This window comes from Gopherus flavomarginatus, chromosome 2, assembly GCF_025201925.1.
Source record: "Gopherus flavomarginatus isolate rGopFla2 chromosome 2, rGopFla2.mat.asm, whole genome shotgun sequence".
Classification (NCBI taxonomy): Eukaryota; Metazoa; Chordata; order Testudines; family Testudinidae; genus Gopherus; species Gopherus flavomarginatus.
Genome location: NC_066618.1, coordinates 215,112,037 through 215,347,437, shown reverse-complemented (window position 1 = coordinate 215,347,437; position 235,401 = coordinate 215,112,037). Strand labels below are relative to the sequence as shown.

General features: G+C 41.9%; 2 protein-coding genes across 2 annotated transcripts; one reads left to right on the top strand and one right to left on the bottom strand.

The window, feature by feature from the left end:
- Positions 1–723: 723 nt before the first annotated feature.
- Positions 724–150,832, bottom strand: COLEC12 (collectin subfamily member 12). The gene is made up of 10 exons (XM_050939212.1): positions 150,645–150,832; positions 137,445–137,495; positions 33,764–33,886; positions 21,017–21,115; positions 15,500–16,546; positions 12,065–12,535; positions 11,512–11,648; positions 9,905–10,014; positions 7,787–7,932; positions 724–5,596 (listed from the first exon to the last, which is right to left on the bottom strand). Exons 1-10 carry the CDS (start codon positions 150,649–150,651, stop codon positions 5,592–5,594), a joined length of 2,196 nt encoding a protein of 731 aa, XP_050795169.1. The 5' UTR covers positions 150,652–150,832; the 3' UTR covers positions 724–5,591.
- Positions 150,833–207,410: 56,578 nt separating this feature from the next.
- On the top strand, positions 207,411–230,300 carry CLUL1 (clusterin like 1). Its single transcript, XM_050939228.1, is given in 10 exon segments — positions 207,411–207,470; positions 207,473–207,580; positions 207,583–207,668; positions 217,901–218,010; positions 219,273–219,421; positions 222,221–222,388; positions 224,036–224,480; positions 226,797–226,934; positions 228,519–228,733; positions 230,121–230,300. Coding segments are annotated over 10 exon segments (1,659 nt in total).
- The last annotated feature ends 5,101 nt before the right edge of the window (positions 230,301–235,401 follow it).

The following is a 235,401-nucleotide window of genomic DNA, read 5'->3' as shown; positions in this document are numbered from 1 at the left end:
AATGGTTTATTCTCCTTTGTTGTAAGACTCAAGGAATTTGGGTCTTTGGGGTCCCCAGGGAAGGTTTTTGGGGGGACCAGAGTGCCCCAAAACACTCTAATTTTTTGGGTGGTGGTAGCTTTACCAGGTCCAAGCTGGTAACTAAGCTTGGAGGTTTTCATGCTAACACCCATATTTTGGACGCTAAGGTCCAAATCTGGGAAATATGTTATGACAGGGTCATACCTAAAAATTATTTAAATCTGTTTTTCTGATATAACAGAGAATTGATTTCAACAGAGCTATGGGCCTCTAAAAATCAGGTCCTAGCTATGTCAAAATGGAGACACTCAAAATTAATAGAATTTAATCTTTCTCTGCCTCAGTTACTCCATCTGAAAAATGGGGATTAGAATATTTACCCACTTTAGGAAAGCACTCATAGACACTGAGATCTTTGGATAAAAAAACTCTAAACATATGCAAAGCATTATCCTCTAATAAGAGCCAACTGTGCATTATGTTTCAGGAACAGCTTTCAAATAGCAGTACTGGGTGCAAACAACCTAACTCGTTTTAATATGGAACATGATTAAATTTATGATTATATGACGGGTTTGCCTGTGAAGACTGGACTCAGTGACCCAGGCAGTCCCTTCCAGCCCTATATTCATATTATTTGACTAGTACTGTGGCTTTTATTGATATTAGAATAAAGAAAATTCTTACACAAATTTTGGAGCATTAACCATAGTTTATTTTGAAAAACAAACAAAATTTTTATCTTCATCACTGAGACAGAAAAATATTGGTTCCTGGAAAAAGAAAACAAATTAGAATTTATTTTTTCCAAAACAGGGTTTCTTTATTTTAGATGCCATCAAACAAGTGAAAGGGAACTTAAATGAGGCAATTAATTGCCAGGTGGACTAGTAGTTCCTAAGAAGTCCCATCTGCTGCAGAGCAGCTTTACACAGTGAGACACAGCAAATGAGGAGCTGTTCTCTAGAAAGTTAGCCCAAGACATAGTCAATTCTAATTCTCTTTACATATTCTTCTGGTAATAATGTTCCAGCTGGGTCTTTACTGTCAGCTGGCTGTGACTTTCTTTTAATTTATGTGTGTACCTTACTTTGAAAGTGTCAAGTACTAGACAGAGTAAGTGATATTAGTATTACCATCACCAAAAGGCTCAGCCAGGAAGTCAGAAAGGTGTGTGTGTCGGGGGAGATCAGTTTCCAAATCCATATTCTGATGTTAATGGGGGAATAGTAACAACTTCTCCTCCAAGCGGGAATATAAACAAAGAGGAGAAAGAAAAGGAGAAGGAAATCTATGGAGTAAGGATGGAGAAATTCCATTTCTTTTGTATTTTACATGCTGACTTTGGCTGCGACCTTTGTGATTTTCAAATAAGGTGCTTTAATAGGGCTGAACATTTTTGTTTAATCATATATTCCTAACAACTAGATCTCCCAGATGGCTTTGCCTCCATTCTAGCTAACTAGATTCCTTTGCTTGGCACCATACTCCAGGCATCTTATCATAATTCCATTAATAAAATCAAAGACTAATTCTTACCACTTCTTAAAACCAAAAGAGGTATCTAGTGAAAAGAAAAATTAGAACAGCTGAGCCATTTGATATCTAGGAAAACAGCAAGGTTGGAACAGGCATATCTGTTTAAACAGTACAGTGAAACTAGACTGAACTATAGCTTACTTGGGTTCTGGGCCTGCCCCATTAAAGCTAGCAGATATTTTTATCTTGGATCCCTTTTCCCAGTTCCGAGTTCCCTTGTAAGGCTTTATGAAGATGAGTTGTATGTTTTTTCTCTTAACCTTTTAAATGACACATTTCTATCAGCTAGATACTACAGGAACAGAGAATTAAAAATTCGAGTCACTAGATAAAATAGATAATAGTGTTTAGAGATACCATCTGCTTGATTATGATCTACCTTACAGCAATATAAATAAGGAGTAATTGTACTGTGGTGTGAGAGGAGAATTTTTATTTGGAAGAACTATTCCTTCATTTAAGTTGGCTTTTAATACATATGCAATATTTCTGACAATTTGTATGTACCCATATGCACAACTGCCAACTTTGCTATATGTGTATGCACAGAATGTGCAATACTTACTTTAGTATCTCCCACTTAGTGCTTCTTTCATTGGAACAATTTCAGATGATATTTATGGAAAATTGAAGGGAAGTGAAAAATTCTAATCAGCTGAAAACAATTCACAACAAATCAGTGATATGAGCAAAAGAGCGTTTTTAAAAGATCTAGCATTTGATGATGCTGTAAGGCACAACTTTTTTCCCCATAACATCTACAATGCCAGTCACTTAATTATTAAGGGTAGTTATACTATCAGTGAAATAACATTCATTTTTATGTTAAATTTTAAAAAAATGGAAATGTACTTTCAGTATGTCAAGAGAATACAGCTAGTTCCATTTTAGCTGGATGTAGCTTATCCAGACATTGCTAGAAGTGGACAAAACAATTTTCTCATGCAAAAGTAACTTACTGCATAACTTGTTTTGTCATTCAAACCATAGAGAAGATGGATTTACATAAAATTTACCAGACCCCACATGGCAACTCTGACTTCCATGGCAATCTCTTGGCCTCTCATGGCATCCAGTCTGCACTCTTGCCAATTGCTCTCCCTATCATGACAGTTTTCTGACCTGTACTGGTGACTTTTGCACTCCTTTTGAGATTTCAGTCTTCTTTTTCCACTTCACATTTCCCTTTCTCTCTTATATGAATGCTGGCTAAGATGGACAAAAGGGTATTTGCTTGATGAATCTGTCTTAGCTCGTCTGCACTCTGCAGGCCAAGTTTTCAAAGATGGTTGTCTAAGTCGTGCATGCAGAGGGCATCTACTTAACGTCACCCACTGAATCCATCTCTGCTCCAAGCATAGGCACAGAGACCCAGATCCTCAAAGGCATTTAGGTACCTAATTCCCTTTGAAATCAATGCAAGTTAGGTGCTAAATATGTTTGAGGATGTGGGCCAGGATAATTGAGAATCAGGCCTATTGTATCTCTGACTCAGGAGTGGGTAATGAGAAACACCACTGAATGCAATCTCCATCTAAATTCTTCATATAATAGTTATTGTTCAACAACATTTTACAGCCTTAAACTGGCTCAACTCACTATTCTAAGCTGCTAGTAGTCTGTGAATGGGAAATGTCCCCGAATGGAAGAAAATTAGTCATGGGAGGATCACTTACTGAAATGTATTTTCATTTGATGAGCACTGTAACAAACGTGCCATGGGGAAAAATCCATCTTTTCAAAAAGAATGCCATATGTCCACTGCCACAGGAGATGAAAGATGGTCTTGCAGTAAAGACTCCCAGTCCTGTGCTAAGAGATTTGGGTTCTATTCACAGCTCTGCCTTGGACTTGTATAGCTATGAGCCCAATTTGTGTCTCAGTCACACCAGTGGAAATCAGGAGCAACTCCACTTAAATCAGTAGAGTTATACTGATATGAGGTCAGAATGAAGCCTACCTGTTCCAGACAGTATGATGGAGATATGAAAAAGATTCTGTGCTAATGTTATCACCACAGCTATTGTATAAATATATAAACACAGCACTACTATATATTTATACATTTTTGTATATGTAGGTACCATATAATATTCATAGATCATCTGATTGTTATTCAATACATGACAAAAAGAAAATTCCTCAGGTAATCTAACTTGTTCTAGGAAAAGCACTGCCTCTGAAGTGGCTTTTCATTATTAACTGTGTTTGTGGATTGTGCTGTTATGTTCATTTTTCATACCCATTATGTTCTCTATGGATTTCTACATTTCACTTTCCAGGTAGTTTCTGGGAATAAATTATAATTGACATTAAGAAAGGAGGATTAACTTTGGAGAGAATATGGAATTTAGCTCTAGAGCCCTGGGAGCTCTAGAGCCAGTAAGGCAAGGAACTCTAATTGGTTACACTTATAAGCAATGCCTGAAAATATGAAGTACAAAATCTTGTCTTCTTCCAGAAGAGCTGGAGTATTTCAACAGGCTAATCCATACTCAGCCAAGGTAAACTGGAGGTCACGAGGCAGTAAAAAAACAACTCTCTTCCAAAAGGGTACAAAAGGACATGCATTATAGTGTAGCATGTGGCCTCAGAGAATACACAAAATAGAAACCAAATCACATGGATTCTGCTAATAAACTTTAACTGTTTGCTTATTTTTTTTTATTGTTTAAGATAGGCTGTGCTGCTGCTGCCTAGGCAACAGCTCTTTAGGGATATAGAGGAAGTGGTTTGGACAGTGATATCATCCATTAACCATACTAAATTCTGGTAGTGGCATACTTAATTTTGCTAGTTTTTTGGCAGGGGAGGATGGGGCCAAGGAAGTCACAAGATTAATTTATATTAAAACATTTTAGAGAAATGCAGGTTGACTTGACCTTTTAGAATACATCATGTTTTATTACCACATTTTAAAATCCAGCTTTAAAAACCCCACCACATTTCAATATGCTCAAATTTTTTGTTTGTTTTATAAATGTCTTTTAATATCTTCTTAGTTTGACTTTCAGTAGTAAGCAGCAACTGTTATGGCAGAGCTCCTAAAAACTGCTTTGTAACTGAGGAACAATTAAAACATTTTAAAAAGCTAGTGATTTAATTCTGTGATATTTTTCTGTAGACAGAGAGGGAGGGAAGTAAGGCAGACATCAGTGTCTTGTGTTAACATGACCCATATAGTACAGCAGTACATTGATGGTTCAGTGGCTGTGATTACGGCTATCATGAATATCTAGTCCCTGATCTACTTAGCTGATACTCCACACAGAGTAGACTTGCATAAAAATACTATCTAAAATCAGCTTCAAAGTTATTTAACCAGAGGGGTTCATCTGGGTAAAAAACCTTTTTTTTTTTTAAACTGGAAAATATTTTTCTGTAGCTGAGTAGAGCTAAGTCTGACAACAGCCTGAATTATTATTAGTACCTTTGCTGTTTTCTTTGGCCCCTGTGTACTATATTTGTTAAAAAAAAAAAAAGACAATAAAAAAAGAACAAATGTAAAAAGCAAATATTTTGTACAAAAATACAAAGTTTTAAAAGCTCTTAAAAGTATATTCCATATTATCGATAACAACTTGACTATATATATATTTATATAAAATCTATATACTATGTGTGTATCTGTATAATTTTCCTATATTTGGGATTTTAGCAAATGAAATGTAGTGTTTACACTGTAGCTTTATAAGTATTTCCTATAGCTCAATGACCAAGAGTCTTACTCAGACTGCTATATTTCATGTTTTTGAAGACAAAACTTGTACACTTGTATGGTCACTGGTTGACAAAAATATGTAACTGATTCAGTCCAATTGCATTTCCAATAAATGCATTGTGCTGTGGGTCCAGAATCCTTGAATAATCACAAGATGGCAAAGATGAGTTGCGGCTGAATTCTTTTTTTGCATTAAACCAGTTTTCAGTGCTTCCTTTTCAGTTTTGTTAGGAGATGATGAAGTCCCATAGGATTTTTTAGTAATTTGTATTTGTGTCTGTAAATTCGCAGCCTATTACAATCCAAGTGTCTAGGCTACAGTGAGAGAAAGAGAGAAGGAATACAGATGAAAGGCTTATTATCAACAAACTATCGGCAAGGAGGTTTATTGAATTCAAAGAATCTTGGAAAATTCTATCATATGAGTCTAGGTGTTCAAGAAACATAACTTTTTAAAATATGACCCATATTCAGATATTGTACACCTCCAACAACTAATATTTTCAAAACTTAAAGTTCTACTAACATAATACATATTTATCTAGGAAGAAAAGAGAATTCCATGCACAAGCAATTCCTCAATCTGCACAAACAGATGTGGATTATGCACCGGAAGGGTGACATATGTTTTTTGTGGATGCTGCCTAAGAGCCAGTATCTGAACGTTTGAATCCAGCTGGGAGTTTCTACCATATCCTATGAAATTCTACCTATGTATTGGCAATCATAGCAGCCAGGCATTCATGACACACACACAAATATTTTTGAAAAAAAGCTTTTAAACAATTAATGTTTCTGGCACACTGTAAAATAGTTTCTTTAAACAAGGTCTTCTCCAGAACAAAAATATCTGAGCTCTGGCACTGATCATGGAGCAGAGCCCTGAGCAGCTCTGTGGCTCAACAGTGTCCTAGTGTGAGGGGTCCCTAGATCTAGAAAGAGACTCTGCAGTACCTGTGTGTCAGCTCAGTAAAACCGGCAGTCTGTGATTCCACCCTGTCCAGCTGCCACTATGTGACACAGAGCTGTCAGCTAGAGAACTTGGACTGGACCCACACTCCCCTCCAGCAGTCAGAGTGGGTGGGTGGGAGTTAAGGAGAGAGGCCCAGCAGTTGCCAAACACTTCCCAGTTTTTGGCAACTCCTCATGCTTGTTGGGGCTAGATCTGTGTAGAGCTGTTATAGGCGATAGAATTTTCATTTGTCAGAAGCCTGTCCTCCCTGTAAAGCAGCTCCACAGCATCTGTCCATATATAATAGGTATGGATCTCCTCCCCGCTCATGGTGTAATCATTACTCCTAAGGGCATTCTGTGCCAAAAATATAAAAATTCTGCAAATTTTATTTGTCAAATAAATGTGGAGGCTCCTGCTTGTCACTGGGGAGCACAGGCCACTGGCTGCACAGAGGTAGGAGATCACTCTGCAGCTCCCCTTGGGACATAGCTCAGCAGTGAGCCTGCACCCAACCCTGACACAGCGCAAAGATCGAGTCTGCCCCAGAAACACCCCAGGACCTTGCCGCTTTGTGCCAGGTGCACCAGATGTGGGCAGGCAGGCTCAGCCCAGCAGGATCCAAGTGTAGAGGGGCTTAGTGTGGAGGGATCCATGTGTGGGTTGAGAGGGTACTATGGAGGGCAATCTGGGTGCGGGAGGTGATCTAGATGCACATGGGCTTGTTTGGGGGTTCTGGGTGCAATGGTAATGGAACTCTGCAGGGGGGTTTAGGTGAAGGTGGTTGGGGCTCAGCAGGGGTGTGTGTCTGGGTGTGTGTGGGGGGAGATAGGAGCTTGGCGGAGGGTCTGGATGTGAGGGGTTCAGTGCGGGGTCCAGATACTAAGGGTGTGGGGCTCAGTGGGGTGGGGATCCAGGTGCAGCTGGTTGGGGGTGGGTAGAGTGGGGATCCAGGTGTGGGTGGCTCACTGGGGTGGTCCACGTGCAGGGGGAGTGGGGCTTGGTAGGGGGGTTCTGGGTGTGTGTGGGGGTGAAGCTTAAGGTCTGGGCATGAGGGGGTCTGGATGCATGGGGGTTGGGGTGGATGGGAGAGCAGCTCTCCGTGCATTGATCCCTCCCCCTGCAGCTGAGAAGGGATGTGTGGGGAGTTTGCAGAGCTTCCTGCACCCTGAGGAGAAATCTGGGGGTAGGTCTGACCCATCCCTGGACGCCGTGCAGGGAAGAGGAAGTCCCATCCTCCCCAGCCCAGCCAGGACTAGCAGCTGAGCCCAGCACAGAGTAGGAGCCACCAGTCCCGCCCCTTACCCCACAGTGATTTACCTCTCTGCCGGTTACCCTGGGCACCCAAAATATACTGCTGGGGAGGGCTGCATGACTGCTCTTGTGGCTTCCCTTTGCTTCCCGACCAGAAAGTCATTTTTTTTGCAAGGAAGCAAAGAAATCAGCGGGAGACAAGAATTCTGCACATGTGCAGTGGTACAGAATTCCCCCAGGACTAAATCATGGCTCTTTGTCACTATGATGAAACTCTTTTAATTGAACATTTAGCTTACCTTTGTCCATGTCTTTTTCACAAATAAAACTGTTAACACCTTCACACTGAAAGTCATTCCAGAGCCCAGCAGAGATTAATCCAGCACAATCTTCCCCTGGCCCTTGCCCAGTACTCCAGTTATCAGGCTGCCCACTTTTCCAGTTTCTTTCAACAAAATAAGAAGTAGATGTTAAATGACATCACATGATAGTTTTCCATGCACAAAAAAAGAGATTAGCACAAAGTATCATGAGGTCAGCTCTGAACTGGAAATACACTCTTCAACAAACATTACATGACTCTTACTGAAAATGGAAAACGGAGACAAGAATCTACTCCTCCTTTGCCTGTCAAAGGCTTAAAGCTTAAAATTAGACCAATAAGCTCTATTTTGGTTTGTGGATGTACATGCAAGTGTGATGAGAGAACATGCCACATGCACATGGCATCTTTCCTCCACTGTGTCTGTCTAGTTCATTCTTACCAGCAGATGGTACTGAAACATCCAAGGTTCTGCCTAAGGGATTCTTGTGTATTTCAATACCTTTCCTGCTAAAAAGAGCACAAAAGGGACATAGAGGAGAAAGGTGGCAAAATATGCACCTGTAATTGCAAAGAAACTGAAATCCTGGCTTGATTGTGATGGGCCTCTCCAGCTGCAAAGCAGGAATTTGTCTATCTTTCAGACCTCAGTTTGGATGGAAAAATTAATTTTCAGGAACATAAGGAATTTTTAAAAGTTGGCTTAATTTGGAGGCCAGTAACCTTGATAGTGAAACTTGACCCAGTACTTAGTGTCCTTGCTTGGTGGAGCAAAACTCTCGATTCTGTTTTCATTTAATAAATGAGATGTGCTTCCAGTCTCAAAACAAAAGCTCGGTTTTCTTAAAAATACAAGTTGTTGAACAGAAGCTTTGGTTGCTGGCTAAAATGGAGCCATAAGCAGCTAAATAACATGCCTGCTTGATACAAAGGGTCTGACCAAGCATCTGGGAAGAAACACAGACTTCCAGAAATAATGAATCACTTTCAGCAACAGACAGTTCTGAGGTCACTAGAGGACACCTTAAAAGCACAGCACAAGAGAAATCTTCAGTGACACTGGCCATAGGTTTGCTGTAGCCATCTGAAGTTGAGAGAGGTATAATCAGGGCCGGTTCCAGGCCCCAGCGCGCCAAGCGCGTGCTTGGGGCAGCATGCCACGGGGGGCGCTGTGCCGGTTGCCGGGTGGGTGGCAGGCGGCGCCGGTGGACCTCCCGCAGGCGTGCCTGCGGAGGGTCCGCTGGTCCCGTGGCTCCGGTGGAGCATCTGCAGGCACGCCTGCGGGAGGTCCACTGGAGCCGCGGGACCGTTGAGCGGCAGAGCGCCCCCCGCGACATGCTGCCGTGCTTGGGGCAGCGAAATGGCTAGAGCCAGCCCTGGGTATAATGGTAGGATTTACCAAAACCAAATCTTTTTTCCATGTTCCTCATGAAAGTGCCCACAAATTAGACACCTGCAAATCATTTATAACAAATACAATGGATTTAGCCTGTTTTTCTGAGGCGCTGCATGCTGGGATTTATAATCTCTGTAGTCCACTCCACTGTATTAAAAATTAAGGTGGCTGAATTTAATACCAATTTGGTGCATCCCTTGGACATGAGGCTACCTGCCAATGCAGCCCTCAGCTTGCCAAAGTTTGGACATCCTTGCTTTATACCTTCTCCTTCTGTTTCATACCTTGCGTTTGGGTTTTATCTAATAGTCAGTCCTTTCATTTTTTAGTAAGAATGAGCTCTCTATTTATGGCCAGTTGTAATGCAAACGAGGAAAATTTAAACCAAGACCAAAAAGCTGCCTGGGCTTTCCACCCCCACTTCGTAAAAACACTGGCAAGCAGTATCATGCTGCACGGTTGTATGATTCTTTCATTCAATATTAAATTTTCCATTTTCCTTCTGGCAAGGAGATAAAGCCTTGTGCATGGAGAAAGGAAGGGGTAGGGAAAACAATATTCAGTAACACTTCCAGATGAAGTATTGCTTCACTGGCATCCAGTAACTCATCTCTACATACTGCAGATCTCTAGTAAAGTGGCAGCAAGAACAGTAGCACTCTGCAGAAAATAAACAACATGGTTCTTTTCAACACATACGTGTACTCTGGTACGGTTCCATCCAGCCATCTCCACTCATTCTCTTGCTCTGAATCTGTGAGCCCAATCCAGAAGTTGCCTTTCCCAGCAGTCTGTCTTTTTATCCATTGCTGCAAGTGAAAATGCAATCACAGATTTCTGTTCTGTTTCTGAGAGCACACAATTACTTGCTTTGTGTAGATTTTTCTTTTAGAAGATAGACTAAGAACAGTGCTCTTCTCCTTTCCATTCCCAGTGCTCAACCACCTCACTTCCTTGTTGGTTACCTCTTCCTTCTAATTTTGGGTCTTACTCTCTGTTCTCACTCCTAGTATGCTGCTCGCACTTCTGGTAGAGAGTGCAGTAATCAAAGGGTACTTTGGTCATTATTTCTCCCTCTTGTCATCGAAGAATGCTCTCTCCTGAAAAGGTTCCTTACTGGCTGGAACTTTCTTCCTTCCTTCCCTCCCTCCCTCCCGCAAAGATAGACCTTAATTTGTAACAACATCGGAGATGGTACTTATGGTTCATTCCAGAGCTAATCTGTAGTACTCCTGCTTTATGAGGGATCACCATTGCTAATGTACAGATGATTATGGAAGGTTTATGCAGCTCTAGACGTGTTTTAGGGCCTGATCCTTCAAAATTAACTGACAAAAAGGCACTATTTGTCTGTGGGTAACAACAAAAAGGCACTAGACTCAATGGCACTATTTGCCCGTGGGTAAGAACTCCCCGTGAAAACTGGGCGATTGGAAGGCCACCACCAATAGTATTTTTTTAACTAAGGAAAAGAATAAGCAGTTATACTTTATTGAGCCACTCTTGCCTGGCAGGGGCAGGGGCATGTCTGGCTACCAAATAATAATGTAAGGTACGGCTTTTATTCATTATCACTGCTCATACTACAGAAGACCTAATAGACTTTATTTAAGATCATAATAAAGGCTTAAGTTGTCTATCTTAAAGATTGAATTAAAAAATAACTATTTGCAACACGGAAAAAATGTGTTTCAGACAACAGGCCACTAACAATGGGCCTGATTCTGAAAGGGGCTGGGCACCCACAACTTCTACTGAATTTACTGGAAGTGGCAGTGTTCAGCAATTTCAGGATCAGGCCCATTGTCTCCTATGTTGCTCCTTTTCACACTAAGTGCTGAGCAGACACGGGAGTACAGCATTCTGAATGGGGTAACTCAGTGTTTTCATTTCACCATATGAATCCATGATGTTCTCAGCTTCCCTATTGCTGTGTAGTTTCCAGACTCAAAATACCTTCAAACCTTATAGCAGGGGTAGGCAACTTATGGCACGTGTGCCAAAGGTGGCATGAGAGCTGACTTTCAGTGGCACTCACACTGCCCAGGTCCTGGCCACTGGTCCAGGGGGCTCTGCATTTTAATTTAATTTTAAATGAAGCTTCTTAAACACTTTAAAAACCTTATTTACTTTATATACAACAATAGTTTAGTTATGTATTATAGACTTATAGAAAGAGACCTTCTAAAAACATTAAAATGTATGACCTTAAATTAGAGTGAATAAATGAAGACTTGGCACACCACTTCTGAAAGGTTGCCAACCACTGCCTTATAGCTTTCAGAACAGCAGGTGATGTTATTTACCTGCTCCTCTTTATTGTTTATGATAACCAGATGTGAGGACTTCTCGTCACAGAAAACTTTTGCATCTTCAAAAACTTCTCTTTCAGATGAAAAGTAGTAGCATTTTTCTGTAAAGTTCTTCCAATGAGCAGAACAACCTGTGACATGAAACCCTGCTGTTAAACTGGGGATTTCAAACTGTCTTACAGGATGGTGGCATCTGAAATAATTAGATGCTGAGTCAATGAATATGCACATATCAGAAATCTGCACCAGAATGCAGAATATAACTTAACCTGCATGTCCAGAGAACTGCTCCTACTCATTGCATTGCTGCCATCTCTTTAGAGATGAGACACTTTAATCAAACTCCAGAGCAGCTGAAAGAAGTCAGGCAGACACAGCTAGGTAAACTGGAGTTTCACACTAAGAATCTTTGAGAACTAGTGTGTCTAAGCAAAAGATAACAGAGATTAACGTTAGCCCACTGTCATAGTGGCAGGTGCACTAAAAACAGCTACTTGGGCACATGGGCATGTAAATAGAAAAGTAAGTGGGTGAGCAGATAGCTTACCGTTAGCCTCAGGTATTGATGTTGGCTCACTTTTCAGTGCCAGAGGCATCCCTGGACCTGGTGGCCCAGGTGGCCCAGGCAGCCCTGGTATGCCAGGCAGACCAGGCAGTCCTCGAGGTCCAGGTACCCCAGGCTCGCCAACAGTTCCTTGCAATCCTTGAAATCCAGGTGGACCTGGTGGACCTGGAGGACCATCTTTGCCAGGTGGTCCTGGTGGTCCAGGGTCTCCATTAGGTCCTGGCAGACCAGTCTTGCCAGTAGAACCTCTCTGACCTTTGGAGCCAGGTGATCCTCTTGAACCTTTCCCACCTTTTTCTCCTGGTGGCCCGATTGGCCCAACTGGGCCCTTTTCACCGGCAGGTCCTGGTGGCCCTGGCTCACCTTTTTCTCCTTTTTGCCCTTTTAGGCCAGTGAGACCAAAAGGTCCTTGGGGTCCCCTCTCACCTTTAGGTCCCCTTGGACCTGGAGGGCCTGAAACAATTTAAATATGCAGAGGAGGGAAACAAAAAACAGGAAGAGTGTTCAATAAATCTAAGATTAAAAACGTTGGACATCCAATACACTACAAGCAGTAATAAAGCCCAAGCTACTCAAGTAGCCAATGTAAAAATACAGTTGGTTTAGAAAAAGGAGGTGAATCTCTTCACAATCGTTAGTTATATATTATTTCTTATTGAACCTCCTCAAGACACTTAATGCTGTAGAGGACACAGAAGAAAACATGCCAGACAGGACTTGTAATTTACATTAAACAGACACATAGTACTCCAGGTAATCAGATGAGCCTCAGATCTCAAAGAGATATGGTTATCATTTGTTTTCTAAAAGTCGTGTTATGTGCTTTTTGTCTTTGGTGGATTGACACTGATGGGCTTCATGGCAGCCTTAAGAAGGGATTTGAATAAAAAGAAAGAGCGATTGTTTGGGACACAAGAATAAAGGTTTTTTAATTTGAAGGAGCAGCATGAAAGAAGGGGTAAAGACAATAGTGGAAGGGGGTGGCAAAAAGGATGTTTAGGAGGGCAGTTTGGAGGAGATTAGCAGTCTGTATGTGGGTGTGGGGGGATGGAGTAAGGAAGTGTGATCCAGGACATGGAGAGGGGGTAGGGCAAAACTGTGCAGGGCTTAAAGGTGAAGATCTCTCTCAATTTTTAATAAGTGCCTCCCAAAGCAGCAGCCATTGTGGATCACTGATCCCTGAAATATGAGGCTTACTGCACCATGATCTCCTTTACCATCTTATCCTTTCACGTTTCCTTCTGTTCTCTTTCCTCCCCTACTCCCCCTTTTGTTTTGTTCTTTCTCCCTTTCTTCTGTTCTCCCTGTTGCTTCCAACCACGCCTCTCCTTTCACTCTAACAGCAAAATGTAGTCAGTGAGAGCAGCGCTGTCTTGGTGTGGAACCTGCATGGGATTTAGCAGTGACATACTGGGATAGTAGAACAAAGGTGAAAAAAAAAAAGAGAGCTCAAAAGCAGAATGCTCCCACAATATCAGGGAGACTTGAGAATTATTGCACCACATGTTTATTACGAAGCAAGATGCAGGCTGGGAGTGAACCATAGACCAGCTGAATGATGAAAGGGAGAAATGAAGGGGCTATGGGCTATTTGAGAATCATGGGATGGATGGGTAGTGAGAAATAAGCCAACTGGAGGGTTAATGGAAAGATTTACAGAATACTACCTGCCTATTGGATATTCATAGAAGGACAGAGCACCAGTCATAGCAGGAGATCAGAAGACAATGAGGAGTGGTCGTCCATATTTGATCATTAAAGCAGGTTTGGATACTGTTCATGGATAAGCACATCTCAGTAAATTTTAATTCTTTTTTTCCCAAAATCTATCCCATTTAATCTCCATCAAGGATAAGCTCCATCAAGGATAAGTCTCTGAAAATGGAGGCAGCTACTTCTGTGTGAAATGAGACCAGGTGAGAAAGGTGCTCTGGACTCACATGCATCGTGAACCGTGCTTGTATCTATTCTGAGGGAAGGTTTTATTTCTGTGACCAGTAGAGTTGCCGATTTTGGTTGGACGTATTCCTGGAGGTTTCATCATGTAAAGATTAATATTTAATTCCTGGAAACTCCAGGACAATCCTGGAGAGTTGGTAGCCTTAGTGATCAGGGTTCAAGACCTGGTTCAAATCAGGTCAGCAATATGGAGTATTAATTTCATTTAGAAGAATACTTGGCTTGGAAGACAAAAAAAAAAAGTTCAACAACTTTGTGCGTATATTTACTTCTGACGAAAATAAAGTATCCTTTGATGAAAAGAAACAGGAGGTTTCCCAGCCTGCTCCCAGCTGGCTTAAAACAAAATAGTTTTACTTTTTCCACTAAGGGTGACCTCTCTGGGAATGATCCAGTTTTGTATTGTTCAGCTATTTCCTCCTTAGCAGGAATTGGTTTCTTGAGGTTTCCACCCTCTCCACAACTATTATGGCTTACTTTAGACCAGTGTTTCTCAACCCACGTCCCAGTCAGCACACAGCTGCAGGCCATGTGACATCCTCAGGGCCATGCAGGTAGTATATATATTGTGTCAATATGGCCCACATAACACAGAGCGAGCTGTATATGTGGCCCACAATGGTAAAAAGGTTGAGAACCACTGCTTTAGACGATAGTTCAAAAGCAGACCCAACAGTCAGAATAAAATGTAACCAACCTAGAACTTTCTTTCATGACATTCCAATTTCAGGCCGGTAAAGGAGGGAAGTGAATATTAGGCGGTAAAATTTAAACCAAATTTGCATCTCCCAGGTTTAGGATTAGACTATGGAACAGATAAGGTCTTTGTCCCAGTATAAATTGGAAAAAGGATTTTCATAAAATGAAAGACTAATTTTTGTTGATTAAAGGTTAAACTAAGGATCCCTTTCTCTAGCAATGATGCAGGGAGAAGCCAAAGTCCCAGACAGCACATTCCCAAGAGGTAGGTGATAACACCTGTGTTCTCCTGGACAATGTTTCCTTTGTTAGGGCTAGATTTTACCAGAGGTGCTGTCAGACACATTAGAGGGGTTAGGCAGCAGCCAAAGCCCTGGTCACAAGGCTGACAGGAAGGGCTGGGCAGGCCAGGCCAGGCCTGGGGTGGGTAAGTCCAGGAATGGAAGATTTGCACTGTGCAAATGCTCTGGATCTTCATCTTGTAGAACAGGGCAGCAGGAGCTCTGAGAACTATTGCAATCTTATAGCAGTCACACAGTTGCTTTGCTGATGCTCCTTGGACAATGTGGGGAGAGTTCTTTCTCCCCATGCCCTCACAAACTACCTCTCTGCCAAGCCCAGCTATTCAGGTTTTGTTCAGGAGGAGATAACTTAACCCATAATAAAAAAAGTTGAAGTATTTTGGTTTTACTTAAAACAAGTAAAACCCATATGTTGCTGTGAGGTACAACCTGAGGTATAGACTGAAATTTATCTTACCTTGCAGTATTGTGAAGTTCTTGATAAGCTGGCCATGTTTGGAATCTACCATCTTCATTTCTTCCATAATTAGTGATAAATTTGCAACTTCAATATCTAATCTTGATCTCATCACATCCTGTTGCATCCTGAGAGATGTAGAATCTAAACGAATATTGGCTAGTGTGTTGTTCATAAAAGTCAGGTCATCTGTGTGTTTACTTAAGGTGTCTGTACAAGTTGTCCTAACCTCATTGAGATTGCTAGTCAGTGTCCGCAGGTGATGCGCAGTATAGCTGATGTTGCTAATGATATTGACTATATCTGTCTCAAAGAGCTGAAAGCGCTCTTCTAGCTGGTTAAACTTGGCAGAAGTTCTGTTCGCATAATCTTTATGATGCTCCTGCAGATCCTTAAGATTTTGTTCATTGGCTTGTGCAACTGTGGTGATGTTCTCCATTTGTCCACTGAATGAGCTAAGTTGACTGTTCATGTCTTCAAGTGTATCATTATTAGCTTTGGCCAATGCTGAGTTGTTGACTGCTAACATCTGTAAATTCTGCACTTTCTCCTTAAGCCAATCAGTGTCCTTTCGTGCTTGAAGGACAACCTGTTGCAGATTTTGAAAGTCATTCTTGATTCTTTGGATAGCCTGACTTGTATCATCCACAGACCTCTGCAAAACACTGATAAGATTTCTTTGCTGAACTTGTGTCAGATTTAAGTTGTTTAGATTCATGATAACCACATTATGAGAATGCATCTGGCTTTGCAAATTTGTTTGGATATTACTTGTGTCTTGTTGGAGATTGTTGATATAGCCAGTGTATGCTTGGAGAGTTTTATTGACGCTGATGATCATGAAAGAGTTGCTATCCAAGATACCTTTCATTTGGCTCTGCCTGTCATCTAATACATTTCCAGAATCTTGTAGCTTCTCCAGTGTATCCTTGTTTTTGGTGGTTTTCTCTGCAATCTCCTGAAGCTGCTGGCGAAGAGCCAGAATGTCAGATCTGAAGCTAGAAAGTTCTTTGTTAGTGCTCATATCTTTTTGTCCAGTTTGGTCATCTATTAAAGAGGGAAATTTTGAAACGAATTAGCTTTGTTTGGTTTATGTTAAGCACTATATAAAAAGACTCTTTCCTGCACTGTAAATGCTGTATCTAAGAGTGGTCAGGCAATTAAAGCATTCACTTGGTGAAATATTCTATTGTCACTTTTCTAAAAACAGATGCTGTAGGGTCTAATTCTGCCCCCAGACACATGAACTTTGCTGTTGAAGCCAATGGAATGTGACCCTTTGTCTTGCCCAGGGAATAGAATGATGGCTCTATTGTCACTACTGTTTATATATATTCATTTAAGCATAATTGTTTTACTTTCTTTTAAAAATTAACTTTTAGAGAGAGTGGTGAATAGGTGTAGTCTAGTACTGCTACTGTACTGAAGAAAAAAATTGGATGATTAAGTGGAGTTCAATAAGTTGAAGGGGTATAAATAAGTAAGTAGCTGATGGTCCTTTCCGGCGTAAGGCAGAGCAGGCTCAGTCCCAGGCCTGCAGAACTGCCAGGTAGTGGGCACCACCTTGTTGCTATCTAGCAGCAGCTATAACTAGCTTATGCTCCACCACCCATGACCTGCTGTGGATTACAGACCAAGGATCCTGGATCCTTCCAGCTCAATGCCACTTCTTGCTTGCTACGCATATCCCAAATTCCTCACAGTGCTGCTCACTAATCATGCCTGCCTCCAGCTATGCCCTAGGGCAGCGTTTCCCAAACTTGGGACACCGTTTGTTTAGGGAAAGCCCTTGGCAGGCCGGGTCAGTTTGTTTACCTGCCGCGTCTGCAGGTTCACCGATCGTGGATCCCACTGGTCATGGTTCACTGCTCCAGGCCAATGGGAGCTGCTGGAAGCAGCACGGGCAGAGTTTTGGGAAAAACTGCCCCAGGGCTACCACCTTTGAAATGCAACCCCCCTGCCCCACCCCCCAAAAAGAAAGAAAATCCATCCTCCAACAAGGCAAGCCTGCCCAAGTCCAAGCCCCAACCACAATGAAACTCCTCAACCCCTTCTCTCTCCCCCTCCCCCACCACTTCAACAGCCTTTTATAGTATCTAGAGAGATAACACATATAGATAAGATTGTTAACATCATTTTCTTACTTAAACTGTGGAAGTGGGAACACTGCAAGCATCTTTAGCTGGATACAAAAACTTTTAACATTAGACATCCCAGTGTATTGTGAGGACACTGAAAATCTTTAGACCCATGTAAAACAAACAAACAAACAAAACAAATAAAAACAAACCCCGGCAGATAAAATTATTTTTCTGGCAACTGGCAAATCCACTAAAAAACCAGCCAGACTGGTCAAATACTGGCCAGGCGATAATCCTTCTATGCCCCCATACACTCCTACAATCCTATGACCTGTCCCACTGTGATGGGGTGTTTTTACACCACAGAAGGCCTGAGTAAGTAAAAAGGACCAGTTAACCCTGTGATGGCTGCACCAGGAGGAGAGTCAGGACTGATAAGATCTAATTGATAAACCCCAGCTGGGCAGGGGCAGGCTGAGGTGATATAAAACCAGGAAGTGGCAAGGAAGAAGGAGGTTGCAGAAAGCAATACTGTAGTCACTTCCTCTAAAGGAAGAGACCAGGAGGCAGTCTAAGGGGAGAGTAAACCCTAGGATTCTGCCTCAGATTACAGACCTTGGCAAGAGCCTGGAAAGAGTGAAATGGCAACATGTAGCCTAGGAAGCGCCAATGGTTACCCAGAGGGAGGCAGAGCTAGAGAAGAAAGGTAGGAAGGAGCCCAGTGTTGTATCAAACAGGCAAGGTACTAACAAGCTTCAACAGGACTTTATTTTTACAGTGGAAACCCCTTTACCAAGCTGCTGCTGCATACCCTGTAACTCTCACTCAGCCTCCTCAACTCCTCCCCTCTCCTTCCTGTTTCCTGTCCTTTCAGGCTCCCAAGAGCCAGTGCTCCCAGTTCTAATAATTACAAGCAACATCTAAACACCACAAGTAGGCAAATAGCAACAGGGTCAGGGATGTCTTAGGCTGTGCTTACTAGACATACAGTTCTTGGGCTGGAATCTAGAGTAGAGGGTTAGCCTGGGTTCCCCTACCAACCACTGGGAAAGAGGGAGCAATTGGGTCCAGCAGGAGAGAGACTGGATGAGCACAAAATAAGTCTGGTTGAGAGCTAAGTCCCAGCTGTAGCCACAGGGAGGTGCCACAGTGGTGAATAGTAAACTATCTGACCCTCACATTTTCCCCGTGCCAGCCCCATCATGACCCTGCTCCCTCCAACTCCCCTCCTAGAGCCCCCTTGCTAATATGTCCTACAGATATAGCCCCCATGTTTTAAATGTTTAAACTTTTAAAACTTTTTAAATGGGAGTTGACTTAAATAGGAATTGATAGGGCTAATCACCCCTTAGATCTGGCCCATATGATACGTACTACAGAGTACAAACAATGCTTAGAAATGAATTTGATCACAACAGTTCCAGACTACGATTAACTTAAATCACAGAACAACAGAAGGCTGTATGGGCGTTTAGCGGTAACATTCCTGTTCTATGAATGCAAACACAGGACACTGAATGACTTTATTAACATACAGTTTATGGACATCTTTTATTGAGAAGCCAGAGTTTTTTTTATGACTGAACTGCAAAGTAAAGAGCTTTCCTAGCAGCAAGGACCTCACTTAACTTACTGTAAATATCTATAAAACCTTTCCAGATCCATGAGTCCTACACATGCCTATGGTAACACGTGGTGTAACTCATTCGGTGCACTAAATGCTCCAATAACTACGTAGGTGAAACCAGACAATCACTACAGTCTCAAATGAACTCACACAGGACAATGATAAAGGACAAAAACACCACATCAGCTGTGGATGAACACTTTTCACAAAACAATTTATATCGGACCTCAGTCCTCATCCTCAGAGGAAACACTTTCAAAAGATGAGCCTGGGAGCATACATTCATAACTTTGCTAGACACTAAAAATCATGGTTTTAATAAAGACACAGGTTTTATATCTTATTACAACAATCTGTAACCCACTAATCTCCCATTTTTGTCCTCTGACTATAGGGGTGTTTATGGGCTATGTCACTTTGAATGGTCCCCTAGTTTAGCATAAGTAGACATATTCTATCTATTCAACCTTGTATTTAGCTGTGACAATCTGAGTAACTTTCCCAGACGTGAAGAGCTCTGTGTTGCTCAAAAGCTTCCCTCTCTCTCACCAAGAGAAGTTAGCCCGTTAAAAGATTTACCTCATCCACCTTGTCTCCCTATAAAACTAACAACCTATTTCAAGCAGTAAATATATATATGAAGAAAATATATCACTTATATCTTCTTTTCTTCAAAGTTGGGAGCGTGATATCACGTGGGAGATCTACATTCATAACTGCATGACTTGCACTTCCCATGATGACTGACAGTGCTCAGAGTGGTTTGAAAAAATTGTGTGTGTGGGGGGCTCTCATCACCCCACCGCCCATCTGCCTGTCTCCCTGCTCAGCAACTAACTCTGCCCCCTCGGCCTCAAATCAATCTGTCTCTGTGGTCCCCACATCAGCTTTGCCCCGCTACGGCTCTCCCCTCATCCCTCATCAGTTCTGAATCCCCTGCAGCTCCTGGGGTTCGTCACCCCACACTTCCAGGCCTGAAGGGGGCTGCAGTAGAAAGCCCTTTCCCAGGCTGGTTTTGCAGGGAGAAAAGCAGAGGAGCCATGCTGCTGCTCACAGAAGGGGAAGGGGGAAGAGGAAACAGAGCTGCTTGACTCTTTCTGCTCTTCCCCCTCCCCCACTCCTCCTGGGAGAATGATGTTGGATTGCTAAGGGAGTAGGGAAGAGCTCTCCCTGCTTCCAGCAGCCAATCAGGGGTCTGTCTCTCCCCACTCCAGGCAGTATTAAAACTGTGCCTTTCAGAGACCTGGCTTGCTTTTTAGAAGTCTTATCTCCCGGGTCTGTGACCTGTTTCCACCCAGCACTCTTTAAGCACTAATGCCTGATGAAGTTCATCTCCTACAAGTTATATTTTTGCCTCTGAGAGAGGGTTAAACATATGTTATTGTTTGAACATCTCTTGGCATGGACTCTAGATTTGGAACTTATCTGCTAAACAACATCAGCTCAAAGATTACTGGGTGGGTGAAACTTTTGTTCTTAAGAGTCTCTTCTTTTGTCCATCAATGTTTGCATCACTTTACAGCTCTGATTCAGAAAATCATTCCTATTCAGGACAGCTTGTAAGCACATCCTGAAGCCCCTTTGATTTCAATGTGGTTTCAGTGGGAATTCAGGATGTGATTAAGAGCTGTCCTGAATCTGGAACTAAAATTTAAGATTGAATGAATATGCAGGTACCTTGGCGACCTGTTCAGACAGACCTGTGGAGATCAGATCAACTCTTCTCCACTGATATCTCTCCCACAATAATACCACTCAAGGACATGCATGTAGGATGCCTTATCTGGCTTTTGGTTATGTGGAGATTACCTAATTTCTTCAGGCCACTCTCCACTTCTGAGAGTTTCTCAGCGTATCTTCTGTGGGATGTCTCCATGCCACCTGTAACGTTGTCCATTTTTTCTACAACTGGAAAATTGAGAACAGTGTTAACAGGCATGTGTAATTTTTGTAGGTATCATTGTGAGAAGTTCCAACTATGAGATATGGTGTAAGTAATGAGATTTTTATAACAAGTTATATAGAAGAACAGTAAACAAGAATGTAGTAAATAATGAAAAATACAAAATATTTGGGGTCAAGCATAGAAAATACTTAAAAACAAACAAACAATTACCTTGCTTTCCACTTAACTCCTGAGTTAAAGTACTCTGCATAACATCAGAACAGTGTGTTCTCTTCTGCTCATATGACTGTGCACTCTGCTAAGAAGTTAACCACTATGCTTCAACCAAATATTTCTTTTGATAATAAAGAAATTCATCTCATGAATGAAGATTCTTCTGAGCCTTCCTCTTCAATCAATTAATTTTTTATAATATTTAACTACTAAAGGAGCCTCATTGTCTAATGAAGGTATCCTGTATGCTTAAGGCTTGTTACCTCGCTAGCAACAGACTCCGGGTACGTCTTCACTACCGGCCGTATCGGCGGGTAGCAATCGATTTCTTGGGGATCGATATATCGCGTCTCATCTAGAGGCGATATATCGATCCCCGAACGCACTCCTGTCAACTCTGGAACTCCACCAGCGTGAACGGCGGTAGCGGAGTTGAGAGGGGGAGCCGGGGACATCGATCCTGCGCCGTGAGGACGGTAGGTAACTCAATCTAAGATACTTTGATGTCAGCTACGTTATTCACGTAGCTGAAGTTGCATATCTTAGATCGATCCCCTCCCCTAGTGTAGACCAGCCCTCCCACTCGCTCGCCTGTGGGCCACTTCCATTTAGATGGACCAAATAATTTTCTGATCCTTTTAATCATTATGAACTGCATCCTAACTACTAAATGTGGAGGCTATAGAACATATATCAAGTGCTGTTCTTAAAGAAAGCCTTCTGAAAAGTGATGGAGCTTTGAAACCTCTTGCTAACAGCATAAGGACATGTAATTAAACAATGGTTTTTAAATAATTCTGATTTGCAAGGGTTTAAACTATGGTCATTCAGCCCAGCCTGGACACATGGCTGTTCTTGATTTGCTCTTGGCTTGGGGAGGTTTGAGTTGTTTTCCTGGCAGTTACGTATTCTGTTGCTTTTCATGGCAACAGTATGGGTACAGAAGAAGGAGAGAGCCCGAAATGAAGTGTTCCAGAAGGCTCAAAGTGCTAAATATGTATTTATAAATTATTACAAGCAAAGGAGGAAATTGAATGCTTCAGATGCTAGATTCTGCCTTGATAGGGTTGCCAACTTTCTAACTGCACAAAACTTAACGCCCAGGCCCTGCCCCTGCCCCTGCCCCAAGGCCCCACCCCTTCTCCAAGGCCCTGCCCCCACTCACGCCATCCCTCCTCAGTCTGTCACTCTCTCTCCCCCACTCTCACTCACTTTCACTGGGCTGGGGTAGGGGATTGGGGTGCAGGAGGGGGTGAGGGGTCCGGCTAGGGGTGCTGGCTCCAGGACGGGGCCAGAAATGAGGGGTTCAGGGTGTGGGAGGTGGCTCTGGGCTGGGGCAGGGGGTTAAGGTGTGGGAGGAGGTGAGGGCTCAGGCTGGGATTGCGGGCTCTGGGGTAGGGCCAGGGATGAGGGGTTTAGGGTGTGGGAAGGGGCTATGGGCTGGGGCAGGGAGATGAGATGCAGGAGGGGGTATGGGGTGTGGGCTCTGGGAGGGAGTTAGGGTGCAAGAGGGGGTTCTCACCTGGGACAGGAGGTTGGGGTGTGGGACGGGGATTTGGGATCCGGCTCCAGCCGGGCAGTTCTTACCTCAGGCAGCTCCCGGAAGCGGACGGCATGTCTGGTTCCTATGCGGAGTGGTCAGGGGGCTCTGTGCACTGCCCACACCCGCAGGCACCGTCCCTGGATCTCCCATTGGCCACAGTTCCTGGCCAATGGGAGCTGCAGAACTGATGCTCAGAGCAGGGGTACTGCGTGGAGCCCCCTGTGGCTACTCTAGTGCCTAGGACCAGGGCATGCCAGCCACTTCCGGGAGCGGCGCAGAGCCAGGGCAGGCAGGGAGACTGCCTTTGCTCTGCTATGTTGCTGACCGGACTTTAGGCAGCTCAGTCAGCGGTGCTGACCAGAGCTGCCAGGGTCCCTTTTCAGTCGGGCATTCCAGCTGAAAACCAGATGCCTGGCAACCCAATGGCTTGACCTTCAAGTCCATGTCCATTTTCAGTTTGGTGTCTGTGTATTCAAATCACAGACAAGGCCAGAAGGTTCTGTCCTATACCCAGATTATTTTCCTCTGGGCAGGGAGGATCTGCACCACCCCATGAGGGGTTCTAGAGGACATTGTGCTGCACTGTGTCACTCCTCCAGCCCCCTAGCATGCAGAAGAAGAGGTGCTGTACCACGCCTTTGGATGAGCCAGTGTGGAGGTAGGGGACAAAGCCATAGCCCTGCTTCTTCCCTATGCCTTCCCACCCTCTTTGAGGTGATTTGTAACCTGGCAGGAACTACAAAAGAGCACTCCCTGTGTTTCCCCAAGCACAAGTTGGAGGGACCTTTGTACTGGGAGCAGCGGTGGCTGCAGGCACCAGCACTCCAAGCACATGCCTGGGATGGTAAGCTGCGGGGTGTGCCCTGCCAGTCCCTGCGAGGGCGGCAGTCAGGCTGTCTTCGGCTTGCCTGCGGGAGATCCGCTGGTCCTGCATGCCTGCCATGCTTGGGGTGGCAAAAAAGCTAGAGACGCCCCTGACTGAAAGTATAACTTCACGAGCCCTCCTCCTACTCTTTGCATTCATGCAAAGGTTACACACAACCTGGCACTTTAATTTGTGGCAGCCAAGGGGTCCTTGTCCCTTTATTAATCTTCCATCTTAATCTTTTGAAGATACGTACATGTATATAGGAGGATTTTCATGGGTCCATGTTGCTTCAAAAACCGAACAGACAGCTAGGGCTACATTTATCCCTGGGCTAACTACATTGAAGTCAGGGATTACTTTGGCACTGTCACAGAGTGATAGCAAGCAGCACCTGACCCAGCACTTTGATCTCTATATAACCAGTTCGGGCACGGGGGAGGGCCTGATTACAGAGAGGAGTTCCTGATTACCAGATCAGGTTGAGGCTGGGTAGCTAATAAGCTAATTTACAAGGAGCCAGGATAAAAGAGAACAGGAAAGGGATGGGGAGGAGAAGTAGAAGAGAGGGAGGCTAGTAGAGCCCAACAAAAGGGAGTTTTCTGGAATTTATAGGAGAGCAAGCCCAGGTGTAGGAACAACTACTACAAAGTGTGGTGAGTCCTGTGATGGGGACTGGCAGTCAGGTAGGCCTCTGCAAGATGGGCCTACAGATGACCCTGACTTGGTTTTGGTCATGTCTGAGAGAGTGGCTATGGGAGCAGGATAAGATAAGAAAATTTGGGCCCTACAAATTTCAGCGCTTTATTTAACAGGGTCAGGCAGCCTACATAGCTTTTGTGATGAGTAGGCAAGGGACTACAAACTGGTAAAAGCGACCAGCCTGGACTGGGTGGCCTTTAGACTGAAAGGTACCGGCAAAAATGTCAAGTTGCAAAGTGGACTGGGGGATTATGGACCCAGGCATTTGCCCAAAAACTGACAGTGGGCCACTCATTAGCAGAGGCTGGACATCCAAAGTGGGGCTGCTATTATGGACGCTGTCGTTCTTGAGTCTCCTGGAGAATACCCGGAGATGGATTAGGCAGCATCATCTTGTCACTCGAGATGCGGCAGTTAAATTTGTAGAGGCGGACATTCCCAGAGGGAGTTGGCAATTTAAAGGTCTGGATACAGGGGAGGAAGGCCAGAGAATCTACATCCAGAGAGGGCACCAAGAAGCAGATGGAGGAGCCCAAGAAAATATAGACAGGATCTTGAGCAATTGTGTGGGTGGCAGGGACATATGACAAGAGACTGCCCATATATGGAATGTAGGTTTACAGAATTCTGTGTTTGGACTAGGCCTCTCAGGGAGGGATTAAAAAGGAAGTTAATGGCCACTTCTGTAATGCTGGGGATAAGGTACCAAAGGGGTTTGGTAGACACTGCCTCAGCCTGTTTGCTAATCAGACGCAAGTTGGTGAAACCCCACCAGACACTTCCTAGAACAAGAGTGAGGCTTGAATGTATACATAGGGATAAGAAATTCTGCCCTATGGCACAAGGGCCTCTGGAAGTTCAGGTGAAGTTTAAACAGAAGCTGGCTGAGGTAGTGGGTTGGTTGTCACACCCCTTCATGTTAGGCATGGACTGGAACCCCTTCCCATTAGAAAAGCAAAGGGGTATCTGGAAACCCCAGAGGGATGGAATTTAACCCATGGGGAAGGGAAAAGAGCCATTAAACAATGAAGGGTTGGAAAATACTAGACAGGAGAAACACAAGCCAGAGAGAAAGTAAAGAAAGGAGAATACCCAGTGAAATGAAGTGGGAGGGGAAAAATAAGGAAATCGTCTCAGGAGACAAAGATAACCTGAGCTCATTAACAGTGGTCAAGCGGTTATTGGAACAGAGCAGTTCCAAGGGTTGATGGAACAAGCAACCATGGGAAGAGGAAGGGAGGCACACCAGTAGATCCCTCCGCAAAACAAAGGGTGAGAACACGGAGAGTGACCCCTCGTGTGAGGACCTGTGGGCTAAAGTGGAATTATGGGGACAACTTCCACCCATCACTGCCCCATCACAAGCCCCAAGGTTTCATGAGGAAATTGAACATTCTTGGGTGGAAAGCTGCCTTGTTTCTCCTTTCCATAATGCTAATGAGCCAGCTAGAATGCTAGGATTTCCTTGTCCTCTTCACGACTGAAGTCTTAATTCACCAAAGCCTTTAAGCAGGTTCGTAAATCTACTAATTTCAATGGAACTTAAGATGTGCTTAAATGCTTTGCTGAATCAAGGCCTTAATGGGCATTATCACACCAGTTATGGTTCTTGTTAATCCCTGATGAAAGCAAAAACTTATTTTTTCTATATGCCAGTGGTTCTCAAACTTTAGTAACGCAAAGACCCCCATTTTGAGTTAAAATTTTGCCATGGACTGCTAAGTCTCCTGCTCAGCCCCAGGCACCGCCCCCACTCAACCCCTTCCTCCAAAGTCCCACTCCCACCCAGGGGCGGCTCCAGGCCCCAGCACGCCAAGCTCGTGCTTGAGGTGGCATGCCACGGGGGGCGCTCTGCCAGTCACCGGGAGGGCGGCAGTCAGGCCACCTTCAGCGGCATGCCTGCGGAGGGTCCGCTGGTCCCGCGGCTCCAGTGGACCTCCCGCAGGTGTGCCTGCAGAGGGTCCGCAGGTCCCGCTGCTTTGGTGGAGCCGTGGGACCAGCAGACCCTCTGCAGGCACGCCTGTGGGAGGTCCACCACAGCCATGGGACTGGCGACAGGCATAGCGCCCCCGGCAGCATGCCGCCGTGATTGGGGTGGCGAAATGTCTAGAGCCGCCCCTGCTCCCACCCCACCTCTTCCTGCCTCTGCTCCACCCCGCCCCTCTTCTTCCCCATCTCTTTCCACCCCCTCTTGCAAGTGAGCACGTTCCCCCTCCTACACCTCCCTCCCAGCGTGCAGGAGGTGCTGGGAGGGAGAGGGAGGAGTTGAAAGAAGGGAACAAGTTGATCAGCGGGGCCCACAGACCCCCTGGAGTACCCTCGCAGCCCCCCAGGGGTCCACAGACCAGAGTTTGAGAAATGCTGTGTTACGCAATACTGATGTATTTGGGGAATGAACATATATTAGTTTAATATTAGTTTTACGGATCCCATCAAGTCAATGCAGACTTCAAATAAACAATAAAAATGTTTCCATGATTCTTAAAAAAAAATTCTAAATGTTATTTATGTGGATTATTGCATTCTCCTGAAGTGTTTTAATAGAAAGGCTACCACACTGGTATACATATGTGCTGGGAAGTGACACTGGCAATAAAGAACTGTCTATTCTATTTTCATTATCTAAACTCAATAAAACACAGAAAGAAAAAGCTTTGTTTTTAATAAGTGTTCTCTGTGTGGAACTCCCACTAAAATCTATGGAAGAGCTATGTCTGGAGCATTTACAGGTTTAGACCCCAAAAGCATAAATGATGAAAAATAAATGATTTACTATTCTTTCAGCTACAATAATATATATTGTATTAATAATAATATGTATATTGTATATTCATAACCCCAGGTGAGGGATTTCAATTGAGTTAAACAGATATAAAACAGATGTAATGCGGTGGTAAATTAGGCCCTTGATGTGTAAAGACAGACAGTAGGTGAAATTTTTACCTTCTCTCTAGCTTGTTTGCACCAGATAAAATGGTAGAAGCAACATAAAAGAGCTCTAAAAGTCTCCATTCTAGCTGAGGAAAAATTCCCCTGGTGCAAACACTGTGGAAGACAGCTGCAAGGCTGTCTTTCTAAGCCCCCCTTGTAAGCCCTGGCATCCAAGGCAGGAAGGACATGTCAAGGCCAGATCCATAGCACACAGTGCTGTGGAGACAGTGGCCAGTATTGAGGCCTGGAGGCCAGCCCTGAGGGCTATCTAAATTACCCAGGAGCAGGATGAAGAAGTGGTTTAAAGCCACTGATGCTAACAGACTAGGTGACAGCTCATGCCAAGGCCCCCTAGGCTTCACTGAACACTGACAAGTGCATAGTTGGAAACCAGTCTGGCTCACCTGTGTGTTAGCATTGTTAAAATAGATCTTATGTTTATAAGAATGTGTTTTAGTATTTGGATTTTATGAAATGCTTGTGAGTTGCTGCATGCATTAATCTCACTTAGAATGGCTGTATCCCATGTTATGAGGTAATATTGAAGTGTTTGCTATGAAACTGGAAACCCCCACAGTCAGGAGAGAAGCACGAACAAATGTGAAATACTAGTTTACCACAAGAGGTGTCAGCTCCTGCCAACAATAGAAGGCCCATAGACATCAGATGAACCATTTGGAACATCAGAGGACAAAAGACTCTGTTGATTGCTCCCCTCACACCCATAAGGAGGGGACATGTACAAATCCTTGTCCCATCACTGTTTGAACTCTGGGGAAGGGAATAAAAATCCCTGACCAGAAGGATCTGTATCACTATGCTGCCTGGAATTTGGAGAGGCAGTATTTCTATGCATAAGCAAGGGATCCCCAAGCTGCTTACCTAGGGTTAGCCCTAAAGGACACACAGAGCTTGCACATCACAGCAGGTTCTTTTCCTTTTTGAAACCCATGACTGTAACTCTTGTGTGTATATATGTTCACCTGCTTTAACTTTGTAAATAACCGATTTCTTTTTCCTAGTTAATAAATCTTTAGTTAGTGTATCACAGGATTGGCTACAAGCACTGCCTTTAACCGATCTAAGATATGATTGAGTTGGGGTAAGTGACTCGTTCCTTGGGACTGGAAGTAACCTGAATATAATTGCGATTTTTGGTGTAAGGGACTATCTATCACAAAGGCAGGCTTGCCGGAGTTGCAAGGTAGACCTGAGTTCCCAGAGGGACTATATGTGTCTCCATGTCAAGGCTGTTATAGTGCTTGAGGAGTTCACACTTGATACTTGGTTGGTGAAATCTAATTGTAGGACACAGCCAATCCAGGGTTTGTGCCGTGGTTTGTAACAGTCTGCTCTGAGGCTAGCACTCACATTCATGAGCTACTCCAGATAACCTGACTGCCACCATAGCCCCCTTCCCCTTTTTAGAGGCACAGGCACAGAATTTCACCCAGCATATATTTAATATTGTTGATGAAAAATACTGGAACATATTTGCAGGGCTGGCGCTTCCATTTAGGCGGCCTAGGCAATCGCCTAGGGTGCCAGGATTATTGGGGGGGTGGCATTTTGCCGGGATGGGAGGCAGGCGGCTCCGGTGGAGCCGCCGCAGTCGTGCCTGCGGAGGGTCCCCTGGTCCTGTGGTCCAGTGGAGCTGCCGCAGGCATTCCTGCCGACGGTCCGCTGCTCCCGCGGCTCCGGTGGACCTCCTGCAGGCATGGCTGCGGCAGCTCCACCAGAGCTGTGGACCAGTGGACCCTCTCCGCAGGCACTACTGCAGCAGGTCACCGGAGCCGTGGGACCAGAGCGTGGGGCGGCGAAATTGCCATGCGCCTAAGGTGCTAAAAACACTAGTGCCGGTCCTGCCTATTTGGGATGTTGAAGTAGTTTAGGCTCAAACTTTGGTACATTTTATAATCCACTGTGGCCTCAAGGAATTAGTGGAAGTCAGATCTGCAGAGACCTTTAAAACTAGGCTGGGTGCAGCAGAGTGAGAAGGCTGCGGGGCAGCTGGTTACAGCTCCAGGATGCAGATTCTAGGTCTGGTTTTTATGCCAGCCTGGAGTAAAATAGAGAGACGTGGAATCTGCTTTAATCTTTGCAGACTGACTGGCCCCTTGAGGTGCTGTCGGCCAACCAGGGAATGACCAAGTGCAGAATGTTCCAGCCATGCCCCTTCCTTTCCCTGATATGATCCTTACACTAGTGGTGGCAGTAGGGTGCGACATGAGCTAAACCATGCCGGTTACATACTTGCCAGGAACATGTAGTTGCTTTTTGGCCCACACATGCCACTTAGGCAGCATAATAGGGCCAGAGCATAGCAGGAAAACCAGCTGGTTTTGGAGAAGCTAAAGTTTTTGGATTTGTAACTTTCATCAGAGAACAGTTATCGACCTTTGAGAAATTTGACTGGCTAGCACATTAGGTGTAAATTTAAAAAATGATTCTAATAACGGACAAACTGGAGACCTGCCCATAATTTATATTTTTTGCCAAAATAAATAATTTGCTGAAGGGGTATAACAAGAGGCCTTATAGAAACTAGATACAACCAGCCAAGATGGCCGTGTCTGAGCTAGGTCCTTAAACCTTTGAAAGATGCTCATCATCATTAAAGGATCCTCAGTGGTCCAGTTCCTAGAAAATGCATGAGTCTAAAGCCTATGTGTGTGTGTAACTGGAGATAAGTTTTAAGTAGCAGCCCTGGATCAGATGGGCTAGATCAGAGAGAGCTCTGGACATGGAGAGAAATTTTGCTGTACACTGCAGCACGATGCTCAGAGGGCCACTAAAGAGGGTAGTAAGCTGTTAGCTATTTACTTCATTAACTGAGACTACTTCGTCTAGTTTAGCTGATGAAAAGTGCAAACTCAGCTATGTTATACAAACCACTTCTTTTGTTTCAATTCCATTTTCTGTCTTTAATAAACTTTGTTTTTGTTAAGATCACTTCTGTATGGGCAATTTTACACAGACATCCCTTGAGATGCAAACCTTGCAACCAATTGCTGAAGGGTAGAGTGTGTCTGGAACCTATTTCGCGCTCAGTCTCAGATAAGAAGCATGGAAAAGTGTCTCATCCCAGTGAGTTGGGTTACAGAAGGACTAAGCAATAGATGAGAGTTGTTGTCTGTACTAGTCACGAACCTAAAGATATAAGCTGCAATATAAAGGTCTACTACAAACTGAAAATAACCAGAAATTCAAATTTCAGGCTGATATTCAAAGAATGTTTACTCCTCTTTTGCCATGGAGTGAGCAAGAGTATAATCATTAACTTTAAATAGATTAGTTTTACATTGACTGGTGCCAGAGGAATCTTAAGTACATACTTTTGTATCTAATTTCCTTAAGAAAACATCTGGAAAACCAAGAACACTATTTTATTAATGTTTTTAACAGAAAGAATTAAGTTTCATTCCGAAGGGAAAGGAATAGTAAACTCATCTTGCAATCCCTTTCAGACCTTGATATTTAATTCATGTTTTGGTTTCAGCTTTCTATGGTTTGTTACAGAGATTTTACAACTAATTTGGAGATTTATTCTGTTTATTTTGTATCCCATAGAGTTATTTTTCTTGCCAACCAAATTTAATCCATTAATTAGTAGTTCTTGACTTTTTTTTTAATAACATAGGATAGCTAAGTACCATGTAGGAAACTAAAAGTTTTAAAAGCAGCTTTGGGCATTATAAATATAAATCAGTGTATTGAAAAGAATTCTAATGGAACATAACTAACAGATTGGAAGAATTCCTGATGCTAGCAAAATTCTATCTTTCACTGTAGTATCACCATACAAAGAAGAAACTGAACTCTGAGGTAGAGGGGACTGTTGTAAAAATGTATTTTACTTTTCTTTTGTGTCCAAGATTTAAGGCCTAACTCCTTAGAAACAAACAAAAGTATCATAACAGCTCATTTGGGGATCAAAAATCATATTTTTTTCTCGTAAACTGGTATTTCTTCTGATTCACAGTGATCGGTAAGATCTATGTAAAAAGCCAGCTGACCAGTGCACAGGATTCAAGTGTGAGGACAAAAGGACAAATTCATCCCCAGTGTAAGTCCATTCACTTCAGTGGAATTACTCAAGAGATAAATTTGACTCAAGGAGTCATTGTCTTCTGAAATGCAGTGGAACAGACAGAACTGTAAGAAATATGCTCTGATATTCAACCTTCACAATGAAAATAAATATGGGTGACAGGAGGGATGTGGAGAGTAGAGAAACAGGAAGTTGAGGAGAGTGCTGAACTGAGAATGGATTCTGGGCCAATGCCACACTTCCCTCCCCTGAAATTGGATGTGGTGGGCCCCCAAGTATGACGACTGAATGAGATGTACATCTTCACACAACCTCCGGTTTTTTCCCTTGCGACAATGGGCTAAGAAATTCCTCTCAGTGATGCCAATGAAAAATCCCAATGCGTATTACTGAGATGGAAAGATGACAAAATGGTTGTAGTCATCCATGGAAGTGCATAATGGAATGTAGTGAGGAAGTAGAAAGAGAGAGGAAGGCCTTGAGCAGAGTAAGAAAGCCAGAACTGGAGGCATGTGGAGAGAGAAGCCTGAAAGTGTAGGGTAAGGAAGAGTGAGAAACATTTAGGTAAGGGTCTCCTTGTTTGCTTATTCCCATTCAGAGGTTTCATGAAGAAACAAAGAAATTGCCATAGCAGGTCAGTTCAGATGCCTTATAGTGATAGACACAAGGAGTTCTATCTATTTAGCTTAACACAGACAAGGCTAAGGGGTGACTTGATCACAGTTTATAAGTCTCTATGTGGGAAACAAATATTCTATAATGAGTTCTTCAGTCTAGCAGACAAAGGTATAACAAGATCTGATGGCTGGAAGTCGAAACTAGACAAATTCAGGCTAGAAATAAGATCTATAATATAAAACCGAGGACAATGAACCATTGGAACAACTTCCCAAGTGGTGGATTGGATGTTTTTAAAAAGAGATGCTGTAGTTCAAAAGGAAACATTTAGGGGGAGTTCTATGGCCTGAGTTATACAGGAGGTCAGACTGGATGTTCACAATGGTCTCTTCTGGCCTTGGAATCCATGAATTAAAGGTCCAGCTGGTATGCTATCTCTGACAGTAAGCAGCATCAGATTCTTCAAATGAGTATGTAAGACCCCGGAAAAGACAGTTATGCAATAGCATGCCTAATATGGAAGCTTCTTCTGAACCTCAGGCAGTTAGTGGCTGGCTTAACATGGAGGACTGATATCCCATATAAGAGCCAGATCCTCAGCTGCTGTAAATTGATCTATGCCAACTTAATCTGGTAAGGGTCTGGCTCTGTTTTCATCCAGCTAATGTAACTGGGAACACCTAATTGACCTTTCATTTATATTCATACACCAACATTGTGTCTTCTCTTATGAAATCTTCTCTCTAAGTCGTCCTGATCATTTTAATTTTTCCCATACAAAAGTCCTTTCAAGCCTCTAAACTGTGTTTGCTGCCTTTCTCTGCCCCTTTCCTATTTCTACTATTTCCTTTTTGAGGTGACGTGAACAAAGCATAGAATCAAAGGGAGTGGGACTCAGTGTATATAGTAGTCCCATTGTAATAGTTTCAGCATTATTTTTCCCTTTTCTTAATACAGCCAAGCTTTTAACTGGCTTTTTTCCCTAACCAATACTGCACAGCGAGCAGATGTTTGCACTGATCTGTCAAGAATGATGCCTATATTATTTGGTGGTGATAGCTGAATTGAATAACAATATGTATGTGAAGATCAAACTGTTCTTTCCAGTGTGCATTACTTTGTACTCATACATAATCTTCTCAGGCAAAACATTGCTTAGCATTGTTTGATTCTTTGGAATTTCCTCAGTCTTCAAAATTTTTTAAAGTCGTCGTAAAAACTGATGAATAAGCAATTCATCAGTTTTGGCACCGCCCTGTTTACCCCCTCTTCCAGATCATTAAGAACAATATTCATTATACTTTTGAGCGCCTCAGATAAAAAGTATTAATACATTAAGTGACACCATTCCTGGCCCCTCCTTTACATGAGTGAACTCTAGGGGTGGATCCTGGTACGTATGTGGAACCTTACTGAAGTTCTTGGCTCTCCAAATTAATATGCTTCCATATTGAAAACTGGAAACTTAATACATATATTTTAAAATCTCCACAAATGTGTAATCTAATGTCAAAGCTTGATAGATGTTTGAACAAGAAACTTCAAAGTTTGTCTAATGTAGACTATACCAAACATATAATGAATCATGTTAACAGAAGTTTAATTCTGCAATAATCTCATAACTGAAAATAAAAAATCCACTCTCCTCTCAATCTCTTTCTAATACTTGGAGCTCTTGCTTGGATTCCTGTTTGAAAGTGAAACTCTGTGACAGATATGGTACATACCTTTGTATCCCAGAATGGCTACTGTTATTGTTAGCAAGGCACACAAAATATATAGTAATATGATGGAGAACTTCAGTGCCCAGTTATTTTTACATTTGGTACATTGAGTTCCCTCCTGAATACCTGCAAAAGAAGATGGGACTTTAAAATCGTGTCAAAGAGTAAATCTCAGCTTTTATTATGGTTTCTTTGTCTAAACCACATACACAGATAATAATTGTACACATACTTGTCTACACTGCAAGTGATGGCTAACGTTCCATTGACTTCAGGCTCACTATAGCCCTACTTTAGTGATATGTTCCTTTTAAGGTTTCAGATGAGTAATAACTGGATTCAGTTTAACTGGAAAACCAGATGTGGCTTTATTTGGAACCCCCCCCCCACTATTATCATGAGTCTGATAATGACACTAGGTTGCAATTAAGCCAAAAATTTATGACAATATTCTGTCTAGATCCTGATGGTAATAATTCAGTTTTAGCATTTCACTTCTCTGAGCTGTTAGCAGTGGGCGAGACACACACACACACACACACACACACACACACACACACACACACACACACACACACACACACACACACACACACACACACACACACACACACACACACACACACACACACACACACCCCTACCTGAAATTAAGTACTACTCTGAATGTCTGAAAGGAAACTTTTGCCCTATTTTGCAACCTTTATATTGACACATGGACTTAGAAGGAAAATATCAGCACTTAATTTTATTTGCACTGTGTAAAATAAGGCTCATGGGATTTAGGGCTTGTCTACACAGGGAAATCTAGCAACATAGTTAGACTGGTATATCTCCCTGTATGGATACCAGCGGGAGTTATATCAGTATAATTATGCTACTTGTACCATTTCCCAACATAAGTGAGTTCTAAAAAAAAAAAGAGAGAGAATAGGGGAAGGAACCTCCAATTGTGAGAGAAAATAAACCTTTAATATTTGGTATTTGGCTTTTTACCAAAGATATTGACGTTGGCCTGTTGTGGGACTCTTCTGTCAATGATCACAGGTTATAGCACATACATAAGCATTGCAAGCTTTCATTATATGAGGGGTAGGCAACCTATGGCACATGTGCCGAAGGCGGCACGCGAGCTGATTTTCAGTGGCACTCACACTGCCCAGGTCCTGGCCACCGGTCTGGGGGGCTCTGCATTTTAATTTAATTTTAAATGAAGCTTCATAAATATTTTGAAAACCTTATTTACTTTACATACAACAATAGTTTAGTTATATATATAGACTTAGAGAAAGAGACCTTCTAAAAACATTAAAATGTATTACTGGCACGCGAAACCTTAAATTAGAGTGAATAAATGAAGACTTGGCACACTACTTCTGAAAGGTTTCCGACCCCTGCATTGGATTATCAAGAAATGCTGGGGAAACAGGGACATATAAAAAAACATTAGAACATGAAGACCATGTTGGAATGAATGGACCAGACTGAGCCCTTGGCAAGGATGACTATAGCTCCCAGCATCTATTAAAAATGAACTTCCTTGACCTTTTACCCCATTTGTTTGCTACTAATGGAGTCACCAAGGAGAGAGCTTTAGTAGGCTGTGTGTACCAAATTACTGATCTAATGAAAACTTGCTCAGCAATTTTTTATGAGAAAATTATGTTTCCCATGGGGATCAACCAACCAGCTGATTTTACTTTTCTCCAACTTGTGATCTTCTGCACAGTGCAATTCTTCAGGGAAATGCACAGGCAGCTTCAGCTGTGTTTATTGAGGACTGATGACAGAAATAGTAAGTTAAGTCAACTCTTGTTATCTCAAGGAGTAACAGGTTCTAGTGGTTTTCTTAAACGTAAAGTGCTTTAAAAAGGGATTTTCATACTGAGGCAAATGCAAGAAGAGAGATTTATACATAAAGTAAGTTCATTTGATTAGTTATTTTCTCAGTCCCCTTTGCTAATATTATTTCATATATCTGGCTTGAATAAGACTGAAATGAACACCTCACAGGCCAGCTCCTTCTTATACATTACGATTGTGTGGTGAAGTCACACCATAGTCTTACTGTTGTGACATCACACTTAGTTACAATGGGATGGATGTGATGTCATGAATTCAAAATTATGAAGTCACTGTAGGACATAGTGGAGAAGCTCAGTTGGGAAAGAGCAATTCCTTTTTCAAATAGAGATACAAACCTCTCAGTAAATTGATAAATGTGGCAAAAAACAGTGGGAAAACAAGTTAATACATTTATGTTCTAAATCTAGGTTTGTTAGTGTAAGCCATGTGGCCAGAAGCTCCAGAGGGGAAAGGGCTCTCTGCTCCCTCTCTTGGTGGAAAGAGAAAAGTCCTGATAAAGAGAGCTTCATTTGCATAGACTATCTACCCACAATCCTGCTAGTGACACTTGGGGAGTCACCATAACTAGACATGAACTTGGATTTTGGGGGCAGTGAGCTCCCAAAGCAGCTTGGAGAAGGGTAAGGGATTTTATCTTGTGACAAAGTTAGTCTGTACAGAGTCTTGAAGTATTTGTGAGAGGAAGGAGTTCTGTCTGTTAATGGTCTGCAGAGAGGGAACACAGTTTTCTGGGAGGGGGTTTGGGCCAGCTTACTTATTTGTCAAGAAGATCACCAAATACACTGAACACAGATCTTCTTGCTGTCATTAACAGCTTGGAGGGAGGGTTACTTTAGGTGCAGTGGAGTGCATGGTGCTTTTCAGACAAGTTTGAAAAGAAGGTCTCTCCTCTGAGAGATTTATAATTTAGGACCTAATTTTGTAAGTTTCTGTATGCTTTAATTATCCATGGAAATTAATGGGAGTTCAGGGCACTCAGCACATCACAAGGTTGGCCTTTAGTTTATACAGGTAACCGAAAGCTTGATCCTGCTCTCATTAACTTTAACTAAATGAGTTAATGACAGCAGGATCAAGCCATAAAAAGAAAGGGCAACAGAGGTACAACACAGAGAAGGAAGCAGAAAAAAATGCATATTTGGTATCAGCTGTATGTTGGAAATTTGTATTAAAGTCCCACATTAAGGTTACTCATTTTCAGCTTAGGATCTGTTTGCTGACACTGTACTTAATTTGATTCCCTGTGCAGTGTAACAGGCTGCAACTCTCACTGATGTCCCTGAATTTAATACTGTTCATCATCTAGCACCATATATGTACTAATATTTCGCAAGCCACTGGCTTCCTTCTCTTGGTTTTTTCTCCTCATGTATGGTCCAGTTAAACAATACTTGTGCTTTATGGATCTTTCAGTTTCAGAGTATTTCAAACGGACAGAAAAATAGCACCTGAACATGAGACAGACTCATTTTTTTTTTACAATCCACTGTCAGTATTGAGATAACACAAACACTACGGCAGCCACAAAGACTTACATAATTTACTTAAGCAATCTGGGTTTAAATTCTGGGTCATATTTTGTGTGTGTGTGAGAGAGAGATACTCCCATTCTTGTCAATTTAAAATTAATTATATTGTAATCTAATCTACCCCAAGATATAACCTGCATAAGAGCTGGAGCAGAGAATCAGGGAGTTGTAAGGGGGTCCCTTCTTCCCCAGCCCCCCCACTTTGGAGCAGAGCACTGCAGAGAATCTGGCCCAGATCGCTATCAATTTAACCTCTTCTGGGCTGTGGTATTTGTCTTATGTCAGGAATACATGAATATTCATTTTGTTCCTGATACTGTCTGGCCTTCTGATTAACTAATTAAATGGAGAGGACTACTAAAGATGATGAAAACCTGGATCTGTCTCAAATGAGAGAATAGGTATTGAACTATTTCTAGTATCTCTGGTGGAGCTTGAACAGTTTAGGTTCGCTTTGCTTAAGATCCATCCAAAGTTGGTTGATCTGGTACATAAGAGGCACTTGGTATGCATTGTGAATGTGATCTCATTAAGGTTGCCTTGTGGTTTGTTAAGGTATTTTCCTTTATAAAGGAAACAGCCATATTAGTCTGTCAGGGTATGTCTACACTACGGGCTTATTCCGATTTTACATAAACCGGTTTTGTAAAACAGATTGTATAAAGTTGAGTGCACGCGGCCACACTAAACACATTAATTTGGCGCTGTGTGTCCAGGTACCGAGGCTAGCGTCGATTTCCGGAGCGTTGCACTGTGGGTAGCTATCCCATAGCTATCCCATAGTTCCTGCAGTCTCCCCCACCCATTGGAATTCTGGGTTGAGATCCCAATGCAAAAGCAGTGTCGTGGGTGATTCTGGGTAAATGTCGTCACTCAATCCTTCCTCCATGAAAGCAACGGCAGACAATCATTTCGAGTCCTTTTTCCCTGGATTGCCCTAGCAGATGCCATAGCATGGCAACCATGGAGCCCATTTAGCCTTTTGTCATTGTCACCGTATGTGTACTGGAAGCTGCTGACAGAGGTGGTACTGCAGTGCTACACAGCAGCATTAATTTGCCTTTGCAAGGTAGCAGACGGTTACCATCCCTGTTGCACCATCTGTCATGCCATTGTAAATTGGCGATGAGATGATGGTTATCAATTGTTCTGTCCTGTCTGCTGCTGTCATGGGTGTGCCTGGCTGGCCTCGCTGAGGTCTACCAGGGGTGCATGGACAAAAATGGGAATGACTCCCCGGATCATTCCCTTCTCTATGTTTTGTCTAAAAATAGAGTCAGTCCTGCCTAGAATATGGGGCAAGTGTACTAGAGAACCAGAGAGCACAGCCGCTCCATGTCAGAGCCCCAGAGATCCCACAGAAATGATGAGCTGCATGCCATTCTAGGGGGTGCCCCTGCAACAACCCCACCTGTTGCTTCCCTCCTCCCCCAACTCTCCTGGGTACCATGGCAGTGTCCCCCCATTTGTGTGATGAAATAATAAAGAATGCAGGAATAAGAAACACTGACTTTTTAGTGAGATAAAATGAGGGGGAGGCAGCCTCCAGCTGCTATGATAGTCCAGGCAGTACAGAATCTTTTCTTTAGACATGAAATGGGGGGGGCTGATAGAGCTCAGCCTCCCGTTGCTATGATGAGGACGGTTACCAGCCGTTCTGTACCATCTGCCGGGAATGACCAGGAGTCACTCCCATTTTTACCCAGGCACCCCTGGCTGACCTCACAGAGGACAGCCAGGAGCACTCACGGGCTGATGATGACGATGACAGACGGTACAATATGACTGCTATCCACCAGGAAGGGGATGCTGGTGTTCAGCGCTGCAGCACCCCATCTACCAGCAGCATGCAGTAGACATAGAGTGACATTGAAAAAAGGTGAGAAATGTTTTTTTTCCCTTTTCTTTCAGGGGGAGGGAAGGGTGTAAATTGACGACATATACCCTGAAACACCTGGGAAAATGTTTTTGACCCTTCAGGCATTGGGAGCTCAGCCAAGAATGAAAATGCTTTTCGGAGACTGCGGGGACTGTGGGATAGCCGGAGACCTCAGTACCCCCTCCCTCCCTCCATGAGCATCCATTTGATTCTTTAGCTTTCTGTTACACTTGTCATACAGCACTGTACTGTGGCCTCTGTCTATCATAGCCTGGAGATTTTTTCAAATGCTTTGTCATTTCGTCTTCTGCAACAGAGCTCTGATAGAACAGATTTGTCTCCCCATAAAGTGAACAGATCCAGTATCACCTGTACGGTCCATGCTGTAGCTCTTTTTGGATTTGGGACTGCATCGCCACCCGTGCTGATCAGTGCTGCACGCTGGGCAAACAGGAAATGAAATTCAAAAGTTTGTGGGGCTTTTCCTGTCTACCTGGCCACTGCATCCAAGTTCAGATTGCTTTCCAGAGCAGTCACAATGGTGTACTGTGAGATACCGCCCGGAGGCCAATACCGTCGATTTGCGGCCACACTAACCCTAATCCAACATGGCAATACCAATTTCAGCGTTACTCCTCTCGTCGGGGAGTACAGAAACCGGTTTAAAGAGCCCTTTATATCGATATAAAGGGCCTCGTTGTGTGGACGGGTACAGGGTTAAATCGGTTTAACGCTGCTAAATTCGGTTTAAACGTGTAGTGTAGACCAGGCCTTAGACTAACAAGAGGCAACATGGGGAAGGATTTAGAGTGAGTGTAGGGTATATGTACAAAACTGCAGCCTGACATAAAGTAGGTGCCCTCTCTCAAGCTTTATCATGGGAGCACAGAGTCATGGTTTGAAGTCCATATGCAATCTTTAACAAGGCAAAACTTCCACTTAATGACATTTTGGCTATTTGGAGCCTGAGTATAAAGACTACGAGATTTGGCTCATAGTGAATCAGCGTTATCTGGCTAGGTTTGTAACATCTCATTTGGAGATCTTTAAATTAACTCAGTGGAACCAGTGTAAGACATTTTCCTACAAAGGGAACATATGTAAATCACACAGAACTGGGCTTAGTTTGAATCAGATCTTTGTTGTCCCCACTATGCATTCTCTACACATGGTTTTAATGCTGATCTGCTCCCAGACATTTGTCACTAGCTTTGCATACCAAAAAGTCAGGGTCACTTCCGGATGATGAGCATTGCTCACTGCTGACTTTATCAACATTTAATAAATATCAGATGTGACATGCTGTGCCTTGTTTCACTTGACACACTTTTCTTTTTCCTGACTTATTTTAATACAAGCTTTGTTTTTTCTGTCTCACTGTTGGGAAGACATCTGGCCAAACAGACAGCAAGTCAGTACAAAGGGATCCTGCTGGCTCCCATGTTTTGGGGACCTCCATCTCTGTGAACCGAGATCGTCACAATAAACATGCGAGAGAGACATCCCCCTGTTACCAGCCTTTGTAGTATTTGTTTTTATAACATTACATTCTAGTGACTGGAAACTTTGTTTTCCTGCAGGGGTATCCATCTGCAGACTCTTTTTGTGCTACAGTTAAGGCAGGTGTTTTTTTTAATTACAGAAGGCTAAACACGTATTCCCTTTGTGAGTACGCAGATACCTTATCAAAAGCCAGATGCCTCAAAGATATACTGTTTCAAGGACCATAATTTCAAATGTTTGAGTGCAACATGTATACTGTACAGATTTGCCTGCCAAATACTTCTTCTGAAATATTTTCCATTGAGCTCTCTTCTTGGCTCTTGCTTCAGGAACTTAGGTGGCCTCATAAAATCTGTGCTACAATGTAGAGTTATGATGAAGACACAAGGTTCCCTACATAACCATGACAAAAAAGCATTGGTAAGATAACTGAAATATTGGAAGAATGTAGTACAGGAAGCCAAAGTCAATGCACTATTTAGGAAAATTCCTTTCCAGTGTGATTCAATATGGATACTGCATCTCTTGTAGCATGCAAGGAAGGTTTCAAGCATAGTTTACAGGCACCTTTACAGAACGTTATCTAGAATCATGGATAACTAGAGTCATGCACCTAAATCCATATTTAATCTACTTTTAAAGAGGCTCAGTATAAGCAATTCCCATAGAATAAACACAGAGAAGCAGATTTTTAAATATATTTAGTTGTGAGAAGAGGCAGATAGGCATCTAGTGGGATTGTCAAAAGCACCTAAATGTTTAACTTCCTAATGCCAAGAGAAGTTAGATGTCTCAGCGCTTTTGAAAACCCCACAAGGCGTCTGTCTGCACATTTATACATCTACAATAAATACATTTAAAAATCTGATCCTAAGTAACTAAAATCAGGGATGCACGTTTGAAAATTTTAGCTGGTGTATTTGACAAGTAAAATCATGATGCTTTAGCGTTTAAGACTGATAAATCTTGATAAATACCTTTAAGCATTAGGAAGGCGGTCTAATATCAACAAGGCATAAAGAGGCAATTTTCAGACTTTGGGTCTTATATTTAGGCATCCAGATATGCATTTGGGTGTTTGTACTGACATCCCAGACACCTAAAATAAGTATCTGACTGCCCGAGTGACAATTTGAGTACTGAAGGGGAAAGATTAGGTGCTCAGACATGAAAACTGGGCTCAAAATATTTAATATTTGGATCTGCTGGAATATTAAGGGAACAAAGGGCATATTGCATTCATATGTTCTATGCTCAGGTTACCAATATTAACCTTCAGTAAAGCTTGGAGATTGTAGAATCCAGCCAAACACAAAGTTTTAGCTGAGATTTGCAACTTCTCCCTTCATGTGGTTTTACAGGTTATTAACCTTCTGGTTCATGGTATGAATCCATATAATTCCAAGTGAATAGTTAGGTTATAAATAGCAAAACTGATGATTTAGATAAATTCTGATAGTTAATATACTTTAGAAAGCAAAATGTCTGTAAAAAACATTTAAATCACTGATTTTCTAAAGCTTACAAATTACAAAAATAGGCTGATTTTTGTTGTTTTTTTCAGGAACATCTGGTCTTTGTTATTTTAGAGGTTGATTCTGCATCATAAAGGCTACAGTGGGCATGGAGGGTACTCAGCAATCCCAGGATCAGGCCCTTAGACCATGGTTATTAAGTACTATAATTTAGGGCCAGATTCTGCCACTCTTACTCAAGCTGAGTAGTGCCTTACTCCACAGTTCTTCCCTTTGATTCCATAGGGCTCCTCAGAGAATAAGGTACTGCTCAGAGAGAATAAGGTTGGCAAAATCTGGTTGGCCTTTTGTTTATATATTAAAACATACAAAACATATTGTTAAAAGAACATGTGGTTGCAAAGTCAAACACTCAAAAGTTAGGTAATGCCAGAATTAAAGTTGCCTGTACAATGGATTCCCAGCCTCCTCACCCAGCCAATCCCAGCTTCCATTCTCACCCCTTGCTCCTGGTCCTAGGCTCCTTGCCTGCTGGTCCCAGTCTCTTTGCCCAGCCAGAGCCAGTCTCTCTCCCTGCACCTGCCTCTGATGCTGGTCTTACAAGACTCCTTCTCCCAGTCTATTTCTTTCACTCCCCACTAGGGGCGGCTCCAGGCCCCAGCACGCCAAGTGCGTGCTTGAGGTGGCATGCCGCGGGGGGGCGCTCTGCCGGTCACCGGGAGGGCAGCAGGCAGGCAGCCTTCGGCAGCATGCCTGCGGAGGGTCCGCTGGTCCCGTGGCTTCAGTCGACCTCCCGCAGGTGTGCCAGCAGAGCGCCCTCCGCGGCATGACGCCGTGCTTGGGGCAGCGAAATGTCTAGAGCCGCCACTGCTCCCCACTGGTCTGGCCTTTGTTCCCTCTGCATTTGAATCAGATTCCTGCTCCATGCTGCCTAGGTGTCAGCAAGGAGGTCATTGAGAGCACAGGTGAGATGGACTCCCTGCTTTCAGTTCCTGTGCTCAGCCACACACCAGCCCAGAACAGCTGGGAGCAGCTGTTACAGGAAAAGTCCAGCTTTACACCTCTACCTCTGGGCTAGGGCATGTTCAGTTGCTGTGTGAGGATGATGCATACAGTGTCTGGTCAGAACTAGGAGCTGTGAGAGTCCTGAGCATGCTCAGTGAGGACAATCTTTGGATATTTTAGCTGCTAAAATAGAAGTCTCTACTGAGCATGTTCAAACTCTGATTTTTCAAATTCTTATTACATGGCCAGATTTTCATGGTGATAGTAAAAGGCACAGAAGCCACCCTTCTGCCAAATTTTGAGTTCTTGCTCCAAAGTATGGAAAAAGTCACCAGAATTTTTTAACATGTACAAAACAATGTATTTTCCCCTAGCCTTGTTCTTAGAAATAGCTGAACCATTTTGGCTGAAGTTTTCCAAATATATTCAGCCAGAAGCGGACACCTGGCATGAAAAAAAAAAGGGGGGGTTCTAGCTGCACCAGTTGCAGAGAAAAGCTTGAAAATGTGAATTACAAAAACTCAAAACCAGAAGGCAAATAAAAGAATCCAGCATTTATTATTTTTTTAATGTAATGATTTTAAACCAATCTTATGATTGGGGGGCCTGAACTCTATTTTTTGAATACTGGAGATGCTTAATACCTTCAACTTCTGTTGAGGTTAATGGGAATTGAAGGCACTTAGCACCACCCATGAGCCTCTAAGGCTGTCAAAGGCATCCAAAGGAATTAAGTAGAATTCCAATAGGATTTAGGAGCCAAATTCACTTTGGCCATGTCTACACTTACTGGGGATTGATGCTGCTGCGACTGATGCCATGGGGGTCGATTTAGCGGGTCTTCCCTAAATTGACCACAGAGAGCTCTCCAGTCAACTCCAGTACTCCACCAGAACGAGAGGATTAAGGTAAGTCAACGGGAAAGTGTCTCCCGTTGACACAGCATGGTGTTAGACACCGGAGTAAGTCAACCTAAGCTACGTGAATAACTTAGGTCAACTTACTGCGGTAGTGTAGACAAGGCCTTAGACACCTTTGAAAGTCCCAGCCTCAGTGCTTTGCTGGATCAGGCTCTAAATTCTGCACATGTGAAAAGTAGGGAAAATTCTTCACTGCAAGATCTATTCTGTCACATGTCGTGGTCCCTTTCCGTGAATCCATTATCCCACTTTTGATGTAATTTAGGCCTGGACTACACTGGGGAGGGGAGGAGAAGAGGTCGATGTAAGATATGCAACTTCAGCTACGGGAATAGCGTAGCTAAAGTCGACGCATCTTATTTCGACTTACCTCCCGTCCTCATGGCGTGGGATCGACGGCCACCACTCCCCTGTCAACTCCACTTCCACTGCTCGCCCTGGTGGAGTTCCGGAGTCAACGGGAGCATGTTCGGGGATCGATATATCATGTCTAGATGAGACGCAATATATCAATGCCCGATAGATTGATCGCTACTCGCCGATCCATCGGGTAGTCTGGATGTACCCAAAGATTACCAAATGGCTGGCATTATTTTCTCTGGAAAGCTCTCAGCATCAGAAATACTATATTATGTGCAGTATACGCAATCCCTTTCATTAAAGGAGGGAAAAACTCTTGTGATTCAGCTTGTCCATCATCTCGCACTTATTTATATAACCCAGCCAGCATTTTGGCTTTGTACTTGTTCATTGTAGAATACAGAATGAATTGTCAAGGTTCCTAATTATACACCTCAACAACCATAACCATTTAATTATATAGTATTACCAAACAATGTTTTGCAGTGATTAATTAAAAGGGTACAGAAAAGGCCTACCCACAACACAGGCAAACCACTGAGTGTCTGAATGGTATGTTACACAAATATTATGAGGAAAGCTGTAGGATTGTCATGATAAATTTTGAGGAAACTCATAGATTTGTTATAGTACAATGTCAAGCCGTAGAAATGTGGTAAGATTATTAAACACTCAGGGGATATGAGATCTTTTAAACCATTATAATAAAACCATGCATCCAGATCCAAGATCAATCCCAAACAAACAAGCAGCAAATGAGGGTACTTTGAAATAATAGTCTTCAGCGGGTGAACTATCACTGTATTCAGTTACTGCAAGTCAAGCAGATGGTCACTGAGTGCACTGCCCTGGAAGTAAGGAAATCCAATTAAAACCACTCAGAAGGAATAAAAACTAGAACTGCTAAAAGAATTTAAAATTGTGTATGAATTAAGTGTACACTGACTCACAAGACAGCCAAAACACCAAGTAGCATTCCAGCTAAACATTTTTTTCAAACTGAGCCACATGTGTGCACACACGCACGCAGAGATTTAGGCAGAATAACTGAAGAAAATTCCAAACAGTAAGATTCATTGGATTGTGCAACAGTCTCCTTCGAGAAGAAGTGGAGCCCCATTGTTTGAGTGAAAAAAAACCTCAACTGAACAAAAAACTGGAAAATATATAGAAGGGAGTTGTCCTACAGAGGCAGGGCATTTAGCCAGATGGCCTAATAGGTCTTTTCTTTCCTTAAATCTTTATAATTCTATGATCTTCAATTCTTAAAGCAAGGAGCTTCATCTTGAGTGTCCCCAATGGAACGGAGTTCCTAAATAATGTTGTATAATTTGAAGACCAATCAAGGGTCTTTGTTCCCTAATTTAACTTTGCTTTTGTTTTCCCTTCAGTGTAATGTATTAGACTTAATTTATATTAGTCTAAATTTTTATACCATGGTACTGGAGCGAGAGATTACAGTAATGGTATCTTGGTAGTTTTAAGGCAGAAGAAATAAGAAATGCTTGCTTCACTGCTCTTGAGCTCCCTTTAACAGGCCAGGTTAAAGAAGTACCATCATTGTCCCAGGAGAAGCTGTAAAGGTTCTTGGTTATGATGTTGAACACCAATGACATTTGCATGGAGAAGGGGTTTACTGGGGAAATAGTGACATTGCTTGGGGCAGATGAAATTCCCAGGACCCTATCAACCAACCTTTGCATTACTATTTCCAGACTCTGAGTGCTCTACTTGGCAGCCTTAATGTTCTTTTAACATAGATTTTAAAAAAATAGAAAAAATGAAAGCATGTGCCACTATTTTGGAAAGCACAGAGTAACACTCTCTCGCCCAGTATCTATACACAATGAGGCAAGGGCTTCTTCTTTCACACACATTGTCACAGGCTATATTCCATAAGCCACATATATTACAACTAAGATTTCATTCACCTTTCTTATGCATTCATGTGCAAATCCAAAGGGAATACTAGGAGACTAACTGTTCTGTAGAAATGTCTGTAAAATTTATATATATGCACATGTGCAGTGTTAATGGAATATTGTAGTTTTATTGTATAACAATACCCAGTGTGCATCCATGAACTATGTTTTTAAACTCTGATAACAACTCAGAAGAACGAAAACAAATTTTCACCAGACCAGTGTAAGACATCTATGCTCTTGGGAAGATATTCCTGACAAACACCAAGCTTCCATCACTTCCCACTGCCACGCTACAGCTGTCCAAATAAGGTCCCAAAATATTTTACAGCAGAACTGCATTGTCTCTTTTTTTCCATGCTTGCAAACTGCAGAATCATCTTTACTGAAATTTTCAGACTGAACAAATGAGCCACATTCCAGTTGAAAAAAAAAAAAGAAATAATTAAAACGATTGGGTATCCTTAACTATAGGCTTCACAATATAGTCCACCTAGAATACAGTAATAGAAAACTGACAATACAGAATTGGAGTAAGTAAATCATGAGTCAACAGCTTCAAATTAATATACAGCCCTTATCCTGTTGCACTGAAGTCAATGGCAAAATTTCCATTGACTTCATTGAAAGTACGATTAAGTCTATAATGTAGGAAATACTTTTTTTTCCATATGAAAAGTCTCATGCAGGGTGCATATAATGAGGTGCTTGAGGAAGACCAATTTGAGCATAACAGGACCTCATATAACAACATGAATATGGAAAACACTTGGACTCCATCATCTGTGCATCATTTATTTATCAGGCTATGGCTGTGGATGTGCATTGTCCAAAACCATTTTTGACTAGCCTTTCCCATGGTGTTACCAGCAAGCTCCAGCTCCTAATCATGCATGGTTGCACTTCATCACTGAATAGAAGAGGAAGATCTCTATCCATTGACTACAAATCCATTCCTAATCTTAAACTGCATGCCCACCTACAGAAAGAAGTTCAGCTCAGCTTTAAATATTGTTCTACTGAAAAAAGACCAAGTATTAACTTCTTTGCTCTCTGTTTCCTGGCAGACACACTTCTTTAGTATCCAATTACCTTGCTATAAAATAAGCTCAGCATGAGCTTCCTAACCAGACCAGAGCCTGTTTCAGGCAGTTGTGCCAATGCACAAGGGCTTTAAGGCAAGGAAGCCACAGTTCTGATTAATGAACTTCTCTCTGTCTAGGACTAGCACTCCATACGTTTGGGGAATTATCTGCAATTGTGATTTTATTTCTTATTTTAAGTTCCTTTATATTTTGGGGTGGTAATTTTCATGGCACTATATTTCATAAAGTGTTGTATGATGCTCCCAGCACGCTGGCAGAACAGGGACTAATAGATACATTTCTTGTTTTTTCTCTTAATTAAGTTTTAGAAATAAGCAAATGCCGCATGCTACCTTTCTTTGCAAACAGCTCATGAATCATGGAATTAAATCTGCTCGTCACATGCTAGAAATGAGAAAAAAAGCCCTTTGATATGTGGAATGGTGTTCTGTGCAGTTTGTATTTATAGTCCAGGTAAGCAATAATAATACAAACCCTGTGGAAATAATATATTTACTACGTCCCTTATGCCAGTATCTTCAAATTTGTATGCAAAGGAATAAGTCTGTTAAGTAGATAAAAATCCCACTGCAAATGGTAAAATATATTAGTCAACAAATCTGCAAACTTGTGCACATCTGCCCAGCAACAATTTGTCATGTTTATACATAAGGAAAATTCATTGATCAGCCACCTAATTAAGCAATAAATATGTTACCACAATAAAAATAAACCTTACTATATAGTATGTGCTGGCTGATAAGTGTGTTAAAAGAACATATAACCCTTACTTGATAGTTTGTGAAAGCTTGAAAAAATATTAATTGTAGGCTTTTTGAAATACCTTTCATCATCTGAAATGGCAAGGAAGGGAGAAACTGTATTTTCACTTTAGTAAAGAACATTACTGAAAATTTTGAAAAAAGGAAAATGTTACAGACAAGATAAGATCTTGGCTCATGACTGGATGAAAGCAGTCATGTGGTAAGTCTGAAAAATATGTTTGGTTACTTGGAGGTGAATGCTACTTGGAGCAAAGCAGCCAGGAATGTAAGTCACTGCACTAAAAAATCCTCAGGATCCCAATTCTGATCTGACTTATACAAATATAGCCTCACCTGTTTATAAAACAAACTAAATTGCCTTCATGTCTTCAAAATTCAGAGTCACTGAGTCCCCATTATTCTTTCATGCTCAGCAAAATTTCAGTTGAAAAATAATTTTGGTTTATTAGGAGTGCAAAAATTATTTAAAAATGTCTGTTTCCAGGGTTATAGGTTTTTTTGTAGTTCTATTTAACATAAAACGTTTTTTGGCTGGATGCTTGTATGTCAAGCTTCAGCTCAGAGTGAATCTTTCCATGGCTGAGCTATACACTCCTAAAAAGAAGGATGGAGAAATTCTTATAGATTATTGACTGTAGCTAATGCCACACCATGAACCGTACCATGAACGGCACAGCTTTCAATGTGATGTTGAGGTGTTCATATGTGTTTCATAAAATATGTATTTCGTTAAATATATTTCATAAAACACTCCCTGTGATGTGTGAGCATCTTATTCAAGCCTGCACAGGATGAAAATGTTTGAAGACCTAGGAACACTTTCACAGCAGAGACTATTGTGTTTGACTATTTTGCATGCTTTACTTGTTCTTTACTAATGGTTTGATGAGCAAGAAAAGACAATTTCCTGTACATTGGTTAAAACACAGTATTGCTTGTTTGAATAACTTTTGTCTTGCATACTCTTAATAAAAATATATTGAAATGTTTAAAGGTGGACAGATTCAGCTCATATAACTGCTGTTGTGATAGTATTTTAACTGACAAGATCCAAGGTGTAGTTTCTATAATTGTATAAAACCAAGTAATTAGGATGCAGAGTTGCACAATTAGAAGTGTCTCTTTGACATGCATGTAACCTTAAAATAGATGCAGCCAATAGACTAACCTTGAGCATCTCCAGTTGTGTTAATATCTGTCAGCTGGAAAATGTTCTGGCAGCTCTTGTGTCATAGAATCAGATGTGGCTATGGCCAGCCAAGGTATCATGCTACGTTAGAACAACTCAGGCTGGTCTAATCTGAAGTACGGGCTCCTTTCTCTTCCCATTCCTATTTTCTCAAGATCTCTGTTCAAGTGAACAGTGTTTTTTCAGAACTGCGTCTTCCTAAGGATTTTGTCAGGGATGCAGTAGCAAATTTAGGGCAAAATCTTGCTGCATAGGAGAAAGAAGCTAGAAGATAGAAGAAGAGCAGTCATATTTTAATAGCCATTTAATTTCCTGTTAAAATACTGTATTTTATTGAGCAATGCTCAATGGTCCAAAGCTCCAAGGGTGTGAGTAGCACAAAGTGTCCCTCTTGCAACCCACTCAGCAGTGGACACAAACTGTGCAAGACACGCAAAGGGAGACAGGCCTCAGCTTACCTCTCCATTGGCTTGGTGTGCAAGAGGGGTGCTAGCTACAGTCCTAAAGGGATAGAGCACCTGGTGTGCTCTGCATGCACACTGGCGATCAGGGCCGGCTTTAGGCCTATTCCACCAATTCCCCCAATCGGGCCCCGCGCCTAAGAGGGCCCCATGCCCAGTGAGAATTCCTTCCCTGGCTAGAGGTGCCTTTTTAATTTTTACTCACCTGGCGGCGCTCTGAGTCTTTGGCGGCGGGTCCTTTGCTTGCTCTGAGTCTTCGGTGGCACTTCGGCGGCAGGTCCTTCAGTGCTGCTGAAGACCTGGAGTGAGTGAAGGACCCGCCACTGAAGTGCTGCCGAAGACTCGGAGCACTGCCTGGTGAGTACAAGTCCCGCATGTTTTTTTACATGTGTGTTTTTTATTCATCCCTGCCAGGGCCCCATCAAAACTGTTTGAATTGGGCCCTGCACTTCCTAAAGCCGGCCCTGCTGGTGATCTCCTGCTGGTATGATTCAGCACCACATCACCGCAATATGGGGATGTGATTCAAGACAAAATAGAGCCCATAATTAGTATTGGAAAAGAATAATGAACACCACCCATTAGAGATTTGAAAGGGACTCCAAATAAAGGGGATGAGCATGGATCAATGGCTGGTACTCAGTACCCTGAGACACTGAATGATTTTACTTACAAAGACCATAATAAAAATGTTTGTTCTAGGAACAAATAGGATGAATCAGAAGACATGAACTCCGGATATGAATGAAAAGCCTGTTTGTGTCTAGCACAATTGAAGATATTGTTTAGGAACAGTTCATCCATGTGAAACTATGACCCTGTAATACTGCCAAGGTCTGTGAGAGCTTTGGTGAGTAAGCTCTAGTTCTGCATGCTAATATTGCAGAGTTGAGCAATCTTATCTGCTTTGTTTTGTCCAGGGAACATGTGCAAGTTGTAATGTGTAACACAGTTATGATGTTTATTTGGGCATAAGTTTTCGTGGGTAAAAAAACCTCACTTCTTCAGATGCATGGAGTGAAAATTGTAATGAGCCAGCCACTCCCAGTCCCTATTCAAGCCCAAATTAATGGTGTTAAATTTGCAAATGAATTTTAGTTCTGCTGTTTCGCTTTGAAGTCTGTTTCTGAATATTTTTTGTTCAAGTACAGCTACTTTTAAATCTGTTATAGAATGTCCAGGGAGATTGAAGTGTTCTCCTACTGGCTTTTGTATGTTACCATTTCTGATGTCCAATTTATGTCCATTTATTCTTTTACGTAGGGACTGTCTGGTTTGATCAATGTACATGGCAAAGGGGCATTGCTGGCACATGATGGCATATATCACATTAGTAGACATGCAGATGAATGAGCCCTTGATGGTGTGACTGATGTGGTTGGGTCCTCTGATGGTGTTGCTAGAGTAGATATGGGGACAGAGGAGGCAACGAGATTTGCTACAGAGATTGGTTCCTGGATTAGTGTTTCTGTGGTGTGGTGTGTAGTTGCTGGTGAGTATTTCCTTCAGGTTGTGGGGCTGTCTGTAAGCAAGGGCTGGCCTGCCTCCCAAGGTCTGTGAGAGTGAAGGATTGTTTTCCAGGATACGGTTGTAGATTGTTGATAATATGCTGGAGAGGTTTTAGCTGGAGGCTGTACGCGATTGCCAGTGGTGTTCTGTTGTTTTCCTTGTTGGGCCTGTCCTGTAGTAGGTGATTTCTGGGTACCCGTCAGGCTCTGTCAATCTGTTTCCTCACTTCCCCGATGGGTATTGTAATTTTAAGAATGCTTGATAAAGATCTTGTAGGTGTTTGTCTCTGTCTGAGGGATTGGAGCAAATTCGGTTGCATCTTACGACTTGGCTGTAGAAAACTGATTGTGTGATGTGTCCTGGATGGAAGCTGGAGGCATGTAGGTAAGTATAGAGGTCAATAGGTTTCTGGTATAGAGTGGTGTTTATGTGACCATCCCTTATTTGCACTGTAGTGTCTAGGAAGTTTTTACCCGTGAAAGCTTATGCCCATATAAATCTGTTAGTCTTTAAGGTGCCACTGGACGACTCCTTGTTGTTTTTGTGGATACAGACTAACACGGCTACCCCTGATACTTGACAGTCATTACGGGCCAGCTTCACCCATTGTTTCTACTCTTTCTGGGTGCTTAAAAGAGGGCAAATTTACAATTCTGAATTTCTGGGTGGCCTCTCTTCCTATAAAGAATTGGATATCTCAGAATTTTGGGGGAGTTTGTATCCAGAATCAGATCCCTAATCTGTGGGTTGGGCCCATCTCCAGAGCCTTCTTTTGAGCTGCTCACCACATTTTAAAAGGAAGATTTTGGCTATTTTGTTGGAGTGCTACTTATTTCTTGACAAGAATACAAAAGTAGATGGAGGGGAAGAATGAAAGTTCTGTGAATGAGCTGTCATTATGGATTGGGGAAAGAGTATAGGGACAATGGAGCCCTAAATCGTGCTTTCTGCAACTGCACAAGAAATCAATCAACAGCACAGGGGCGGCTCTAGCTTTTTTGCCGCCCCAAGCATGGCAGTCAGGCAGCCTTCGGTGGCTTGCCTGCAGGAGGTCCCCAGTCCTGCAGATTCGGCGGCTTGGGTGTACCCACCACCGAATCGCTGCCGAATCTGTGGGACTGGCAGACCTCCTGCAGGCAAGCCACCGAAGGCTGCCTGACTGCTGCCCTCGCAGGGACCGGCAGGGCACCCCCCGCGGCTTGCCACCCCAGGCACGCGCTTGGAATGCTGGTGCCTGGAGCCACGGCTGCAACAACATGCCCTGTAATGCCAGTGATTGTTAAAAGGCCCAGCAGAGAAAGTGGTGCCTTCGGACTACAGTACTAGATAGTAACTGATTCATTGTAATTTATCTCAGCAGACATTCTAGAAAATTTGGAAGGTGGCAACTTTTTTACATGAATGTAGAAGATATTTACTGAAGAAATCTTGCTTAGATGGTATTTATTGATAGCCACAAACTGTTCAATCAATTTGGTCTTTATAATCCTGTTCTGACCACAGTGGCTACTGTGACCATGTTTCTTGGTAACAGAAATAAAAGTAAATGTTGCATTCTAGAACCATTTGTCCAGTAAGCTGTTTAACATTAAATAAATCTAATAAGTGATAGAACACATTAAAGAAATAATGAAATGCTGTATCATTTTCTGAAATATTGGACACATTTTCATGAAGAGAGCAGTATGAAAATATGTTCTATTGGGGACTTGAAGATGGCTCCCTTAGCCTTTCCATCTCAGTTCTCTCATAAAGCAACTTGTCAGTTTTTTGACAGGGTAATAGGTAAAGTTTTCACTGCAGCTGCCTTTTATTGCCAACAAATGCGAGTCCCAGTGAGCTGTAGCTTTAATTATTCACTATTCTAGTCTCAGAGGGAAAAAAATTGCTCTGCTTTCAGCTATAACTCTCTCCCATGCCAGGAAGGGAAAGTGAAACATGCCTTTTAGGATCTGCAATGTGGTTGTGACTCTGCTGCATCTTCCTTCAAAAACGATGTAATCAATTTAGGGATTGTATGAAACACATACGCCTGAATGTGGCAAGTTCTGGAACACATCTAGACCCAGCCCAATTCTCATAATGGGCATTTGACTGGAGAAAAGCTCCAACAGATGGTTGTCTTTTTAAAAAATATATAGTTTCCAAGATTTCTTGCAGACATGACATCATTTTTTCACTTGCTCATCAAACAAAGAAGATAAGAAAGAAGAAAAAAAAGAGGAAACAAAGAAAAGAAAAATCTCTAGAATGCAGACAGATGAACCCTCTTTTGGACGCAATTATGCTTCATTACCTCTGATGGCTGTTAACTGCTTATATGCCAGAGTAATATTGTGGTGGCCTTAGATTAACAGGTCATTTGCTGCATTTCCCAAGGATGCCTAAAATGCTGTAAAGAAAAGGATTAAGGACTGTGTCTTCCAACTTATCTGTACAGTGCCTGGGAAAACTGAACAAAAGAAGAAAATCCTTTTGAATTCTCATTCGGTTTCAATGTTGGGATTCTATGCCAAGTCCCAGTGGCTTGAATCTAAGAGTATTCCGGTTCATCAATACTACTTTCATATGGAAGCTGAGCCAACTTCTTTTCACAATTACTCTTGTGGATCCCCACAGACATGAATGATACTGCTCCAGTGTATCCTAGAGCAAAATTTGGCCTGTCAACTGTTGCCTGTCAATGTTGTCTGACTGCTTTGTAAAACTTCTAGCAAAAGCACAAGCTGAAAATGATTCCGTTTTGCTGAATCAAGTTACCCCACACACTCTGTGTGGCCTGAAAAAAACTAGCCGATTTCAAGAACTGGTAGTTGTTTATTTTAAGAGAAGATGAATGCTGGATTCTTTGCATTGTCTGCCTCTAAAAATATATAAATATTTGCTTTCTTTGATTTAGACTTTTAAAAATCTGTGCTTACATTTATTTAAGTGGACTGGATTTGTTTATCAGCCATTACTGACTGAAATTCTGTTTTCTTAAAAGACTATTATGCTAGATAGGTCAATTGCTGATGGGGTAACTTACGCTACAGGTTAAGTTAGTTTTGGGATGTGCATGCACATCCTATTAACTTCCAATTCAAGCCAATGCACATGTACCCAAAGTGGCAGGATGTGTCCCTAAATCTGCTTTTGTGTGATCAAAGCAGTAGTTATGGACTCTCAAGTGAACATATCATTGAGGGAGCATTTGTAATGTGGATTTTGAAGACATTTAAATCTGAATATTACTATTAAAATTAAAGTGTAGGTATTTTAAGTTTGGCCCCTTCTAAAACTCTTCAAATTTATCCTTAGTGTAACTCCACCACGTAAATCAATGGCGTTATTTGCTCACAGTTGATAGTCTTTGGTGCTGTACAGAATATGGAAGAGAAGTGATCCGTGTCCCACAAGTGGTTTACCATTTAAGGCTCTCATCCTGCAACCCAATACGTACTTCCCATTGGAAGCAGTCACAGGAGTAAGCACTGAGCCCAGCAGGCAGTGTTTGAAGGATCAGGCTTCCGTAGAAATGTCATAAGACTGTAGAAGGAATTTGCTTCCTTCACATGGAGTTTCTTTCTTATGTTAAATTCTGATCTCCTTTACACCAGTGTAAATCCAGAGGAATGCCACTAATTTCACTGAAGATACTCCAGATGTACATTGGTGTAGATGAGTGCAGAATTTGACTCAGTACATTTAAGATATTACTTGTCAATATAAACTTTAGAAGCCCTCTTCAGTAGCCCTGATATCCTATTTTAAGGAGTTTTAGGCTTTTGCTCAGCAGTGTCAGTTACAGACCAAAACTAATGTTCAAAATTGTTTCATATTTCCTCACAGCCAAATCCAATAGTTCTTGTTCACTTCCTATCCAAGCAAAACTCCCACAGATGTCAGTTGGAGTTTTGCCTGAATCAAAAGTAAGCATGGTAGGATCTGGCCCTCCGAGAGCAAGGGAATAAAAAATGAATGAGATCATGCTGACAATCACTTCTCAGGGGAGGAAGATATTGACATGACTTGTTCAAGGAATTTCTATAAAAGAGGTGAGGTCATAATAATTTGTTTTTAAAAGTTAAATAAATACAAAATTGAGTCTCAGATTGATCACTGTGCCCATTTGTGATGTCTCCTTCACTAACGTTTCAAAAGTCTCTTCCTTTATCACACACCTGCTGTACTTGAGAAAAATACCCACAGACAGTTCCTACTTAGGGTAAACAAGATGTAGACAATAAACAGAGCATTTAGAATGCTCTATAATTAACAACATATTAATTAACCACACGTCTTTGTTACTATTTTCTTTTCTAAAAACTGCTTCTCTGAGGGTACTCAGAGACCACTACATAATGTGACCAAGGGCTGTGCACACGTCCTCCTACTACTTTACCAATAAACCTCAATCCTGCTACTCCAATCCTGGGCCTCTCTTTGGCAGAAATGGCAACTTTGCCACTCTAAGAGGTAGTTGTAGGCTGTGGAGAAATGAAGACAAGGCTGGGAGCAATAAGCTCTTTGTTACCAGACTCTGAATACTAATATGAGGAGGTAAAAATTGTGTAGGTCACAAGGATGCATTAACTCACTAGTCAATTATCTTAATCCTATTCACGCTTTGGAATCACCTCTCCTTTCCCTTTCTTTGCAGAAAGTATGAACCCGTCTTATGGGAGCTCTTGGGGGTCTCTTTGGCAGTTTTCTAACAACAGCAGTCACACATCTAAATCCTCCTGTATGGAGCTGAAAATGCACAAGGACCTAGGTATTACACACACTTCTGTCTGGTATTCTTCATGCCTGTGGAGTCTGAATTCCAGAGCAGATGAAAAACAAATTTATTCACCAGAGAGTTAAAGCTCTAGACAACGTGGGACTAAAAATATCAGAAATGTTTCCAGTAGAAATTTCCATATTGTTAATTTCCATCTTGTTTCAATATGGAAACTGTATCAGCTGTATATTTCCCGCTGGCTAATGAATAAACTCTCATACTTTTAACTCACTAAGTTTTATTGTTTCTTTCTTAAAACATCCCTAAAATGAGCTTTCTCTTTATATCTCTTCCACTAAAGTCCTGGTCATCTCTTATCTCAAATACCAAAACCTCCTCATCACCGGCCTCTTTTCATCTCTCCTCAGAGCTTTCCAGTGTATCTGAAACATTACAGCTAAGATCATCTTTCTTGCCCACTGTTCCCACTACATCACTTTTCCCAAAGGCCTTCACTGCTTTCCCCATCCCTCTGCATTAAACTAAACTGCTCACCCCCATCTTCATAGCTCTTCATTATTATACCTATAAATTTGATCTCTTTTCCACCTCCATATGTTCTTCCATTTCTTCTCTCCTAACTGCTTCCTTTTTCCTCTCCTACCTGTGACTTTGTACCTCCTTTCACTGAGACCCTGATACAAATCCCACTGAAATCCATGGGAGCTGGATCAGCACTATGGGCTAAATCTACAAAAGGATTTAGGCTTTGAAGAGCTCAGCATTACAATGACTAACTTTTTAAGCACTCTCCCACCCAGCAGAAGCCTCAGACCCAAGTTAGGTGTCCAGACTCCCAGTAAAATGCATGGAGAGAGTTAGGTGCCTAAGAATAGGATTTATCGAAGCCAGCTCACTGAGCACAGAGTCACCTAAGATAGCCAGTAGGAAATACCAAGGAGAAGGGCAGGGCTTATACCTAGTCCCTCATAGATGGGTAGGCACCTAACTGTGGATCAGGGGAATGTGGCTATCTCTGCTCAGGACTCACAGCCGTGAACCCTTTCCTGGGGTTAGGCACCGAAGCCTGGTCAGCCCTTTCTCACTAGAAACCAGAGAGAAGAGGGAAAAAAAAACTCCACCCCATTCTTGCCAATAGCCCAATGGTTAGGGAATACAAGTGGGAGCAGGGAGGCCTGTTTTCAAATCCCTGCTTTGAAACCTAGATTTGAACATGAATCTCTTACATCCCAAGTATGTGCCCTAGCCACCCGGCTGGAGTTTCATTCTCTCTCTGTTCATAATCAATTAACATTTGATTATTGTTACCGTGTGGAACAGCTTCAACAGCACAGTCCGAGAGAGCTCTGCCCTTGCATAGCCAGTAGTCTGGGGATTAGGGCACTCTCCTATGAGGGGAAGACCCAAGTTCAAGTCTCTACTCCAAATCAGGCAGAGTAGGGATTTGAAAATAGGTCTCCCAGGTGAGTGCTGCAACCCCATGGCTACAGCGCACCTACTCACCCCCAGCCTTGAAAATTCATGATCTGGCTATCCCCAGCTGCCTTTCTGTGGTAGAAATGCTCTGTGAAAGCAGAACATACATAGGTGGGCGAATGCCTCATTTGAGAATCCTGATGGGGCTCAAGGGTGAGCTAGAATGGCTGAGCAGTCCAACAGCATCAGGACATAAGTGGTTTTGCACATGATCATCAATGGAAATGTAAGCACCTAGTGGACTTTGCTGGAAGAAACTTAAGTGCCTAGGGAATTTAGACATGTAAAGGGTTGTGTGACAACTCAGTGAGGGGAGCGGAGGGTTTGAGGATCTCAGTAAAGCCTAAATATTAGATTTTGGTGCCCAAAATGGCAGTTAGGTACCTACATCCCTTTGAGGATTTAGCTCTAACCCCCTTGGCCTGCAGTAGCTTCTCATTCCTTATACACCAATCACTCTCCCTCGTCTCCTTCAAACTCCACTGTGACACCCTGGAACCCCATAATCACCACTGACATATGTAAGATATCATATGAAAAGTCGTGATCTGTGGAAACCCATTGTTCTGTCCCAGGGGTAGGCAACCTATGGCACACATGCTGAAGGCAGCATGCAAGCTGATTTTCAGTGGCACTCACACTGCCTGGGTCCTGGCCACTGGTCCGGGCGGCTCTGCATTTTAATGTAATTTTAAATGAAGTTTCTTAAACATTTTAAAAACCTTATTTACTTTACATACAACAATAGTTTAGCTATATATTATAGACATAGAAAGAGACCTTCTAAAAACGTTAAAATGTATTACTGGCATGCAAAACCTTAAATTAGAGTGAATAAATGAAGACGGCACACCACTTCTGTATATTGTTAGTGTGTATCAAGTTATGAGATTTTGCTGTATGGTTGTTACTGAAATATGTTGCAAGTTTGCTAGTGGCATACAAAGAAAGCAAATCACTCACAGGAGGGTATTCGAGGATAGAGTGTACTCAACAACCATTAACAAGCAGGGCAGTTATAATCCAGGGTTTTACTATTCAAAGATAGTTGCGCAAGCACCATACAATGGGGACTGCTTGACCCCATGACCTCATTGCACAAGACCACACTAGAGGAATTGCTCAACTGAGCGATTCAAGGAAGCCCTCCAGGACATAGACTCATAGACTTTAGGGTCAGAAGGGACCAATGTGATCATCTAGTCTGACCTCCTGAACAAAGCAGGCCACAGAACCCTACCCATCCACTTCTATAACAAACCCCTAACCTATGTCCGAGTTATTGAAGTCTTCAAATTGTGGTTTGAAGACCTCAAGCTGCAGAGAATCCACCAGCAAGTGACCCATGCCCCATGCTGCAGAGGAAGGCGAAAAACCTCCAGGGCCTCTGCCAATCTGCCCTGGAGGAAAATTCCCTCCTGACCCCAAATATGGCGATCAGCTAAACCCTGAGCATGTGGGCAAGACGCACCAGCCAGCACTCAGGAAAGAATTCTCTATGCTGAGACAAGTTTCTTCTAGGCACAAGGACTAAGGATCTAAAAGAGGGAACAGTGGCCGTACGTTTGGCCTCACTCCCCCCACAATTTAACACCTGGAAAAATACTGGAGGACAAAGATTGAATGGGGGAAGGTGGTCCTGGGCTGGAGGAGAGTTCCAGCCTGTGCATTGAAGATCTGTATCCTACTTGTACTATCTGTCAGGGTGAGACACTGCTTGATTCAAATCCTGTGTAGCAGAGCCATAACAAGGAATTTTTGCGCCTGAGGCAATGGCCGGCTCCAGGATCTTCAGCAGCAATTTGGCGGCGGGTCCCTGAATTCCTGTCAGAGGGAAGGACCTGCTGCTGAATTGCCGCTGCCGCTTCATTCATTCTTTAGCGGCAATTTGGCAGTGGGTCCCTGAGTCCCTCTTGGAGAAAAGGACCTGTCACTGAATTGCCGCCAAAGTGCCGCTGATCGCAGTAGGGCTGCTGCCGAAGCGCCGCCAATTGTGGTACAGCTGCTGCCCCTCCGCTTTGCGCACCCGAGGCAAGTGCTTCACTGGCCTCACCCTCGTTACGGCCCTGCTGTGTAGTTTATATAACTTAAATTGCAAATCTGTTGTATTTCTTAGGTAACCAACTTTGATCTCTATGCTCACTACTTATAATCACTTAAAATCTGTCTTTCTGTAGTTAATAAACCTATTTTATGTTTTACCTAAAACAGTGTATTTTGTTTGAAGTGCTTGGGAACAAAAACTGGTGCATGTCTTCTCCACAGGGAGGGGTGGACTGGGTTATAAATGTACAATGGTCAGGCTTCTGACCAGGGCAGGATAGTACAGGTCAGGGGAGCAAAGCTGGGGAGTTGGGGGGAATTGGCTGGAGTCCCTCTATTGTTAATTCATGAGTGACTGTGAGAAGCATTCATGTAACTCAGCTGGGTGTGTCTCTGCCTGCAGATATCTATGTGAAAGCAGTACCTACCAGAGGTTTGCAGCTTGTCACAGCATCACAGGGTGAGAGAAAGGCCAGGTTGGCGGGACAGAGGTCTCAGCAGTACACCAGTTCCAGGTAGCCCCCAGAGACACCCGTCGCACCCTCCTCCAAATTCACTTTCTTCTGGGCTGCCTTCCAGCTCCAGTGGTCACCCCCCATATGGTGTCTGCCGACACACTACCTTTTCATTGAGTTGTATATTGTATTGTATCCACTCGTGGCTTTAGACTGAAAGCTTTTCAGGCAGAGACTCTGCTACTTGTTTTGAACATTGTGCCATTTGTACAGGTCCATGTACACCTACAGCACTATATAAATGTAATGCCATGCCTACTTCAATTGCCAGCTTGACAACCCAGGCTCTTGATGCACTGTAGAACCACATTCTTCAAACACAACATACAAAATAGAAGAAAAACAAGACAACAAGTTAATCCAGCCATTTCCACTAAACATTCAGAGGAAGTTTTGCTTCTATCAAGTGAGTGTTATTGTCAACTAAGGATTCAGGAAAAGAACCAGATGCTCCACTGAACCAAGAGTATATAAAACAACATTTATGAACTTAGCATTTCAGGGCTGTAGTTGTTAAACAAACTTTTGTGACAGCCCCAGAACTGATTTGGTGGTTGGAAGAGCCAGCAATTGCAAGATGCTGTATAGAAAGCCAGTATTCAGACCATAAATACTTTTCAAATGCCTATTTAGTCTGCAACTGGGTGCATGGGGGAAAAGAGATGGGATTGTACAATGTAAAACAAGTGAATCTTCAACAGGTTTCATCCTGGTCTGTATGTCTTGAACATAAATTCAGTGCTGATGTAGTGTGCAATACTGGTAAGGGCAGGTCAGTTCTACAGAGCATTCTGGATTGCATGGTAAACTGAACTCACTTGAACAACATGCATTTTAATGTCACTAAATACAAAGTCATACATACAGGAATCAAGACTATAGGTGGGGGACTGTATTTTGGGAAGGAGTGACTCAGGAAAGGACGCAGGGGCATGGTGGAGAGCCAATCAAACATGAGCTCACAGTGCAATGTGATGGCTAAGAGAGCAAATGCAATCCTTGGATGTATAAGAGGAGGCTTATCGAGTGGGACTAAGGTGGTGGTATTACCTCTGCATATGGCATTAGTGACACCATTCCTGGAAAAATGTGTCCATTCTGGTATCCATGCTGGAAAAAGGTTGAAAAATTGGAAAGGGTTCAGAAAAGAGCTACGAGAATGATCTGAGGTCTGGAAAATATGACCTAAAGTGAGAGGCTACAGAAGCTTAATATGTTTAGTTTATCAAAGAGAAGGTAAGAGATGACTTGATTACCATCTATTCTATATCTACATGAGGAAATGATTTTGGATAGTCCAGGGATCTTTACTCTAGCGAACAAAGTCATAACGACATCCAATGATGGAAGCTGAAGCTAAACAAACACAGACTAGAAATAAAATGCAATTTTCTAACAGTAAGGGTAATTAACCATTGGGACAACGTATCTAGGGATCTGGTGAATTCTCCATTGCTTGAAGTTTTTAAATTAAGATTGGATGTCTTTCTAAAAGACATGCTATAGTTCACATAGTAATTCCTACGTGACACTCATAACATCTATGTGAAATTCTATGTCCTAGATTATGCAAGAGGTCAGACTAGATGATCACTGTTAATCCTTCTAACCTTAAAATCTATGAACATACAAGTTATTTGTAAGATTTTTTAAGATCTTGGAAACTATGAATTGCACCAAATGTCATAATTTTTGGTGATAAGGAGGAAATACAGTCTTGTGGTTAAGTCACTAGACTGGGACTCAGGAGAAGTCCCTTTTGTCCCTGGATCTCCTATGCATTGTCTGTGTGACCGTTGTGACAAAGCTCTGTCCTTGTCTCCATAGGTCCTGTGTTTCCTGATGGATTTCGCTAGCCTCAGAGGCTCACTGTGACCCTTCACTTAACCCTTCTCTCTCTAGAGACAAGGGTCACAGTCTACTGAGCCATTTTCATCATAAGCCAGCAAGGGAGGTGAGGAGAAGCAACCCTCCCTTGCACAGTCTTTGTTGTCTCCCAGTCTCAGTGATTAATTGGGGGGCAAAGGGAGGAGCCCAGGCCTACCCTCTACTCCAGGCTCCAGCCCAGGGACTTTAATAGTATCAACTATGATAGCTGACCTTTTAGGAACAGGAGACGTACAATTCCCTGGGCTACTTCCCCACAGCAGCCCCCACTTCCTCAAGATCCACTTCTCCCTTATCTCAGGGCCTCCTTCCTTGTGCCTAATATGGTGTGTACAGCTCAGTCTCTCCAACAGCACAACTTCTCACAGCTCCTGACATGCACACCTACCTGACTAACTGGGAGGCTTTTAACTACTTTCAGCCAGCCCCTGACAGGGCAGCCTGGTGGGGGGCAAATGGGGCAATTTGCCCCAGGCCCTGGGCCCCGCAGGGGCCCCGTGAGCCTTGACCTGGCAGTGATCCGGGTCTTTGGTGGCATTTCAGCGTTGGGGGGCCCTTCAGTGCTGCCGAAGATGCAGAGCGACGTAAGAGCCCCCCGCTGCCGAAATGCCACCGAAGACCCGGGACCGCCGCCAGGTGAGTACAAGCGCCGCAGCTCCCCAACTTTGCCCCAGGCCTCTGAATCCTCTGGGTGGCCCTGGCCGCTGATTGGCTTCAGGTGTCCCAATCAACCTAGCATCCTCCCTGCCTTCTGGAAAGCTCTTAATTGGCCCCATGTATCTTAATTGACCTGGAGCAGCTGCCATTTACTTATCCTGGTACCAGAGATTTGTTTAACCTGGGTCTAATATATCTATCTCCCATTACTTTTCTTTAGCCATCTGGCCTTGCCCCATCACACCATCTATGTGTTCCCAAGTTCCTCACTGATAGCAAAATGGGATAGTATTTCCCTACCTCAAAAGAGGGTCAAGAGGGTCATTAATATATGTGTTGCTCTCAGATGTTACATCAATGAGAGCCATAAAAGTAAATAGAAATAAGAATAGGGACTAGCCTAAGAACTATAATAAGGCAACTTAGACTTCTTCCCATGCATCAGGCAGCCTCCCTTTTCATCAAGGGAACAGAAAAAGCTCTTATACCCTCTTTTGCCCCCAAAGAATTTTTTTTAAGTGTCAGGATATACTATGTATTATTTTAAATCAATCAGTTAAATAAATTCAGTTTGGCAACATAGCTTTAATACATCATGTGACAAAGTGGGAATGTTCTTAATGTTTTCTCTGAATACTGCGTGGGTGCCTCAGTTTCCTCTATGCATTTCTCTAGTATTTAGGTGGTGGGATAAGGGTGTGCAATTGTTGCAGAGTCTGAGAGGGTCAGTGCGATGCTGTCTGCACAGAGAATGGCTGACACTCTGTCTCCTGATGGCCTGTGCCCCCTCTCCTGCAAAGGTGCCAACTGAAGGTGCTGGAGAACAAAGTGATCAGGTGGCTTCCTGGCCCCGGAAAGAGACAAAGACCGGAGAAGGGGCTGGAGAGTTTCAGTTTAGAGCTGGCTGGGGAAACAGAGGGAGCCCCAGGGCTGGGGTCTAAGTCCCTGCCCCCCAAGATGGACCTGAACGAGGGGGTCCTGTGTCTGTACCTACAAGCTCTGTTTTGGTTTGTGTTCCTGTCATCAAATAAACCTACTGTTTTACTGGCTGGCTGAGAGTCACGGTGAATCACAGGAAGCGGGGGGTGCAGGGTCCTTCATCTCTCCTTCATTCTCTCACTGAAACTTTTCTTATGTTTAACCTCCCTCCTGAGTGGTCTCCCTACACTCTCACACCTGAAACTTATTTGCATTGTTTTCATCCAATTTTGGACCTCATCCCACATTAGGATCCACAAGGGTATATCCATGGTCACATGCAGATCCTCACTGATTGCAGAGTCATCGTTGCTGAAGGTGAAGTCTTCATAGAATATCAGGGTTGGAAGGGACCTCAGGAGGTCATCTAGTCCAACCCCCTGCCCAGAGAAGGACCAAACTCCAGACAGATTTTTGCCCCAGATCCCTAAATGGTCCCTTTAAGGATTGAACTCACAACCCTGCGTTTAGCAGGTCAATGCTCAAACTACTAAGCTACCCCTCCCATCCTGAAAAAATAGTTGTGATAATGTGGCCCTTGTATTCCTAAGTATTTCAGAAGAGTCAGGTGCATAAGTGACAGCTATAAATCATAACATTTTTACTTGGAATCTAGGGCACAGGAGATGGTAGGGTGGTGCATTAACCTGCTCAGCTACAAGTCCTCCTTCCACTTCAGAACAACAGGTGCTTTCAAGTCAGGAGAGTTTGATTAATTTTAGATCTACTGGGAATTCCTGTGGTTGACAAGGACACCGATACATCTTTCTGCTTCCTATAATTTCAAAAAGCCAAACTTCTTTATTTTTATCCCACGTGTACAATGTGAACAAAACCTTTCTTCTGTGATGTTTCTTGGATGGTCCAGTGGTTAGAGTGTGAGTCTAGGACATGGGAGATCCAGGTTTAAATACCCTCCTTTACCACAGACTTTGTGTGAGACTTTGGGAAAGTCAATGGGCACATCTACTTTGCAGCTATGAGGTGTGATTCCTACCACAGGTAGATAGGCTCAAGCTAGCATGCTACAATACCAGCAGTGTGGATGTTCTAGCATTGCGGCAGCTTGGGCTAGTTGCCCAAGCTCAGGCCCAGGGAGCTGGGCGGGATTGGACTTGAGCAGCTAGCTGAAGCTGCCACCAATGCCGCTTTTTTAGCACACTCGGGTCTGTCTACCTACGCTGTGAATCACATCTGCCAGCTGCAGTGCAGGTGGACCCACTTAGGCCAAGATTTCTGAAAGGTATTTAGGCATTGCTCTGCTCAGTGTTGCAAGTTTAACCTAGCCTAATTAGGCATCTAACCTGCTTAGGTACTTTTGAAAACCCCACTAAGTGCCTGTCTGCATTTTTAAGTGTCCAAATACCTTTGAAAATCTGGCCTGTAGGCCTTGCAAAGCTGAGCAGAGCAATGACTAAATGCCTTTAAAATCTGGCCTTCAGCCTTTCTATGCCTCAGTTCCATCTGTAAAATGGGGATAATAGCTTTTCCAACTCACAGCAGCGTATGAGGATAAAACCATTAACGACTATGAGGTGTTCAGATACCACAGTAATGTGGATAATATTAGCAGGACAGATAAGATAGATGTTTTTATAGGGCCTGATTCGCCAACCTTACTTATGATTAACAGCATTTATTCATCTAAGTAGCCCAGCCAAATCAGGTCCATAGTGTTTTCTTAATTTATTATGTCCCTTCATTGAAATATATGCAAGAAATACACATGGTTACCAAAAGCAACTGTGTGAAAATGGCTACCTATATGATTGTGGGCTCAGGGGTAAATGGTAAGCTATAAAAAATGGTGTGGTGTATTTTAAACATTTTGCAGGCTCTTTAATCAGACTCATTTCTTCTTCTAAAAAAAAGCTCAGTTTAAGTCCCACAGTGTCTATTACAAGCATGAAGAACAGTGATTCCAAAGAAAAACATACTGTGGGCCAAATTCTTCTCCCCCAGGCACACGTAGGTGGCTCACAGTGAGCTCTGAGGGACCCCTGTAACACATCTGAGGGGAAGATCTTCCCCTGTGTTATGTTACTACTGGCCAAAATTTGGGCAAATGTAGGTTTCACCTGGGTAAAATGCACAAGAATCTACAGTCCACCCCTCCTAGAGGTAAGACTCATAACTATGGATGTTATAAATCTGAACTGCAGGGTGCTGAGTAAAACACAACAGCTACATGAAGCAAACAATGTAAACACGCACCAATAAAACAGAAGAGCCTGTGTACTGTGAGTACCAATTTACCTGTGTATATCCTAGAAAAGTATAATTGGGGAGATTGTATATGCAAGTTTAGAGATGTTTTCTGGACCAAAACAAACAGGAGACCACCCTGTTGTAATATACATTTTGAAATATATCAAGTTCCTTATCTTTGCAAAAGGAGATCCATACTTTTCTTTATGATTGGGTCTCAAATGCCTCAGTCTGCATGATCTCATTGGGTGTGATTCTGCACTAGCACTGCTGTAAAACAGAAGTAACTTCATTGACTTCAACAGTTACACCAGTGTAAATAGCAGCTTAAGAGGGATCAAAATCAGGCTTCTTGAAAGTAGGTGAAAACAGTATTTATTTTACTCTCCCTCTGTGCCTCCCTCTCTCGAAAAGCAAGCGGTCACATCTGCTTGTTATCAGTAGTTATCTCGCAGCATGCCTCTGAATCATTTAGAAAACTCAAAGCACATGCTTATTCCTGCTGAGGAATCAGCCATTACCATGCTATTTACAGACCCTTTGTGACCTGAAGCACACTACATGGTGTAGAAGACCGCCAAGGTTTTCATCTCAGGGATTCTCACTGCCACTAGGTTTAATTACTTAGCTAGCCGTTTTCAGAGATGCCACTCTTCAGACTCCTGGACACTAAACGTTAGCGCCTTCTTCATGAGGGGCAATGATGGGACTTTAGGTGCGTGTTCATATGTATTTGGGCTTGTGTGCATACATGCACATCAGAATCTGAAGGCCACTGGCTGATTATAACTGTGAATAGACAGTGTGCCCCTGGACACAGAAAGATTTAGGTCCCTTCACTCAGAAAAGGCCATGAACATGCTTTTCTCTACTTCTTTCATGTTTACATGAGCTTTATGTAACACTCTAAAGGACTCTACCATCATACAGAAGGGATCCCACTTGCTCTGAGACACAAAGTATGATCCTCTGCCCACTGAGATCAATGGCAAAGCTCCCACTGACTTCCTTGGTGCAGGATCAGGATCAGAGATTTGTCTTTCAATTCAGAGATGACAGACAACCCTCTCACCTGCACTTTCGCACTTTCCCATTATTTAAAAAAGTTAATGTTAATATATTTTAAAAATCTGATCTCCCAGAAAGTCAGTAGTTCAGCCTGAAACTGTTCCCAATCAAGTCAATGGGAAAACTCCCATACCGGTCTATTTCTGGAGCACAAGGGGTCAGATTTTAGTTGCTTCATGCTCAAAGATGGGAGGTGGAGGGTTCTTTGAACAGAAAGCCAACATGCTTATCAAATTCTGCCAAACAATCTTTTGCAGGGTTAATATACTGTGTTAGAAAAATGCTGACGATTTTTTATTTTTATTTTCAGAGAATATCACTATGACCAGGCATATAAGGTAGTTAACTACAGTACACTGGGTATGATCATCTTTGTGGGTGTGCCAACCCTTGCATTAGGCTACTTACTGTAGTCTGTGCTGTGTGCAATCCCCTGCTTTGCCACAGTCTTCCTGTGACAGCTTGGGCAAGTCACTTAGCCTCTCGGTGCCTCGGTTTCTCATCTGTAAAGTGGAGCTAATAGCACTTCCCTGCCTAATGGGTCTTATGAGGATAAATATATTAAAGACTGTGAGGTGCTCAGATATTCTGGTAATGGGAGCCATGCAAGTACTTAAGATAGATTTATAAAATTATCTGCCTATGTGACAATTATAAATGGAAATATCTACCACAATTTTTCCATAGTATTTCTGAAGTATCTATTACCTTAGTTAGCATTAGAAAAAAGGGAATCCCACCAAAAACTAAAGAGATTCAATAAAAAAAAATAATTCAACCAAATGCAGCAGATTGAAAACATCTGAATGTTGCTGAGATTTCCATGTCTCCATGTGGAAATATCTGTAGATGACAGCTTTAACCATACATTTTGCACACTGCTTCATTTCACACCATGGGGAAGGAGGGAAATGTTTATATATCCACTTAAAAGTGTCCGGTACTTAAACAGCACAATATGGGGAACTGTAAAAGTGGAGAAAGAAAGCACTCAAGATATGGATAGGTCAAAATCCAAATGTAAACCTAACCTAAATAAGTCTGAATTCCTACACTCCTATTACCAATCTAATACAAAACAGTATATTTGACTAACAACATTTCTGGCTTTAACTCATGAAAACCATGGAAATTCAAAGTTGAATTCAAAGCTACTTCATCCACAGAATATGCATTAGAAAAAATAAAATATAGTTTTCGTCTATTGAGTAATCTTGTATTCTGGCAATTTTTAAAAGTTTGTTTTATGTGCTATACAGACCAATAGTCTCTATAAAACATCTAGTTTATCATTTAAATACATATTTAAAATTTAAAATTATTGACTCATTTGTCAAAATAATATTAGAAGCAATTAGGTTAGAGGTGAAAAATACATTTAGCCAATTTATTTTGTCCATCCCAGGGCAAGCTATTTCTCTCTAGCATTTACATACAGATTTTTCTTCCCCAAGGATCTCTATTGTGAGATCTGAAAAGCTTGATTTAGTCACTCCTCCAGTTCAACATGTGATTGGGGCTACATTGTCATCAGTAGATAGATGGGATGTGGAGCTTCGCTTGTTTTCATTAGACCTGGATAGTGTGGTTTCTTTGCTTTCCCAGTGCCTGGCCAAGAATAGAATTTGGATCACAGTAAACTGGCTAAGGCTCAATCCCACAAGATGATATTGGTGGGAGTGGAAAGGATCTTGAGGGAACAGAAGGGTTGGTTTCTATCCCTGTTATTGAAGGTTTTTTTCCCACCCTTTATGCAAGAAGTTCACAATTTGGAGGTGGCTTTGGACTTGCCATTAATTTTAGTAATCCAGAGTACCTTTTTCATCTGCATCTGGCTAAGGGTTCATGACCTTTTCTGTCAGATCTTGGTCTTGACACAATAAACCAAAAGTTTGGATTTTTTACTTTTAGATGCAATTATTGCAAAGCTCTTTATTTGGTGCTACCTATGAATATCACGTGGAAACGAGAGGTGCTACACACCTGCAGCTTCCTACCTGTTAAGCAGTATTTCACTATAGGCAATCTATCATAGTAGCTCTCCAGGAACTGTGTTAGTTTCAACATGCAGTATAGACATTGTTCTATAAAACCCTGTATTACTTGGGTCCAGGCTATCTGAGAAAGCCAGGTGTCACTGTGGCAGTTGAGGTGATCAAACTAGCTATCCCTAGATTTAAGAATTTGGTGGCTGATTGTAGGGCATTCTCCTTAAAGGGCACTTGACTCCAGAGTTCACTTCCCCTGCTCGCTCAACCAAGGCCAAATCTGTTGAGCATTAGGGCACAATGTGAGGCACACCTCTTAACCCAAATATTTGCTTGAGGAATTGGTCAGGGGACAGACATTGCTGGCTCTTTCATAGATGAGTTTTGGAAAAGAGGTAAACATGTTTTTATACATGCCCTGACATGCAATTTGCAATTTGAAAGGAAAATCTAAGGATATCAAATTTTCCATTATAAGCAGGTATGCTACCCTTAAAAAAATAGGCAAATGCATTCTACGGGTGCATTCCCCTGTGCTCTCCTAATCAAAGTCTTTATAAGATATAGTGAATACATCTGAATTATAACTCCTAAAAGTAAAGGCTTATAATGGAAAAACTGACATAGCCTTAATTATGTAGAGGCTCTGTTTTAACAGAAACCATCAGTCCTTGGCATAAGAATACAACCATAATTGTCTGAATTTAGGTGACTTATTTTTTATCTGGGTGCACTCCCTAACTGTAGTCATTCTGTGGCTTTGTTTATTTGCAACCATATTTAGGAGTTTGGGAAAAGAATCAAACGACAAAACATCTCTGTCATTCTTTAGCCTATAGGTCACAGAAGGCTTTAGCATACATTATAGTGTTGTAAAACTCCAGAATGTCTTTGTATTCTTTAAAGGCATTGCCAGTCTGCTAGCAATTTATGCATTGCTGGGGAGCTGGCAATCTTGTAAACTGACACATTTTTTGACAGTTATGAACTTTTATTGTTTCACACATAGGAATAGTCCTAAGAGTGTGGGAGATCCACCCATGGATTAAAGCAAGTGTATCCAGATCATTCATAATTTCTAGCACCTTGAATAAAGATTATGAGCTTTGGGTGGGAGGGAGAGATGATGAGCTGAAAAATTAAATATTTATATTAAAATATTTTGATCCTTTCCCAAAAAAGCAAGTGGGATTTATTCCATATGACCATGGTTTTCTTTTTTACATATAACAATAAAAATATCTATATTTTATGCTGGTTTATTCTGAGTTTTGCTTCTGTTATTCCTCCTCTGTAGTCCAACAATGGCACCTCCTCTAGGTATTTTGCCGCCCCAAGCATGGTAGGCAGGCTGCCTTCAGCGGCTTGCCCGCGGGAGGTCCCGCGGATTCAGTGGCATGCCTGCGGGAGGTCTACCAAAGCCGCGGGACAGTGGACCCTCCGCAGGCATGCCGCCAAAGGCAACCTACCTGCTGCCTTTGCAGCAACCAGCAGAGCGCCCCCCGTGGCTTGCCGCCCCAGGCACGCACTTGGCGTGCTGGTGCCTGGAGCCGCCCCTGAATGGCACCCACTTAAAAGGTTTCCAACTCTTCAGCCATCACCTCTCATGGATGGAGTTCCATCTCTCTCTTCCTCCTGACTGGGATGTTAAGGCTGCTCAGCCTCCTGATTTACCGTGTGGTATTTCCAGCAAGCCAGACTGCCTAGACAGGCCAGCACCTGATCTTTGCTTCCTCTCCAGAGGCTATGAACAGAGTAATTGCCAGTGGACACAAGTTACCACACAGCTCTTTCTAAGCAAGCATATTTATTCTTAAGGCGAAAGCATTACAAAGGAAAAATTAAAAAATGTAGCAGAACCTACACACATGCTAAAAACCTTACCAGAAGTCACCCCAGCTCCAATCTTGGGCTCTGGAAGTGTCAATCCTTAAAAACCCACAACTGCATTTTCCCTGTGGTTACAAGTTCATGACTGTCTCAGATTCAAAACCACAGCATAGGCTGGGAAGTTCAGCTGTTTCTTTATACAGCTCAGGCCTTTGATCTTGTCTCCAGGAAAAAGGAATCAGCAGACAATGACCCACTCCTCCAGGCATAGCTTCAAAAGACTGGGTTTTGCATAACCAAAGATGGGGGAATTTGCATTACCTCTCCCTAGGTATTCCCCAGAAAATCCACTATACACGTATTGTCCCAGAAGTTCATTCTTGTCTGGCATATTTTCAATATAGCTCTTTGAACTCCCCAGCCACACACCATGTCTCCCCCTCGAGAGGCTGTATGCAATCCCAGCCCACTGTGATACATAAACTTTGTATTTAATGCAATGGATCCCATACTTAAACTTAATTCAATAAGGTCTCCCAAGGATATGCAGGAAATTGCCATATCTGTCACAACTTTCTTCTCTCTTTTGTTCACATCTGGAGTTAGGCCTGATATCATGAGTATGGTATGCCATCTGCCTCATCTCCCCTGGTATAAATGAGGAAAATTACTTAGTACTCATCACTCATTCACAAGTCTAAATGCAACATGAAACTGTTCAGAGTGGCTTATCCATTTTGGCCAGGTTGATTTATCTACAGAGTTAAAGATCTTTGGAAGGATGACAGGAAATATTAGCTCCATTGCTCCTGGAAAAAAAAAACTTCTGTCTCTTTATAAACTTGATTATAATTTCTCTCTCCCCTCCCTCATTTGTGCATTTATGGTGGATTGTTTTTTTCCTCTCTGCTGTAATGGAGGTGGCCCCTCTCCCCTTCTTTTCTCTTTCAGGGGGATCTGTGTCTCCTGATGCAGCTGCTCTGTTTCAGCCTAGTTTCTTAGCAGAGTCTTCTCCTAAAAATGTTTACTTTTTTCTACCCTTCTTGCTTCGTTCTTTGCCTCTTCTTCATGCTGGGTCTTTCTTTTTCAGTTCAGCCTGTCTTGTCCTTTGGTGTTTGGGAACACACAAGCCTCCTCTTACTGAAAAAGTGATTCACTTACTTAAGAGAAACTTCTGTGTTCCCTCTCCCCTTTCTGCTAATAGGATCAGGCCAGGTCTGACACTGAGTTAAGGTGCAGGCTGGAGCAAAGAGGGGCATTCATGAGTACAACAGAAATGATTTCTTTATTAGTAAGGACCCAACAGCTACACAGAAAATTCAGCACTATTTCCAAGTGTAACAAGGCCAACAGCATTAATTCTTAAAAAGCCTTCCAGTCCTGACTTCACCCTCTGCGGGTGCAGTTGGTGTTGATGATGCTCTCCTACTTTAGATTTTCATACTTGATGATGGCAGGGGACCACAACTTTTAACAAGCATTAAACAAGGCAGGTTGCTTGGAGAGAAGATACAAAACTTGTGTTATATACATGAACACACAATTCATACTGAGATTGCTCGGGTTTCTGGACACCTCTAGGTCACACCTGGTAAACTTGGAGGCATAATACATCTATTGTAACAGTCACTCTGATATTGACATTAAAGTCATTCATTAGCCTAATCACTCCACTACCCACAATATGATATCTGTCCTTAGAGGGATGTGCTAAGTCAGTGAATCCACAGACTGCCCTAATTACACTCCATTCCCAATCAGCATCACCCATTTCATTGGCAGCACCAGTCTATACCCATATCTGAATGGAGAGGATGCTAATGTTTTCTGATACTTTAACTTTCCTTTTGTCAGGCTTCTGCCTTGGAGGGAAAGCTGGCATAACAATTAGATGAACTTGACTCAATGGAAGTGAAAAGTTTCTAAAGTTGTAATAGTTACGCTACATCCACCACCTCTATTCAGTGAGCTGTGGGTGTGAAAAGCGTGTCACAGCTAAATTAGGCAGTGGAGTTTTGCATCTGAATTCTCCTGATTATTTTTTACATTTAACTCAGATATTCTTTTAGGGTTCTTTTGTTTTAGAGGTACAATATTTTCAACCTTAACTCTATTTTAGTTTTTTTTTCTCTGTTTAGAAATATAGATATACAGGACCAGACCCTCAGCTGCTGTAGATCACTGGAGCTATGCCAATTTACACCAGCTGAGGATGTGACCCAGAGAGTTAATAAAGACAGCATCTTAAAGCCCAGTTTGCTAGTCTGTCTGAAAATAACAGTTAGGTATGTAATTTGCATTAATTCTGGACACTGATATCAATTTACCAATGAGAATATGCTCTTATGACAGAAGCCATCCGGGAATAATTGTGAAATTGATCTGCATTGAACATGTTCAAGGAACCTACAAGAGAGGAGGACACAAAACCTTTATTGGAAAAGATTAGAGAGTCTGATCCTGCTCCCATGGAACCCAGTATGAATTTTGCCATTGACTTGCAAGAGAGCAAAGTCTGGCTCTAGGATTGTCCCTGAATACTTTAAATCCACATGGTCTGACTCCCATTTCTATGAGCGGAAGTATTCTTTTCATCAATTTAATACATTTTCACAGGGACACAGCCAATCTCTCTCTTGGCATGCTGGGAGCATGTTGAACTATTCTGCTCAGAACCAAGTGAACAATGGTTACTACAGCAGCAGTAAACTACATGGCTATGTTTAAACATCACTGGCCTGATTTCATCTGTTAAACCTTACTTGCTTTCCGGGTATCTAATAAATTCATATGGGGTAGGATTCTTTTTAGTGTTATCAACTGCTGAAGAGTATTTTAAAATAAAGCCAAGATTATTGGAAATCATGCACAATCCATGTATCTTCATACAGAAGCTGTCCTTAATTAGGAATCATGTTTGTTTAGCAGCCACACCCTTACCATATGGTGTTCATTTGCTGCATTCTAATAGTAGGCATGTTTTTACACACCAGCTGCAGGGGAAAGTAATTGAATTGTAACAGAAACCACCCTTGATTTAAAGCTGCAGGGGGAAACTAATTAGATATAGTTGAAACCATGGATGCTAAAAAAATATGCATGGTATCTTAACTATTTTGCAAATCTGTCATTTCTTTCAGTTTAAGACATATAAAATAAGTTTAGTAACCTCCTATTCCATCAAAACCACATGATCTTGGAAACTAAAAGTATTAACAATTAAACTCATATGTACACAGAGCTATATTATACATATTACATACATGCTATATATGTACACTATAAAGTGTAATATACAAAATATAAAATATAATCTATGTATATATGAATTTTGTTTCTAATAGTGTGTGCAGGCACGTGTGTATCTATGTATAATTATGCCCACATGAGACAAATATGTAATGACATTATAAAACTATAATAAAGTGATGCCTTATTTTCCACATAGAGGAACATTTTATTGTCACACAGGAACTTATTCTTCTGAATTGAATAAACTTTACACAATCAGTCTTCATTTAGAAATCATTCCTTTCAATCATTTTCTTGTAACAAAAGAACAAGCACTTTCAAAATATACAAAAAATGACAGTTTTGAAACGTGGAAAGGAATGAATTTAAGATTAGGATTGAATTATCCATCATGGTTGTTTCAAATTTAGGACTCAGCAAGGAGTTCACATCCTACATTTTCAAAGGGAACAAAAAGAGGTAGGGCCAATTCAAAAGCAAAACCAGAAAACTAACCGGAGTTTGTTATTTGGCTTTTATTCAAAATGACTTCTTTAAGCTGAGGAAAATAGAGGGAGTTGTACCTGAATTCAGTTTGACTTTAACTGTCCCTATGCACGTCATGTTCAGTACCATCAAGTCTTAGCACCTTTCCAAATCATATAAATAAATGGAGGCCTGCAAAGCACAGGAGCGTCCATATATATATTTCTTTGAAGTCAAATCTTTTTTAAATGTTGCAAGCATTTTAAATTCAGAAACCTTCATTTCCTTAAATCCAGCGTATTATCATGATTTTATAATTAGATTATATGATACAGGCAATGTTAAAAAGAAGTGTGTGTATAAAAAGATGAAAAAGTGGTTATGAAATAAGTTAGCAGGGATTCCTGGATTAATGAAGAACACACTTTTAGCTCCCTGGAGGTCCACTATATTCTGCACAGAACTGTGAAGATTTTAAACCAAAATGAATTCCTCCACCTTCCAGAGTTAGTCAATGGCACATTCCACATGCTGGGAGAGTCATTATTGAGCTATATTCAGTACTTTCTACTTCTGGGGCTGAGCACAGTGACTCCACAGTGCTTCTGCACAGCTGAGCACTTTATCTTAGAGTTCCAAAGTTTTTTATGAGAAGAACACACCTTCCATAGTAAGATAGACTTGAAATTTAACACAGCCTATGAGAAGAGGGTCCTTATAAGGGTTGCATTCCGCTCTGTAGAGTCTTGCACATTAAAAATATAAAGTGATGCCAGTCATTTTTATTTGCTTCCAAAGAAACAAATTAACTAAAATTATTTCAAGTATCAGGGGGCAGCCACGTTAGTCTGTATCCACAAAAACAATAAGGAGTCTGGTGGCACTGTGAAGACTAACAGATTTATTTGGGCATAAGCTTTCATGGGTAAAAAACCTGAATAAGTGGTTTACCCACTCATGAAAGCTTATGCCCAAATAAATCTGTTAGTCTTTAAGGTGACACCGGACTCCTTGTTGTTTTTGTGAAATTATTTCAAGTTCTGAGAGATAAATGGGTGAAATTTTAACTTACTCTCCCTGAAGATAAAAATGGGCTAGGTAAAGATTTCTGCATATGGTGAGATGGGGTTTCAGTAACATCTCCACATGGATTTGACCACTGGGTTTCTGAATTGGCCTTGCACATTTCAGGGATGAATGTATTGTGGAGCATTATGTGTAAACTGCACCCCAAGAGCCAAAAACTCGCTTAAAAATTAGATGCTCCGATGATCTTAAATACTGGGATGTCCCAGCAGCAGCAAGGATGCAAGCTTGTGATATAATCTTCCCAAACACATTAGCAAGGCAGCTCTAGTGTCTCAGAAAATTGTATCTGAACATGATGTGATGAATTTTGGCTGAATATATCAAGGCAGGTTGGTAAGGACTAGGAGTTCATACAATCTTATCTCTCCCCTCTGTACAATACAAACAGTGCTGTGGCATTAAAAGCTGAGAAGGAAGGTAAAGAAGAGTTCATTCTCTCTTACGCATGCACTCAGCCAGGCTTCATCATGCCTGCAAGCTCATGAGAACTGCACTCTGGGTCAGACCTTTGTAAGTTTATCCTTTGCTCAGTCTCTGCAATTAGGGATTTCCAATAGTGTGGAAGTTTTAATAAAGCTTTTTCTATCTATTTCAGATTTCCTATGCTCCATGCTCTGGCGTTGCAAATAGAGCTGACAAAAGACCAAACTACCATTATTTTTGATTGCATCATATTTAGGTGTTCTATAGTCTCAGAAAGTCACTGAGAGTCATGATACCCAAGACAGAATTTATACATTACAGATGAAGCTGTTCTGACCTCAGCAGTGAGGCAGACAGGAGAGTATTTGAAATAGTCCCGTTGATGCACTACTTGATAGGATGACTTTTCAATTTCTATTTTATGAACAAATTCAAACCCTATTTGGGGAAATTGAATGGCCATTTCCACATGATTCCCCTCACACTTTGGGGTGTGATCACTTTCAATAAACTTGAAAAGTCTCAGTCTAGGCTGTTGCAGGACAACTTTGCTCATAGCTATCAATCCAGTTGTTTTCCTCCTCAGTTTTTAATCTCTGTCATCACTTCACTATTTTTGAGCACTGTTGACCACTCAGAGCTATTATTGTGGTACAATCCTTTCTAACATCAGATATTAAAGAGACAGCAACCTAGGGTTATTTACCTTGGGTACTTACTATGGCCTTCAACAGCATAGTATCTCTTTGACATATTTATCCTCCTAGGGTTACCAGGTATCTGGTTTTCAACCGGAACACCTGGTCGAAAAGGTACCCTGGTGGCTCTGGTAAGCTGACCAGGCCATTAAAAGTCCAGTCATCGGTGCTCCTGCACTAAGGCAGGCTAGTCCCTACCTGTTCTGGCTGGCACTGTGCTGTGCACCTGAAGCGGCCAGCAGGTCCAGCTCCTAGGTGTGTTTGGGGGTCTTACAGGGCTCCACCCACTGCCCCTGCCCCGAGCATCAACTCCGCACTTCCATTGGCTGGTTCCCAACCAATGGGAGCTGGGGGACGGTCTCTGCAGGTGAGAGCAGCATGTGGAGCCTCCTGGGCCCCCCACCTAGGACCCGGACCTGCTGGCTGGTTCCAGGGCGCACACAGCACAGTGCTAGGACAGGCAGGCAGCCTGCCTTAGCCCCCTTGATGCACCCCTGACTAGGAGCTGCCGGAGGTAAACCTCAGCCTGGCCCTGGCTCTGGCCTCTGATTCTAGCCTAGTACTATCTCTGGTCTCTGATCCTAGCCTGACCCTGACTCTTGCATACAGAACCTGGAGAAACTGCAAGAGCCAACTATGGCCACGTGAGTACTGTTGTGGTGGGTAGGTCTCAGCCCAGCTGTGATTGCTAGGCCAGACTGCCTACACCCCAGTCTCTTAAAGGAGGATAGCTAATGTAGGGCCAATTTTTTTAAAAAGCTTCACAAGTGATACCGGAAATTACAGGCCGGTAAGCCTAATTTCAGTATCAGGCAAACTGGTAGAAACTATAGTAAAGAACAGAATTATTTGACACATAGATGAACATAATGTGTCAGGGAAGAGTCAATGTGGTTTTTATAAAGGGAAATCGTGCCTCACCAATCTATTAAAGTTCTTTGAGTGTGTCAACGAGAATGTAGATAAGGGTGATACAGTTGATATAGTGTACTTGGACTTTCAGAAAGCCTTTGACAAGGTCCTACACCAAAGGCTCTTAAGCAAAGTAAGCAGTCGTGGGATAAAAGGAAAGATCCTCTCAGGGACCAGCATCTGGTTAAAGGATAGGAAACAAAACATTCATAAATTATCAGGAGAAGCTGGTAAAGCTGGCAGATGATACAAAATTACTCAAAATAGTTAAGTCCAAAGCTATCTGTGAAGAATTACAAAAGAGACCTCATAAAACTGGGTGACAAAATGGCAGATGCAATTCAATGTTGATAAGTGGAAAGTAATGCAGATAGGAAAACATAATCCCAACTATACATACAAAATTAGGGGGTCGAAACTAGCTGTTACCAGTCAAGAAAGATCCTGGAGTCGTCATGGATAGTTCTCCGAAAACATCCACTCAACGTCCAGTGGCAGTCAAAAAAGCTAAACCCCATTAGAAAAGGTGTAGATAATAAGACAGAAATCATCATAATGCCACTATATAAATTCATGGCATGCCCGTACCTTGAATGCTACATGCAACCCTGGTTTCCCCGTCTCAAAAATATATATAAGAATTGAAAAAGGTACAGAGAAGGGCAACAATAATGATTGAGGGTTTGGAATAGCTTCCATATCAGGAGTGATTAAAAAGATGGGGACTGTTCAGCTTAGACAAGAGACAACTAAGGGATGGGGAGGAATATGATAGAGGTCTACAAAGTGAATATGAAGTGTTATTTATCCCTTCACATAACACAAGAACTAGGGGTCACTCAATGACCTGAATAGGCCGCAGGTTTAAAACAAAGAAAAGGAAGTACTTCTTCACATAACACAGTCAACCTATGGAATGTGTTGCCAGAGGATGTTGTGGTCAAAAGTATAACTGGGTTCAAAAAAGAATTAGGTAAGTTCATGGAGGATAGCTCTAACAATTGCTATTAGCCAAGACGGTCAGGGATGTAATCCCATGCTCTGGATGTCCCTAAATATCTGACTGCCAGAAGCAGGGACTGGATTGACAGGGATTGGATCATCCGATAATTGTCCTGTTTAGTTCATTCCCTCTGGGGCACCTGGCATTGACCACTGTCAGAAGACAGGATAGTGGGCTAGATGGACCATTGGTCTGACCCAGTTTGGCCATTTTTATGTTGTTAATTCATGTGCAACACATTGGTGTGCTTTAGAAATCACATCTCTGCAGTGAGTATTATTGCTCTTTGTAGACAAGCCCATAGAAAGTGATTGTATTAGCCAACACATGAAAGGATAAAATATCTAACCACAGTTTATGAAAGAGTTTGTCAAGGATGTGGGAATGCAGACCAGATCTAGGTTTCACTGACTCTGAGCACTCTGAGTCCACAGTAGAGGACACTGTTTTGAACATAATCCAACCAATAAGTCTATAAAGGACGGCAAACATTGATAATCCCTCAAAATTTCCAAACACATGAAAAAAGAACAGAAATCCTAACAATACTATACATAACAGGATAATTAAGGACAGTTTCTTCTGATGAACGAGATATTGTGAAGTTACAGCTACTGTAGTTGAATAAAGGAAAAGTATTTGCGGGTAAATTATTCAACAATCAAAGGAAGTAAAAAGTCTGAATAATATTTCAATATTTTATTAATCAGCAAAAGAGCAGTCAAATAATGGAGATATTTGTTCACAGATAATTTAATGAAATTTTTTTGATAAATTATCTAAAATGAATAATTTGACTAGTTGTAAATTAATTCTCGGGAATGTGAGAATGGTTTGCATATACTGTTGTTCTGATAAACCAGAGGGAAGAGGGAAAGGAAGCATGTTAAATTTGGAATTTAAATAGACTCTCATAAATAAGAGACATCAGCTGCAGATCAACAACAAACTCTCTAATGTGTTGATTTTCTAAAGAGAAAATAGCTGCAGATATTTCAGACTTTTTAAGGTAGGCTGTTAAGGATAAAGTCTTCCTTTTTTTGCAAAACTACAGAGAAAACCAATAACTAGCTGCTGGAAATATGACACTCTGTATCAGAGGATAAACAAGACTTCGATAATTGAAGTTTCACTTTATATGACATAGGAAAAATGTTCTAACGATACTTAAATTAAGGTGGGTGAGGTAATATCTTTTATTGGACCAACTTCTGTTGGTGAGAGACACAAATTAAGCCCTCAGTTATAGGCTTCCACCTGCTGATAGGGAGCAGTGACTACATTCCCAGATTTGCAGAGGAATAGTAATTACACTCTGAAGTTCAAAATATGTAAGGGCCACAAGGCAATGCTGCTTTTAAGTCTGTTGAACAAATCACTGTAAACACATCATGGACCAAATTTTCAATGTACCCCTGTTTTGCATACACACAAAACTTCCATGCGTGCTCCCAATTCAATTAACTGATTTGCACCTGAAAATGTGGGTCTTACCCACACAAACAGGTGACAGCACAACAGAAGCCTTTGAAAATTTAGCCTTTTTTGATTTAGGACGCACTAAAGAGAGACCAATAAATAACAGTAACTAAAACATATTCAGAGGCTGACACATGAACAGGGACATTGAAGGGTAGATGAGAAATAAGATTGCAAAGCAGTAGCAGCAAGGCTTCTAGTTCTTACAAAAACAAATGAGACAATATGAAGGACGCCATATTGCACTCGGCTCCTGTCTCAAGATAATCCCACATTATAAATATTGATGCAGCACTTGTAGCTGTTGCCTCCACAAGACTTAATGCAGTATAATGTAATGCATCTGTTCACTACCTATTGGGGATGTGGCATGGGAGACTGTACAGTAAAATATGAACAAGAAATTGAAAGACTCATTATACATTGACATTCCTCTTACCCATCTCATGCTGTCATATGAGGATAGTGGAAAATATTTCTTAATTCTCAAAAAGAGTGATTTTTTATATTTCCAAAAAAGTTACATTAGTTGAGTTCAAAATAAAAAGAGGTAGGGGTGGGGGAAAAAAAGTGGACTTCATTCTTTGACTTTCTGTAATCATGTAAAGTATTATAGTTGCTTATGATTTTCATATGTGATGCATATGAAGTGAAAAGATCACAAAGCATACATGAAAGTTTAAAGGAATAAGGAAAGAGAGACAGGAATTTATGCCTGATTTTTAAGTCTTTAATTTAGGAAGTCAAGGGATGTAATCACCAGTTCACACAACCTAAGTAATGCACATAGAAGGTATGTGTGTTAACCATGTTTTTTTTTTTTTTAAATCTCTGTGCCACCCACAATGCAGATAAGTGGCACTTTAATCTCTCACTTTAAAGACACCCTTTAAAGATTTGTAGATGTAAAAACTGATCTACCTTGACAATGGTCTCATCTGGAACCCATATACAATATTGCTTTCTTAAAACAAATCATGTTATAATTATAAAAAAAAATGTTAAAAGCCACAATTCACTGTTACACCGACAATAAATAAATCAATGTTTGCACAATATATGTGACGAAATACATTTTGGTTACTGTGGGTCTGTTCATCTCACATTACCAAACTGTGGTTCCTTCTAACCCTATGATTCTACATAGTAGTTTTTAAAAATGTTTCCTGGCAGCAACAGTTTGAAATGAAAAATACATTGAGAAGATAATTAAAGAAAGCTCTTTTGGCTTCTATATGGGATCACTATCAAAGAATGTCAATTTGTGGAGCTACCAAAGTTAACAGTGTTCTTTGAAATAATGCTTTGGTTGTCGCACAATAAACTTTTTTAGACTCAGAATATAGCATCTCTCGCCACTTATTTTATTATTATTAAACATTTATATTGTGATAGAGCCTACTGGTCAACCAAGTTGAGGCTCCATTGCACTAAGAACTGTAGAAACATAAAGGAGGATTTTAAAAGGCACAAAGTGCAGGCAGGTACCCATCTTCTTTTAAAGCCAATGGGAGTTGGGCACTGTGAAAGGGAACACTCCCCACCAGTGCCACCTTGCAGTCTGGCAGGAGTTGGGCAGGTTGTCTCCCTTCTGTTTCTCCTTTTCCCCTTTTCTATTCTGTCTTGTGAGGTCTGTCCCTTTTTTTGCGGCTCAGTCCTCTGCAAGGGTCACACATTCTAGTCCACCCTTTTGAAGGTATACAAAATAAAGTCCTATATTGAGAAAGTCTTTCAGGGCCAGCAATGGCTTCAGGGCTTTCTCCTTACTTCAGGGACTTGGAGTATGGACCCTTGAGGACCCAGGAGCTTCCCCTGTTGGATTCCCCACCAAGGTAAAGGCTCTCATTGTTGTCCTGTCTTGTGGACTTGGTAGGGGACTATGGGCCCAGCCTCTTGAGTCAACAGTGTGCTCTTGTTGCCAAGAAGGCTAAAAGCATTTTGGGCTGTATAAGTAGGGGAGCTGCCAGCAGATCGAGGGACATGATCATTCCCCTGTATTCGACATTGGTGAAGCCTCATCTGGAGTACTGTGTCCAGTTTTGGGCCCCACACTACAAGAAGGATGTGGAAAATTTGGAAAGAGTCCAGCGGAGGGCAACAAAAATGATTAGGGGGCTGGAGCACATGAGTTATGAGGAGAGGCTGAGGGAACTAGGATTATTTAGTCTGCAGAGGAAAAGAATGAGGGGGGATTTGGTAGCTGCTTTCAACTACCTGTAAGGGGGTTCCAAAGGAGGATGGATCTAGACTGTTCTCAGTGGTATCCAATGACAAAACAAGGAGTAATGGTCTCAAGTTGCAGTGGAGGAGGTTTAATTTGTATATTAGGAAAAACTTTTTCACTAGGAAGGTAGTGAAGCAGTGGAATGGGTTACCTAGCAAGGTAGTGGAATCTCTTTCCTTAGAGGTTTTTAAGGACAAGCTTGACGAAGCCCTGGCCAGGATGATTTAGTTGGGAATTGGTCCTGCTTTGAGCAGGGGGTTGGACTAGATGACTTCCTGAGGTCCCTTCCAACCCTGATATTCTACGATTCTCCACCATGCTCTGATCCAGCACTTGGTGGTGGACAAGTAGTTTTGTACCTTGGGGTGCTAAGCAGCTGCCTCCTTGGATCACTTCATACCTAAGTCCTTTTTTACCCACAAGGTAAATTAAAGTTTCTGCCCTTCACAGTCAGTTGCCAGTCTCTTCTTTGTCAGGTCTGTGTTGCCAGGTCTCTGCCTATAAGAGCTCCTAGGCCATACTTCCCCAGAATGCAAAACGAGTCATACTGAAAGGTGAACTGTCAGGCTGGAGAGAGGTTACTAGTGGAGTTCCTCAGGGATCGGTCTTGGGACCAGTCTTATTTAACACATTTATTTCTGACCTTGGCACAAAAAGTGAGGCTGAGTAATAAAATTTGCAGATGACACAAAGTTTGGAAGTATTGCCAATACAGAGAAGGATTGGAATATCATACAAGAAGATCTGCAGAGCCCTGTGCAGATACAAATTTATATCCGCATCTGCAGATATAAATTGGTATCCACAGAACCGCAGGGCTCTCGCGGGAACCACAGTGATGAAAAGAGCAGAATGTGGGGCTGCTGCTCCCAGGAGCCAGCGCCCCATGCCAGGTGGGCATCAGACTTATTGGTAGCTTTCCCGGGTTGCGCTCTTGTGTTCAATCTCCTGTATGCCCCAGACAGGAGACACAGGCAGCTGTGTGGAAGAGCTGGGGGCAGGGCTGGGAGCGGTCCAGCAGCGGAGGAGGAGCTGCTGGCATGGGGTGATGTCTCCTGGAAGCAGCAGCCCCACATTTTGCTCCTTTTGCCACTGCCATTCCTGGGAGAGCCCCGCAGATACTGATTTATATCCGCAGATACAAATTTGTATCCATACAAGGCTCTAAAGATCTGGATGATCTTGTAAACTGGAGTAATAAAAACGGGATGAAATTTAATAGTGAAAAGTCATGCATTTAGGGACTAACAACAAGAATGTTTGCTATAAGCTTGGTACTTATCAGTTGGAAGGAACAGAGGAGGAGAAAGACCTGGGTGTAGTGGTTGATCACAGGATGACTATGAGTCATCAGTGAGATGCAGCTGTGAAAAAGACTAATGCAGATAAGGTATTTCCAGTAGAGACAGGGAAGTGTTATACATTATACAAGGCAATAGTGAGACTTAATCTGGAATACTGTGTGCGGTTCTTGTCTCCCATGTTTAAGAAAGATGAATTCAAACTGGAACAGGTTCAGAGAAGGGCTAGTAGGATGATCCGAAGAAGGGAAATCCTACCTTATGAGAGGACACTCAAAGAGCTTGGCTTATTTAGCCTAACCAAAAGAATGCTGAGAGGAGATAATGATTGCTCTCTATAAATACATCAGAGGGATAAATACAAGGAGGGAAAGAAGTTATTTAAGTTAAGCACCAATGTGGACACAAGAACAAATGAGTATAAACTGGTCATCAACAAGTTTAGGCTGAAATTAGGCAAAGGTTTCTAACCATCAGAGGAGTGAAGTTCTGGAACAGCCTTCCAAGGGGAGCAGTGGGGGCAAAAACCCGAACTGGTTTCAAGACTGAGCTTGATAGGAGATGATATGATGGGATAGCCTACAATGGCATGTGGCCCATTGATGACTGCCAGTAGCAAAAATCCTCAACAGCTGAAGATGGGACACTAGATGGGGAGAGCTCTGACTTACTACAGAGAATTCTCTCTCAGGTATCTACCTGGTGGGTCTTGCCCCCATGCTCAGCGTCTAATTGATCGCAATATTTTGAGTTAAGAATCAATTTTCCCACTGGGTCAGATTGGCAGAGACCCTGGTGGTTTTTCTCCTTTCTCTGCAGCATTGAACACGGTGCACTTGCAGGTATAAACTAATGTAAATGGTGAATTATCTGTGACTTGAAGTCTTTAAACCATGATTTGAGGACTTCGGTAACTCAGCCTGAGGTTATGGGTCTATTACAGGATTGGATGGGTGAGATTCTGTGGCCTGCATTGTGCAGGAAGTCAGACTAAATGATCACGATGGTCCCTTATGACCTTAAAGTCTATGAGCAGAGGTCTGCTCCGCTCCACTGCCTGCTTGCCTGCCTCCTCCTGAGCTACTCTGCTTCCCTTTTTTAAACTCTGCCTCCAGCTTGTGCCGGCTTTGCAGATGAGGCAGGGAGGGGCCACCTGGACCCAGAGCTGCTCCTTACCCTCTTGTTCTCCAGTATGCAGTTTGTACACCCCGTCACAGGCACCTAACTGTCCCTTCTGCCTCTAAAAATAACAGTCCTTTGCCCCAAACAGCCCAAGGATGGTCCAGAATCAGACAAGATTTTGAATTTGAACTTTCACTGCCCAAAAGGAGGGTGGGGGGAGCAGGAGCTGCTCCCAAAACCAGATGCAATAGGGAGCCACACTACCATCAAGTGATTGGGTCCACTGTCACTTTAAAAAGATTCTGATGGACAAATGATATATAACATGTCTGACTTGCTAGAGAGGGTAGAGGAAATATATTATGATGGATGAAGTTAGGTAGATTCAGCATTTTTTTGATGGTCTGTACATAAATCTGAACCATGATTTATTACACAATCAACAAGGCATTTTTAACACTCATTCTGTTTGGATTCTGCATGTGAACAATGTTGAATTTTTTTCCATATTGTAATGGTGCCTCTGAGGATATCAAATAAATCTTTCAATTGTTAGAGAAAATTAGAAACAGTTTAAGGGCAGTTTGGCCATGCTATTAGCTCAAGGCTTTCACTATATAACTCTTTAATAATGGTGCATGACCTGGAAGGAGACATAGTCTACCTCTTGTGGGAAAATAGACAATTAGTTACTCTAAATTATACTTCAAGAAATATGAACTGAAACTAACCATACATGTAAATAAGCAGCAAATGCGCTCTCTCATCATACATTTGTTTGAAAAGTTTTACCTACTCAGCACAATGGCTTCACAGGTATGAAATAAGATAGTGTTTAAATAATTACAATCTGTTAGAAAGGCAGCCAGTTACCTATAAACAATATAACTTCCTAATTCCCAAGAGCCTGAATCTTCTGTTTATACATCTTATATACAGTACTAATTTTTATCCAGGACCGTTTTCAGACTTAGTTATGGACAAACTACTGGGTTCACACAGAATATGAGTTAGGACTGTGGTAAGGGCAATATTGGGAGCATGTCTCACTACATAATAATATATTCATTCAAAGATGAGTTAAAAAACAAAAAGGCTATTGATGGAGAGCAAGTAGACCTGATATGCTGGTCATTATTCAAAGTAATTAAGGGTATCCAGTTTTATGCTCTAGATTATTTTCTCTGGTTAGAAGAATTGAAAAGAAATGTGAAATGATGAAAATATACCATCCCTAACCAGAACTGTAATTTGTGTTTAATACTACTTTCATGTAGTCAGTGATTTGTGGGTGAAGTTTTTAACCTACAAATTATAGCATGTGTCCAATTGTGAAGGTAAAAGCTAAACAGGAATTGATTGACTAACTTAGTACATTACCTTGAAATAACTAGTTATCCATCCTGCTTCACAGCTGTTAGTCATCATGCTCTCCTCTTTAAAAAAAAAAAGATATAATTCCCAGGGTACATTATTCACTCTTTTCTATTTATATTACAGATGGGCCTGGACTGGAAGGGCACAGATGAACCAAGAGTTCATGAACCTCAAAGTTCAGACCCAGCACTAAAAGATGAATCTGAACTGGAACACTGGATCCAATACCCCTTGGTCTTTGGAGAAGTTTTGATCTAGGCTGATATCCATTTTCAGGACTCAACTTAGCAGCATAGGCTCTTCTCTAACTAGCATGTAGTCTGCAATGTTTAATGCTTCAACCAACTCTTACATAACATACAATCCTGGTTCTTTTCCACCAACATTCATATCAACACTGAAGAGTATTTATGTTTAAAAACGAGGGAAATGTGATAGTCATTTATTGCCCCCACACTGCTATGAAATTCCAGGCTTTTATGTGCAGGAAGCATTGTGTTGATTTTGGCTTCCCTATGGGTTAAAAATCTTGTTTAAATGATGCAGACTCTAAATGCTCTTTGAGGTTTTTCAGTGTTGTTTTATGGAAAGGCTTCTGCCTGATTATCTACAGATGCTGTCTCTGAGAAAGCCAAAAATAGTCTCCTACTAATTCTGAAATTTCAGCTTGCACTTTTATTATTTTACTGTGTAACCAAGAAACATTGCTCTGGGTTCTTTCATTTACATAGCAAAGTGGAGTCTTTTAGACCTTCTGCTGGCATCATGCGCCAGGACAGTTCAGGGTAGCTAACTGCAGCTACAAACACAGACATTAAGACCCTATCCAGCAGATATGCATCTGCTACTGCCGCTTGCCCAGTGGCCTTTCTGGGTGACATTGCCACAATGGTTCCTCCCTATTTCAAGATGGTATTCTCTCCCTCCCATCCCCAACCCTCCATCAAACCGTGTAGTCTGGAAAAGAGAAGACTAAGAACAGTTTTCAAGTACATAAAATGTTGTTACAAGGAGGAAGGAGAAAAATTGTTCTCATTAACCTCTGAGGATAGGACAACAAGCAGTGGGCTTAAATTACAGCAGTTTAGGCTGGACAAAGGATGAATATAAACAAACAACATAAGTATGCAGGAACAAAATTAGAAAGGCCCGGGCACAAAACAAGATTAAACTAGCTAGAGACATAAAAAAAAGGTTAGTAGTAATTGGACATCTAACATAGTGAATGCCAGTGAAAACGAGGTAGGATCAGAGGCTAAAATAGGGAAAGAACAAGTTAAAAATTACTTAGATAAGTTAGATGTCTTCAAGGCCCCAAGGCCTTAATACAACCTAGAATACTGAAGTTGCTGACAGAGAAGATATCTGAGCCATTAGCAATTATCTTTGAAAAGTCATGGAATACTAGAGAGATTCCAGAAGACTGGAAAACGGCAAATATAGTGCCAATCTATAAAAAGGGAAGCAAGGTCAACCTGGGGAATTACAGGCTAGTCAGTGTAACTTCAGTGCCCAGAAAATTCATGGAACAAGTAATTAACCAATCACTTTGCAAACACCTAGAAGATAATAAGGTGATAAGTAGCAGTCAGCATTGACTTGTCAAAAATAAATTATATTAAACCAACCTTATAGCTTTCTTTGGCATGGTAACAATCCTTGTGGATGGAGGAAAGAAAAAGATGTGGTATATCTTGAATTTAGTAAATCTTTTGATACTGTCTCTCATGACCTTCTCATAAACAATCTAGGGAAATGCAATCTAGATGGAGCTACTATAAGGCAGGTGCATAACTGGTTGGAAACTTGTTCCCAGAGAATAGTTATCAGTGGTTCACAGTCAAGTTGGAAGGGCATATCCAGTGGGGTCTCACAGGAATCGGTTCTGGGTCTGGGGTTGTTCAATATCTTCATCAATGATTTAGATAATGGCATAGAGAGTACACTTCTAAAGTCTGATGATGATACCAAGCTGGGAGCAGTTGGTTGCAAGTGCTTTGGAAGATAGGATTAAAAGTCAAAATGATTTGTACAAACTGAGATGTGGTCTGAAGTAAATAGGTTGAAATTCAATAAGGACAAATGCAAAGTGCTCCACTTAGGAAGGAACTACCAGCTACACACGTAGCAAAATGGGAAATAACTGCCTAGAAAGGAATACTGCAGGAAGTGACAGAATCTGGGGGTCATAGTGGATCACAAGCTAAACGTAAGTCAAAAGTACAACACTGTTGCAAAAAAAGCAAACATAATTCTGGGATGTATTAGCAAGAGTGGTGTAAGCAAGACACGAGAAGTAATTCTGCTCTACTTCACATTCATTAGGCCTCAGTCGGAGTATTGTGTCCAGTTCTATGTGCCACATTTCAGAAAACATTTGGACAAATTGGAGAAAGTCCAGAGAAGAGCAACAACAATGATCAGGGCTGGCTCCAGGGTTTTTGCCACCCCAAGCACCGGGGGGGGGGGGGGAGAAAGCTGTGATTGCGACTGGCAGCATTTCAACAGCAGCTCCACTGTGCCACTTTCTTCTTTGGTGGCACTTTGGCGGCAGGTCCTTCCCTCCGAGAGGGACCGAGGGACCCACTGCCGCTGAAGAGCTGGATGTGCTGCCCCTTCCCTTTGGTTGCTGCGCTGGTACCTGGAGCTGGCCCTACCTATGAGGAAAGTTTGAGAAAAAAATGGGTTTGTTTAGTTTGGAGAAGAGAAACCGGGGGCAGGGGGAGAAAAGAGGGGGACATGATAACAGTTTTCAAGTACATAAAAGGTTATTACAAGAAAGAAGGAGAAAAATTGTTCTCCTTAACGTATGAGGATAGGAAAAGAAGCAATGGGCTTAAATTGCAGCAAGGGCAGTTTAGGTTAGACATTAGGAAAAACTCCCTGTCAGGGTGGTTAAGCACTGGAATAAATTGTCTAGGAAGGTTGTGGAATTTCCATGATTGGAGATTTTTAAGAGCAGGTTAGACAAACACCTGTCAGGGATGGTCCTCCAGATAATACTTAGTCCTGCCATAAGGTCAGGGGACTGGATTAGGTGACCTCTCAAGGTCCCTTCCAGTCCTATATATCTATGATTCTATGATTTTGGGAACTACCTGGCCACTCAAGGCTTCCTCTTTCCTGGAACCATCCTGGATGTCAACCAAGGAAGATTTTTTTAACAGGCTATATGAGACTAAGATATTTCTTTGATTGATTGAGCTCCATTATGAAGCTAGCCATTAGACCAAAGATTTCCCCATAGGTTGTCCAAACCACATAGCAGTGTGGAAGCTGAAAGGAGCCACTCATTCTGACAATCAGGGGGATCCCCACACAAAAGCCATAGAATGGGTGAAGACCCCAGACTTCTTCCATGGTAATTTAAGGAAAGATTCTCCCTTCCTCCACTCAAATCAGCATCAGAAGAGTTGCACTTCACTCACTGCCAGAAGTTATCTCTAACTTGATATATAAATGGTTGGGGCCTGTTTTTCTCCCCATCTCAGAGCCAGGGATGCATTATTCTAGTCCTCCAGCTAGGGTAGCTTTGGGGATCCCAGCAAGGGACAGGGGGCAAGTCAGGTTAGGGACATGTGAAACTAATTTCCAGGAGTTCTACTTTACCCACAGCTTCTTCGCTCCTGGGTGTGCTGGGTTTTGAGCACAAGGACTGTGTTCCTGCAAAGTAGGCCAGATTGTCTTCTGAATAGGTTAACCTGCTGCCTAGAAAATATCTGCAGCCTGTGTGGCTTTGAAGGTTAAGGGTGTTTTCTGAAAGCAAGGCTCCTTACTGTAAATAGTATTATTGATTTTCCGATACATTTTGCATATTATATATATATACACACACATACACACACACAAATGTCATGTAGGTGTCTTCACTATAGAATTTTTTAGTTAGTATAATATCGAATGCAGTTGTTCCACAGTTTTGTTAAATACGTTTTACACGCAATGTGGGCTTCATTTAAGCCTCCTCACCCCCGCAATTCAAAAATAAACTTTTGCACTTGTAACATTCATAGTGGCTGGAGATGTACCAAGGAGGTGTTTGGTATGATTACACTTGAGAAACCAAATCATGGTCAAAAGAGAGCTAAAAATGAGATCTGGATTTGATTATGACAAAATTTCACCATCTTATGAGTTTTCTGGCATTTTGAATTGCATAAATGTCATGAGAGCAGACAAAGTTTTAAGATTTTAGCTTTCTCCAAACTGGAGACAGAAAATAGGATTCTTTTCCAGATATGGCCCTAACCTAGAATCAAAATTTTAAAGGCTGATTCTGATCCAATCTTGAAACCTGACCCCTTCCTTCTGAAATGTAAAGGAGCAAAGATTCCGAATTCTGGGTTCAACTCACCCCTAACCACAGGTGCCGGCTTCCTCCTTGCCCCTGGAGTTTTCAACTCCCACTCCACCCCAGGCTTTTCCCCCACTCCACCTCTCCCCCCAAACTCCTGCCTCTTCCTGCCGCACTCTATCCCAGGCCCTGCCCCCACTGACTCCACCCCTTCCCCCAAACTCCACCCCAACCTGCCTCTTCCCACCTCACCTCTTCCCACATCCTACCCCAAGTGCGCCCTCTCCTTCTCCCCCCTCCTGACACAGCAGAGCAGCTGATCACAGTGGGTGGGAGGCACTGAGAGGGGGAGAAGTTGACCGGCGGGGCCACTGGCAGGCGGGAGGCACTGGCTCCACAATTTTTTTTCTGTGGGTGCTCCACAGCTGGAGCTAGGGTGACCAGATAGCAAATGTGAAAAATCGGGATGGGGGTGGGGGGTAATAGGAGCCTATATAAGAAAAAGACCCAAAAATGGGGACATCTGGTCACCCTAGCTGAAGCACCCACAGAGTCAGTGCCTATGTCTCTAACAGTAATATAAGCAAGATCAGTCCAATCAGAATCAAGTATAGGTGACAGTGACAAGTAATATATCAGAAAGTCTATCACAACACATCTGAATGTTCCATCAACTGCCACGCAGGGCCAAACTTGCAAGTGCATATGGCTATTTTCTACTCTACAAAACTTTCATGAGAAACTCCTGTGTATGTCAGCCTTCTGTTTGCATAAAAAAAGGACTTTTACACGTTCACAATGCATTTTCTGCTTGCAAAAAGAAAAAAAATGTGTCTCTTTTTTGCATGCACAATTACCCACTGTGTTTCTGATGCCAAAGATTTCTGCTGACCATTTACCTTAAAATGCAGCTGAGCATTTCCATTCCTTTTAAATATGTTGCAGGTGGGACTGTCTTATGAAAAATAATTCCTCAAAGAAAATTCTCTTATTGTTTTGAAATCCCAGGACAAAACAAAAAATTTGCAAATGTAGAAACAATTTTAGGCAAGTTGTTCTGATAAAAAAAAATAGAGTGCTTTCCTAATTCTGTACATATTTCTGTTTTCATCACTGCTATATTCAGCATTTGTGGCTGGTAGCCATACATTTTACAATCTTTTTCTGTCATGAATGTGCAGTATTACCCAAAACCTGAAAGTAATGTTTTTGGCTAACAACAAAATAGGATGTCTTTCTGAACAATTTGCTATCTGCAGTAGCAAGTCTCAGCGTCAACCCAGAGAAAGTGGAAAAAGAAGGAAGACGAGAGATAGTGCATGTGACTGAGAAGTGGAATGCTTTTGGGACTGACTCATCACAATGTTACTATTGTTTTATGTTGGCATAATGCCATAGGAGTCAGACAGTGGAGTTACTTCAGAAAAAAGCTAGAACAACAGAGTGGGGAATTTGGCCCTCTATTTCTGAGGTTTTTCATCCCACCTCACTCATCTACACAGTCATTCTATTTTTACAGGTTTTGGAATACTAAAGGGAAACCTGTCCAGTATTACAGGTCTGGGGCAAATTTCATTGACAAGGCTAAATTATGACCAGAGACTAACACTGGTCTTTCATGAAGGCACCTGAAGGACTAAATTCATCAGTGACTAACTGTGATGTAAGTTGCTTGTTGCGTGTAAGTTAACGGGCTCTCCCTACTTTGCAGGATTGGGTCTCATATAGAGTGACAAGATGTCCCGATTTTATAGGGACAGTCCCAATTTTTGGGTCTTTTTCTTATATAGGCTCCTATCACCCCCCACCCCCTTCCCGATTTTTCACATTTGCTGTCTGTTCACCCTAGTCTCATATGACCAATGGGACTTTCTGACAGAGAAAATAGGAAGTATTGTTCCATTCATTGACTGAGAAACCTTCCTTCACAACAAGAGTTTGTGCCAAGAGAATGCTTGGAGCATCCTGATAGTGTCTGCTCTTACCATTTGGTTATACAGCTCAAAGAACTCCCTGAAAATTTCATATCCTTCCTTCTGATAATACACAAAAGAAATCCTTTGAAATGAAACCTAGTCCTTAAATCACGGGCATGCTCAATAGTGATAGCAAAAGTCTCTTCTTGTCATCTTGCCAGCCAGTTGCTCTAAGTAACTGGTCAACCTCTCCAGCTTAGTGTCACTGTTTCTATCTCATATCTGCAGGGAATTTAAGCCACAATTAATGAACCATGACTACCATGCAGAGTATGTCAGCCAGACCATTTCTCTGCAAGCAGTAGTCTCTATTGTGCATCAGCTCTTGCCTTCCTATCTTTGCCATCCAGCTCTGTGTAACTTGGTAACTTGTGATACATGTAACATGTTTTGAACAGACAGAACCCCATTGAACGATCTATAATTAAATCCAGGTCTCAGAAAGAAGGTTTGTTCTCTCTGTCAATGATCTAATAGCTAAAGCAGTGTACCATAAATTGAAGAATGAGGAGTGCACATTGAGGTGATTATAACACCAAGATACACGTGCTAACAGCTGGAAGAGATCATGGATTATTCAAATTATATTAGCTTCAGGATGGCCACCTGCACTACGTTTTCAAGAATCCAAAATTCCTTTCCATGACCAGGCTGATGTGTCCTATGACTATTTTCCTCCAAGTTTGTTTTCATCATGAGAATACTTTACAAAGGTGGGGAAGAGATGCAAAAAGTTAGTAGCTCAGGGTCATACTTCAATAACTGCAAGCCAGTGGTATAGCACAGTGAATTCTCTCTCGTTGTGTAGCTATATTTACTTAGTAATGGTAGAAAGTTGCTAGTGGGCAAGAGCTTAACAGCGGACAAAGTAGATTAGGTGAACTAAATCAGGTGGTCATTTCCTTGTGTGGAAGGGTCAGAGTGCCTAGCAAGAGTTTAATGGAGACCCAGATCTGAGCAAAGGAAAACCAGAGCTTGGATTTACATTCTTCTCCAACCAAAACCACGAAAATTGAGAGTCTCTGGCTGCTATACTCTTTATTCACATACACACAATGAATACCGCACACAGAACAGAAGATTATAAAATACCAAAGGTAATACTTTTGTTTTCCAAGAGCTGTCTCTCCTGGCTTTTGGTCAGCACAAACACTCTCTCTGACCTGGGAGTAACCAAACCCCTCTTAAATATGTTAAGATTAAGAAGGATTAGCTACACCTGATTAGCTCCCATTTGGGAGCACCACCCTGACCCAGGGCCGGCGCTTCCATTTAGGTGACCTAGGCGGTCGCCTAGGGCACCAGGATTTGGGAGGGCAGCATTTTGCAACCTCCGCGGCAATTCGGCGGCAGGGGGTCCTTCCGCGCTCCGGGTCTCCAGTGGCAATTTGGCGGCGGTTCCTTCACTCGCTCCAGGACCCGCCGCTGAAGAGCCCCGAAGACCAGGAGCGCGGAAGGACCCCCCCGCCGAAGAATTGCTGCCAATGACTGGGGGCGCAGAAAGACCCCGCCTAGGGCGCCAAAAACCCTGGCGCCGCTCCTGCCCTGACCTGACTAAAATCTTACTAGCAATTTAACTCAAACCCCAGGTCACACTCTGGCTCAGCCAGGCTTCCATCTCTGGGCTGTTCTGGGGCAGGATGCACCAGGGCTGCAGGACTCTTCATAGGGCTCACCAAAAGAGCTGTGCTCTTTGTCACATCAGTGTTACTCAGAACTAGGTCTGAGGAGGAATGTACTAATGGTAAATGGTCACAAAGCAACAGTTGCCAGGATACCTGCTGGCGATTCCTAGAAAACTGTGATAATCAATGAAATCCAACAGGAAAGTCTGATGCTAAACTTTCCTGTGTGGCAGCCAGGGTTGGCTCCAGGCACCAGCTCAGCAAGCAGGTCCTTGGGGTGGCCAAGGGGAAGGGGTGGCACGTCGGGCTCTTCGGCGGCAATTTGGAAGTGCCGCCGAAGAAGAAAGCAGCACAGTGGAGCTACCGCTGGTCGCGACTTTTTTGTTTCCCCGCCCTCGCCACTTGGGATGGCAAAAATCCTGAAGCCAGCCCTGGTGGCAGCCTGTCAAAGAAAGGGAAACACGAGCATCTAACTATGAAGGATATGGCAGATGGAAAGTTTCTTTCCAGAAATTGCCTAATAAACTACCACAATCAACTGCATAAAAATTCCAAATCTGTAGAGTATATTTTATGATAACAGGTGATATTTAGTTGTATTACATTCAAATTAAAAATGTGAAACTATTTTTTTTTCTTTTTAACAATTTTCAGATCCATGGATCAATTATAGGGACCCAAGTGCGCTTAAGTCAGGCAGACACCCCTTGATTTCACTGGGAGATGTGCCTATTTACAGAAGACTGAACTTAGCCCAAAACTGCAGCCTTAATTCTGAACATCCTGGATTCCGTCAGGAGGAATTGCATGACTGAGTCAAATCTCACTTGTTACTTGATTATGAAAGTCACTATTCATTTATTTCTACGGAAAATGGTTTTACCACATGGAACTTAGCACTTTGGTATGAATAGGGTGGCTCTAGGCATTTTGCCGCCCCAAGCACGGCAGGCAGGCTGCCTTCTGCGGCTTGCCTGTGGAGGGTCCGCTAGTCCCGTGGCTTCAGCGGACCTCCTGCAGGCATGTGGGAGGTCTGCCGAAGCCGCGGGACCAGTGGACCCTCCGCAGGCAAGCCGCTGAAGGCAGACTGCCTGCTGCCCTCGCAGCGCCGACAGACAGCCCCCCGCGGCTTGCCGCCCCAAGCATGCACTTGGTGTGCTGGGACCTGGAGTCGTCCCGGGTGTGAACATATAACAGATCAATCAAACCTGGCCAGTGCAATAATTTTCATGTGATAAACAGAATAAGTTCAATACTAGAAAGTGCAATAATGGTACATCTCTTCTTTCATCATGGTAAAAATGTAATTTCAGCAGATTCCATCTTCAGTGGATTTTAGATCCCCTCAGGAACATTATCCTCCTGTTCTGGAGAGATTATGCCCCCTCCCACCCTCAACTACCAGTAAATTCGACCAATAGAATATTATATATAAATAAAACTGCCTACTTAATCTGAACTTGCTCACAAAGGGCCTGATTCAGATCTCATTTATGTTAGTATAGATCAGAAGTGACTCCTTAGAAGAACAAGCATGATGTGAGATCAGAATCAGGGCCAGGGATGTTAATTAGCTGTAAAGTGTTTTCTGAGTCTGTGGTATGAATTACGCTCCAATTATAAACACATTTCACTGTAGCGCCCAGATTCAGTTTTCCTTTACGGATCTGTCTGACCACTTGTGTGTGTTGTGGGAATATCTGGGAGTAGCAGTAGCATTAGGTGTCTACATATTTTCATTGAGGCTATCATCAGGTTGCACAGGTGGCAGTTGGATATTTAGTTCTGATGTTCTCACTCTGCTTTACAAAGCACTAAAGTCTCTTATTGAAGTGCCTTTATGCATAATTCCAGATTATAAAACCTAACTACAATACTACTATCAGCGCATGAAGACTCTCACTGCCCTGATGTACAAGTAGAGCTGGATACAATGGCTGCAAAAACAAACAAACAAACAAACAAAAAACATAGACAAATCAAAATGAAAGAAGAAAACATCAAATTGAACATTTTTTGAATTTTTTTAAAGAATTGTCAAAACATGTTTCAACATTTTCTAAATAAAACAATTGTGGTTTTCCAGTTCAGAACAACTTTATATTTTGAAATTTAAGCTACTGAGAATGAAAAAATATTAAAGTTCAAAATAAAAGTGAAACATTTTGATTGACATGACCCAAAATATTTTTCCTTTTTTAGTTCATGGAAGTTTGAGATTGACTTTATCTCCTGATTAGATACAGTAAAAATTTTCAGACTCTTGAAAATATTTGTGAGATAAGAAAACCTTTTCCCACACAGCTCCAGCTTAACATATAAATAATGAGTAATGGTAAATATTCTGGATTTTATATGGGACAATACATTTTTTTGAAATGAAAGGTGTTAACCCGTGGAGGCTGAAGTTAACTGACAGTTTAACCATTTCCTCAGGTATAAAAGATAAGAGAAAGTAAAGAAGTATAGAGATCTCACTCAAACACTGGAAAGAAAACAATCATTAACTCCAAACAAATCACTGAAGTCATTTTCAGTTTCTTTATGCATCTGAAAAACTCAGGCTGTATAAATCTTTTCAGAGTGTAATTCTACAATAATTATAGACAACCTGCTAGTAATTAAACCACAAAGAAACCAGGTGCCTTTTAGAAGTAAGTGTTTATTAGATTTAGTCAGAAATTTTCTGTCAAACTTTTTGCAATAGAAAATATAGTTACTGCAAAATTGAAATTTTCAGCAGAAAAGTTCTGATCTTACAGATTTTATTTTCTGTCAGGAAATTGGAAACAAAATGTTTTGTTTCAGGCAGTTCTGAATCAAAACATTTTTGTTTGTTGAACCAGACAAACAAAAATTTGGCTAAACAACTGCGATGCATCATGTTAGTCTGGCCAGGAAGTCTGGCCCTTACAGGCAAATGGCGGCATGATGCACCTGAACTACATCGCCCATGAGGGACTGTGGCAGTTCCAGTGGATGCAGTTTGGTATCAGACTGAGCTAAAACTAAACGTTTTGATTCAGGAATGACTAAACATTTTATTTCAGCTGAAAACACCAATACAGAATATTTAGACATTTCCAAACTGAAATTTTTCCGAACTCTGTTCCGTGAAAAAAAAAATTCAATATTTTGACTTTGCATCCTGATTTAAAACAAAAACAAATGTTGTAGCACTGGAATTTCCTGTGGGATGGAGGAGGTGGGGGGAATCCTATTTTTGACCAGCTCTAGTGTTTACAGTGAAGGTATTTTAGAGCGCTGATCCTTTTAAACAAAGCTATTTCCTTTTAAAAACAAACTAATAGCACTTGGAATTTAAGATGAATGCAGCCCCTTGTGGCAGGCCAGCACAAGACTCATTCACCACTTAAATCCCATTTTAACCCTTAAAATAAGGTTTAAATTGTGCATGGGCCTATTGTGTCTGTCTGTCTCACAGTGCAAGAATAAGGGGATATTCAATGACATTGCAAGGGAGTGGATCAAAAAAAACCTTTTCCACACACTGTGCATATGAACTGTGGAACTCTGTCAAGAGCCTAGTCTCTCTGATGGGGTTGTGTACTCATTCACCTCTTGTTGTCCAGCTTGGGGGGGTTAGCATCACAAGCCCAATGGCGGAAACTCCATTTCCTCAGAGGACAAAGAGATGAACTCAAGGAAGAGAGAAACAACCAACCAGTCTCAAATGAGCCACCTGGCTCTTTTTTTCCAGAGGGAGATTGGGCAAGCCGCAGTCTGGCACAATGTCACCTGGTTAACTATCGGGTTGCCAACTTTCTAGTCACACAAAACCGAACACCCTAGCCCTGCCCCTTCCCCAAGGCCACACCCCCTGCTCACTATATTCTCCCTCCCTTGGTGGCTCGCTCTCCCCCACCCTCACTCACTTTCACTGGGCTGAGGCAGGGGGTTGAGGAGCAGGAGGGGGTGAGGGCTCCAAAGTGGGGCCAGAAATGAGGGGTTCAAGGTGTGGGAGGGAGTTCTGGGCTGAGACAGTGAGTTGGGGGTGTGGGAAGGGTTGAGGGCTCTGGATGTGGGTGCAGGCTCTGGGGTGGGGCTGAGGGGTTTGGGATGGAGGGGGCTCCAGCCTGGGGTATGGGGTCAAGGGATTTGGAGTGTGGGAGGGGGCTGCGGGTTGAGGCAGGGGGTTGGGGTATAGGAGGGGGTGAGGGCTCTGGGGTGGGGCCAGGGATGATGAGTTTGGGGTAAAGGAGAGGGCTCCAGGCTGTGTGGTGGGACCAAGGGTGTCGGAGTGTGGGAGGAGGCTGTGGGTTGAGGTAGGGGGTTGGGCTGTAGGAGGGGGTGAGGGCTCTGGGGTGGGGCCAGGGATGAGGGGTTTGGGGTAAAGGAGGGGGCTCCAGGCTGTGTGGTGGGACCAAGGGAGTCGGAGTGTGGGAGGAGGCTGTGGGTTGAGGTAGGGGGTTGGGCTGTAGGAGGGGGTGAGGGCTCTGGAGTGGAGCCATGGATGAGAGGTTCAGGGTGTGGGAGGAGGATCTGCGTTGGAGGCAAGGGGGCTGAGGGGCTCTGGGATGGGGGTGCAGGCTCTGGGATGGGGCCAGGGATGAGGGGTTTGAGGTGCAGGAGAGGGCTCTGGGTTTGGGGGCAGTTCAAGGTTGGAGCAGGGGCTCAAGGTTGGAGCGTGGGCTTACCTTGAGTGGCTCCAGGTCAGTGGCACAGCGGGGCTAGCCTGCCTGTCCTGGCACTGTGCTGCACACGCCCCAGAAACAGCCAGTAGGTCTGGGTACTAGGCGGGGGGGCAGGAAGCTCCACACATGGCTCTTACTTGCAGGCAGCGCCTCGCCACCCATTTCCCATTGGCCAGGAACAGGTAGTGGCTAGCCTGCCTTTGCAGCGCTGACCCAGCCTTTAACAGCCCGGTTGGCCGTGCTGATTGGAGCCCCAGGGTCCCTTTTCAACCAGAAATTGGACACCTTGTCACCCTAGTTAACTACCAGAAAGTGTCTTGAGGTAACCGTTTATAATCCAGCCTGCTCACAGTGCTCAGACAGTTTGTAGGCATAGTGCTGGGCTCTTCCCTCGATCAGGCCCCTCCCTGGGTGCTGGGGACTAGAAGTCTATATCCTCCCAGGGCTATTTCCTACTGAGCTGGGCTTCTCCTCTTTTGAACTCTTCCTCCAGCCCAGATATGCCTTGCAGGTGTGTTGGGCTGGGCTACTTAAGCTCACAGCAGCTCCTTAACCACTTCCTGTTTGGTGTAGCGTTTTGTTTTAAAAAATACACATACCGTCACACACTCACTGCCACAGAATCTAATTCAGGCCAAAAATGCAAGATTCAAAAATGACATTTATATGGATAGCAGAAATATCCAGTTACAAATAGTTAATACTAACAAACTTTGGAAGTTATATTAAGCCTCATGATTCAGGGTTTAAGCCAGTCTCTATGAGAAATTAAGAGAATATCAAATGTACGGGGTAAATTATTCTACATTCTGTAGGTTTCCCTTTGCGCTGAGCTGAATAGGACTATTTTATAGAACTTTACTTATTCAAAATGCCAAACAACATGAAAAAGATATTTTTAACCGGAGACTAGACCAATATGTTTCTGTTAGTTTAATGAGGTGTCATTTGCTGCTGATGTTTTGCTTTTGTGGCGCAATTTTGCTTTTGATAATATCCCCCATATAACATTTTTTTTCCTGTCAGGTTTGAGGCTTACCTCATATTTGGAGGTTGGTGACTGATTTCAGTTTTACAGGGAGCTGTGGATTTGGATTTTAACTTGGCTTTGGAAAAATAAAACTTTTGCTCCTGTAACTCATACATCTCCTGAGTGTGGTGTTCTGTCCCCTCTAGTAGCACTGAGACCACTTAGAGAGAGAGAGAGAGAAAATGAGTCTGGTCTACAGCCTTAACTAAGTGCTATATGGCTTTTAGCTCATGTATTTAGCTCCAGAGGTCCCAGATTTGATCCCGCTGGCCAAAGACCAGAGTCTGTCAGCATTACACTCTTTCATTAAACGTGCATTTTTTTTTAATGTGGTGTGCGCCCTAAGATAGGTACAAGAGAAAGAGAAAGCAAATACACGTGGGAGAGATGAGAGTCAGGCTGAGGGATGGAATAATAGGACAATTGGTTATTTTAAAATATACAAACTGGGGTTTAAATAAAGATTGTCAGAATAAATTAGATAGGGTTGATTCTGTTCTTTTACCCTAGTGTAAGTAGGGTGAGGCCTGTGTAACAAGGGTGAGGGGGGCAGGAACAGGTGCTTTGAAATGAAATCTGATTTTCCTTATGGTTGCAAACTACAATGCTAGTCTCTGATTTGTCTTTGTTCAGGAAGCACTAATGTCCAGAGAATCGGATGCACAACATTTTGAAAACTTGAAGGAAATTGTATGCCTCGTTAGAAGTACTTCATCTGTGACTGCTAAGGGTATCTCTTCTTAGCAGCTGGAAGTCAGCCTTCCACCCTAGGTAGAGACACTTAGGCAGGCATGCTAAAAATAACAGCATGGATGTTGCGACTAGGTCTGCAACTAAGGTTCAAGACTAGGGAAGCTTTCAAGCCTTTGCCTGAATCAACCTACTTGCTTGCTAATATACACTTCCTTTTAAAAAGAGACTTTCCTGTGATCGTGTTCAGCATAACTCTTCACTGACATCAAGTGATCACAATGCAAATAAGATCAGTTTGATTTTATCCGGTAAAATAGTGATAAGGCATAGTTTTATGAAGCAATCATTGCATGCTAGAGGAGAAATAGGGCAGTTGACAGGTTCACAGTTTTATTTACACTTGATGCAAATAGGCTACTTGGCATACTGGTTCAAATTCTCATGTATGCACAATAAAACTCATGTAAGTGAGATACTTTTGGAACTTTTGAATACGGAGATCTGCTTGGGGTGGGGCAGGAACATCCCATGGCCTCCTCCACTTACCAGGTGTTAAGGCCTCCTGAGAGGACAGGCTGAACAGCAGATCCTGATCATCCCAGCCAGCAGTGGGATATCCTTTCCATTCCTACCTCTTGGCTTCCTTGCTGTGGGCCCTGAATTTAGGCCTGTGTTACTGAGGGGAGAAAATCCACACTGGTGAGCAGGGAGAGAGGGAAGGAGGAAATAATTCTCTGGCAGGTGTTTTTTATTTTATATTTTTTTGGCAGCTGCTTACTGGTTTGGAATGTTAGAAGTGGTCCCACAGGAGCTGGGTTAGTGTGCAGAATGCAATGAGGTAGCAATTTATCACACAGTTGTCTCCACCACATGTAGTTTATCTATCTGTCTCATATTAATGTACAGGGAATTAATCTGTCCTTATAATTCTAAAATGTAGAAAATTAGAAATAGAAAAAAAAACCCAAACACTACAGGCAATCCTGTTAATATCTTCATTACTTTTCTTTTCAAAACCAAGATGACTATTTTGCCTAAGCAATTTGTGAAAGTGTTCTACTTGGCCACTCGTGACTGCAAAATGTCTTTATTTCCATTACTGAGACAGTGAGATAGGACACTAGGCACGATCTATTGTCTTGAATCCTTGCATTAGGACATTATGAAGACATCTGAACTTGCCTTCAAAATACAAGAAAACTAAAAATTAGTTTGTTTAAAGAAAGCAAACAAAAATAAAAACAAGCAGAAAACTAGACTTCCTTTTACTCTATATTGCCAATTCCCTGTTCTAATGAATTGAGTCTCAATGCAAGAAATTGATCTTCACAGCTTAGTGAAGAAGGGCACTTGTTTCTCCCTCTGATTTCTCCTTATTAAAACTGAAATCACTGAGTTAGAAAGTTTGCCTCAATTATTCTTAATTGCTGTCATTTCTGATTAATGTGGACTGTCTTGATTCTGCAGCAATCAGTAAGAAGAACAAAGTACGTGCCCTTTTCTACAGTCCTTTCACACACAAAACTCATTACAATTTCAATGGAAATACCATAACTGGAATGACCAAGATTGGGTTCATGATTTGGATGACATCACATCTGCAACCAGGTTTTGCAATAACAGTACTGTTTCTATTTCAGCCAATTATTCATTATTATGACTTTTTTTGGTATGGTAGCAAGTAGTGTGTAAAGTAGGGCTGTCGATTAGCACAGTTAACTCATGCAATTAACAAAAAAATTAATCACGATTAATTGCAGTTTTAATTGCACTGTTAAATGATAGAATGTCAATTAAAATTTATTAAATATTTTGAAAGTTTATGTACATTTTCATATATATTGTATTCTGTGTTGTAATTGAAATCAAAGTATATTTTTATTGTAAATCTTTGCACTGTAAAAATTATAAATAAAATACTATTTTTCAATTCACCTCACACAAGTACCATAATGCAATCTCTTTAAGAAAGTGCAACTTACAAATGTAGATTTTTTTTTTGTTACATAACTGCGCTCAAAAACAAAACCAAAAAATGTAAAACTTCAGATCCTACAAGTCCACTCAGTCCTACTTTTGTTCAGCCAATCTGAAGTGCCTTCCAAAATCTGAGAGGGACGAGGTGTGGAACATGCTTTCAGAAGTCTTAAAAGAGCAACACTCTGATGCAGAAACTATAGAATCTGAACCACCAAAAAAGAAAATCAACCTTCTGCTGGTGGCATCTGACTAAGACAATGAAAATGAACATGCGTCGGTCCACACTGCTTTGGATTGTTATCAAGCAGAGCCTGTCATCAGCATGGATGCATGTCACCCTGGAATGGTAGTTGAAGCATGAAGAGACATATGAATCTTTAACACATCTGGCACAAATATCTTGCGATGCCGGCTACAAGAGTGCCATGAGAATGCCTGTTCTCATTTTCAGGTGACAATGTAAACAAGAAGCAGGCAGCATTCTCTCCTGCAAATGTAAACAAACTTGTTTGTCTGAGTGACTGGCTGAACAAGAAGTAGGACTGAGTGGACTTGCAGAGACTACAATTTTACATTCAAAAATAAAAAACAATGCAGATTTTTTGCATATAATTCTACATTTGTAAGTTCAACTCTCATGATAAAGTGATTGCACTACAGAACAGTAACTCCTCTCTTAACATCCTCCCGCTTACCGTTGTTTCAAAGTTATGTCTCTGCTCAATTAGGGAACATTCTCGTTTAAAGTTGTGCCATGCTCCCTTATAACATCGTTTGGCTGCCTGTTCTATCCACTGCTCGTAAGATTCTGTGGAAGAGCAGTGACTTTACAAGGTAGCATTGCACAAGTTCCTCTTCTCTGCCTCCTCCCCCTCCCTCCCAGCACTTCTCGATTAAGACTTTTGGGGGAGAGGAGGGAGGGGGGGAGAGGAACAGGGATGCGGCATGGTCCAGAGAGGAGGTGGGCCTGGAGTGGACCGGGGACGGGAAGAGGCAGGCCTGAAGCCTCCCCCGGCAAAGTGGGTGCCTGTTCTTCTCTGGGGAAGCTGCCGCTGCTGCTGCAAAGGTGCTTCCTAGTGTCCTTGCCTGCAGTGGGCTGTGCCTGTGTGGGGTAAGTCGGGGCACTTCCCAACCACAGTATAGTACTGTATAGTACAGAGGTTGGCAACCTTTCAGAGGTGGTGTGCCGAGTCTTCATTTATTCACTCTAATTTAAAGTTTCGCAAGCCGGAAATACCTTTTAACATTTTTAGAAGGTTTCTCTCTATTGTTGTATGTAAACGAAACAAGTTTTTTAAAATGTTTAAGAAGCTTCATTTAAAATTAAATTAAAATGCAGATCTTATCAGTTTAGTGCAGTGGTTCTTAACTTGGCGCCCCCATGCACTCCCTGGCTCCCCTCTTGCCTAGGGTTACCATATTTCAACAATCAAAAAAGAGGGGAGAGCCCTGCCCTAGCCCTGCCCCATCCACTCCCTCTCACTTCCCACCCTGACTGTCCCAGTCAGAACCCCCAACCCGCCCTGCTACTTGTCCCCTGACTGCCCCCTCCTGAGACCCCCTCACCCTAACTGCCCCCCAGGACCCTACCCCCTACCTGTCCCCTGACTGTCCCAACCCACACCCCTACACCCAGACAGACCCCCGGGACACCCACACCCCATCCAACCACTCCCCGCCCCATGACAGGATCCCCAGAACTCCCAACCCATCCAACCCTCCCCCTGCTCCCTGACTGCTCCCTGGGACTCCCCTTACCATGCCCATGCCAGTCAGATGCTGGCTCCACGTGGAGGGAAAACTCCATGTGGAATGCTGAGGCAGTGGGATGGGGGGAGCTGCAGGAGGGGCAGCGGCAGCAGTGGCTCACACTTCCGGGAGCCGCAGAACCCAAGCACAGTGAGGGGGTGCCGGGGGGCGCACCTGCCTGGGCTGTGGCCCAGTGCCCCCCCCAGGGGGCTCCTGCAGCAGATGCATGGGGGTGGCAGTACCCATGCACCCCCTGGCTCCCCCTTCGCCGTGCTTGGGCTCTGCGGCTCCCAGGAGCGTGAGCCGTCACCCCTCCCACAGCAGGCTCAGGGCCCTGTGCTCCAGCGGCTCACACTCCTGGGAGCCGCAGAACCCGAGCGCCATGAGGGGGGAGCCAGGGGGCGCACCTGTTGCCAGTCTGGGTTCCCGGCTGCCAGCCCCACTCAGCCTCCTGCTGGCCTGGATTTCCGTTCACTCAGATGGCAGTGGGCTGAGCAGGGTCAGCAGCTGGGACCCCGGCTGGCAGCCACGTGCCAAGCAAAATCTGCTCACATGCCACCTTTGGCATGTGTGCCGTAGGTTGCCAACCCCTGGTACAGTATATAATGCCTTTTGTCTGCTCCCAAAAAAAGTTTCCTTGGAACCTAGCCCCCTACATTTACATTAAATCTTATGGGAAAATTGGCTTTAACATTGTTTCAATTAAAGTTGCATTTTTCAGGAACATAACTACAACATTAAGTGAGGAGATACTGTACTTGTATTAGGTGAACTGAAAAATACTATTTCTTTTGTTTTTTTACAGTGCAAATACTTGTAATCAAAAATATAAAGTGAGCAGTGTACACTTGTGTTCTGTGTTGTAACTGAAATCAATATATTTGAAAATGTAGAAAACATCCAAAATATTTTTAAAAAATGGTATTCTATTATTAACAGTGCAATTAATTGAGTGATTAATCTATTCAATCACTTGATAGCCCTAGTACAAAGGTGTTTAAACTCACTGAATGTTTAGGGCTGCATGGAGCAAGTGAGGTTTTCAGAGGGATTGGAATGAGGAGAGAGGATTGTTTTGTTGAAGGGAGTTCAGAGGGCATAGCTTTACCACTACACAAAATGGAGGAGCTAAGATGGGCAGAGCTGTTTTTACCACACCTCAGGATTCTGTATATCCTTTCAATCCAGTTAACAAGTGGCAAGGGGCAGATTGAAAGATCCTTCAGTAGACTGTGTAAGAAACAAAGATAGGGCTAGAGCTGCTGGATGCTATGCACTTTTGAACACCTGGCCCATCTCTCTCATCACACCTCTAAAGTCTGAAATACTCTCTCATGATATCAGAAACATAAAGGGTGGGATACTGGACATGATCAAAGGATATAGATTCTTTAAAAAAAACCTTAACCTCCCCCCAGACTTGTAGAAAATATTCCAAATCGTTTTCTAATCTCTCCTGATTTACTTGTTACCACATGCATTAATATCTACACATGTGGCATATTTTGCAAGAGAGAAAACTGTCTAACTTCAGCTCTCAGAGGCACTAGTAAATGTGAAATTGTCATCTCAAAGGACAAAAGGCTCTCTTCTAGCCAGCCATTCTTCTAGACAAAAGATGGATTATTGGACTTAAAGTGAGACTCTTTTATTAAATCCCATAAGTGACTTGATACAAAAAAAATCTAAAATGGGATTCACTTTATTATTGCAAGACTTTAGAACATGCACAGTGAAGGTCAATACTTTGCAGCTATTCACATTATTTACAAAGTGCTTGTGTATGTCTTCATATATTCCAGGACTGGGTGGTAGCTGGATTCCTAGCTATGTCATATTACTATAAAGGCTCCTGATGGGATATGGTGTGAGATGAAAGAGGCAATTCTTCATTTATTTCAATGGGACTGCACCAGGTGTAAATCAATGCAGATTGTGATCCTCTTCCTAAGTAAGGGCCTAATCCAAATCCCACTGAAGTTAATGGAAAGAAGTGATTGGCCTTTTAAAAAAGTTTCTATTACATCCTCAGTTATACTGTTACTTTTCAGTTGGGTGCACGGGTGTAATTTGAGATAGAATTTGCAGACAATAGGGTTGCACAAGTGTATTCCAAGGCATTGTTTGGCTAGCAGAATCTTTATTATGGGCGATTCATGAGAAAGAAAGAACTCAGATTGACTTTCAGATATCAGGGTACTTTTCCAGCTATTTACTGGTAGATAGAATGAATCTGATCTGAAATCAGTGAGATACAGTGTATCAGATCACAACTTTTTTAGAATAGAAGCACATTTAAAACCATACAAGACATACCATAATAATCCTAGAAAGATACCATAGTGATGGGAATGGTATGAAATCCTGGATAAACAGGAATTCAAATATGAAAAACAAAACAAGGAAAACACTTCACTTACTCTCCCAATGTGATTACCATTTCACACCTAGCACTGGCAGGTATAACTCCAGTGGAGTGAGTGGAATTGTACCTATTACACCATTTAAATCTAACCCAAGAAGTCATTACTGAGAGCTAGTCCAGAAACCTCAAGTATGCTCAACTTTCTAAAGACTGCTTTTAGAATTAATATTACAAGATTGCTTTAAAATAAACTTCATGAACTTCAATCTAAAAAAAAACCCTCAAAGTAACAACACACATACAGAATGTAAAGAATATAAGTGCTGGTTCTTTGTTAAAAGTGAAATGCAATAAACAGTATTTCAAGACTAGGAAACTGAATGGAAAAATTAAAGTTTAATCACACAAACCTTGAATTGAAAAGACAAAAGGGCTGCTTTGGCTATTCCATCTGCAGAAGGAAGCAGCATATAAATTACAGATTCCCGCCACATCTTGCAGTAATACCAGTTCAAACATTTCAAAGAAGCCACTGGGAGTTAAACATAGGTCTAGTTTACTGGAAATCGGCTATCAACTTCTTCATGAGTTTGTTCAAGAACAAGCAGTGCAACTTGCAAACTTCCAAAACAGCACATTTTTAAACTGAAGTATGCTGATTAGATCTGCTGACCCTCAGTAATGATGAGCACTAGCAGCTAAATATTTTGAGAACACACAGATCATGCTACAAAAGTTCAAAGGCTGATAAAATGGCACTGCCAGATCTTCATCTATCAAACAAGAAAGGAACACAAACAAACAAAAAGCTAGTAGGAAAATAAGATTTCTCTTAGCCACAAACCAAAGAAGTTAGCTGAGAAGACACCATGGGGCTAAATTCCCACTTTGCAGTATGTAAGGGGAAAATGAGGGAAACCTGCTTCAATGCAGGGGCAAAATATATTTTACACATACACACACATACACTTGGGGCCAGTAGTGGCACGTAGCTAGAATCTGTAGACTCAATGGTATCAGTGTCTCTCACTTAATCCATCTAATGTTTAAGAGCTTGGTGGCAAAATTAGATATCTTTCTTGACCATCCCATATATAGCTACAAGCAGGAGGACCCAACTACCCTCATATCCTCCAAACAATATTTTTTTAAGCATCACTGGCAGCAGCAGATGTATTTGTCACATACCACCTTCTCTCACTGGAGGAGGGAAACAACTACGGTCCTGGCAGGCTTCTTGCTGTTTTATCTTGGCTAGTAAACAGTGTTTGTCAGAGTTATCCTAGTTACCCTAGAAGATAGAATAATTCATGCACCTGCTGCCCATGTGTTATCTACCAGTCTGGGAGGTCAGTATCTATACAGCTGATCTGTAGACAAAATTGACATTTTCTCAACCTACAACTCTTAGTCTTTGCTGTCACTACATCAGGTACATTCTTTTTTAATGTTGCAAAGAAAACATAGGCAGAAATCTGCTCAGAACGTGTCCTGCTAAAAATGTGGTGAAATGTATGGACAATGTGCTTTTTTTTCCCGCCCCCCCCCCCAAGGAAAAAAAGATGCTGAACCTTTTTAAAACTCTGGAGTTCAACATGAATAAATCCTCCACCTAGAACCTTAACTGTAATATTCATTTTGTGCAGCTTTTCTAAATCCCATGTAGGGATCCATATAATGACATGCAATGATGTTTATAGATTTGTATATTTTCTCGAGACATGAATTAATGCAGTCATAGGTAAGGGCTGTCCTTTCTAATTGCTCTTATCTAGGTTTTGGATTTTCAAATATGTAAATGAAGGGAGTATGAACCAAGTTTTGAAATCAATGGAGACAAGTTTTGAGTGGTTTAACCTGTAAATGAATAAAACCTATTCTGGGAGCTAGCTGTGTAAACGTGAAAGTGGGGAGGCTAAGCCAGCAGTTCTTAGCCTGCTGACACAGCTGTACTAGCATAACCCATTCGCTGGAGCTCAGAAGGATATTCAGTTACAGTGAAGAAATCATAACAAAGACAGGAAACAGATCAGCACTCCCTGGATTTAACACCCTCCCCAGGGACTGTGTTGATTTTCAAACTGCAGATGTTTTTAACCCTGTCTTGAAATATATCTATACCACATACTCCAATCTGATGAAGTCAAGTACAGTATATAAAACAATACAAGTCACGGCAGAAACAGCCTTAATAGACACCAGTTGGAGCAACTGGAAACATTTCATATTACTTTCTGTGAATGAGCACAAAAATATGTATTGAGCTGAACTGTGTCCAAATAATAGTAGAATAACTCTTATAATGAACAAGCTCAGCTAAACTTTGCTTAGCAAAAAACATTTTTTACATTCTGATTTAAGTGCTTTTCACTGTAAATGGAAGTAATAGACTTCCATCAAGATCCCAACTCTTTCTACAGCCGCAGCGTGTCTCTGTTGTGTTGCAGCATTGTCCTCCATTTTTGCTGCTCTCATCACTACACATCAGACATAGGGAAGGAAAATTAAGCTGCCTTCATTTACCTTTATTAAACTCAGTGCCAAGAATAACTAGATCCTGAACTGTTTAATGTTGGTTATTGAGTTAAATGTAATGTATCTAGCCTAATGTAACAGATAGCCTTTCATAAGTTATATTAACTCTACAGTGTTGGGCGTATTTAGTTTAAAAAAATTAAACTAAGTTGTATAAACTTGTCATAGATTTCATGATTTGCCTTGGCTTTTCGTTGTGGTAAAATGATTGACAGCCAGGTTCTACTCACAGGATAAAATTCTACTCAAGGATGGTAAACTAGGGCCTCCAGATCATAAACTCCTTTGGGCCTGGATTGTAGATGTCTATAACTAGCACAATGAGGTCTCCAATGCTGATTGAGGCATTGGGCATGATCGTAATATTAAGACCATTTTTATGGGGATATCATTAAGCCACGTTAAAAATGAGAGAGGCTACAAGTGTATGAAAACCAAAGCTGTATTTGGAAATTTATCTGACCAAATTCTGCATGATAGAGCCTAGGATGGGGTTTTCCTAAATGCTACCAATACAAATCTCATTGATATGTTTGCAGAGGGGAGGGGCAAAAAATTAATTCTTCCTGTTAACAACATTCCTAATTTCCTGTAATGCACCATTTTGCAAATGTACTGCCTTGTACAATACACAGAGTTGTGGGACTTTCTTAATTCAACTTCCATTGAGTCAAAAGCACCTACAGATATTTTAAAAAGAAAACATACATACCATGAAAGTTTCTGCTATTTGCTGATTCTGTGACTATCTGTATTTTAACACACCCTAAATCCTTTCTATATATCTCCTGGGAAGGTATTATGGATTATTTATTTTGCTTTCTGAAACAGGATTCAATAAGTTTCTAAAGGGGAAAAATTAAAGTTTGTGCCACATCACTGTAATCCACAAACATGAAAATAATAAAACTAAGATGGTGTAAGTGTATTTTGATAGATGATGTCATTTAGCCTCACTGAGACCTTCTCTGCTCCCATGTAAAGAGGAACTCCAACTTGGCTTTTGCTTATTCTCCTTCACTGCCTAATCTCCTGTACAAGTCATCCACTAGACCAGTGGTCCCCAACCTTTTCATCTGGCAAGCACCAGATGAAGGACCACTGCAGCGGTGGAGCACTCGCCAAAATGCCACCGAATTTCGGCAACATTTCGGCGGCGACGCCTCTCGATGACGTCACTTGTCGACAGCAAACGTCATCATCGAGAGGTGTCCCCGCGGAAATGCTGCTGAAATTCGGCGGCATTTCGGCAGGTGCTCTCCCAGGGTCCAGGACGTGGGCGCATTAAGATGCCCCCGCAGGCGCCACAGTGCCTGCAGGCACTGCGTTGGGGACCACTGCACTAGACTATATGCCTCAAAAAATACCCTGGGTCCTGGCTTACCTGAAGGCTTGTTTGGTTGCTTGATTTTCCCTTTTGTGGTCTAGTTTCATTCCATGCACGAAGCAAGAGACTTTGCAAGGAGTCTTGTTGACACTAGAGATGTAATTAACTTAACTGCCACTCAAACCAAATGTGTTACAAGGTGACAGCTGCCAGCAATACAGCTCTGTATTAAACCATATTACCACTAACTGTAACCTCTTGTGTAGACATTTGAGAATAAAAATACAAAGACATGATGATGTATTTCACAAAAGAGGCTTGAGAAAAAGCCAAGAACACTAGCTTTGTAGGAGTCAGGATACTAAGCGGCAGCAGGGAAGCAGTGTAGCTATCATTGTTAAGGTGTTCCCTAGCTTCACACATTCATTTCAGATGTCCCTATGCAGGATGGGTACAGGCTGAATAGGGGGATTAAAGCTTTTTCTGACTTTGACTCTTCATTGGCTCCTGGCTTATCTCAAAGATGGGGATCCCTAAAAAGCCATTCAGTTGGAAAGCTGCGAGGCCCAAGATTCAGTGTGCAACAACCATATTTTCTGTCCAATTTCTGCACCTTTCTCAAACTCCTATGCCATGCCATCTGGCTAGGCCTTGGATCTGCTTTCTTCAGGATAGTCCATAACCACACTGAGTTCACAGAAAGTGTCAAGGGAATAAGAGATGGAGATTTCTTGTTAAACAGGAAGAGGGGAGAAGCCTCCTCTGATGTGCCACAGCCAGTACTTCGGTAGAGTAAGGCACATTCTATTGAAGCATTCTGGCATCTCAGCATAACATCTGCACAAAGAATTTTGTTCTCCACACCCTGTGGTACTCAAGCATGAGTAGTAGACACCATACAAATCAGTGGGCCCCCATCGCGTAGGGTCCCCCCACATACATAGCCTTGGAAGCACTGTCTGAATTGGACTTGTTTGTACCTTGGCAAAGATTTGCCTAGATAACAGAGCTAAGATGGAATAAAATATACTTCCCTTTGGAGGAACATGGTACTTTCATTACATCATGTAGACACACTGCAGAAAGTTTTCTAGAGGGAAAAAAACTTGATCTTTGCTCTGTATTTGATATATTCAGGTTAGTCCCGCTCCTCTTTATGGTGTTTATGACTATACTTCTAATTCCTGATCTCTTTCAGTTGGTTCAGATCCCCCCTCACATCCAATTGATGACTGTAATGGGGCCTCACAGTCCCTAGCAGCCTGGTGCAGCCCTGCTATTTCCCCCTTTCAGTAAGTCCAGTGAGGCTTATGCATACTGAGCAGAACCTTTCAGGGGTCTAGTTTATTTCACCCAAAGACAGAACATCAAATAAATATGCTTCCAGCTCATGGTCCTAGCTGGACTGCGTTAACCTTAGTTCATCAACCTCACTTATGTACAGGTTCCTTACTAGTGAGGCCCTCTTGATCCACAGCGCTCTTCTGGAGTCATGGCCTTTTGCCATCAAATGGGGAAAGATCTATCCTCTTGGGTCATGGTCCCCCCCAGAATCAAACCACAATGACCCTTCCTCAGAAAACATAGTTCCTTTGATCTGGTGCTGCCTGCTGCTCTCTGGTGATATTCTTCTATTAGGACCAGATTTCACTGAGACTTGGCATTCATAGCTCTTCCCTTTTGGAGCCTCTCCCACCTAAAACCATTCTTCCTTGGTTTCCTTTCCTGGTGAACTCCCTCACCAACTTCCCCTGAGATGCCCTTCCCTTAGGAGCTCTGTCTTTCGGTGTTCTGGGGACTGTTACTCTCCCCAGAAGCCTGTTCTCCAGCCTACCCTCAGAGATGCTCCCCAGCCAGCTCCCCTGAGAAGTTGTTTCCCCCGGGACTTCCTCTCTGTGTTCTCTGTTGCCTGAGCTAACATAACCCTTTGTAAGGTCCAGGTGTTCCCTTAACTAACTACTGCTCAGTTACTTGGGCAATCAATTATCCCCAAATGAATCTGGGCTGGCTCATTCTCTTTTAGCAGAGCCTGACTACTTCAGGGGCCAGCCACCCATGACAAGGACTTGAAAATAATGTTTAAATTATTTTTTAATTAAAAATATTACTTACAAAGTGACTAACCCTTTTAAAAACTTTCATTTTCAGTGTAATATTTATGGAAAGTCTTTTTAAATCCTCTGTAATGAACAGAAGCATGAGCTGTTGGTCTGTTTTCTTTTAAAACTGAGTCACACACAGCGTTCTCGCTCATCTTATTCTCCACTGCTTTTCACAAAGCGTTTACTAAGGACACAGTGCCTGGGTCGAAGGTATGCATATGTTCCATTTCTTTGATGTTTTCAACTAGTAGGTACCATTAATCAAGCAAAAGTCCAGTTTCCCCTTAGGAAACATTTAAATAAGTTATGGAACAGCAAAGGCTTAGCCTGGTTTAGGAAAATTCACACACAATGTAATGAGAAAACAACCTCTGCATTCCTGGCCAGGAATTTGGAAGTCAAACAAGAAAAGCCACCCCATTTTTTTCAGTTATCAGGCACTGGGAATGTTGGGTCAGGACTTCGGAGAAAACATTTTCAAGAGGAGCCTAAACCTGGCCTACATTTTTCTGTACTTACTTTTGCACACTTGTGTGATTGTATTTAAATACACAAACTCAATTTGAACATATACATCAAAAGAAAATGAGGTTGATTCCCGCACATTTTCTCTTTCCACTACAAGTAATGGTGTAGAAAAGCTCTTGGAGCCTCATGACTGTGTGATGTACACAGTAGCTATGTTGAAAACTTGACCCTAGGAATTCAACTATACTGTGTAGAAAGATATTTTAATTAAGGCTGATAGTGCTTTAATTCAAGAAGCACTCAGGGTATGGCTACACTTGGAGGTGTGCAGCGCTGGGAGTTACAGCTGTGTTCGTACAGCTGTGTAGGGACAGCGCTGCAGTGTGGCCACACTGACAGGTACCAGCGCTGCAGTGTGACCACATTTGCAGCATTTGCAGCACTGTTGGGAGTGGTGCATTGTGGGCAGCTATCCCACATAGCACCTTGTCCCATTTTGGCGCCGTGGGATGTGGGAAGGGGACGGAAGGGTGTGGGTCATTCCACTTCCTGTCCCAACACCCCGTGGTGCATCGCTTCACATCCCAGCAGTTTGGCGCCATTGTGAGTCTCTGTGCAGCGTGATTTGTGTGGGAAATAGAGCCCAAGTTGCTGAGGACTTTGCTGATGAATGTTGCCAGCACATCACGTTTGGCAGCTGAGCTATTCCTTCAGCTCCAAAGTGACAGTGAGGAGTCCGAAGATGATATCGAGTCACCTGACGCATGTGACACTAAATTGCTTGTGGCAGTAACGGACATGCTCAGCACCATGGAACGCCGCCTTTGGGCTCTGGAAACAAGCACTGAGTGGTGGGATCACATCGTCATGGAAGTATGAGATGACGAGCAGTGGCTGCAGAACTTTCGGATGAGAAAAGCCACTTTCATGAGACTGTGTGAGAAGCTCGCCCCCACCCTGCGGCACAAGGACACGAGATTGAGAACTGCCCCGTCAGTGGAGAAGCGGGTGGCTATTGCAGTCTGGAAGCTGGCAACTCCAGACAGCTACCGATCGGTCGCGAACCAGTTTGGAGTGGGAAAGTCGACCGTTGGAATAGTGTTGATGCAAGTTTGCAGGGCCATTAATCGCATCCTGCTAAGAAGAACCATGACTCTGGAGAACGTGCAGGACATTCTGGATGGCTTTGCACAAATGGGTTTCCCTAACTGTGGAGGGGCGATAGATGGGACGCATATTCCTATTCTGGCACCACCCCACCTGGCATCCGAGTTCATTAATTGGAAGGGGTATTTCTCTATGGTTCTCCAGGCACTTGTGCATCACTGTGGGCATTTCATTGACATTTACACAGGCTGGCCTGGAAAGGTGCATGATGCATGCATCTTTCGGAACAGTGGCCTGTTCAGGAAGCTGCAGGCCGGGACTTTTTTCCCAGACCGGAAGATCACAGTAGGGGACGTCAAAATGCCCATTGTGATCCTTCGAGACCCCACTTACACGTTAATGCCTTGGCTCATGAAACCGTATACAGGGAAGCTTGACAGGAGCAAGGACAGGTTCAACTACAGGCTGAGCCGGTGCAGAATGACTGTTGAGTGTGCTTTCGGCTGTTTAAAGGGACACTGGAGATCTCTTTATGGGAAGCTAGACTTGGGGGAAAGCAGCATCCCTGCGGTTATATCCACGTGCTGTACTCTCCATAATATTTGTGAAGGGAAGGGTGAAACATTCAGTCAGGAATGGACCTCTGAGGTTCAAAGCCTGGATGCTGAATTTGCACAGCCAGAGAGCAGGGCTACTAGAGAGGCCCAGCACAGGGCTACAAGGATTAGGGATGCCTTAAGGGAGCAATTTGAGGCTGAAAGCCAACAGTAATGTTTGGTGCCTTGCACAGGAGTGAAGTGCAGTGGTTACAATGATTTGCAGTGCCTGTTTTTTCCTTAGGGTATGGTATCTCAGTTTCTGCAATAATAAACACTGTTTTAAAAGCAAAGAAATCATTTATTGAAAAGAAAGTAAGTAAAAAGGCAGGGGGGTAGGGTGGTGAACTGTACAGTCAGAGGTTTGAATATGTCCTGCCTGGAGTGCTGTGCAATGACTGCTGCACTTCAGGATGAAAATGCTGCATGGTGATGGGTGTTGAGTGCAGAGGGTAAGGGTCGTAGTTCTCAGGGCTGGTAGGTGAACATACAGGTGTTGGGGGCAGCTGGTGGTGGTAAGAACCTGGATGCTGGAGAAGGGGGTTTTGAGCTGACATTGGGGCACAAGGGAGAGAACTTTGGGATGGGGGGAGGGAGGCAGCACGGTAGTGCTCTGCCTGCATGGCTACCAGTGACTGCACACAGTCCGTTTGGCGTGCCAGGAGGCTTATCAGCTGCTTAGTGCTTTTCTTCTTAGCCAATTCCTTTCTCCTGCTTTGTGTTTCCCTCCACTGCTGAATCTTTTCTTTCCAGTCCTGAAGCCTCTTGCTCTCTCTGGCAGACTGATTCATAACTGCTTTCACCAAATCTTCTTTGCTTTTTCTTGGTTTCCTCCTCAGGTTTTGTAGTTTTCAGCAGTCTGTGATAGGGCTGGTATGTTACTAGTAGTCAAGGACACTGTCATTAAAAAAAACAACAAAAATGGAAACATTTATTACAGAGGCTGCATTGTGCATAATCACAGTGAAGGAGTTTTTAGTCTCCTTGTACCATACTTTACACATAGCAAGCACAGCACAGAGAGGCCACAGCAGTGAAGACATGATGAGTAATGGGAAATGAGTGCTCTCACTGCCGCGGCTCACCTGGGAAGGGGAACTGCTTGGGTCAGGGCTGCACTGGGGTTTCTGTGCATTGGGGAAGGCAGAGAGCAGCGTGGAGGGAACTGCACTGAACACTATCCCTACATTTTACACAGGAGTTAATCCTGCCAGATATCTCGCTGCTGCGGGTTACCTGGGAAGAGCGAGAGAGTCTTCTACAGCAATGCGGATTCTGCCCTGGTCCCTATGCAGCTTGCCTGTGCGCAGCAATGGTCCCCCTACCCCTTGCGGCACAGTGGCGCGGACGCATTAGCCTGACTGGGACAAGGACCACAGTGGCTCTCCCTATAAACTTGTGCAAGTGCATTGCCCATGCTCTGGCAGAAACTTTTGAAGAGATTACAGACGCCGATTACTGAGACGTGATAGAGCAAATCAATGGGCTATTCCACATCTAGGCATGCATGCATGCAGCCATAAACACCGCCCCCGCCCGCAAAACATTTCCATCCTTAAAATAAAAGCTGCTTACCGGGAACCCGCTCCTCTGCTTCTTCTTCACCAACAAGTTCCAGCTGCTGCGACTGGCTAGCTTCCTCCTGGCTGGAGAAGAGCTCCTGGCTGCATGCCTCCTGGGACTCCAGGGTGTCTCCCTCCACCCCAGTAGCCTCACTCTCGGCTTCCTCTACACCCTCCCCCTCTTCTCCCTGCTCTGAACTCTCCATCGCGGTCCTCGGATTGGCAGTGGGGTCACACCCAAGTATGGCATCCAGCTCCTTGTAAAAACGGCAGGTCGTGGGGGCAGCTCCTGAGCGGCGGTTTCCCTCACGGGCTTTGCAATAGGCACTCCGCAGCTCCTTTACTTTAACCCTGCACTGCAACACGTCTCGTTCGTGGCCCCTTTTCAGCATGGACTTTGATATCTGCCCATAGGTATCGTAATTCCTACGGCTGGAGCGCAGCTGTGACTGCACAGCTTCCTCACCAAAAACACTGATGAGGTCCAGCAACTCACCAGTGCTCCATGCTGGGGCTCGTTTGACGCGTGGAGGCATGGTTACTGATTGATTGATTGATTGATTGCACTCCACACCTGGCTGATCAAACAGGAAGGGGATTTTTAAAATTCCCAGGGCATTTAAAGGGCGGGTCACCTGAGCCCAGGGCAGTAGAGTGCGAACTGATGAGCAGACTGGCTGAAAAGGTATTCTGGGATACCTCCTAATACCCTGGAGACCAATAAAAGTGCTTTTGGTGGCCACACTTGACGAGCAGCGCTGCATCACCAGCGCTGCAATCTTACACCGCAAGCAGACCAGATGTACAGCCAGCGCTGCAGCCAGGGAGATACAGCGCTGTATGTGCCTTGCAAGTGTGGACATAGAGTAAGTTGCAGCTCTGTAAACCCACCACCAGCGCTGCAACTCTCCAGTGTAGCCATGCCCTCAGTTACATGGGATGTTGAATACAGAACTTCTACACACATCAATAGTAAAAACTAGTTAGCAGAGTATGCCACTTGTGAATGGCATCTGAGGTAGCTTTTACCAGGGCCAGCTCCAGCTTTTTTGCTGCCCCAAGCGGCGAAGGGAAAACAAAAACAAAAACAAAAAAACCTACCCTGATTGAGCTACCACTGAAGAGGAAGACAGGGAGTGAAGGACTCGCCACCAAATTGCTGCCGAAGACCCAGACATGCCGCCCCAATAACGGACGGAGTGCCACCTCTTTCTATTGGCCACCCCAGGCACCCGCTTCCTTCTCTGGTGCCTGGAGCCAGCCCTGGCTTTTACAGCAATGTTCCATTTGTGCAAGAACTGCAGGAGAGGAAAAAGGCGGTTGCTTTGCCATGTGGCTCAATTAATATAGGAGTACTTGGTGACACTCAACAGGAAGTACACTTACAAATACATCATATAATGCGGGACAATGTGGTTGAAGAATCTTTTTGCTACCAGTGACATTATAAACACAGCAAGCACTGTATGAAATGCTTAGTTTGAGTGCAGGTTCCAAATTAACAAAGAGTCATTTCAGGTTGACCCAAAAATAAGTGTTTCAAAAATTTTCAATGAACTGAAATATGTAAAATATTTTTTCACTTTTGAGATTTTATAGTTTTTAAATTAATGGTTTAAAATAAAATTGAGGGAAATACCAAAACAAAGCATCTTTCCAAAATGAAAGGTCAAATTGTTTCATTTTGGAAATGCCAAAGTGAAATGCTCAGACATTTAAAAAAAAAAAATCCCCTCCAACTGAAACAATTCACAAATTCAGGTAAGTCTTGTGAATTGTTTCAGTGAAACTGAGTCTGCATTTTTCAGTGAACAAAGATTTTTTGTTTTTGTTTTTGTGGGGGTTTTTTGGAGAGGAGTGGTGGGTGAGGGGTGGACAACAATGTTGTCCGGCATTAATACACAGGTAAGCTGAAAAAACATCCTGAAACTCTACCGTCAAACAAAATACAAATTCTTCATATCACCACCCACCACTGAATAGTTTTAGCCTACTCATCTGATCAAGCTGTGCAGGAATTTAGCTGAAGTCAAGGCAATTTCCACTTCCATGAATTTTGAGGCTATAAATGCTCTAGGATTTTCCACTTTCCAGCGTGAGGCACACAACCTCTGTATCAGGTACAGTGCAACATGACATGAGCTACTAAACACTTTCAAAACCACACCACTTTTAAAGAGTTACGCCTCTACCCTGATATAACGCTGTCCTCAGGAGCCAAAAAATCTTACCGCGTTATAGGTGAAACGGCATTATATCGAACTTGCTTTGATCCGCTGGAGTGCGCAGCCCCCCCCCCTCCTCCGAGAACTGTTTTACCGCGTTATTTCAGAATTCGTGTTATATTGGGTTGCATTATATCACAGTAGAGGTGTATATTAAAGGTTTAAGTTTCAGTGTATAAAATATGCAAAGAGGCACTGTCACAGGGTTTACTATTCACCACTGGGATGGCTCATATGGGGGGATTCGCTCTTTGTCAGTCTGATACCCTCCCCTTTGGTTCCTTGCTCCATGGTCTCTCTCTCAGCAGTCAGGTTACTCCTTTGTAACATGGCCCTCTGGCCAGGTCATTATAGTCCTCCCTTTCTGGGGTATCAAAGTTCCCAGGAACAAACTGTTTCAGCCAGTTTTCTAGTCCATTGCTCAGCCTGGAACACTTCCCCAGGGGCTGGAAGGGGAACAAGCCTCCTCACTGCTCTAGGTTCCAGCCCAGGTACCCTATGTCTAGCAACCATGGTCTACACAATCTCATACCCTGTTGCTGTTTCCTTGGACTCCTTCCTCTCATTTCCCCCTCTATTTTCTAGCCCTCCTCTGGGTTATCACTGGAGCTTCCTCTGCTCCCTCAGGCTACTTCACCAAGTCTCGGGTTCTTGCCAGGGTCTCTATTCCCAGACAGAATCCCAGAGTTTATTGTTCTCCTAGAACTCATTCCTGTCCCATGCTAACCCCATCCCCTCTAGGGAAGGGCTGTGGAAGGTCACTCCCTGCAGCCCTTTTTTAACACCAGCTTCCTTTCTTTATAAGATAATCCCCAGCTCCTTTCCCTGCTGGAATTCATCGGCCTTTATCAGGCCCTGGCTCCCCTCCAGGTGCAGGTTATAGGTTAATTGGCCTGTTTCACCTGTGCTGGCCTTATGCAAGGCATACACATCATCACAGGCACCCAAAGAGCTCCTAGTGCCTGTCATCCTTTAAAAGCACAACTAGTCATCCTCACTCCTTCATAAAACTGCCTATCATCAAATAATTGTCAGCAGAGCAACACCCTATAGTATCCTCTCCCCACTGTCCTATCCATTCTTAAAAGCCCATCAAAAACAAACAAACAAACAAAAAACAACAGACATTCCAAGGGGTCTTAACTGTGGAAAGCTGAATAGAGTTCCCCTCTCTATCTTCCTCCCACAAAGATTCCAGTTTGGACAAAGGGTGGATATTTAAAACAAAATAATTAACTTTTATTTTTCTAGGGCATCTTTGGTCTCATTTCTTGACTTAGGGTTGGAGAGAGCAGTGTTTTCCAGATACATCTCTGAACTGAATGGTGAGTGTCTGTAGCACACAAGGACTATCAAAGCACTGATTGCTCAACAATCCTCCATATTCCATCTGTACACCAGACAGGGCTTCTTCCATTTCATGTATCTTTCACAAATGTGCTTCCAGTCATTCCAGAATGACAGCACATTCGCTTAACCCAAAGTAAAGCGAGCCAGATATTTTTTCTGCATTGACAGCTAAGCCAAGCACCATGAATACTAACAACGTTGATAAAGAAAAGAATAAATAAAATTTAGATCCCAGCTCTTCTTTGGCTTATCTGTAGCATCTCAGCACATGGACTATGATTTTGTTTTAATCTCACTATACTGAGAGCAAAACCACATAAGCTTCCTCCCCCATTGTCTGCCCCAGACAAGCCCACCAGAAAGACTTTTATTAGCTTTATTTGGCCTATCCACAATACCATGTTCTTCCTCAGGCATATTTTTCTAGGTCAGCAGGCATTGCCAGCTTTTCCAGACAGTGGCTGCATGGAATTCCTTACATCTAACAGTTATATAATTTAATATCGCGATCTAGAGTTGAAGGACAATAGTAGCCAGCCCCCATATAACATATCCATTGACTGAGGACCAAAGCAATGAAGTATGGCCAATATTGAGAATACCTCTCTCAGTAGGGAAGTGTAGAAGCTGCACAACCACCGACTGTGCTGTCTGGTGGTCAGGCGGTGGTTGGCAGGACATCTTCACCTTGAAGTAGAGTCCTGTCCTTCAGCACCCCTGCCTCAAGAGTTTCCAGTCTCCCTTTTAGCACAGGGGTTTTGAGGGTTGGCCTCAACTGTCTTTTCCAGATGGCCTCTCATCAGAGGTGAAGGCTCTTGTTATTGTATTGTCCTCTCAGAGTGGGTAGAGGAGCCCAGGCCCGCCCTCTCCACTAGGCTCCAGTCCAGGGCCCAATGGTGAGCAGCTCCATGCTGTTGGGGTGGCCAGCTGCTGTCCCTCATACCACTTCCTACCCTAGTCTCCTTCAGCTTCCCAAAGTAACTCACTCTAATCAAGCCCCTGACCCATTCACTCCATGCCCAGCTTTTCCTTCATGGGTTAGCGGAGGTCTGTGTTGTCAGGTCTCAATGCAATGAGCTCCTGGACAGTACTTTCTGAGCTCAGAACAGCCACCTGATCCCTTTCACTGCCCACCTCTGAGCTGCTCTGCTTCTCTTCTTAAAGCCTTGCCACCAGCTTGTACAGGCTTTGCAGGTGTGTCAGAGTTGGTCTGCATGGGACTACAGCTGCTCCTTAACCCCTTGCTCTCCAGTGTGGGGTTTTTTATACCCCATGACAGGAAGTCATTTATTTCTACCACTTAATGTGCTGAATGAATCTTGAGGCATGAAGTTAAATCTCTTCAAACCCCCACTTCAAAGGTTTGCCATTTACAGGAATACAATTTATCAGATCTGGCCAGTCAGCTGTCCCAGGTAATTGGATAGAAGTTAAGGAGCCAATCCTACAAGGTGCTGAACACATCATTATAGAATTGTACTGCTGGAAGGGACCTTCAGAGGTCAAGTTGGGCAGCCCCCACACTGAGGCAGGACCAAATAAACCCTGATCATCCCTGACAGGAATTTGTCCAATCTATCCTTAAAAACCTCCAATCATGAGGATTCCACAATCTCCCTTGGAAGTCAATTCCAGAACTTAACTACTCTTATAGCTTGAAAGATTTTGCTAAGATCTAACATAAATCTCTCTTGTTGCCCCTTAGACTGATTATTTCTTGTCTTACCTTCAGCGGATGTGACAGTCACCATCCTCTTTATAACAGCCCTTAATATAGTTGAAGACCTATCAGGTTTCCCCTCCATCTTCTTTTTTCAAGACTAAACAAGACCATTTTTTTCTAACCTTGCTTTATAGATCAGGTTTTCTAAGCCTTTTATCATGTTTGTTGCTCTCCTTTGGACTCCCTCCAATTTTTCCACATCTTTCCTCAATTGTGTCACCCAGAACTAGACACAGTATCCCAGATGAGGCCTCACCAATGCCAAATATAGTTGGACAATTACCTCCTGTGTCTTACATACAGGACTTCTGTTAATACACCTCCAGAATGATATTAACCTCTTTTTGCAACTGCATCACATCGTTGATTCATGTTCAATTTGTGAGCCACTGTAACCCCTGGATAATTTTCAGGACTTCTACCAAGCCAGTTATTCCTCATTTTGTAGTTGTGCATTTGATTTTTTCCTTTCTACGGGTAGTATTTTGCATGTCTTTATTGAATTTCATCTTGTTGATTTCAGACCCATTCTCTAATTTGTCAAGGTCATTTTGAATTCTAATCCTGTCCCCCAAAGTCTTTGCAACCCCATCCAGCTTGATGTCATCTATGTGTTTTATAAGTTTACTCTCCACTCCATTATCCAAGTCACTAATGAAAATATTGACTAGTACTGGATCGGGAACTCACCCTGTGGAACCTCACTAGATACAAGTTTGACAGCAAACCATTGATAACTACTCTTTGAATGTGGTCTTTCAGTGAGAATATCATGTGGAACTTTGTCAAAAGCCTATTAAAAATCAAGATATATCACTTTTATTGCTTCACCCTCCCCACCCCCAATCCACTAGGCCAGTAAACCTAGGAAGAAAATTAGGTTGGTTTGGCATAATTGGTTCTTGACAAATCCATGCTGGCTATTTCATATAACCCTGTTATCCTCTAGGTGCTTACAAATGTTTAATAATTTGTTCCAGTATCTTTCCAAGTATAGAAGTTTGGCTAACTTGTCTATAATTCCTCGGGTCCTCTTTGTTCCCCCTTTTAAAAATAGGTACTATGTTTCCACTTCTCCAGCTCTTTAGAACCTCATCCATCCTCCATGAGTTTTCAAAAATAATTGCTAACAGTTCCAAAATTATGTCAGCTAGTTCCTCAAGTACCCTACGGTGAATTTCATCAGGCCCTGACTATGTGAATACATTGAACACATCAAATATTCTTTAATCTGTTCTTTCCCTATTTTGTCTTGCATTCCTTCCCCTTTGTTTTAAGTGTCTGGTCACCATTGACCTTTTTAGTGAAGACTGAAGCAAAATAGGCATTATACACCTCAGGCTTCTTGATGTCATCTGTTACTACCTCTCTTTCCCCGCTAAGTAAAGGAACACCTACACCTTCCTTTATCTTTCTATTGCTCCTAATGTATTTAAGGAACCTCTTCTTATTGCCTTGTATGTCCTTCACTATGCATAACTCATTTTGTGCCTTAGCCTTTCTGATTTTGTCCCTACATGTTTGTGCTATTCTTTGTACTTCTCTTGAGCAATTTGTCCATGTTTCTATTTTTGTAGGATTCCTTTTTGATTTTCAGGTCTTTAAAGAGCTCCTGATGGAGCCACATTGGCCTCTTATTAGTATTCCTATCTTTTCTTTGCATTGGAATAGTTTGTTATTACACTCTTAATATCGAGTCCTTGAAACTGCCAGCTTTCCTGAATTCCTTTATCCCTTAGATTTTCTCTTAGCTACCCGTTCTCTCAGTTTGTTGAAGGCTACTTTTTTGAAGTCAATTATCCTTATTCTGCTGATCTCACTCTTTCCTTTCCATAAAATCATGAAATTATACATTTCATGATCACTTTCACCTTCAAATTTGCAACCAATTCCTTCCTCGCATATGGGAGAATGGGCATGAGTCGTACAGCACCACAGATGCTTGAAATAATATTAAATGACATGTTATGTCAAAACATTATGAAATTTTGATTCTATTTATTTTAATTTGTCTTAATTTAATCTGATCTTTCCCCTTCACTAGGACATTTCTGAAATGGACAACAGGAAGCAAGATTTCTGCTCTATCTACATGAAAAAAGTCTGGCTCAGACACCAAGCAAGACATAGATAGAATTGGAGATGTCCTAAATGGACTGTCAGGTGCTTATTGTGTTAGTGTATATGAATATAAATTCATTTATCAGGCTAAGTAGTTCTGAGTGTTAGTCTTAGCAACTTTGGATTGATACATCCAATTCTTTTGCTTCTTGCATTGTTTGTTGCTCACAACTTACTGACACAAGGAAGCAATAGAAGTACCATAGCTTTACGTAGGCACAGTTTGGTTGGAAAAAAAACTGCTAGCTCAGCAAAGTCCTGATCCTTTGAGATGCTTAGCACCGCCTCTGAAGGACACTACCCTCAACATTCAATAAAGCCAGAAAGTATTTTGTACCTTGGAGAACTGGGCCCCAAATACTGAGCTGACATTCCTGGAATTTCAAGCTTTTCCTCTATGTCTGATAATGTCCCTGTTAGAGTTTCCTGGTGTTTCGAAGGGCCTTCCAAGGAAGGGAAAGGAATCTAGGAGTTTAATGACAGCAGCACCCATGACAAGCTGATGTAGGGTATGAGTTTTATTCCTGATTGTCAGTACAAAACATTTAGCCTAAGTTTTTCATATGCCCTCAAAAGAAAGTGGCACTAATTTTTAAAGTTAAAGGGTGAATATTACTTATCACCAGATACCAGCATCTGTTGAACAGCTAGGTTACATGCAGAGAATACGACACATTGGCTTCATTACTTGGTATGCTTTTGTAGGTGATATGCTAGATAGAGCAAGTCCATAGTACAGTTCTGAAGTATTTTGTTATATAATGGCAACTGTGTTGTTAGTGTAGGTTAATGAAGAGGGGTAGATAGTAGCAGTTGGCTGTATGTACATACTGTTAGTTTGAACAATGTTTAAAGATGCTCACCAGTGATGTCTGTAATTACAAGTAGTATTGAAAACATGAACGTAACAGACAGCTTCCCAGTGTGTCATTTTCATCTATCTTTAATTTCCATTCCTTTCACTGTTTTCAAGTTATCAGAAAGGTGCTGATTGCAGATGAGACAATTCTTAGTCCTTGTATAAAGCAGTCTATATCAGGGGATCACTGTAAGCACATGAACATATACAGTATCATGTGTGACTGGGTGGCTCAGGCCAGAGATTTTGGTAGTGATCAGGTGGTAAGTATTTTGTTATCTGTCCATAGATAATATTGATTTAGTGGAAAAGCTAAAGCAAAATCTCCAAAATATGATGGACTACATATTCAAAATTTTTCATTCCTCTGGTATGTAAAACGCAACAGTCAAGCTCATGCATCTATTTTCCAACTTCAGTACAAAAAAGGGCACAAAATACACAATATTGAGTGTATGTCTCTTATTTTAACACATTTCAGAAATGGATGGAAGGTGCTCAAAAGCAGGTAGGAGGTTAGGCATGCAAATGAAATATGCACAACTTTGTGAACAACTTTCATTGCATTCAGAAATTCTAATAGACTAAAACCCTCAAATAAACAAGAACAAGAGGCTATTTGGGGCTCTTTCCACATATTTATGGACACAGTCACCAACCATGCTGGGAATATTTCCTTAGTTCTGAGGAGAGGAGAAAAGTCAAAGCTGGCTTCTGCCTGACTGTCCCTTTCTGACAAAACAGTCACTTCAAATGAAAGTTCTAATCCTAGCATGAACAACAACACAAAATTTCATTCAACATGGCTTTAATTATCATATAGACACATTTTATAATATGATTCATAGATTCATAGATTCTAGGGCTGGAAGGGACCTCGAGAGGTCATCGAGTCCAGTCCCCTGACCTCATGGCAGGGCCAAATACTGTCTAGAGCATCCCTAATAGACATTTATCTAACCTACTCTTAAATATCTCCAGGGTTGGAGATTCCACAACCTCTCTAGGTAGTTTATTCCAATGTTTAACCACCCTGACAGTTAGGAACTTTTTCCTAATGTCCAACCTAAATCTCCCTTGCTTCAGTTTAAGCCCATTGCTTCTTGTTCTATCGTTAGAGGCTAAGATGAATAAGTTTTCTCCCTCCTCCTTATGACACCCTTTTAGATACCTGAAAACTGCTATCATGTCCCTTCTCAGTCTTCTCTTTTCCAAACTAAATAAACCCAATTCTTTCAGACTTCCTTCACAGGTCAAGTTCTCTAGACATTTAATCATTCCTGTTGCTCTTCTCTGGACCCTCTCCAATTTCTCCACATCTTTCTTGAAATGCAGTGCCCAGAACTGGACACAATACTCCAGGTGAGGCCTAACCAGCGCAGAGTAGAGCAGAAGAATGACTTCTCGTGTCTTGCTCACAACACACGTTAATGCATCCCAGAATCATGTTTGCTTTTTTTGCAACAGCATCACACTGTTGATGCATATTTAGCTTGTGGTCCACTATAACCCCTAGATCCCTTTTTGCCGTACTCCTTCCTAGACAGTCTCTTCCCATTCTGTATGTGTTAAACTGATTGTTCCTTCCTAAGTGGAGCACTTTGCATTTGTCTTCATCCTGTTTACCTCAGACCATTTCTGACCCTATCCTCCAAAGCAGTTGCAATCCCTCTCAGTTTGGTATCATCTGTAACTTAATATGGTAAATATGACCAGATAATTTATTGGAAGTAACTTGCCAGACCTTCCAGGGTTTGTTATTAATGGCAGCCCACATAATTTTACTAAATTTGCAAATACATACATAGAAGAATGCCCTTTTGATTTATGCTGTTTGTGGGGACTGAAACTCTTCACCACTGGCCATTTTCAGACCTAGAAAAGAGTTAACTCAAACTTTTAGAGCTTATGCTTTTTTCCCCCTGAAGGCTTAAGGTTTGTGTGCATGTAGTACACATTGCCAGACTGATGTCGGGCATTTTTTTGCATGTTATTACAGTTTTGAACAATTGACTGGATTCATCAAGGGATAAAGAGTGGATTTCTGGGCTGGAGGGGGTGGTCTGTGCAGTGTTTAATGAATAAATGCTCTTTCTGCAACTGAATAAATGCTCTTTCTGCACCTAGCAGAAAATGTCAAAGGAGGAGTTTTAACAAATGCTTACAGTGATAATCTCTGAACTATGTTATTTATAGTAAAAATGTGTACACTACCAGTATATCCAAAGGAGTGCCACAGGGATCTGTCCTGGGTCTGGTGCCAGTCCACATTTTCACTAATGATTTGGATAACTGGGTGGAGATTAAATTTATAAAATTTGTGGATGACAGCAAGGTGGAAAGGATTGCAGTCATTTTGGAGGACAGGATTAGAATTCAAAATGACCTTAACAACTTGGAGAACTAGTGGTCTGAAATCATCAAGATGAAATTCAATAAAAGTAAATGCAAATTACTACACTAAGGGTACATCTACACTATGGGATTATTCCGATTTTACATAAACCGGTTTTATAAAACAGATTGTATAAAGTCGAGTGCACGCGGCCACACTAAGCACATTGATTCGGCGGTGTGAGTCCATGGTCCGAAGCTAGCACCGATTTCCGGAGCATTGCACTGTGGGTAGCTATTCTGTAGCTATCCCATAGTTCCCGCAGTCTCCCCCGCCCCTTGGAATTCTGGGTTGAGATCCCAGTGCCTGATGGGGCAAAAATCATTGTCGCGGGTTGTTCTGGGTAAATGTCGTCAGTCATTCCTTCCTCCGGGAAAACAACGGCAAACAATCATTTCGCGCCCTTTTTCCCTGGATTGCCCTGGCAGATGCCATAGCACGGCAACCATGGAGCCCGTTCAGTTTTTTTTACTGTCACCATATGTGTACTGGATGCCGCTAACAGAGGCGTTACTGCAGCGCTACACAGCAGCTTTCGTTTGCTTTTGCATGATAGCAGAGACGGTTATCAGTCGTTCTGTACTGTCTGCTGCCATTGTAAATTGGCAGTAAGATGACGGTTATCTGTCATTCTGTACTGTCTGCTGCTATCATGGGTGCCCCTGGCTGAGGTCGGCCGGGGGCGCAAAGGCAAAACTGGGAATGACTCCCCGAGTCAATCCCTCCTTTATGGTTTATAAAAATAGAGTCAGTCCTGCCTAGAATATGGGGCAAGTGTGCTAGACCAGAGTATCAGAGAGCACAGCTGCTCCTTGTCAGATCCCGCAGAAATGATGAGCTACATGCCATTCACGGGGCGTGCCCCTGCAACAACCCCACCCATTGCTTCCCTCCTCCCTCAACCTTCCTGGGCTACCGTGGCAGTGTCCCCCCCATTTGTGTCATGAAGTTATAAAGAATGCAGGAATAAGAAACAGTGACTTGTTAGTGAGATAAAATGAGGGGGAGGCAGCCACCCGGTGCTATGACAGTCCAGGCAGTACAGAATCTTTTCTTTACACAGGAAAGAGAGGGGGCTGATGGAGCTCAGCCCCCAGTTGCTATGATGAGGACGGTTACCAGCCGTTCTGTACCATCTACTGGGAATGACCAGGAATCATTCCTATTTTTACCCAGGCATCCCCGGCCGACCTCACCTGAGGCAAGCCAGGAGCACTCACGGGCTGATGGTGACAATGGATAGCAATCATATTGTACCGTCTGCCACCAGGGAGGGGAGAGGAGCGGATACTGCTCTTCACTGCTGCAGCATCGTGTCTACCACCAGCATTCAGTAGACATAGGGTGACATTGAAAAAAGTCAAGAAACGATTTCTTTCCCTTTTCTTTCACATGGTGAGGGGAGGGAGTAAATTGACGAGCTATACCCTGAACCACGCCGGACAATGTGTTTGAACCTACAGGCACTGGGAGCTCAGCCAAGAATGCAAATAGTTTTCGGAGACTGCTGTGGACTGTGGGATAGCTGGAGTCCTCAGTACCCCCTCCCTCCATGTGCGCTCATTTGATTCTTTGGCTTTCCTTTATGCTTGTCATGCAGCACTGTGTAGCCTGGAGATTTTTTTCAAATGCTTTCGCATTTCGTCTTCTGTAACGGAGCTCTGATAGAACAGATTTGTCTCCCCATACAGCGATCAGATCCGGTATCTCCCATACGGTCCATGCTGGAGCTCTTTTTGGATTTGGGACTGCATCGCCACCCATGCTCATCAGAGCTCCACGCTGGGCAAACAGGAAATGTAATTCAAAAGTTCACGGGGCTTTTCCTGTTTACCTGGCCACTGCATCCGAGTTGAGATTGCTGTCCAGAGTGGTCACAGTGGTGCACTGTGGGATACCGCCCGGAGGCCAATACCGTCGATTTGTGGCCACACTAACCCTAATCCGATATGGTAATACTGATTTTAGTGCTACTCCTCTCGTCGGGGAGGAGTACAGAAATCGATTTAAAGAGCCCTTTATATCGATCTAAAGGGCCTCGTAGTGTGGACGGGTGCACCATTAAATCGGTTTAACGCTGCTAAAATCGATTTAAACGCGTAGTGTAGACTAGGCCTCAGGGAGGAAAAAATCAAGTGCACAAACTATAAAATGGGGAATAACTAGCTAGGCAGTAATACTGCAGAAAATGACCCCGGGCTTAGACTAAATCACAAATTGAATATGTTCCAATAATGTGATGCAGCTGCAAAAAAAGACTAATATTCTGTAATAAGACTGTATTAATAGGAGTGTCTTATGTAAGACATGGAAAGTCATTTTCCCACTCTACTTGGCACTGGTGGGGCCTCAGCTGGAGTACTGTGTCCAGTTTTGGGCACCATACTTTAGGAAAAGATGTGGACAAACTAGAGAGAGTCTAGAGAAAAGCAACAAAATGATGAAAGGTTTAGAAAACTTGCCCTATGAGGAAAGGTTGGAAAAAAATACTGGTCACGTTTAGTCTTGAAAAAAGAAGACTGAGGGGGGACCTGATAACAACCTTCAGCTATGTTAAGGGCTGTTATAAAGAAGATGATCAGTTGTTCTCCTTGTCCACTGAAAATCAGACAAGAAATAATATGCTTAATCTGCAACGAGGGAGATTTCGGTTAGATATAAGGGAAAGCTTTCTAACAATAAGGATAGTTAAGTACTGCAATAGACTTCCAAGGGAGTTGTGGAATCTCCATGGTTCATAGTTCTGAAGAACAGGTGGACAAACACCTGTCAGGGATGGTCTAGGTATACTTGGTCCTGCTTTAGTGAAGGGGGCTGGAGTAGATGACTTCCCTTTCAGCTCTACATTTCTATGATTATTAAATGTAAAATTTTGTCTGTCTCAGAGTTCTGGTTTTCCATTGTAAGTTATTGATAGTTTTCATTTCAAGTTTGCATTTGTAATAACTTCTATTGAAGGTGGAAGAATAGTAAATAGCATTTTTCTCTATTCATATATAAAATATAAATGAATATTTAGGAATTAGTCATGGAATGGATCCAATCCAATTGTTCTTGGCCACTCGTCACAAAAAACACTCTTTTTAAATGTAAGATATATATGTTTTAAAAAACCATTGTTTAAGTTGCAGGTGCCATATTTCTGTATGAGGTGGTCAGTTAGTGGCTCTCATTTTTGGAACAGATGCTGACATGTAAATTCTACCTAAGGCCTAATTTAGATACTTAGGTGCACCGATGTAGTACCTATCCATATTATTATTGTAAAATGAGTGAGATCCTGTATTAGTGCATCAATGAGTAGGAGGGGCTTGATTTGTATAATGTGGCCATATGGAAGAGGCCATCCACGGATCTTCCACTGTGTGAATCAGTAGCTGTTATGCAGTGACATCCAGAGTGCTATTGACAAGGTTAAAAAGAAGTTTATAAAGCCAAAGAATAGAATTGTCATACTGGCCCCCATCAGCTGTGCCTATTGTGGAGTCATAGGTCTATTGCTTACCGACTAAGAAAAAAGATTTTTCACACCATGTTGTTCATCTGTTGAGAGACCAGTGCTCAAATATATCCTGCTAAAATGTGAGTGTCTGAAGCAGTGCAAACCCTGTGCACTGCATGACAGCACTACACGAGAGTTAAACTGGGACATGAATACTTCAGACATTGAGCTTTTTCTCTCTTATGCACACGTCACTGCTGCACATGCACAACTGCCAGAAAGGAACATGCTCTATTTACATTAATCATGACCCATTCCTTGCATGCATGCCCTGCATGTGCCCCAAACACTGACAAAGGAGTTTTATTCCTTTTACAGTAACAACGAATGATCCCAGTATGCAAGTCACACTTCAGATGGTCATGCTGCTTGCAACTATATCACTATTCCATCCTTTGTGTGGCTGACAAATTGGTCCCTACAGCTGTCACATAGTATGCTTTTAGAAGTTCTGTTGCTTGGGTGAGATGTTGAAATGAGGTCCCTTCTTGCCCATCTCTGGTGTGCTGTCTAGGTGGAAGCTCAAGATCCCAAAGGACTTTTCAGAAAGAGGTTATACTTACCCTTTGTGACATTATGCCCCATATTTCGTAGACATATACTTGCGATATGAATATGGCATAACTAAGATGTATTTTATGCAAGATGGGTCATGTGAGATCATTGGAAAGGTTATGATTTACTGAATATAATTATCTTATTTGTATACATGTATCAATTTTGTTTCTAAAGTTAGGACTATGAACTATGTAACAATTACAACTGTGTTTGCACCTGTGGAACACTTACCAGATAGAATGCAATCAGTCTGGAATGGGCCATTACAGAGAACAATAGGACTTTGAAGATGATAATCTTCCTGCTTCCCGAGAAGTTTTCTGGGATGCTGCTTTGACACTGCAGGGTCAGGTAATTATGTCACCTGGTACTGGACACCATCTTGGACTTCTAGTGTTTTTTCATTATGAGATGGTGGGGGTCAAACTGGGAAACAAAGGATTCCTGCCATATGTAAATCTTATTTAAGGCTGGGGAGTAATCTTGGTTTGTTCCTCTCTGAATCCCCACCCAAGATGACTGCCTGAGACATCTAAGGGTACTTCTACACTACGAAATTAGGTTGAATTTATAGAAATCGGTTTTTTAGAAATTGTTTTTATACAGTGGATTGTGTGTGTCCCCACAGAAAATGCTCTAAGTGCATTAAGTCGGCGGACTGCATCCACAGTACCGAGGCTAGTGTCGACTTCTGGAGCATTGCACTGTGGGTAGCTGTGAGTAGCTATCCCACAGTTCCCGCAGTCTCTGCTGCCCATTGGGATTCTGGGCTGAGATCTCAATGCCTGATGGGGCAAAAACAGTGTTGCGGGTGGTTCTGGGTACATGTCGTCAGTCCCCCATCTCCCTCCCTCCCTCCCTCCATGAAAGCAATGACAGACAATCATTTCACACCTTTTTTCCTGGGTTACCTGAGCAGATGCCATACCATGGCAAGCATGGAGCCCACTCAGCTCACCGTCACCATAGGTCTCCTGGGTGCTGGCAGATGTGGGACTGCATTGCTACATAGCAGCAGCTCATATTCCTGGGTGCTCTTTTAGCTGACCTTGGTAAGATCGGTCAGGGGCGCCTGGGAAGACATGGGAGTGATTCAGCCAGGTCATTCCCATCTTCTGCTGAGCACCCAGGAGATGACGATGGCTGCACCGTCTACTACCAGCCTAAGATGTAAAAGATAGATGGATCAAAACAAGAAATTGACCCGATTTGTTTTGTGAAATCAATGGCCTGCTAAATTCAGGGTTTTGAGTTCAACCCTTGAATGGGCCATTCTGTGTGACAGTTGTTTATGTTTCTCCTTGATGAAAAGCCACCCCTTTTGTTGATTTTAATTCCCTGTAAGCCACGTCATCAGTCACCTCTCCCTCCGTCAGAGCAATGGCGGACAATAGTTTCAAGCAAAACCAGGCGAGGAGATGACAGCAGCACAGTGACGAGAGGGACATGGTCATAGACTTCTCACAAAGTATGGGCTGGGCAAAGTGCCCCGGCAATGTGCACATCATGCTGATGAGCTCTGCATGAGCTCTGCAAACACACTGGCCAAACAGGAAATGGAATTCAAAAGTTCACAGGCCTTCTCCTGTCTACCTGGCCAGTGCATCTGAGCTGAGAGTGCTGTCCAGAGCAGTCACAATGGAGCACTCTGGGATAGCTCCCGGAGGCCAATACTGTTGAATTGCATCCACACTATCCCAGATTTGACCCAGCAAGGTCGATTTCAGTGCTAATCCCCTCATCAGAGGTGGAGTAAAGAAATCGATTTAAAGAGCCCTTTAAGTCGAAAAAAAGGGCTTCGTTGTGTGGACGGGTCCAGGGTTAAATTGAGGTAACGCTGCTAAATTCGACCTGAAGTCATAGTGTAGACAAGGCCTAAGGAACAAAGACAAAAGGGAAACGGGGTGTGTATGGGGGAAGAGTACTGAACCCGGGCTGGGAATGGTGTCTAGCCCGTGAAGGATATATCTGGAGTGTCAAGCTGTAAGCAAGAGCTGTCTGGTCACAAAGAAATTCTGCAATCTGCTTAAAACAACATTTAGGATGAGAAATTACTATTTATAGCCAGTTTCTTTAGTACACCTCTACCCTGATATAACGCTGTCCTTGGGAGTCAAAAAATCGTACCACGTCATAGCAGAAACAGTGTTATATCAAACTTGCTTTGATACACCAGAATGTGCAGCCCCACCACCCCAGAGTGCTGCTTTACTTCATTATATCCAAATAAGTGTTATATCGGCTCACATTATATTGGGGTAGAGGTATATATTGAACGTAGTTTGCGTTTGTTTTAATTGCTCAGTAATCTGCTTTGTTCTGTTTGCTATCCCTTATAATCACTTAAAATCTACCTTTTGTAGTTAATAAACTTGTTTTTTGTTTATTCCAAAACGATTTGTGTAATTCATAACTGGGAGGGTGGGGGGGAAGCTGTGCATATCTTCCTCCACATTGAGGGAGGGGGCAGATTTCATGAGTTTACGCTGTACAGATTTCTGTACAGCACAAGACAATATAATTTTGGGTTTACACTCCAGAGAGCAATTCCCTAGCTGAAAGTCTTCCCATGCAGCACTGATTTCAGTACCGGTGTCATTCTTCAGCTGGGTGCACCCCTATCTGTGTGTGTGTGTATGCAGGACAGAGTGAGGGGGCCCAGGCTGGTGGAACGGGTGGGCTCAATGGAACCCCAGTACATTAGGTGGCACCCCAGAGGCGGGAGGGAACCAGTTAGACCCTCCTTGCAACTTTTTAGATGCAGATGGCAGGACAGCTAATTCAACACAAGGGGATAGACTTACATTGTCCGCCTCCTTATTCCGTAATGTTAGCTCCATCTTTGGGCTTCTGTTATCAGCATGATTTCAGATTTTTCATGTCATCATTCATTCCAATTTCTTCTGTTTCCAAAAGCTTTGCCATAAGTTCCATAACAAAGAATGATAAGTCCAGCATCCTTGTTTCGAATTACCCAACAGCATGGAATAAACTGTATGATGTATAACTTTGTATTGGATTTTCTATGTGCACTCTGAGCATTACATATTTTGTAGTTTATCAAACACTGTAAATTAAAATTCTCTTCCCCACATCTGTCACCCTGAAGTCGTATGAACTCTGAACACAAACACAGGAATTGCCATATATACTGGGTCACACCTGGGGTACACCTAGTTCAGAATCCTAATGCTAATAGTGGCCAGCAACAGATGTGGTGAGGAAGGTGTAAGAACCCTGCTGTAGGCAGATGTGGGATATTCTTCTCCCCACTTGGGCCTCATCCTGGTGTGTAATAGTTAGACATTGGTTTAATCCCTGAAGCATGAGGTTTAATATCCCTTCCAAAATGTTAATTTTGTGTTCAACTGAAATCAACACTTTTCTTTGTGGTGTATGATTTGCCAATATGATCTCAGTGTTAGACATGTTTGTTTGAATAAACGTTGTTAACTTCATAAATTTAAAAAAAAAACTAAAAAGAAAAACAGTTTATACTATAACTCCTCATGTGAGTTATTTTTCCCATATGTGAAACAAGCCTTTGGGAAGTAAACTCAAAATCTGTGGAATTAGCTTACAGTGGAGTTCAGAGATGCTGAATTACTTCTTTGTAAATCAAAATTAAAGAAGCTAATTTAAAATGACATCATCATCTTAAAAAAATTACATCTCTAGCTGAAAATTTTCACCTGTTCTTGTTAAAAGTGACACCTAATATTATAACTCAGAGTTGTCATGTGTGTGTGCGTGTGTGTGTACACTCATTTTTACTGCTGCTCTTGGTATAATCAGTTTCCTGTGTTTACCTAAGTCTTTCACACAGCAACAGAGGAAAGGAAAATTGGTTAAAAAAATTAGGGAAATGTAGTTGTAAAACCACTAAAAAGTGCAAGGGAAATTAAGAGCAGGTGAAGTACTTGATAATTTTAATAAACCACTATTTAAAAGTTACTAGATTTCAGATTGTCCCCTTAAACAGCCTGTAAAGGTCCATACATAGGAATGAAATTCACTTCTGCAGAGGGTTCTGTATCAATTCCTTTGTGCCACTTAAGTGCCCCTTTAAGGACATATGAGATCTTTCCTGGGTTTGCTGCATGAGGCTGAACTGGAACATGAGTACACATTATATTGCATATTAATTTCTTTTTTATTCATTCTCCCATTTCTTTATTCCAATTCTTGATTTTTTGTTCACAGTTTATAAGAAAATAAAGAGGACCACTGACTGTAGAAGTTATCTTTTATAAGAAATTACTAACTAGAGCAGGGACGCACGTGAATAAAAAGTTGGCAGCTTTTGGAAAGGCATTTTCTGTGCCCCCCACAGCCAGAGGAGCTAGCTCTCCTCGGCCCCCTCCTCTTCCCCAGAGGAGCTGACTTAAGGTTGCTAACCCTCCAGGATTGTCCTGGAGTCTCCAGGAATTAAAGATTAATCTTTAATTTAATATTATGCCATGTGCTGAAACCTCCAGGGGTCCATCCAACCAAAACTGGCAACCCTAAGCTGGCTCTCCATCCTTCCTCCCCCTGCAGCCAGGGGTGCTCAGTCTCCCTGTGCCCAGTCTGGAGGCGTTCTGTGCCCACACTGATTGGGGGGAGGGCTTGCCCCTGCTTGCCCCCCCCCCCATACACACACATGCCCCTGAACTAGAGAGGTTGTCAGATGTGTGCCTCTGAAAGGATGGCCTTCAAACTTCATTCATTCACTCTGTTCCTAAAGGAAAAGATGGAAATTCCTGAAATTCTGACAGGATAGGGTTAATGTTGGTGGTAGTTTTCTAGAGAAAAACAACGGAGAGAGCAGTACCTTGATATATGGATTAGATGTCTTCAAAAGTAGCTACACACTATGACTGACAAAAGCAGCAATGGTGACAAAGTAGGTTTCTTATGTGCACTCTCATCACAAGAGTCAAAAGCAATGGAAAGCTGAGTCAGCAGATAGCTCACTCTTGGCAGCTTTCTTGCACATCTGCAGCATCCATTGAAAGGAAGTAAACAGCCTCAACCAACACTCAGTTGGAAAAGGACTTTTCTTCAGCCTCCCTACAGCAACTTGTTCTGTGCTTAAAAACAAAGGAGAAAAATATATACTATTTTTTTAGCATCTTGAAGTAGGTCAGCATATGCCCTGGTTGTTATTTAACATGTTTGTGGCTTAATATAGTTAGCTAATGATTTGCCAATTGAAAGGACTAGTAACACCATAAATTATTTAAAATTAGCTTACAGGAGAGGGCAGGAGGAAAAGACTCAGAGAGGAGAAGTGGTGTGTGTCTATGTCGGCAGGGAGAGGCAGTGTTTAGTCTGTTTTTGAAAAGCTTTTCCCCAAAACACAAGGTTTCTCCCAAGATGTCTTCCTCCTCCACTGAGCATCAATGAAATTGAGTGCAGAGAGTAACAAGGTTTATTAGTCTCTCTTCCCCTCAGCCATTTGTAACTTTATAGATCTGTTCTGTTTGCAGAATGAACTAATGGCAACAATAACCAAAACCCAAAGTCAGTAATAATAGTCTCTTTTGCTGAACTCTTGAGAAGCAGTTTGGTCAAAACTTTGCTTGCCAAACGTTGACCAACAATGTTCCCAGCTGCCAGCAATTACTCACTATAAGCCTTTAAATACACTAAGCTTCTACCAGTGTTTTTCATGAAATCAACAGTGTTCTGGCTCTCTTTCACTTTTCAAAACATTTTATGTTCCAGAAAGGACAAACAAACCCCACCTCCTCCCAAAAAGGTGGAGTCAATGGCACTTGAAATCAACAGCAGTTCTGCTAGTTCTGAAGCAATATCTGCCTCACTCAGAAAAACGAAGAACTAATATCACAGCTATGTACTATTCACAGTATTTTAGAGTAAAATAATAGCTCTTATATTAAGGACTCATGGAGGATCAAAGCTATAGTGCCCCTTATGTAAGTCAGTAGCAGTAGGATTTCATTGAACAGCCTATCATATGCACTCTCAACATTCACATAACACATAAATAACAAAAAGCCTTAGTACTTGCACTGTGCTTTTCCTCTTCAAAGACCTTCATAGATAATACCTAATCCTCATGACACCCCAAAAGGTAAGAAAATGCATTATTCCCAATTTTACAGATGGAGAAACTGAGGCACGGACATGACCAAAGAGGGAATAAATATCACAGCCAGGATTTCCTGATTCCCAGTCAGGTGCTTAATCTACTGGTCCATACCTGTGCACCTATGGTAAGTTACAGTGTCCAGGGCTGGGGCAGGGGGTTGGGGCCCTGGAGGGGGTCAGGGGTGCAGGCTCCAGGTGGCGCTTACCTCAAGCAGCTCCCAGAAGCAGCAGCATGTCCCCCGTCCGGCTCCTACGCGGAGGCACGGCTAGGCGGTTCTGCACACTCCCCCGTCTGCAGGCGCCACCCCTGCAGCACCTATTGGCTGCAGTTCCCGGCCAATGGGAGCTGCGGGGGCAGTGCTTGGGGCAGGGGTAGTGCACAGAGCCCCTTGGCTGCCCCTACACTTAGGAGCCAGAGGGGGGACATGCCGGCTGCTTCCTAGGAAATTACTTCAAGCTAGGGGTGCTCTTGCACCCCCTAGTTTGTAGAACCTACGGCTACCAGTAAAGGTTTTTGTAAGACCTGTTTAACTTCATGTGAGTAATAAGAAAGAACAAAGTTAGAGATTTGTTGCTACTTACCAAATCTCTTGTAACCGAAGGACTGCACCTCCTCCTCTTCTGCAAAGTCGTCTACAGAAAGACAAATGCACAGATTTAGTACTAAGATTAGATACGAAGGCACAAAAATTTGAGAGTATACAACGGGTTACTGAACATTGTATTTGAATGGTGAATTGGTTTTATCAATATTACTGCTTGCTGATGTATGAAAATATCTCAGACTTTTCTCTTTCCACTATTAATCTTCCACCCCAATCTTTGGCTACTGCATGATATTTGGACCCTTTTTTTTCTGAGTCACCGGCAGAAATCCAATTGATAAGTTATCATCATCTGATGGCTGTTCAGGGACTTTTATTAAATTGATTGCTGGTCTTAGTACAGATTTTAGCAGACAAATCCCTCATCGCAACTGGCACTTAGTGCAACTTTGTTGGCTGTCTCAGCAAGGCAAAGGAATAAGTAGGCACAGAGACTGAACCACCTTTTAACCCATACATGGGAGTCCCCTCCAGGTCAGGGCAGAGGCACATTAGCAAGGTCTTTTGGGCTAGCTTTCACTACTGCTTGCCTGTGCTGTGCTTTTCCTGTGAATAAAGAGAAGGCTTCAGTTGCTAGGGATGTCAATCCATCACCTTTCATGAACACTAAATTCACTGGAAGAGATAAACCTCATTCAGACACAGGCAACAGAACTGACAAGCTGATCAAGTTAAAAAGGTAGCAGAAATAAGAGTATTTAGTCATTTTCATCTTGACTCGGGCACAGGGAGTAAGAGGTTGGTATTTAGACCTTTAGCTTGTCATTAATTTCATCTCTCCCCTCACTTCCTCCTGCCAGTAACAGCACAAAGGAAAGGATTATGACCAACACAAACAAGCAACATCACTACTTTAAAAAAAATAAATGTATATAACATCCCTCCACCAACCCTGCCCTTTCTCTCACCCCCAGGAGGGCCTTTCCCATTTGCAGCCCCATTTTCCACTGCTCTGGGACAGAGTTTCACCCCTTCTCATATCAACATCAGCAATGTGCCCAGATGGGGTGTACGCATACCTGCCACACCTAGGGCATCTGGAGCAATTACAAATCTTCACCCAGAGCTCACCTTAGCTCAGCCCCCTAAGAGGCTGACACCACTCTCTAGGCATGTGACACACAGAGATTGCCATCGCTACCAAGTACATTAACCCCCCACCTACGTCTTTCCCAAGACAAGTCATAACAAGAAAGAAGTAAACAGGAATACCAGCCAGTATCTGGACAGAAGGTCACCAGAAAGCTTCATTCAATCAGGTGCAATCACAAAACAGGTATGTTATACAGGCCCCAAACAAACACTCAGCGTCATGCAATTAAGCGCAAAATCTGTGTTCAATAGACCATTCAGTCTCATTGCCAATGAGTCAACCAGCCAAGTCTGCATCACAGAAATCTGTCTGGTTGACATGGTAGACAACTGCTACCTCACCTGGCTTTGCGATCCCCTCCCAGGATACATTATTCACTACACAGCCAGACCTAGAGAGGACAAAGCTGGAGATGGAGCATAGTTATTCATTTCCCTTTCAGGCTCAAGATCAAGAAAAGGACACTCAAATCAAAGTCCTTTGAGGGCATCCACTTACTCTTGCCCAGAGACAAGACTAACCTAGGCATACTACTATTCTATTAACTTCCAAACATCAAATGCTTGCAAGTGAGGTGATGGAGAAATTGCCTGACATGGCGATGACGTTCACTGAATTTATCACCTTGCAGGGCTTTAATATTCACACAGCTAATGCCTCTGACAGGACAGATCAAAACCTCCTATTCTAATTCTTCACCTTACATTTCTTACAGGCAGTGCTCATCCATCACTCAGCTGCCCATACCCTGATCTGGATCCTGAGTTGGATGCGTATGTAAGGAATGCAAGAACTTGCAGCAGCTTCTTAAAAGACTTTTCAAGGCAACAAGAAACCATGTCCTCAAACTCTCCTGAAGCCTGCCAAATTCCAAAATTTACACTTTGAAAACTCTACCCAACAAAGAGGCCGATCATCTCATGACAAATGCTAATAAATCAAAGTGATCACAAATCAGTCAACATTCAGCTTCCTCACACACCCCAACAGTGCTCATTCCCTACACAGAACTTCGGAAAAACTGCCACTTTGGTGTGCAAGAAAGAGCTGCATAACACAGGATTCATTTCAAGACTGAACTCATTTCTCTCCCAATTTTTCTATCATGGTGGGCAACACAACCACATGCCTGGTAACTCAAGACTACAATCTTGACTTCCTATTTGGCTTGGCCTTCCACTTTGACCCACACAGCCAAGCCATGCCTAAATCTTGCCGCTTCTTCCTAAACATCTCTAAGATCTCATCATTCCTCTTTGCCAAAGTCTTGTGCAAGCCCTGATCATCTTGCCTCTTAACTACTGTAATCTCCCCTTCTCTGGCCTCAATGCCATGACAGTGTCTCCCTCAAATCCAAGTGCTGCTGCTAGGATCATCATCTCTGACTCCTCACCAGGAAGAGACCTTGATAGGTGTTGAATTAGAATTTTTCTCCCAAGAGTTCTCTGAAAACAGGTGCTTAGAAGTGACAGACTAAAAGCCTCTGTCTGCCCTGGAAAGTAAAACTTGAGATAATTAATACAATGATAAAAAATTTAAATGGACAGGTTGGACAGGGCTGAAAATGGACAGGTTGGACAGTGAGAAGGGACTCACTGTTTCAGATTTACTGTATCTGGAAAGATTAATGGAATTAAAAGTATTTTCTTTTTCCTGTTTAAAAAAAAAAAAAAGTCTCCTAGAAAGACATATGAATCAGATCCAAAAGGACCCAAGGGTGAGAAATGTTCATACTTCCTTTAGAGAAATTAATGTCTTTTCTGTTGGAACTAAATGTCAAAAAGATATACTTTATGTGGAAAATTGTTATTGTGCTCCTTTTATGAAATGTGGGCCAGGGGGAAGCCTAGGTGGCACCTTAATGCATAATTGCCCTATTCAGCTGGAAACAAATCTGTCTGCATTCTTTTCAGACCCTTTTAGCACATTACTGCTGATCTGCTTATTGGTTGTAGTTTACCCATTTTCCCATTGCAGTTCTAGTTGAAAGGCAAATTTGGCCCTGGTATAAATGAGCAAAATTCCATTCAGCTGATATTTATGAGCTACAACAAAATACATACAGCTATGATTGAAGTGCAGTTCTGCTCTGTGACTAAAATATGGCATTGTGAAGTTCGATGTTTACTGTCTCAATAATTTAAACATCAGATGTGTTCAGTTTACAAATGTAAAGATAGGAGGAAGAGGTTAAAACAGCTAATCCTGCAAACTCAATAGGGATCTGAGAGTCAAAATAGAATTTTTCCCCATCTCACATATCAGATAAGAACATAAAAATGACCATCCTAGGTCAGACCAATGGTCTATCTGTCCCAGTATCCTGTCTTCCAACTGTGGTCAGTGCTAGATGCTTTATAAGGAATGAAAAGAACAGGGCAATTATTGAGTGATCCATCCCTTGTCTTCCAGTCCCAGCTTCTGGAAGTCACAGGTCACAGTCACAGGGACACCAGAGCACGGGATTGCATCCCTGACCATCTTAGCTAATAGCCATTGATGGCTCCATGAACTTATCTAAATCTTTTTTTTCACGTAGTTATACTTTTGGGCTTCAAGATATCCTTTAGTAACAAGTTCCACAAGCGAACTGTGCAGTATGTGAAAAAATACTCAATTTTGTTTGCTTTAAACCGACCGTCTATTAATTTCATTGGATGATGCCTAGTTCTTGGGTTATGCGAAAGGGTAAATAACACTTCCCAATTCACTTTCTCTACACTATTCATGATTTTATAGACCTCCATCATACCCCCCCTTAGATATCTCTTGTTCAAACTGAACAGTCCCACTCTGTTGCCCTTTTCTATAACTTTTCCAATGCTAATTCATCTTTTTGGAGATGGGTGACCAGAACTGCAGGCAGTATTCCAGGTGTGGGCATGCCATAGATTTATGTGGTGGTATTATAATATTTTCTGACTTATTTACACTTTCCAAATTATTTCTAACATTCTGTTAACTTTTTTGACTGCCACTGTACACTGAGTAGATGTTTACAGAAAACTATCCATGACTCCAAGACCTTTCTATTCAGTGGTGACTGCTAATTTACACCCCATCATTTTGTAGCTAATTTAATCACATGTAATAAAGATTCAGCAGACCTAACTAAGCCTTCACTGATAGCTGTGCACAGATAAAACCAACTGAAAATTAGCAAACAAGTCATTCAATGATGCATAAGAAGACACAGAACCTCTCTCTCCCTTTCTTCTTTGTTTTGGTTCTGCAGTCCCAATATGAGTTAAAACTAGTAAACAAAATATATTTTGTCATTAATATAGGCAAATTCATGTCTCAATATATAAAAAAGAATACTTATGTTGAACAAGATGTCATTTATATAGTTGTTTTTCTGAGGCAAACAACTTTCATACAGTACAACGAAAGTGCTGAAGAATCAAAGAAGTTTATGGGTGATATATAATTAATTAGCTATGCTTGTTTGCTGAAAATCCCACCTCTTTCCCCAAAACACTAGATGGACTGTATGTCATTTCATTACTCATGTTTTGCCCAATAGCATTGCCAGAGATTTAAACATACAGAAGAAAGATCCAGTCAGAAAAATGAAGGGACATTCTGAGACATATTTTTCCATCAATGATAAAGGTACATCCTTGCATTTCTACACCGGAACCTCACTTACTGCTTAGCCCTGAACTACTGAAGACAATGGGAGTTTTACAATTGGGATGGGATGACAATTGGATCTGAATAGGATAAGAACCTTGTTGGGAAATCATTGGAAAGCAAGGGCTCAGATTTAAAAAACTTTGAAACGCTTAGGCAGCAACCTCACCTTACCTGACTCTGATGGTAAATTTTGGTAACACTTCAGATATAAATTGTTATTCTCACATATTGCATAAACATGGTTAGAGAGTTAACTAAGTTACAGTACCAAGCTTAAAAGGGAGAGGAAATAATATGGCAGTTCAATGGGGGATTGAGGGAGTTCATTTAATCTAAAATAAATTAGACTCTGGTTTGATTAATTTGCTGGAAGCAAAGTAAAAATCTGGTGAGTAGAACTGCGCAGTTTCTGCTTCCTTGTTTTTAGAATCTTCAATATGTTATTCATGGGCCATTTGTGACTCAGTTTGAACTCAAGAAAAAAGATAGATTTGGGCTGGAGCCATAAAGGATGCCAAACGCATCCTAGTCATATAACCCATAACCACTCCACTTCTCTCTCTCTTCACTGGCAGTGTGTCAGAGCTGTAAGTTCTTTGGATCCAATATTATTTTATTGGAATTGTTACAATTTTACTACTGAGTTTTATGGATGTCACTCAGAATGTGTTATGGAAAGCAGCTAGTTCACATGTCCAGTTGCCACCTCTCAAAAGCAAACAGCCCAGTGATTGAAATATATTTAACTAATGAAAGAATATTGAGGACCTGAAATACTTTTGGACCAAATTCTACCTTGGTAGACTTCTAGAACACTTGTACACACATTAACAAGGGTATAATCTGACCCTCGGTTTAAGCCATTTAAGTTAAAACGGCAGAATTAAGAAAACAAAAAATTTTCCACACCAGATTTCAAAACCAAGTAAAGATATAGTTCAAGGAATAATGAATAGATCAGGACTGAAAACTGTGATGCCAGGTTTCAGCTCAGATTTGAACATCTAGTTTATAAACCCCATAAAAACTGGAATTACAGTATATTTGTTACTCAGTCATAAGTACTGCATTGGTAATTCACTTCCAATTTCTAGTAACGATGACATCCACTCCGTTTCCTTTAAAATAAATCTTTCTATAATGTCCATTTGCAAACAACTTTAATGGTTTTGACCCTGAGTTAAGAATTCTCTACTAGTGTGTCTCATACCCAGTCAGGAAGTACCAATTCTAGTGGCAAAAAGTTCAGTCTCTACTTATTGAATCTTAGGCCTTCTTGTTAAAGGTGCAAACGTGCATGACTGTGCATTTTTTGTAACACTAACATCTATGCACAAAGAGGACAGACACAACCAATTAATTTATTACAAGTTGCTGAATAGTCATCATATATATATGTACTTGTGGTGACTATTAACCTACCCCAGATCCTCAAAGATCCTTGTAGCTGGAGTTAGGCACTTAAATAACTTTGAGGATCTGGGCCCTAGTCCTTCAAAACACTGACCTGGAGATGACACTGAGCCAGTAGGAGCAGAGACAAGCAGCTGCAGCAGAGACTTTTGGTTGCTGATGGTGTTTTCAGTGTTCAGCTGCTTTTCACAGCCACATGTTCTCTCCACTGTGCATGGACTGGCTTTTCTCTTCATTCCTGCCATTCTTTCCTCCGCAGACCCTTCACTTCCACCTTGCTGCATCTGCCCTTCCACGCTCCCCTTCCTCCCTCGTTCATCCTTGCTACCTACCATCAAAACCCCTCTCTTTTCCTTTGTTTAGCTAACCCCCCCAACCCAAAATTTAAAAAAAAATCATCAGCAACAAAATCATGAAACTAACGTGACATTTTCAAACACATCATTCACTCTGCTTATATTTTATAGTCCTTCTCCCCAGACCTTTGGCTGACTTGATCCTTTAGATTTTAAGCTCTTTGGGGCAGGGATTGTCTCTTTTTCTCTGTCTGTGCAGTGCCTAGCAAAAAAAGGCTCTGATCTCATTGGAGCCTTGGCACCCCTGTAATACAAATAATTAATAATAATAAATAGCTGAGGCTCAATTGCTCATTCCCAAGTCTCTGAGTCATCTCACCCTCCAAGAATCCATCCCTCAACCCCTATTGGTCTCACGCACAGAAATTCACTTTTGTTCTTAAAGAAAAAAAATCCCACTAAAAGTTTTACTTAGGAGATCCATCCATAACCACACATCAAAAACAGAGAGAGTCTATTATATAATGAAAACTAGAATACTTCTCTTGAACAAAACAGCCTCTTCGCCTATCAGTGCACTATGTCAATCAGTGCTGAGACCAGGAGCTGCTGCACTGTGCAATGTCAAAGTTTGAAACTAACAATTAGAATCTAAGGCCTGAATTTTAAATCAATTTGTATTTCAGAATAATAATTTGAGAACAGATCCCCTAGGTCTTATTTATGAACTGAAAACTATCATTTTCTATGAGCAGTTTATAGGACTCATTTACCAATGTTAACGTATGGTCTACATTTTCCTGATTAATATATTGCTATACTATTTCTATAATTCATCTACTTGTTTCCCAGTCATGTCTCAGTCTTCACCTCCAATTTATAAACCAAAATGGATTGTAATTTTAGAAGGGGGAAGGTTAACCCCAAAGAGAATTCATGTTATGTTTAGTCCGTGCTTATATAATGCTACATTCAACATATTAAGGGGATCAGATTCACTTCTAGTACCTGGTAGACACATTTAATATATTTTTGCTCTACTGGGTGGTCATGTCTGTCTCTTCAAGGGAGAACTGTGGAGCACAATTATCCTAGGAATCTCCCACGATGACTGGACACCTGTATTGTGGGGTATTTTAAAAATCAATTTTGGATTTATCCCACCTTGCAGACATCTTTAATTCCAATTATTTTATGTTTCCTTTAGTTTCAGCATGCATATATTCACCTGCTGGCCTGGGGATTGCACCCCTATGCATGATTGCATGCTTCCCTCCTTGTCTTACAGCTTACACAAGCAGTGATGTTTGGACTGATTTTGCTCTAACAGTGCAGATCTAAACAGATAGAGCTAAAGATTCATAACAATTGGCCAAATTCTGCTCTCAGTTATACCAGAGTCAGTCTAGAGTAATTCCACTGACTCCCGTGTAAAAGAAAAAAAATCCCAGTGGATCTAAATTCTAAGGCTCTATTCTCCCTACATTGCTCACAGTCACAGCTCTGCATGCCTAGGGAAAATAGAATATTGAGATCACCATGCACGATTCTAATTAATTCTGAAAATCCTTTGTGATAATTAATTTGCACACTACTTAATTATATTTAACACCATTTACATACAGTAATTTTCCTATCTGCATGATGTCCAGTATTTATGTTGTTCTTTTTTTTGGATCTCATGACAATGTGCCTTCTTGTATGTTGCCAAATGAGAATACCCTTCAAGCTCATGTTTGCAAGATCCCATCTCTCTCTCTTACTGTCAGAAATTTCAAAAATCTTTCTATTCTGCCAGCCCATCCAGCTATAACAACCATATGCTGGCAAAGCTTTGGGTTTGTTCTGTGTTGCATCATACGTTTATTGTACCTGCCCATGCCTTTAGATTGTAAAGGCTGCATCCTGTTACATGTGCAGCACAGGTGGCTCATTGTACATGCATGCCTGGTACATTTATGGCACTACAAACATATACTAATCTATAGGAGGAGATTCCAGGATTGTCACTTGAAGCCCTGAATGTTTGTTGTGTCTGTGTGACATGATGGAAACAGCTCCAAGCATGGTTGAGAGCTCCTTTTGTTCAGAATATCACCAAAATGAACCATCACTAGGATTTGAGATCTGTTACTGTCCAATTTTTAAGCCATTTTGACTTTACAAATTACGCCTGTGCCAGTGCGGGCTTTCAGCTACAGCAAGGCAAGAGTTCTAGACCAGCGTTTCTCAAATGTGGCTACCATGGTCCCAGGTGGCCACAGGGGCTTTTCTTGTGGCCACAGCCTCCTGGGCAGTGATTGAGATGGAGCAGCGGAGCCACAAACACCAAAGGAGCAGGTAGCCAACGTGAGTTCCCCACCTTCCCAGGGATGGTGGAGTTCAGGCTTCTGGCTTCAACCCTGGGGTGGCAGGCTCTGTCCTCGGGCGACACGGCAACAGGCTCCATCCTATGGCTGCAGGGCTTCGGGCTCTGGCCCCAGTCCAGGGCTCACCACCCATTGCCCCGGCCCCTGCTACCTCTCCTGGCCCCCTGCTGCCTCCCTACCCACCTCCCCATCCAAGACTTAATTTGTCCTCTGGCTTATCAGGACTGAGTAAGTCTGTTCTGAACAGTGGTATTTGTATGTTTGTTAATTATCACTTTTCACTATCTTCTAGCTCTCAAGTCTGCTGCTGTGAGAAGCGATATTAACAAACATACAAATATCACTTTTCACAGAAGCAGACTTACTAGCTAGCAAGTCATAAAAAAGCAACCAAAAAAAAGCAAAAAACAAAAACAACCAAGAACAAAAGACAAGAATATGCAAAGCACCTTATTTGTGTTTCTATTCTGTTTAGATCCAGTAAAGAAGACATACAACTGTACATTATTTTTATTATTAGGTCTGCAAAAAACCCTACATAAATAAATTACACCGATTGGCCCTGTATATGTGCATATTTATTTGTTTTTTTCTAAAGTGAATTAAGTATTTTAGGAAAAATTGTGAGAGGAGCCGCTAGCAAGCGTTCATGGTCACACTCTGAGACCACCAAAATTTTTGTTGTGAGAGCCCAGGTCCTAGACCATTATGATATCAGAGGAAAGTCAACCAAACACAACTGTTACTCTACAGCTAATTTGCATGCAACAATTTCATTGGTTGTATACGGAAGACTGCACAGATGGAGCATTACTAAGCCCAACCGCCACAGTTCTTACAGCAGGGTCTTTCAGCTACTAGTACTATAACAGCTAAGTTAAGGTTACTGGGTCATTTCACTCTAATCTTTTGATTTCTGTTGCTGATAACTTTCCAGATCTTTTATCTACTGGGCTGAAATTTCTAAAGTGTTGTCTCTGCCCAAGAAAGATGTGTTTGCAGAAAGACCATGCAGCTATTTTTGAATACAAGGAGAGTGAAGGAGATACACTTGTGTCTCTAATTTTTTTAAAACAGTTCTATCACCAGAGTGCCTGGGGACAGAAAACTGAAATTTGGAATGAAAACAGTAATCATGTAGGAGAATTCTTTGATTGTTAAAATGTATATCTTTATACAATGATTGGCTGCATTTTTTATGTACGCATAACAACTTTTGGTGCATGTTTAAATTTTGAGAGAGAAAAAGGTTTGCTTGTGAAATGTCTCATGGCTCTGTGCAAGATCATAACAGGAGTGACTGTAACTGTAGGAGCCATACCTCATTCACTGTCCAATAAAATGCATACTGAATAAAGCAAAGAGTGCACATAAGCTTGGTTTATTGAAAGTTTCCAAGTTTCTTCTAAAGCACAATAATGAAGAAGGGCTCTGAAGGAACAGTTTGCCAGATTCATCCTTGATATAACTATTGACTTCAGTGGAACTATACCAGGGATTAATCTGGCCATATGTCTCACTGAGTGCGCAGTTTTTAATATGAGAGTGCACTTTGCATGGGGAAGATCATTCTGGTCACATACTTTTCCTCAAATAATATATCAGACATTCCTCACCCCCACCAAAGACCTTTAATACACATGTAGTATCCCATAATCCTGTGTATGTCAAACAAGCAGACTTCAAGAAAGTAAGTGATATGAGTAGTACACAGTAAACCATAACATATTACTATATTTGACATCAGAACAATTGTAATAAAAGTATATTGCCTACTGATGCATTTGAAACAAAGAAGTTCAGAAATATCCAGTTGAACACTCAGTTTTAATGGCATCTTCTTTCCCTGTGTTAAATTGGGTGCAATGCTTTTGAACGTGCGTTGTTGTTTGAATACGTGAAAGTTGTTCTCCGTCTGTTTCCTAGACAACAAGTACTGCTTCATAACTCACAAAACATCTACAATTTTAAAAACTGAGAAGTATTATTAGGTAAAGATACAGCTAACGCTAAGGCAGTCAAATCCCTTTATAAATAATGTGACATTATTAAAAAGCAACAAGGTTTATGAGCTCGGTTTAGTTTACTGGAAATAAATCTGGCAGTAAACTAAACATATATTTCAATTTATTTTACTGATTTAAGACCCAACATATTAAGAATTCAAGCAATGGAAAAATATAATTTATTCCTTACAAATATCTAATGATGTAATTATTTTGATACTGTTCTGTTCTCTAGGGAGGGTAGATACGGGAATAGAGACAGCTGTTTACCGCATTCAGTAGATCAACTGTGTGGTTATTCATGAGGAGAATGTGTGATTACACTAGGTTCAAAAACTCTAGCATTATGCAAGCACCAAGTTTAAATGGAGAATGTGGCAAGCCAAATATGTATGTTAAAGAGGCAATAGGAAAATATAGAGGCAAAAATTTACTTTGGCAGTATTTAGGACTTTTATAACTCTTGCAGTACCAGTTGATTTGATGTCTGATGTTTTCTATTAATACTGTAGTTTAAAGATTTTATTTTACAAGGGTTATTATTGGTTTCCATTGTTCTGAACAAATTTAAAAAAATCAAGCAGTTGTAAAACTTCTTAAAGAAACATAGTGGTTAGGGACTAAAAAGGAGTGTGAAGCTTTCCAGTAATGCTGCATTTCTGGAGCAACCAACACTAATTTATAGAAGCCATAACACCTTCTCCTAGTGACATTTCTGCCCTTAGCCGAGAAAAGCAATGGGCTACAAATCATACCGGCTCAAACTGCGTGTCCATTGTAAATCAATGGCAAAACTCCTGTCAGCTTCAATGGGTGCAGGATCCTGTCCAGTGTAACACTCAGCAAGGTACTTCCCCTTCCCCCTACCCCAAAAAAGAGACAGCTAGAGAGTAAATGAGCAAAGCATCAATGCCAACATGAGAAGAAACACTCAATTAAAGATTGTAAAATCAAACACGTATGGTTTTAAATTTGCTATTTCCACTATTTAACTTTGTTTTTGCCACTTGAAATCTGCCAGTGAAGGTGCTATATAAGAGACAAGGATGATGACGGTGAGGATTACACTAGTGCTGCTAGCAATAAGGCAGTGACAAAACATTTGGCACTAGTGGTCTATAAATAAAAAATATTGTTAAGAAACTGCAGGCTCCCCTACAGACACCTTGTCACATTGCCAAAAGTTATTTAAGTAGTGTGTGTGGGTTCACAAAACAAAAATAAAAGCAACCACACTCATCCCTTTAGGGAGCTACTCTGGCATGTGAATAAATGATCACATCGCTTGCTGTACTCGGCTCTGGAAACTAAGTGTAACTATCCTGATGTTTCTGGCCTGTTGGCATCTAGGTTCTAAACTGGTGCCCAACTGCAGGCTTGCTGGTATTTTTAAAAGTTTATTTTTGTCTCTGAGAAAAATTGAACTTGAAACTTGCAAACTCACAGGTACTTCCTAAATTTTCTCTAGTGTTCTTGGATGCTTTCTTTGTAACCTTGCCCAGAGTATAGGGTTCTATGCTTCGCTGTAAGCTTTCACTTTTCATAAACAGGAGGGCTTCTTGCAAAGCCCTAGCACATCTTTATTAGATTAGAACGTTAGCCATTTGGAGAGCTACTTCTGTATTCGACTTAAAAAGCGTACTATCTGATACGTCTTTTAGTCACAACTTTATAGGACATGAGTAGGGCCAACTGGTGTGTTGTGTAAAAGCAGCGGGCGTTTCACCCATTTAAAGCGGAGGGTGGGGGGACGACTTTAAGTTTCAGCTTTAACAGATGCAAAAGACCAAATATTTTCCAGTCAGTGGATCTTGGGGTGAAGGATGCCAAATACATTTCACAAGCCAGTTAAACCTCCACTGGCACCTAATCATTGCCAGATGTTTAAAAGCAACACCAAGAACATCACGAAACACTGGCCCAAAAAAGAAAAAGCTGCTCTGTTTTCTAAAACTACAGGGGAGGGGGGGAAAAGGAGAAAACTAAAAGATAGGTGGCCAGGAAATACGCGCAGGAGTGAGCAGAAACGGTGGGGAGGGCGAGTGCTCCCATCTCCTGACCAGATTTACATTTGAAGCAGGACGCCGTAAACAACTGCTTACGGACTGGTCTCAAGTTTGCTTTAGAAACTCATCCAGGGCAGCGTTTCTCATAAGTGTAAAGAGAAGGTGTGTGTGTGTGGGGGGGGAGGTAACAACCCCCCCTTGCATCATTTCCCTCCCCCTGGCCACTTAGTGCAAGTTATCACCTCCCCCGCAGAGTTTGCAAAGAGATTTCCAGGCAGGTATATCCCAGCGCAGCAAGCCCCGCATGTTAAAGCGCGGCTAGATCCACGCACACCGCTCCCCATCCCCCGCTTACCTTTCATGTTGGCACAGGAGCGGGTCACATAGGAAACTTTCCGAGCCTGGGGAACCGAAGTTTGCTCCTGAGCTCCCTCACTGCACTTCCATGGTGGGCACCCGCGGCGCGGGAGCTGGCGCAGGAGCCTCTCCCTCTCCCTCTGCCTCTGGGCTCTGCAGCCTCCGGGACCTGGAGTTTCCAGCACTAACCCGACCCGCCTGAACTCACACGACCAGCCCCCGCCCCTCCCCTCCGGCTCAGCTGGGAAGAGGAGAGAGCTCAGGCTCTGCGCTCTTCTTGTGGCCACCCCGCTCCCCCCTTGGGCAGGAAAGCGAGGCCGGGAATCCCGAGGGGGAGGGGGGAGGAGAAAGTCTTCCAAGGAAGTTTTCCTAACACCCCCCGGAATGGCCCCAGAGGAGGGAATGGCTGAGCCCGGCCTCAGCCACCACCTGGCTGCTTTCCTAGAGGGGTCTCCTTAGACGAGGTGGGGCTGAGAGGCAAGTGAGGTCCAGGCAGAGGCTCCCCCCACATTTTAAGGAACCGGGAGCAGACAGAGTAGGGAGAAGAGCCCCCCTCCCACCTTCAGTTGTGTTAATTTCCAGTATTCCCAAGGAGCACCAATGAGCTAATGAATGCTTTGTGCCTTGACAGCCCAAAGCACTTTACAAATATAAGTATTCTTTTACAAATGGGGCAGCTGAGGTACAAGGAGATTAGGGTGGGACCTCCAGTGAGCTCTCCAGGGATGGACCCCGGCATTTGCATGGACTCAGCGATCCACGGCTACTAAGCCTAGTGCAGGATTGAGACCTAAGGTCCTGATCCTGCACGGTAGAAAACACAGGCCCTAGGTCCATGCATCCTAACTCACATGACTGAGGCCTCAGTTATTTGTTCAAAGTCACAGATCAAATCAGAATTGGAATAGGAGTTTTTTATTAGATCCTAAATTCACCAGGATGGAGATATGTTATAATACCATCCAGTCCTTTGCTATAACCAGTAGATCACCCTGTCTCTTCAAAACATTATCCTTTACCAATACAAAATAAAAATCTACTTGGAGAAGCACAAGAACCATTCATACCTATACCACAAGCAACAGAAAGACTTGTGCCCAGACTGAAAAGACTGACACACATGCTTAACTTTACACATCAGGCTTGTCTACACTGTGTCACAGTGCAGACTTAAGGGGGTGTGAATTGCAGAGCCCATGAAAGTGTTAGAATCTTTAAATGTCCCCTAGTTAGCACTAACATAGTCCTCTTTCAAATAGGACTATGTTAACGAGACAGATACTTTTTAGTTTGCACCAGCAGCATCCACATGGGGAAGTTAAGTAGCAAGGCTTTTGCAATTCACACCCCCTGTAGTCCCTATCGTTTTCACACTGCCGCTGTGAGTAACCCCATTGAAATTAAATGGATTACTCACAGTGCCTAAATTTAAGTAACTCTTTGCAGAATTATAAAGAATTAAAGGCAAGCCATCTTTTATTTCTTTAGCCCAAATACTCTGGCAAAACTGCCATCACATCAAGTGGAGTTTTGCCTGGATAAGGAGAGGAAGATTGGATCCCCCAAATGATTTTTAATACAAAGATTTTTCTTAAAACATTAGAAATTATAATTATTTTAAACAGTATCCTGACTATAATTGATTCCAACTGATCCCTCCTTCTGCTGGCTCAGAAAAGGTCCTTGTTCTCCCTCTCTGCAGTATGGGCAAAATATTTGCATACCACTTAAACTGGGCTTGGTTAGCCCAGTAATTGCCTTTTAATTTAGGGTCAGGTGTTGGGTATCAAAGAGATTGCAATTTATTTATATTACACTAATTTATTGGGTTTTTCCTACATATGCATAATGAGCTTTGCTGAACTAGGGCCTTAACAAGAATTTTAATCTGCAAAGGCAACAGCATTGATGGTATTTACATACCAGTACAACACTTGATCAGATGTTTAGCTTAAATTGGATCCTGAGTCAACCACTAATTTCTGATTTTGTGGAATCTGAATTGTTATGTATTCAGTTGCCAGTATTAATAACTATTCAGAGCCTGATCCAAAGCCCATCAAAGCTGATTCCAAATGGGAATCTTTCCAAAGACTTTGATGGGCTTTGGATAGAGCCATTATTGAAGAGGTTTAAATTCTCCACAGAAAGACTACATCTGAATTAAAGTTGAGCAGCTTGGCTAATGTAAAAATAATTAATACTGCTGTAAAATAGTGATATTAGTGAAGAATCTGGGGGCTCGTTCTTCAGGAAGGAAACCTCAAAAGCAGCTTTTTCTGATAGCATGTGCAATTGCCAAGAGCTTAAGAAACTAAAGGACAGCACATAAACAAACAAAATGTTGCTGAGTATTGCAATGAGTTAGCTGATCTGGCTGGAAAAAAAACTGGAGAAGAAGAAAAACTAGAGAATTTGCAGACATATGGATCATGCTTTTAGACATTTATGACTGATCCATTAGGGTTTGAATCTGTTGTGTATTTTCCTGTGGTTTAAAAATATACATTTATTTATTAAAACTTGTATCCATTGTGGAACTTCATGTTTTTTAAGTGTATATTCTTCCTTGATCATCTGAATTGTATACTCTTTTTAATTAAATATATAATCCCTGCCGATCTTTTGCTAATATTTAAATAGCTTTTAAAATCTCTATTAGTGATGAGTAAAGAAGTTCAGAAAAGATAAGAACTGCCCCCAAGTCTCAACTCTTTCCTCTGACATAAATCCTTTTATGGTTCAGACTGCTTGAACTAAGTATTTCCTTTTTCTTCCCCACAGAACACTCTCCCAACTCCTAATCAGACCCCTGGATTGTGAAAAGTTATAACAACAGTCCTTGTTAACTCTAACATTTATGAATCCTGTTGAAAGGCAACTGTTTGGACTTGTGGACATTCCATGGAGACTCAGGGACTCTAGTGGACATAGTTAGTGTATTTTTAAATTTGTTTCAGAGAGGCTTAACTCTGGCTTCCTTGACTGCAAGGATTATTGATATAGAAGTGCATATATTCTAATAAAAAGATCCCTTCCATCAAAGACTGTTTGATTAGAAAGATCAGTGTCTGTAGCAGACTAAAACACTCTGATAACATACTGTAGAAATGCTAGCTGTTGGTGGGGTGACAATATTCCCCACAAAAGTGATGCTGTGCCCCAGCATCTTGCATTTTCTCCCATCTTCATCTGACAATAATGAGAAATGAGGGTATGTCACAAACATCTAGAGTAGAATCTTGGACCTCAGCTTGTATTTCCCTTTCCTGTTGTCCAAGGATTATGGAACCCTGTACCATCCAGCTGTTGAACCAGGAGTTAACACTGTATGCAGTAATAAGGGTATATTACCATGCACAGAATGTTCTAGGCAGTTACTGAGCGCTCTGTCTTTGTGGCTTCTGAGTCTTGTTTAAGAGTATTGTGCAATTTGCTAAACATGACTACAGCTGTTTCCTTATAAAAGTTGTAAAACTTCCTTATAAATCTCCTTATAAAACTGTTCATATTTTCAGAAAATATCTCCGCAAACATGCTTTTATTTTATTTTATTTTAGGACAGTGCAGATACCTAGGTTGACAATCCTATAGTAGCATCTGATTTAACAGAAATATTTCATTTTAGATATTTTGGTTTTGTTCTAGTTCAATAGATGATTTGGGAGGCCTACTTTTTCATCACATGATGTTCATAGAGAACCACAAAATACTGGCAGAGGGACAGTCTGCTATGACACCGCACTGTCATAAAGTGTCATGAACTAATATCACACTGTGGCCAAATGTAGAGGGGATGGGCAAATGTAGAGGTGGTGTAAATTACACTCCCTTAGTCTTATACTCATTTACTGTTGCTTGAGCATTAGGGTATCTAAATTCGTGCAGTTTACACATTAAGTTGAGGAAGTTGCTGGACTCAATTCAAAATGTTCATTTAAAAAAAAAGTTGAGTATTATAATGTATTTTGGAGATACATCTTCTTTCTCCTCAACAATTTCCTACTGTAGTTAATGACCTTTTTGGAGCTGTGCCCAAAACAAAGATATTTTCCTTGGATCTGGGTAATGAGTTTGTAAATGATCCTGAGCAAATGATGACGTTATTTACTAATCATTTTGTAAAGTCTACAGATGATCTTTTCCTTAATCTGGATCATGTTGTCTTTTCTGTTTATCATCAGAATTTGGAAGTATTTAATTATTTGGACTTGTCCTGTACAAATGAGTTTGTTTTCAGCTGCCCCGCACCACTCTTTTTTATTCTCTGAACATCGGAAGTACAGACGCGCAAGTCTGGAAAGCAGTGAGCCACCAGGTTAGTCTTGAGTAGCTCTGTCATAAACAGATAGTTAAGGGTTAGTGCCTCTTTTACCTGTAAAGGGTTAAGAAGCTCAGTAAACCTGGCTGACACCTGACCAGAGGACCAATAAGGGGACAAGATACTTTCAAATCTTGGTGGAGGGAAGTCTTTGTTTGTGCTCTTTGTTTTGGGTGTTGTTTGCTTTTGGGACTAAGAGGGACCAGACGTCCATCCAGGCTCTCCAAATCTTTCTAAACCAGTCTCTCATGTTTCAAAATTGTAAGTAACAGCCAGGCAAGGCGGATTAGTTTTATTTTTGTTTTCTCAACTTGTAAATGTCCTTTTTTGCTGAGAGGATTTTACCTCTGTTTGCTGTAACTTTGAACCTAAGGCTAGAGGGTGTTCCTCTGGGCTATACAAATTTGATTACCCTGTAAAGTATTTTCCATCCTGATTTTACAGAGATGATTTTTACCTTTCTTGTTTAATTAAAAGCTTTCTTTTTAAGAACCTGATTGATTTTTCCTTGTTTTAAGATCCAAGGGGTTTGGATCTGTGTTAACCAGGGAATTGATGAAGCCTCTCAAGGCTGCCTAGGGAGGGGAAGGTTTTGGGAGGGACAAGAAGTGCTCCAGACACTGAAATTTCTGGATGGTGGCAGAGTTACCAGATCTAAGCTAATAATTAAGCTTAGAAGTGTCCATGCAGGTCCCCACATTTGTACCCTAAAGTTCAGAGTGAAGAAGGAACCTTGACAAGCTCAAGCTAGGCACGGATGTAGATTTCCATTTTATATGTCATTCCCTCTACATTTGAATGTTGATGCTGCTAAGACCCACATCCTAATGGCAGCTTGTCAGGCTTTCCTTGCTGTGAGCTCTTCCTTTTGGAGACTGTACATTGCGGAATATCAACATTTCAAACCCTGGAAGCCTAAGATACAGAGATAGCTTGGATGCTCCTATTACACTGGATTTAAATAAAAACAAAATGCTTGAATGAAATTAAAACTACAATCATTATAATTAGCTGCAGATGACATTTGGAAACCACTAATTCATATTTTTAGTATTTGATGAAGCACTTCATTATACTTTTCATATTTGGAAGCAGGAATGAATTTTTCCTGTTCATTAAGTGTGGGGAATTTTTTCCTGGCAATTTATAAACCAATAGGTTTGGGGTATGCAGAACAGGGAAGAGATGAGCTCTGCAAAGACACAGGCCAAGTCATCCCTTCCCCACCCCTCCCGCCAAGGCTGGAATCAGCTCCTATCCCTTCCCTCCTGCATTGTGCTGAAAGGCTGCTGCTGGCCACCTTCTGGTGTGAACCCCCCGCCCCACACATATGCCTCAGGAAGATGCGGTGCCAGGTACCAGAACAGGCTGGTCCATCCCGGGGACCCAGCCAGGCATGGAGGGTGGAGAGTGCAGGGTAGGGAAGGTTGGGTTGATCAGTCACCCCCGCTGTGTGAGAAGTGTACAGGAGTGTTTGTGTGACCTCTCCCTGAGTGAACCCAACAGCCTTAAAGATAAGAAGGTAAATAAAAAGAATCCAGCTACGCAGTATTTCTTTTTAACAAGGGCTCAGTCAACTTGATGTTAATTTGAATGTTTGTACTGCATAGTTCTGACTGAATGTTGTTGAACTCACCTGAATATAAGTAATTTTACCAGGTGTCCCGTATTCAACAGAGGGAAATATGGTCATCCAATCCTCAACATGTAGCTTACTACTAGTAGTATGTGGCTTAATTCCTCTAGAATTCCATAGTTTAATTACCTTCCCTAGTTTTATTAATGAAGACCCACTTACAAATGTATAACTTTCACTCCCCCTTACTCATCACCTCTGAATTTGGACCACAGAGCCTAAAAGTCTAAGCTGGTATAACTCATATGCTGATTGGCCAGAAGAGAGAAGATTAGGAAGAAAAGTATCTAAACAGTGTACCCTCCCTACTCTCACTTAACCTTGTTACAACCTCAGCATGTAAATTACACCTGTGTAGACTTACTTACACACTAGTAAGTGAGTGTCAGTAGGTCTCAGGGAGTGTTAAGTTACAACACTTCACCTCTGAATTTGGTCAGAAAGTATAAAAATAACTTTGAAAATAATGAAACAACATGATTCTGACCATAAATTATTTTGCTTAGTATGCAGAACACATCTGTGATCTATGTAAATTACAGTTCATAGAAAACATTGAACCTTTGAAGTTTTGCTAGTTGAGGTGTAATGATAATAACCAATAACTGCTTTAATAAGAATTTTTAGTCTTATTTACTAGGTTTACATTGGTCATGCTTTTCAGATTAAAGAGATTTCAAAAGGAATAGGTAGTCTAAAAGATAGGTGGAGATAAATTGTCCTTTGTATATTGCTTCTGAGATCATATTATCAACGGTTGCCTTTGAAACAATATTTCTATGTTCTTTCAGCTTGATTGCATACTGCTAGTTATTAATTGGAAATATTAATTAAAACTTTCAGAGGAGCATGTATCTTGTTTCCAGTATCAAACTTTATATGTATTACACACATAAAAAGATGTACTTCTACAAATGAGACCACAGGCTCTCAAGTCAAGCACCAGAAAACAAGGAAGACACAGTTAGTGACCTTTTCTGAAAAGTTTGGTTTAAGTGACTTGCCTAGCATCATATAGAAACAATGTGGCAGCATTCAACTGTCTTAACCATGAGGCCATCCTTTCCCTTCCTGCAATCTCTGAACTCAGTCACTACACACCTTCCAACTTCTACAATAAATGAAGCAGGGGTCCTAATTTCCTTTATTACAAAACACAGATTTCATCCCCAGACTGTGTGCACTGAATGAGGCAGGAGTCCTGTGGAAAGATAGTATGAGATCATGTAATTAAATACTGTATTATAATGCATATGGACAAGGAGTGCAAACTAAGGTTGCACAGGCAAACTTAATTCTGGCATTTCCTAACTTCTGAGTGCTTGACTTTGCAATCTTAATAATGTTCTTTTAATGTAGTTTTTTTATGTGTGTAATTTCCTGGGTTTTTAAAAAAGCAAATGGAAAAAAAGCCCCTAAATTCCATCATGTGCCATCATATTGACACCCACATGAATCATCAGCAGGGTTGAAACCTTTAGATGCACTGCACAGACCTCTGCCACTTGAGCTGAGTAAGTGATAGTAATGGTAGATTGTGACCCTCTGTGCGGACCAGTGCTAATTGGGATTGGGACACTTTGCCAGTGGGTTATAAAGATATTTGCTGACAACAGAAGAATGGTGTAATTAATGGATCTTGGGTTATATCCAGGCTCTGGAGGGGAGTGTGCTCCAATCAGCACAGACTCTTCTGCACATTTCCCCCAAATATGATCCCTTCTGTCCCATCTCCTCCAACCTGTTCCTTCCTGTCTTTTCCCCACCCCTGGCTTCATTGTCTCAATCCTTTTCTCCTCTCACTTAACCAGTTTCACTGTCCAGTCATCAAGCATCTCATCCCAGTCCTTTTGCGCAGCAACTCCTAATCTTACCCTTCCAGATTCCCTGGCCCAATCCTGCTCTCCCTTCCATTCTCTATCTCCTTGTCCAGACATTCCCAGTTCTCTCACTAAGCCCCCAGCTCTTTCTCCCCAGTGTCCTTGCCCAGCCAGTCTCAGTTCCACCCCACCCCTTGGCTTCTTCTCGAATATGCTTCTCTATTCCACCTGGGCCTACAGTCACCCCCTAGCCCACATTTCCCTCCTTGGGCACTTTGTCCAACCTCAGTGTCCTCTCCCTGACTCTTTGCCCCAGTCTCTTTGCCCATCCAGTCCCAGTTCTCCTCTGAACACCAGCTCCTCAATATGTGTCTCCTCTCCCACTTCAATTCTTTCTGCCATATCACTGGTTCTCAGGCCCAGTGTCCTTGCCTAGCCAGTCCCAATAACTCCCAGTTCCCACTCCCTCATTTTCCTCTGTGCCCCCCAGTCCCACTCTCTCTGTCCAGCCAGCACCAGTCTCGCCCTACTTCCCTGTCCCAATCTCCAGTCCCAGTCTCTTCTCCACCTTAACTTCCAGTCCCACTTTACCAGCCTCCAGTGTCAGTCTTTCCTGCAAGGGTCCTTGTCCCAATTTAATTCCTTGCTTCCAGGTCCTTCTGTTGTCCCTCTGCATTTGAATTAGGCAGTTTCCTCCTCCACATTACCGGAAGTGTCAGAATGCCTCACTGCTTCTGGTCTGTGCATCACTTGGGCGTAGGCCTCTGGGCACCAGGTGCGGGCTGCAGTGCACATGTTCACACGCAGAAGGAGAGGTGCCTAGGGAACTTTTACTATGAAAATATAGGCACCAGGCTATTTTAGGCACCTACAGGGCTCAGGGGCAACTGAGTGCGTTTTTTTTTTTGAATCTCTGTAGGGCCTAATTCTTGCAGTGAGGCATCTAAGTCCTTTTGTGAATCTAGACCAGAGTGACTTTAATCCCCACTCCATCGGGAGGCATTGTAAAGGAACAATATAACACAAAATGTGTGCGGTGCTGTGTGGGGCATTCCTAACTGTCAAAGTGGTTAAGCACTGGAATAAACTGCCCAGGGAGGTTGTGGAATCTACATCAATGTAAAATTTTAAGAGCAGGTTGGACAAACACCTGTCAGGGATGGTCTATAATACTTAGTCCTGCCATGAGTGCAGGGGACTGGATTAAATGACCTCTCGAGGTCCCTTTCAGTTCTATAATTCTATGATTCTGTGATCAGGGCAGTCAGGATCTGAGTTTACTTAGTGTCTACCAGGGATGGCCAAACTGTCGCTCGCGAGCCATGTGCAGGTCTTTTATCATTAAATAGTGTCTCTTAATGCCCCCACCCCTGCCCATTCTCCACCTACCAGACTGGAGGTGGGGAAGCTCAGGACCTCTCCCTTGCAGCAAGGTGGTGGGGTAGGGACCTCTGCCCAGTAGGAAAGGGAGTCTCAGGGCTTCTGCCCAGCTGGGAAGGGGGGGTCTTATGGTTTCAGCCCTGCAGGGCACACCTGCCAGGGCTCAGGTCTTCAACAGGAGCAGGGCTGAAACCCCAAGCCGCAGCAGGCATGCCCCAGCTCTCAAACTTCTGAAGATTGTCGTATGTTGCTTGGAGGGTCAGTAAGTTTGGCCACCTCTGGTGTATACCCTCAGCATTCCATGCTGACAGGGCTCCTGTGCAGCCCCAATGCAACTTGCCACTGGTGGAAAACTCCAAGGGACAGTAGTAGTAGCAACACTACTTCTTAGTGTGAGTCCACCCTATGCTACTTCTTAATGCTTCTGAGGGTGAATCCACCCATTTCCAGGGCATAGCAAGCCCAGTTGGTGCAAGGAGGCATAGTTTAGCCCTTTCTCAGCCTGCCTCAGTGAATCTGACCCAAAGAGATTAGCTTTTTTAAATAAAAATGTTGACTGTGTGTGATTCTTGTTAAGGGAGGCTCGGACACATAAGCAGTTTTCGAAGTATTTCAGCCCAGTAGCAGTTCATTTTGCAGACCTAAAATGTGGAATGAAAACCTTTTGTCAGCTGCTGACGTAGTCTGCCCAGCCCCTGGATTAAGGGAGGGAATTGCTTCAAATTGTTCAACAACAACCCTTGGGGAAAATAACCCCATCCACAGTCATTCTGAGAGAGGAATTTGAGGTTTGGATGATGTAAAGTAGAGGAATTAGTATGTGGGAGAGGATTCCACAGGGCTCTGATGTGGATACAGAGGGACCCTCAAAGAGGGAGACAAAATTATATCACTGCTATAATTCTTATACTTCTTCAAAGAAAATTAAAAATTCTAATTGAGGAACTACATAACAAAGGGATATATGGGCTGCTTTTCTGTCTATATATTTACATACTTATGTGGCCCCCATGACCCTAATGTCTTAGCACTAATTATTTAAAAACATAAATAATAATAATGTCTCTCTTACTTTTCTCTTTATTCAAGAGAAAGTGACTGAAGACTTCCTAATGTGTATGTGTTTGCATGTGTGTGTTTGTGTGTGTGTGTAGAACTTACAGAGGGAAATCTAAGTAAAAAAACTTGAATTTTGGATTTATCTCTGAAAGTGATGGAGTATGTAGTCATTCTTATCTATCATAAGAGTGAGATTCATAGTCCTGATTCACCTCTTGTGAACATTCTGTCTCCAGCAGTCACGAGCCTCCACCTATTGTTTGGCAACTGCATTGTTTCAGTAGAATGTAGCTGTTGTGGGAGGTTATGATTATGGTGGAAGAGGTATTCTTTGAGGGAGCTATGTAAGTTTTTGACTATCAGAACAGAGACCTTGAACTGGTCGGCGAGTGTAGAACTGGGATGATGTGTTTCATAGATTCATAAACTCTAAGGCCAGAAGGGACGGTTGTTATCGTCTAAGGTGAACTCCTGTATAGCACAAGCCAATAAAACTACCCCAAAATAATTTCTAGAACGTATCTTTTAGTAAAACATCCAATCTTGATTTATAAATTGTCAGTGATGGAGACTCTACCGCAACCCTTGGTAAATTGCTCCAATGATTAACTACTCTCACCATTAAAAGTTTACACCTTGTTTCCAGTCTGAATTTGTCTAGCTTCAAGTTCCAACCATTGGCTTGTGTTATACCTGTCTCTGCTAGATTGCAGAGCCCATTATTAAATATTTGTTTCTCCTGTAGGTACTTATATACTGTTATCAAGTCATCCTTTAGGTAACAGAATATACCCGTTTTCAAACCCTGCACACTTTTGTAATAATCTATGTACAAAGTATGCCTTGTAAAGTATCATTTGAAAACTTATAATTTGCTGATCAATATCCTCCTGATAAAATATATGCGGCAACATTATATGTGAAGTTATAAGATTCCACTGCACGGTGCTATTAAAACATGTTCCAAGCTGAAGTTGGCATACAGGTCTGTCTCAAACAAAGGAATGTGTGCTCTGCTTAATGTGCATGTAAGCAGTAAGCAGAATCATCAAGCAGGAAAGGAAATGTAGCTCAACTAGGTGAGAAAAAAGCAGCAGGGAACATCTTTCCCCATAGAGCTTTTGTCTTCTGGTACCCAGCTGGAAATATTTTTCAAGAGGAAGCTGAAACTACAAAAATGAGGGACAAGCACCCCAAGGCAACTCCCCCATCCATAGATTCACTGCACCTGAATGGATAAAGGAAGCAGCTGTTGGACTGGAGAAGGAGTCTTAACATAAGAAGTTTAATCATGAAAGCATGTGGTAAGAACTTTGCTTTGAATTTAACATAGTAATTTAGGCACCAGGAGCATTTTACCTTTAGTTTTCTTGTAACCATTTCTGACTTTTATATCTCATTACTTGTACTCACTTAAAATCTACCTCTTTGTAATTAATACATTTGTTTTATTGTTTTGTCTAATCCAGTGTGAAGTTTCTCAGAAACTCTTTTTGGGGTGGCGAGTTGTGTGCATATTATTTCTACTGGAGAAATAATGGACTTCATATAACTTGTGCTGTCCAGGAAAATGTTGGCCAGGCTGTACAGGCCATACATTTCTATGGGAAAATCTAAGACTAGGGGTGTGTTGATGTCATTCTGCAGTATAACTGAGGCTGTTGAGAGCCAGAGTGTAATGCAAGCATGGCTGGCAGGCTGCAGATATGCACTCTCAGAGTGAGGTTTGCATGCTGGAGGGCTGTTTGTGAGCTACTCCCAAGTGGGAGCTACTTCAGCAAAGCATTGTAAGGCACTCCTGATTTCAGGGCAGGGGTTACAGTTGCTCATTAGTCTGGATTGTACCCTGGTATGTCTTTTCTTTGTTAAACTAAATAGATTGAGCTCCTTGAGTCTACCACTGTAAGTCATGTTTTTTAATCATTTAGTCCTTCTTGTGGCTCTTCTCTGAACCCTTTATCAACATTCTTTTTGAATTGTAGGGATCAAAAGTGGACACAGCATTCCAGCAGCAGTTGCACCAATGCCAAATACAGAGGTAAAATAATCTCTCTATTCCTACTTGAGATTCCTCTGTTTATGCATCCCAGGTTTGCATTGGTTCTTGTGGCCACAGCATCACACTAGGAGTTCATGTTCAACCGATTTTCCATCATGACCCCCAAATCTTTTTCAGAGCCATTGCTTCCTAGGATAGAGACCTTCATCCTGTAAGTACGGCCTACGTTCAGTGTTCTAGCTCATGTGTTGCTAAGCAAATGGGCTGCTGCATTTTGTACCAATGGAAGTTTTTCAGGATGAATGGCTTCATTCCCAAATATAAGAAGTTGCCATTATTGAGTGTAGAAGTCAAAAATGTATCTTCTGTGTCTTGTTCAGCACTATATTGGCAATTAATCTGTAATCATAAGATAGTAAGTGTGATGGAGCATTTTGTGACAGATTAAAATGCACTCTAAAGTCTCTGGCACAGATCCTTGACTGTGCTGGGGCTGCTTTGTGCTGGCAGTGCAAATTGGCGTTAAAGCCAGCTTAGGCAGCCCTGGGAGAATCATCACCCCATTGTATGTCTTGGTGGTACAAAGTCAGCAAAACCACTCCTGTGCCACTCTCTCTTCCTGATTTTGGGGTAGAAGATGTCACCAGGGCTTCTCTGAGCTGGTTATCACTGGCTGCTGTAATAGGCTGTTGGCAATCAGTGTCTGCTCTAAGTTACACCAGAGGACCAGACCAATATGCACCCAGCCCAGATTGGGCAGCACAGAGGTGGCTTCAAGCCACATTTTCAACCCCTTTCCTGAGCTGCACTATGCAGTACTCTAGCACAGCTGAAGATTGCGGCCTGTAGTTTTATGTGGCTAACTTTCACTTAGGAATTAGTTGGTCATGCAGCCAGTAGTTTTGTTAAGATTTTCCTTGGCAAGAGTGCATTGAAATAGCTTATGTATAATTACACAATTTTACTTTGACTTGTATTTCCTGATTATATTGATAAGCAAGAGTCTTGGCTATTAAGAAACATATGTAATCTTATACTGCATACAATGATACTGTATGAATTGATATTGGAACAATGTCTAGAATTCTTTCCCAGCCTATTAACAGCATTCTGAGTGCAAACAGCTTTGATTGAACACCTGCTCATTCACACGCCATTGTACTGTCTAGTAGTACTTCTTGGAAAGATGCATTTTCTTCTTACATTAACTGCACATGAAAATACTATTCTGAGACAGGAAGACAGTTTATTAAAACTCGAATTGCAAGGACTAATAGAAATGATCCAGGCCTCTAGCTAAAACACTACATGTTATTGTTCCTCAGGGCAGACCTAACACCCATTAAAGCCAATGGAAAAATTCTCATTGACTTTAAATGGAATCTGGATCAGTCCCTTATACCATTAGAATTTTAGCCTTCTCTCTCTTTTATGGTTCATATTAGCATTAGATCCCCTAAGTGAAATATTGGCCCCATTGAGATCAATCGGAGTTTCGCATGGATTTCACTGTGGTCAGGATTTCACCCCATGTTGAGAGGTTTACCATTTTTGGTTTTTACTAGCTGAAAGGAAAGCTGTGACACTCCTATACAGTTAAATAAGGACGCAAGCAGTTTGGATGAATAACTCCACATTGGAGGCAAATTGGGCAAAAAATGTATCCTACATTCACTAGAAATGTGAAATAATAACTAATTCATAACAAAATCCCAAACTGTTCAAAATTCAGAGTATTCTATATGTTGATGAAAAAATCAATACTGGGTTGATTTGGTGTGAAATTCCTTAAAAGCAGGCAGATTTTCAAGCTAGTTCTGTGAAAATGGACAATTTTTTTTAGCAAATGTGGGCCCATTTTAACTCATTTTTACTTTGAAATGGTCTCATTTTTAATGAAAAGATGAATTTCACAGTAAAAATAGTCCATTCATGTCATAAACAGATGGTTAAGGGTTACTGTCTGTTTTACCTGCACAGGGTTAAGAAGCTCAGTAAACCTGGCTGACATCTGACCAGAGGACCAATAGGGAGACAAGATACTTTCAAATCTAGGTGGAGGGAAGTCCTTGTTTGTGCTTTTTGTTTGGTTCATTGTTTGCTCTCGGGACTGAGAGGGACGGGACATCATTCCAGGCTTTCCCAATCTTTCTGAATCAGTCTTTCATGTTTCAAAATCGTAAGTAATAGCCAGACAAGGCGGATTAGTCTTATGTTTGTTTTCTCAACTTGTAAATGTGTCTTTTTGCTGGAAGGATTTTTTACCTCTGTTTGCTGTAACTTTGAATCTAAGGCGGGGCGGGGGGGTTCTCTAGTCTATATGAATCTGAGTACCCTGTAAAGCATTTTCCATCCTGATTTTACAGAGATAACTTTTACTTTTTTTCTTTCTTTAATTAAAAGCTTTCTTTTTAAGAACCTGATTGATTTTTCCTCGTTTTAAAATCCAAGGAATTGAGTCTGAACTCACCAGGGATTGGTGGGGGGAAAGGAGGGAGGATGGTTAATTCCTCCTGGTTCTAAGGTCCAAGGAGTTTGGATCGGTGTGAAGCCTCTCAAGGCAACCCAGGGAGGGGAAAGGCGGGGGGGAAAAGAAGGGGAATGGTTAATTTCTCCTTGTTTTAAGATCCAAGGGGTTTGGGTCTGGGTTCCCCAGGGAAGGTTTTGGGGGAACAGAAAGTGTGCCAGATACTACATACTGGCTGGTGGCAGCGTACCAAATTTAAGCTAGTAATTAAGCTTAAAAGTGTTCATGCAGGTCCCCACTTTTTGTACCCTAAAGTTCAAAGTGGGGGAAAAAACCTTGACATAATGAGCAGCGGTTAGGATTTTTAGGAACCAAAAGCGAATAGGATTTTTTTTCTCTCTCCTTTCTAGCTGCTTGGAAAGCAGCTTGATGGCAGAGGTGTTAAATTTTTAACAAGGGTCTTTGTTAAGAGGAGGCTTCAAGCTGTGAGCCAGCAGACAGACAGCAAAAGGCATTTACAAGTTGAATTGTTTGCTTTCTTTCTACCTCTCGGGTATAACTAGTTAGAAAATCTCTAACTAGCATCCCAGTCAGTAAGCTGCAGAAGTAGTGTGGCCAGCACAAGAAAGCAGAAAAAATGAGCACCAAGGAAGCAGTTAAACAGGAACTGGCTAGACTGGATGCAGAAGAGAAAGCCAAACAGGTTGACCACAGGAGAACTATGGAGATGAAACAAAAAGAGCTAGAGATGAAAGAAAAAGAGATGGAGATAAGAGAAAGAGAAGAGAAAGCCAAAGAGGCTGACCACAGGAGAGCTATAGAGATGAAAGAAAAAGAAGACAAAGTCAAAGAGGCTGACCACCAGAGGGCTTTGGAGCTCCAGAGGGAGGCTCTGGAATTAGAAAAGGCTAAGCAGGATGGAACAGCCAACCCTAACAACCCTTCTCCAGGTAGCGTTCCCCATCCCAGGAAATTCCCCACCTACAAGGCAGGTGATGATACTGAGGCCTTCTTAGAAATTTTTGAAAGGACCTGCCATGGGTACAACATCTCTACAGACCAGTACATGACAGAGCTGAGGCCACAGCTCAGTGGACCCCTAGCAGAGGTGGAGGCTGAAATGCCTAAGGAACACACGAACGATTATGAACTTTTTCAAACCAAGGCCAGAATCAGAATGGGGCTAACACCTGAGCATGCCCGTCGGAGGTTCAAAGCCCTAAGGTGGAAACCAGATGTGTCATTTACCCAACACGCCTACCACATTGGAAAGAATTGGAATGCCTGGATATCAGGAGCAAATGTTAACTCTCTGGAAGAGCTGTCCCTACTAATGCAAATGGAGCAGTTCTTAGAGAGTGTTCCTGAGGAAATAGAAAGGTACATCCTAGATGGGAAGCCCAAAACGGTAACCGAGGCGGGGGAGATTGGAGCCAGATGGGTGGAAGTGGCAGAAAAGAAAAAAGCTACTAGCAAGGGGAGCGAATATCACAGGAGGCAAACAGAAAATAAACCCTATAACCGAGGGCAACCCAAGACCCCACCTACAACCCAAGGAAAGCCCCAGACACCCTATTGTCCCACCTCACCAGTCTCCAGCAACCCACCTCGGCCCACTGACCAATCAGCTGGGCGATGTTTTAAATGTAATGAACTGGGACATATAAAGGCCAACTGCCCCCAAAACCCCAACCGAGTGCAGTTCATTACACTACCTTCACACCAAAGATCCCCAGGCCCAGATGCCTCTCAAATACCCTCAGAGCGAAGGAAAACCTTGAGAGTGGGCGGAAAGAAGGTTATCACGTGGAGAGACACAGGGGCACAAGTGTCAGCTATCCACCAATCCTTAGTGGACCCCAAATTCATCAACCCAGAGACCCAAGTGACAATTTACCCATTCATGTCAAAATCTGTAAACTTGCCTACAGCTGAACTGCCTGTCCAGTACAAAGGCTGGTCAGGAATGTGGACTTTTGCAGTCTATGACAATTATCACATCCCCATGCTACTGGGGGAAGACTTGATCAACCAGGTGGAAGCAGGCCAAGCAGGTGGAAATGGTTACACACAGCCAAGCCAGGCAAGCTTCCAGACCCATCCCTGTTCCTGAGCCATCCACAAGGGCCCCGTCTGTGTTACCAGAGACCCAGACAGAGGTGGTGGACCCGGATCCCCTGCCAATGACTGCAACAGCCATAGTGCATCCAGTCCCAGAACCGGAACTGGAAAAGCAACCAGCACTAGAACTGTTGCCAGCACTGACGCCACCACTTGCAAACCCATCTATCACTCCAACGCCAGAGGGCACCAGAGGGCCTGAACTGGCAGAAGCAGCAGACAACCCTACCCAAGAGGCTCAGCCAGAGCCTGAAATATCGCATGGTGCACCAGCGGCAGGCGGTACACCATCAACGAAAACCACCCCATCACCTACATCGCTTCCAGAGGGACCAAGCCCAAGTCCACAGTCTAAGGAGGAACTGGTGTCTCCAGCCTCAAGGGAACAGTTCCATACTGAGCAGTAAGCAGATGACAGCCTTCAGAAAGCTTGGGCGGCAGCACGGAGCACCCAACCGCCTCTCAGCTCTTCTAACCGATCCCGGTTTGTTGTAGAACATGGACTTTTATACAAGGAGACTCTTTCTGGTGGACACCAGGAAGACTGGCATCCTCAAAAACAGTTGGTAGTTCCAACTAAGTACCGGGGAAAGCTCTTAAGCTTAGCCCATGATCATCCCAGTGGCCATTCTGGGGTGAACAGAACCAAAGACAGGTTGGGGAAGTCTTTCCACTGGGAGGGAATGGGCAAGGACGTTGCTAATTATGTCCGGTCTTGTGAGGTGTGCCAAAGAGTGGGAAAGCCACAAGACCAGGTCAAAGCTTCTCTCCAGCCACTCCCCATAATTGAGGTCCCATTTCAGCAAAAGTAGCTGTGGATATTCTGGGTCCTTTCCCAAAAAAGACCCCCAGAGGAAAGCAGTACATACTGACCTTCATGGATTTTGCTACCCGATGGCCAGAAGCAGTAGCTCTAAGCAACACCTGGGCTAAAATTGTGTGCCAGGCCTTAACAGACATTTTTGCCAGGGTAGGTTGGCCCTCCGACATCCTTACAGATTCAGGAACTAATTTCCTGGCAGGGACCATGAAAAATCTGTGGGAAGCTCATGGGATGAATCACTTGGTTGGCCCCCTTACCACCATCAAACCAATGGCCTTGTGGAGAGGTTTAATGGAACTTTGGGGGCCATGATACATAAATTTGTAAATGAACACTCCGATGATTGGGACCTAGTGTTGCAGCAGTTGCTTTTCGCCTACAGAGCTGTACCACATCCCAGTTTAGGGTTTTCACCATTCGAACGTGTGTATGGCCACGAGGTTAAGGGGCCATTACAGTTGGTGAAGCAGCAATGGGAGGGGTTTATGCCTTCTCCAGGAACTAACGTTCTAGACTTTGTAAGCAACCTACAAAACACCCTCTGACACTCTTTAGCCCTTGCTAAAGAAAACCTAAAGGATACTCAGGAAGAGCAAAAGGCCTGGTATGATAAACATACCAGAGAGCGTTCCTTCAAAGTAGGAGACTAGATTATGGTCTTGAAGGTGTAACAGGCCCATAAGATGGAAGCGTCATGGGAAGGGCCATTCACGGTCCAAGAGCGCCTGGGAGCTGTTAACTACCTCATAGCATTCCCCACCTCCACCCTAAAGCCTAAAGTGTATCATGTTAATTCTCTCAAGCCCTTTTATTCCAGAGACTTAAAGGTTTGTCAGTTTACAGTCCAGGGAGATGATGCTGAGTAGCCTGAAGGTGTCTACTACGAAGGGAAAAAAGATGGTGGCGTGGAAGAGGTGAACCTCTCAACCACCCTGGAACGTCTGCAGCAGCGACAAATCAAGGAGCTGTGCACTAGCTTCGCCTCATTGTTCTCAGCCACCCCAGGATGGACTGAATGGGCATACCACTCCATTGACACAGGTAATGCTCACCCCATTAGAACCCCACCCTACCGGGTGTCTCCTCATGCCCAAGCTGCTATAGAACGGGAGATCCAGAACATGCTACAGATGGGTATAATCCGCTCATCTACCAGTGCATGGGCATCTCCAGTGGTTCTGGTACCCAAACCAGATGGGGAAATATGCTTTTGCGTGGACTACCATAAGCTAAATGCGGTAACTAGTCCGGACAACTATCCAATGCCATGCACAGATGAGCTATTGGAGAAGTTGGGACGTGCCCAGTTCATCTCTACAATAGACTTAACCAAGGGGTACAGGCAAGTACTGCTAGATGAACCCGCCAATGAAAGGTCAGCATTCGTCACCCATGCAGGGGTGTATGAATTTAATGTGCTTCCTTTCGGGCTGCGAAATGCACCCGCCACCTTCCAAAGACTTGTAGATGGTCTCCTAGCAGGATTGGGAGAATATGCAGTTGCCTACCTCGATGATGTGGCCATTTTTTCTGATTCATGGGCAGAACACCTGGAACACTTGGAAAAAGTCTTTGAGCGCATCAGGCAGGCCGGACTAACTGTTAAGGCTAAAAAGTGTCAAATAGGCCAAAACAGAGTGACTTACCTGGGACACCAGGTGGGTCAAGGAACAATAAACCCCCTACAGGCCAAGGTGGATACCATCCAAAAGTGGCCTGTCCCAAAGTCAAAGAAACAGGTCCAATCCTTCTTAGGCTTGGCTGGGTATTACAGGCGATTTGTACCACACTACAGCCAAATCACTGCCCCACTAACAGACCTGACCAAAAAGACCCAGCCAAATGCAGTTAGGTGGACTGATGAGTGTCAGAAGGCCTTTACCCAGCTTAAGGCAATACTCATGTCTGACCCAGTGCTAAGGGCCCCAGACTTTGACAAACTATTCTTAGTAACCACAGATGCATCTGAGCGTGGTGTAGGAGCAGTTTTAAAGCAGGAAGGACCGGATCAAAACTTCCATCCTGTCGTATTTCTCAGCAAGAAACTGTCTGAGAAGGAAAGCCGCTGGTCAATCAGTGAAAAGAATGCTACGCCATTGTGTATGCTCTGGAAAAGCTATAGCCATATGTTTGGGGATGGCGTTTCCAGCTACAAACCGACCATGCTGCGCTAAAGTGGCTTCATACTGCCAAGGGAAACAACAAAAAAAACTGCTGCGATGGAGTTTAGCTCTCCAAGATTTTGATTTTGAAATTCAACACATTTCAGGAGCTTCTAACAAAGTAGCTGATGCCCTCTCCTGTGAAAGTTTCCTATAATCAACTGGTTAAAAATTGTCCTTAAAATGTGAAAAGGGTTGTAGTTTACATAATTAGTAGTATATGTAAAGGTGCATGTGTTTTATTAATCTGTTTATTCTAAAGTTCTAGGAAGAAATCACCGCCAGTGTGGTTCCACACTATCTGAGATTTGGGGGGCATGTCATAAACAGATGGTTAAGGATTAATGTCTCTTTTACCTGTACAGGCTTAAAAAGCTCAGTAAACCTGGCTGACACCTGACCAGAGGACCAATAGGGGGACAAGATACTTTCAAATCTTGGTGGAGGGAAGTCTTTGTTTGTGCTTTTTGTTTGGTTCGTTGTTCGCTCTTGGGACTGAAAGGGACGGGACATCATTCCAGGCTTTCCTAGTCTTTCTGAATCAGTCTTTCATGTTTCAAAATTGTAAGTAATAGCCAGGCAAGGCGGATTAGTCTTATGTTTGTTTTCTCAACTTGTAAATGTGTCTTTTTGCTGGAAGGATTTTTTACCTCTGTTTGCTGTAACTTTGAATCTAAGGTTGGGGGTGGGGGGTTTCTCTAGTCTATATGAATCTGAGTACCCTGTAAAGCATTTTCCATTCTGATTTTACAGATATAACTTTTACTTTTTTTCTTTCTTTAATTAAAAGCTTTCTTTTTAAGAACCTGATTGATTTTTCCTTGTTTTAAGATCCAAGGAATTGAGTCTGAACTCACCAGGGATTGGTGGGGGGAAAGGAGGGGGGATGGTTAATTCCTCCTGGTTCTAAGGTCCAAGGAGTTTGGATTGGTGTGAAGCCTCTCAAGGCAACCCAGGGAGGGGAAAGGCTGGGGGGAAAAGAAGGGGAATGGTTAATTTCTCCTTGTTTTAAGATCCAAGGGGTTTGGGTCTGGGTTCCCCAGGGAAGGTTTTGGGGGAACAGAAAGTGTGCCAGACACTAAATTCTGGCTGGTGGCAGCGTACCAAATTTAAGCTAGTAATTAAGCTTAAAAGTGTTCATGCAGGTCCCCACTTTTTGTACCCTAAAGTTCAAAGCGGGGGAAAAAACCTTGACAATTCAACTAGCCAGTTTGTCAAGACTGCAAAATTTCACAGAACAATTATTATTATTACTTGTGTTAAAATAGCACAGAGGCCCCAATATTAAACATTTCAATGAATTTCCATTAAACAAAAATTATGAATGCCACTCAGCTTAACTGTTCATCCACATTACAATTATTTGCATTGTAGTAGTGCCTGGAGATCTGAAGCAGATCAGGGTCTGTCATGGTATAATCTCCCACTCTGAACCTTAGTGTCCAAAAGATGGGGTACCAGCATGAATTCCTCTAAGCTCAATTACCAGCTTAGTACTTGTAGCGCTGCCACCAACCAGGAATTCCAGTGCCTGGTATACTCCGGTCCCCCCAAAACTTTGCCCGGGGAACCCCAAGACCCAGTCCCTCTGGATCTTACCACAAGGAAAGTAAACCCTTTCCCCCACCATTGCCTCTCCCAGGCTTCCCCTTCCTGGGTTACCCTGGAAGATCACTGTGATTCAAACTCCTTGAATCTTAAAACAGAGAGGAAAATTCACCTTTCCCCCTCCTTCCCTCTTCCCCTCCCAGACTCTCCCTGAGAGAGAAAGTAATCCTAACACAGAGAGAAAATTAACTTCTCTCTCCCCCTTCCCTCCTTTCTCCTCATCAATTCCCTGGTGAATCCAGACCCAGTCCCCTGGGGTCTCACCAGAATAAAAAACAATCAGGTTCTTAAACAAGAAAAGCTTTTAATTAAAGAGAGAAAAACAGTAAAAATTATCTTTGTAAATTTAAGATGGAATATGTTACAGGGTCTTTCAGCTATAGACACTGGGAATACCCTCCCAGCCTAAGTACACAAGTACAAGGTAAAATCCTTTCAGCAAAATACAAATTTGAACTCCTTCCAGCCAAATACACGTTTGCAAATAAAGAAAACAAACATAAGCCTAACTCGCCTTATCACCTAGTACTTACTATTTTGAATCTATAAGAACTTGTATCAGGGAGATTGGAGAGAAACCTGGTTGCACGTCTGGTCACTCTCAGAACCCAGAGAGAACAACAACCAAACACTAACAGCACACACACAGACGTCCCTCCCTCAAGATTTGAAAGTATCCTGTCCCCTGATTGGTCCTCTGGTCAGGTGACGGCCAGGCTCACTGAACTTTTTAACCCTTCACAGGCAAAAGAGATATGAAGTACTTCTGTTCTATTAACTCTTAACTATCTGTTTATGACAGGACCTCCTCAGGGTAAGCACTGTATAGACTGTAGTGAGACAGCATGGCCTCCCTCCAAGACTAAGGGAGAGAAACCACTCTCTGCCCCCTGGTGGTTGGAGCCAGGCAACCCCAGGAGACAGAGGTACACTCAGAAGGGGCAGGGCCGTCCAGAGGATTCAGGGGGCCTGGGGTCTTTGGCGGCGGGGGCCCCCCCACAGCCAAATTGCTGCCGAAGACCTGGTACTTTGGCAGCGGGTCCCAGGGTGGAAGGACCCCCTGCCGCGGGTCTTCGGTGCACTTCGGCGGCGGGTCCCGGAGCGAAAGGACCCCCCGCTGCTGAATTGCCACCAAAGACCCGGAGCGGAAGAAGCTCGGGGGGCCCAGGCCCCGCAAGAGTTTTCCAGGGCCCCCGGAGCGAGTGAAAGACCCTGCTCCAGGGACCCTGAAAAACTCTCGTGGGGGCCCTTGTGGGGCCCAGGGCAAATTGTCCCATTTGCCCCTCTGTGACGATGTGGTTCTGGCGGGACCCAACTGAGAGTGCCAGTTCAGGACCAATTGCTTAAACAGAGCAGTTACAGCCCTAGGCTCGGGTTTTTCCACCTCTAAGGCAAACCAAACCAGCCAGACCAAGAGGACTTGGGTTTTACCCCACTGGCTAACCACAAGTCACACAAGCAATTTCCTTAGACACTCCAGTCTCCCAGTATCACCACCAGTCCCACTCGTCCTGGGGATGAATGGTTATGAAAACTAACACCCCAATAAAAGAAAACAGTTCTCTCGATCCCAAAGAATCAAGCCCCAGACCCAGGTCAATATACAAATCAGAACTTACCCACAAATCACGCTGTTGCCAATCCTTTAGAATCTAAAATCTAAAGATTTATTCATAAAAGGAAAAAGATAGAGATGAGAGCTAGAATTGGTTAAACGGAATCAATTACATACAGTCAGGGCCGGTGCAACCATTTAGGCAAACTAGGCAGCCGCCTAGGGCGTCTAGTGGTTGGGGGAGCCTAAAAGCCCCCTCAGGAGAGGAGGTAGAGTGGAGGTGAGCTGGGTGGGGGGGCGCGCAGAGAGGGTTGCCCGCAATAACGAGGGGGGGTGCACGGGGGAACCGCTCCCTGCCCCAGCTCACTTCTGCTCTGCCTCCTCCACTGAGCACACAGCCCAGTTCTAAGTCTCCTCCAATCAGCGCCGCAAGCCTGGGCGGGGAGAAGAATTAAAGCAGCGCCAACGTGCACAGTGGAGGAGGTGAAGCCAAGGTGAGCTGGAGCGGGCTACCCAGGCAGGTTAGCTGCCTAGGTGGGGAAGGGAGGAAGTCTCCCCAGGCAGGGTTAGCTGCTGGGGGAGAGTCTCCCCAGGCAGGGTTAGCTGCCTAGGTGGGGAAGGGGGGAAGTCTCCCCAGGCAGGGTTAGCTGCTGGGGGGGAAGGGGGGAAATTTCCCCAGCAGGGTTAGTTGCTGGGGGAAGGGGGGAAGTCTCCCCAGGCAGGGTTAGCTGCTGGGGGGGGGGAAGGGGGGAAGTTTCCCCAGCTAGGGTTAGCTGCCGTGGGGGGACAGGGGGAGTCTCCCCAGGCAGGGTTAGTTGCCATGGGGGGATGGGAGGGAGAGGGGTTAGCTGTCGTGGTGGGGGGGGTAGCTGCTGCGAGGGGGGCTCCCCGGGTGGGGGGCTGAGTTGGCTGCCGTGGGGGGGCAGGGTTAGCTGGGGGGGTGCATGGTGGAAGTTTCGCCTAGGGCGCGAAACTTCCTTGCACCGGCCCTGCATACAGTAATGGCAAAATTCTTAGTTCAGGCTTGTAGCAGTGATGGAGTAAACTGCAGGTTCAAATCAAGTCTCTGGAGTACATCCACAGCTGGGATGGGTCAATCAGTCCTTTGTTCAGAGCTTCAGTTCGTAGCAAAGTTCCTCCAGAGGTAAGAAGCAGGATTGAAGACAAGATGGAGATGAGACATCAGCCTTATATAGGCTTTTCCAGGTGTAAGAACCTCTTTGTTCTTACTGAGGAAAATTACAGCAAAATGGAGTCTGGAGTCACATGGTGTCAAGGTTCCTTCCCCATTCTGAACTTTAGGGTACAGATGTGGGAACCTGCATGGACACTTCTAAGCTTAATTACAAGCTTAGATCTGGTAACACTGCCACCATTCAGAATTTCAGTGTCTGGAGCACTCCCTGTCCCCTCAAAACTTTCCCCTCCCTGAGTTGCCTTGAGGGACTTCACCAATTCCCTGGTAAACACAGATCCAAACCCCTTGGATCTTAAAACAAGGAGAAATTAACCATCCTCCCTCCTTTCTACCACCAATCCCTGGTGAGTCCAGATCCAATCCCTTTGGATCAAAAAAAAACAAGGAAAAAATCAATCAGGTATTAAGAAAAAAAGGCTTTTAATTAAAGAAAAGAAAGGTGAAAGAAAACCCTCTGGGAGAGATTAGCACACCAGCTACTCTCACAGACAACAGATTCAAAACACAGAGGATGTTCCCCTGGGCACAAATTTAGTTACACAAAGAAAAAATACCCAAATACCCAATTTTTGATAATTCCCTTAATGATACGAAGACAAGTTACAAAGAAAATAAACATAAACCTATTTATCCCTTTCTAAAACTTACTACTCTGATGAGAGGTTGGTTTCTTGATCTTTTTCACTCCAACTGAAACTCTAAACAAAGGAAAAACTTCCCTCCTTTCTTCTGAAACATCTTGTTCCCCCATTGGTTCCTCTGGTCAGGTGAACTTTTTAACCCCTTACAGGTAAAAGAGGCATTAACCCTTAACTATCTGTTTATGACACGTGGGCAAGTCCCTGCATACTTTGCTGAGTTACAAGGCGTATCTGCCTCCTCTCCATGGGTTAATTGTGTAGCTGATTTTCCTTAATGGGCCATCAAGCAGGCTAGGCAGAGCTAACACCAACTTGTCTGGGATGTCTCCCAGAAGCACAGCAAAAATTTGAAATACAGACAGTATAGAGCCAATACTCTTAACTTCAACTACAAAATGATACATACATATAGACAGCATAATCATAACCAGCAACCTATAACCTGGTCTTAGACACCTTATATGACCCCCTTTACATAAGATTTGGTGCCACTCAGGACCTTGGTTTCAACCATGTTCTATATGGTCCCAGATTATATCAATAACCTCACATCCCACTCTGGGCAGCCCTGGGAAGGGGTAAAAGGAAGTATCCCAGAGCAACCAGACCAGACATTAGTCCAGTAGGGTTGCCAGAGTCTAGGTCAGTGTGTTTCAGTGGGATCTCTGCTGACCAAGGGCTTCAGCCCTCTGCCACTGTCAGGCCCTGGCCTAGAACCTGGTGGAGCAGGATGGGCCCAGTTCCCCCAGACCCTGCTGCCAGGCTTGCCTCTGGGGGCAGCCTACCCATCTTAGGCCAGATGACCTGAGTTGGCTTATTGCTCTGCCGTTACCAGAGGGTCAGAGCCCCTAGACTTCTTGTTACTCTGCCTTGCCCAGAGGGGCCAGAGCCCTTAGATTGCTAATTCTCCTGTGGAGCATTGTACATCTAGGCACAGTAGTAAGCGTACATGGCCTCCCTCTGACACTGATTAGGAGGGACAGCCACGGATCACTACATACACATAGTGCAAAACACAGTCCTGCCCCAAAGATTGTGAAAGAATCATGTGCTTTTAAAACATCTCTTGCATGACAGTACCAGAAGTCAGGGATATGTTTTAACTTTACTGCAAGAAATGTAACACAGATTTTGCTTTTTCTGAAATATTGCTTGTGGTGGACTGTGTAACTTGACCAAATTAGAAACATAAAGTGCAAAACCTTCTTTTGCAGGAATGAGGGTAGACATTAAAATCAAAATCCTCACTATTAGGCCATTAGTAAAACCTTGCTTTATTTGATTCTAAACACATTTTTGTCATTATGATCGGTAAGCTTTTCAGCATTTTTTTAAAGGTTTGCCATACTGTTATTCACAGTAAGTCACTGATTCCCACTTGGTGGTGAACTAATAACAAGAAAGACTTCTGTCATCGCGCTTGAGGAAAAGAGAAACTTTGAGCCACAGGTATTGAGGATTTCAAACCTCTGGTTGGCCCTTTTGCCTATTTAGCCATTTAATTATACATGGTTTTTGTGCTCCTTCCTGAGACACCTGCTCTCTCCAGTCATGAGTGCAGAAGAGAGGACAGAATTTCAGGAAACCACAGTAGTGGGGAAAGGAGAAGAAAAGTGCAACCGAGATATTTTTTTTTTTTAGATAGTTGGGCTGATTTAGATGGACAGTTTTGCAGTAAATGAGTGTCATAAACAGATGGTTAAGGGTTAATGTCTCTTTTACCTGTAAAGGGTTAACTAGCTCAGTAAACCTGGAACACCTGACCAGAGGACCAATCAGGAGACAAGATACTTTCAAATCTTGGTGGAGGGAAGCCTTTGTCTGTGCTTTTTGGGTTTTTTCTTTGTTCTCTCTGGGTTCTGAGAGGGACCAGACATGTATACAGACTCTCCACTTTTCTGAAACAGCCTCTTCTGTTCAATTTAGTAAGTACCAGTTAGAAAGGCGGTTTAGTCTTTTGATTGTTTTCTTTATTTGCAAATGTGTATTTTGCTGGAAGGATTGTATCTCTGTTTGCTGCAACTTGTATTTGTGCTGAGGGGAGGATTCTCTCTAGTGTCTATAAGCTGAAAGACCCTGTAACATTTTCCATCTTGATTTTACAGAGACAATTTTTACTTTTTTTCTTTCTTTTATTAAAAGCTTTTCTTTTTAAGAACCTGATTGATTTTTTTTTCTTCTGGTGTAAGACCCAAGGGGAGGGGGTCTGCACTCACCAGGGAATTGGTGGGGGAAAGGAGAGAAGGGGGGAGGAAAAGCCTGATTTCTCTCTGTGTTAGGATCACTGTCTCTCTCTCAGGGAGAGTCTGGGAGGGGGAGCGGGGGGAAGGTGAATTTCCTCTCTGTTTTAAGATTCAAGGAGTTGAATCACAGGGATTGCCCAGTGTTACCCAGGGAGGGGAGAATCTGGGAGGAAGAAAGGAGGGGGGAATGGTTTATTTCCCTTTGTTGTGAGACCCAAGGGGTTTTGGGTCTTGGGGTCCCCAGAAAAGGTTTTGGGGGCCAGAAAGTGTCCCAAAACACTATATTTTTGGGTGGTGGCAGCTCTATCATTTCTAAGCTAGGAATTAAGCTTAGAGGGGTTCATGCAGGTACCCCATCTTTTGGACACTAAGGTTCAGAGTGGGGAATCATACCTTGACAATGAGTCAAAACTGCAGATGGTCTTTAAGAAAGAAGAAGCAAAGTTGTTGATAGTAAAGTCAAAGCTGTATCCATAGAGCATATGACAGGGTGTTTGTGACCTAGTGACATCAAGGGTGTTAAGAAGTATAAAAACTTGGGCCTCGATCCAAAACCCATGGAAAGCAATGGGAGTCTTATCATGGGTGTTTCTTCAGATGTTTGGAGATCAGAAATCTTGCATTTCTTTTTTCTCTCTTCTTTCTATAAACGAGACCAAAATATGATATCTTCGCTTCAAGTTACATGCCAAGCTTTTCATATACAGTAGCTCAAATTATGCTTTTCAGGCAATGTTTCATTAAGAAGGTGCCTTATATATTTGGAAGATTAGTCCATGTACCCTGTGGATTAACTATGATTGTATGCATGGGTAGCATGTAATGGAAGCTGAGGGAGGCTAAGCCTCTCCAAACCTTGCACCGCTGGTGGGGGAGCAGTGGTGGGTTACTGCATGCTGTGCCCAGGGGTCCCAAACAATTTGGGGCCCCAGGAAAAATCTCACCCTACCACGGCCCCAAGGCTGCCACAGCCTGGTCACTGGGCTGCAGTGAGGGGTGGGGGTCAGAAAGGAGTGAGCTTGAGGTGGGACCTTAGGGGAAGATGCAGAGTGGAGGCGGAATGGGGGTGGGACTGTGGACAGAATGGGGGATGGGCTATAGGAGAAGAGGAGAAATGGGGTGGGGCCATGGGTGGCGCTGTTAGCAGAAGGGGAGAAACAGGGGAGGGGCTCCGGGCTTAGAGCTCTGGCTAAGGTGACTGGCAGTCCCAGCCAGGGCTGAGCTCTCAGCCCTCCTCCATGGCCCTGACTGAGCTCTCAGCTCAAGTGAGAGGGGTCCTCGACTGGAAGAGGCGGGGTAGGAGGCTAACCTCACCAAGGGGAAGCGTCACCCGCCGCTTATGATTGTATGTGTTCTATTTCTTTATTTATTTCTAAACTGCAGTAACTGGAAGACCAAGACTCATTTAAATAACAAGAGTGTAAGACTGACCTCTTTTCAGTCATCTTTTTCACAAGTAAAATCTAACTGCTAATGAATAGATGCTTCTTTATGATGGAACACCTTTGTCTTGCACGGTTTGCTTTGTCTGTGTGCTTGCAGGGGCACATACCTCTTAGTTACACCACAGAGATGGAACGAGATCACCAAAACACATGCAACAAATCAGTATAATGTCTTGGAAAAAGCTAGAAGTATGTATTTTATTTAAAAAATATGTATATATGTTCTGCATATGAGTGTGCTCTGGAAGTACTTTTTCATATTTCTCTTCTAGATGTGGGCCATTTGTTAATAGTGTTATAAGAGCAGAAAGCCAGATGGCTTAATTTTGAATTGTTATAAGGCTTTCTTTTTCCACAGTGACTAATAAAAACTCATTTATGAAGCAAAAGAAAAAACACATTACATTATGTAGCTATTAGTTCATCACTGAACAAAAGCTATTTGTGATTCCATGAAAATATTATTGGATCAATATTTCCATGGAAGAAAATAGCTGACTTAAAACAAACATTGGATTAACTGACAGCTGCTAGAATGGCACCTTGTTGGCCAGTACACATATTCCTGGGAAGAGTGACTGATGTTGAGTGCACAGCATCTGTGCTTTCTGAGCGGAAAAACTTCACAGCTTTTCAAAGGCAACTGGAGCATCTAGAAAATTCATAATGCAGCTGCTATATAAGAACTCTGGATGTTAGTAAAAAATGACCTCATGTTACTGGGGTTTCCTTGACTTCTACTGCATATAGGATTCACTACAGCCCAGAATCCTCATAGCACTGAACTCTATATGCCTGTTTCCTCCTGGCCCCAGACCTGTCCAGGCTCATTCCCTAGACTGTGATTGGAGACGTGCAGCATAAGAACATTTACATAGGCCCCACACTGCAGAAATTCTACCTCAGCCAGCTGCTTCTTTAATGCCCCCAATATGCCGGTGGAGCAGCATAGAGAGGTCAGCATGGAGGCCAGAACTTGGCTTCATTATGGCTAGGGATGGAGGGTGGTACAGACCTTCCCAGATTTTCTAGGCAGCAATAAACTCTTCCAAGCTGTACATGGAAGTGTTTAATGCTAAGGAGGTTTCTGAAGATGCCTTTTTTCTAGTCTTTTCAGGTCTGAGCACCATAAGCCGGAGCAAAGTAACAGAACTATTGCAACTTGTGTTTCACAAAAAGCTTTCTTCAAAGTAACTATCAGGGCACTTGGGTTCTAACAGCCATTTAAGTCAATGGGAATCTTTCCATTGACTTCAATGTATCAGGCCCTTGAAAAGGACACTTTTTATGCTGTTATACAGATGTGGAAACTGAGGCATGAGAGGGTTAAATGACAGGACTAAGGGAACAGTAAAAAAGTAACAGAGTCAAAGCTAGATTGCAGGTTTCCTGGCTGCATGCTTGAACCACTACTGATTTTTCTATTTTAATCAAGGAACTTCATCTAAAGGGCTATCTCTGCTACAAATCATGACACTTTCTCTTCAGATACTTCTATATAACCTTTCATCTAGTGTTTTGCAAACATTAATTAGTTAGACTGTACGCCAGTGGCTTACAACCAGGGGTATGTGTAACCCTAAGGTTACAGAGAAGTCTTGCAGGGGGTACATCAGCTCATCTGGATATTTGCCTAGTTTTACAACAGGCTACATAAAAAGCACTAGTGAAGTTAGTATAAACTAAAATTTCATACAGAAATGTTTGTATGGCACAGAGCACAATGGGGTCATGATGGGGCTCTATGCAATAATACTGTACTACTACTAATAAATAATAATTATCCTGGTAACACCCCATGAGGTACATAAGTAGCATTATTCTCATTTTATAAATGAAGAAAATGAGGCACAGAGGTGTGAAGTGGCACATAGCGTGACACAGGGAAGAGCCAAGAATAGAAACCAGACCTCCTGACGCCCAGTCCCATGATCTCACCACTAGACTTCTCTCTCCTTTCCTTTGACAATGTTGATGGTTTACTGGAGAGGAAAATCTACAAACATTACACATTCCACTGTCAAAAAAAATTCTTTGTTACTTGATATAGGAGCTCTTTTAATACTGTGGTAACTTCTCAGCATGAGGTCACAAAGGGCAAATTTGTTAACAGCATTTATTAGCAATCTCTCCATGGGTGCTCACATGTACAAGATAAGTCCAAAGAATTGGTTTGACACATTAGAGTTTATAATCATGAGACAATCTAGCTCAAGAAAAATAAAACGCCAATAACAGGTAAAGTAACATACTATTTTACTGGGGATAGGCAAACTGGTGCCAAAACAATGAGAACTGACCTGATCCTTCATCTTCTACAGTTTAAATCACACCCAAATCCTTTCCCATCTCTTATTTCTTTAGTTTCTGGCTTCAGATGGAATGAGAAACAGAGGAATCTAAAGAGAGACCCTAATCTTGCAAAATTTTCAGACTCATGAGTTTCAGCTAAGCAGTTTGCATCTACATCACACTGACTGTACTTCAGTAGTTTGTTTGAACTCTGTAATAAATGCATGGTTATTTGCATAAATGTTTACCTTGCATTTATAGAACTGAATAGGCTATTTGAGTAGTTGCTTTAATTTCTTGTGATCGTTTTCATTAGCAGTGTTTTCATTTTTCATGAATGTTTCTATTCACTTTTATACCTTGTATGGATTAAACAAGTTTTACTACTTTTATAGAGAAAAAATAAGAAAAATCAAATCTAGAACATTCACTTGCAAATCTACAGTGTATATTAAAATGGTCTAGAAGAAGATAAAAAAGGACCTAGTTATAGAAAAAGATGTAATATTTACAAAAACCTGAGTCCCGATGTGTCTCCATCTGAAGTCAATGGAAAAATTCCATTGCTTTTACGTCTCTATGTAAAAGAATAAATGGACACAAATCAGATGTCAAGAATTATAACATTCAAAAACCAGTCAGAGAACACGTCAACCTCCCTGGCCACTTGATTACAGACCTAAAAGATTCAATATTACAACAAAAAAACTTCAAAAAGAGACTCCAATGAGAGACTGCTGAATTGGAATTAATTTGCAAAATGGATACCATTAAATTAGGCTTAAATAAAGACTGGGAGTGGATGGGTCATTACACAAAGTAAAACAATTTCCCCATGTTTATTCCCCCCCACCAACTGTTCCTCAGAACTTCTTGTCAACTGCTGCAAATATAGACCATTTTGATTACCACTACAAAAAGTTTTTTTCTCTCCTGCTGGTACTAGCTCACCATAACTGATCACTCTTTTTAGAGTGTGTATGGTAACACCTATTGTTTCATGTTCTCTGTGTGTGTGTATATATAGATATATCTTCCTACTGTATTTTCCACTGTATGCATCCGATGAAGTGGGCTGTAGCCCACAAAAGTTTATGCTCAAATAAATTTGTTAGTCTCTAAGGTGCCACAAGTACTCCTGTTCTTACTTCTTTTAGTGAAGTTCTGCTGTCATAAACAGATAGTTAAGGGTTAATGTCTCTTTTACCTGTAAAGGGTTAAGAAGCTCAGTAAACCTGGCTGACACCTGACCAGAGGACCAGTCGGGGGACAAGATACTTTCAAATCTCGGTGGAGGGAAGTCTTTGTTTGTGTTTTTTGTTTTGGGGGTTGTTCGCTCTTGGGGCTAAGAGGGACCAGACGTACACCCAGGTTTTCTCCAATCTTTCTGAATCAGTCTCTCATGTTTCAAAATAGTAAGTATAGCCAGGAAAGGCGGATTAGTCTTATGTTTGTTTTCTTAACTTGTAAATGTGTATTTTTCTGGAAGGATTTTTACCTCTGTTTGCTGTAACTTTGAATCTCAGGCTGTGGGGGGGAAGTCCCTCTGGTCTATATGAATCTGAATACTCTGTAAGCATTTACCATCCTGATTTTACAGAGATAATTTTTACTTTTTCTTTCTTTAATTAAAAGCTTTCCTTTTTTAAGAACCTGATTGATTTTTTCCCCTTGTTTAAGACCCAAGGGGATTGGGTCTGAACACACCAGGGATTGATGGGGGGAAAGGAGGTGGCGGGGAAGGTTAAATCCTCTTTGTTTTAAGATCCAAGGAGTTTGGATCAGTGTAGCCTCTCAGGGTAACCCAGGGAGGGGAAAGGAGGAGGGTTGGTTTATTTCTCCTTGTTTTAAGTCCCAAGGGGTTTGGGTCTTGGGTTCCCCAGGGAAGGTTTTGGGGGAACAGGAGGTGTGCCAAACATTATATCAGATCTAAGCTAGGCATTAAGCTTAGAAGGGTCCATGCAGGTCCCCACTTTTTGGACACTAAAGTTCAAAGTGAGGGAAAAACCTTGACATCTGCCCACTTACAATAGCAGTTAATTTGGTTCAATGGGAGCAGGATTTGGACCAAAAGCTGGGAGAACCTGGTGATCCACTGAGTGGTAAAAACTGATGAAATACAGAAGCCCAGAACTAGCAGTGTCCTTAGAGCCACATGACACTCATATCTCCAAAGTTTTGAGCTCTGTTCATAAGTCCCAATCCTGCCAACCCTGATATGTCTATCTTCAGTTCATGTGAGTGGGCCCATTGACTTCAAACAAACTACTTACTTGAGTAATTCTGTATATTGAGTATATCAGTGTTTGCATCACTGGGGCCAACATGAAGTGCCTACTACATTCCTATGGGTCATAAATTTAGCAAATTCAGGTCTCTTTTTTTAAAAAAAAGGTTCATATTAGAAAAGTGTTTGTCATCTAAATAGTCATGTCAAACAAGATCTATAGTAATTAGTGGTAATGTCCATAATAATATTTCCTATCCATATATCAAAGTGCTTTACAGAGATGTGTAAAGACAATTGTTATCATTTTACTGATGAGAAAACTAAGAAACAAAAGTGACAAATTGAAAAGTCAAAAATTTGTCTCTTTTGAATTTGAACTCCTCTCCACATTAATTTTTTTTAAAGGTAATTTTGAAATGGAAAAAAAACTCATAAGTTGAAAAAAAATCTCATTTGGAAAATGTTGAAACACAATATTTTGACTTTTTCACATTTTCTGAAAAAAAATTTTTTTTTTTTAGTTTTTTTTTCAGCTGAAACAATTCACTGAAATCAACAAGAATTTCTGAAACATTTAGGTCAAACCAAATCTGCATTTTTTGCTGAAAGGGTTTGGTGGAAAAATTTCACCCAGATCTAGACTCACGTCCTTCAAGTTAGGCACATGCTTAAAGGATCTCGCTTGAGCACCTAAGGTCCTTTTCCTGCAACTTGATACACATGGTTGGGACCCCTGTGACGATCTGGATTCCCCACTGGAGTTAATGGGGCTCCAAAGCAGATGGGGGGGGAGGTGCATGTATATGTGTCAGTCTAAAATAGCTAACCTTTCCAGTTGTTTGTATAAATATCCTATTGTATCTTCACATAAAACGTGTTTTTATCCACCTTTACTATACTGAACATGTGAAATGTTTTGGATCACAAGGTCAAGTATTTTAATTTATGGAAGGTCACAGTTGCTACTTCCCCTAAACACTAGTGGAATTTTTTAATATCCTTGGAGTACATTCCCTTTGCAAAGCAGTAAACATTAGTATGACAGGATGTCAAGCATGGATTTGATTCAAGATTATTTACTTACAATTAGATAACTGTGCTGGTCTCAGAGAGAGAAGTCAGCAAAATCAACATTATTTGAAATAGCAGGGGGAACAGCTAGAGTTTTAGAATCCATGGAATGTGGTTTTCCTAAATTCCTCAGGATTATGAGATGCTACCAGACCAACTACCAATAATTTGTTCTTTAAAGAGTTGTTTTGGACTATTTTACATGTGCTTCCATTTTAAAAGGTTTCTATTTTAAGAAGGAATTGTGAATAATAACTTCTCAATTTTCACACTTATAAGATAAACTTTTTTCCATTATGACCAAACTAATTTTTTCTTTTCTTTAAAAATTGGAGGGAGGGAGAAAAACAAACACCTCCACACACACATACAAACCCATACCAGTACAGCAGTGCCTGCTGGGGAAGAATTAAATTCTCAAATGTAAAAGGTAGATAGTTTGACATACTGATTCCCTTTAGTGCCACCATTAATGATTTTCAGTATTGTCATTCTGATTGTGCTTTGAGAATGAAGAAAGCTGCTACTTTCTAATATAAAGAACAGGAGTACTTGTGGCACCTTAGAGCCTAACAAATTTATTTCAGTATGAGCTTTCGTGAGCTACAGCTCACTTCTTCAGATGCATAGAATGGAACACGCAGACAGGAGATGAAAAGGTGGAAGTATGCATACCTACAGGAAGAGTCTAATCAATTGAGATGAGCTATCATCAGCAGGACAAAAAAAACTTTTGAAGTGATAATTGAGATGACCCATAGAAGGTGTGAGGAGAACTTAACATAGAGAAATAGATTCAATTAGTGTAATGACCCAACCATTCCCAGCCTTTGTTTAGGCCGGAGCGAATTGTATCTAATTTGCATATTAATTCGAGTTCAGCAGTCTCTCTTTGGAGTCTGTTTTTGAAGTTTTTTTGTTGCAAAATTGCCACCTTAAAGTCTGTCACTGAGTGGTTAGAGAGGTTGAAGTGTTCTCCCACTGGTTTTTGAATGTTATGATTCCTGATGTCAGATTTGTGTCCATTTATTCTTTTGCAAAGAGACTGTCCAATTTGGCCAATGTACATGGCAGAGGGGCATTGCTGGCACGTGATGGCATATATCACGTTGGTAGATGTGCAGGTGAACAAGCCCCTGATGGCGTGGCTGATGTGATTAGGTCCTATGATGGTGTCACTTGAATAGATATGTGGACAGAGCTGGCATTGGGCTTTGTTGCAAGGGTAGGTTCCTGCGTTAGTGTTTATGTTGTATGGTGTGCGGTTGCTTCAGGTTGGGAGGCTGTCTATAAGCGAGGACTGGCCTGTCTCCCAAGATCTGTGAGAGTGAGGGATCATCTTTAAGGATAGGTTGTAGATCTTTGATGATGCGCTAGAGAGGTTTTAGTTGGGGGCTGTAGGTGATGGCTAGTGGCGTTCTGTTATTTTCTTTGTTGGGCCTGTCCTGTAGTAGGTGGCTTCTGGGTACTCTTCTGGCTCTGTCAATCTGTTTTTTCACTTCAGCAGGTGGATATTGTAGTTTTAAGAATGCTTGATAGAGATCTTGTAGGTGTTTATCTCTGTCTGAGGGATTGGAGCAAATACGGTTGTATCTTAGAGCTTGACTGTAGACAATGGATCGTGTGGTGTGTCCTGGATGGAAGCTGGAGGCCTCTAGGTAAGTATAGCGGTCAGTGGGTTTCTGGTATAGGGTGTTGTTTATGTGACCATCGCTTATTAGCACAGTAGTGTCTAGGAAATGGACCGCTTGTGTGGATTGGTCTAGGCTGAGGTTGATGGTGGGATGGAAATTGTTAAAATCACGGTGGAATTCCTCGAGGGCTTCTTTTCCATGAGTCCAGATGATGAAGATGTAATCAATGTAGCGCAAGTAGAGTAGGGGCGTTAGAACAACGCTTCCTTAGCTCTCATTCCCTAAGTCAGCCATAAAGATGTTCACATACTGTGGGGCCATGCGGATACCCATAGCAGTGCCACTGACTTGAAGGTATATATTGTCCCCAAATGAGAAACAGTTGTGGGTGAGGACAAAGTCACAAAGTTCAGCCACCAGGTTAGCCGTGATATTATCGGGGATACTATTCCTGATGGCTTGTAGTCCATCTTTGTGTGGAATGTTGGTGTAGAGGGCTTCCACATCCATAATGGCCAGGATGGTGTTTTCTGGCAGATCACCGATGAATTGTAGTTTCCTCAGGAAGTCAGTGGTGTCCCGAAGATAGCTGAGAGTGCTGGTAGCATAGGGCCTGAGGAGAGAGTCCACATAGCCAGACAATCCTGCTGTTAAGGTGCTAATGCTTGAGATGATGGGGCATCCAGGATTTCCAGGTTTATAGATCTTGGGTAGCAAATAGAATATACCTGGTCGGGGTTCTAGGCATGTGTCTGTACAGATCTGTTCCTGTGCTTTCTCAGGGAGTTTTTTGAGCAGATGGTGTAGTTTCTTTTGGTAATCATCAGTGGGATCAGAGGGTAATGGCCTGTAGAATGTGGAGTTAGAGAGCTGCCTAGCAGCCTGTTGTTCATATTCCGACCTATTCATGATGACGACAGCACCTCCTTTGTCAGCCTTTTTTATTATGATGTCAGAGTTGTTCTTGAGGCTGTTGATGGCATTGTGTTCAGCACGGCTTAGGTTATGGGGCAAGTGATACTGCTTTTCCACAATTTCAGCCCGTGCACGTTGACGGAAGCAATCTATGTAGAAGTCCAGTCTGTTGTTTTGACCCTCAGGAGGAGTCCATGCAGAATCCTTTTTATTACTATTCAAAACATTACCCACACACCATACAACATAAACACTAACGCAGGAACCTATCCTTGCAACAAAGCCCAATGCCAGCTCTGTCCACATATCTATGCAAGTGACACCATCATAGGACCTAATCACATCAGCCACGCCATCAGGGGCTTGTTCACCTGCACATCTACCAACGTGATATATGCCATCACGTGCCAGCAATGCCCCTCTGCCATGTACATTGGCCAAACCGGACAGTCTCTATGCAAAAGAATAAATGGACACAAATCTGACATCAGGAATCATAACATTCAAAAACCAGTGGGAGAACACTTCAACCTCTCTAACCACTCAGTGACAGACTTTAAGGTGGCAATTTTGCAACAAAAAAACTTCAAAAACAGACTCCAAAGAGAGACTGCTGAACTCGAATTAATATGCAAATTAGATACAATTCACTCTGGCCTAAACAAAGGCTGGGAATGGTTGGGTCATTACACTAATTGAATCTATTTCTCTATGTTAAGTTCTCCTCACACCTTCTATGGGTCATCTCAATTATCACTTCAAAAGGTTTTTTTGTCCTGCTGATGATAGCTCATCTCAATTGATTAGACTCTTCCTGTAGGCATGCATACTTCCACCTTTTCATGTTCTCTGTGTGTATAAATATCTCCTGTCTGTGTGTTCCATTCTATGCATCTGAAGAAGTGAGCTGTAGCTCATGAGAGCTCATACTGAAATAAATTTGTTAGGCTCTAAGGTGCCACAAGTACTCCTGTTCTTTTTGCGGATACAGACTAACACAGCTGCTACTCTGAAACCTACTTTTTAATAAGCATTCCTGGTAAATCCTTGCAGTGTGATTAGATCTTTTGTAGGCTTCAAAGGCAGAGGAAAGTGTCCCCATGCCTACATTTGTGCAATCTGTGTTTTAATAAGATCTTAATTATTCCCGTCTATTGAGGATAATAGATGTATTTCTTTTGCAAATACAATCTAATAAGACAACAGATTTTTTCAAGTCTGGGCAGACCTGAAAAATAAATGTAAAGCTTATGTCTGTGTTAAAAAATGTGCAATCATTTAATTATACACACAATAGACCAGGTCCTCAGTTGCTGTAAACTGGCATAGTTGCATAGAAATCAATGGACCTATGTCTATCTATACCAACTCACTATTTGGCATAATATCTCTACACTGTAAAACAAAATTTTAACTAAGCTGTAAAAGCAATTGAGTTCAGACTGAAGATGGCAAAATCACTGAGCTCCATAAGGGATGTGGAGGATCCTTCAGGGAAGAAAGTTACTATATAATATTTACATTCCAGCTGGATCTCCATCAAAGAATGATTTCCTTTCTTAATGTCTAATGTGACATATGGCACGACTAATAGTACAAAAATGATTTGTACTGCACTGTCAGAACTCTGGATTAGCCCAGATTCTGTGTGGGATATGAACATGTTCATTTCTACTGCATAAAAATCTGCAGAGTAATCATTATTTTGTAGTTTTTAATTATGTCTCAATTAAGCCCAAAATCTTACCTGTTATTCCTGAAGTCTGTTCACAATACACTAATGGGTACTCAGTTTAACTTGCTGTTTTCAGAATTTTCCTGCGGTGCAGCATTGCACTTTAGCCATGTTTTACTACTAAGTGGAATTAAATCCTACAATAGCACTGATCAAACATTGTGCATAAAAGCTTGTTGTGGGTAGAGAGTCAGATTCATCAGTCTAATCTTGATTTTTCTAAAACGATCAGAAAATAAGCTGGCATTCTTTGAGTATTTCTGCTTGACTCCTTACGCCTCAATTCTGTGGGGTGCTGGATGCCCTCAATGCCCATTCACTTCAATGGGTGTTGCAGTGCCTCTGCACCTGGTAGGATTGGGCTCTATGTGAACCAGAGTGGATGAAGTTTAAATAAAATGTCAGCTACAGATTACAGAAGAGAGTGTAAGAAAAGGTGTAGAATGCGTGGAAAAATCATACAAATGCCGTAAGAAATTGTTCAAACTCACAAAAGAAAACAGGAGTCAGATGTAGACTGCAGGACTTCTGAGAGATGTCAATACATTTATGTCATAAGCCAGGTTGGTATTGGTAAAACATTAAAGAAATATTTTTACTCAACATTCTCATAATGATGGAGAAATGATTGCCAGAAACAGTCTCAAGGGAGGAAAAAGCATCACTGAACCAGGAAACTAGGCTTATGTTAGAGCAGATAATTAGAACATCTAAGGAGTGACAAAATCCCAGTGCCAAAACAGCTTCCTCCCAGATTCCTAAGGATGTAGCCAGAAAGATGTGACGTAACAAAGACCTCAGCAAGCATACTTTAAAATTTAACTTGCCTTTGTCTAGCTCACTGCTCTGCTGAATTCTGGTTACAATGAACCAGAAGTCACAACTACTGTGTTTCCTTTTTATTTGCACCCATTTACTCAATATTCACCTTCATAATTGTAGTGTCTTTACCCTCAGACTCTTGCATGAAGGCCTTGTCTATCACAGGGATTTACCTCAATTCCAATAGATGATGGCCAGTCACTATTGTTGCTGCACAAGTGCAAACCCCATCTGTAGACAAGAAAAGCCACAATTAGAACTGTACTTGAAACCAAACTGAGATCCACTGCTGAAAATTTGATATTTTTGCATCAAGGAACCTGAAACTGTTTGCAGGTAATTTGCAGAATATTCCTTTGTGGGAACTCCCTACTGATATGGATATGGTGGCTCCAACCCTGCTTCCTGGCATCAGGTTGCATCAGGGAAGAGAGAGGGTGGGGGCAGAAGCAGGTAAGTTAGGGCGCAGTTCTGCACTGCTCCATTAGTTGTGCAATTTAAAACTACCTGTCAGCAACTTTGTTTGTGGCAAGGTTGAGGCCGGTCCTGATCATCAGGAAGCTGAATCTGACTCCCTCATTCCTTTTCCCACCCATCCCTGTTATATTTTCCATTTTATGAATCCTGGGCCCTGGCCTGCCTTCAGATATACTTGCACAACTCCAACTGAAGATAGTGGGAGTTGCACAAGTGTATCTGAGGGCAGAACTGGGCACATTGCATGAAATTCTGTATACTGCTTTGTTGGCAGGATATCAGAGATGGACAAGTGACAGGAGAGGGAAACCAGATGATGCAGGAACTTTAGTCAAAAAGATTAAAGGTATTGGGCCTGTGAACTTTCAGAAAGAAAAGATTTAAAGGAACCTAAATGATGTATACAAAAATAAGAAAGGACAAGACAGCTACTAACAGCAGCTATGAGTTCGTGCCAAATACAAGAATAAGGGCATAGATTTAATCTATGGAATGACCAGACACACAAGGAATTCAGATGGAATTTTTTCTGCCTGGAGAGTGGTTGATAGAGTATGTAGAAAAAAAACATTAGGTACTAAGAGCATAAATAGTTTGAAAAAAGCATGTTATGCAAGCATTGGATGAAAACAAATTATTGTGGAGTTTATCTATAAACATCAAGGGGGGCATAATAGACTTCATTATAAGGGATTTCTAGTTTCCTTGTATTCTAAAATGTCTCGTTTGCTGTTTAGCAGCTCAATGGGGTGTATGAGATAAAATTACTACTTTGATGAAGGAATTTCAAAACTTCACCCTAAGAGATTAAACTTGTCACTCAGAGCCTAGTACTGCAACCCTTACTCAGCAGTCCTACTTTTCTTTGGATGACTTAGTTGTGAGTGCTCAGAGTTTAAAGTCAATAAATTGTTACTTACACAAGAGAATGCTGTAACATAGCCCTCATTTACGAGCAATTCTCCGTAAGAGGCGTGCAACATAAGGCTGAGCAAGGCTTATACTTTTCCCCACGAGTTCATTTACCTCACAAAATACTTGGATGAGAAAAATGAGATTTCCTATGAATTTCCCACCTTTCCTAATATGACCATCGTTTCTGATTTAATTCCCTATTCACAGCTTCAAACAGAGGAAATGATGCAAATGATCCTATTCTGTAGCTATGTTAACATGTCTGACTAACTGCAGACTAACTACTGCCCTGACTTACACTCTATGCAACGTGATTGCTGTGTGTGAAATGGAACTAAACAGTTATGCTCTTCAATAATTAATAAACAGAGATGTCAAGGTAATGTACATCAAAGGTATTTACAATGAGATCTTTAAATTAAAAGAGATCATCACTTTCCTTGATCTGAATAAAGAAAATGGAAAAATTTACAAAGTTTAATGTTTTGGCCACTTCGCCTTCCTTAGGAAACTCTGCTGAATAAGATGTTGAAATGTGAAACTTTGTTTCTCTTCCAATAGGGCTGCTCAATCAATCAAATGTGAGCTGGGAAAGAAATACCATTTAAAACCCTTTTTTAAAAGTCACTTTGATTCTTTTTAGATATGCAGGAGATTCAATATCTCTTTCTACAGATTGTGGCTGCCATAGGAAGTGAACTAAACCTATATTACATTAGGAAAAGGAGAGTTATCTATTGCTGTGGATATGAATAAGACTTAAAGCTTATAGATACAAACTACTATGATATGGCTAACGAGGTACTAACGCATCTCACAGACTTCTCCATAACAGACTGAAAAAGGAAGCAAGGCTGCCCAGAAATAACATGATTTAATTTGTGATATAAACCAAAGAGCTAAATGTCAGAAGCAGATCTGTATTTCCAACCTTAATGATGAGGCCATTTCTGGGGGGGTCAAAATAGCCTAAAATGTAAGTCCTGGAAGCTAAATTCTGCCTTGAGATCTGATGGTGGGACTTCCTTTGTTGCCTTCAAGTGGGAACCTGAGATCCTCCCAAAGGTGGAATCTGGCTCTCTGTGGCACAGAATTAATCATTTATGATTTTCAAGAATGCTTGGGTCTAATAATTCTTCCCCTCATATGGGAAGTTGTAGTTTTTCTGCTAACCAGTGAGTCATTCTTCTGTAAAGCGTGATCTCTTTTTTTTTTTTTTTTTTTTTTTTTTTTGGTGGGTGAATGCAGTGACTCTACATGGTTTCCATAGACATCTCCCAATTGTGGATTCCCTAGGCAACAGGAGGATAATACTGTTTTCTTACCTTATCAAAACATTGGCAAGAGTTTGGAAAGCAGGACTTCCCCCCCCCCCCCCCCCGCAGATGCTTGCCTCTCTATTGCCAGAGAATTTAGGCTTGGTGTCCCCTGCAAACAACATGCAAGCAAGTGGTCTCCTCCTGAGTTCACTTTAGTTTAAGAAGACTAATGTCTATAGAAGGCAAAGCAGGTTTTTCTCTTTGGAGAAGAGTTTCAAAACATATATGGACAAAATACCACAATACTTAGTCCTGCCTTGAGTGCAGAGGACTGGACTAGATGACCTCTTGAGGTCCCTTCCAGTCCTGTTATTCTATGAAAACGTACTACTTGGAGGATAAAATGGATGCTATGGAGGCACATTTAGGAGAGTATGATGAAGACAACAGTTAAACAAGTGGTCACAATAGACTATAAATTAGGGGCACTGGAAAATGTGACAAGGAACAGAAGTATCCTCATTCTGGGGGTATCAGATGATGTAAATACCTCTGTCCTGGCTGACCTGGTGGAAAATGAAAAGTTAAACTTGGCTACATTGTCAAAGAGAAAGCAGCTTTCTACCTTTAAGGATATCTTAATTAATTAATTATTCATGGACTACATTGTTTTGGTCTTTGCTCAGTTTTTACTTCAACGGGAGTTCTGCTTGCATAAGGATAGAGTAAAAACTGAATAAGGATTTCAAGATTTAGTTCATTGTGTCTCTCTGAAGCTTCAAAATGCTTTATAGAATTACAAACTAAATACCATAAAGGGATCACATCTCTTCATTCACCACCAAAATGCAGCCACTACGATGCTGCAAGCATCACTACACAAAAATATAGCAACAGGCAGTGGAGAAAAATACTTTGTCCTATTAAATAAATGATTACTTAGGCAGATGGAATTTGTTTACCCATTTAATGGAATTTGTTCAGGACATTAGAACAAACACCCCTAGTCTTGTGAAAATAGCATGCTTGTGAATGATTGGGAATGCATTATTGTACCTCATCCTAACAAATGCTCTTTCTGGCAGCTTGGTGCCCTTTAGTATCATGCAGAATCTTTTGACTTAATTCTCACTCAGAAAAGAGTGTTCCTACTAATTAACCAAAACCATTTCCCGCAACACTAGGGTTTTTTCATGGAAGTCTTCCATGCTATGCAAGTTCTAAATAGGCTCACTCCTGCTTCCTTTAGCTTGTAAGATTTCACCACAGACTCACTGAGTGAATCACCCTGACAATTCTCCACTAGTGAAACTGAAAGTGATTTATAAAGACAACTTTTGGGTATAATGTTCAAAAGGCCTATGCTTCGACTATAGCTTGCAAATCTGCATTTGCAAATAACTGATTGCTTAATTACCCAGATTTTCATCTGACAATGTGGCTTTCATAGACCCACAAAATAGAGACTCTTTGTAAATTTAGACCTTTCATTTTAACATCAGTTTCTTGACTACTCAAAAAAAAAAAAAAAGAATAAATGGAAGACCAGGACCCTAGAGGACTCAGCTGTTGTGTGATAAATGGACAGATTATGTGCTAAGAACATACAATTGATATTTCTGGAAAAAGTCCACATTGAAGAGGACATGGGGCTGTACATATGATATGTGTAAGTGCTGGATATTGTTGGCAAAATTTAATTTTATAGTTTCTTCAGTGGTTTGTAAAATCCCTTTCTCTATTTTTGCAAGAAGATTAAGCCCTATGCTTAACAGCAGATGCTGTTTAAAAGCAAACAAACATTAGAAACAAAACTTGGATAACATTTTATGGAACAAAATTGTTTTAAGTATAGTGCTGCTTCCCTAAGCATAAATTCAACTGAAGAATGTTGACATAAATTTCATCTTGATATTGAACAATGTTGAAATAAGTAGTTTTAAGATTATGGATGCTTATTCTCTGAACAATTTCCTGCTATGACAGAGGTGATTATAAGCACTTGAGATGTACAAAGAATCTGAAAATGAAACTGCTAATTTGGTCACAGATGATGTGTAAAGAAGCAGGACACCTGGTAGATGAATCCATAGGAGGTTCAAAATGCTAATCCAAAACTGGGCCCACATGTCTTTGGACAGGAGGTAAAGGAGCTTTTTCCTCTTTGGAAGAGAGGTTCATGGTCACAGTATTCATAGCTGGTTCTTTTAGTAAAAGGAATCAGTGTCTGCTGAGGAAGAAGGAAGCTAAGACTTAGGGTATATCTACACTACAATACTGTCATAGCTTTGTTGGCAAAGCCACACTGGCATGTAGCCCTGTAGTGTAGAGGCAGCCTATACCAAAAGAGGGGATTTTTCTTTTGGTGTAGGAAAACCACCTACCCAAATGACATCAGCTATGTCTACAGAAGACCTCTTCTATTGACATAGCTGCACCTACACTGGGGGTTATGTTGGCATACCTACATGGGCCAGGGGCATAGGAGCGGGAACTAGAGTGCAGGGGGTGCTGCAGCACCCCTGACTTGAAGTGGCTTCCATAATATACAGAGTTTACAGTTTGGTTCATTGCCTCTCAGCACCCTCTCTATACCATTGTTCCAGCACCTCTGGTCAGGGATGTGTTTTTTTTCACACTCCTTGCTGACACGGCTGTGCTAATATAACTCTTCAGTGTAGACCAGGTCTAAGGGAACTATCTTGCTTAGCTCAAGGGAGTGGAGGATGGACATGTCCACGTGCTTTTTAATGAAGCAGCATATAAACAGAGAAATCTATAAAGAGGAGCCCAACCTTCAGTTCCTAGAGCAGGGGACGGGGATGTGACTACACTAACCCTTCACATTTTTGTGTATACACTGTTATGAGCTGGGAAAAATCTTATTATGAGTTGAGTTAAAGCCTCATTCAAAGAGATGTGAATGCACTTGTCATGTAAGATAATCATAAGAGACAGTTAAGGGACCACATTTAACACAAGGTCTAATCGAGTCTGCCTAGAAACTAGCACTATGTGGATGGGGGGTTCCACTGAATGTTGTGGTCAGGTGGATGTGTGAGCAAACACACAGAAACTGAGAAAAGACAAGAACAGAGAGGGAAGCAGAGGCCAAAGCTAGAAAGCCAAGCAGTAGCCTGTGAGCAAAGTGTGACCCTGGAAAAAGCTAGAGAGAGTTTTTGGGTCAGAGGGCTAAGGAGGTTTTGGGCTGAAAGCTAAAAAACTGCTCCTTTTGTTCTTGGCTCTTCTCGTGTTCAGAGAAGCAGGACTTTATAAGGTCCTTGTAAATAAGCAAGATTACACCAAAGAAAATACCAGATTCCATCAATGTCTACTTCCAGCTGGAACATCCACAGGCCCCAAAATGTGACCGGTTGTTTGGGTCGAAAATGGGTAATAACACTTTTGAAGTCTCTTCTTTGTGTTTTCAGTTGTAATAGTTCTGAATAAGCATCTCACAGGCACTGAGAATTCTGGATTGTGCTGGCCCTCTTCACAAAAAAGGTCTCTCTACAAAAAAGGTTGTTTTCTTTCACTTCAAAACTACCTCTGTTCTATGAGAAAGAATCTGGACCTGGACCTTGGACACAAACACACTGTTATTAAAATAATTAATATTTTCTGATGCCATATCTGCTGCAGGGTACTAGTTTAGAATTTCTTCAGCTATCATGCAATTACTTTCTGGATTTCATGTGAATGTATATTTTTCTTCTGTGATCAAAAGCTCCTAAATCTGCTCCTTTGGTGTCTATGTATGTTCTGAAAACACTTCAGAACAACAGCCTGCACTGTTGCGGTGCAGGGAGCATACATAAGCATATGATGGTTCAACAAGGATAAGTGCTTTGTTATCACTTCCAGTTTGTCACTAATACAGAGCGTTGGCCCTACTTCTAGCTGTACTGAGACTTTGTTGGGCCATGGGCAGGGTGTGCATAAATCAAGCCAGAATCTTAGGAGAAGATTCTGGAGGAGCCAAAAAAGGGGCTATAACCTGGCGTACTCAAGATAAACATGTGCAAGAGTCTCCCTCACACAAAGGCAATTGTTGGGGATGGGGTGAACCACATCAAGTGCACACCTGTGCTCACAGCTCCATGAAACAGCCACCAGCTGATATTCCCGGCGGGCCGTGGAACCAAGGTGGAATACAGGCTGGCCCACAGGGGTTCCTCACCCTCTGCAGATGGCAGAAGGCCCCACCACTGGTTGACAGTATTCAAGTGCAGCAGATCTGTTTATGTTGGAGCTCTGATAACAGAACTGTATCTCTGAATTGTGATCTTTGCTATTAATCCCTCTGCAGGTAATTACAGGAACTATGCACATTCAACTAAAAATAAGGTTTGGCTCTCTACTGGGGCCAAACACAATCTGAGAGGTTAGAGTTACAGCAGGATTTGTCTCCCAAAGAAAGCTAAGTACAAATACTGTCGATGGATATCAGGGGTATGAACAGTGACTTTATTCTTTAATCAGTTTTATTGTGTCATGCATTATTAGATTAAGGAACTCATGTTATTAATAAAGGAAATGGTGAACAGTGAAAACTACAAGTGACTGCAGTGATTAAGGTATGTACATCTGTGATTTTAAAACCCCCACAAGTTTTATTTTGTTCCTCCAAAAGATTGACTGAAAGCCAGAGCATGCATTTCCATTATTATCTGGACTTCATCAGATTACATCTATGCCCCTTAAATGAAATGGAAACACATTTATATTACCTCTAAAAGAACTGTGGCTTTGCTTTAATTTCATTATTGTGAAACAAAAAGACAATTTTCCTGTACAAAGCAGAACATGGAAGCTTTTTGAAAATGTCTCCATCTGGTGGTGTTCAATTGTTTCTGTTTGACGGTAATCCCAAGTTACCTTTCAAAGCAAGCCAAATGGCTGTGTATCAGAAGTGATCCGTTGTGTTCTGCTTTGTTCAGCCAGCCAGAATAAAGTATGTAGTAACACATACAGACACCTCTTTAACATAAGAAATATAAAAAAATTGCAGATACTGTATTTGCATTTTAGAAATATTCATCTGATTTAATCTTTTTCTGTATGGAAAGATACAGTACTTACCCCAAATATTTCAGCTAAAGACTAATGGAATAATGATGCTGCCTTCACTATTATTAGAAGTAGTTTAGGCTGATTAGTCAAGCTTAACCTACTTGTTTTGACAAGATCTTCGAGTTTACGTCCGTTTAAACAAAAGTGTAAAGCTCTCCACTGATGTTTATGTAGTTTGAAAACACATTTTCCTTTAGTTGCAGTGAAAATAAATGACTTTTCAAAGGTTCAAAGCAAACACTTTAAGAATAACATTCAGAATAAGTGACATATATCTAGTTTTCCAAAAATCAATGAATATATCCAGTCAATGACAATGCAATATCAGGAAGAGAGTCAAGATCAGACGTATTGGTTTGTACATTTGTTGGTAAAAGATTAGATATCGTTATCTAATAAAGAATGGAATAAAGACAGCATGATGAAAGGGTACAGGAAAGAAAGTGATAGGAAAGTACAAGTTGGAATGCTGAATAATAAACATTTCTTAAACTTTGCTTGACCTTGAAGAATTTGAAAGGAAATCTAAATTCTGAATGTTATTCTGGGCCTCACAAATGCAGACTGAGGCTTCAGTGATTTTCAAATCTTTGTATCAAACAAAATGAATTTATTGACAGGACATTTTCTTTGCCTTCTAACTTCCTGGGCCTTGGACAGATTTCCTGAGACACCCTCTCTCCACAACCCCTGCCCTTTTAGACAGTACTAGTTAATAAGACAATTAAATCCAGGGAGGCATCTTACTTATGCAAGTCAGGACAGGAGCTCTTTTATTTGATAATGCAGAACAGTGGCTAGCAGGGGGCTAGATCACCCAAGAGTTATGGTCCTGACACTAAACAGGTGGATGAGGCATTGAGTTCCTGTGCTGTTGTCTACAGATGTTTTCCATCTTCCTTGGGCTCCCCTTTTAATTAGAGGACGTTTTGCTGTGGATGTCACCACCTAAAAAATCATGCCTCATCTCTCGGTATGCTTTAGTTTCCTCATCTTCAAATGCAGACAATAGTACTTACCAACCTCCACAGAGACATAATTCCAGGGTGATTTAACCAACTGCTAGCCACTGTCAATCAAAAGGCCTCCTGTCCAGAATTGAATAAGTAGGATGCCTTCCTGGAGATAATTGTCTTCAGTGGGAGATGTGGGGGCTAAGCACCTCTGAAAATCAGGCCATAAGTGATTTGCCCAAAATCTCACTGGAAGGATGGGGCTTAGCTAAGTACAGGACCCAGATCTCCCTTCTCCTTGTCAGTGCTTTAAGCATACTTTCTGGGTGCCTTGTTTTTCTGGGATGATTTATAATGGGCTGTGTTAGTAAAGCAGCTTTATGTAGTGCACATGTGGAAGTTATTAGTATCTAACTAATTCTGTTTCCGTAGTCACAGATTCATAGTTGTCCATCTCTCTGCCAATACTGGATTATTCCCTACAAAACATTTTCCAAGGTTTTGTCGAGTCTAATTTTAAGTGTCCCAAGGAATAGGAATTCCAAGAATTCCCTGGGAAAATTATTCCACAGCTTAATAAATCTCTGTGTCAGGATGTTGTCTCTGATCGGCTAATTTTTCTCTTTAATCCCTTTGGTTCTTGCAGTACTTTATATAATTCCTCTCTCTCATTGGCCATTACACCCTACACCTTGTTAACGCATTCCCTCATAGACAAGCTATACATATTCACCTCTTTTTAACTTCTCTTTGCAAGTCTGAACTTCCAGTCCTGTCATTTTTTTTTTCACTGAATGGTCTCCAGTTTGTCTGTTTTTCCAGTAAAGAGAGAAATACAATCATATTTTTGAATGGGTGGGGAAGCAAGGAAGGTGGAACAGAGTTAAAGGTGGAGTTCTGTAGGTACTCCCTTAAAATAGTTTGAAATAACCAGGGCAACATTAGGGAAGTCATTTAGGTAATTTGCGCCCATCATTTGTTTGCATCAGTATCAACGGTAACCAAATGAGAGCCAAGGATACCTGGATACTAGGAAAGTCAATGGGACATGTGGATGCTCAATACTTCTGAAAATCAGGCCAGTCATTCATGCATCTAGATATGGATTCAGGTGCCTAACTTTAGGCACCCAAACTGAAAAAAGTTGGCTCTCATTCTTTTTATATGTGTTTAAAAATACTTAGCCATGGTTGTAGGTTTTCTGGCTGGCAAATGAAGAGAAGATTTTTTTTGTCTATGTTTTTACGTCTTATAAAGTCATAAGAATTTATGTATTCACTATGAGAAGAGCAGAAGACAAATAGGTTTTGTCCCTAAAAAAGACACAAAACAATCGTATGTAAATATCACTGCCTCAGACTATACATAAAGATGATCATGCCAACAAAAAGCAAGTAGACTGAACTGGTGTATAATAGCTACTGTAACAAATTGGTATATTCCTCATTCCTCAACAGATTTCAGCATCTAACCATCCTCCATATATTTATTTAAGCAGTCAGGAAATGGCAGAAATGTTAGATAAACACCTACCTAATCATGATAATGGCTTACATTTATAGAGTGCTTCTCTTCCAGAAGACTCCGACAGCACTTTATAAAGTGGACATGATAAACCTCAGTTACCCACATGGAATTGGGACCTGAAACTAGTTCAGACACATTCAAGCAGTTCTGAGTACCAGAAGAGTATTTGACGTTATAGTGGGTAAGAGGTTTCTAGATAATCTATATCAGATAAGTGAAGTTTCACAGTGCTGTTGTCACCTGCTGGCATGCAGGCACCTCCAGGATGAAGTGTGGTGACTACTATTTAACAGCATGCTGCAACATTACATAGGAAATAAAGAAAACTGTCTCCAACTGAAACTATAATGAGCATTATTTTTAGGTAGAAACAACTAAGATAGGATATGGCTTAGTCATTTTATGATCATGTGTTTAACATTTTATCTCTTTTGTAAAGAGTAAATATCAATGCATAAAGAAGTTATATTTTGCAGACTGCATTGATATTTAAACCTGATTCAGCTCAGCATTATTAAAGACAGGTGTTTCTGCAACTGTGATACACTGAAAATTTTGTACTATTAATTGCTTTCAAACTCATTTATATGTAGGCTCTAATGCTGGCAGTGGGCTGTCCTAAGGAAGCATGTAGCACACTAGCTTATTATACTGCTGAAAAATTTTAACAGTGTGGATGGGATCCTCATATTTCTACCAGCTAAGGATCTGGCTCTTTACGTGGTTCTTTCTTCCTCTTTCCTCATTTAAAATCTTGCTGACATGTATGTAAACCTGTCACGGATTCATGATGAGCTGAATTTTGTTCTGGGTAATGAACAAGCAATTTGCTGAAGTAGGAAGGAAGACAACTACCCTACTTCCGTCTAGGCAGTATGGCATGTTTAAAAGCACAGTTTCTGACTTTTGGGGTGTCTAGCCATGGATAATCTTTCTGTTTAGTCCTGAAGAAGTTCACTAGGCCAGGGGGGAAATGTGAGTGTAACTGATTCATTTTAACAATGTTGCAACATTATTGCACTACCAAAAGTACTACCATGAAAGTAAGAGAGAATGAGGCCTGGGCTAACCTACAAAGTTAGGTAAACATGAGCCGCCTTGCATTGACCTAGTTGTGTATGTGTCTACACTTAAATTTGTCTCCCATTGATGTAAGCTCTCCATTACACTGACATAGGAGCACCACTTCCCCAAGTGGCATTGAGCCATAGTTGGTGTACTGAGGTTAATGTAAATTGCAAATTTAGACACTGTTACCTGTGTTGACCCTAAGAATCCTCCAGCAGCCGTCCCACAATGCCTGGCACTGACCGGTCTGGTCACAATTGTGAACTCCACTGCCCAGGGGTCACAGAGATCATGTAAAGCTGACCCCCACTTTAAAGCCCTGTGAATTTTTGAAATGCCTTTTCCTGATTGTCCAGCTTGGCAAGCACACCTAGCAGCTCTCCATTGTTATGTGCAACTGCCAAGCTAACACACTCTCTGACTTGGAGTAGACAGGAGATATTGGATCTCCAGGACCTGTGTGGGAGAAGAGGCTGCCATAGAAACATGGACATCTGTGAGATTTCACAGGGGTGCAGGAAAAGGGGTATGACAGGGACCTGCAGCAGTGTTGCATGAAAGCAAAGGAACTGTGGCAGGCATAGCAGGAGGCCAGGGAGGCCAACAGTCAATCCGGTGTTAAGCTGAAGACCTGCTGCTTTTACAAAGAGCTACATGCCATACTTGGTGAAGACTCCACCACCCCATTCACCACTGTGGTTACCTCCGAGAAGCCCTAGTCACAGGGCGGATGAGGAGGAGGTGGAAGAAGGAAAGGAGGAGAATGGGGCATATGCAACTGTGAGTGGGAGAAGGATCCAGCTATGCCACAAGCCAGGACCTATTTGAGACTCCACTGCTGTCCAGTCAGTCCTGGCAGCTGAGCACAGGTGAGTCTGATGTAGAGGAAGAAAACTGTAGTTAGGCAGGGGCATGCGGTGCAGTTTGCTTATGTACACAGGGATGTCCCTTGAATCCTCCTGAGTGATCTCAATAAAACTTTCAGGTCAATGCTCTGCAATCCTCTGCCGAAGGTTTCTGTGGATGGCAGCCATATTTCTTCCTCCCGCATAGGACACTTTCCCATGTCAATTGGCAATAGCTTTGGTAGGAAACATTGCAGTACACAGGCTAACAGCATACGAGTCTGGGTGATTTCAGGATGCCAGCAGCAGCTGCGCTCTCTGTGCCTTTGTTACCCTCGGGAGTGAGATATCTGCAGAAATAACCACCGTCTGTGGAAAATGGTGCCAGTATTAAGTGCCATTGCTCATCACTCATAGTTCCATGCAACTGAGCAATCCCTTCCTCATTCCCCTCACCCTTAGCAGGCCATACTCACCATGGCTGGAGCTGTGAGTGGTATTGCGCACAAACACTCTGAAGCAAAAGTGTCAGCAAGCAGGTATTGTTGAAAGCTTTCAGGGAGCAAGGGAAGGGAGTTCTGAATCTTAACTTTGCTTTCCACTGTGAGTATACTGACAATGATACCTTTGTTTTCTCTGTAGCTGCTGTCATTGCAGCCTTGAGCAGTTTCACCTCCACATCTGCGTAATGCTTGAGCCAGATAAGGAGGAGTAAGAAGAGGATTCGGGATGACAGGAGACAGGCCCAAAAGCCAGGGAGGGAGATGCACCAGAACGTTATGGGACTTCTCTGGCAACAAACACAGATGCAGCAGGCACTCTTGTGGATCTATAGGTTCAAGAATCCTGGGCTTGCCTCCCTTTACAGTCCATGGAGAACTGCATTCTAGCACCTTTCTATGCCACATGGAATGTTGAGGGGTGGGAATCAAGGGCGACATCCTACTCCTACCACTCCCCACCAGAGGCCATTACGGACCACCACAGCTTCACATACACTGACCTGTGAAAGGCACAGTTGATGTCTATATTGCTAAAATGGACATGAATGTTCCTTCCTCTTTGTTAAGCTCTGTTCCATAAACTTATTACAGTTTTAAAGTATTTGCTTTTAACTTGCACAGAATTTTTTGGAAGTGTTTTTGTTACTTGTTCAGAAAATAATTCATGTTCATTAGTTCCCAGCATATGCAGCTGAATGGCTGGTTACACTGAAAGCACTCACTTACTTGTGATTGTAAGCTTTGACACAACTCAAAAGATCAGTGACAAAAGTGTAATCATCATAAATGTACAGCAAGTGCCACAAAATTAGTAGATGCATTGTCAGTGTCACGTTCCTGGATGTGCACCAAGCACCACGCAATTCCTAACAGCCCCAGATTGCAGGTCCAGGTAGAGCACTGCCCATCACAGTGCATTACGGTGGCTCGCTGTTGAAGTGCTCTTTCAAAGCCTCCCCAAGCCTTATAGCTCCATGCTAAGCTCTTTTGACAGTCCTTGCGTCTGATTGTTCAAACTCACCAGACAGCCATTCCATCTTTGCCCTCAGTCCCGGCAGCAACTTCTTCCCCCTTTGCTTCACAGATATTGTGCAGAAAAAAGCAGGTGGCTATAATCATTGGGATATTTTTCTCACTGACATCCAAACTTGTGAATAAACATTGCCAGCACCCCTTCCATCTACCAAAAGCACATTCAACTGTCATTCTGCATCTGCTGAGCCAGAAGCTGAATCTTCCCTTGGTACTGTCGAGGTGGCCAGGGAAATAAGAAGTAGGCTGGGTCCCCCAGGATCACTATTGGCATTTCAACATCACTAATTTTAATCTGCTGGTCAGGAAAGAAAGTCCCTGCTAGTAGTGTTCTGAACAGTCCTGTTTTCTTAAAGATACAAATATCATGCACCTTCCCTGACCACCACACATTGATGTCAGTGAAGAATCCCCAGTGATCCACCAGCACCTGCATAGCCATGGAAAAATAGCCCTTTCAGTTGATGTAGTCTGTGGCAAGGTAGTCTAGTGCCAAAATAGGAATACACGTGCCATCTATCACTCCACCACAGTTTGGGAACACCATTTCTGAAAATCCATCCATTATTTCCTGTCCATTGCCAAGAGTGACAGTTCTGTGTAGTAGGAGATGACTAATGGCACTGCACACTTGCATGACAATGGCCCCCACTGTGGATTTTCAAACTCCAAAATGATTTACCATTGACCAGTAGCAATCCAAGCCAGCAAGTTTTCACAGTATGCTCACCACTTGCTTCTCCACTATCAGTGCAGCTCTCATTCTGGTGTCCCTGCACTGGAGGGCTGGGGCAAGCTCAGCATGCAGATCCAGGAATGTGGCCTTGTGCATCCGAAAGTTCTTAGCCGCTGCTCATCATCCCAAGCCTGAATTGTGATCCCACCCATCAGCGCTCTTTTCTCAATCTGTTTGCAGCTGCTCCATGAACACCACCAACAATCTTGAATTAGTTCTTGCTATGTCCCACGGCAATCTGACTTCCAGGAAGTTGTCATGTTCCTCCCGGCTCTTCTTGCGGCTCTGCAAATACTGGAAGATAGTGAGTTCAGTGCTTGCAATGCTCATGATGATAGTGAAGAGCTGTGCAGGCTCTGTACTGCTGTCAGAGATGGCAGACAGTAACAAGTCCCACACAGGTTTGTGGGATTTTTGAAATAGGCATAAAATTATGAGATAGAGATGGGACTGTGGGGTGGAGAAAGCTGCATGATGGGAACTTGATCCCACAGTCCCAGTCACCCCCACACGATTCATTTCTGCCTCACCATGCACGGCCAAAACTTCCCAAAAGACAATGTGCTGGATGGTGGCGAGTTGCATACTGAGATACCTACTCCTGGTAGGCAACATTGTGCATTGAAACAAGCATTCCTAGTGAGTACATGCAGTACTGGTGCAAGGAGCCAGGGAGGCATGTGCATAAGCAATATACTAACTGTACCGGCTTCATGATGATGTAACTTGTGTCAGCAGAGGTTTGTAGTGTAGACATGCCCTAAGGAAAAAAGGACCAGATTACTTCATTATTCACTATAGAAAGATAAGGTGGATTGGAGGCAAAATGGAAAAAGTAACATTTCACCAACTATAAGCCACATCCTTCTCACCTGTAACTAACTTTAGTTGTCCCCATTAACTTTAATGGGACTATAAAGGTGAAAGGATATGCCCTGTGGATATGTTTATCTACTCAAGTTTTTGCAGATTTAAATTTCATGAAGATGCTATTACTAGTCTTTTGTGAGTAGCTCTGATTGTTGTCATAAATACATGGGTCTATTTACTCCAAACTCACCGACATTGTCATCGTACTCTCACTGATTCTGATAGAAGTTTTATATAACCTACAGTCTGATCCAATGCCCTTTACAGTCAATGGGAATCTTTCTGTTGACTTCAGTGGGATTTGTAACAGGCTCGTAGATAGGAAAACAGACTCTCTTCCTCCCCTCGCTTTTGTATTGTATTCAGCACAGTTAACAGCCATATGTGTTCATTTTTTAAGCCCTGATCCAGCAAAGCATTTAAGACCACTGATTTCGATGGAATTACTCTCCTGGCTATTGTTAAGCACTTTGCTTAAATAGAGTCTATTATTTTGAATGTTCTCATTTACTTTTTCTCCTTGTTGATGATATTTGGTCTCTGCAAAGTGTTAGAAGCACACTATTCAAATTAAATAGCCCAGTGTGGCGTCATGTGGTTTGAAATGCATGATTTTCATGACAACTGTGTTCAAAGCAAAAGGAATTTGACTGATGGATACTAGTGGCTTTTTGTATGCTATTTTCTTTGAGGAAGTACTGCTTTTCATTATTGTTAATTCCATTTGCTGCCCAGTTGTGTGTTCAGCAGTGCCCCAAACTGCTTGGCACTGTGTTTGGTTTCCTAAAGCTAGACATGGAGAAAATTATATGTGTATACACATTTGTCTTTAGTTAGTCCAGATCAATACTCTGTCACTGAAATCAATAGCCTATGCTAGTTTACACCAGCTAAGGATCTGGCTCATTGTCTATCTCAGTGTTTCTCAAATGCGGCCACCATGGCCGCATGCAACCACCAGGGGGTTTTCCTGCAGCCACAGCAGCCTCTTGGGCCATGATGGTACCCCAAAATTTGGACCCAAGGCATTCCAGTACCGGCTTGCCTATTATCATAAATTGATAATCAATTTATTCTGCCCAAATAGGTAATAAGGTGGTGGTGCATGCTCAAGGATGCACCAGGATTTTATCAGGGGGTTTGTCTCCAACTCACAGAGCTGGCTAATCCTACTAACCCATGGGAGGACACATAAAACCCTCCACTCAAAGGACTGATATTCAAGCAGTAATTCTTTGAAAATAAAGTATCATTTATTTAAAGGAAGTAAGCAGTTACAATGCATTCAATAAAGCAAGAGGGAATACATTATAACACATAAGATAGTAAAACACTATGAATTCTTATTTAGAGATTATTTTATTGCGCTGCTTTAATGTATAAAGACACAAACTACACAGAACATGTAACATACACAAATCATATAACAGTTACAATGTGATACTTAAGGCACATGGAGATCCTGCATATATACGTTTACAAACCCTACTACAATGCTGATACATAATATTGCGCTTGTTACCATCTACCAAACAGAGACTCTCTACACACACACACACATATATATACATACACATATATTACAAGTTTGTATATGGAAAAGACAGTACAATTTTACATAACCATTCGTGAGCAGTGATCAAACGGTCACAGAATGGGATGGGGTGAATATCACTCAGAAGCATCCAGCTTTATTTACAAGCACCCCAGACAGTCTTTTAAAATAGACAGAAAATCAGACTTACACTCCCTTTGAACCGTCCAGGGTCCGTCCTTCTGTCCTGTCCACATAAACTGCTGTTGCTGTCTCAGATCTGCTGCTGTTTCTTCAGCTGCTGTTGCTATCTTCTCTAATCTTCTACTTCTTCCTTCTCCTCAGCTCACACCCAAACACCAGCCTGCTGGTTGTCAGCCTTATATTCAGTCCCTAGCCTTCTCTGATTGGTTGCTTTTCAAGCTCAGAAATCAGCATAGATCCTCCCTGCCTAATTATACCAGCTCAGCCAATCAACTTGAATTTATTAGTAAAGACCCTAATCCTGTCTTGATCCTCCTTCTAGCTATTAGCATAAATCCTCCTCCTAGCTCCACTCTTCAGGCATTTTGGAGAGGAAGTTGCGTCATGCTTGTTGAACTCTATTTCACCCCTATCTCTTATCTGTTATTAGTCAATTTAGTCTGTGTCCTTCATTTTGATGTTTCTAATAGAGAATTATTGCAGTGGCCATTTTGGATTTTTCACTATAAATGATCATGAATTATTACTTATCTAAAGCTATAATTCTATAATTCTAAGCTAAAGCATTATGATACTGTCACCACCATTGTTATGCAAATTTGGAGAGGTGATTTTCACAATGTTTTTAAACCCCACACTAGTTTCCCCCCCCCCCCCCCCCGCATATCTCTGTCCTAGGTGCTGCAAGGTTTTTCAGAACAGGTAAAAGCAAAATCTCTTGTATCAATGGTGAGGGAACGGGGGCAGGGCAAAGCATTGCCCCCCCCCCACCTCTCTCTCTGTTGCTACTGGAGGTGCAGCCCTGCACCGCCCCTGGAGACAGGTGGGGCACAATGCTGCAGGAGCAAGGTGAGTCCTCTTCTTTACATATGGGGGGGTAGGGGGGCTTCCGCCCTGGGGTGGTTGGGAGGCCGGCTCCAGTGGCAGGACTTAGGGAGCCTGGCCGTGCAGACCAGGCTTCAGCCACAGGGCTTTGGGCGCCAACACCCATCTCCAGCCTCAGCATTTCAGACACTGACCCCCAGCTCTGCCACATGGTTTCATCCACAGGGCTTCAGTTCATGCTCCAATCCCTGGCTGTGAAAAGTAGCAGCAGAATCATACAAACAAGAGACACTGGCAGGGTTGTACAACAATATCCTCATTGTTAGCAAAACATTGCAGAAACTCGCTTTTGAGTATTTGTGAGAAATCAAGTCATTTTGCAGCCATAAGCTGTTTTCACTCTGATGCTGGTGAACTTTTCCTATGTGAAATTCAGAAAAGTCCAAGTAGGATTTTACAATTTCCCAGCCTTATAGGGGAAGGGAGGAAGCTGTGGGCCATAGCAAAGGTGGGCTATTGACTGGGGTAAAACTTGAAAATACTCATGAATCTATGTGAATTGTATTATTATTTGTATTACAGCAGCATCCAGAAATCCCAGCTGGACTGGGGGGCTCATCATACTAGTTACTGTACAAATAGATACTAAGGCTATGTCTACACTAGCACTTTTGTCCATAAAACTTTTATTGACCAGAGGGCGTGAAAAAAAGCTCCCCTCTGATCAACAAAAGTTTCACCGACATAGCTACTGTCACTCGTTGGGGGTGGGTTTGAGAGGCTACACAAGAGACCTGACCGTGGCTGTGCCACTATAAGGTCCATAGTGCAAACATAACCTAAGTCACATAGGGAAATTTATCTCTGCAGTATGGCCCTTTTGAACAAGCTTATTCATAGAAAAAAGCGGCTGCAGGACAGTCTAATCTGTATGCAGGTGGCCATCTACAGGAGGCACAGAGGTAGCTCTGCTGGCTCTGCATTCCTGCTCCTACCAGTGGCCCTTGCAAGGGGATGAGTGGCCAGGGCAATCTCACATGGTGCTGATTCTGCATTCCTGCAATGGTTCATAAAGGCTAGGGAGGGACACAAGCTAGAGCAGCCCTGAAGAATGCCCTAACCTGTGCTAGGCAGGAGCAGAATAAAGGAGATACAACCTTCCTCCTCTCTGCCCCTCCAGTGGCCTTTGTGCCTGTCCAGGGGTGAATCTAGCTCATAGTTCTTGCCCTGAAGAGTTTGACCTAGTTTAAGATTCAATACTACAAGTGGGTAAAACAGACAAAGGGGAAGGGACTAGAGCAACAATATAAAAACATACAGTCACACAGACTAGCTGTGTTCACCAATGGCTGGATGTGAATCATTCAACAGGGTTTTTTCTTTGTAGTAAGTTATGTGAATAAAACAAAAGAAAAAATAATATTGGTATCTGTAATCCCTACTGGCCATTGGCCACCTGCCTAGAACTGAAAATGTCTAATGTTGCACTAGACACCAGTTTATGTAGCTGTCCCAAAATTCTGAATGTAACTTAATACCAAAGAACAACTAAACCAGATTTTAAAAGTGTTCAAGTCTAATTTTAAATTCTATTAATTTATGCCTCACACAAGAGTTTTCTTCTACATTTTATGAATGTAACACATTGATCCAAGTTTTCATCAGGCTTCTGATTTACATGTGACAGTTGCTATCTTAGTTCACTCTGGAAATTGAACAGGGGATCTCTAGAGCAATAAGCATTCATTTCTACAGCTTGAGCTAAACAGCCAGACTATAGCTAGGGGCTGTAACTGTCTCACATCCTATGTGGATCAGAAACAGCAAGGGACATGTAAAACACACTGATTTGTGACCTAACTTGTGCTGCAGTTTGTATATTCAGAACTTATCTATACCCCTGTAAACCAGAATTTTTGCATGCACAGATCTGATAGTTGGCTTGACAAATTTGTGCAGGAAAAAACAGAGTTGTGCAGCCTCTGTGTTGAAGATTTATAATTATTATTTTTTATTTTACAGTGTCCAAAAGTGTGCTGGGCAATTTAGAGCACAAACAAACACCAAGGTCTAAAAAATTTACTATCTGACTAAAGATGTGACCCAAGAAGTAAAGTTAGATGGGGAAGATGGGTGAGGAACCACAAAGGTTACACACTTACTCAGGTTTTTATGCACATGTTGATCAATTTTTTGTTGTTTGGATGAATTATTTCTTATTTGTAGGTGACATGGCAATGTACTTGTACATTGTATAACTGCATAGCCTGTTCATCCTTAAAAATGATTTCCTTTTAAATTCTGGTGCTTTGTGGACTCCACCCTCTCTTTCTCATTTCCTTTTTTTTTTGCTTCTTTTGTCTCCTTCTCTCTCTCTGTCTTCCTTTGTGTTTCTTTTTCTCCCTCTTGCTTAGAGGATTCATCTCCCCCACCTCCTCCTGATCACTCAAGCCAATATTTCTATCATAGAACCTCTTTTGGTACTAAGAAACAGATGTTATGAGTAGCATAGCATGTATATAAGAGACAGCTGTAAAAACATACAAGATGGTAATTGGACAAGAACTTCTAGATGCATAAAATCATTAATTCTAATTTGCAGTGAAACTCTTTAGAAACTTTAGCTAATATTTTAATGAATAGGGGGAAAGTTCAGCTTCAGGCTGCATTCCAGCTCTGCTTCCTGAAACAACTCCATTTCCTTTCACAACGAAGTATGGAGTTGTGATTGTCTTCTTATTGAACATATTGAGGAAACTTTATCTTTACACATCCCTCTTTGTGCATCCTCTCCCTCAGGCACTAGAACAGGTTTCACCCTGAGTTCAACAGAAGCAAGTACCCAAGAGTCTAGCCAAAGACTTTTTAAAAGTAATTTCCAGTGGTCTTCATTGATTGTTATTAAGGCCTGATCCTACAAAGTACTGAGTGCTCCCAACTACATCTCAAGCAGCTGAGTGCAATTAGCAGCACCTATCAGGAAGTGCTCACTACCTCACAGGATCAGGCACTAATTCACTCATCTTCAGTTCATTAAACACCAGGGTTGTTTCCAATAAGCAGCAATTCCAGGAGTAGCTGATATTGAGCTGAATGCAGAATACATGTGTTAGTGAAGCAGATGAGCATGCAACATGGTTTCATTCTAACCTGTCCCTTTCAGTGTCATCCCCAAAGCTGATTTATTACATGACTGCATGTAATAAAACTTCTTTGTTTTAACTATCCTAGGGAAGCTTGAAACTAAACTCTCACAAAACATCTGGTTGAAAACTTTAGCATTTTCATATTAAATGCTTCCTGAAATCTATTTGTATAACTGCTCTATGCAGACTTGCCTCATAGGTTTGGAATAAATAGTTCCTAACTCATTTTGTTATCCTTGCACTGGCTTTGATCTCTCCTGTTGATAACATAACATTTGTAATGGTATTTTTCCAAGTTCAACAGTTAGCTGATATTCCAGACACAATTTTTGAAGACACCAAAGTATACTTTCAGATTTCAGCTACATATTGTATCACTTTTCAGGTGTTTATAATACTCTTTAATGTTTTTAAACTCCTTTACCTAATACATTTGTCTTTCTCCATTCAATAAGCATAATGCAGCATTTTGCTAATGCTTTAGGAGACAATGGCTCCCTTTTTCTGTGTAACAGCTTTGTGGAAGATGCTGACAAGAGATTTCCATACATTTGTGAATAGCATTTATGGCTGGGACTGGTATTTAGAGTATTATGCCAAAGCCCTAGGTGGCTTAAAAAAAAGAATTCATCAGGGGAGTGATAGATTTCCCCCCCTTCCCCTTCCCCTTTAGATACTTGAAATCTAGAGGATGTCTCCTAACAGACTGTCAGTTCTAAGGTAAGAAACTTTGATCTTAAATTTGAATTATATTTATACTCCTATTTATATATCAATTTCCAGTCTGAATGGCTGCAAAGCACTTTACCTAATAGAAATCTGTCACAATGAAATACAGCAACCCACCTGTACACATCATTGTACACGTTAGTGTGCGAAGGAGAAATTTTAGCCAGAGACCCTGGCAAAACTTCTTGTGTCTTTTGCTCTTTACACATTATACCTAGTGTGAAGGAAGCCCCCTGGGCACAGTGGGGTCCAAATAACCATGTTTGCTAAATATATATAATATTCAGGGTCTAGCAACATATATACGCTGCTCCTCTGGCAGGGTTCTGGTAGCTTCTGAAACACAGATGACAGAGAGGGCCACTAGAGGGCTCACAAACTGTTTGAAAGTTTACTACTCATTGTACACAAAAAACCCATTAAGGCTCCAACCCTGCAAAAACATTCACATGTTCTTAACCTTAAGCACATGAGTGTGCCCCTTGACATTCCATTGGCTTTAGCTTCAATTCAAGTCACATGATTAAGGTTACACATATATGTAAGTTTTTGCAGGATCAGGATCTATTTCTTAAAAGAACCTTGGGATCTTTAATGTAATTATATAGCACTTAATTTATTGATCCTGAGAGACTAGATTGACACTGCCTAGTTAAGAGAGTATAGATATTCCAGACTTGGTGTTTAGACCAGTATGCAATCCCAAGTAGGAGTTTGAAGATGTCTGGTATGAAAGCAACTCTTCTATACTATGAACAAATTATGTTCATACAATATAAATGAAAGAAACTTATAATGACTCAATACTGCAGGAAATTCCTATATTTCAACATCTGTTTTGGTCCGAGTCAAGGCAAAAAGTTGAAATAATCTTAACAGATTTAGATTATTAAATCTAATGGATCAATAACAGGGATAAACTGTGGTGCACAATGGGAATTGTTATCTGGCTAGGGAGCAGGGCCCATAGTGCAGAATGAGGGCACAAGGAACTCAGAGCTACAACTCCCGTGAAGCACTATGGTAGCTCAGGCTTACAGAGATTAATGCCTACCAACCCTGAAGTGAAATATTTCATTTGAACTTTCTGAACATAAAATTCCCCCCAAATCAATCCTGTCTTGTGGAAAATTTCAATTTAGCTGAAACCCCATTTTCAAACAGGAAAATGTTTCATTTGAAATGTTTTGACCAGCCCTAATTATAACATATTTATTTTGATAAAATATAGCATTAGTGGGATTTAAGACTATGAAAAACAGCCCAACCCTGCAATCCTTTACTCATACAAATAGCCCCAATGGGCCTAGAGGCATGAATAAGTGTTTCAGAATCATTCAATGATTAATAGTAGCAAAAATGTGGGCTGAGTTTTAGGATGTTACAGAAATTTTCTTGTTATAGATGTAATGCATTCAATGCAATGTAAAAACTGAACAGGGTAGTAAAATAGTGTGGAAAAAATGATATGTTGTGGATGAATATATTGTCCAAAGTCAAGTGTACTGTATTACGAGAAAGACCACTGCAAACTGTAAGCAACACATAGAAGATTTGTCAGCCCAAGTTCGGAAAGGTTTGAAATGTTCATAATAGGACAGGGCAGATTGAATCTGAAGTGTTAAGAAAGTAAAGTTAAGCCATCCCAAATATGAAACTTGCTGATGAAATTTGTGTAAAGTTTGTAAAGTTAAAACTCAAGAGTGCTGCTTTGAGATTAGGAGGACTGCACATTAATAACAGGACTTTCTCAAGTGTGAAATGATGAGTCCTTTGGAGTCTTCTCAATCCAAAACTTAGTTCTTTAGATCAATGGTTCTCAACCAGGTTCTCAACCAGTGGTTCTCCGCAGCCCCTTGGGGGCTATGAACTGGTTCCAGGGGACCACAGGGTCCCATGGCAGAAGCCTGGCGCCTCCATGGGGCTGAAACCAGGAATGGAGCCGCAGGGAGCCCCAAGCCCAGGCACTCCCACAGGGGCTAAAGTCTCAAACCGGCACTCCCCATGGGGCTGAAGCCGGAACCACGGGGCTGAAGCCCAGAGCCCTGGTGGCACCGCAGCAGGGCTGAAGCCCGGAGTCCCAGCATCCCCACTATCTGTGGGCTTCAGAATTCAGCACTCCCACTTCAGAGTCCCGGAGTCCCAGCACCCGCACTCTGTGGTTGAAGCCCCAAGGACCCTTCCCCCCCCCGCCACCACTGGGCCCTGGAGTTCTTATAGCATGTTGGCGGGGGGCTCCGAAAGAAAAAGGGACCCCTGCTTTAGATTAACTCTAATAAAATATTTGATTTTTCCAAATGATCTAATATTAACACTTGCCAATATCCATGCCAATATTTCTTTATTTCCTGTTTCATCTTAACTTGCCATCCTATACTTTGCTAAATTAACTGATTTTTTTTCTTTTCCCAGTCAGCTGAATTTCTCTCTAGAGATCCCTTGGCTGCTTAGACCATCAGTTTGCCATTATGTAGTTGTAAATAATAAAAAAGCCAAAGGCCAAATTTTATTTTCCTCACAGAAAATGAAAAACATGAAACTAATCTCCATTTGTGTTTAGACTACATATTGGGTTAGTAAAACATAAACATTTCTCAGTAAAATTTGTGTAATTTCTAAGGAGATGTAACATCCAGGGTACTATAATGTATGGATAACGTGTGATGTTGACTCTTCAAAGGAAGACGTGCAGAAGGAACTCTGCACTAGACAAGGGTTTCAGCACCAAAAAAGTCCTGTTATAGATATCCTTGTGGGGCCATAACTCTGAATGTCTCAGAGGAGTGCTTAGCACCAGCCCTAAACAGGGCTTTTGCCAAGAAGTTCTATTGTGAATGAGCAACTAGTGGACCCAATGTCCTCAAACTTCTATGTGTAGGCTCAGAAGAAAGAGGCACTGCAGCTCTTTACTGTCCCTGCAACATGGAAGTGGATTCCTTCCTCCCAACTTGCCATGGTTTCCCCACACAAAGCTTGTAACTATTGACCATTTTTGACTGAATGGAATATGTTTCTCTCTAGATAGTCGATTGGTTTTTGACTGGCCAGCACTAGACTTACCATATGAACAAACTGAAAATAAAAAAGTGAAAAAGAGAGGGGATTTAGTCATTTTTAAAGGGAAAAAAATTTAAAAGAGAGAAAAATCTTCCCTGATAAGGATCCTGTTCAGGGTGTCGGGCCAATAAATCTTCACTAGGCCTTGGCTACACTGGTGCTTTACAGCACGGCAACTTTCTCACTCGGGGTGTGAAAAAACACCCCACTGAGTGCAGCAAGTTACAGCGCTGTAAAGCGCCAGTGTAAACAGTGCCCTGAGAGCGCGGCTTCCAGCACCGTAAGCTAATCCCCACGGGGAGGTGGAGTACCTGCAGCACTGGGCTTTGGAGTTTCAAGTGTAGCCAAGCCCTAAAGCGTCCAGACTCTCTGCCTATGTGAGTATAGCTTTTACAGACATTGAAGGGAGGAGATGCAATGAGTGCCAAATCCTAACACAGTACTTGATCCAAGCAGACAGGCTGGCTGTGGGTCCTTACCCAGAACTCTCACAAGAGGCAGGGGTACAGGATATGTGTAGTAGTGAATCCTGTGGTATTTGGTTAATTCCCTCGAGTTCTCTGTGATATGCCAGATACCACACCACCAAGAACTCAAAAGTCCTGGACCTCTGGAAAGGCATGTTTCCTGACTGATAGCAGAATACCAAATGATCAATAATTCAGCATGGATGCTGCTGTCAGTGGGTCAACATTTAACATATACCAAGGCCAAAATTTTCAGACTACACCAGCAATTCACGAAGTTTGAATATTTGGCTGTTCAACTTAAAACACTTGCTTTTCAGAGTACTTGAACACCTGCAGTTCCCACAGACTTCGATTGCAGTCACAGGTGTTCAATATTTCTGAAAATCAGGCTAAAATGTCTCAAGTGAGGCATCCAGAAACGGAGGGACTGAAAATCTCTAGAAACTTTTGGCCCAGATGCAATGTAGATCTGGATGCAGATTCCAGTACAAATATGTGTTTAAAAACACAAACAAACAAACAAAAAGCCACCTCCCTAAATAGTGTCGATTATGTTTGATCTTGGCCTTCATTCACGGCATTTAGTTGTTATGGCTTCTGAGGTAAAAACATATTCAGGACATTTTAAAATGTGATTACAGTACGTGAACTTTTTACATTTTGTGTATTTTAATGGATTCCCCACTTCTCTCCTCCACTTTGACTTCAGTGGGGAATTGCACTTGCACATCACAATGTGGAATATATATCGACAGTAACACATCATATAGATGCTATTAGTTAACTTAAATATTTGATTTCAATATTTAGCAACATATGTACCTAAGATTCTGCAAATCTTTCGCATGTGTTAATTTGCATAGTAATTAAAAATCATGCAAGTATAAACACAGAGATGTAACAATGTACAAAATGATAAAAAGTGTTTATGTCCTATCAGACCATTCTCATATGTATTTGGATCAGGAGTTCTCTTGATTCCTGAATTTTATTTGCCGTTTTTTTGTTGTTGTCTTATTGGATATTTTTCTAGCACATGAAAATGAAGGTATTTTAAAATAACTAAAGGTAGAAATCATTTTTAGCTAAAGTAATTTTAATAAATTCACTCAGATATCCTCTACCACAAGCTGTAGATCTTTTCTGACTTAAAAAGGAAACAATTCAAGAAGCCACTGGTCAAAAATACTAGGGTCACTAGATAAGGGGAAATAGAAAATCCATGTTATGTCCAACACTCCCTCTAGTGTTTATTTTTGCTTGTAAGCATGGGCAAGTCTTAAATCTGAAACAGAGGGAAATCCTATAGCCTAATCACAAAATGTCTCATTAATAGGATTAAGTACCTTGTCATCAGATAAGTAGAACATGCAAAATCCCTGACACACATGAAAATTAGATCAGAACACAGTCTGATTCCTTCTTGACGCTGGGAACAATTTTTACAAAGGAGATATTTCAGTATTAGTGGTAAATATATGCTATTTTCTAGATTCATTTGGTTAACTAGTTTGCACTTCTTTGCAAAGTTATTGCTCATCTGCTATTGATGGAAATATAAAAGTGAATCCATGTCATAACCATACTTTAATTTATATGTAAACTTGTAACTGATATCATTACTCTTGCTTTTGAAAGGGTGTATTGTCTTAAAAAGAGAAGTGTAAGTATTGTCTTTCATTTGATTAAATGAGAACTTGTAACTACAAAATAAACCCCTCTATGCTATAGCTGTGTATGAAGGGGAACTAAAGTAAATGAAATTATTTTTCCATAACTTACTGCACAGAAATAAGTTTCAGTTCATTGATGAATTTTTGATTCATATAATTAATTCATTTCCCAATTTCTTGCCACATCTATTCTTTACTTTCAACACAGTTAGCATGATTTTGAATGACAGTGGCAAATACATTTAGGTTACAAAAGAACTACTTTTTTGGAGATGAAGAAAGAAGTAATAGCCTGGAAGATTTTCTTTTGTAATATGGCATGTGTATATAGTAGAAATACATTTATATTACTGAACTAGTAACTAAAATGAGTAAAAATGATTCATTGTGGTGTCAGTATTTAAGATTTTTTGTGAATTGGAAGAAAGTAAGAGTGAGCTGAATAAAATTTACTATACTCTATAATAAACTAATATAAAAAACAAGGGATCTGATTCTGATTTCAGTTACACCACTTTACAGTTGACTCAATGGATTTACACTAGTTCAAGTGTGATCAGAATCCAGCCTGCTGTAGAAAGAGAGATCCGTACTAATGTGTTTTAATTAATTAAAACATTCAGATGTGTATTATATAAAAGAGAAAAAATATTCAAGACGTTGGGCTTTTATCACATTTTTAACATTATTTAATAAGTTTGGAAATAGTGTCAGAATTTTCACAGACATTGCTGCTGCTTTTATTTAGGCATAATTCTGAGTACTCATTTGAAGTCTAGTATTGGTGCTGTACAAGATCTACAGCTACTGTATTTGTATTGAGTGAAAAAGGGCCAGTTTTGAGATGTGCCAGAAAAGAGCGTCAGAATGTTTATTTGGGTAATTTCATGGAGCACAAGGAGCAAAAAGGGCATTTTTGACAGAAATGGGTTGCCTGAATTGGGCCCATTGACTTCAGTGGCAAAATTTTCAGATTCCATGGGAGCAGGATCAGCCTCTTGTATTATAGTACTCGTATTACAGAATCTTAGGACTCACACTTACTAATATGAGTAGCCCCACTGAAGCCAATGGAACTACTCCTCACGGTAATAAGCACTACACTTGATAGTAAGCATTTGCATGATGGGTCTCTAATGTTTTACATTTAACTTGTATTAATTATTCTATTCCTTATGCAGAGAGAACATGAAGTTGTGTTGGCTATTTCTGATATACCTGTTATGGCTGAGGGGCCATCAGTGTGCACCTATAAAGGAGGAGGAAATCAATCCATGGGAACACCTGAAAAGTACGTATTCTTTTACTATTAAGTATGGATTGAAAGCTCCTGGGCCCATTTCTGCAATTAGATCTGCATGGGACGGCCTTTGCTCCCACACGGAGTCCCACTGAAGTCGATAGGGTTCTGCACAAAAGTCTGCCAGTGCAGATCCAATTGCAAGTGTGGGGCCTTAAGATGTGTGACATTGGTGGTTTCTGGTGATGCTGAAATAAAGCACCCACAAAGCATATTCATTATAAATTCCCATTTTAAGGGGTCCATAAAAATTGAAACTATTTATACAAGGGATCACTGAAGGTAGCTCATTTTTCCTTTTTATTTCTTATTTTCCAGGTATAATTTTTTTAAATTACTTTCTTAAATTACTGGAGTAAAAGCTGAAAACTAAATTGAATTCAACAGGGTTTGGATTATTTTAATTTGTTTAAACACATTTTTGCAAGTTTTCTAGAACAATATGCTGGACCCTTTTGCTGTTAAAAGTTATTAAAATGGTAAAAATACCTTGGTTTAAAAGCATCTATAGTGCATTTTGGAAGTGTTTTTATTTTGCCGCTTACTACAAAAAGGACCGATTATGAACATATAAACCAGACTGGGGCAAAGAAACATACATATATCAGACTAAAAGTGAGGGGAAAGAAAGATATGAAAAGAGAAAAGAATAATGTATGAAAGTGCATTTTATAATTTCATATGCGACATATACTTCACTTGGTTTCTGCAGTTCCCATTGATGTCGGTGGGATTTCTGTACAGGGAACAAATGCAGATTATGTCTCAAGCATGATAGCATGATTTTTGTTTTCAAAACATGGGCCAAACTGAGTTGCCACTGAAGTCAATGGTCATTTTGCCATTGATGTTCAGCAGGAGCATGATAAAGCCCTATATTCTTATGGGAATTGAATTAAGATTCTTCTAAACTATATTTAAAAAAAAAAGTTAAGAGAAGTAGTTAGGATTAAAAATAAATATGTCAGCTAAGTAGAAACAGGTGGCTGAGGATTAACCTGAACTAGATCACATTAAGCTACAATAGGAGCATATATCTGATCAACAGAAGGCTTTGCGCCAAATCCTCAGCTGGTGTAAATCATCTAAGCTCCACTAACTTCAGCTTGCCCCAGCTACGTATATAGTCTTTTGTCTGCTTAGAAATGTAGAGCCGTTTAATTATCCTTGTTATCAGAGTGCATTACGGCAATACAGCAATTAGGCCCCATTTTAAAATCTGGTTCGTTTTAAAATTTGGTCTGTTTTTTTAGTTTTATCTGAAGTTGGTGAGAAATATGTAGATGAAGAGGTAAAGAAAGCTCTGGTAGGCATTAAGCAGATGAAAGTTATGATGGAAAGAAATGAAGATAAACACACACATCTGATGAAAACCTTGAAGAAGAGCAGTGGAGAAAATCAGGTAACTGTAAATGGTAATTAAAATCTAAGGAATTATATATGATCATTTTTATATTGTTACTTGTCTCAATCAGAGACATTATGGGCTAGGTCATCACTTTGAGAGATAGCCCATAGTAAGAGGGGCACAGTTTTATGATCCCCATTGAGCAGCCCAGAAAAATCTGTGATTCAGGAAGTCATAATCTCCCTCCTGGTTTCTTCATGCCTCTGGGAAGGAGTTAAACTGTATGCCTGGTGCAGTGTATGCCTCCCGACATGGCAACACAGCTACGCCACTGAGCATCTTGGGGGAGATAGAGTCAAGGCTCTGCTCATTTCTGCCCCCTTCTACCACTTCCCAGCCATTTGCATGGGGGGATCGGGTCATCGCTACTCTGCATAGCCTACTACTCCCAGAGCACTAGAAGCAGCAGTATGGCACACCTTTGCTTACATCCCCTTACTCTCTGGTACTGGAACACAAGAAGAGACGTGCTCTGGCCCTATACAATTACATTTCAATATTATTTAGAATACTAACTCTCATATTTGCCAATTTCTTAGGGAAGAAGACTAGGTCTTCCCATATGTATGTTTGCAAAATGGGGATCCAATTGTAATGGGGCCCTGTGGGTGCTAGAGCAATCTAAATAGTAAATGATAATATTGTGCAAATATCTGTTGGACAATTATAACATCTTTCAAGTTTTGTTGCATTATTCATTATAAATAAGCTATCTGTGAACTTTCCCTTTGACTCATAGTATGGGATTTGCAATCCATGTCACATAATACTACATTTTGCTCACTGATTTGGGGACTGAAACATTTTAAAAAGGAGACCAACAAATGACATAACAAGTATTCTTGTTCATGTACCAATACCCTGATCTACGTGCATTCATAAGAAGAACAATTATGCCAAAAGGTCTGTGCAAAAACACCACCATTCATGTGAATGGTTGTAAAGGGTAAATGAAATGTGGCACAACACTCCTGAGCCAAAGCTGGCACTAGGTTTGCAGTATTTGATCAGCTTTAGTTATGTCCCTAATTTGTCTATGACTTCCGTCTGCTAGCAGTGACTGGCTTGCTCAGATACTCAAGATGAGAAAATCCAAACCATTATATAGTTTAGGATTCCTTAGTTCAAACCTGACAATTCAAAGCCTAGTTCCCAAACTGGATGAGCATCATTTGCACTCCATAAGCATTACTTCATTCAAGTCATGTTCAAGAGTAATGAAAATATATAAGAATTAATAGAGCTTTCATGGTACAAAACATTTCTTACATATAAGAAAAAGAAGTTAGAAAAAGGGCAGTTCAACAACAACAAAAAAGGTTACATAGGCAAGTTGTTATACAAGGCACAATTACATCAAAGTGGACTCCCTCCATAGGTTTATAAACCCCCAGATAAGGAGTTCTGAATTGGAAGTGGGGCGTCATGAATTTACAATTTAAAAGGATGTATTCTCTAAGGCAGTCATTGCTTTACGATGTTATCTCCTCTCAGAGCTGACTGTGCATATCTAGGCTGTCCCTCAAGTAGCTGTGGGAGATGAATCCTGCAGCAAACGCAGCCATTAGTCTCTGTTGGTGGAACTGAAAAAATACAATTGCAGAGAGAATGATCTGACAGTGTAACTGTGTGCTGTGCTGTATAAAGTATTCAATGCACTGTTTATTCTGAGGATCATGATTTATTTACAAAGCAATCCTTCCCCACCAACCAAGACTACATTAAAATATAGCACAAATGAGGACACATAAAACAAATAACATAAATATAAGTGCTGTTAACCCCCCTCCCTGCCCCAGTATGCTCTGACAGTGTATACAAGTTCTTTTTCAAGGACCTTGTCCCTGTTGTAATGAGCCAACTGTCTCCTGCTGCCAGAACCCAGAAAGGAACAAGCCTGGCTAATAAATAAGTTAAGGGGAGCATGTGTACTTCCAAAGGACCTGGAGTTTTGTTTGGAAATTTAAAGTATTAAGAAGTACATTGCACTGGCAGAGAGAGGCCACCCACCTCTAACTCCTGTCTGGTGCTGAGAGCTTTCCCTTCTGTTCCAGTGTCAGCTTCATTTTGAAGTGCTTATCCTAATCAGTGCTTGGCTTTGTGCGCTAACACATGTAGAATGAAGCATAAATTAGAACAAACCTGTAGAAAGTACCATGCACGTGTGCAGTGCAGAAAGAGCTCCTAACATCTGGCAAATGGTAAGGGAAGAAATGCTCTCACTCCAGGCTTTTAATCAATAAAAGCCAATAGAGGGGAAATTCAATACTTCTCCATATTTCTTTATTACGAATGGGTTTACAGACAGCAGGAGCTTAAATCACTGAAATATTTGGGCTGAAGGAATGCAGTATTAACAAATGGAACAAAAGGGAATATTAGCTAAATGGGAGAGTGTTCTGGAATACTGTATGGGAAAATAAAGATTTGACGTTATAGGCATGAGGGGCTGAACTGGGGCCTCTCCATAGCCTTGGCCTCAGCACACCTAGTCAGTCAGCTGAGCATACCCTCTGAAATAGAAATGGATCTCAGAGATCTACTGGGTTTCATGAGCTATGGCCACTAAGGGAAAGACACCAGGGAAACTGTGTAAGGGGAACTTTACAGAGTTTCTAGCCTCCTCCATGTGCAATTCAGGCAGAGGGGCTATCTGGCCCTTTGTTAGGGATGAAGGATAAAGCATAAATAACAACAGAGAACTTAATTACTGGTGGGCTGGGATGACTGTTTCACTAATGTGAAAACTGGAATTAATTAAGTGAACAAATTGTGAACCTTTTTCTCAATTAGGAAGCTCTGCAGCTTATGGACGAAGTAAAAGAACAATTAGAGGAAGAAAAAAGACAATGTCAGGTGTCTATGAGAAATCTCTGGGATGAATGTAAAACTTGTTTAGAAAGTAACTGCATGAGATTTTATACAACCTGCCAGCATGGTTTGTCAACATTTACAAGTAAGGTAAGAAGAAAGTCAGCCTCCAGCAAGCACTCTTCCTTTAGTTGCTGCTTCACCTAACTCTTTTAAGTGAGCACATCTTGTTTTCTCAAATAGGCAGATGTGCCATTAGTACTGGGTTATCAAAAACAATTTGACATTGGGATCTGGAATCATGGACTTGGGCAGAACAGATCTCATTTGGCTTCAGTTCGTTGCACATTGAGCCTGTTCTGTGACACTGGTGTAACTCAGGTGTGACTCCACTGAAATAATGGAGTAATTTGCTTCAGTGGAGTTATTCCAGATTTATAATAGTGCAACCCACAGTAGAATCTGAATTAAGATGTTCAGTAATTTGTGAAAAATGCCACAACTTTTGTTTTTCTTCTGAGAAACAACACATCTTAAATTGTGGTTATGATAAATAAAGTGACCATTTAAAAAACTGCATCTTCCTACACAACAGTTCACCTTCATGTGTTTATTCCATGTCATGTCTACTACTTTTGAAGCAAAGTTAAGGTTTTTACTACTTTTAACTCCTGTTAGCACTTCAGAGTCAACACAGTTCTGAGAGAAAAGATAGATTTTTTTCTTGGAATGTTCATCATCAACAGAATTGTTATCTAAATTCTAACTGCAAAATCTTTACCTCAAAGCATACATTTTAATTACACCTTAACGTCACCTGAATACACCACAGCTGAGCCAGAGTTACTAATGATAATGCACAACTCAGAAAGAACACAGTTTGCTTTTCAGCTCCGAGGGCATGTTTGCTATTTATTTTTTACTGGTTAAAAGAGCACAGTTGTTCTGAAAGGCACTAAGAGACAACAAACTTCAAACCCCATCATGCCATTTTTACAAAGTAATTTTTTAGAGTCGTATCCTACTTTAAATACACACACACTGTAGCATCACGCTGTCTTTGGCATTATTTTGGTGATCTCCACAGTGAACTCTATGGGTTCAATGAAATCGTCACATTGGCAGTTGTAATGATGAGCTTATATTGAAAAAAAAACAAATTTAAAAACAAGGAAGCAATGCGTATTTGAGGCCAAATTCCAAAGACTTTACTTAGTTCTTTCTTGGGCCAATCATCCACTGATCTCAAAGATTGTAGCCTAGGGTGACCAGACAGCAAGTGTGAAAAATCATGATGGGGTGGGGGGTAATAGGAGCCTATATAAGAAAAAGACCCAAAAATCCCTATAAAATCGGGCCGACATCTGGTCACCCTGTTGTAGCCAGAGTAAGAACTTGAGGGTTTGGGCCTTGGGGAAAGAATTGTTGATATCTGAACAGGAGAGAGAAAACAATTGCCTTCTGTTCAACATGTATTTACTACATTACTATAATGCAGCTCACAAAGGTGATTCTCAGATGAAGACCAAAGTTTGTTAATGATGCCCAAATTTAATTTTGGGGCCCTGTCGCAACTATTAACATGAACTGAATGGCTCAATAAATTAGAGGCCAGCTGGTTCAAAGACAGGCATCCTCTTTAGTGGGGATTTAGTGTAAATATTAACACCCTGTTGACTAATTAGGGATGCATTCCCTTCATCTCTAAACAGTTGAAGAAATTCTTTATAGCAGCTGCCCTAAGAGGATGAAGATCTGATAACTTGTCTGACAGTTGATGTATTTTTGCATATACAGGTTGAAGATTTTTTCAGGAAAATGTCTCCGTTGACTTTTACTTTTCATGAGGATCAAGGAAAAGATCTCCAGTTAAATGAAAAGCCCGAGAAAGAAGATGTCCAGTTAGTACAAATGGAAGATTTATTTAGCCAGCTGTTATCGGATATGAGCACAATATTTGATAAAAGCTTTGCTTTTTTCAAACAGATGCAAAAAGAATTTGATCAATCTTTTCAAATATATTTCATGTCTGATCTGGACTTAACTGAGCCTTACTATCTGCCTGCTTTCTCTGAGGAGCCTATAAGAAACAGTGGTTTTCAGAAAGATGGGGGTATGCCAGGCTTCCTTCAGACATTTTTTGACTTCAGCAAGACTCTGTTTGAAGGTATCAGCGAGGTGATTACTGAAGCATTTGATGAATACACAGACAGTACAAGAGATTTGACAGAACAAGCCAAAGGCAAGTGTTAGAAGAAGTTAAAACAGACTTTGGTACGAATAACATCAAACTTTCACAAGTGTTATTAATAGTTATTAAATGGCTAGCAATTCAGTTTGAGGCTATAAATAGCATAACACATGTTGTGTGAAGGTCTGAAAGCCCTCTTGGATAAGCAGATATAGGTCAAACATAAATTTATTGGCCAAATTAAAATTTGGAATAATAAAATAAAAAGACAGAATGCCAAATCCTCCAGGTCCATAGAATGCTAGTTAAGGGTTTATGCTACTGTCTCCATAGAGCCTGATTCCTACAGTAATTCTCAAAGCATTTGCAGGAATTTCTGGGTGTTCAGTGCAGATCTGGATTTTCATGTGGCTGACTGACAAATCTGATCTCAACATTAGTCAGGAAGAACCACATATTGTGCTGATGTGCTTCCATTGCTCCTAAAAGGTTAAGACACGTCACCAACCCTTACAAAATTTAAGGAAATAGATGTGTCAGTCAGCTGTGAGACCTGCTTGTAGCTGTAACAGGCATCTAATGTGCCAGCAAGAAACAAAGACATGAAGGGCTCCAGCAAATGGGAAGAATTCCATTTAGGACATCTAAGTTTGTTTGTTTTTGAGGGGATGACAACAGTTTTCAAGGGTGGGGGGTGGAGGAGAGCATCATAAGACAGGCTGTTGACACCACCCACACTCCATTTATAACCATGCAGAGGAGATAGTCAAACTTTCTGCAGCAGTAATTCTTTGCAAAAACAGAGTGCAACTTTGGGTTGCAAAGTTGATCAGCAACCGCGGAGAGAAAGATGAGAGCTTTGCTCTCTGCCCTCAGTAACTTTCTGTAGCTTTGTGCACTATAAAACAAACACAAAAAGGTGTGGATTGGGGAGTGCTTTTAGTCAGTTGCTTTCTCACTGAGTTAGCTGACATCATGTGCAGGATATGTATCAAACAGCCACATATTGAACCGGGCAATTATAAATTGGCCAGGAGCATTTGTTTATAAGACTTGATTTGCCTCACTCTGAAGCATCAAAGGTATAGGCCGCCACTGGAGGCATAATACCAGACAAGATGATCCAATGATACACTCTGGTAGAGCGAAACTCATGTTTCTAAATTATTGGAATGGACAACTTTTAGCTTTGGCCTCTAGCATATTGGTTTTTAAAATTACTCACTAAGAGTTTAGATCTTTTAGGACATGATCTGAAACCATGTCATGGTTCTTTAAAATATCTTAAATAATTAAAAATATATTATTATACATTTTTGGTATGTATACCTTTTTTCTTAAAAGACTTCCATTTTAGCAGACTCAAAGCCAACAAGTAGCCTAATAAATGACATCTGATGATGTATTGGTTGGCAGACTGAAGGGACCAACTAAAAAATAAGTACATTTGCATGTTTCTGTTTTTTAAAGAGACAATGTAGGTGAAGTAATATCATTTATTCGACCAACTTCTGTTGGTTGAATCTTTTGAGCCACACAGAGCAAACAACTATGGAAGATATTAGTTTTTTAAAGGCAATTTCAAATGAAAGTACATGACTCAGAAAAGTATCAGTGCATGGACTCTCTTTTGCAGCCCATGAATATGAGTAGTTTGGTATGAACTCCCTGACAGCTTTTTTCTTTAAATAGACAAGAAAGGGAAAAATATTCCAGATATCAGGAAACCTGAGCACTCTAAAAAGAAAAGGGAGTTTTAGTTTTAATGGATACAATCTTGAGTCCAAAATATGAAAATTTCAAAAGTACATATAAAAATATTTTTTATATTTTAATAATGTTAAGGGAGAAACAATCATTATTTAAACTAAATATATGCTAGTACTTGTCTAAAAAGAAAATCCCTTATTTTAAAAAAAGCTAGATTACTCTACAGCAGTGGTTCTCAATCTTTCCATATGATTGACCACATATTATCACAATAATCAGTTTTGTGAGCCCACTCTTATCTAGCAGTAAATAAAGGGACAGTGGTTGCAACCCCTCTTGACTAGTTAATTACATCCTTGGAAGTCACAACCTGCGGATTGAAAACCATGTTCTACAGGAATAGTCTAAAACACTATAGGTAGTGTTTGCATGCAGAAAAAATTGGTATATTTTTATAAGGGATCATATGATAGTGACACGTACTGTTTCAAGGGAAGCATGCTTTGGTTACTATTGTTCTGGTCTTATGCTCATTCATTTTGAATTCAGGCCTGGAAGTTTTATTGAAAAAAACAATGGAGTAGGAAACAGCAATAAGAAGATATCAACAGGCCCCTAACTTCAGTGGGCTCATTTTATACTGTATATTCACTCTAGATTCTGACAAAAGTGGCATATTTTCAAAGATCATACCGGGACACAAGAGTGCTCTGTGTAAGGAGCTCCGTCAGAATTCATCAAGATGCCCACAGTTTCATGAGAGATGCCAGAAATGTCAGGACAACCTGATGAGAGGTAAATCGTTATTTTCTAGTGTGTTTCTATAATACCTTGTCCATGATGAAGCCGTGACCTTTCTTTCTTTTTTGCAGATACTGGTGCTATAATTTTCTACTGTCCTATCTACATATTTTTGGAATTAAGTTTAAGCTTCTGCAGATTTACTATTACTGTGAATTCAAAAGCCACAGTTGATCCAAATGATTTCATTTCCCCTTCCCCAATATTCCACACAGTGTCAGTATAACTCAGTTGTTAATACTCTTGCCTCATTTCCAAAGTGATGTTCCACACCAAGATAGTATGTATTTTATTGGTAAAGATGTCATCCTCCAGAGAAAACAAGGGGCCATATGTGATTGGCCCTGCTTGGGTGCAATATTGCAGAGGGGTTACAAGGTGACTCTAAACCGTTCCATGCTCTGTGTGCTCTGGCACAGGGCCAGGCGTAATTTTACTTGGGATTCATTTCCTCAAAGGGAAAGTGAAAAGTGAAAGCAGAGCTGAGCTGGTGAGTGGTAACGGAGAAGGCACATTGTACTATGTAAAAGGATGGCAGAGCTCTGGCACGCTCTCCAGGAGACTTTAGAGGAATTCTGACTGCATCAGCCAGAATTGCTATAGAGACTCCTGCTGCTGGGTAGTATCTATGTAGCAGGGCCGGCTCTAGCATTTTTGCTGCCCCAAGAAAAGAAAAAAAGAAAGAAAAAAAAAAAGCCACCCGGACTGTGTCGCCCCAAGAATGGACGGAATGCCACCCCTTAGCATGTGCTGCCCCAGGCACGTGCTTCCTCCACTGGTGCCTGGAGCCGGCCCTGCTCTGTAGCCATCCCACCCCATCTTCTCCCAAACTAGTGATGCCTTAAAAACCACAGTGATGCCTATAAGCACCCCCCTCTGTAATTAAAAATATAGCAATCCAAAATACTGAATGAGAAACAAGAAATACAAATGTGACTGATCAGTTTGAGAGACTTCACTGGGAGTTTTAATGATGTTAGAATTGGGCCAATTTTATTTACTAGCACAGAAATTAAAATTATAGTCACAAAGAGTTCTCTGAAGGGGTTTTTAATGGTACTTTGTGGGCCATATTCTAATCTCATGTGCAATGAGCATAGCTGTTTACAGAACCTAAAAAGCTACCATTATGCTTACATCTACAAGTTCAGTAATAGATTAGTCTAGTTACATACTAATGTTTATTGCTCCTCTGAAATAAAATTAAGCCTTAAAATTCAATAGTAATAAAAGCTAACAGCATGTATTATAGGCTTACTTGCAATGAACAGATAAAGAGCTACAGGCAATTAAAGGAAATCATAGCCAATTTATACACTAACATAAATCTCTATATGTAGTAATAGCAAGGTTTTTATTTAGCATACCACAGTGTCCAGTTACCATAAAGGGTAAATGACTCTAGGTGTCATGTGTCTAACCCAAACTCATTGAAATACTTCAGCAAAAATTACTTCGGATTTTTTTTTAAACCCACACTAGAAATAGAACCTAAATCTGTACTTTTATACACATACGTAAGTGTAAAAAATGAATGCTTTCCAATAAAGCTTGATGTCTGTTTGTTTTTTTAACCAGACTGTCCAAACGTCCCTGAACTACACATAAAGTTTGATGAAGCCGTTAAGCTGGTTAATGTCTCGGGTGAACAGTATGAGCAGATCCTCCAGGTGATTCAGCGTCACACAGAAGACACTTCCAACTTGTTGAGCAAAATGAAAGAAAGGTTCGGGTGGGTGTCAGAACTATCCAACATGACCATCGGACCAGAAAACATTTTCAATATAGTAAAGGTAAAGACTAGTTATTCAAAGGGAAGTTACTATTGCACAGTGATGTCTGTGCTCTATATTTCACTCACACTTAAGCCTCAGGACAAGTTGGGAGGATAGTGTGTGTTTTGTGTGTTATTTTTGGTCTTTAAAACATCAAGCTCTTACTAAGGTTGATTTTAAGTATACTTGATAATCCCTTGATGATCTAATACTCCAGAGATTAGAAATGATTCTACTCTAAATCCTTTTAGTTTGATAGATAACTGACAGGACCAACCTAGATCACTGCCTGACAGGAGTAAATTGGCACTAACAGGTTTGATTGCCCCCAGGTTACCTTTCCAGAAGAAGGGAGGCCCTGCCAAGGGGTAACACAGAACACATACATCTTTATTAGATCAATATAACAAAATTAGAGCTCCAAGTATCGAAAATGTAAAGAATTTTATTACCACATAGGTTGTTTGGCACACAAAAATAATCCAGTAAATACCTTATAAATAACCAGAGCTCTTTCACACAGTGATAAAACAAGAATAAATAATACTAACTTGTACTGGTATAGGGACAAACCCTTCTCTCTCTTTGCAAAACACCGCTTTGAGCCTGCTGTTATCTCTACATTGACTCTATGTAGAATCATTAGCTATGCCATTACCACTGCACAGTTAGCACATACTCTTTCCTCCATAGCATCTCTCAGGACTGGGCTCTTATTTTTCCCAGTATTATATGGTTTGATCATGTAAAAAAAATTGACGGTATTCCAGTTTCTGAGGGCTTTAATCCTAAAACAACCCCTCACACTGGTAGACTCAATATAATACAGTTGCCTTTTGTTTAAGAAAAATGCAAAAACAGGAACACAGAGGACAAACAATACCTCTGAACATTTTTTCAGCCTGACTTCCAATTGTCTGCTTTGAGAAATACAGAGGCAAAGCTCAAGTGTGATTCTGTAAACATGCTAGCATGAGTAACTAATCACATGAATCATCCATTGAAATTAATAGGACAACTCCTGTATGCCTATATGTTTGCACTTTGGGCCCCTCACTGTCATGTGTCTAAGAAATAAGAGGACAGAAGTTTTTTTTTTTAAATGCAACAATACTTAGCATGAGTAAAGTACTGTACAAACACTAATGTGCACGTCTCCATCATGGTGGTGCAGTTCCTTATTGCCACACCTGCATTATTGCCAACCCTGCCAAAATGTATATTGACATGAACCTAAAAAGCTATCGCTCACTTTAGAAGAAAGCCACTAGATGAAAATACCCATGTTTAAAAAGGCCCTCCCTTTTCATTTTTCATCCTAAAAGTAAGAGGATGCAAAACAGGTATTAACAAATTGACAAAGTACACTGGGTTGCAGTAACCAAACCAGGTTATTCTATTTCAGGTGTCAACAAGTGTCCAAGGAACAGATTCTTCCAGTCTGAATGAAACAGTGGTGCATGTGAATATTCTGACTTCACCTACTTTCACAATTAAAGTTCCTCATGATTTAGTTATAGGGAGCTCTGAATTCATTGAATTTGTAGCTGGGAAAGCTTTGCAACTTTACAAGCAGATTTTTTAAGGACAGTAAGTTGTTTCTCTTTGTATAGTGATTTTAAAATTTAGTGGCATCCACCTATTTCTTCTGCATTGCAATGGATTTAAGCTGGAATAGGATTAGGTCCATGATACAGTCTATGCCTGTCTCTCCATTAGATAGATGGAAGATAAAAGTGATATGAAAAATAAAACCAAATGCTCAGTGTTCTGGTCTGTAAAATTCAGACCTGTTGTGCTAATATCCATAGACTACACTTATTTATATATTAGAGCCTCCAGCTCTAAATAATATCTAGGACAAGATAATACTGAAGCAAGTGTTCAGTCCAAAGATAACTGTGTCACAACTACAGAACAGCACGCCAGGACTCTGGCATTAAATACCATGCCTTCAGGTCCATTAATCAAAGATAAAAGACTGCTAATTAGTCTGATCATAGTTTAGGTCATCTTGCTGTGCTTGACACTTTTTAAACATAGAGAAGGACAAATTCAGAACAGATGTAGTGACTTGTAAGAGCTCGTTATAATATTGTGCCATACAGTCTTGGGATAAATACTGCTCTCTAACTAATGAGCATATTCTAGATTCACATACAAAGGGGAAGTGTCACATGTTTCCTCCCACCATTTGGGTGGAAGGGGGCTTGGCCATCCTCCCTCCTCTGGGTCTCACAGTGGCTGCACTGCAGGTGTAGGGATCTCCAGGAGGGAAGGGCAGGCTGGAAAGATGCATAATGTTCTCTAACCCTGAGGAGAACATCCAGAAAAGATACTTATTACTTCTTCTGTGGAGCCCAACCATCCTCTGCACTCAGGGATGTTCCTGCACAGTTCCAGTGTAGTCACACTGAGAGAGGGACCTGCTCAGGGCCAGAACCACTGAAGGCACAGGCCTCTTTGCAAATGAACCTGGCATCCACTAAGGCTGGGGCAGACTCTGTGACCTTTGGCTAGGGATGAGGTGGGAGGGGAGGGCAAATCCTATCCTTGACAGAGCAATGTGGGGGGAAATCGTTGTGAGTGGGTGAGGGGATTCTCTCAGAGATTTCTAGTGTTGCCAACTCATAATTTTAATCACCAGTGCAATATTGGTGTTTTTCTTGGGTCTTGGAGTTTATGATTATTTGAGAATCTCAGCTTTTATATTTTTTTAAAAAATGTTTCAGGTCTACAGAGAAAAAGCTGGAAAACAGGGCCTGAGCTCATTAGAAAGGTTCAAAAGCCAGCAGGAAAATAAAAAGAACACAGCATTTAGTATACTATAAAATCACGTGATGTTAAATGCAATCTCATGATTTTCTGGGGCCTGACTCATGATTTTTGAACACTTGGGATTGGCAATACTGGATTTCTTCCCCAGAATCTCTTCCTGCAGAAGAGGATGAACTGGGTCTTAGAATATACACATAATATAGCAAAAACAAGACTACCATCCATGTTGGTTTGGTTATGTTGGTGCACCTAAATGGACATTACATCAGAAATTGACCTAGGAGTGTCTTTTGTCAGGAAAATAAGACAATTCATTTCACCATGATTGTTTCTTCATAGCTATTATCCCTGTTAGATCTAGCTATTAGCAATATTCACTCTTTTTTCACCTCACCCAAACCTAAATTTGGGAACACTAAGGGCTAGAAGCCTAATAGTAATACTCTTAACTCTCTTAGGGAAGGTCTGAGTCCTTGTTCCATAATCTGATACTCCTGTGCAATGCACATTTGTGGTCATTCTTATACCTGAATGAAATGAGTGAAAAGATGGTATATGTCGTCAGAGGTGTTGTCAGAAGCGCTACCGGTATGGTGCTCTGCTCTGCTCTCTCCTTGTTGGTATCACTCGGCTGCGTGCGTGTGTTCCCTCTGTGTGCTGCCCCAGCTCTGCGCAGATAGCTGACACAGCAGACCCGAAGAGAACCCCCAATGACCACAGAGTCTAGTAAGGTACGAAGGCACGTCGGCCAGGTTTATTGCCGTATTGGATACAATAATAGTTCCCTGCAGGTTTCTTAGCCTAATTCAGGGCATACTACGAATATGTACCCACGGTCAATGGACTCGGCTCAGTCAGTAGCGGGACTTTCCACTGCCCCCTAGGCCGGACAAAGACATTGCCCCAGGGATGCATTCTTATACACAGGTACAAACAAGTTACACATCACTCCTGATGTATTGAGGTGCAGCCCCTTTACGCAGTAAGGTACAAGCCCTCTACGTAATAAGGTGCCGCCTCTCACCTTGTACAGACTGGTTCGATCAAAACAACTCTATCCATCATATTACCCTTTTGCCCCTGTCATTGGGATGGGTCAGTCTGTTCCTTGTTATGTGGGTGGAATGTGCAAGTATGTGAATGTTCTGATCTCTAGTGTTCAGTACCTTTTAGGTACGTATCTTCTTGCAGCATCAGCCCTTTCCTTGCCAGTTTCTGTGAGCAGGGCCTGTCTCTGGCTCACAGCTTCACTTTGCTTTATGTTAGCAAAGTCTTGACCATTACTTTAGTTCAGGCCTTAGGCCTCATACCAGGCCTCTGATACCAAGGTTTACATCTTAGGGCCTCCTCTTACTACAGTATAAACTGCTACTAAATCATAATGGTAGTATTTTACATCTACTTTGCACAGGTGTACATGACTACACACAGGCCTTTTAATGGCATGAGGGAAAATAACCAGTGGGGAATCCCAGAGGACCCTTTGTATAAAAGAAAAAAAAATAACTACACACTTCACTGTGTAACCAACTGGATTTTTTGGTGTTGTATGTTCACTCAATAGGAAGATGTATCCATTATTTATGTTATTCATTTATATAACACTCTTCTTTAGTACAAAAATAGAAAAAAGACAGTTTGTTCAAAAACACACTATGGTTACTGGTGAACTGCACAATGCATACCTTATTTTTAACCCCTCTAGACAAGATCTGTGGAATATCACCACTTCAAATCCAGCATCCTCTCCTTACAGGGAAGTACTCCAAAGTTCAGTGGACAGAGAACTGTTCTATGAATAGGGTTTTAAAATGTTTGCTTACAAACAATATATTGTTTAATAAGTATTGTGACATCAAGTATTCAATATTTACAGTAATTTAATTGCATGGCAAATTAAAATCCATGTCAAATTGTATTCCTTTTAAATGAAAAATTATATTCATGTATGGTACATTATGTGATTGTTGGTTATCACTTATGATCCCAGTCTTACAAAGACTAAGCACATGCTCAGCTTCAACCATGTAAGTTGTCCCCATTGCCCTAAATGCTATTACTTGCATGCTTAAAATTAAGCACATGCTTAAGACTTTGCAGGCTAGGGCCTAAATCCCTTGTATACCCAGCTAAAATTGAATCAACTGAGTCTGAATGTATATGTAACACATTAATACATGTATTCTGGCATTTTGTTTCTTCTTCCAGTTGCTTTTACATTTATAATGTACATTAAATGGCTTTTTCTAAATTTGTGATGAACAAATTCTTCAGCTTTTTGCATAGTTTACTTGTAGTTTGCCACTAAAGTAATTTTTTAACAGGGCAATAAATATTTTCATTGGAAAAAAAGTTTGTTTTGTCCATTTTACATGTTTGCTTGAACATCACGTGTAAAATATAATAAAAACTAAAATCCTTATGCTATAATACACTCAGTGCTAGGCAGAGCTCTGAGTGATTTCAGTTTCATTTGCTGTGCACACCAAGAGTGGTACATATCGCAAAGAACATTTCCCCATTCTCAGCTGTATTTTTTCCTAACTCACTTTTCTTTATTTCTAAGTGCACAAAATATGAGTTTCCAAGATAATAAAGCTGCACCTTTTTGTTTATATCATATTACGCTTGTTCACGCCTACTTACCTAAAAAAAATTAACAATTTTAACCAACAGAAAGGACAGGCTTTTCAAGAGTCCTCTTTATTTCCTTTATTCGGCAAAATATATTGTTCGGGCAGGTGAAGTTCATCCCAGTGCAAGGCCCTATGCACCACTGAAAGGAGGTTAAGCATTAAACATAGCTAGTACCAATAGGAGCCTAACCCTGAGAAGTGAAGAGCAGCCACAACTCCCGTGTGAACTAGCATATCTCAGGACTGGGCTCTAAATAACTAATAATGAAGCTTCTAAATGCTTACCCTCAAATGACTTTGTAAGGCATCAGCTATTAAAGCAGAAGTATTTGGGGAATATTCAGCTAATCAAGGCTACCTATTAACTCCCTCACAATCCAGAAAATATCCACCAACCTAGTATCAGCTTGGAGCAATGTGTTAGTTGCTGTAATTCTGTCCCCCCATTCCTTTTTCAGACATATATTCAGTACTCCCAGGAATTGAAAAGCTAATAATAAAGTGCTGAAAACAAAGGATATAAAGTTATTAAAATTCAAGGTACTTTATTGCTTTGACAAATTATACAAAGATTGCCAAAGAGTTATACAAAGTAAAGCATTAACTGAAGGCTTTTTCAACCCTGAGGCTGACTGAAAAGACCAGCTCCCTATTCTGAATTTGCTATCCATCAATTCATCTCCAAAAAAAGAGTAAGAAAAGCACATACTGAACCACTTTTAATACCAACCAACAGTAATTGAAATATATTAAGCCAATTATTTATTATAAGCATTTTTGTAAGCAGGGCTGGCTCTAACTTTTTTGCTGCTCCAAGCAAAAAAAAAACACACCGCCCTGCCGTAACACCCCCCCCCACAAGCACCGCACCGCTGAACCCCCCCGTGAGTGCCATGCCGCCCAAGTCCCCGGCCCCCCCGAGCGCTGTGCTGCTGAAACCCCCCTCCCCACCCGAGTGCCACCAGGCCAAAACAAAACCAACCAAACCGAAAAAAACCCTCCAGCGCCGCTAGGCTGAACCAAAACAAAAAAACCCAAACCAACCCGAGCACTGCTCTGCCCCAAGCTGCCGCCCCAAACATGTGCTTGGTCAGCTGGTGCTTGGAGCTGGCCCTGTTTGTAAGAAAGCATGATGTGCAATGAGTGCAACAAGCATAGCTTCCAAGAAAGGTGAAGAATAGAGGGAACAGCATTGGATTTTGGATTAGAATATTCTCACAAAGATTTGTTTAATGTAATAAACAAAAGAACAGAAGAATGGCCATACTGAGT

What these genes read in the sequence shown, in the direction of transcription:
- COLEC12 (XM_050939212.1), bottom strand. An exon ending in CTTCGGTTACAAGAGATTTG is followed by an intron (nt 33,887 to 137,444) that starts GTAAGTAGCAAC and finishes CTTCTTTTGCAG; the next exon opens with GTATTCAGGAGGGAACTCAA. An exon ending in GAGTGGCCTGAAGAAATTAG is followed by an intron (nt 16,547 to 21,016) that starts GTAATCTCCACA and finishes CCTCTTTAATAG; the next exon opens with ATGACCAAACTGGACAAAAA.